This window comes from Hyperoodon ampullatus, assembly GCF_949752795.1.
Source record: "Hyperoodon ampullatus genome assembly, chromosome: 5".
Classification (NCBI taxonomy): Eukaryota; Metazoa; Chordata; class Mammalia; order Artiodactyla; family Ziphiidae; genus Hyperoodon; species Hyperoodon ampullatus.
The window spans coordinates 136,748,479-137,036,836 of record NC_136918.1 but is presented as its reverse complement, the minus strand read 5'-3'; positions in this window follow the sequence as shown (position 1 = coordinate 137,036,836).

The following is a 288,358-nucleotide window of genomic DNA, read 5'->3' as shown; positions in this document are numbered from 1 at the left end:
ATATTTCCAGCAATAAGCCAATGTTATTATCAACCACATAACAGACATGTAACTGTGAAAAGTCGTGTTTTCAAAGTACACTAAATCAATGGGAATATGCTTACACTATCTAAAGGGAAAAAGGTAGAATATGCCGTTTATACTATTTAATTCCAATTTAGAAAGAAGATCATTTCTGGTTAATGGAATTATGAGTGGTTTTAATTTCATTTTTACAACTTTTCATAATTTCTAAAATGTTTTTAATGCAGAACATTGTTTTATACTGATATACAGAATTAGATACTATGTCTAATTGGCTTTGCTTGTTTTGTTTTATTTGGGAAGTTTCCTCCATTCTGAATTTTTATTTGAAAGCTCTTAGAAGAAGAAAGGGTAAAGGGTAGGAAGAAAGAGGAGGGAAGAATGATTAGTTCTGTATTTTGTCTTGAAAATTTTTGTGCTATATATTTTCAGTGAACACTGTAGTGTTTCTTAAACACTGTATTTTCCCTGGAGTTTTGATACCAGCAGAGGATAAAGACATTGAGATACCAACTTGTTAGGAAAAAATTATGCTGACTCACATGTTCTAAAGAGACGTTGGATTTATGTTGCTACATTAAAGATGTCTTTGAGTAGTGGCATTACTATATACATGATCTCTGATACAATAAAATTTGGCAAAGTCAAGCTATTTGAGAGATATTTTTGAGGCAACATTAAGTTTTATCTTCTGGGCCCTTGAAAGTTATGAATGTCTAGAATCTGATGTTTGATAAGAAATATTCCTACTATACATAATTAAAAAGGGATATCTAAAGAGACTGATGGATGAAATAAAATATTCAGAATAAATAGGACATCACTGAATAGCAAGGAGGGGGCTTGTCAACCCTGGACAAGCACCTCTGTCTTTTTACCACTGCTCTTCCTGGATGCCTGTAGTCAGCTAAGCCCCGATTTCCCTGACGTAAATTCATGAAAGTTTTGTGACATAACAAAGAAGGTGTGGTGGGGACCAGAGTGAGAGCCCAGTCTAAGCACTCAGAAACAACGCTGTGCCTAGGTCAAGGCCGTGTCAGTATCCTAGGGCTTTGCTTATTTCAGGCCAAAGTTCAGGTGAGTCAGAGAAAGTTCTCGAGCCTCTGGCCATCACCGGACACTGCTTCTTTTGTTTAGTTGTTGAAGGAGACCCTGGCCCAGAAGACTCAGGATTGATTGCTCTTGAAAGCACAAGGAATCAAAATGTGATTTCCTGACCCCAGAAGACGTGTGTGGTTGTAGGTTCTCTGTGTGGGGCAAGGTCAGCATGCCATGCTGGATACGTGGGGAGGGACCAAAATTCTTCTCTCTTCTTTGCTCCAATCTAACCCAGTCTTCTGTGATCTTTCCGACAACATGCCAACTGTTCACCAAGGGACTCATTTTTCTCCTGGTCACACAGGAGACCACATTCCATGCCTCCTCATTCTCCACCAGCTAGACGTGGTCCAAGGAGGACTCCAAGGACCAAAGGATGGTGGAATCGCCAGGAGAAAGGGGCCAGGGTCTCTGAGTCACCTTGTGGAAGGCTGATGCTAACTGCCTGATCAGACTGTGATCAGACGAGTGGGACATAAACCTTTATTAGATTAAGCTGCTGAGATTTAGGATTGTTTGCTATAGTGGTTAGACTGTCTGACCAATACAAGGTGGTTGGCAAATCTGACTTTGCAATGGCCAGGATGCCCTCCTTGTTCTGTGCCTCAACTTCCTCATCTTTAAAATGGGAAACTCATAGTACTTATATCATAAGGATGTGGCAAAGTACAGAACTGTGCCTCATCCTCAGTGAAATGTCACCACTACCATGATTAGTACTACTACTATGGCAAGTACTATCAATACTATTTTTTTTTATTTTTTATTAGTTTCTGCTTTATAACAAAGTGAATCAGTCATACATACACATCTGTTCCCACATCCCTTCCCTATTGCGTCTCCCTCCCTCCCAACCTCCCTATCCCACCCCTCCAGGCGGTCACAAAGCACCGAGCTGATCTCCCTGTGTTCTGCGGCTGCTTCCCACTATCTATCTACCTTACGTTTGGTAGTGTATATATGTCCATGCCTCTCTTTCGCTTTGTCACAGCTTACCCTTCACCCTCCCCATATCCTCAAGTCCGTTCTCAAGTAGGTCTGTGTCTTTATTCCTGTTTTACCCCTAGGTTCTTCATGACATTTTTTGTTTTAAATTCCATATATATGTGTTAGCATACGGTATTTGTCTTTCTCTTTCTGACTTACTTCACTCTGTATGACAGACTCTAGGTCTATCCACCTCATTACAAATAGCTCAGTTTCGTTCCTTTTTATGGCTGAGTAATATTCCATTGTATATATGTGGCACATCTTCTTTATCCATTCATCCGATGATGGACACTTAGGTTGTTTCCATCTCCGGGCTATTGTGAATAGAGCTGCAATGAATATTTTGGTACATGTCTCTTTTTGAATTATGGTTTTCTCAGGGTATATGCCTAGTAGTGGGATTGCTGGGTCTTTCTATTTTTAGTTTTTTAAGGAACCTCCATACTGTTCTCCATAGTGGCTGTACCAATTCACATTCCCACCAGCAGTGCAAGAGTGTTCCCTTTTCTCCACACCCTCTCCAGCATTTATTGTTTATAGATTTCTTTTTTTTTTTTTTTATTTTTTATTTTTTTTTTTTATAGTGTTTATTTTTACTTGTTGACAGTTTGCTTTATCTATTTATTTATTTTTTTTGGCTGTGTTGGGTCTTCGTTTCTGTGCGAGGGCTTTTTCTAGTTGTGGAGAGCGGGGGCCGCTCTTCATCGCGGTGCGCGGGCCTCTCACTATCGCGGCCTCTCTTGTTGCGGAGCACAGGCTCCAGACGCGCAGGCTCAGTAATTTTGGCTCACGGGCCCAGTTGCTCCGCGGCATGTGGGATCTTCCCAGACCGGGGCACGAACCCGTGTCCCCTGCATTGGCAGGCAGACTCTCAACCGCTGAGCCACCAGGGAAGCCCCCTGTTTATAGATTTCTTGATGATGGCCATTCTGACTGGTGTGAGATGATATCTCATTGTAGTTTTGATTTGCATTTCTCTAATGATTAATGATGTTGAGCATTCTTTCATGTGTTTGTTGGCAGTCTGTATATCTTCTTTGGAGAAATGCCTATTTAAGTCTTCTGCCCTTTTTTGGATTGGGTTGTTTGTTTTTTTGCTATTGAGCTACATGAGCTGTTTATAAATTTTGGAGATTAATCCTTTGTCAGTTGCTTCATTTGCAAATATTTTCTCCCATTCTGAGGGTTGTCTTTTGGTCTTGTTTATGGTTTCCTTTGCTGTGCAAAAGCTTTGAAGTTTCATTAGGTCCCATTTGTTTATCTTTGTTTTTAGTTCCATTTCTCTAGGAGGTGGGTCCAAAAGGATCTTGCTGTGATTTATGTCATAGAGTGTTCTACCTATGTTTTCCTCTAAGAGTTTGATAGTTTCTGGCCTTACATTTAGGTCTTTAATCCATTTTGAGCTTATTTTTGTGTATGGTGTTAGGGAATGATCTAATCTCATACTTTTACATGTCCCTGTCCAGTTTTCCCAGCACCACTTATTGAAGAGGCTGTCCTTTCTCCACTGTACATTCCTGCCTCCTTTATCAAAGATAAGTTGGCCATATGTGCGTGGGTTTATCTCTGGGCTTTCTATCCTGATCCACTGATCTATCTTTCTGTTTTTATGCCAGTACCACACTGTCTTAATTACTGTAGCTTTGTAGTATAGTCTGAAGTCAGGGAGCCTGATTCCTCCAGCTCCATTTTTCGTTCTCAAGATTGCTTTGGCTATTCAGGCTCTTTTGTTTTTCCAAACAAATTTTGAAATTTTTTGTTCTAGTTCTGTGAAAAATGCCAGTGGTAGTTTGATAGGGATTGCATTGAATCTGTAGATTGCTTTGGGTAGTAGAGTCATTTTCACAATATTGATTCTTCCAATCCAGGAGCATGGTATATCTCTCCATCTATTTATATCATCTTTAATTTCTTTCATCAGTGTCTTATAATTTTCTGCATACAGGTCTTTTGTCTCCTTAGGTAGGTTTATTCCTAGATATTTTATTCTTTTTGTTGCAATGGTAAATGGGAGTGTTTTCTTGATTTCATTTTCAGATTTTTCATCATTAGTGTACAGGAATGCCAGAGATTTCTGTGCATTAATTTTGTATCCTGCTACTTTACCAAATTCATTGATTAGCTCTAGTAGTTTTTCAGTAGCATCTTTAGGATTCTCTATGTATAGTATCATGTCATCTGCAAACAGTGACAGCTTTACTTCTTCTTTTCCAATTTGGATTCCTTTTATTTCCTTTTCTTCTCTGATTGCTGTGGCTAAAACTTCCAAAACTAGGTTGAATAAGAGTGGTGAGAGTGGGCAGCCTTGTCTTGTTCCTGATCTTAGTGGAAATGGTTTCAGTTTTTCACCATTGAGGACAATGTTGGCTGTGGGTTTGTCATATATGGCCTTTATTATGTTGAGGAAAGTTCCCTCTATGCCTACTTTCTGCAGGGTTTTTATCGTAAATGGGTGTTGAATTTTGTCGAAAGCTTTCTCTGCATCTATTGAGATGATCATATGGTTTTTCTCCATCAACTTGTTAATATGGTGTATCACATTGATTGATTTGCGTATATTGAAGAATCCTTGCATTCCTGGAATAAACCCCACTTGATCATGGTGTATGATCCTTTTAATGTGCTGTTGGATTCTGTTTGCTAGTATTTTGTTGAGGATTTTTGCATCTATGTTCATCAGTGATATTGGCCTGTAGTTTTCTTTCTTTGTGACATCCTTGCCTGGTTTTGGTATCAAGGTGATGGTGGCCTCGTAGAATGAGTTTGGGAGTGTTCCTTCCTCTGATATTGTTTGGAAGAGTTTGAGAAGGATGGGTGTTAGCTCTTCTCTAAATGTTTGATAGAATTCGCCTGTGAAGCCATCTGGTCCTGGGCTTTTGTTTGTTGGAAGATTTTTAATCACAGTTTCAATTTCAGTGCTTGTGATTGGTCTATTCATATTTTCTATTTCTTCCTGAGTCAGTCTTGGTAGGTTGTGCATTTCTAAGAATTTGTCCATTTCTTCCAGGTTGTCCATTTTATTGGCATAGAGTTGCTTATAGTAATCTCTCATGATCTTTTGTATTTCTGCAGTGTCAGTCGTTACTTCTCCTTTTTCATTTCTAATTCTATTGATTTGAGTCTTCTCCCTTCTTTTCTTGATGAGTCTGGCTAATGGTTTGTCAATTTTGTTTATCTTCTCAAAGAACCAGCTTTTAGTTTGGTTGATCTTTGCTATTGTTTCCTTCATTTCTTTTTCATTTATTTCTGATCTGATCTTTATGATTTCTTTCCTTCTGCTAACTTTGGGGGTTTTTTGTTCTTCTTTCTCTAATTGCTTTAGGTGCAGGGTCAGGTTGTTTACTCGAAATGTTTCCTGTTTCTTAAGGTGGGATTGTATTGCTATAAACTTCCCCCTTAGAACTGCTTTTGCTGCGTCCCATAGGTTTTGGGTCGTCGTGTCTCCATTGTCATTTGTTTCTAGGGATTTTTTAATTTCCTCTTTGATTTCTTCAGTGATCACTTCGTTATTGAGTAGTGTATTGTTTAGCCTCCATGTGTTTGTATTTTTTACAGATCTTTTCCTGTAATTGATGTCTAGTCTCATAGCATTGTGGTCGGAAAAGATACTTGATACAATTTCAATTTTCTTAAATTTACCAAGGCTTGATTTGTGACCCAAGATATGATCTATCCTGGAGAATGTTCCATGAGCACTTGAGAAAAATGTGTATTCTGTTGTTTTTGGATGGAATGTCCTATAAATATCAACTAAGTCCATCTTGTTTAATGTATCATTTAAAGCTTGTGTTTCCTTATTTATTTTCATTTTGGATGATCTGTCCATTGGTGAAAGTGGGGTGTTAAAGTCCCCTACTATGATTGTGTTACTGTCGATTTCCCCTTTTATGGCTGTTAGTATTTGCCTTATGTATTGAGGTGCTCCTATGTTGGGTGCATAAATATTTATAATTGTTATATCTTCTTCTTGGATCGATCCCTTTATCGTTATGTAGTGTCCTTCTTTGTCTCTTCTAATAGTCTTTATTTTAAAGTCTATTTTGTCTGATATAAGAATTGCTACTCCAGCTTTCTTTTGATTTCCATTTGCATGGAATATCTTTTTCCATCCCCTTACTTTCAATCTGTATGTGTCTCTAGGTCTGAAGTGGGTCTCTTGTAGACAGCATATATATGGGTCTTGTTTTTGTATCCATTCAGCCACTCTGTGTCTTTTGGTGGGAGCATTTAGTCCATTTACATTTAAGGTAATTATTGATATGTATGTTTCTATTCCCATTTCCTTAATTGCTTTGGGTTCGTTATTGTAGGTATATTCCTTCTGTTGTGTTTCTTGCCTAGAGAAGTTCCTTTAGCATTTGTTGTAAAGCTGGTTTGGTGGTGCTGAACTCTCTCAGCTTTTGCTTGTCTGTAAAGGTTTTAATTTCTCCATCAAATCTGAATGAGATCCTTGCTGGGTAGAGTAATCTTGGTTGCAGGTTTCTCTCCTTCATCACTTTAATTATGTCCTGCCACTCCCTTCTGGCTTGTAGAGTTTCTGCTGAGAGATCAGCTGTTAACCTGATGGGGATTCCCTTGTGTGTTATTTGTTGTTTTTCCCTTGCTGCTTTTAATATGATTTCTTTGTGTTTAATTTTTGACAGTTTGATTAATATGTGTCTTGGCGTATTTCTCCTTGGATTTATTCTGTATGGGACTCTCTGTGCCTCCTGGACTTGATTAACTATTTCCTTTCCCATATTAGGGAAGTTTTCAACTATAATCTCTTCAAATATTTTCTCAGTCCCTTTCTTTTTCTCTTCTTCTTCTGGAACCCCTATAATTCGAATGTTGGTGCGTTTAATGTTGTCCCAGAGGTCTCTGAGACTGTCCTCTATTCTTTTCATTCTTTTTTCTTTATTTTGCTCTGCATCAGTTATTTCCACTATTTTATCTTCCACCTCACTTATCCGTTCTTCTGCCTCAGTTATTCTGCTATTGATCCCATCTAGAGTATTTTTCATTTCATTTATTGTGTTTTTAATCGATGCTTGATTCATCTTTAGTTCTTCTAGGTCCTTGTTAACTGTTTCTTGCATTTTGTCTATCTTATTTCCAAGATTTTGGATCGTCTTTACTATCATTATTCTGAATTCTTTTTCAGGTAGACTGCCTATTACCTCTTCATTTGTTAGGTCTGGTAGGTTTTTATCTTGCTCCTTCACCTCCTGTGTGTTTTTCTGCTTTCTCATTTTGCTTATGTTACTGTGTTTGGGGTCTCCTTTTTGCAGGCTGCAGATTCGTAGTTCCCGTTGTTTTTGGTATCTGTCCCCCGTGGCTAAGGTTGTTTCAGTAGGTTGTGTAGGCTTCCTGGTGGGGGGGACTAATGCCTGTGTTCTGGTGGTTGAGGCTCGATCTTGTCTTTCTGGTGGACAGGTCCACGTCTGGTGGTGTGTTTTGGGGTGCCTGTGGCCTTATTATGTTTTTAGGTAGCCTCTCTGCTAATGGGTGGGGTTGTGTTCCTGCCTTGCTAGTTGTTTGGCATAGGGTGACCAGCACTGTAGCTTGCTGCTCGTTGACTGAAGCTGTGTGCTGGTGTTGAGATGGAGATCCCTGGGAGATTTTCGCTGCTTGATATTATGTGGAGCTGGGAGGTCTCTTGTGGACCAGTGTCCTGAGGTTGGCTCTCCCACTTCAGAGGCACAGCACTGACTCCTGGCTGCAGCACCACGAGTCTTTCATCCACCTGGCTCAGAATGACTGCAGTTCACTGCACTGGGTATCACCCAGAGAGCCCATCAGAGCTCTTTATAATTTCTTACACATCTCACCAGCACTGTAGTTCTTTAGTCATCAATGACTTCATCCAATTCCTCTCATTACTTTCTACGCCATCTTGGATCCACTTGTCAACCCTATCAATACTATTACCTGAAGTAAGTGGTTGTTTATTTCAAGAAGGACTACCATTATGGAAGCACCCTAAATGTCCACTGACAGAAGGATGGATAAAGAAGTTGTGGTATATAAATAATGGAATATTACTCAGCCATAAAAAGGATGAAATAATGCTATTTGCAGCAACATGGATGGACCTAGAGATTATCATCCTGAGTGAAGTAAGTCAGACAGAGAAAGACAAATGTCATATGATATCACTTATATGTGGAATCTAAAATAAGATACAAATGAACTTATTTATAAAACAGAAATAGACTCACAGACATAGAAAACAAACATATGGTTACCAAAGGGGAAAGCAGAAGGGAGGGATGAATTGAGAATTTGGGCTTAGCAGATACACACTACTATATATAAAATAGACAAACAACAAGGACCTACTGTATAGCATAGGGAACTATATTCAATATCTTGTAATAACCTATAATGGAAAAGAATCTGAAAAAGAATATATATATATATATTTCTCTATCTATCTATCTATCTATCTAGCATCATCTATCTCTAACTGAATCACTTTGCTGTGCACCTGAAACATTGTAAATCAACTATACTTCAAAAAAAAAAAAAGTAAAAAAGAGAAAAGAAAGGCTACCATGGATCTCATGCTTCTTGAGAGGGGAAAATAGGTTTCTTGATGCAAACCCATGTGAATTACTAGCCAAACTAACAAAACAAACCTTAGATTAAGTCACTCAGGGATTATGCACATGGAACTGGTACATTACCTCTTGTTATGGAACTGGATGCCACCTAATGATTCACAATGGGTTTCGAGGGGAGAGATCATTTGGGGTTATGAGAAAATTGTTGAAGAGTTCATGGAGAAGCAATTAGTTATTTAATCTTTCTAGTTTATTTGGAAGTGGTGATCTCAACACACAATGATCTTGGCCTTAGAAACTTAATTGCAGCCATAGAGGAAATTTGGCTTTTCAGTAGAGGTTTGCTTTGTGAAACTCAGGTGATGGGACTTTATTATTTATTTATTTACTTAACATCTTTATTGGAGTATAATTGCTTTACAATGGTGTGTTAGTTTCTGCTTTATAACAAAGTGAATCAGCTATACATATATATATATATATCCCCATATCTCCTCCCTCTTACGTCTCCCCCCCACCCTCCCTATAGGTGATGGGATTTTGAACAAAGACAGTGCGACATCATAGTGACGTCCTAACCAATCGATTAGGATAATTAGAACTGTTTCAACTGGTTAGCAGGTAAAGACTGATGTCTGAGTGCTAGGAGAGGGTAGTTGAGAAGTCTAGTGGTGTCATTACGAATGTAGGCTATGGAGTCACACCACCAGGGTTCAAATTTGGCAATTTACCAGCTGTGTTACCCTGGGCAAGTTATGTAGTCTCTCTGGGCTTTTGTTTATTCATTTGTAAATTGGAAATAATTATAATACCTCTCCTATAAGATTATGAGGAATAAATGAGTTAATACATTTAAAAATCTTAGAATAGAATGATACTAATTATAATAATAATTATTATTATTACCATTATAAAACATTGTTTAGTACCTTTGTCTGGAACATAGCCATCTATTTCAAAAGTGTTAAAAGTTTTACAACACTGAACTTCAGTGAACTGTATTTGCCTGATTCAGTGAATATTTCAGCAGTGGAAGGAGAGTCTTCAGTGCCAAGATGATGCTGTGCACCATTTGCACCAACATGCTCATTCTGATACTTTTTGTTTGTAGATACTTTTGCACCAACCCGAATGCTTTTGAAGGCTATTAACTGATGAGGAGGACTGGAGAGAATAGAATGAGCCTGGTGGGCAGAAGCACATTTAAGGTGTTGATGCATCTCTGAAGATGGAAAGAAGCTGTCATCTTCCCATCTTGCAGAGAAGTATTTTCTAGGAAATTAATTTTTTAATTCTTCTTTGCTTTTGTCTCTCCATTCTCCAATCTCCTTCAAAACATAATTTCAAACCATAAGATATAAATATATTTATATATATACATTTAAAGTTTCTGTTTGGAAATAATTTCAAAGTTCCAGGAAGACTGCAACAAGAATATTTTCAAAGAACAACAAATATTCTTTGCCTAGGTTCACCTGTTATGAACATTTTACTCCATTTGTTTTCTCATTTGTACTCTCTTTCTATACGTATATGTATATGCAGACACACAAAGTATTATTTCTGAACATTTGTAAGTAAGTTACATATATCGTGACTTGTCATCCTTAAATACTTCAGTGTATATTTCTTAAGAACAAGGATAATTATTCTCTTCCATAACCACAGACCACTTATCAACTTTAGTAAATTTAACATCAATATCATACATTTATTTAATATGCCATCCATATTCCAATTTTATCCAAATAATATATCCTTTATGATGTTTTTTCCTTCAATACAGCAACTAGTCCAAGGTTGCATTTAGGTGTGTGCCTGTTTAGTTTCCACAAGACATGTTTTAAATAAGACTGAACAGTTTAAGCACTAAAAGGTTAGCCTTACTTTATTGCTCTTGAAAACAGAAGCAAACCACGAAAAGGAAGCCTTGGCTGACCATCTTACTACCTCTGTTGGAGTTCTGGCCTTTTAAATGGTCAAAAGGCAGCAAGGTTCCATGAAGCCTGTTCTGAATCTGTTCAAATCTACGTGAGAAGGGCATTCTTCTTCCATCTTCCCATGTGAAGTGTAGCTATTAATTACACTAAGTGACAAAGATTCTCCTTGTTGCTTGATGGACACAAGGATGAATCTTTGTTACTGACTGCAAATAATAGTCTGGTGGTGATCAACAGTCAGGCCAGGAAAACGTGCTCCAAGCCACACAATGGGCATATGGCACCTTCTTCTGCATCAACCCAAGGGGCTGCAGGGAAACAGAGTGGGTATTATTTGGTCAAGTTCCTCCTATAAAAATACGACCTCCATCCTTTTTGCTTCTTCAGTTCTGGCACTGGAACAACCTGTCTCTTTACATTAGTTCAGTTCTGTAGAGAAATGGTCATTTAGAAGGAAATACTTGGAAAATCCAGGCATGAATCCATTTTTAAAGTCACAACTGAATGATTGCTTTCTTATTGTGCTCCATGGGGCTGGAAAAATCATTCCTTTCTGTACATATTTTTCTTTTTTGCTTTGTATTTTTATTCTGCTGAAAACACACATATGTGCCAGAAATGAAAACATTTTCAAAGGGCAAGTTTCAAGGACTCCTAAAAATAGGACCTGTTGCCAAATATACATTTCCCGAATATGTAAATGACTGAGAAGGAGCACAATGAAAAGCATATGCTATTCAAATTTTCTTTAGAAAAACAAGAACTAGAAGGCTTGACTTTTAGCCCTGAAACTCTCTAAACTAGTGGTTTCCAGTTAAGTTTTATCCTAAGTCTTCAGACACCATTCTTTCCATATTTGACATTTTTTAATCAAAACTGAGAAAAAGCTACTAAGGAGAATTTTATTCTCCAAATGGGCAAATGTTATTTCATTACACCAGTCTGTGGCTTGACATGAAGTTTACAAGTAATTACCAAGGCTAAAAAAGGTAGAAAACACTCAGAACATCTGGGTCACTAGCGATTGCTTCCTAGACCCAAGGATGAATCAATGAGTTGGACAGTAAATGCAAATTTATTGAGGTAAGAAGCTTTTAATCTCTTGCCTTCTGTGGTCTGCAATCAGGAATAACCTCAAGCTCTTTCTGGAAAAAAAAAGGCAGAGCTTAAATACATTAATTAAAATCAAAGATGTCAATGGTGAGAGGGATTTGCTTAGGATTCTGTGCCTGCTATACTTAAAGCCGTGCCTTGTAATTTAGAAGAATTATTATTTGTTATAAAAAATCTCACTGGTGAGTTACTATCTCAACTGCCTTATTATTTTCTGAAAAAAAAATTTTTATCAACAACGAATCACCACATAATTATTATATGTCACCTTGTCAAAGATCCACAAACCTGAGTTGCCGTGTCCTTCCTGGGAAGGCTCTCATGGGGCTGGCATACCTCTGAGTTTTCTGGAGCTTTTCTCTCCTTCCTTTGGGGCTGTGGAGATAGTGCTGGTCCACAAAATACAACTGAAGGTCTAGACCTTTTACCCTTGGAATTATCTTGCTTTCTCAGCTCTGATTACAATTTGCCTTCCATATCTTAATATTTCCATGATAGAGCATGGAAAAAGAAACTTAGAAAAGGTTTCACCTTTGCTGTTAAAAAGTTATGACCTTTGCTCACATTGGCCAGAGAAAGTGGCTTATAGCACCATTTAACATGAATTATTAACTCCCAGATTAATAATTTATTAGAAACCTAACGGCCCTTGGTAGTGCCAGATCACACTATTGAAAGAAAAATGAAGAAAACAACATAGCTCTAATTATAACAGTTTGTTGGCCGTACTTGGAATAAGTAATGGCCTTTAGATTTTCTAAAGGATTTTTTAAAAAAGACCCTCTCATACCACCTGGCTGCAAAGTCAGACAAATTAACTAATAATTCCTATAATGACTGGTGTAGATGTGGATTTTTTTAAATCTCTTTAACAAATACGTATATATAGCTTCCTTTGTGTCAACTTCTATTTGAAGCACTTGCACATACTAATTCATTTAATCCTTCTAACAACATCTGCATTGGACCCTGTTACTATCATCCACATGTGCCTGGAACTGTGCCCAGAGTCACAGTGAAACCGAATCTCGCCTCTGTACCCTGACACCAAAATAAATCTCAAAGACAGAGTTTTGGGTGAAGTAGAAAAGAATAGCTTTATTGCTTTGTCAGGCGAAGGGGACCACAGCGGGCTTATGCCCTCGAAACTGTGTTTCCCGACCTGGAGGGAGTCATGAGGAGTTTTATAGTAATTGTGCAAAGAGGGCGTGATGAGCTCATTGATATTCTTCTGATTGGTTGGTGGTGAGCTAAGTGGGAGTCAGCACCATCAACCATCTGCTTCCAGCCGGTCTGGGGTCTATGTGCTTGTGGGCAGCATACCATTAACTTTTCCCACCTGATGGGGGTTTCAGTATCTGCAAAACGACTCAAAGATATTGTGTGTATCCGATGATGGGGAACCAGGACTCTGCCCTAAGGCTGCACTATATTTTGTTTCTTTGAACTGTTCCTCCCTTGTCTCACATCCCCTCTCTTCCCTGATTAGCAACTGCTTGAACCTGCTGGTTGGAACTCAGGGAAGGTCATGGAGGCTGAATGAAGGCTATTTCCTGTAATCAAGAAATGGTGGACACAGAAAGGCTTTTGTGCCCAGGAGCCCCACAGGGTCCTGCTTGGTCTCAACAGATACATGATAACTGGGTGTATTCATTTGTATATAGGGCTACCGTGACAAAGAACCACAGCTGAGTGGCTGAAACAACAGAAGTGGATTGCCTCACAATTCTGGAGGCCAGAATTTCAAGATCAAGTCAGTTGGCTCCTTCTGAGGCTGTGAGGGGGAGTCTGATTCAGGTCTCTCTCTGAGTGTCTGGTGGTTTGCTGGCCATCTTTGGTGTTCCTGGGCTTGTAGAATCATCACCCAGATCTCTGCCTTCATCTTCACCAGGCGTTTTCCCTGTATGTATGTCTATGTGTCCACATTTCTCCTTGACACCAGTCATATTGTGTTGAGGCCCACCCTAGCGACCTCATTTTAACTTGTTTATCTCTGTAAAGACCCGATCTCCAAATTAGGTGACATTCTGAGGTGTTGGGGGCTTAGGACTGCAAACTAGGAATTTTGGGAGGCAGGGAGTGGGCACAATTCAACTCATGACACTGGTAGAGCTGGAACTCAAACCCAGGCAATCTGGTATGGGTCTAAGCACTTAATACCATGCTAAGCTGCCTCCCACTTTTTTTTTCTTTTGGTCTGTTTGAATACAAAAGCTCATAAAGGCAAGTCCAATTTAGAGCATCTTATTGATTGCATTCAAAAATTGTCCTTAGCATGTGGTGGCTCTTGTGGGCAATGTCTTCTTGAGCTTAGGCTGGGATCTGGTTAATTTAGGGGATCAGACTTGTTTATAGCTCTAGTCCCTTTAAATTCTCTTCAAGCTCCAAGCCCCACTGTGTTTTGAAATCTAAAAAATTCTTTCTGCTCATTCTGTTTGACTCTGGAGTACGTGTTTTCTTAAATCCACATTTTAGAGGCATTTTAAGAGGGAGAAGCCTAAATACTTCCTTTTTTCCTTCCAAATTCCTGTTCTTGGAGCCATGATTAGATAATAGAGCACCTCTCTACCTTGCAAATCTATGTGACCTCATCATATCCTGAAATAGAGAGAAACCAAAAGGCCCACAACTTCTGATTCTTTGGCCTTTCGACTTGACAAGGAAGCAAAGCTTGAAATCCCCTGCTCCTTAATGGAGGACAGAAAAGAAAAAAGGGGGAGAAAAAAAGAGAACCAGGAAACGTTAAAGAGCAGAGAAAATAATTTTGCGAATAAAATAAAAATAGGTTTGGGATTTAGGAAATTGTGCTTTGTTTCATCAAATGCCCCCTTTCAAAGGAGAAAAGGGAGAGGTCGTACATGGATATTCTCTGATGAAACCCTTCTTATCACTTCATTCCCCTCACCACCTAGCTCACTCTGACAGCCGTCTGTGAGATTCATGGTCAAGATCAGAATCCCAAGGACATATGGTACATTTGGCTCCCTGCCTCAATATTTTTAGGATTTTCTCCTTTCTTTCTTTTTGTTTCTTGTGAGTGCAGACTTACTAGCATTTTAGTGCAGTTTCTGTGTCAGACCACTTGTTTTTCTTCTCTTTTGAAACAAAGGCTGTCATGAAATCATGCAGGAGGGTGCCAGGTAGATGACAGGAATTCATTTCTGTTTTGCTTGAATAAATTGTCCACCCCTGTTAACGTGTTTACCAATTTGCTCTGTTCTGAAGGAGTCATTTCTAAATTGACTATAAAGAGGACCAGAGGCACAGAGAAGTCATTTCAGAGGGTGGAATGCGTTCAGATAGAAGAGAAGCAAAGGTCAGGGCTTTGTGCTCCTGCTGTGTTTTTAAAAGAGGGACATCAGACTTGTTTAGGAATTTCTGATTCAGGCATTGAAATGACTGGCCTAGAAGTTTGATCAGGTTCCTGCTTCCCTCACTCTTTCAGGAGCTTTTCTTCCTTGGGAGCCCCAACAAATGTCAGTTCATACAGAAACTAGCAGACTGGTAGAAAAGGGCCATCATCCTCTGCTTTTCCCTGTATCCATGTTCACTGTAATATGACTCAAGAGGTAGAGTCAGAGTCAGTTTCTCTTACCTTTGAATCTGGGCTGCCCTGTGACCTGCTTTAACAAATAGAACACAGCAGAAGTGAGGTGGGACATTTCTAAGCTTAGCACAAGAGCTCATCCATGGCTGTTCTTTCTTTGATCCTTGTCTAGATTCCCTGTGAATAAGACCAGAGTAGTCTGTTGGAGGATGAACAACCACATGGAACCAAGGTAGGATGTTTCAGCAGAGACCATCCCAAACCAGCCAGTCCCTGGCTGTCTCGGCAGCTAAGCACACATGCATGATGAGCACAGGCAAAATCAGAGGAACCATCCAACTGAGCCCAGCCTAAATTGTTAATCTAAGGAATCATGAGCTAAATAAATGGCTGTTGTTTTTAGTCATTAAGTAAATTTAATTTTATGGTTTTTTGTTCACTTTTGTTGCCCATAACCCTTTGAGAGCCTCAATGAATATTTATATATACAGAAAACCTAGCATTGTTGGTGTCACTTCTTCTAGTCATGGCAGAGCGATCATTGCTAGTGGAGACTATCATAAGTCTGTCCTTGATGTCACATTTGGGCTTCCTTCTTTGTAGTGACAGATACAAGATGCAATATTTTTGTCCTTTACTTTGGATGGGATGTCCCAGACCCCTAAAATTTTACTGATATAGCAAGTCCTGAATCTTCATAGGGTTTATCTCTCACCCCCGGAGCGCATGTGTCTTACTAAGGCCTCCAGTGTACTAGGTGCTTCTTGTCCATCTGGCCAGACTAGAATTATGCTATAGATGTGATGTTCTGTGGGATGCCCAGATGTCCAGATCTCTTCAGACTGCATTACGACAGAGGGCAGAAGAGCTAACACAGCCCTTGGGCAAAACAGTAAAGGCATATTTTTGTTCTCTCAATTTGAATGCAAACAGTTTCTGATTTTCTTTTCTGATAGAGTTAGAGAGGAACACCTTCACTTCATCAAATCCATGGCTACATAGCATGTACCTGAGACCTATTAATCTCCCCAGCAAAGACACCACATCTGGTGTGACAGCAGCACCTGGGGCTCCTACTTAGTTGAGTTTGAGTAGTTTGCTGTCATCCTCCAGGATCTATCTGGTTCCTTCAGGGGCCAGACTGATGAATTAAGAGGAGACAGGAAGGGGCCACTACCCCTGTATCCTTTAGATCATTGAGGGTGAAAATTATTTGTACTCTCCTCCCCTGGTATGTGATATATATTTTTTGATTTAATATTATATTTGGGCAGGGTGGGAGGTGGCAGTTTCAGAAGTTTCCACTTGGCTTTCCCCACTATGATCATTCTTATCCCATAGGTCAAGAACTCAATGTAAGTTGGTTGCTCTGACTACCAATATGTCTATCCCAATTGTACTTTTGAACATGAGGTAAATCATTGCCAGGTGGGTCTGTAGAACTGGTGGATACCCTCTCAGTTGTTGGTCAGATGCCATTATTCCTGGGCCCCATATGCTCGCATTTTCACAGAAGAGCCATGATAATGCTTCAGTTCTCCAGCTATCAGTGTAAGCTGAGACCTTGTGTGCAATATTCCTAGACATATTTGAGTGTTTCTCTTGCCCAGTGTACAGTTACCTGAGTAAATGGCTGAGGCCCCTTTGGGTCAAGACTGGGGGCATCATTACCATGTTCATTTGCCATATGTTACAGGGTCTGTCCTGGGGACTCCATCTCCTCTTTAATCAATGAGTTATTGTCTGAAAACTGGCTCAGGTCTGGAAACTATGAAAAGGACCATGACCCTTAATGGGAGCAACTCCCTTTAGTCTCCTTGTCATGCATCCTTGGTTCTTTTACAGGCACAAGGTGAGCAGTGCCCTTGCCAGCTGCTCATCTATTTTGCCCTAGGGATGCCTTGCTAGTCATTACAATACCTGAATCCACCTGGCTTTTGATGGTTAAACATGGTTATGCTCTGCTTCCTAGTCTCTCCTCTTTGGGGTCTTATCATCCCCATTGGTCTGGTGAGACTATTTCTCTAGCAGCCTCTCCTGTCATCAACTCTGGCCTAAAGAAGAGGAACTACTCTGAACTTCCCAAGTGCTGCTAATGACCCATCACCAGCTCATCCTGTTGTTTTGTAAGTGGCCTATCATCTAGGCTTTCCCATTGAACATGGGTCTTCTGGTGGGTTTCCTGGTCTTCCATGATCTGTCCTCTCTAGCATGCTCACCCAGAGGAGCTGTTTGATCCCAGGAATTCTGGCATTTGAACTCAGTAAGTTGGTCATACATTTTACATGCTTTGAGGTGCCATCCTAGTAGCTAGTTTGCACAGTCTCCTGGGGTCCTTGCTAAAGAAGGTTAAACTCTAAGCAAGGCCAGTCTGCTCTGCCAAGGTCAGTATCCTGGTTGAGAAGGAGTGAGACCTTCACATCTGGATGCAGGACAGTGACTAGGAAGAGGAAAAGGAAGCATCCAGGGTGCAGTTTAAGGAGGTATGCACTCTTAGGTCCATGAAAGTGCAGGGAGTGAGTGGCTTCTGAAATTTTGCACCTTTTTGATCTCTCGAAAGTCTTGAATCTCCAGATTCCCCTGCCCCCCTTAGTCTACAGAAGTAGCCTATCCCTCCTATGAAGAGCTAGCACTTCCCTTATGCTTGGAGGCAGTGCAGAGTCCTCGCCCCTGCAAGATAACCTGAGCCCCCTCCCCTCCTGATCCCTAGGTCTATAAATAGGTTTCATCCTGGCACACCCCAGCTGAGGATGTGCTAAACCAGATAATTGAGGAAAATAGCTGCAAGACTTAAGCAGCAAGGACCAGCAAGACCCGTGGAATATACATGGATCTGGTTCTGAGGGTTCTGGGTTGTGGAGCTTGGAATATAAGGTTGGATAAGGGAGAGTTTAAAGATTTGGGAGTACTCTCCCAAGATCAAACTCCCTGGCAAGGATTCCAGGATATTGTGCAAACTTGCTAAGAAGGGCATCTGGGCAGTGCATCACTGTTCTACCGCTTCCTGTGCAGGATCTCTCCCGAAAATTGATTGGTAAATGGACTGAGATGAAGATCTATGGAAAAAGGAATCTGATTCCTAGAATTTGGAGAATGCAAAGTCTATAATTAAGACTTTAAATCTGATATTGTTACCCCATCCCTGGTGCTTGCTCTACTCATATTAATGACTTGTTTACTGGCCCTACAAACAGATGGTATCCTTACAGTGTTGTCTGTATTTACTTTCTCATTTCTTGACTCTTCCTTCACATATTATTCCACTGAGCTCTGACATTGCCCTTATTCAGGTCCTCTTTCTGTTCAAAAACCCAGTGGACACTTTTCAGTCCCTACTGAAATGAAAACCCTATTTTCGTAACAACTGTCATTGGAATTTCTCATAGGAAGGAATTTGTCTTTGCTTGGTATAGTTGGCAGAATTATGCCCTCCCTCTGCCATAGATATCCACATCCTAATCCCAGAACCTGTGGATATGTCATACTACATGGCAAAAGGGAATGAAGATCACAGTTGGAATTAAGGTTACTAATCAGCTGATCATGAGCTGGGGAGATAATCCTGGATTATCTGAGTGGGTCCAATGTGATCACATGGGAAGAAGGAGGTCAGAGTCAAAGAGAGTGATTGGGAGGTGTATACTGCTGTCTTTGAAAATGGAAGAAGGGGCCACAAGCCAAGGATTGCAGGCAGTCACTGGAGCTGGAGAAGGCAAGGAAACAGATTCTCTCCTAGAGCCTCCAGAATGAAGGCAGCCCTGCTGACAACATGACTTTAGCCCGGTGAGACCCATTTCAGACTTCTGGCTTCCAGAATTATAAGATAGAAAATTTGTGTTGTTTTAAGTCACTGAGTTTGTGGTAACCTGTTATAGCAGCCATAGGAAACTATGACTTTGAGACACAGTTTGGGGCAGAGGATGAGGAAGAATGGTGAATGTTTACAGGCCAGAAGAAGAAGCCTTTGTCTGGGGAGAAGGAGAGAGGAGCAAAGGCGAGGAGGATGGCACCAGCCAGATGAAAGGCTGGACCACTGACTAGTTCAGTCTTGGTCTTCATTGCCATCCTGATGATATCCATCTTTGTTGACCACTCTCTCTATTCACTCCTTTTCTCCTTGTCTTCGTGTCATGCCACACCCGCAGGAGGAGACATCATATCAGAACTTGGCCAAGTTCATTCCCTGGTAAATCCAGAGGTCTTCTTGGACCTTCCCTAGTCTAACTAGAATGATCCAGCTTTGTGTGACCAAAGACCCCTCTGCCACTGCATTTGTATGGGATTTCCTCCTGTCTCTGACTTCCACACCCTGCTATGGGCTCCTTGAGATGGGTCTTCATCATTTAGGCTTCCAGCTTTTACCACAGTACCTGCACATGGCAAATGCTGAGGAATTCTTTGTCAAATGAATAAACTGATGAAGGGATGGATGGATGGAATCTGAATTCAACCATAAAAAGGGCTGATGAAAGATTTGGGTCCAGGACTTAAGGTTGATAGGTGGGCAGTTGGTGTTCACAGGTGCCATGATCAGGGTCCATTATGAGGGAGCCTTTTCTGAAACCAGCATCTGTCCCCATAGGCTTGTCCCTATGGTTCAAGGTGTCAACTTGAAGCACAGCTTCCAACCGAGTGAGGGGACTTCTGGCAACTCTAGACCTTCTGGTGCAGAGATGGGGCTGGGGTGGGAAACTGTGCTGTATATAGGAGAGGGACAAGAAATCCAGTGTGGTTGCTGGTCACCTTTTACCAAAAACCAATTTCTCTTTGGAATCTGAGGCAACTTATTTGAGCTATGTTAGAGGTTGAATTGAGTACCCTAAAATCCATATGTTAAGTCCTAACCTTTAGGACCTCAGAATGTGACATTGTTTGGAGATTGAGTCTTTACAGAGGTCATCAATGTTAAAATGACATCATTTGGGTGGGCCCTAATCCAGTATGACTGGTGTCCTGATTAAAAGGGGAAATTTGGACATAGCAACAGACAGTGAGAGAGGGAAGATACCTAGCTATGAAGACATAGGAGACGATGACCATCTACAAGCCAAGAGGAGAAGCCTGAAGCAGATCCTTCCCTCCAGGCCCTCAGAAGGACCCCACATTCTGACCCCTTGAATTTAGACTTCTTGCCTACAGAACTGTGAGACAATACATTTTTGTTGTTTTAACCAGTCAGGCTGTGTGGTACCTTGTTATGGCAGCTGTAGCAAACTAATATAAGCCAGATAGCCAAACATATGTATTCACTTCCAGAAACTTGTGCTCATTCATAGAAATGCTGAGGGTCTCAATCAAAAATCCTAAATGAGAAAGTGGGTCCTCTTGTCCCCCTTCTGTTTATGATTGAGGTTAAGAATCAGAGATCCCACCATTGTTGGTTGTGCTTATAGCACCAGGGCCAAGAGGAAACCATGAAAATACAGCAGCCCCACCAGGGTGGGAGGTGGAAGGTCAGGGAAGAACAACCTATTACAGTGTCGACTTTCTGAGAAGAGGAACTAAATGTTCATAATCTTATTTTCTCCAAAGACAGGTAATGATTATAGGGCCCCAACTTTTGGAAAATAAGATGCTCCTGTGAATGACTACAAAGATAAACAAAGTTAAAGAACAGGTTATAAATGGGGCCGATTCTTGGACCATGACTCTGATACAGGTTGTGTCTCTAACTAGATTCCCCCAGCTCTGCCCTCCCGCATTTGTATGACTTCCTCATATTCCCAGCATCACTCAGCCTCAACAGCTCTGAAAGGCAGAACCTAGGAAAGGAAATGAAGAGGTTTTCTTCTCTTTGTTTCTGAAACATTTTGGAAAGACATCTTAATGAAAGGAAGTTTACAAAATGCATTCTTACAAGTGATGATGTTCCCCTCCCTTCTGTGAAATGATTTCATTTACTTAATAGAGCCTTTTTTTTTTTTTTTAATGCCTGATGCTGACCTGACCTAGGGAGCTTGACCTGACGGTGGCTTACAGTGCTGCCATCTCACTGTGACCCTTATTGAGGGAGAGTCATTCTGTTCAAAGTGTCGAAAGGGAAGTTCATTTCCATTCATGAAAACTCCCAATTCATCTCCTTTGGTAAATGCACTGGGGACGAATAACACTGTCTTAATGAAGGCTATAGATGGGTAATTGTGCTGGGAAAAACCAAATTGTAAATGTGAGATGTTAGGAGGCTAGATGTGTCTTCACAGAAGGTGTCTTATGTCTCCTGGGTACAGTTGTGGGGACCATGGGATGGGACAGAAGGAAAGATGAGAGTGAGCCAAAGTGTATGCAATTGGGGAAGAGAGGCAGCTCTGGTCTAAGATCATAGGCCGGGTGCCCCCGGGTTCTAGACAGGATAAATCACACTGCAGAGCAATGGCGTTAAGAGAAGTCAAGTTACAACAAATAGTAATGGTGGCCTGAAGGGGAGGGGGCAAGCAGCCAGTACCAGGAGCCATAGCTCACGTTTCCAAAGCACTGGTTTAAACTCACCTGTGCAGGTGATGATGTGAAGAGATCTGATAGAAGGGGAGTTTCCACTCCTAGCCCCTAAGAACAGGGAAGCCAGTTTATCTTTACATGTTTAGAATGATAAAGTACATATTTCTGAGTGATGTGACATTTGGAAAGGGACAAGAAGTGAGGGTGGACACAGATTTTCTGCCTCAACCACCAGATAGGTGGCTCCATACAGGAGTCAGTCTGTGCTTACAGGTTAGAAGATGAGCTATTGTCAGTGAGATCAACTGGAATTCTCCCTGACAGACAGGAAGGGCTAACAACTCGTGGAAAGTGCTCAACTGGAACTCTAGAGGTCAACCTGTTTCTCTGGATTGTTTATCCATTCACCATAGTGTCTTGGAAAAGTCACCGAACCTCTCTGTGTTTCACTTTACTTATTCACAGTAAATGAAATATTAATATTCACTCCACTTATCTCCAGCATAAATATGAATATAAAACCTTGAAATAGTCTAAGGTGATTTAAAACCTTTGTTTTAGGGTTATAGAGGGAAGGAAGAAAGGAAGGAGGAAAAGAGGGAGCTAGAGAAGGAAAATGAAAGAAGGAAGGGGGAAGGGTGTTTTAGCCCATTCAGGCTGCTATAACAAAAATGCTTTAAACTGAGGGGCTTATAAACAACAAAGATTTATTTGTTCTGGAGGCTGGGAAGTCTAAAATCAAGGTGCCAACAGACTCAGTGTCTGGTGAGGCCCATTTCCTAGACTGCTGTCTTTTCTCTGCAGCCACACATGGTGGAAAGGGCAGGGATCTCTCTGGGGTTCTTTTATAAGGGCACTAATCCCATTCATGAGGGCTCCACCCTCATGACCCAATAACCTCCCAAAGTCTCCACCTCCTAATACCATCATTTTGGAGGTTAGGATTTCAACATATGAATTTGGGGGAACATAAATATTCAGATAATAGCAAAGGGGAAGAAAAGAAGGAAGGAAAGGGAGGAAAGGAGGGAAAAATGTAGGAAGGAAGGGAAGGAGGAAAGGAAGAAAGAAGAGAAGGAAGGTGGGGAGGGAGAGAGGGAGGAAGGAAGGAAAATAGTCACTTGAATCTCATCTTTGCTCTGTGTTGAGATTTCTGAATTAATTCAGTGAAAGTTGGGTGCTCTGGGGGAGTACAAATAGAAGCTCTCAAAAATCTGTTTCTTCAATACTTAAGTTAGAAAAATATTGAGGAGTACAGTCACCAAATTTATATCTTGTGTGAAAAACCTGAAATCCTAACCTCTGGAAGCTTAATCACTTTATGTGTCTTAACCTCCTTTGTTGTTGTAGTTGTTGTTGCTGTTGGCTGCAGCCATCCTTAAACAATCAGGATTCTCTTTAAAGCTTCAGGACTGTGAACATAAATCATACCAATGCTTTCTTAGGTCAGTCTCCCAAGGCAATAGATACAAAGGCAAAAATAAACAAATGGGACTTAATCAAATGTACAAGCCTTTGTACAGCAAAGGAAACCATAAACAAAACAAAAAGACAACGTGCAGACTGGGAGAAAATATTTGCAAATGATGTGACTAACAAGGGCTTAATTTCCAAAATATACAAACAGCTCACACAACTCAATAACAAACAAACAAACACGCACAAAAAACAAACACCAAACAACCCAATCTAAAAGTGAGCAGAAGACCTAAATAAACATTTCTCCAGAGAAGACATACAGATGGCCAAACAGGCACATGCAAAGATGCTCAACATTGCTAATTATTAGAGAAATGCAAATAAAAACTACAATGAGGTACCACCTCACACCGATCAGAATGGCCATTATTAAAAAGTCTACAAATAGCAGGAGAGGGTGTGAAGAAAAGGGAACCCTCCTACACAGTTGGTGGGAATGTAAATTGGTGCAGCCACTATGGAAAACAGTATGGAGATTCCTAAAAAAACTAAAAACAGAGTTGCTATATGAACTTGTAATCCCACTCCTGGGCATATATCTGGAGAAAACTCTAATTCAAGAAGGTACATGCATCCCAATGTTCATAGCAGCACTATTTGCAATAGCCAAGACATGGAAACAACCTAAATGCCCTCTGACAGATGAATGGATAAAGAAGATGTAGTACATATATATAATGACATATTACCCAGCCATAAAAAAGAATGAAATAATACCATTTTGCAGCAACACGGATGGACCTAGAGATTATCATACTAAGTGAAGTGAATCAGAAAGAGAAAGACAAATACCATATGATATCACTTACATGTGGAATCTAAAATATGACACAAATGAACTTATCTATGAAACAGAGTTATAGACATAGAGAACAGACATGTGGTTGCCAAGGGGGAGGGATGTATTGGGAGTTTGGGATTAGCAAGTACAAACTATTATATATGGAATGGATAAACAACAAGGCCCCACTGTATAGCACAGGGGACTATATGCACTATCCTGTGATAAATTATAATGGAAAAGAATATGAAAACGAATGTTTATATATATATATATATATATATATATATATATATATATATATCACTTTGCAGTACAGCAGAAATTAATAGAACATTGTAAGTCAACAATACTTGAATAAAATAAATTTTAGAAAACTGCAGAACTGCAATATACTTTAACCATGGAGTCCTAACCACAAAACCCATCACAAAGCGTGGCAGAGCAGATGAGCAGTAAGAGGATATCTTTGAAAGACTAAGATGAACATTAAATTAATCAACCAATACTCTGGGGGGAAATGTCCACTAATTTCAAATATTTCATCTCTGGAAAATCAATTATTATTATGTTTATTGATGTTGTATTTGTCACTATTTTCAGCCATTTCCCCTGATGACATGGGCTAAAATAAGAACATTGTTATAAAAGAGATTAGACATGTTCGATTCTGTTTCTAGACTTTCCACCTTTCAGCTACCTGGGGTTTGGGAGAGAAATCAACTGCCATAGGGCAAAGGCTGAGCTTGCTTTTCTTTGTTCCTTTCTATGGTGATCCTTTTTGCCTCTATGAGATTTTAAATATTTAGTTAAACACCAGCTAATGCGTTTTACTCACTGGGCAGGATTTTGGAGACATGTGTGTATAAAGTGACCACTCCCTTTTCAGTCCAGTAGGTTTGGGGTTAGGAATTTGTTTCCTTCCCTTCCAAAGATTCTGAGGGCCTCTCCCTCAATCTGGAGTTGAGTTCCTCAATGAGAGGCTTCCTGCTGATGTGCTTGATCCCCAAATGGCCCTGACTCACCTGTGAGTTAACGCCAGCCTGTGCCCATCATTCCAAACATAAGGATTCATTCCCTAGCGAATGGCTCTTGTCCTTCCTGGAGCACTTGATGATTTGGAGATCTCATAGCAGTGAGCAAGACAGGTTTGTCAGCAAATTAACAAAATGCCGATCATTCTCCCATTTGGTTGCATATATATTTGCATATACAAATATGCAAAAATACAGTTGTATATATGGCTTATATAGAGCAATAGAAGAATGATTCTAGAATCACAGTCCATGTTCCACCATGTTCCATTAACTGGGAGAAATTGGTAGTGAAATTATATATATGTATATCTCCTAATATATGCCAGGCATCATGCAAAGAATTCTGGGAAAATACAAAGATGAATTGGATCAAACTCTGTCTTCAATGATCAATGAGAACACAGTCTAGTGAGGACATTATATGGTTACATTTTAGGTTTATATGTATAGATATGTTAATGTACCCCAAATCAAAATATAATGAGGACAATTTCTAAGTGAAGCCCTTCAGATAACAAATGTATTTATAAACCCTATATTAGCTTTGGGTATTTAAAAATAATATCAGCTTGCTGTAACACATTTCAATAACATGGAAGCTTATAAAGTAAGAATAAAAGCTCCTTTTCTCCTGCAATCTCACTCCCCAGTGGTGTCTATAGGTTCCCTGTTTGGTATGTGTTCTCCCAAATTTTGTTTGCCTATAAAACATAAAAATAAGGCATATATATGGTGGGTATCTTTGTTTGCCACCATCTCATTCTTTCAAAGGACTTTCAGGACTGCTTAATGTTCCATATCTTGAATGTACTAGAATTTATTTAACATTCTCTTGTTGGTGGACACTTAGGTTATTGCCAGTTTTTGTGGGGTTTTTTTGTATTACTCTAAATGGATTATGAATAAGCAAGAACTTGTTATAGCAGGAATACTAGCATTGTAAATGATATCTAAGCAATGTTTTATAGTTGACCATTGAAGCTTTCAGTAGAGAAGCGATAAGGTCTAGGGTGTATATTAGAAGGAATCAAGCTTGGGACTGAATTGGATTGGAGAGTGACTCCAAGCAAGGAAGACCAGTAGGCTATTTATGCAGTCATTTAGAGGAGAGATACTGGAGATTTGAGTTCGGACTATGGTAGTAATAAAGGAGAGGAATGATTCTGGAATCAGAGTCCGGATTCCATTAAGTGGGAGAGATTGGTGGTGAAGAAGAATATATTAGTTCCTAATGACAATTAGGTCAAAACTACTGTCAACTCTTGACTTTCTAGTGGTGGAACAACTATGGGTAAGACTCAAAAGACAGCTAGGACATGCTTGTGGTTGGCAAATGTTTACCGAGTATCCGCCCTGGAGATTGGTCAGGTCCTGGGGTGAAGGCAGGAGGTTGAGCCAGGTAGGCCAAATGGAGTTTCGGTCTCTCTTTCCTGCTGACATCAAAGGCAGCTCTTCTGCATTTTGGGTCCATTCTTCCCAGCTTAGCAGTCAGCCAACAATGAGTGCTCTCACTCAGCTGGAGAGGTAAAGGGTCCCAGGTCACTGCTCAGTCTTCACCGTGGTTAATTCAACCTCAAATAATCAAGATTTGACCTTTTTTAGGATGTAAAACGGACAGGAGCTGGTGACTGATTAGATACAGGAAAAAAAGGAGAGTGAAAGATGGTTGTGAGATTTCAAACCCAAATAAATGGGTATATTATGGTGACGTTAACTGAGAGAACTTGGAAAAGGGATCAGATTTTTTTTTGGTGGAATCAGTGGGGAAGAAATGGATTTAAATTTTAAAATGCAAAATGGAAAATGTACAATTGGAAAGTGAAATTTTTGCATTGGAACTTTGTAGAGACTTCTGTCAGAGCCATCGTCACATGGTTGATGAACTTTCGCCCGGAAAAGCTTTGAAGAAAAAGTTGGTGAAAGTGCCTTGGTGAACAGCAGCATTTGGTTATGGGTAGAAAAAAGAGTGGTCAGGGAGAGTTATCCCCAAAGCCGGAAGAGGCTGCTATTTCAGAAGGACGGTGTGTTTCGCAGCATTAAATGCTGTACTGGGATTGACAGGACCATACTGAGAAGGAGCCATTGGATCTATTGGCTGAAGATGGGTGCCCTTTGGAGCACAGCTCCAGGGACAGACCAGAGAGGCAGCTTTGTGTGTGCCTCCCCGATTTTTTCATTCTGGCTATAGAACTAAATCTTGTGATACATGATGATGCCAAGAAAATGCTCATCCTTTTCCATGAAAGCATTTTCCCTGTGATTGTGCTTGAGTTGGCTTTTGGTTTTATTATTCTGAGGTTGTTTATAGTAATGAAATACCCAACAACTGGTAGATCACTCAATAAGATAGGGTCAGTATTCTAATATGAAATGGTCAGTGTTACAATATTTTCCTCGTAGCAAAGCAATAATATGTGGATACATGGAAATGGCCAGTTGTTTGTTCAAAGGTACCCTGCAGTACCAGACACATCCCATAACTGGGAACCTGGCAGGGTGGAAGAAGCCATATCCTTCTTTTCTACAAACTGCAGTGTTAGAGAAAGAAAAGACTGGATCTCCTGAGTTTCCTCAACCAGAGATGGAAAGTTCAGCCGTCAAGGTGTGGGATTTTTCCAGATGGGTCTGATGAATGATTAGAAGCTATTGGGGAAAGTACACTTGGCTTGCACTGTAAGAAATAAGCAAGATTTCTTATATTGGCCTCAGGAAATGTTGTGTGCACACAAGAGGGAAGGTTAACCCACAGAGGTGCTCTCACCTTTACGACTGTCAAATATTTGAGTTGATAACAACACTTTGAGCCATAGATGAATGAAGTATGGTAATACAACCCTCTAATGAACTGGCAATATTATACATATCTGATAACCCTAAAAAATTTAAGGATTCATCTGTTCTGAGTGGAACACGCAGGAGCTTTGTTGGATTAGATTTTGAAACCGTTTCTGCTGTTTATCAATTAATGGCATTTAAAGGACATATTTTAAAAGGGCAATCAAATTCATAAATAAAAATTTTCGCTTGGTAGTAAATTTCAGTGAAATTCACTTTCTGGGTTCAAAATGTGTTTTTTTTTAGATATTCTGATACTGTGGGATTCTCTAGGAATTTAATCAGATATTTGTATAATAGGCTGTTAAAATTGAGAAGAGTGTTAGAAACTATCTAGTAACCCATTCTCTTAGAGGAAATTGAAGCTTTTAGAAGGGGGAGGACTGGCTCAAAATCACATAGCCAGTGGCCAGGCCAAAATTCAGCTTTCTTGACTCTCAATCCAGGGTTCTTTTCAAAGCACCATGATGTATCATATAGAAACAACTAAATATATATATGTATATATATATATATATATATATATATATACATATATATATATATATTTTTTTTTTTAAAGAGCATTTTATCAGGGCATTCACACATAGAACATTCACAACCATATACAGCGGCTCTAAATAATTTGGACTTGCTAGACAGTATGAAGTGCTTTTTTAAAAATCATTTTTGGGGAAGAAAGAGTATCATATATTCACAGACAGATAAATTACTGTGGTGTACCTTCCGGATATGCCTTTCTCTATTCAGAAAGCACATACTCACAGGCCCTCTGTAAACCCACATCTCCGCAGGCCCTGTGGCTTCCTCACCTCACTGTGAGGTCATTTCCCTTCCTCCACATCCAGTACAATCATGTGCCCACCCTCCCTGTAGGCAGATGTCCCACCCCTGTGGGTGGTGTCATGAGGAGTGTCTAGGGTGATACATCCCCCTAGATGATGAGTTCCTGTTGGGAACTCATTCCAAAATGAAGAAGTGTGATGAATTGATGGGGAGTAAGGAGAGCTGGGTCTGTGACTCAAGACGTCAGAGTCTGCTTGGGAAGGATTCATAACAAGTGTGACTTTTTTCAGTTTAACTTGACGTTCAAGTTTAACTTGAAGTTCACGTTTAACTTGAATAGTAATTGTAAAAAGTTACTGAAGTAATAAAAGAGAATAAAAAGACTTATGTGACAAGCAATAGATCCTGGTGTATCCCCCCACCCCCTCTCCCCGTCCTGCCCCTCCCCCTCTCTGAGGGCTTTACCTTTAACTGCTTCTGTTTTTGGTTACTTGTGATGGTCAAGCCCATATCTCTAAATACTACACCATGTCACTTGTTGTTATCCCCTCTTGCCCACCTTTCCTCCCTGTCCAATTAAAGCTATATTACTACCTTTTCCTCTTTTGCTACTACAGAAACTTCCTCTTTAGATGAACGAAACTAAAACTGAATCCCAACCTTATAGCATGTATAAAGGTGACTCCAGATAAATTAGAAACCTAAACATCAACCTATTCTATAAAAATAATAGAAGAAAATACAGGAGACTATCTGACTTAGGGGTAGGAGAAGACTTCTTAAACCAGACCTCAACACCACAACCAAATGTAAAAACTTGGTAGATTTTATTACATCAAACTTAAGAATCCAGTTCATGGTAGAATCTCATAGAGACATCGATATTAGTCAGATGACAGGTTAGAAGAAGATATTTGCGACATCTAAAACTGGAAGGCTGATGCAGGATAATCAAGGACTTCCTACATGTTAGCATGAAAAAGTCAAAGGAGCTAAGACTAATGGATATAACAAATCAGTTCAGAGGAGGGGAGAACTGAACAGCTAACAAGTATATGAATAAGCATTTCAATTCATTCAGAAGCAGAGAAATGAAAGTTAAAAGAACAATGAGAGACACAGCCGACTGGCAAGATTGGGCAGTTGAGTGGTGCTGTTGCATGTTGGAGCTCCAGGAGCAGACAGTGAGACAGAGTTTATCAGGGATCAGCACCTGAGACAGGGGTGGGGAGGATGAAGTATGGGGCAGAAGAAGTTGAGATATGATGCAGGCAGGGCAAAGCCTTGGCCAATCAGCCAGGGCCTCTGGAGTGGAAATTACCCTTTAGTGTTGCTGACATTTGGCAGAAATAGCTGGCCTGGGAAGGTAAGAACTGCAGCCAAGTCTTTATCTATATGTGGCCTTGGTCATATAATCAATCCCAAGAGGCTAGAGACCATGTGTTCCACAACGGAGATGGACCCTGTGGGAGCTGACAGCTGGAGGCTGACTGTGGACCACACTCCCTCCATCCTTGAAGAGGGATCTGAGCAGCACAGTTCTGCATCTGTCATAGGCATGGTGTGTGTGTGTGTGTGTGTGTGTGTGTGTGTGAGTGTGTGTGTGTGTTTGTACTGTAACTCTTCAACTATTTTTCATACTGAAGACTTATGAAGCCACTTTTAAAAGCAGTAGTCCGTCATTAGGTTAAGTTAGGTATGTTTCTTCTATTCCAGAAATTCCACTCCTGGTGATACATATCAGCGAAATTCTCCTAAGGGTCTATGAGTGGACATGCAAAAGAATATCCATTGCAGCAGTGTCTGTGCTGGAGTTGAACACATCTGAAGTGTTTGTCACTTGGGAAATGTGTAAATAAATCAAGGAATATTATCCAGATGCCGAACTATGCATAAACACATCAGAATGAACAGACTTTAAAAACTTAGTGCCGAGTAAAGAGAGTAAAAACACAATGTCAACTTTAGCACATTACCATTTATATAAATTGAACCTTTGTAATTCTCAAGGGTACATACAAACTCAAGAATACTAGTCAAATACAATGGGGTGACTGCCCATGGTGGGAGAGAAAGATGGCTATGAGAATGGGAATGAAAGGCAATCAATCAATCAATCATAATTCATCACAAACTGACGTTGAGAGTGCGCCACTAAATGACGGCATGCCATTAACTGGAGTATGATTAAGTTAATTCTGTGCGTCTGAAGCTCAAAGGGGTAAACTAAAGAAAAAATGGTGAATTTTTCCTGACCTCGGGTGTGTGACTGCATCTGCCACTAATGCTGGGGCAGTTTGGTCACTAGCGTCATCACTTGGCTGCTCTTTGTCACAACTCTAGGCCACTTCAGCTCGTTGGCCTGTTCACCATGGAGTCTCTTGGGAACTTCTGGATCTTTCTGTGCCTTGCTGCTTAGGCCGTGGAGCTCTGGGGTGAGAACTACTTCAGAGGCTCCAGACCCCACTCTGCCATTTTTGCTCTTGTGAGACTACCTCATGTTGCCTTTGGGCATCCCACAAAGTGGTCTTCTCCCAGAATTCCAAATAGGAATCGAAGCATGAAACCCTCTTTTTTTGGGTTCCCCTAAAACTAAGTGGCATTTGTGTTATCTTATCTCTCCTACCTCAAGGCCATTTGGATAGGGGCTGGGCTTATTTGGGATCTGGGCAGCACCTTAACTCTGGCCTCATTCCCTGGGAATCCCTCCAAGCTTATCTTGGCAAATCTGGAGCAAACACGTTTATCTTTCAGCTGTAATAGGAACGACCAACCTTCTTGGTTTTTTTGTGCTCTTTGTCCTTTACTCTTCCTGGTGCCCCCCAGCTAGAGGACCTTCTAGAATGAACCTGTTCAGAAATGTTTCAAGAGTTCTCTTTGCATTTAAAGGTAATACACGAGTACTGAGACAAGTTTGAAAGTACTATAGTAAAGAACAAGAAGAAAAGAAACAGATACATAAAATCTCAACATCTGGAAAGACCATTGTCAAAATTTGGGGGCGGTTATCTTTTAGTCTTCATTCTGAGAACCTTATTTATATACTTTCTGGGAACCTTGTTTGTATACTTGAAAGTGTAGTATATATGACATAACATATATGTAATGTGCCATAAGCATTTTTTCCACGGCTAGAAGGTACTTTATTAAATCATGCCCCTCCTGTTAGAAAATCAGTTGGCTCCATTGTTCTTGGCCATTAAGAGCTGCAGAGTAGTGGACATTCTTGATCACAATGCCTTTTCTGTATTCCAGATTACTTCCTTAGACTAAGAAGTAAAATTATTGGGTCAAAGGGTATAAACATTTTTAAGGCTTTTTATCTGTTTTACTAAATTACTTTCCTGAAAGGTTAAGTCAGTTTATCTGAATATGTATAAGGTTTCCATGCAGATAGGACCATTTTACCCATCCTCACTAGCATTTGCCAAACAGCTTAGTTGTTACATGAAAGGATTATGAAAATGGTGAACTTGAAAGACTCCAGAATTAAGAAGTAAAAGTGTCCAAGTCATAACAGATTTATCTCTCCCTAAGTTTATTATTTTGGGGACTGTGACACTGTCAGAAGATTGACAGTCCTCTTGATTCCATTTGTTCTGTAGCTGTGCCTTGGTGACCAGCCAGCTTGGCAGTAAGTTGGCAATGTTTAATAAGATTGTCTTCCATGATTGAAACAAATGACTCTCTTTTTGTCATCAGAAATGGAACCTTTATGCATTTATTTTAGTAATACAAGATCTGACATCATTAATAATCTGGGCTCGTGACTTGCGCTTGTGGAATACAATAGATGAATGAAAAATTTAATTTTTTAGTAGATCATAAAAGATGTGCCAATAGATCAAAAATAATTTAGGCAGAGTACCTTTGATGCACGAGACAGTCCATTATCTCTACTTTTTTATTAGGCTGGCATATACGTGCTGATATTATTCTTTGTGAATCCTCTCAATGCCATAGTGTTCTATTCAAAGACTTGCCTTAGCTGGTCTTATCTCTCCAGCTTTCTCTTCCATTACTTTCCACCATGGCCTTGCTTGGCCAACCAAATCAATCTGTGTAATGTCCCCCGAGGATGAATTGCGAATCCCACCTTCATGTTTTTCTCTCTGCTGTACCTCCCATGAGGGATACCCTTTCCTCACGGGCAATCTGTGTAATTCCTCTCTCTTTCCAAGACCTCATTGAAAACTTGCTCTCTGGTTTCATTTCTCAGATCGCTCCCTCAAACCTAGCACTTACATCTTGAGTTTACAACACTTGGATTTTCCTCTGATTCAGTTCTGTGTGGCTTCTCCGGGACCTTATCTATACTTGGCATTGAACAGATAATCAACTTCAGGGGGTTAGAGACCATGAGTTGAATCCTTTGCCTTTTGATATCCACCAATCAGCAATGCCTGAACTTAACAGCGTCATTTAAGATGTTTCTTCAACCCTGACTTCTCCAGTGTGTGCTTAAGAGGGCATGCTGGATTTGTGCCTGTCTGAGGCAAAGTAACACCTAGCCCAGGAGCATTTACCCAGGGACTGTTTAAAAAAATGCCCAATTCTGCTTTTGTTCACAAGGGAGAGGGAACTTCAGCGGCTCCCTTGTGTGCTCTTTATCGTGGCTCCTTTGTCCAGGGACCTGGAGAGACTCCCCAGTGTTGCAACCAGTTTCCCTGGAGCCATGCAGCCCAGAAATGATGCTGGGGATGGCGCCGGGGGCAGGGAAGAGCCAGGAGGACAGGAGATGGCTGGCAAGCCGTGGACTTTTGCTCAAAAGGAAGACTCTAGAAAATGTATTGAAGAGCCACCTTTGCCTGTCATTCCTGAAGAACATGTATTTCACAGTGTCAGGGTGAAAACGTAATTCAATAATTGTGAGTAAGTATGGCAGAAAGATGATCAAATGGCGTCACTGTGCCTCCTTTCATTACCCATGGGTGAAACTTATTGGCCCCTCAGAATTTTATTTTTTTCTGAAATGTACCATGGAGTTGCACTGTCTCTACAGGTTCAAGAACATTAAAAAAAAAAAAGTCCTATGAATTTTTCTATTTTATCTCTTGTAGGATTGTTGTTGGGTACAACACAACATATCTGTAAAGGGAACAAATTCCTCTCAGGTTGCATTATCAGAAATGCAGTCTCTCCTTCCACCTTTTAATAAAATTTTAGGGCACTGTGATCCTTGTAACTAATTCCCTATTTCCTTTGGCCACTAGGAAGCTTAGACCAAATTTTCAGACCCCTGCTAACAACTGCAGAGGACTGCTGGCTTGCATGTCTCTGCTTTTTCTTGCTTTCCGATGTACCATTTTTGCTGCCAATGATATGCTCAGTTCTTTATATTTTACCCTTTTGATTATATTTATTTATTTTTAAATTAAACTTGTTATTCTGAGATAAGTGTAGATGCACATGCGGTTGTAAGAAAGAATACAGAGAGATCCAGGCTACTCTTTACCCAGTTTCCCCCAATGATAACATCCTCTTATAACTATTGTAAAATATTACAGGCAGGAAATTGACATTGGTGCAATCCACTAGCCTTATTCAGATTGGCTCTTTTTTTTTTATAAGCTTCTCCAAATCATTTGTAGAAAGGGAGAGAATATAAATTAACAAATATCAACATTTATTCAATAATTAAATATAGAGAGGGTTCTTATGATATACCTAATAACTTTTTTTAAAGATAAAAGCTTTTTTATTTTTGGAATAAAAATATATATTGACCCCCAGCCACCAAGATCTAAAGATGGACCCTCTAATAATATCTTTGTGTAAACAGAACGGTGGTCATGACCTTAATTAGAACTTCTGTCCATCAACTGAGAACCCACACTTGGGTGGGAGAAGCTTGGACTAGACATTTCTACTTCCATTCTATCTTCCTGAGGCCAGCATATGCTCTTTGCAGTATTAGAAGGAGTTTAGTTTGTTTGTAATTAAGAGTCCAGATGCAACATAGCAATCTAATACAAATGAAACTATAAATTTGCTTTGAAGGACTTAGGCATTTGTTTGGAAGTGAAATTGTGTGTGGTTAAAATTTGTTGGCATGAACACTCTGCAAATCAAGAAATGAAAAAAAAAGTTTATTTTGTGATCTTATGATCTTGTGCATTTTTCAAGCCTCCATTGGTTACCTGTCTATGAGCCATTCCTTTCTTCTTCCTAAATGTATCCTAAAAATACTCTCAGGGAAGGTGAGTTTCAGGAATAGACGATGATTGGTTCAAGGCAAAATTAATAATTCCATTTCCTTTTGCTAGTAAGAAGTTTAGGGGTGGGTCTGTTCATAAGTTTTGCCCAAGAAAGCACAAGGGCAAGTGATTCTAGAGACAATTTTCCTCCCCAATTAAAAAAAAAAAAAGATGCAGCAAATATCTAGAAATCAATCAGTGATGCATCATATTAATAAAATGAAGAATAAAAATCATATGGTCATCTCAATAGATGTGGAAAAAGTTTTTGACAAAATTCAAAGTCCATTTATGATAAAAAATCTCTAGAAAGTGGGCATAGAGGGAACACCAGTGTTGTCTGCCAGCTGGTGGGTGAGGCTTGTCCTGAGGTTAGAGCAGGCTTACTGGTGGGAGGGGCCAGGGATTGGGGTCTGGTGCCTGCCCACTGGTGGGTGGAGCTGGGTCCTGTTGTCTCTGGAAGCAGGGCACTGGAGGTCCCAGGTCTAGTGCTTATGCACTGGTGTGTGGGACCAGGTTCTGGGCCCTCTAATGGGCAGGGCTGTGTCCAGGGACTTCTGTGAGTTCTCTCTTCTGGTGGGTGGGGCCATGTCCCTGCCCAGTTAGTTACTTGGCCTGAGGTGTCACAGGTCTCACAGGCTGTTGGGCAGGGGTGGGGCTGGGTTCTCAGGCTAACAAGCTAGAGAGAGGATTCCAAAATAATGCTTGCCAGCAGCAGTATCCATGTGGCAGAAAGAGCTCCCCCAAACTGCTGCTGCCTGTGTCGGTTTCCACAGGGTGAGCTTCAGTTGCCTCTTGCCTCTCTGGGAGACTCTCTGAGATCAGCAGGTGGGTCTGACCCAGGCTCCTTTCAAATTACTGCTTCTGCCCTGGATCCTGGAGTGTGAGGTTTTGTGTGTGCCCTTTAAGAGAGGAGTCTCCATTTCCCCAAGCCCTCTGGGACTTCTGAAAGCAAGCTCTGCTGGCCTTCAAAGCCAAATGTTCTGGGGAGCCTGATATGGGGCTCAGACCCTTCACTTCTTTTGGGGAAACCTCTGCAATGTAATTATTCTCCAGTTTGTGGGTTGCCCACCTGGGAGTATGGGATTTGACTATACTGTGAGTCTGCCCCTCCTCCCTGTCTTGTTGTGGTTCTTTTTTTATATCTTTAGTTGTAGAAGATCTTTACTAGAGGGCTCGAGTCTTTTTCACCGATGGTTGTTTTATAAATATTTGTGATTTTGTGTACCTGTGAGAGGAGGTGAGCTTGTGATCTTTCTACACCACTATCTTGGCTGATCTCTGTTGGCACATTTAGTTTTAAAAGTTGGGATTCTCATACAGAAGTGTCCTGCAGATATGGTGGCCATATTTATTTCAAGTATTTCAAAAGATTCTCAATATTAAGTATGCCAGCTCTTGTCTTTATAAGCTATAGAAATATCACAACATCCCCAGGGTTTTGATTCCAATTTTTCTTTCCCTCTGATTGTTACTTGCAGGAGATAGTGGTGCAAATTCCTTCATAAGTCATGAGACCTGGGTTAGGAGACCATGGTGGCTGTGCTGAATGGACTGTTTTATCCTAAATTTGCCTGATCACAGACTTACCTTAGGGGGCCTGGTAAACTTGCATATCCCCACACCCATTGCAGATTTGGGTTTAGAGATTTTTCAAAGTCCACCCACTCCCACTTCCTGTAAGTTTTATGATCAGGCAAGGTTGGGAAACACTGCCATAGATGAGGAGATCCTGGCAACTAGGGAGAAGATGGAGATCCTATATGAGCAGTTTAATCAACAACAACAAAAGAATTGAGGTATTAAAGTACTTGAGCTCCTCGAGAAAGAAAATCTGGCGAAGTCGTAGAGGATCCAGGTGCAATTCTTAGAGGATTCCATGTCAACGGGAGGAGCAGAGGAGGGGAAAAGAGGGGCTCATGGAGTGACCACAGAGAAGACATAACTTTCAGCACACCTGCCGTCTAATTTCTATCTTTATATTTTATTTTTTTATAAGGTATATATATTTAAATTCAATAAATACAGCTAGATTATTCTCCAAAATGGTGGTACCAGTGATATAGAAATGTTCCTTCTTTACCAACACATGATATTAGCCATTTTTTATTTTTGCCATTCTGATGTGATGGTATAAAGTAGCACCTCACTGTTGTAATTTACCTTTATTTGATTTCTATGAGTTTGAGCATTTCTTCATCTACTTTAAAAAAGAATTAAGTTCAGCTACATGATTATTTTCTTTAAATTAATGATCACTACGATTATTTGGCCACTTCATTTATACTGGACACTGGGCTAAGCATTTTTGTTATTTTACCTTCTCAACTTTGAGAGGTGGTATTACTATTCCCATGCAATAGATAAGTAAACTAAGGCTCAGCGAGGTTAGGTCATTTGCACAAAGTCGCCCAACTGAAGCTTGGATGAACTGGACAGAAGCTAGGTCAGTCTAACCCCAAAGATGATAATTTTAAGCATTGCCCTGTATATACTGCATGATGTGCCACTGCTACTTAGAGTGAACATGATTTTTTCTATCAAGCCTGTTCTTGTTTCCTTGGAACCGGAGAAGGTACCAATAGTTGAGAGACCAGTAATTTTAATGCAGGATCTTTACGTTTGAGTGTTACTGAATGGCTGAGTTACTGCTGGCAAGTCAGATAAGGTCTCCATTCAGGAGTTTACCCAGCTGTAAACCAATGAAGACAAGGCTGATCTCTGGAGACACTGAGAGAAGAAATTCTGAAAAGCACTTTGGAAAAAAGATGCTCAATAAAGAATGCTATTAAACACACCAAGCAGAGTTAAGTGACTTGGAAAGAAATGAAAACCTTTTACAGTTCAACAGGAATAGATAGACATAAATAGTGCTATTGAAACATGTGTCAGGAGGGGAAGTAATTAAAGAAACGGGGACCTGGGGAACCCTGGGATGGAACTCTGTGCTTAGGGTGTCCTTGACTGGCATTTGTGGGACCATACATGCAAAGCAGGTGGTTATAGACCTGAAACTGGGTGGAAGGGGAAGGAGGAGATTAAGGAATTTCAAGACTGTTGTGCATCCCCAGCTCTACAAGAGCAAGAGCAAGGGACAGAGTGGGGTCAGAGGCTGATGACAAAGGGCACCAAGAGAATACATCCATCAGGGATGCTTGAGTACCAGGAATGTGCTCTGATGGAATCGAACCTTCCTCACATCGGTCTGTGGCAGAGGCTGAACCTCACCCTCTGAGGGGTGGGAGACAACTATGAGATGAGCTGCTGAAAATATAAGTGTTGCCCAATATGTAATCACGTAGGCAAGAGCAAACTGTAGGGACTTAGAAAAAAAGATAATCTTAAGAATCTGAAAAAGAATAGATACATGTATATGTATAACTGAATCACTTTGATGTACACCTGAAACTAACACAACACTGTTAATCAACTATACTCCATATATTAAAAAAATGTTTATTTGGAAAAATAAAATAAACAAACAAACAAAAAAGAAGATAATCTTCACAGAGACAGGTCCACAGGGGACAAAGGACAGAGGGGCCCACAGAAGCCTTGGATCACAGAGGCATTTCTTCTCAGCCCCGTTATCCAGCCATCAGGGGAGGAAGTGAATGGGCTTCTTACAGTCCTGGAGTCAGCCCGTCACTGGGGCTGCATTAGAAAAATTCCCCAGTTAGAGGACTTTGGTTTCTCCCAGGCTAAGAAATAAAAGATTCTTTTCAAAAGCAGGTTATCAAAATTAGGTACATTTACCAATGTTCAAAACCATAGGCAGTAAAGGTCACTGATTCAGTGTTAGACAGAGGCCTGGACTCAACCTGGGGTGGGGGGATGACTCACTCCTGGACTAAAAATTTACTTTTCCTTGGGTGAGTCAGGCACTGGGCCGGACCTGAGGGTCCCCAGGAGAAAGGAAGATTCTCTGACTTTGCTTGGCTCACAGCCTGAAGGGACCAACAGAGACTAAGCCAACCACCTCATAAGGTGAGTAAGATTTGACCCAAGACGACCAAGATTCGGAGCATGGGCAAGGGTCCCCAACTTGCACTGGAGTGGGTGGAGGGCAAAGGGGGTTCCAAATCTTGTGGAGGAGTGTGAGTCCCAGCGACCCCACCAGCTGGGCACCGCTGGGGAAATCCCTTATCGAGTCTCCCTTCCCTCCTGAGAAGGAAAGGTGATAAACTCTGGCTCCTGCTGTCACATGCAGCAAGCGTGCTCTCTCCTCCTATCAGTGACAGCATTTTCCAGAAGAGCATTATTTGGCGATATAAGGTGGATGGCATCTCTGTATCAAGAGAAAGGAAAATAGTTGTTTAAAGGCAACTTTTTTTTGTCCTCTTTTCCTAACATCTGGCCTCTTTTGGCTCTTATTTGCTAAACAGTTGCAAAGATTTCACAAAGGGGGAAAAGAAAGCTCCATCTCGTTCTCACGGCAGGTCTAGGTATAGGCAGTCCTCACTTTGCTTGGTAGTGTGAGTCCATAAAAATATAAGCCAAAGCTAGGCAAAGCAGCCTTGATAATCAAAGACAAAAATTACACAGAGAAAGGAAAGTGTCAATATTCCAGAAGGAAGTTTTGGGATATATTTAGCTAAGAAATCACAGCATAAAGCAAATCACTTACATTTAATTGGTCTGGCAGCCCCTTCATGTTTGTTTCCCATATAAAAAGTCCTTTGTTACGGTGCATGGATGAGAAAATCTGGGTCTTGGACTCAATGTGTGTGATTGCTGGAGGACCATCTCCGCTAAGAGAATAAGAGTTGGTTGAATTCCTTTTGTTTGAATTGGCGTACCTCAGTTGGTGATACTGTAATAGAGGCAGCTGGTGAAGAGGTTCTTCTGCATTCAAGTAGCCCTTTGCATTAAGAAAGCTTGTCTGTCTGTAGAGGAGGAGAAGGGGAAAGAGAGAGAGAGATAGAGGGAGAGAGGGAAGGAGAGGGAGAGAGGGAGAGACAGAGAGGGAAGGAGAGGGAGAGACAGAAAGAGAGGGAGAGAGAGGAAGAGAGATGGAGAGAGGGAGAGAGAGAGAGAGGGAAGGAGAGGGAGAGTGAGAGAAGGAGAAGGAGAAGGGAGAGGAGGGGGGAGGAGGAGGAGAAGAAGAAGGAGAAGATGACGTAGGTAGGGACAGGAACAAATGTGAAGGGAAATGTGGAGGTTCAGAGAGGGACGCTTAGAGAGTGACCAGCTCCTTGCTGAGCTTGTTTTAGAAAAAGAACACATGTTGGCTAAAGACTGAAGGATTTCTGGGATTGGCTGGACTGGTGCTTCTCTTAGGACTTAAGATTTTCCATTCTTGGCCTGTTGTTTCTCCTAGATTCTGTTGGTTGCAGGAAGGATTGGTGATGCATTTAGCAGGAAGTTGGCACCTCCCTTAGGCCTGAAGGGGTAGGGAAGGAAAGGTGTACATGGGGGAGAGAGACTCCTGAAGGGGTCGTGGCTACAGGTAGAGGAGTGCCGCCATTGCAGTATGGCGTCACAGAAGGAATAAATACCCTGGACAGAAACCTCCGTGGCACTCAGGCTAAGAGAAAGCTGCGTTTTCAGTTTTATTTTGCTATACTTAAAAAAGAGTGACACTCTTGGTCAGGTCCATAGTGGTAGTCATGTGGTTTTTAAGACATAAGTAATTTATATATCTGTTCTTGGTTTTAAAAATAAAGAAACAAGCAAATGTCTCAGCTATTCTTTCTAGAAGCTCGTCACATTTTCTCTTTCTATAGATGGCTGCCTTGGACAACTACAAGCCATGGAAATCCTTAGGATATGTTTACATTCTCAGGCTGCTTATATCTCACTATCATTTAGTGCAGGCTCTTCACAAACAGAAAAAAATATTGATCTCTTCCTTCAAAGTCATACATTTTAATATAGTTTAGCATACCAAGTTGTCAGGGTTTGATCTCTTGGGTCATAGTTCAAACTCCTTCTAATCCTATTTTCCATATTTCTAAATTTCTTGGGCAGTTTCAAGCACAAGCCAATCAGTGTCAATAAAAAAATGTAACAGGGTTATACTTTGTTCAGAGCCTAATGGATTTTGCATGGTCTCTCTGATACCATGAAGGTGTTTGTTTTTGTTATTTCACTAGGTATTTCTTATCCTTACCTCCTAAGAGGATATAAGTGAGTACAAATTGTTCTAAGTCCTGTTAGCTTTTGAGGTAAAGATGTACCTCCTTACCCAGAAGAAACTGAATGCATGTGGTGGATGGGGGCTGGGGGATGATTAATTTTATGTGTCAACTGGCTAGACTGTGGTGACCAGTGGTTTGGTTAAACCCTAATCTAGATGTTTCTGTGAATGCATTTTTTAGATATGACTAACATCTACAATCAGTTGATTTTAATAAACCATATTATCTTCCATAATGTGGATGGGCTTCACTCAATCATTTGAAGGCTTTAAGAGCAAAGATTGAGGTTCCCCAAAGGAGAAGCAATTCTGCCTCTAGGGCAATGTAGAAATTCTGCCTGAGTTTCCATCTGTCAGACTCAAGACTACAGCATAAATTCCTAACTGAATCTCCAGTCGGCCAGCTTGCCCTATGGATTTTGGACTTCCTAGTCTTTATTTTATTTTAATTAAAAAAGTTTTTTATTGGAGTCTAGTTGATTTACTAATGTTGTATTAGTTTCAGGTGTACAACAAAGTGAATCAGTTATACATATTCATATATCCACTCTTTTTTTTTTTAGATTCTTTTCCCATATAGGCCATTACAGAGTATTGAGTAGAGTTCCCTGTGCTTTACAGCAGGTTCTTATTAGTTATCTATTTTATATATAGTAGTATGTATATGTCAGTTCCAATCTCCCAATTGACTTCCTAGTCTTTATAATTGTAAAAGCCAATTCCTTAAAAGTCCTATTAGTTCTGTTTAAGCCAATTCCTTAAATACCCTATTGGTTCTGTTTCTCTGGAGAAATATGACTGATTCAAGGAGGGGAGGGATTCGGGGATCAAGGCCAACCATCAGAGAGATCTGTCTGTCCAGTGACCACAGTGCCACGCATAACTGTCCTGAAGATGGTGTGGCTACTGCAGTCAGGCTTATGACGAGGGATGGAATCAAGGAGGTTTTTCCCATCAGACTCTTGGCAGGAAATAGATTGTGTACTACAGGGGTTCGTTGAAGAGACACTTTCAGAGGTCAAGGGGTAAAGGAATCAGCAAGGTGGTACACCCAAGGGTGAGCATCAGTGGGAATCTGTTAGTTCCCTTTGGCTTAAACAGAGCAGGGGTAGGAATTGAGATCTATGGGAGATGCCTCCCCGATGCAGGTTGGGGCCACAGACAGAGAAATGCAGCCATTGGCAAAACTGAGGGTTGGCAGAGAGGGTGTAGAAGAAATAAGTGCCTGGTCTTTCCCTCCTCCAACCCCAATCTTCTGTCAAGGCTCCCATTGTCAGAACCCTACCAGAAGCCACAAGGTAGGGAAGCTCATTAGAAAAGTTCATAGGCCCAGCCTCCTGGGACACTGAACAAAAAAGAGAAGCCCAGAGAATGGGACATGGGGGTGAACAAAAAGAAAATTATCAGGTCGCATGGGAATCTATCTCTGGAGAACTCATAATAACCTATTCACTTTCAATAAATTATAAGCTCAATCTTATTAATTGAAGAAAAGAAAATAGGTTATCTTTGGGTGATGCAGGTATTCTATTCAGCAAAGCAGTAGAGGGATGCCAATACATAACCTGTGATATGGGGAAGAGAATCCTTAGCCTCCCTGGGGCTAAGATGACCTTAATTCTCAGCCACTTGGGGAAGGGGCTCCTTGACTTAAATCCTGTCCTCTTTTCTCTTCTCCCACCCCATCACCTAAATAACCAAGCCCCTGGTTCCTGCCCAGAGTTACAGAGCAGCACAGCATGAACAATTTCAGAGTTATTTCCCGGGATAGAGGTTTATCATCAATGGATCACCTCATTCATAGCTATCCAGTTTTCTATGATAAGACAAGGGTTCAACCTCTAAAGTGAGCATTTGATTATTTGCCTATTGGTTCCTAAGTAATAGCATTCAAGGACTTGGGAGTAATATATAATGCTAACTTCCCTTGACTTGCTTTAAAGCAGTAGAAATCATGGCTCTTGAATTTAAATGTTTGTTTAATTTGTACTGAACACTGTGCCCTTAGTGGAGTTTTTACAATCCTCTGCAATTTTATTGATTTTGTATTAAGGCCCAGCACACCATCTCTGTGCATATGAACAAGTTCTTGAGTCAGGAGATGTTGGGTACTTATCAAGGACTTAATGCTAAGAAATGTGCTAAATCCTGGTTATGCAGAGGTCAGAATAGTCCCTGTTTTCTGGGCTTACACAGATGGGCCAGGGAGACCAACATGCAAATGGCAGTAGCAGTGAGGTAAGAGCAGTGATAGAGGCATCCAGAGAGGATAAGCATCATTCCTAACTGGAGACCTAGCAAGGTGATGCAGAGGAGGAAACACTTCAAGATTCTAAGTCTTGAAGGAAGACTTAGAATTAGCTCCATGGTTGCGGTTGGGGGGAACCCAGGGGAGTGGCATTCTTGGAAGGAGAGGGTAACCAGCTTGGAAGAGCAGAGGGTTTGTGAGTGGGGTGGGGGGACTGATCAGTTGGATCTGGTACCCATATTATAGTCTGGACCTTATCATGAGTTCAAGGAGGGATCCCAATGTCTTCCAAGGAGGGAAGAGACATGATAGGATTTTAATTGTATGAATAAAACAATCTGTGTAGAGGTGGGTGGAGGCTGGGTTGGAAGGTGCTGGGGCAAGACTGAAGAGCTAGGCTAATCAGGAGACTGTTACATCAAATCCAGCAAGAAATGATAAAAGTCTGAACTAAAGCCATGGTTGGGGCATGGGAGGAGAGATAGAGTATGAAGAGGTTTCTGAGATGTGATAACAGAGCTTTGCCAGAAGCATTCTGTTATCCAACTTGGTTGGCAACACAGATAATCTCCAATACAAATGATGAAAGAGGAGAGCAGGCTTGTGTATGGAGAAGAGGTCAGTTTGGTGGAACAGCCTGTAGGGCGTCCAGTGGGGGTGTCTGGATGTGGGAGGACACAGACCTGCAGGTCAGGAGGAAGAGATGGAAAGGATTTAGTCATTAACACTAGCAGGGGGAAGAGGCCACTAGAAACAACTGCAAAGGATGAGAAAATAAGAGAATCAGAGATGAACCTACTATTCCCTGTACCTTTATGAATATTTGAAATAACTCATCATTTAAAAAAAGATCAAATTAAGAAAAAAGAACAGATGGAGGAAGAGAGATCTTTCATGGATAAAGATGCAACAACCACGGATCGGGGAGTTCATGAGTTCGTGCAATCAGAATGCTGCAGGAATGGGAATTCCTGGCCACAGGAGATAGAGAAAAAGACAGACAGACACGTTTCCATTGGATTTGGAAATTACCAGGGCATTGGCAACTCAGCCAAAGCAGTTTCAGGGGGAGCTGGTGGTGGCATGTGAGGAGGGGAGAAGAAGAGAGAAGCGTAAGCTCTTCCTTCAAGAAATTGCACTGGGAAGGGAAGGCAAGAGAGAAGTGGCTAGAGAGGATCTTGGGGTCCAGATCCAGAGAATTGCCTCTCTCTTTTTTTAAGGCAGGCAGAGCTAGAACAAGTTATCAGGATGAGGGCGGAGTCAGGAGGAAGGGGGAGGTTCCAGACATCTGTGATTATACACAGGAGAAGCTCTGGAGGAGGTGGAGACATCAGATTGGAAGCAGAGTTGAGAGTCAGAGGAATAGAAGGTCTAAAGACAGAATCCCAGTTTCCCATTTCAGAGGCAGAGCTGGTCCCAGTGATGAAAGTCTCAGGTGAAAGAGCCTGGAGAAGCTCATGGATGGACACCTATGACCCCAACATATGAACCTAAGTCTCTGGTGAGTGTAGGGGGTAAATGAGGGGAAGGTAGAAAACAGTGCAGAGGAAAGTTAGAGGGCAGTGTAGTCTGAAGACCCCAGACTCAAAATATTTAAAAGACTGACAGCAGGAGGCAAAGGCAAAGCCAGCCCCAGCTCCTGTCCGTTCAGACAGCCCTTCAGTGGGTGTGGAAGTGGGCACCAGCCAAGTCCAAGAGGCTCACAAGGGGTGCAGGTAGAACCAGATTTCAGCTGAGACTCATTGAATCAGTTAAAGCAGGTTTTAGTCTGTGTTTACCTAAAGTTGAGGGTTTCAGAGGGTGCTGTAGAAATGGGAGAGAGTAGCATTAATCAAAAAGATAACAGATGGAGAAACATGATTACAATTACCTGTTATGGGTCTGTTTTAAACGTATACTATCCAGGATAACCATTTAATTATTGCAAATAACTCTACTTGCCTTTTGTAATCCTCCTTTCTCACGAGGGTGATGGATGCCATTCTTATGGGTCTTACTCAACGTGTCAGGTCTCACTAGAAGGAAAGCATAGGAGCTTTGACAAGAGAAGTGTAAATGGCGTCATAACTTAGGACTTCACTAATTCTTTGCACCTATTGCCAATATTTGCCAACTGCTCATCTGAAATATCACCATAATATTGTTCAAAATGCAGAACTTACTATTAAAATGGGTCTTTTAAAATACCATGTGAGTTTAGTTAACACACAGTTAAAACAATCTTATATTATTTATCTATACATATAAATAAACATATACGTTATATTATCATACTATAGTATACTATATAATGCTATGTTATATTGTATTTCATTTGTGAAGGTAAGGGTAGTATTCTAACAGTGAAGTTCATTATAGTCACAGTGGTTGATGTGTGTATAGTTACATATCTGTATCTATACCTATCAATTTCTACCTCTACATCTTCAGTTTTTATGTTAGGAGGAAGGAAATACCCTAAAAAGTATATTAAAATCTTCTGGGGTAACATCTTCAGACTTACTGAAGCTAACTTATTTTGAACTCTGTAATTTTAAAATGGAAGTTTGGGTAAAAGTTTGTTTGCAAATTGTTGAACGCAATCACTCAGCCAGAATTTTTACTTGAATTATAAGACTATGTTGCTGTGCAAAGATCTTGAAAAACCAAGAAATGACATAAAATTTATGACATAATTTTCTAAAAGACCAGCCATCGCTTCTTTAAGAAATGCTATCTTCATTTGTAACACTCAGGATACCCTGAAATTTATAATACAAATAAGATTTCTGTGGTATTGAGTCCGCAACCCACACATAACAGCCCAGTATATCTTCATTAACAAGAAACATTTCTATTGATTTCATTTTGCGATGTTTCATATTACATATAACAAATATGTATGGTCACCTAAATGAATTATTACAATCCAATTTGCAATGATTGCATAGGGTTATTGTATTATCTCTAGGATGCTTTAGTCTCTGGGTGTCAAAACTGTTTTTATTTAATGGAATAACATGGAAAAGTTAATCAGACTAGGTTAACCTCTGTGGAACTGAAGGTCACATGCATTTACTCTCAGCTGGAAATGGAAGAGCTTTCAGTTTTGGACTGGGGGGTGGGCAAAGGTGGAAGAGAGAAAACCAGGAGGGATTTAATGCCTGTGTTCCTCTAGCCTCACTAGTACCATTTGGCTTATGGGGCATTTCAATAACTGGATTTTTGATTAAAAAATTTCCTGCAAGGAAAAGAAAATGAAGCAGGCAATACAAACATAATAAAAAATCAATACTGCAATACTGCTGTTAACATTTCTGTTGTAACTTATTGAACGACTGAACTTCAGGCACGTTCAGCTCTGCGTACACCTGCAACTGCTCAGGGTTTCTGACCAGGGCTGGGGTGAGGATGAGGACCTGCAAAGAAAGAGTCTTATTTTCAAAATTATATTTCCAAGATAAATGGTACTTCTTATAATGTAAGTCCTTTCACTCCCAAGCCAGGAACACAGAGGTAGAGAAACTTCCCTTTCATTTCAACATCTTTTATTTGATGAGCACACAGAAGATACCAAGACTAGTGTTCACTGAACATATCAAAACTTGTTTCTTCACATGGTGCCTTCCCTTTCAGAGCAGTTCCTGTGAGGTTAGGCTTTTGCCGCCGTGAATGTGTGTGATTCTTTCGTCTTGCTATAAAGGTACTTGCTTGCCCTTACAGGACTCGGATGCAGAGCTGGGTGGCTATAAAGACATCCGATTAAAGGCTAAGGGGAAAGCATTGCTCATGAATTAAATCCTCTAATGTTTCAAAGACCCTTTAAACTTCTTATCAAGATGGTTGACCGAGATAATTGGGAAAGTTCCCCTTCTATTCCAAAAATAACAAAAACAAAATCCAGAGGTGAGCTCAAAAGCTGGGAAGGGAGATCTCCAGATGCCAGAAACAAGAAGCCAGAGTTGGAAGAGAAGGAGGCCCTGGGACTGTGGATGAAGTGTCTCCCAGGGGTCTGGGTTGTAACAATGCACTGGCAGGGAGTTCAGGTGTCAAGATCCCTGGATGCAGGAGGAGAGAGTAAACTCCCAGTGATAATGACTGCCCATCAATGAAATAGGGATTAAAACTGCACCCACCAGCCCCAGATGTGGGCTTTATGCTCTGGACCTTGGGTAGCAAGAGTTACTTGAGGGAAATCAGAAAGCACAAGCTTGCACAGTATGAGTGTGAGACTAAATGTACACAGCCAAATCTCAAGCCAAAAAGTACCACTGAAAACAAGTCTAGCACAACGTGAATGACTCCACAGAGTCTGCAGGAGCCAAAGTTAGACTGTCCCCCTAAGGTGACCTCCATAACCCAGGGCACACAGGTGGAATTCTCACAAGGGCCTACATATGCCAGAGCCAAACTTACATCTCACACACCATGCAAGCTTGTATATTCTCATTTCCCTCAAGTAACTAAAAAATTACAAAACCCACAATGACATTCAGCCCTTGAGAGAGGGTCAACAGATGCAACAAATGGGAGAATTCACTAAGAACTGCAGATAAGAGTAATGTCCAAAGAATTTGAAAATAGGCATGATTTAGATGATCAAGGTGAAAAGTACAAGTAGATTTTTTAACGCAAGATGAAAAGCAGTTGGGTTTGAGAAAGAAACAAAGATTGCTAATGCAAGTGAAGAAAGAAATAATTTTGAAGTTAAGGCTGAAAAAATAAAATGCTCAAAATACAGCTCAAAGAGACAAAGAGATGGTACAAACATGAAACAGAAATTGAGACAGTGAACACAAAACAGGAAGCTCCAAAATATAGCTGAGTTCCAGAAAGAAATTAGAGATAGAATGAAGGAGAGATAATAGTCAAAGACATACTGGTGGAGAATTTTCCATAATGAAAAATCATTAACCACTTTGCAGTAGAACCCTAAATCTTAAAGAGGATACATAACATGGTCCAAAGCTAACTCCTTGGAATTAAATTACAGAATATGTAAGATGATATAAAAATCTTTAAAACGTGTACCTGGGCCTTCCCTGGTGGTCCAGTGGTTAAGACTCTGCCCTCCCAATGCAGGGGGCTCATGTTCGATCCCTGGTCAGGGAACTAGATCCTGCATGCCACAACTAAGACCCGGCACAGCCAATTAATTAATTAATTAATTGATTAAAATTAAATTAAATAAAACATGTACCTGAAAAGGAGCTGCAATCAGACTGACAGCAGACTTTTGATCGGCAACAAGACATGTCAGAGGTTGATCAAATACTATTTTCTAAATGGCAAGAGAGTAATTATCAACTTCATATCTATACTCACTTAAATGATGATTCAAAAGGAGGGAAGCTTTTCCCGGCAGCTATGAGCCTGGCATGCTGGCAGCACTACTGTCAAGTGTTCTCGTCATCATTTCTCCTGTTTTCATTACCCTCAGAACTCTCTCAATATAATTGTTTCACTCCCTGATATGAGTAAAGGTAAAATAAATATATTTTCAGACATACAAAGGCTAAGAGACTTACTACCTGAAAGAGCAAATAAAATAATGCAATACTGAAAGAAGAATATGGAAGCTATAAGGAATCAGTGGGCATCAAAAAGCAAGAAAGTTGTGAAACGGGTAAAAACATTTTGCAAATCTACTATAAGAATAGCAGTAATAATATTTGAGGGGATATTTGAAATGAGAAGGAATTAAAATTCTAGACCACAATGTCATGGGTGATAGAAAGACAATATTTAGGGTGGAATTAAAGATTCTTATCCAGTGGGAGAGTAGAGTTATTGGTTAGCATCAAAATCTGAAAAAAAGATAGTTGTGTATGCTTAATACTATAATAATAAAAGTAGAGAAATGTGACTATATAATTTCAAAAGAAAAAAGAAACAAAAACAGAGCTGAAGGCAGGAAAGAAGGAAGAAAGAAAAAAAAGCAAGGGAAGTGAAAGCTAAAACAGACCAAAATAAATATAAATAGATTAAACTTTTATTAAACCATCAATGAGATGGGAAAAAAGTTCCCTCATTCATTGGAACTCTGACAGCACCCTGGTTGCCCTATTCTCCAGTGTCAGCATGGGGGGAAGTAATTTTTCATGAGAAGAACCCTTCATTACACTCTTACCTTCATAAGAAACCGAAGTCTTATCTGTCATGTCTTTCTGCAGATATGATCAGATCCCAGATCAAGAGTCTCCACTAAGGTAATGATGGTGTATCTCCAGGGGGCAGGGGTAGGAGAGCTGATTTTCATAGCTCTACCCAGATTTAGTGAACACAGGAAGGCTGAAGACGCAGTGAGCCTCCTCCTACGTGGAGCAGATGGAGAGATGCCAAAATGCAGGCCAAGTAGTTAGATGAGTCACAACATGGGTGAATGCCTTTACTCAACGAGTGCTGATAACCGAATCAATGGCCACACACACAGAGGTTTTGTGAAAAAGACTTTGGGGTTTTAATTGAGGTTTGGCTCAATAGGACTTGACAACTAGATCAGCTAATGTGATTTTAGAAGGCAATAATGGAGGTAGAGTGTCCATAAAAGGGTATGATAGTGTGATAGACCCTCTCTACTTATTCTTATCTGACCACAGCTGGGAGGCTAAATTCAAAGGTAGGTCCAGAGGGCATCACTTAGATGTTAATAGTTGTCAATCTCTATCTCATGAATACTTATAGGAATAAGGGGGAGGGGTTGCTTATCTTAGAACAGACATGCCATTTGTCCCTAAATATTCCATGAGTTGTATGGTGCATGGACAATTGGACTTCATCTTTGTGGCCTCAGTAAACAGAACTGGAACCACTAAGAACTGTGTAACCAAATTGTTCAACAATGACAGTTTCAGGAGGTAGAGAACTTCTTATTGCAGAAAGTGTTCAAGCAAAAGTGAGATGACTTTCTTTTGGCAGCTTTATAAGGGATTGACGCACTGGGTTGGGGGTTGACTTTTCTGGCCCCTAATCTCCTTATCTACGCTATCTACACCTAAGGCTTTGATGCTGTGTTTTCCCTGACATTTTCAGTGAGTACCCAGGGTGGGAGTGATGCCTTTTATATCCCACTTATGACTCCCTCTTCAAGACTCATGTGTATTTGTGATGCTGACACAATAAGGCAAATCCTGACAATAAACTCAAGGAGAGAAGAAAAGATCTCTGTGAAGGGGATCCCTTCATCCCTATTCAGAGCATCACAACCCTTGTGGTGTCTTCAGAATTACCTGAGGATACTGCATGATTAAATTAGAACCTTAGACTTATGGCAGGAAATCAGTATTTCTAACAAGTTCGCAAGTGGTTTTTATGTGCACGTAGGCATAAGAACCACTACTGGATTTCAACCTAGCCTCTGGTGACTGTTTGAGACTTGTTTTTCTCAAACATTTTCTGCTCTGACAACCCCAATAGATGACATTCTCACACAAACGCTCTTAGATGTCTTTGGTGCTGGAACGTAAAATAAGCAATAGGTTATATGCAAATCATATTTAAAATAAGTTGTAACTCCACCCTTGTTCTTGCTCAGGATGCAGTAGACATAGATATTCACTGAGGACTGATAATGGCTATACATTCATCCACTCATCTTCCATCCACCATCCATCCACCCACCTATGCATCCATCCATCCACTCATCCATCCATCATCCATCCATCTATGCATCCATGCATCCATGCATCCATCTATCCATTCATCCACCGTGTATTTATTAAGCATCTACTATTGTTTGTAGTGTGTGCCAGTAGATGGTGGGGAATAGATAAGAACTGATTCACCACTGAGGTTAGAGTAATGTTTGTTCTGCCCTTATATCTATTGTGCCTTTCACCAAGAGACACAGTGACAATAAATAAGCTCTTTGGAAGTGTGTCCTTGGTTGTCCCTTCCATTGAGGCAGCACTGGCACCGTGGAAAAACTGAAGGCATTGGAAGCACCTAGAAGTGGTTTTGAGTGCACTATATGACTTTGGTATCTATTAACTCTCTGAGACTCGGTTTCTTCATTTCTAAAGTGAAATGATAAGAACAATAATAAAATTGATGTGAAGATACGAGTGTTGTATAATTTAAACCTGCTCTGGATAGTAGAGGAGTGTGTGTGTCTGTCTGTGTGTGTGTAATATATATCCAAGCTCTGGAAAATGCTGTTGAACTTGAACTACAGAATTTTCCCACTTTGAGGTGTATGTACCCACTAACTCCCATCAGTCACTGGCTGCTCCCAGTAGCATTAATTCCTGTCAATTCCAACCTGAAATGTCTATGAGCAGATGAGGTTCTGGTGGCCAGAGAAAGCCTTTAGGCAAAAAATTGCAGGTGCTGGAAGTTGGACTTTGGGCCAGAGTGCACTGGAAAGGGAAGGGCTAAAGGGATATGGACAGGGCACCTTTGGTGTCTGCTAGTGTGTGAGTGTGAGGTTACGTATGTGACCTTTAGATGGGGACTGGACTAGAGGGCCTTTAATCACGCAGAGTCTGCAACAATAGACAATAGTTGGTCCGTATACGGGATGCAGGTAAACCACCAAATGCTTGAGAGTTGGATGCACATTTGCTGTCACTACTTGGAACCCTCTCATTGAGACTGTCCTTTCTTTCTGGGGTTTCCAGGCATTTTGGTGGCACTTTGAGCAGCAATATCCCACTTTCCAGCTCTGTCTTTGCAGCTTGGTTTTCATTCCTGAAACACTAGCCTTCTGTAGCTTCTACCAGAAACATCCTCTGTCCTCTCTCTCTTCTTGAGAGCTTTGTTTAGTGTGGATCCAACAGCCATTTCCAGACAGCACTGATGCAGAGGCACATCCACAGAAGTTCAGATGGTCTTCTGATACTAACAAGCTGGTGCACAGAGCTTCAAAGCAGATACACAGAAAGATATAACCCTCTTCTCACGTGTGTACTCCTGGTATAAATCCTAAAATGAACTTTCCTCCCAGGCTGTGGGGTTGAGAACCATTGTGCCCAGTACATGACACTTGCAGCATCAGCCGCCTACTGTGAATGGCCTGTACATTGTAGACCCTCGATCCTGCTGGTGAGCCTTCTGTCTCTAAGCCACAGTGTGTGGTGTTAGAAATGAAATGGAATTCTGTCTCAGGGATGAAACTTCCTCCAAGTCTCTGGAATTAAATGAAGGAAGGAGTGGACCTGAGTTATTGTCATAGCTTGAAGGATTTCTACTGACCAAAAGGCTTGATGGAATTTCAATCCTGGGTTCTGAGTCCACCCCCTCTAGGGACAGGTTCTGTGTCCATGGTCTGCAGAACAAAGGCCAGCCAAGGCCATTAATATTTCAAAAAGGTAAACATGGAAATGGCATTACAAGTGATGCATTGCTTCTCCAGGGCAACTCCTGTGGACTGAGTGAAGTGTCCTTCAGGAAGCTCCTGTGGCAACTCGGTGTCTGTCTGGTGCTGTGTTCTTACACCCCGTTGTAGAAATAAGCCTGGTGTGTCCTAACTCCTTGTCTTCCCTGAATAACTGCAGTCCTCCTCCAGTGCCAGTCTTGGTTTGCCATGCTGCCTCCACTCCATTCCTGCACCATGAATTTAGGAGCCCCAGGCTTCTCCCCACCCCCTGTCCCACATCCTATCAGCTTAATCAATAGATGATGTCAGACCAGAATGCACCACACGTCAGTGTTGCTCTGACTTGTGACGATATTTACTGAGCCTTCTATGTGCTCCAGCAGGGAGATGCCAATAGCGGATGACACAGACTCTGACATCAGAGCATAATCCTGTGCACAGGGAGATGGGACAATTCATATAAAACAATGGCCACCAACTTAGGACACCGCAGTGGCCATACCAGCCCCAGGGTTGGAATGTGTGTCAAAGTAGGAGTGATGTCTGTTGGCACTGAGACTCAGGAAAGCTTCAGGAGAGTGGACATTGAATTGGCTCTTGAAGGATGAGCTGAGGGATTATTCTAGTGATGTCACAGAGGCCTGAGGGCACGGGATACAACATATGCTGAGCTTTAGGGGAAGCACATTAAGTATTTGTTTGTATTGCAGATGCTGATGAACTTGGAGGTGGCAGTACTGGGTAATGGCTAAAAAGTCAGGCTCTGGAACCAGACTCTGGTCCTACTGCTTACCAGCAGTGGGGGCTCTGTGCCTCAGTTTCCCCAGCTGTAGAATGGGGATAATGAGAGAGGGGACTCTAAAGTCCTGGTGTGGGAACCGTATCTTGAGGACCGAAGGAGTTGGTAATTCTAAAGCACTCTGACTCATGCCTGGTCTACGTTAGAGGTGAGGTGGCTGTCACTGTCATTATTATTAATTACAGAATCACACAGGAAGAACTTTTCTCACTGTCAAGTGGGAGAACCCAGGTCTGTGTGGGAAAAGTGAATTTTTTTTTAAGGATCCCATAACTAGTAGCCAGCAGAGATGGAACTCGAGGCCAGGGCTCCTGACTCCCATCTGATCATTTCTCTGTGTCAAGACTAGGAGGCTGTGACTCTTTACCTTATCTTTCTAGGAGAAGACACAATTTTGTCTGAAAATATCTGATATGTAACCATATTGTTCCCAGAAACCAAGATCAATAATTCTGAACTGTATCAGAATGCCACAGGAAAGTAAATGATTCCGCAACTTCAACCACAGCGCTAGAAGCACCCAGCTTCTGCTGAGCACCATGCTGAGGGCTTGGGGAGAGATAATTGCTGGTGTTTTTTCCTCTGTACTTTGGAAACTTAAAGTGGAGAGAAAGAAAAGACAAGGCAGAAAGGCCTACCAAAAAACTACAACAGTAGAACTTGTGTAGTGCTTGCTGTGTTTCAGACTCTGTTCTGTGAGCTCTACATGCATTAACTCATTTAATCTCATCATAACACTTTGAGGTAGATTGTATCATTAAACCCATTTTCCAGGTGAAAATACTGAGGTTTATAAGGGCCATTATTTTGCCAAGTTAACACAGTTAGAAAAAGAGCTGGAATAGAGCCCCAGCTTCTTCCCAAAGTCTGTGCTCATGTCTATTTATTAAAAAGGAAGAATCATATTTTAATATTTATTAAAAATATGTCATTTGTAACAAATTATCTAGTTTAAGTGAAATTGAGCTTCAGTAATATTTTCCTCAAGCTATCAAAACTATTAAATAGAATTTCCATTTTTAATCCTGAATATGATGCATTATTTATTTTGAATAATTAATTTTAACAGCTAGTGACACATATAAGGAATTATTTATCACTATTTTGGGGGGAAGGATATAAACTAAGTTTTAAACATACTTCTAGTGAGAAAATGAGTAAGAATAGAGTTCTCCTAGATTACATCCTCAATCTTTAATACGTTCCTCTGGATTGATGTATTAAGTTGGACATTTCAAGGTTTATCTCATTGTTATATAAACAATCTTTCCCGAATAGTGGTGCTCTAAGGAATCCATGCCTTATGGAAGGGCAGATTTAGAAGTTAATTTTGGGCATTAGAATGTTCTTCCTCATACAAAGAACGGCAGGTTCCCAAGACAGGTGACTAAAGCCCACCTGAGCTGTCTCACATCATCCAAACGGGGCTAGAAGAAACACCGCAGGTACATTCACTCCACGGGCAAGTGTATCAAGAGTATTAACATGTGCTGGGCAAATACCTCCTTCCAGAGGCATGATGTAGCTTCTCCCCTGCCCTGCCAGGGGCTGGCTATGGGGGTTGCGGTGGCCGTCATGGTCGCCTACAGGATAGTGGCTGGAAGGAGTGCAAGGAAGGGGATTGGGGACTGGTGAGTGAGAAGCTGGTCATTCCCAGGTCCACGGTAGTTAAAGGGTGTAGGGATATCTCTTTAGCCAGTAATCTTTATGACCTCTTATTGTCTATCTCCCCGCCACCTTTTTTTTTTTTTGTCTTTTTTTGTAGATCCCAGTGATGGGTCTGCATAAATCCTGTACCATCACCTTGACTAAAGTTTCTCTCCCTTGAAGCCCTCTGTAGAACAAGACACATCTCAAAGCTTCTCTCTGATTCTTCTGCTTCTCAAAGAAATGACCTGGAAGTTTTCTGTGACAAGATTGTACTGAATTGTGTTTCCCCAAAATTCATGACTACCTGGAACCTCCAAATGTGACCTTATTTGGAAATGGGGTCTTTGCAGATATAGTTAGTTAAGAAGAGGTGATACTGGAGTAGGGTGGCCCTTAGATTCAATGACTGGTGTCCTTATAAGAAGAGAAGAGACACCTGCAGAGACAGAGGGAAGAAGGCCATGTGAAGATGAGGCAGAGATTGGAGTGATGCTGCTATAAGTTGAGGAGTATCTAAAGCCACCAGAAGCTGCAAGAGGAAAGGAAGGATTCTTTTCTAGAGCTTTCACAGGGAGCGTGGCCCTCCTAACGTCTTGATTTTGGACTTCCAGCATCCAGAACTATGACAGAATAAGTTTCTGTCATTTAAGGCCCTCCATTTTTGGTTATCTGCTATGGAAGCCCCTGGAAACAAACACCAAGAGGTTTTAGTGGGGCTTTTCAGTTGCCCACCCAGCCTATTACCAGCCACCACCCAGCACCTCTTCCCAGTGTTTCTAATAAAGCTGGGAGGGGAGAAGGAGGAGATTGGAGTAAGAGACATCCCTCTCAAAATGAAGACAAGTGAGACAACCCAGGGAAATACTAAAAGATTGGGGGTGCCCGAAAGAAAGGGAGACTTGCCTTCCCCCACTGGACATTGGCTTAAAAAGTGGACTTGCCCATTTGCCTCTTTGAGAGACATGGGAGGGGAGGCAGCCTGGACAGAGGGTGGGTGTGAAGCAGGCTGAGTTTCTTGTGGGTCAGTGGACATCCCAGAAAGAAAGCTGAGCTTGAACCATCTTGTTGGTACCCAGCTAAGAAGAATGTCCGTCAGGCACAGGAATCCTAGCAGTAAGAGGCTTTGGGATTTTCCCCTGATGTAGGGGACAATGGGACAGGGGTGAAAGAGGTCAACCAAGCACCAGGTTCTGAATGTCAGGGAACTGTGCAGTAGGTGGGGGCAGAGAAGGGAGCTGACAGAGCCCTCAGAGCTCATACATGCAGCCCACAAGACAGCCAGCATTTGGATGCTGCCATTCAGAGGAATCATAAGCCAGGCAGCCTGCGGAGCTTCAAGAACCACCCAAGAGAGGATGCCAGTAGCGACCACTTAAGTGAATAAGCCTGTGTCCCTTTCTGGTACCTCCTCGCTGCCCCATCAACTGAGAGAGTTCAGGCAGCAGGGTGTGGGCATCGTAGAAGCAGACCTCTCCCACCCTTCAGCATTTAAGGTCCCAGCTCAAGTCTACGTAGAGAGAAGGAGGACATGGGATTTACATCAAGATTGAGATTGAAGCTTTGGAATGCACCAGTGACTGGGAAGGTATGGAATCTTCTCAAGATACTGTTAAGGGGTGTTCAAAGGATGATTCAACAGAGCAAAGTGAGGAGGGCAATGTGTAGAAGCAATAAAACCATTTTGTGTTTGTAACCCTATGTTCTGAGACTCCTTAATTAACTGGTTACAGTCTCAAGAGTTTTTGCTTTATTTATGTATTTACTCATGTGATAGGGACACGAACAGCAGTGAATGGCCTCGTCTGCTCTTCGTCTTCTCATTTGCATCTGCAAGCCTGTTGGGAAAAGGACGGGATCATTGGTGTTTTCCCTCAAGACTCTTAATGCTTTGAGACCAAGACCTTGGGCTTGTTTCTCTGTCTACCTTGCAGTTGTCAGATGAGCCCAGTGAGTGCCAGCTGAGGGATTCAGGAATGGATCAAAGAATAAATTGAGAATAAAGACTGAGAATAAGGATGTAAGACATCTCAACTACATTTCAAAAGGACCCTCCAACCCCCCTTTCTAGACGTTTTACCTCAGGAGTCAGCATCACGGTTCTGGTGTGGAGGATGGGAAGACGGTAGAGTGACTATACCATTCTGTGGAAGACGTGGGGCCTGGGGGGCTGAGGTTCCCTCATCCCAAGTGAATGCCAGTTAGAGGTGAGAAGTAAGGGTCAGAGCTTGGGGGAGGAGCTCTGGGAGGGGAAAGGGGTGGAGAATTCTAAGCAGTGACTGCCGACGGGGAACGGGAGAGAGATTCTGTGTTTGTGCTGTCTACATGGAACACACCAGGGCAACTGTTTTTTAGGTTGAATACAGCTATGATATAGAGATGTATATATTAAGGAAAGGTGTTTAGCTTGTTTATATACGTCCCTTAAAATGTTTAATATGGAAGCAACCTAAATGTCCATTGACAGATGAATGGATAAAGAAGATATGGTGTACATATACATATATATATATATACATATATATATATATACACACACACACAGACAGTGGAATACTACTCATCCATAAAAAGAATGAAATAATGCCATTTGCAGAAACATGGATAGACCGAGAGATGATCATACTAAGTGAAGTATGTCAGACAGAGAAAAGACAAATATCACATGATATCACTTACATTTGGACTCTAAAAAATGATATAAATGAACTTATTTATAAAACAGAAATAGACTCACAGACGTAGAAAACAAACTTATGGTTACCAAAGGGGAAAGGGGGGAAGGGATAAATTAGGAGCTTGGGATTAACAGACACACACGACTATACATAAAATAGATAAACAACAAGGACCTACTGTATAGCACAGGGAACTCTACTCAGTATTTTGTAATAACCTATAATGGAAAAGAATCTGAAAAAGAATGTATATACAGTTGTATAACTGAATCACTTTGCTGTACACCTGAAACTAATACAACATTATAAATCAATTATACTTCAATAAAAGAAAATGTTGCCATTCAAATTGCTTCAAAGGAAAAAAACTGTTTAACAACTGCGTTCTGGAGAGCAGTATATATTTGTGGATGCTTAAGAGCAATGGGGCTATGAATTAGGAACTGGGAAATAAGTATCCTACTGCATGCATATCTTCATGTCTTTGCATCTTCAGGTGAACTTTGGTTTTAGGCAGCACATTGCCGATCCCAAGACTTGAGTCATCCTGAGACATTTTATTTCAGTGGTGTGGTGTTCTATTTTATGGGAGAATTTTAGAAGAAAGAACACCCATTGTAGCCATGTACTGAGGTGAGCTTTAAATTCATGAGTCTCAGGGAACAGTGGTATGCTCTCAATGAAACATCAAATTAATGATAAACTCTGCTGATTTGACAAAAAATAATCTACTGAATTCTTACTCAGAATATCTTTACTTCTAGCCAGTGAGGTTTTTGTTGTTGGTTGGGGGATGCAGAGGCATCATAATGTGTAGTTAATGAAAAGAGCATGTGTTTTCACACTAGCACACTTATAAGTAAGAAGTATGAATGCTTCATTTGGAAGAATAAATTGGCTAGTCAACATAATGTATTTGACAATTTTGGCAAGACAAAATGAGAAAGCTGATTTGAAGGACTCCATCTTAAAAAAAAGAATCATGTTGTGGAGCTGCAATTACTTTTCAACTAGAAGAAATAAAATTGTGCATCTTCAAAATATGCAGAGTATCCAACTTGCAACTAATCCTTAATTTCGAATCAATAAGGTTTAATATTTCACCAGCAATCATAGGTTGAAATCAATGCTGTCATGGCTCTTCAGAAGAGCAGAAGCTTATGAAACAAAGAATTGAAGGCAATCATCCAAGGATGAAATAAAAGAAGTATGTTTTGCAAGGTTTTTGTGAAAGGAAAAGATATAGCAGCCCAGTCCATCCCCTGGAGGTCTTTTCCTTCCAGTTTCAGTGTGAGGTTCTGGTGGCTCACGAAAATGGGTTCAAAAGACTTAGTGAAAAAAAGAACAGGGACATCATCAGCCTGCTGGGTGTTCGAGAATGAGCCAGGTTGGGACATCATTAGTAGGTGTCTTTGCCTCATTATCTTTCAAACTGGGAACCCTGATGTTTATGTTGATAAACTACGGCACCTGTATCAGTTAGCTCTTATGGCATAACAAACTACCCCAAAACGGAGTAGGCAAAAACAATAGCCATTTTCTTCTCTCACATGTCTGTGGGTTGGCAGTTCGGGCTGGGCTCAGCGGGGCAGTTTTTCTTACTTCATCCAAGTTTATTCATGTGTCGGCCATCGGCTTCTGGGCTGGCTGGGGCCTGGCTAGTCTAAGATGCCAACAGATGGGATGGCAAGTCTCTGTTACACATGGTCTCTCATCCTCCAGCAGGCTAGCCTGGGCTTGATCTTTGCAGGATTCCAAGGGGTGGAAGTATGTAGGGCCTCTTGATGCCTGGGCCCCAAATTGGCACCCTGTCATGTCCACTTTATTCTTTTGCCTGAAGTAAGTTATAACAACAACCCAGATTCAAGGTAGGGAGAGGTAGACTCCATTTCTTGATGAGAAGAGTCACAGAGTCACATTGCTAAGGGTGTGATTATATGGAGAACCGAAGGACTGTGGCCATTTTGCAGCCTATCACATAGCTACTCTTATGATTAGTCAATGCCCCAAAGAGCAGCAGACTTATGGCACTTACTCACTGTTGGAAACACTATTTCCCCAAAGAGGGCGCCATATTTGGAGAGAGGAAATGGCTGGGATTAGAAGTATCTCCTGATTATCTTCTCTGCAGTTTTCAGACCACTTTACAGGAGAAAATAACAAAACACATAGTCTTCCCCTGAGAACTCCAGGGGCAGGTCTTAAGAAGAAGAAATAAATAGAGCAGGATCTTTACTGTGGAATGAAACATCATGGTGATTAATTTTTAAATGATCGGTTCTCAAGGGAGACAACACCTTGCACTGTGAGAAAGCTGAGGGAGAGGCTCCAGCAACAAGCTCTGAGTGCGATGTGGAGTTCAAACCGCTGGCAATAAAATGTTATGTCTAAGCAGCTGGTAATGTACAGGAATTCCCATATGTAAACACGAGGCTGGGGGGATGATGTTAACCTAACCACAGTCTGGGAGCCTGTATGATGGCCAAGACGTGTAAATCCCAACAGTGTCAGCCGCCACAGCTGGGTGGATTAGTGCCCTCGAGGGTGCAAGCCTTCCAGAACTGTGAAAGGGAAGAGCTCAAGGCTGCGTGCTGCCTGTGATGGGCACCTGCTCATGCCAGAAAGCATTTACTGTCTTTTTAGTTAGTTACTGATAACTAAACAAGTCTTCAGAGGTGACTACTCGGTGCCTAAATTGTCCCCTTGTTATACTCATAGGATGACAAGCCATTTGTCTGTGCAAGAGCCAAGAGGAAGACAAGGGCACTTCTAAAGGCTTCCTCCAGGGCTGGCCCAACACCCTCCACGTACCCACACCCTGCACTCAACTGTCAGCCATCTGTGCCCTTGTCCCATCTTTCCTCTCCTTGATCCAGGTGTCTAAATGACTCTTGTTCAGTACCTGTGGCAGACAGACTTTCAGGTGGCCTCATATTCATACCTGCTATAATCCTTTCTTCTTGAATGTGGGTGGGACCTCTGACTTGCTTCTAAACCACAGAACATGGCAAAGGTGATGAGGTGACACCCTGTTCCAGGACTCTGTCAGATGTGGAAGTGGGCAGGGCTGGGGCACAGAGAATGGAGGCAAGTCCTGGGTAGCAGTGAGGGTGATGGGGAAGTAGGGAGGCAAAGGACATCTTAAGCTGCCAGGTGGCAGGTGTGGACAGAGAACAAAATCTGGTCAAAGAAACGGCACAGGCGAGAAGAAGTTTCAAAAGGATAAATCTGGAAGAAGATGCAGGGATGGGGACCTTTGGAATGTCAGTAGGGCTGCGGTGGAGCTGCCTGGAGGTCTGGGCTGGAAATCCAACTCCCATTGAGTCAAATGCTACCTATTCCATGAAGCCATCTTGGATGGACCTCCAAACCCAACTTAAAGTTAAACGTGACCCTCTCCTTATCCTGCTGAGCTATTTTTTGAGCCTCGATTACAATCTATTTTATTCTGCCTTTTATTTAAAGCCAATTACATACTTACTTATGTATCTTTAGATTTTAAGCTCCTCCAGGGAAAGCAATGTGTCATGGTCATTTTTAGTTTTCCATCACACTTTCTCTATGTACACAAAGTACCTTGAAGTAGTACTCAGCAGGCTCTATGGCAATTCTCCTGTCCACACATCTACATACATCAAATATTTTGCCTTGTAGAATCACATAGGGCAATTCTCACTCCAGAAAAAAATAGATCCCTCAACAGCCCAGCCTATAAACTCCATACTGGGAACTAAGAATTGAGAACTCAGTCCTTCATGTGGCAACACCTGTGTTTTGGTTGCCCTGAAACTCTATCTGTGATCTTCTGTATCTCCCTCCATCTTTATGGAGCAGTGAAAATTGTGTTTTCGCATTCTTCCTATGTCAGCTCTCCAGCTATTAGAAGACTGCCACCTTGCTTCTCCTCGTGTGAATATCACCAACCATGTCAACCATTCTTCACCTAGAGTAGTAGCCATATCTCTCACTTGTATTGTTCCCCTCCTATGAATTGTCTCTTACCTGCCTTAAAATGCAGTGCCTGACCTGAACCTGTATCTCTACCAGCCCACCAGGTAGCAAGATCATAACTACTTTTAGAGGGGGCCCTGGAAATCTATGAATGATATCCAAGGCCCCTTAGATTTTGCTACTGGCTACAACAGTTTACGGGGGCATATTTTGCCTGGGACCAAGTCTTCTCTCCTTGAACTGCTCCTAAGCCGAGATTCTCTATTGTGCTATTGATTTGGGAATCAATCAAAGGACTATACAACTCATTCCTTTTACATTTCCTCTTTAGGTTTTGGGGCCATTGGACTAGCAGGATGAGCACATTTTGGATCCTGATTCTTTTAACCTATTAGTGACCCCATAATTATGTCCTTCCATGTTCTAACAAGCATGCCTCCTACAACATCATTCAAGACACTGATTAGCTGGTTGAACAGAACAGAGCAAAACACAGAGCCCCAGGGCACACGGCTTCCTCCTTGTAGGCTGACATCACTCTATTAATCAACGCTTTGGACACGCTTGTTCAACCAGTTACAAATTCACTTAACTGTCCTCTAGTCCCACCCCCATTTCTCCTTCTTGTCCGCAAGAATATCCTGAGCGACTCTGTCAAGAGCCTTGCTGAAACCTACTGATCAGATCCACTGATCAACCAGCCTAATAACCGATCAAGAGAGGAAACGAGATTAGATTGGGGTGGCTTGTGTAGGAGACGGCAGCCTCTTGGCAGTCGCTGTTTTCTCGTCCCTGAGCTCACAGATCAACCCGTAATGATTAGTTCTCGCTTTCTGCCAGGGATCAATATTAAGCCCACTGATCTGTATTTCACAGAATAACCCTTCCTTTCTCTCTCCCTCCTTATCTCCAAGCCCTCCCTCCACACTTCTGAAAATTGAACGCTTCGCTGACTCAACTCTTCAGAATCTTTCCTTTGCTTCTTGTTTTCTTGAACAACCTTTGAATCTTCTGTCACTTTCATGTCTCCTGATAATTCCTGGGGATGCCTCTTACTGTCCTCCAGCCTCAGTTTCTTCCTCTGGAAACAAGGCCACTCTCATCTGACCCCTGAGGTCACCCTGAGAACCCAATAAAGAAATGTCTATGAAAGCTCCTTACACAATGCCCAGCATATAATGGATAATTGTTAATTGAATAATCTACAAAGAACCACATAAATAAGAAATTTTATTATAGTTACATGTAAGATACCCACATATACACACAGAGTGCTTTTCTCCAAAGCCAAATAAATTACATTTTGAGACTTAGTGTGTGCTGTCATAATTTTAGAAAGGTGTTCTTCAGAGAATCTAAAAGATTTTGACCTGATTGTCTATTAAAAATCAGCTTACCCTAAAATCAGATTTAATAAGAACCTGAAATTTTGCTACACTCCAATTGCTTAGTTCTATTTAAGGAAATTTATGATCGTTGGCATAGTTTTTATAGCTTTTTGCTGGTTTAGGTGGGTAAATTGAATGATTGTGTTTTGGATCAAATAGTACGGTATTTGAAACCTTAAAAAAAAATTCTGCTGGAGAGAGAGTGTGGGAAAACATTCTCTCTTTTCCCCCAACACATCTATTGGAAAAACACTTCTTAACGGAAGTAGAATTTGCATGATACGTGCTAATTATGATGTTTCTACTGTTAATTGGCAAATAACCCAGAAGTAGTAATGATGTTTCTTATCTCAATCAACTGACAATATCCTTCATCCTTGCTACTTAGAGTATGATCTTCACTCTTCTAGAAGTAAAATAAGTTGTAGGTTGCTAGGGACCTTAGCATTCAACTTAGGTGAACACAGTTATTTTGTAGGAGGGGAAACTGAGGCACCTAGAGGCTAGGTGACTTGCTCAAGGTGACCCCTGGGGAATGGCTGAGCTGGATCTGTCAGCCAGAGTCTCCTGACTCCAGACCTGTGTCATTTGTAATGATCTGTAGCTGTACTGACAGGTTTAGGATCTTTGGGGTGACCTGTCATAGGTCCTTTGCTTCTAATTCCATTGGATGGTGACCTGGAAAAAAAATCCCATGTGTGGTTGTCAACCAGCCTCTTTCTTGCCATTTAACTTAGTCCCGGGAAACATGAAGGCTTCAACTCTGTGCTGTCTGGTGCCCAGGGCAACGTGGATGCTGAGATGACAACGTGCATCTCTGTGATGCACAAATTAGAGCTGATTGATGGAAGGCCACCAATAAAATGTCACATCTTATAGATGTGGATTGGCCATGGGGCCAGTGATAAAGTGAGACCAGTGGGCTCTGACATCCACGCAGCCCGGCCATAGTATTGACAGTGGGAGATAGTATTGATCGAACTGCCAAGATGATCCTATTATGCAATTAGAATATTAGATTTGCATTTTTAATTCCTTTAAAAGAAATTGGCTTGAGGCAATTATGGCAGGAAAATATTAAGATGGATCCAACTGCTTTGAAAATAAGAACTCAGAAGAAGCTTTTAAGGAGATGCAGTCATTATCAGAGAAAAGTTTTACTTATAAAAATGGGCAACAAGGAAGTAATAAAAACACAAAGATAGGCAAGTTGAAAGGGCTCGTGGAAACCAACTTTACTCCAGTGGAGAAGAATGAAATCTCTCCCACCCTGAACACAGTTTAGACCAGCCGGGGGTATTTAGTTACACTCAGTGTGAACACACATGCACATCACACTGTGGGCGGACTTCCACTGCATCTGCGCAGGGCTGTCTTCCCTTCCTTGTGCTGCAGACATATTTCCTATACAGTAACCCCACCCCCCCATCCATGGTTTTGCTTCCTGCAGTTTCAGTTACCTGCAGTCAACCATGGTCTGAAAATATTACATGGAAAATTCCAGAAATAAACAACTCATTAAGTTTTAAGTTGTTCTGAGTAATGTGATGAGATCTCATGCCATCTGTGTCATCGCACCCGGGACATGAATCATCCTTATGTCCAGTGTGCCCTGCCCTTTAGTCACTCAGTAGCCATATTGGTCATCAGACCACTCACAGGGTTTGTGTTCAAGTGACCCTTATTTTACTTAATAATGGCCCCAAAGCACAAAGGCAGTGATGCTCGCAATTTGGATACACCAAAGAGAAGCCATATAGTGCTTCCTTTCAGTGAAAAGGTGAAAGTTCTCGACTTAAGGAAAGAAGAAAAATCCTATGCTGAGGTTGCTAAAACCTATGGTAATAAGGAATCTTTTATCTGTGAAACTGTGAAGACAGAAAAAGAAATTTGTGCTAGTTTTGCTCTAACACTTCAAAGTGCAAAAATTTTGGCCTCGGTGCATAGTAAGCACTTAGGATGGAAAAGGCATTAAATTTGTACAATAAGATATTTTGAGAGAAAGAGAGAGACCACATTCACAGAACTTTTATTATAGTATATTGTTATAATTGTCCTATTTTATTATTCATTATTGTTAATTTCTTACTGCACCTAATTTATAAATTAAAAATTTTGATATGTATGTATAGAAAAAGCAGCATAAATATGGTTCAGTCTGGTTTCAGGCAGCCACTGGGGGTCTTGTAATGTATCCCCTCATGGATAAGGGGGAGCTACTTGTACCAGCTCAGCCAGGTTACTGGTTTCTGTTTAAGAGACTTACTTTTCACCAGGGGTTTTTGTGCCGGCTTGGCTGCATGGGCAACTGATGTGAGTCCTCCTTCCTCTGAAGTAATAATATTTTAAAAATTATAGGCTCCATTTATAATGGCTTTTGGGGAAATGTTTAAAATCTGAGAGGTACTAGCAAATACTTTTTTTAAAATTTAATTTTATTTATTTTTTTGATTGCGTTGGGTCTTCGTTGCTGCGTGTGGACTTTTCTCTAGTTGTGGTGAGTGGGAGCTACTCTTCCTTGAGGTACATGGGCTTCTCAATGCGGTGGCTTCTCTTGTTGCAGAGCACGGGCTCTAGGCGCACGGGCTTCAGTAGTTGTGGCTCGTGGGCTCAGTAGTTGTGGCTCACGGGCTCTAGAGTGCAGGCTCAGTAGTTGTGGCACGTGGGCTCAGTAGCTCCGCAGCATGTGGGATCTTCCCAGTCCAGGGCTCGAACCCGTGTCCCCTGCATTGGCAGGTGGATTCTTAACCACTGCACCACTAGGGAAGCCCGCAAATACTTTAAAAGCAAGAAACTGTGTCCTTTTGGAGTGTGGTTGGCATTTGCTCCATCAGGGTGGTCTGGGCCAGATCTGTGGTCCAAACGGTTCCTGAGCCCTTGGGAGAATTTCTGGGTAAGCTGAGATGAGGTCATCAGATAAGAAATTGAAGCCACAGTGAAATTACAAGCCAGATCTCAAGGGGAAAAGACTTCTGTCCTCTGGAGCTTCTAACGTAGTGGGCAGACAAGCAAGAAATTACAGTAAAACTGGATAATTGGTATAATGAAGGGAAGGACACCCAGCAGGGTCTCAGTCATATTGATACCACCACCTCCTCCACCACCAACCAAAAGCACACAGCTAGCTGTCAATGCTAAGTGTTTCCAAGTGTGATGGAAGAGGAAGGTCAAAGCTGTTTAAGGAAATTCAGAAAGGCTTCCTAGAGGTCATTGCGTTTGAGTTGAGACTTGAAGGAGTAGGAGTGTGAACAAAGGAACAGCACTGAAGGTGAAAATGTGTGGAGAAGAGCATGGTGTGCTCAGGGCCTCTGCTCAGCAGGCTAAGGGCTTATGTGATGATGCCTCAACAGGTCAGGGGAGCGGGCCTGATGCATGGACGCCATGTTGGCCCTGAAAAAGCACACATGGTGGAGGTATTTAGGGAAAGAGCTAGAATGGAGACACAGGTGGTATTGGGAGATACATTTATGCTCTAAGGAGGACACTTTTAATCACAGATTGGTTCCATCTATCCACTCAGCAGACATTTATTAGGCCCCTGTATGTGCTGGGCATGGCCCTGGGTGCTGGGACCATAAGGAGCTTAAGAGCACAGTTCTTTCTCTCCAGAGGCTCACAGGGGAGCCCAGGGGTGGATGCCTTTGCAGGAGGGAGTGAACTCCTGAGAGGTACATGGGTGCAGACAGAGAGAGTGATGTCATGAATAAATCTGAATAATGTATTTCGGATACAGTGGCAACTTTGAGGGGATTTAAGAAACTTTAGTCTTATAGAGAACGCAAATTGCTGAGCAGGACTTCTGCTCTTCATGGACTTGGCAGAGGTAAGCTTACTCCCAGCCTCTCTGTACAAACCATCAGATTCATTTGGTCCCTGGCTTCTGCTGAGCTTTGTCACCTGATGTGTTCATTTCCTGGAGCTGCTGTAACAAATTGTCACAATTCGAGTGGCTTAAAACAGCAGAAATTTATTCTGACAGTTTTGAGGGCTAGAAGTTCAAAATCAAGGTGTCAACAGGGTTGGTTCCTTCTGGAAGCTCGGAGGGAGGATCTATTCCATGCCTTTCTCCTAGCTTCTGGTGGCTGCTGGGAACCTTTGGCATTCCTTGGCTGGTAGATGCATCCCTCCAATCTCTGCTCCATCTCACACGCCTTCTTCCCTGTGTGTCTGTTGTCAACTCCTTGTGCCTTTCTCTTCTGACACCTGCCATTGGATTTAGGCAGGCTCACCCTAAATCCAGGAAGATCTCATCTCGAGATCCTTAACTTATTACTTAATTACTGCAAAGACCATTTTTCCAAATAAGATCACATTCACGGGTCTGGGAGCTTGGGACTTAGGCATATCTTTGGATGGGGGAACATTATTCAATCCATAGGAGTAGTGAAAAAGGACCTCCTTGACAGGTTCCTGATATTAGGGGGGAAATGTTCAGTTTTTCATCAAGTACAATGTTAGCTGCAAGTTTATTTTCCATAGAGTTTTCATATCAAGTCTAGAAAATTTCCCTCCGTTCCTGATTTGCTGAGATTTTTTCTTATCATGAATGAGTGTTGGATTTTGTCCAGTGCTTTACCTCCATCCATTGATGTGAATATCCGATTTTTCTTCTATAGCTTCTTGATATGCTGTATTACATTGAGTTTTGCCTATTGAATCAGGCTTGCATCCTTGGAATGAATTCCACTTGGTATGGCATGGACTTACATATACTACCAAATGTAAAATAGCTAGTGGGAAGCAGCTGCATAGCACAGGGAGATCAGCTCGGTGCTTTGTGACCACCTAGAGGGGTGGGATAGGGAGGGTGGGAAGGAGACCCAAGAGGGAGGGAATATGGGGCTATATGTATACGTATAGCTGATTCACTTTGTTATACAGCAGAAACGAACACACTGTTGTGTAGCAATTATACTCCAATAAAGATGTTAAAAAAATTCCACTTGGTTGTGGGGTACAACATTTTATATATATGTATTATATATTAACAAATTCCATTTGATTGTTAAAAATAATACAACTGGGATTTTTAAGGACCATGCATCCAGACTTACTACTATGTGAAAGGGAGAAGAAGAAATTCCCCAAGGTTTGGGGCTTATCGTTAAAACTCATTGGGGAGAATTAGGGCTCTTCTGTGTAGTGTAGCTTCAGCGTGACTTCAAGGCAAATGCAGGGGCTTGTGAGAATCAAGGAATGGCAGTGTTTATCCCTTAAACCAGCTTCTTCAAGCAAGGCTGCTCATTTAGCTCAAAGTGGTACTTTGTGTCAGCAATGTTGCCCTGGAATCCAAAAGACAAAGATGAATGGAATAAACATGTAGTACTCTTGATTTATCAAATGATTTTACCTAATGAATCCATCATATTCAATAGAAACCACATTAGCAATTCCTGTTATTGGTCTTATCCGCCCAGAAGCCCCTGAGGTCCACCCTAGTGCCCACATGATCCATTCAAAGGAAAAAGAATGCAAAGTTTAAATAGATTTTTTTGTAAGTGTAAAAGGCTCGGACAAAAATAATGCAAACCAGTACAGACTGAGATGGCAAAGAGACCCGGCTTCTTTCTCCTACTAAAGAACTACCAAGATGGTTATTATACAACCTAGCAGAAAAAACGAGATCCTCATTAGCTGATAGAACAACAACATGGCGTTCCGAGAAAGTTTTATTTCATTTCTCATCTTTCTAATGGCTGTGGCATGTACTTGGTAATTTCTGCAACTGTGTTTCTGAATTTCTGCATCTTTGCTTCATTGTCTTAAACAGCATGAGTGGGTCCAACTTTCAGTAACTGACATGCTTAAGTTGTTCCTTTGGTGCAATTCAGCAAACATCATTAAGCACCCACAGTGTACCAGGCTTCATGCTATGCCCAAGGATTGAGATGATGAATAAAATTATTTAGATGTAAGGTGGAATGTGTGTGTGATCTTATTCCTCTGAATATCCTATCCTGTGTATATTTGTAAAATTTATTCTTGACATGTGCTTTTGAATGATAATGAAATGGGTGGCCATATGGGAATTCAAGCCCCTGAAACTTTAACTCAGAGATCCTTACTTTCTTCAGCTTTCAGTCAATAAGAAAAAGTACCTTAAGCCCTTCTCTCTTGGACTTATGAAGAAAGCACAAGCTATTAACACAATGATGCTCTTTCCAGTGTACAGCACCGTTAATTGGGTCTTTGCTACTTTCTGTATAGAGTGAAGCGTGATTTGGGTGTCAGCAAGTTGAAACCCTAACACAACCATCTTTCCTATAAATTCAGCCCTTTCCTGCCCCCACCCCCATCAACTGTGGTCGATACTGCTGCTTCTCATCAAAGTTCTTCTGTAAGGAAAGAAAACACGGAAGAAGCATCTTTTCATATCCTTTAACTTCTAGAATCAATGTTGCCCAGTAGAAATAGGATGTGATGTGTTTTAAAATTTTCTAATGAAAAGAGATACATGGAATTAATTTTAACAGTATTTTTTCACCACAAGGTGTCCAAAATATTATAATTTCAACATGCAGTCAATATAAAAATATTAATGAGATTATGTTATGTTTATTTTTATCATATTGAGACTTCAAAATCTGGTGTGTTTTTACATTTATGCCATAAATTGATTCGAACCAGCCACATCTCAAGTACACAATAGCCACATGTGTTTAGTGATTACCATATTGGACATTGCAGTTATAGATGAATACTTCAGTGCTGGTTTCTGATAAAAAGAGGATATCAGTCTTTTTATGAAGCACTGAGGAGTTAAAAGAAAATGGATTACTTCTGGGTGAAGTTTAAGACTATGTTGATGAGAAGAAAAAATTTATGAGACTTTTCACTATAGAAATATCTTCAAGGTTGAGTTTTGTGAGTGTGTGTGTGTGAGATGTATGTAAACACACATGCATGCATATAAACTTATATTTAGAAGTTCTAGGGACTTCCCTGGTGGTGCAGCAGTTAAGAACCCGCCTGCCAATGCAAGGGACACAGGTTCGATCCCTGGTCTGGGAAGATCCCACATGATGAGGAGCAACTAAGCCCGTGAGCCACAACTACTGAGCTCATGTGCTGCAGCTACTGAAGCCCGCATGACTAGAGCCCATGCTCCGCAACCAGAGAAGCCACCACAATGAGAAGTCCGCACACCACAATGAAGAGTAGCCCCCACTAGAGAAAGCCCGCGTGCAGCAACAAGACCAAATGCAGTCAAAAATAAAAATTAAAAAAAAAAGTTCTATCAGTAAAGGACATGAATTGATAACTGACTTAAATATGTACTTGATTGTAACTCTAGCCTAAAATGAATTAAAAGCTAACTCTATCAGTATTGAAGGCATTAGAAAAGAATAAGAATTTTTACATAATGATGAGAAAAAGCAGAAGGGGTCAGGTTACATATAGCACACCGGAAGTTCTCCATGGCTATACCCGTGTGTGACCCATAACTGATCATGCTGTCTTGTGAGGAGAAAACGAGAACTGCTAGTTCGGAGAAGAGAAAGAAAATAGAAATCTACTTGCTGAGGCTCCAAATGTATCATGGATTCATGCTTATTATTTAGTATCTTTATATTAATTTGGCTGAAATGTTAATTTGGATAGTATCATCCTCACCAATCCTCATCTTTCAATGTTAATATGCTCAGTTCTTTATAAGTTTAAATCATGAATAGAGAGAGAATCATGCCCCTATGAATGTTTCTTAGGGAATCGCAAGTACATACATGTATATGTGTGGCCACCCCTCCACACATGCAGACCCTCGCCTCACCTACAAAACAGACGAGACCACCTTGCTCTAACTCAGCTGCTGATGTAAAATGACACACTAGTGGATGTGTGTGAGCCAACGCAGGGAGTAAGTCAAAGCCACGGGTTCCCACATTCTGAAGTGCCAGGTGACACTGGTCAGAATGTCTAGTCCCGGAACTATATAGCTGAAAGTGTTATTTGAGATCCCCAAGTCCAGTCTTCTTATTTATTAGGAAACTGAGGCACAGAGAAGAATGCCCATGGTAACACAGTCAGTTAGTGGCAGAACTGGGACCAGAACTCAGGGCTCCTGATCCCTAGTCCAGTGCTTTTCTCACTGAGATATTGGAAGAGGGAGAAAGTAACATAGATGAAGCGCTGGTTTATCAGTCAGTGTTTCTTCAGGGAATAAAATCTAGTCTAGGTATTTCAAACAGAGGGAATTTAATAAAGGGAATTGGTTACATAAGTGATGTTACAGCTAAGAAACCACCAGAGAACCATTAGTCAATCAGTGATTAGCAATAAGAACATTCTGCTGCCACCTCTTGGGCTGGAGAAGGACATGGCAAGGATGTGATATTGAACTGGAGCCCCAGAGTGGGGATATCCTGGCTGGAGCTGGGAACCAAGAGTGGAGGGTGGGGCTTCCCTGGTGGCGCAGTGGTTGAGAGTCTGCCTGCTAATGCAGGGGACATGGGTTCGAGCCCTGGTCTGGGAGGATCCCACAGGCCGCGGAGCAACTAGGCCCGTGAGCCACAACTGCTGAGCCTGCGCGTCTGGAGCCTGTTCTCTGCAACAAGAGAGGCCCCGATAGTGAGAGACCCGCGTACCACAATGAAGAGTGACCCCTGCTTGCCACAACTAGAGAAAGCCCTCGCACAGAAACGAAGACCCAACACAGCAAAAATAAATTAACAAATTAAAAAACTCCTACCCCCAACATCTTAAAAAAAAAAAAAAGAGTGGAGGGCTATCTGATAGGAGGTGCAAGCACTGTTGGAATCTCTGTTACAGGTAGAGTAAGACTCTCCAGTCTTACCATTGTCTCATGTTGGACAAAGCTAATTGGCAAGGAGCATGGGAAATGCAGGCCCCAGCTGTGCAGAGCAGAGTAGGGCAGGGGTTAGGAAAGCATCTAAGAACAAATGACCCCTGCTGCCCCAAATGGGTAACCTTAAAAATGTTCTATGGTCTTGCAACAGATTTATCATTTATTATGTTTTAAAACTAATTTCAGAAATCATTTGTGCACCAAGTTCACAATGTCTGTGGTGAGAGGAGACGTCAGCCTGAGAAGCAACCGGTGGCTATAAATGTAGATAATCAAGAGCTGGCCACACCCATCGTCCCTTTGGCCTTACGTAGGTCCATCCTCATTCATTTTTGTCTTGAGATGTTGGACTTCCCAGTTTCTTGTCTGAATCCATAGCCTTGCTCTTTCTGGGAAATAAAAAATTTCCATTCAGGCCTTCCTGGATGTTGCTTCTATTTGTTTCACAATTTGTAACAACTGAGGGCGGTCCCTCAGGTACAGGATAAATCAGAATTCATCCAGAACCAAAGGGACAGGCTGGTATAAGAGAGGGTATTTTGTTTGTGTGTGTTTCTGTTTTGGGTAGTACAATATATTTAAAATTATTTTTAGCATTAAGACATGCATGGCTGGAAAGGATTCATCTGTCCCAACCCCATGAAGGAGAAGCATGGGGAAACATTAGCCATCTTTGACTGAGCATATTCCGTGTTCTGGGAGCTCTCCTGAATGCTTTGCATCTATTAACTCACTTAAGCCTCACACTCACCATGCTATGTGTTAGAAACAACTCTTTCCCCCAATTTTCAGATGAGGACACTGATGCTGAGAAAGATTTAAGTAACTCGGCCAAGTTGGCAGGTTGATAAGTGGTGGGGTTGTATTTGGAACCCAGGCAGCTTGGCTGTAGAGTCCCCATTTAACCACTAACTTGTGCCTCACTCTGACCTATGTTGGCTGGTGCCTGGGTCCTCCCTAGGGTCCTAGCCGTGCAGCACTGTGCTCTGATACCCAGTGGGCTGGTGGGATTGGCCAGGGAAGCTGCTGATATTGTGATGAGGTGGTAAGTGCCACATTATTGCAGGGCACTTAGCTGCTAATTGCCATTTAATCACAAGATGAATATAGTTATTTCTTTTCTCCCTCTACCCGAGGGCCAGCGAGATGGTAATTACTTCTGAACTAAGTGCTGAAGATGTGGCTTTGCACAGAGCTGGAACTACATGCCATGACTCTCCTCTGAGCCGTCGCATTCCTGGCTGCCCTTGTTTACCCACGTGGCTAATTAAACACATTGCTTTGATATTAGATGCTCTTTCCAAGCTTCCCGTTTCCCTGAAATGATGATATTTTCCCCCCTGGGAAATGTGATCTCAAAAACCCTAAAATTTGGACTTTATATTTGGGAAATTAAACAACCCCAATTTTTGTAGAGATGGCATTACATTTTGGTCAACAGTTGAAATAGAAAACTTCGCCTTTGGAAAGTTCTAAATTGAAAACGAGTTAACCTAGATCATTTGTTTCTGCGCAGTCCCCTGTTTGCAGCTGGTGTATGGAGTTGAAGAGCTGCTGGGTTTTGTCTTCTGTTTTCTAAAGTTTGATGGATATAAAAACAATCATATGGAATTTCTCTAAACATGGACTTACAATCTATTGGCTCATGCTTGTCTGAGGATTTTTCCTCTAGCTAACTACTAAATGGGTTGGAATTGATCTGCTTTTTGCAGAGGCAATAAAATGAGCAGGTTAAGTGACCTGTCTAAAAAAATTCAATTAATGAACCCAGTCCTGGTTTTCCGGTTCCCGGTCAAATGTCACGGGTGATACCCGAGGTTAGTAAGTCTTCAACCTTATGAAGACCTAATCAGCTTGGTCCAGGCTTGGAATTAATGGAGCCATGACAAAGGTCTCTAGTGAAGCAGCAGTCAAATTTTAATTGGTTACCAAGGACTCAGTTTATGGTTTTTATGTTGGGACTCCCTGTAGATAGTTATCTAAGTGACTTAACAAAAACCCTCCGAATCTCAGTGTCCTTACACAGTAAGGCAGATGTTCTCAAACTTTAGAGTGTCTAAATCTCCTTATTAAAATACAGGGCTTTTAGAAACCCTCTTGCAGAGTTTCTAATTGAGTATGCCTTGGTCAGAGCCGGGAATTTGCATTTTTAACAAATTTGCAAGTGATGCTGACACTGCTGGTCTGGAAACCAGTGCACTAAGGGCTTATTCTTTCCTGTCATCACAGTCCAATGTGGGTGTATCTGGCTGGGCAACTCTCCAGGGATACTCTCCTCCAAAAGGTAACTCGGGGCCCTACGCTCCTTCCTTAGAAGCTCTGCCATTCCCTAAGACCATAGACCCCCTTTTCTGCAAGCAGCTAGTGGGTCATGGAAGAGAGAGGACATAAGGGTCGGGGCTGTTCTAAGGGCCAGGCCTGGGAGTGGGATATATTACTTTTGCTTACATCCCATTGGCTAGAATCAGTTATGTGGCCTCTGCCTAGCTGTAAAAGGAAGCTGGGAACAGAGTCTAGCTGGATGCTCAGGAGGAAAAGGAAACTGAATTTGGTGAAAATACAGCCATTTGGGGCCACATCTAAGTTTATGAAAGTCCTCCTCTTGATCTTTCTCCTCCACCTGAGATGTTGTGAAAATATTTATCAACCACTGTTTTTGAAAGTTTAATGATGTCCCTTGACTCACCTGGATATATCACTGAGTACTGGCGAATGGAGTTGATGAAGAATGTTGTCTGTGCTCCTCCCAGGGATGGAGATACCATGATAACAGTTCACTGAGGTGAAGGGTCTGCCTGCCCTTGAAGTGAGACCAGATCTAGAATGGGGGTCCCCATCTGTGCAAAGTGTCAACGTATTGTCTCCCAGCTCCAGATTGACTCTTCTCTGCCCTGATTTGTGATACTAGAGCTGGACCCTGTAAACATTTCTCCTTTGCCCACTGGCCAAATGTTAACTTCATTAGAATGGCAATGCAAGGTGAAGACTCTTTGCTCCTGAGTTCTGGATCTTCAGCGTTACCCTCCTCTGCAGTGGTCCAGTGGCCTATGTAGCTGAGCTCCGGCTGTTGACCTCTGGCCATGCTCTCCCTTCTGGTGGCCACTTTCCAGAAGCTCTTCCCACACACACCCCTACAATGACAGGATGCTTCTCCAGACCACCTCTGGCCTTTGCCTTCCAGAATGTTTCTTGACCACCAGCAGGTTGTAAGTTCTTGTGGTAGCTAAGTCCCCTCTGCTGAGCTCTGAGTCTCAGCCTTGTGGGTGGCAAGAGGGGGCTTCTCTCCTAATTCTTTGTCCTTTTATCTCTCTTCCTCATCCTAAAAGTAATGCTACTTCTTTAGGGTCCCTTTTTAAAAATAAAATAGTTAAGCATCTTTTATAGTTAACATTTCTTTGTATTACATCTTCCTTGTTAAAATAACTAGAGTGATTTCTGTCATTTGAATGGACCCGGACAGCTGTGCCCTCCTCCTGGTGACTTTTTTCATAGAAAGGCAAAGTTGAATGTACATCTACTCACATCAAAAAGCAGGACAGCAAAACTCTACCTACTCTAAGCTCACTTCCATCTAGTCTCTTCTTTATCTTTTGCCCTCATCATGTTGATTTCCTGCCCTGAGAAAGGCTGGCATTCTTATCCAATGGGAATCGGGTGGGTGGGTCTTCAAGTATCAGACTTCTAGACTCTATAGTCTGCAGCCTCAGCAACCAGGGGCTCCCTTGCGTAAGGCCCTGGGTAGGCTTCCCAGGTTAGCCTGGGGCATGAGAAAGAAAGATGAAATGCATGTGTCATCAGTAACCAGAAACAAATGTCGCTGCCTCGGTCTGTGTCCGAGGGTGAAACCATAAAGTAAACTGTGTGTAACCACCAGGTCTCATCTTGGCTTGGTTCTGCTGCCACAGCAGTAGGGAATCAATACAACTTAAAAAAGAATCCCAGGCAAAAGTTGGATAAACAACACAAGATCTAATTTTAGGCCACAGAAAAGAAAAGGTCAGCATAGCATAAGGATAATAATAAAATTAATTCCAGTCAGCATTAGTTACTTATTATTTCTTTTTCTGCACAGAGGATGGATCCATGCCAGTGGAAGGTTGAGGCCAACTCTCCTTCCTTTCTTGAGAGCTAACCTTGGCTTCCCAGACAAGCCACAGTGAGGACTTTTTATCTGAGGCAAGTTCAGTCCTGGACAAAGGCAAGCTCATTCCTGTGATTTAGGGACCCTGAGAAAGCTCCTTAATAGGAAAGCTCTACCCTATTGCCACAATGTCTGAAATTTCACTGTAACAGCCTCCTGGATGACCATCTACAGACTGCCTCCCCCCTTTTAAAATTGTGGTGAAATTCACATAACACAAAATTAACCATTTTAAAGTGAAGAATTCAGTGGCATTAATTAGACCCACAGCACTGTATAACCACCACCTCTATCTAGTTCCAAAACAACTTCATCACCCCAAAAGGAAATCCTGTACCCACTAAGCAGTCATTCCTCATTCTCCATCCAGCCCCTGGCAGCCACAAATCTGCTTTCTGTGTCTATGGATTAGCCTGTTCTGGGCATTTCATGTAAATGAAATCATACAACATGTCTTTTGTGTCTGGCTTTTTTCACTTAGCATAATATTTCAAGGTTCATCCATGTTATAGCATGTGTCAGTACTTCATTTTTTTAAATGACTGAACCCAAATGTTCATCAGTGGATGGTTGGATAAACAAATTGTGGTGTATACATACCAACTCCCTTTTAAATGATTTTTAAATGATCTTCTCAAATGGAGGCGATAACACATAGGACCACTGTGTCTTACTTTGAATGAGATTATCTGATAAAATGGCTTTGGACTAAAAGGACCAGGCACTTAAGTTTGAAACCCTCATTAATGCATTCTTCATCATATTTTTTTGGTTTCTTTGGTTCAAAGAAATGAAGTCCCCTCATTAATATGTTAGAACTTTATCTGATGATGTACTATATTTCTATTTTTTTATCCTCTGGAGAAAGGACCATCACAGTTAAGCTATATACTACTACTAATACATTGTAAATCTCTGAAACAGCATTTATGTGTGTAGAGCCAGTACAAAGTGTTACTTAAAAATTCAAAGTGTATTAAAGGGAAGATCCTAAAGAGTTACTTGTCAATAAATCTCTCTTTCTCTCCTTGTTTCCCATGAAAGACAAATGAAGTAGTCACTAGCAAAAATAGCTAGTAGCCTAATGATATCATTTAGTTGTTTGTGTGGCAGTAGGGGAGGGGATTGGTGTTTCCAATTGGACATTGCTTCTCTCTGCCTCTTCTGCTCATGACATACCATGATTCCCCACGGATGGAGGGATACAGTCAAAAAGTCTCAGGCTGATTTTCAAGTCTCCACTGGTCTGGAGCCCCCTCACCTCTATGACCCATTTTGTATAAATACCACTAACAAAAACTCCTGTTCAAGCCATTTGGGTCTCCTACCTTCACCCAAAGGGGATACAGGCATTTCTGCTCTGGTATCTGCTCAAGCTCATGTGCATCATCTTTGAGTCCAGAGCCTTCCCAGCACAGGGTGCTGGTGACTCAGCATGTTATCTGATGGGTGATATGAAGCCAAGGGCAGTTTTCAATATGATCTGATGCTTTGCTTTTTCCAGGAGGGTGTCTCTGGGACCAGAGATGCTGGTAGGTAAGAGGCCTTTCAGGGGTCCGGTGAGTGGGGAGGAAGCAGCAATAGGATGAATTCTAGGGGAGAGGAGTCAAGTTAGACAGATATTTCTTAAACAGTGTCAACGTCAGTCAACGGTCCTTGGTTGTTTTTCAGATTTCTCTTTTAGGTGACAGTAGAGATGAATTCTTTCATGGAAAGTGGGAAAACAGGAAGAGAGACAGTGAGCAAGAAATACAGATGTCCAGTCCAGTTTGGGGCAAATCAATTCATGGTGTCTGAAATGTCCAGGTGGACTTGGTCAGTTGGAAGCTGAGAATACCACTCTCAAGAGAAGCCAGAGGAAAGGGATATAAAATAACTATAAAAAGCACCACAAATATTTGCATGCTAATTGTGGCTTCTAAAGTCTTTGAGGGGGTTTGAAAACAGTTTGTTTTTCACATAGTTTCAGCATTATTCTTGCCATTTTATTTTTAAAATACTGTTTGCAGTATCTATGATGAAAATGCTTGCTTAGCAGTCTAACTCATATTAATCACAAATTCCAAATTCATGGCATCAGAATTACAAGAAGTTTCATATTATATAATTAGAAGAAGACTCCAGTCTTTGGTTCATTGACTCTGGAGCCATATTACAGTCTTGTTATATTTGATAATGACATAGCAGACATTCTATCAGAACTTGGATGCTGGAAAGAGATTCCAAAATGCTTTAATCTTGTCACAAATCAGAAGCAGCTGCTTCTTATAAAAAGGAAAGCTCATGTTTGGATGGTCCACAGAAAAACCAATGTGACTTACAGTCTTAAATAGCAGATTCTGGGGTTTTCAGTTGGCAGGTGTTCTCCATCAAGCAACCCCCCCGCCCTGCCATGTTGATTCCTGTTGGTTTTATTTCTATAGACTTCTCTCAAACTGCAAATTGCATTTGTGAAATGAACTTTATCATAGGCACTTAGGCATTTTATGGTGAAGGCTGAGCATTATCTTGAGACTTTTACACACCGGAGAAAACAGATAACATGGGAAATGTAATTCGAATACAACTTCCCCCTCTGAGTGGCAGAATAACTAAAGAGAAAAAACTAAACAGAGGAATGTTATTATTGTCAGTCAGTCAAGGGCTGCAAGCTTTGAGCACTGAGCCTACAAACCTTCCGATGGTTCTATGATGACATGAAACTGCTGTCGTAGAAACTCTAAAACTAACAAGGGTATTAGCTTCATTGATTTTCTGAAAATGGGAAAGAAAAAAAAAAGGCGCTCAGCTAAGTCCAGGAAAGAGATTTAATACAACTGTCTTTTAATAATATTAAGTTTCCTAGAATCAATATTTTCTCCCCCTCCTATTATACTATGGGTTGCTACACACCAGTTGCTATGTAGGAGAATGGGAATCAATAGAAGCCTTACCTTCTTTGGAGACTATTTCAAAGGCCTGCATAATGGAGCATAGATTAGGAAGAATGAAATTGAATTTTAAGTACACTGACATTATGCTGTCATCTTCAACCATGGGAATGAAGATTGTTCTGAGGCCTGTGGGACCCATGAGGCTCAGGGCAAGAGACACCACGTTAGAGACTGGCTCACAAAACTCCAATGACTGTGGCTTCCTCCAGGACTGCTTAACAAATGCTAAATCCAGGCCTTTGGGGGCATTCCTAAAAAGTATCTTCAAACACCCCAAGGTGTTTGATGAGTAGTGTACTTGATGAGTAGTGTTGAAGGAGTGTTCTTCATAAAGTTCAGCCTTAGTGGCTTCAAAATTATGCTAGATGCGGTCTGTGTTAACTCAAACTCTGATGTTGAACCCCCTTTCTACTTAGCTTTATTTTGTCTTTATTTCAGAAAGTCAAATGGATGTCTCTTAGCTGATAAAAATAACTCGATAGAATCACTGAAAATTATTTACAATGTGCTAAAATGACATTTTAAATATCTATGGAAAACACTCAAAAATAGCACAGAAGTATCAAAACCTCAAATTTTGAGAGAGGGAAGAGTACATGAGTTTTTGAGTGTTGTTTAATAGTGTTTTTAGTCTCTTATTTTAAGAGATTGACTTGAAAAAAAATCTGGAGATTTAATGTGATGTTGAAATTTACCTGTCACTATAAAAGAATGATTTGGATGACCCAGCGATCCCACTCCTAGGTGTTTACCCTAGAGAGATCAAAACTTAGGCTCACGCAACAACTTACACGTGAATGTTTATGCTGCTCTATTAATAATCGCTAAGATGTGGAAATAAACCAGATGTCCTTTACCAGGTGAATGGTTAAACCAACTGTGGTACATCAGTACCAGGGAATACTATTTAGTAATGAAAAGAAACAGACAATAACTTTGATGATGATTCTCAAAGATGCTATGCTGAGTGAAAAACAGCCAGTTTCAAGCAACTGAATACTGTATGATTCCATTTAGATGACATTTTCCAAAAAGGTCAGAATAGACCCTGAGAACAGATCCATGCTTGCAGGTGCTGTGAGGTGGGGAGAGGGAGAAAGAATGTGTCCATTAAGGGAATGTTTTAGGTGATGGAACTGGTCAGTACACTGATTGGGGTGGTGGTTAGGCCAGTCTGTACGTATGAAAATTCATAGACCTGTACACCAAAGGGGAAAAATTTGACTTTACCGTATAGTTTAAAAATTAAAAGATTGCTTATACCTTGACTCATTTTTAGATTTGGAAACAGCTGCACTCAGATGATCATTCTGTAAAAACAGGTGTTCCATACCGTAGATGGAAAGGTAACTAGTAGCACTCACATGGATGGGTTCTGGAAGAAGCCCTGTAGTTCAGTAGTTTAGTAGGAAGTTACTTGTGTTTTACTCTCCAATGACTTGAGCATAACCTGCAAGTCCCCCAGTAATTATTATGATGAACAAGTTGGTATTCTCAGTCATAAGACAGCAACTTCGAATGCTTTATAATTCGTAGCATTTTTCCATTTTAGTATTGCCAAGTAGGTAGGGCAGGAGTTCTCATCAGAGTTTTGTAGATGCGGGAAACTGAGGCATGGGGAAGTTGGGAAACTGAGGCATGGGGAAGTTAGGTAACTGGTCTCAAGTCACCAGCTGGTGAGTAGCTGGGACTGATGCCCAGAGCATTTGAATATGGACTGGTCTAACTCTAAGGTTTATTTTTAATTTTTAAAATGCTAATTAAAAATTTAAAAATTTTGCACCAGTCTAGCTCTAGGTGATGTCTTGCAAGCTGGAAATCACTGAGACCAATTAAGACATCTTTATATGTAGCCAAAGAGCCTCGTATGACAACATGCCCGGGAAACAAACAACACACAACCTGGTCACAGGAGAATAGTATAGGGAATTCCAAATCCTTCCTCATCTTTAAATTTTGGGCTTAGCTAGAGACATTTGCTAAATGTCTTGAACCTACATTGTCTTACTTTAAAAAAGAGAAAGCAATAAATCGAGGATTTAGCTCTCTGCAACAGAAACGTGGGATGCCAGGGAAACAGATGCAATGCAGGGAGAAAGTGAACCTTACCGACATTTTAAAGGGACAGATGTGGACAACAAAGGGGTTTCTGCTGGACCATGTGTGCTCACAGCTCATGCAGCAGGCACTCTGGCTTTAGCCCAGAGATGGGCAGCACCAGCCAGGAAACAGCCTGTTGCACTGTGGGTGGAGCAGCAGCTCCCTTTCTCTACGAGAGGGTCACTGTTTTGAGCACTTAAATTTGAACTGGAGTCCCAGGAGATTGAAAGGTGGACCTTTATTTACATCTTCTTTTCCATCCTTACAATTCCAGAGCTCTGTGCTTCTAATCTCCTACTTGCAATCTGTGTGAAGAAGGTGCTAGAAGTTCTGCAGGAGGCCTGGGGAAAAGCCAGGGTCCTGTTCATGGTGCAGAGGAAGTCTGGTTCCATTCTGAAGAGTGGGTAGCTGCCCAGAGAGCAAGTGGAAACAGAGCAAAACAAACAACAGACCAAACCTAATCCAAAAAAAAAAAGGCACTTCCTTTCTTCTTGAGATGGGACACTGTAATCCTCATGGTTCTAAAGTCTAGAAAGGATTGCAGACCTTTTGGCATTCACAACTAAGTGAGTAGATGAGAGTGTGATCCTGCACCCTGGTGTCAGGGGAGATAGAACCCTGACTGGCCTCCTTGTTCTCCAAGCCCTAGGTATACGGGTCAGCATGGCTGCTCATCGTTCTTTTATTATGACAAAGTGTCCTTTGGTGCAATTCATATTTTGCAGGCGCAGATAAGAAGACTGACTCTCTTCCTATGAGCGTGATGCATGTTTTAAGTAATTTTCCATGCCAACTTCTTGTTGTGATGTGTTGGCGTGTTGGTCAACAAGGAAACAAACTTAGCTGGAGCAGATCAGGGGCCACCGGTGGGTGAGAGAGGTGTCAGATGAGAGGTGGACAACGCTCGGGTCTGGGAACAAATAAAAAGCCAGCTGATGTCCCCTGATCCTTTACTTAGATCCTCCCATCTACGTTGGAATCTCCCATTACTCCATCAGGACACCAGGAAATTTGAAGAGATGAAGTGTCTCCTTTTTGGGATCTTTCTTATTTTCATCTCTGTCCCCCGTCATCTCACTCCATCCCTTTATCTTACCTTCCCCACCCCATTTGTCCATTTGTTTCTCCTCCTTTGGGTCTTTCTCTGAAAATCTGCTTTTTAAATTTATTGCTTTCTTCCACTGTAGGTGGTGATTTGCATTCTGAACCCTTGGTGTGCAGTAAGCCTTCTCCAAAAAAGAGTCCTCAGAAAGCTCATAGCATAAAATGTTTCTATCTGGGAAAGAAATTTCAGAATTGTTGATAAGTTTCATGTTTATCAGCATTTTTTTCAGGCTAGGGGTCCCGATGGAACTTTTCCAGCCTTTCTTCCAAGTTTCACCTCACTCCAAGTTGCTGCCACTATAGATGAGATATTTGTAATTGGATTCAGGCAGCCTGATCCGTGGAGTTATTACTGTCTGTTAGTCTACAGATTCCAAAATGATGACCTTATAAACATCGAAGCAAGATTAATTATTACAGCACTACATGAAACTTTAACTCAACAACTGTGTATTTGTTTGCTGACTCAGAGCTGAGCCTGACAGCACGAGCTCAGGCCTTTCTCTTACAGAACTCCTGGGGTAGCCTCAGCTGGGCATTCTGACCACAGCCCCTTAGCTGTCCTTGCTAACAAAGCTTTCCTCCAAATAAAGGGCTTCCCGATTTCAGCCACTTCCCTCTCAGACTGCAAGTGCCACTCTGCTCACTGGTTCCAGCAGATGACCAGCTGTAGTGAGGGGAGAGTTGTGCACAATGGCCCACCTTCTACTCAGTTTAACATCTTTTAACTCCTTCTCCAGAAAGCATCCTTCTCTCTCTGTCTTCCAAATGGTGAACGTATCAGCTTTCCCTATTCGTGGGGAAAATATTACACCAAGATTCGAGTTTCTCTATGCATTGAAATTTGGGAAAAAATGAAAATTGATTACAATACAGTATTGTTTCACTGTACACAGTTTATTTATAGTTGGCATTCAGTGCCCCAGTGGTTCTGGGGTGGGACTTTTGCTGAAATGAGTTAGAGTGGGGAATTATGCAAGGACAATCTTGTTATTTTAATAGAGCGTACATGGACAGTCAGATAATCTCAGATAACCTCTCCAATTTCTACACGTTATTGCTGTCTCCTCTGTCTGTTTTAGTCATTCCATCTCTGACCACTTTTTGGTACACTGTCTCTTTTCTATGCTCTTTATTACTTTTATTGCTTTTCAGTTTCTCTATCAGTCATTCTTAACGTCATGCATCCATACTGTACTGTCATCTCACTAGGGTCTTAAATTCTGAGTGTTAGGAGAGAGTTAGTTCACTGCTTTTTCTTTTTTTTTTTTTTTAACATCTTTATTGGAGTATAATTGCTTTACAATGGTGTGTTAGTTTCTGCTTTATAACAAAGTGAGTCAGCTATACATATACATATATCCCCATATCTCCTCCCTCTTGTGTCTCCCTCCCACCCTCCCTATCCCACCCCTCCAGGTGTTCACAAAGCACCAAGCTGATCCCCCTGTGCTATGTGGCTGCTTCCCACTAGTTCCCTGATTTTTAATGTTACTTTTCTGCTAATATATTTGGATGCCACTTTTTTATTGTGTTAAAATACACATAATTTAAAATTTACCATTTTAACCACTGTAAAGTGTACAATTCAGTGGCATTAGGTACATCCATGATGTTTTGCAACCATCATTACTGTCTCGTTCCAGAACTTTTCATCACCCCAAATGGAAACCTCGAACCCATTAAGCAGTTACTCCCACTGCCTCTTCTCCAGAACCCCTGGAAAACCCTAATCTGTTCTCTGTCTTTATGGATTTGTCTGTTCTGGACATTTTATATCAATGGGCTCATACAATACGGTCTTTTTCTAATTTTTTAAAATTTAAGTATAGTTGATTTACAATGTTGTGCTAAATTCTACCATACAGCAAGGTCACTCAGTTATACACATATATACATTCTTTTTCCCATTTTTTTCCATTATGGTTTATCCCAGGATATTGAATAGAGTTCCCTGTGCTACACAGTAGACTTGTTGTTTATCCATTCTGTATATAACATTGATAGTTTGCATCTACCAACCCCAAACTCACACTCCATCCCTCCCTCCACCCCCCTCCCCCTTGGCAACTACAAGTCTGTTCTCTATGTCTGTGAGTCTGTTTCTCTTTCATAGGTAAGTTCATTTGTGTCATATTTTAGATTCCACATATAAATGAGATCATATGCTATTTGTCTTTCTCTTTCCGACTTACTTTACTTAGTATGATCATCTCTAGTTTACAATATGACTTTTGCATCTGGTTTCTTTGACTTAGCATAGTGTTTCCAATGTTCATCCATGTTGCATGTTGCAGCAGACATTAGTACTTCCTTTTTAAAAAATGATATTCTTAAATTAACTTTTTTTTCTTTAATGAGTATAATTATTTTGCTTCAGTGTTCAGAGGATGGAAGACTCCTACATGAGGACATTTTCTCAACTTTCACATAACCAAGTACAGAACTGGGCAGTATTTGATTTTACTTGATATTTGAGCTATCATCATCAGTTCGTGCATGGCCCTCTTCCATTTTACTTATTCATTTATTAATGATATGTTACAGGCATCAAGCCTCTGCACAATCCAAGAACTAGAATACTGCCAGTAATGTTCATTGACATCTGTCCTCCCCCCTCCTCCTGAGAAGTCAACACTAACTGGCATTGGGATTTTATAATGCTGCTCTTTCCTTGTTTCATTACTACAGTTTCATTACTACGATGTTTGACACGGCCTCCATACCCGCGGGTTCCGCATCTGCAGATCCAACAAACTGCGGATGGAAAATATTCTTAAATGAACTTTTGAGTTGAAGCACATTCTATTGCTGACTCAGGACTCATAAGCCCTGTGTTCTCTACAAATCTCTATCTTTCTAGTCTATTTCTTTCCAAAGCATAGCTTGGAATTTATCCTTGGGATCTTTCATTTTGTTAATGAGGTGATGGTGATGATAATGACGATGATGGTGATGATAACACACACCTTCTTTTGAGCATCTACCATGAATACGGTGATGATGATACACGCCTTCTTTTGAGCCTCTACCATGTAACCGTAACAGTGCTGGGAACTTTACACACAGTGTCAAAGTAATCCACAGAGAAGTCATGTTAATGAGAATTTCATACTCATTTGGCAAAAGGGGAAGCTGAGGAGTGGATGAGTTAAGTCCTCATCTGCGATTGAGAAGCAGAGTTGGATTTGTGCCCAGGACCTTCTGTTTCACAGCCCACCTCCTCCCAGGCTCTTGACTTTTCTTGCTTTTTTCAAGCGGCTCCAGGTCATAGAATAAAATAAGAGGAACCTAGTTTTCCATCTTGTCTGAAGCCCTTGGGAAGTGGGCTGAGTCAGGCTCTCCAGTGGATCACAATGACGTTGGAACTATCAATAACTTTGATAACTTGATGCTTTATGAGGACACTGTACATAGTCCAGCTGTCTGGTTTCTTCCTTGCACTAGATCCTCCCATGAGCATTCTTGCCTCTCCACATTCTGTGCATTCTTTCTCCTCCCCTTACAGTCCAATCTGTCTTCCTTGCAAAGACAAGCTGAATCCAGTTCCCTCTGTAAAGCTGTCTCCTTCTACTTTAGCCAATTCTCATCTCCTTTCTCATGACTCTGATAATGTCCTTATCATACACGATCAGATGACTAATATGGTTTTGTGTGCCCATCTTGCCTCCCCAGGGAGACGAAATGCTACTTCAGATCTTAGCCTTCGCTAACAAGTCTTCAGTAGATCCCCCACCCCCCAATCCAGCTTTTAGTTCAACTTTAGACATAGAATGATACTTTGACATACTTATTGGAAATAACTGGTCAAATAGTAGAATTCAAGCCCATACTCTCTCCTCTGTACCAAAGTAGACCAAAGACAGGAATTTAAATACACAAAGATACAAACATAATGTGGGGTTGGAGAGGAACTATACTACAATGAATCTTAGAGAAAGTAGTTTTTGGGACTCAGGAGACGATTGTTTGATGGTTAGTGTTGAGGCTGATCTGCGATGTTTGACACGGCCACTTAGCAGGCAGTTGGAGGCAGATACCTGGAGCAGGTACATGCTATTGTGGCTTTATTGGGAACCTCCGTTTTCTTGCTAAAAAAATTGGACCTATATATTGTGTTCCTCCAAACACAGTTTGGGGGATGTTGGTTTAAAGTTGTGTAACCTGATTGCTTTTTTTTTTTTTTATAAATTTTTTTTTTATTGAAGTACAATGGATTGACAGTTCTGTGCCAACCTCTGTTGTACAACAAAGTAACTCAGGTATACACTCCAACCTGATTGCTTTTGAAGCATGAATTTAGTACTGGAGCTATACTCCTCTAAAGTAGAAGCCTTTCCTGTTTTGGTTAATTTGATATTTATGGAGGGAGCTCATTAACTCTTTGAGGACTTAAGGAGATATTTTATTTGGGTCGGGCATGGACAGATGCCACCAAAACCTCAGTGGCTTAACCCAGTAAGAGTTTATTATTATTCCACATGGTTTTGTGGAAGGGCAGTGGGGCTCCGCTCCAAACAGGCATTCCACACCCTCAGTAGTGGTCTTAAAAAGTCCCCTCCCCACCGACTCCAGACATGCACACACGTTCTTTGACACTCCTGTGATGGAGAGATGGTATCTGTGTCCCCTCTCCTTGAACCTGGAACAGCTTATTGATACTTCAGCTAATAGCATATACCTGATGTAATATGTGTGCCTTCCAAGCTGGCTTCAAAAGGCCATGTAGTTTCTGCCTTCTTTGCTGGAGCCCTGGGCCACCATGTATGAAATCTGACTGCCTTGATGTTGCCATTTGTGAGCAAGTCCCCACCACTTAGAGAGTCTACAGTGGGCACTCAAGGTGGCAGTCAGCCTTTGAATCTTCTTCCTCAGCACCAGATATGTGATTGAACAAGCCTTCAGATGATTCTAGACATTAGCCATTGACTTCCCAGCCTCAGATATAATGGAGCATTGGCAAGTCATCCTCTTTTTACCCTGTTCAAATTCTTGACTCACAGCATCCATGAATATAAGTCAATGCTTTTTTTTAAGCTGCTCAGCTCTTCTGCAGCATGGTAACTAGAATACACCTGAGCGTCACAAGAGGCTCAGGACTTACCTTGATAGTGTAAGAGATGACAGGAGAGCTGAGCAACAGCAGGGACATGTTTTAGCCTGGAAGTGACATGCCTCATATTTCATTAGCCATGACTAATGACATAGCCAAACTTAATTCCAAGGGTATGGAGAAATGTAATGAAGACGTCACTAGAAATAGACAAGAACTAGAAAGTGGTGAACATCAGTAACATCCACCTCCATAAGCTGATAACCTTATGCTTCCTGCTATGGACTGATTGTGTGCCCCCTACATTCATATGTTGAAGCCCTGACCTCCAACATGATGGTATTCAGAGGTGGGGCCTTTGGGAGGTCATTAGGTTTAGATGAGGTCATGAGGATGGGGCCTTTATGGTGGGATTAGTGACCTTATTAAAAGAGACCCTAAAGAGCTTGCTTTCTCCCTTTCTCCCTCTCTCTCTCCCTGCCCTGTGAGGACACAGCAGGAAGACAGCTGTCTACAATCCAGGAAGAGAGCTCCCACCAGAAACTGACCATGCTGGCTCCTTGATCTTGGACTTCTAGACTCGCGAGCTGTGAGAAAATAAAGTTTTATTGTTCAAGCCACCCACTCTAGGTATTTTGTTATGGCACTGAAGCTGACTAAGACACTCCCACACTGCAGATATATTCAGAGACTTATTTCCTAAGTACCCAAGCTGCACAGTGAGTTTGCTGGAATTTTACACAGCAAAACAATAGACCTCTATATGGTTTATGCTTCCTACTTGTTACACTATTTTATCTGAGGGATGTGCACTCCATGCCATGGCACATGTGTTTACAGGTAGGACTCAAATACACACTTCATATTTCTCTGACTTCCTAGGTACATTGATGTGCTTGATGAGTTTAGAGAGTCCTAACATTTTGGCAAGTGACATAGTTTCAATAGATTGATAAATTATGATTTGCATGTAGCAACTGCCAGCACACAAGAACACCATGACATTCTTCTGTGAGAAGCAGGGTCATGCTCAGCTCCTTCTGGAGGCAGGAACATCTCTACCTACATTCCATTCCCATCCAGTTTCATCTGTCACATCCCTCTAGGCAAAAGAAAAAAAATGCTTTGTGTGATCAGATAAACCAGGTGAATTTGGGACTCTCGCAATAGTCACCATCGGCGCTGGTTGGCCTTTAAGTCATAGTTAATGTATGATATTTCAAAGGGAAAAAAATCACATTAAAAATGACCCAGCAAGTGGTGAATTGAACCAAATTATAATTTCGGATACTTGTGATTCACCAGTGATTTCCTGTGTTCGGAACAACGTTATAAATTTCTCAGAGGCTAATGGATGATTAGGAATGGATTTGCTGTGCTTTGTTTTATTGTAGATAACAGGCCACAGAAATATGATTTTAGTGGGTACTAAAGGACTGAATCCCTTCAAAGGATTAATAAGATTGTTGCCTTTTGGATTGTCTTTAGACAACTGAGATGCTGAGTTCCATTTTTAAAGGAGGAACGCTTCGCTTACAGCAGCATTTTATTTTGACGACCAGGTGAATCCTGGGGAGGTCTGTCTGGAGCATCACACAGCGCACACAAGCCGACGTCCTCTCCCCGCTCTGCCTACCAGAGCACTGTTACCAAAATCAACGATTAATGGTTGAAAGAGTCTGAAAAATGGCTATCCCTTTGACCTTTCTAAGGTTTGTCATTTAGTTGACATACCCATTACCTCAAAAATCAAATGTGTTTGTCTAAACATTATTCTGATGTTTACTTTGGGCACTAAAGGGCAGACAGCTGACCACGGACCCGCTGACAGTGATCAATTCAGCCTCAAATCTTGTCACTTTCCCCGTTTATTCTGCTATCAATCTCCCCTTTGCCTGCCACATGGCCACTTTCTGCTGCTCAGGCGCTTTTAAAACTAACAATAATCCAATTTAGAATTGATCAATGAAAATGTGTAGTCAGTAAGCAAAATGACAAAGTCTGCCTGTAACCGCTGACCACAGTCAGGAGTTTATTTTATATGGACGGGGCTGAAGGCAAATTTTAATTAATTAATTAGATGGTAACAGCATCTGAGCTTCTTCCCTGTTTTTTTTTTTTTTTTCGAGTCAGATCCTCTAAGTTTTACTGTCTTAGAAATGGGGGAAGTGGACCCCTTGACTCCCTGCTAGAACCAGTATGTTCTGGAACAGTGCTGCCCCGTGGGCCTTTCTGTGATGGTGGGAATGGTCTAGACCTGTGTTGTCCGAGGTGGCAGCCACCAGACACCTCTGGCTGAACTTGAACTATGGCTTGTGCAACAGAGGACCTGTATTTTAAGTTTTATTTAATTTTAATAAATTTAAAGTTCACATTAAACGGCTTTATGTGGCTAGTGGCTACAATTCTGGATGGTGCAATTCCAGAATGTTGACATTTTTTAGGATGAGATGAGGCCTGCTGATGTGGTTTGGATGTCCTACTGTCTAGACACTGTGTATCAGGAGGTCACAGTTTCTGGCCTGATCCAACACGGCTACAAACCAGGCAAGAGAAGTTCAGGGAGATATTCAAGTCTTCCCTGTGTCCTAAAGGCAATGTCATGTTTGACCAGGGCTCCTTGCCTGGTCCATGGGGACAGGGATCCCAAGAGGGCCTGGATGCTGCTCTGCATGGCTGACTACTCCCCAGCAGAGGGGAGAGCTCCAGCAAGAGAAGGTGCAGGACTGGTGCAGGAAGGTTCCTAAAAGTCCCCCAAGGCAAGCCCCGTTCTTGGCTGCGTCCCAGGTCTGGTGTCCAAGACAGAAGGGTGCATTTCGTTCCCAGTGCCAAGTGGCTCCTGGGTTCTGGATGTGACCAGGCATCTTGCTGGGCCACTGGTTTCTGGCTCCCAGATTGTCTGGGCTCTTGGGCCTGCATCCCTTCTTTCCCTCAACCTCAAAACTCCATTTTTGCCAAATCCAGCAGTGGAGAGTCATTTGATGAATTTATTAAAGCAATTTGAAAAATCATTTCTTAAAATTATCTGCAAATGTTACGTTCAATGAGCAAACAGTTTAAAAACTAATTGCTAATGAGATTTGAAGCACATATAATATTTGGGGGTCTTTTTAAAAACATGAAATCAACTTAGCTTTTATCTCTAGACAGATATATATCAAAACCTAGATTAGAATTTTTAAAAAACTGTATCACTTGTTTGAATTTCAAAGCTTATGGGAGAAGTTATGAGCAAGTAGAAACACTTTGTGAGGGTTATGGTGTAATCAATGGAGATTTAAAATGCTGTACCAGATAACTATTGTCTTAGAAGGAAAGTGGTCTGGGTATTCTCTTGAAGGAGATTCTAAATTTGTAATTCTTGTGTTATTTACATACCGACAACAACAACAAAAAAAATCAAAAACAAAAGCCAGTTTTTATTTTTAAAAAATGGAAAAAATTTATTTCCTGAAAATTTTCAGTAGGAAAAAAGTTTAATTGGGGGCATTTAAAAATTAGTTTTTAATGAAGCTTTATGTGACAAACTGTAAGAGTTTGACAATGACAACAAAAGGATATCTTATAATTAAAACAAACAAATATCTATCCATCTATCTATTATCTATCTATTTCATCCATGGTTTCACTATCCAAAGACAGACACTGTTAATATTTTTTTGTATTTATATCTAATCTTTATTCTATTTGTTTTCATTCTAAATGGAAGGATCATATATATACTATTTCTATCCTACTCTTTTTTTCATTTAACATTGTAATGCTTATATTTTCCATATATTGCATATTCTTTAGAAATATAATTTTTAAAAGTTACATTATAATTAATGAAGTGAATATACACAATTTATGTAAAAACTGTGTTTGTATCTGGTATTTAGATTACTTCTGATTTTTTTCTTTTCCTTTTATAAATAGTGCTTCTGAATATTCAGAATTATTTTCTTAGGCTCCATTCTCAAAAGTGGACTTACTGAGTTAGAGTATAAACATTGCAAGGCTCTTTGCCAAATTGCTTTCCAAAAGGATTATACCAAAATATCAGCAATATTCGAGAGTACCTTTTTCACAGTCCCCTTATCAGCAGTGGAAATTATTATTTTTTAAAAAAATCTTGGCTAATTTGATAGGGGTCAAAGGTTACTTCATTTTTATTTTAATGCCCCATTCCTTGATTACTAGTGAAGGAAAACATTTTCCACACATTTGTTGATTAGTTATATTTCCTTTTTGGAAATTGCCTATTCACATCCTCTGTCAATTTATCCACTGGAGCTTCAGTATTTTAAAATTCAATTTGATTAACCTTTTAATATATATAATGATATTAGTACTTTGTCTAGATAGTATTTCCTGTGACTGTTTTCCCCAAAATATGATGTTTGCCTTTTAATTTTGTTCTATTTATTTATTTTGATTGAAGAGAAGCTTAAAATTTAAACTTAGTAACATATAATAATATTTTCATCTTGCTTTTAGTAAATTGGACCTCCTCCAATGATGGTAAATTAAAAAAGTTTTTTCTTCTTGATTTCTTATATATTGATATTTTATATTTAATCTTAAAGTTCCCTTGGAATTTATATTGTTTGGTGAATGATTTTAGGTAAGAGTCTAAATAAATTTTTTCATCAAATAATCAATTGTTCCAGGGGGATTTATTTATGAAATGACTTACCCCTTTCTCATTTATTTAAAATATTTCTTTTACCATACATGTTATATATATATGCCATAAGATAGCCAGTTCCTTGACTATTGTGTTCTGTAGATTTCAGTTTAATCTTTTTCCAGAATTTCAATATTTTATATAATATTGATTTATACTCTTGGTCACAATTTATACCATTGGCTGACAGGTCCAGAATACTCCCAATCAGTCTTTTTCAAAAAATTGTTTTGGTTTATTTTACTGTGTGTGTGTATGTGTATGTGCACACCACAGGAAGAATGAGTATCGATTATTGACTTTTTTACTGACATATTTTGAGCTTTACTTTTTCCAAATCTTCCCATCTCTCAAGACCAGGTCAAATCCTACAGCCCACAGGGCCTTTCCTGACCCTTCTTAGTGGGAAGGACTTATTTCCTCTCTTACTTCTGTATGTCTTCACCTGTCCTTCTCTTACAGCATCTTTATGTGCTGCCTTGTATTATAATTATTTGTGGACAGATCTTACTTTCATCTAGTTATGTGTCTGTACAGGCTGAATAATGGCCCCTAAAGATGTCCACATCCTAATCTCCAGAACCTGTGAATGTCATCTTCCATGGCAAGAAGGACTTTGTAGATGTGATTAAGTTAAGGACCTGGAGATTCAGAGATTATCCTGAATTATCCAGGTGGCCCCAAATGTAAACCTAAGGGGGAGGCAGAAGGGGACTTGACTACCGTGGAGGAGGATGTGATGAGACCACAGAGGCAGAGATTGGAGTGATGCTGTCAGGAGCCACCAGCAGCTGGAAGAGACAAGGGACAGCTTATCCCCTGGGGACTCCAGAAGGAACTGGCCCTGCTGACACCTTGATTTTAGTCCCTTAAGACTCATTCTGGATGTCTGGCCTCCAGAACTGTTAGAGAATAAATCTGTGGACTGTTTTTGAGCCTCTAAGTTTGTGGTAATTTGTCAAGAACCCAGTTGGAAATGAATACTGCTATTCTCCACATCCTAAAGGCAATAATAGACTCATCCAGGGCACCGTTCAAGTACGAATTGTCCCTTGTGGGGGGATCAGAGTTGGAGGTGTCCAAGCCTTACCTGAGGAATGATGCTTAGAGAGTGGATTCTGGTTGTGTTCTGCTTTTTCGAATTTGATCCAGCTCCGGGTCCAGGAGCGGCACTGACTGTACACGTGATCCTTCTTCTTCTGGGGCCATAGCTTCACATGCCAGTCTTGTTTCAAGTGAGATGCTGTTTAGCTCAGCATCTATCAGTCTCTGTGAGCTGAGTTCAAAGTCACTGCGGCCATGAATTCTACTTTAAAGAAGTTATTTCCAGGGTTACTGATGAAAGCCACAAATTAAAAAGAAATGAGTTCAAGAGACACGTTTGAATGACTAAATTCATATGTTTTCACAAACATTCCTACTTCAGCTTTCTTATTGTATAAAGTGAATATGAACATATATTATTGGAGTTTGTTAACGCTATTGCTTTATACAGTACATATTTATTTAAACATATGCTTTTTATTTTTTTATTGGAGTATACTTGCTTTACACTGTTGTGTCAGTTTTTGCTGTACAGCAAAGTGAATCAACCACATGTATACATATATCCCCTCTTTTTTGGATTTCCTTCCTATTTGGGTCACCACAGAGCACCAAATAGAGTTCCCTGTGCTATACAGTAGATTCTCATTAGTTATCTATTTTATATATAGTAGTGTATATATGTAAATCCCAAGCTCCCAATTCATCCCACCCAAACATATGCTTTTTTAAAAAAAACTTGATTTAATTTTTCAGTGTCTTTGTGAGTAGGAGAAATATTATACACATTCTCCAGAAAAGAAAAGAGGACTAGCAAGGTGGGCCATTTATCCAACATTTTACCCTTGTATTTATTTATTAAGATTTTCAGGGTCTGCAAAATGCTCGACATTGTGTTAAGTTTTTAGTGATTTGAAGTTGAATGAAACACAGTGCTGACCTTGAAGAGTGTCGCCATCTAGGAACCAACAATTACAGTACATGTGGAGAGGGGCCCCATTAGCTGGAGGGATCATGGAAGGTTGTGTTGGGTTTCAATCCTGGTTGCACATTAGAATAACTCCTAGGGGTTTAAATAATACTCAACTGCAGACCCCACCTCAGACGATGTGAATCACAACCTCTGTGTCAGAAACTGGAATCCGTTGGGGAGACAGATAAGGAGGAGAAGGCTGTAACACAGAGGAAACTTCATGTATACATAGGGCTTTAAGGGGTTGGGATTAACATACGCACACTACTATCTATAAAATAGATAATCGACAAGGACCTACTGTATAGCACAGGGAACTCTACTCAATGTACTTTAATAACCTATATAGGAAAAGAAGCTGAAAAAGAATCAATATATGTATATGTATAGCTGAATCACTTTGCTGTACACCTGAAACTAATACAACATTGTAATCAACTATATTCCAATATAAAATAAAAGTTTTTAAAGTTTAAAAAAATAAAAACTACTCAACTGCAGACCTCACCCCAGATGATGTGAATCACAATCTGTGTGGGAACCTGGGATCAGCTGGGGAGACAGAGGAGGAGAAGAAGGCTGTAACCCAGAGGAAACTTCATGTATACATAAGGCTTCAGGGGGCAGCAAGCAGGGTGCTGACCTAACATAGGGTGCATCATCCCCGGGGTCCCCACTCTGGTGGGCTGCAGGGTTATTGGAGGGAACCCTGGAGAAGGGAGATGGGATTTGTGGAAGGTGTACCATTTGCTGAGTGCCCCCGTGTGCCATGCGTTGTGCTGGGCTTTTCACAAATTCTCTTTTTAGTTGTTGTGAGACTTTTTAGTTATGTGTCGTTATCCCAGTTTTACACATAAGGAGTCCAAGGCTTGGGTGATTAGGAAGCTTCCTCAGGATCACAGAGGTGGTAAGTGACAAAACAGGGAACTGACTCCTGATGCAGTGTTGTTTCCATTTACTGTGCTGCTTTGCATACTTGAGGCATGGCTAGAGGTAAATATGGTAAATAGTGGAAGAAATGCCCCGCTCCAGCTCTGGGGGCTTTACTAGGAACTTTGATCTTCAAGTTGAGTCTGTTTACCGGGTGGGGATGGGAGAGAGGTGGGGAGTGGCATCCAGGAAACAGACAACCAGTGCACAGGCTCAAATGAATGAAGCAGAAACGGCCTTTGTAGAGGTATCCAAGCAATCTGTTAAGCCTCAAGCATGGAGTGGTGTGAGGTAAAGACAGGAGAAAAATCTGTTTTGTGAATTATTAATCCATGTGTTAATAACAGTGTGTTAAGACTCTAATTGACCTCACTTTGAAGAAATTCTCTGTATTGGAAACTATTGTATGTTACCACTTGTTGTAACAAAATTTTTGGGTAGAAATACTACATTTTGACATTCTAGCTAGTCAACGGAGTTTTTCCACACTACTTACTATGTAGGTTTTCCCTAGCTCATGTAGACTTGTGACTGCGTGATATCAGAATGAACCCTTCAGCTTAGAGACTTGTTCCTTTTAACTGTTTTAGGATAGATTAGGGGAAACTGCAAATATGATTACCTTGAGGGATGTTCTATTTAATTGTCATTTTTATTGGCCATTTTCTTTGCCCAATTTCAATAGTTAGTCTAATGGGATGAAATCCTTGCAAAGGGAAAGTTTGTATACATTAATATAAGTGAATTCTGTATTTATATGAATAAGTATTTTATTTTCTCATAGAAAAATATGAACAAATCTTAAACTCTCTCTGGTTCCAACCAGCTTTACCATTCAGAGACTCTATAGTCATTATCTTTTTACTCTAATCCTTTGCTTTTTTTAACTGACTTCCCTATATTTTGAACTCTTGAGTCCTTACTTTTCACCCTAAATTGTCAGTCTGGATGATATTTGACTTGTGGACTCTGGGTAGTAAATCAAACCTTAATTAATCTCAATACAATTGCCCTAAACGCAATTTTATTTTTTATTTTCTATTGTTGTTTCAGATAAAATCCTGCTATATTTATTTGATTCTTTTTTTTAAAACTGAAGGAGTTGATTTACAATATTGTGTTAGTTTCAGGTGTACAGTAAAGTGATTCAGTCATACATATAGTTATATTCTTTTTCATATTCTTTTTCATTATAGGTTATTACAAGATGTCCAATATAGTTCTCTGTGCTATAGAGTAGGACCTTATATTTAACTATTTTATATATAGTAGTTTGTATCTGCTAATCCCAAATCTACAGTTATTTTAAAATCCACACATATACACAAATCTCTAAGTACACACTTATATCCCACTCAGTGGAGGTCAGATTGTTGTTAGGATAATAACCTCTCAGGGGGATACTCTCCCTCATGGCCTGGTCAATACATTTATACAATGTAATTAAACCATATCACTTTCATGACAGGAAATTGATGACCTTTTAATTATTTCAAGATAACTGAATATGTAATCATTTTCTCCTTTAACTGGGAGAGGAGTATATTTTGAATAAATTGAAAGTGGACTACAAATACTTATTCTGTGTGTATGCTGTACGTTTGTGCTCTCTTTCCACAAGATATTATTTTGGAGTGCTTTTCCCAGGATTTAGGAAAACAATTTAGAAAGACTCATGATAAAACTAGGAGATACACTACCAAATGTAAAATAGGTAGCCAGTGGGAAGCAACCGCATAGCACAGGGAGATCAGCTCAGTGCTTTGTGACCACATAGAGGGGTGGGGTAGGGAGGGTGGGAGGGAGATGCAAGAGGGAAGGGATATGGGGATATATGTATATGTATAGCTGAGTCACTATGTTATAAAGCAGAAACTAACACACCATTGTAAAGCAATTATACTCCAATAAAGATGTTGAAAAAAATAGGAGATTAATCATTTAGTAAACAGTGTTTAAAAGGTGCTTGATGATTATTGGAATTAAGAAAGATCTACCAATACTACCCTGAATTTTCATTTGGTGTATAAGCTCACAATAAATTTTAAGACCATCTGGTGGGAAATATACGGCAAGTAGCTCTTTAAAAAATTAGACTGAGGCCTGCATCAGAGTTGGCTAATTCCCATGGGGAAGATTGAGTTATCACACACTTTTATTGTGGGACATTTTGGGTGACAGAGTGCGATGGACCACTATAGGGTCCATATTATCCAAATCAAAAACCAAACCCCAACCTGTGATTGGTGTGCAGGTTTCTATGGGGATAATGGACCCTAATACTTCAAATCACAATTATTTCACACATTGGGATGACATAGCTTTTATATTTTTAGTATAGCAGATTTTCCCCATTAAAAAAATATATTTTATAATTCCTTTGAATAAGAAAATTCTCAACCTCTACACTATGTGTATAGGTGACTAAAAAAAACCCCAAAAAACAAGCAAAAGAACCCAACCTATCCAAACAGGAGCATTGTCTTTCCAATCCGGTACAATATAACTGCTTTGTCTCTCCTCATAGGCCAGAAATGTGGAAAACACCCTTTCTCACCATCTTCCATTAAGAGAAACGAGAATTTTGTGTTACTACTTGAAAAATCAACTGCTTAATCTTCGACTGAAATTCCAGTCAGTAAAATTAATGGAGAGTGGGACAATTTCACTAGAAACACCCCACGGTGAGTGCTTTTGATTTATAGTTGCACGTATTAAACGTATAAATTATACCTAGAAGCAGCTCTTTACTAGATATATTTTATAACTAAATGAATATAGTGACTTCCACATGTTACATTTAAAATTTTCCTTTCTTTAAAAAATATGGCAGGCATAGTCTGAAACATTTCGTCAGTCAGAGCTTTTCTTTAATTAACAATTTGGAATCTTATGGATCTTTTTCCTTAATTTTGAAGAGACCATTAAGGATAGTATTAAGATGGTGTGACACAATTCCCTGATTTTTTATGATGATGGCTATGTTTGGAATATAAACCCTTTGTGAAACAAATACAGGCAAGTTGCTATTAAACTCCCGACAAACTGGTTGGGTGAAGACAGAGGGGTTAACTAGTAAACAAATCCTCTGCCTCTTTAAATTCCACAATCAGACAATAAGGTTCTTGAGGACAGGAGCAGATCAGGGTTTTTAAAAAAAATTACTATTAAAGCAACAATGACCAGCCCCTAGTACATATATAGGAGGCCCTTGATTAAAATACTCTTTTACTTTGTCAATAAACCTTTCTTGAAAGTATGACACTATGCCAGGGCCTGGGGCTGCAAAATCGACAAAACAAGGACTTCTGTTTTTATGAAGCCAAAAGTTGAGTAGAGGAAATATCTATTATCTAAGGAAATATGCATAAGAATAGAGATTTATACACTGGAAAACAGGAGAGGAAAAGGTAAGTAGTCACCTGGAAGTGATATTTGAGTTGGGTCTTGAATATGTGCATAGATATTTATAAATAAACAACAAAACAGTTGAGGTTTATTCACACTTTTCTTGTTGCCTCCCTTGAACCGGTTTGTTTCATGAACCAAGGAACTTTGATGCTAATGAATTTCTCCATTTTATTACAGTCCCCCACATTTTAATAGCAGACTCCTTTTTTTGTTGTTGTTATGAAAATAGCTGCATTCAGTAGTTTAAACTTTACCGGAATTAAAATGTTAGTGAAATAAGCACAGAGGTCTTCTTTGAACTTTCCATGGTTTGTAGCTTTTAAGTGGTCAATGGAAAGTAATGTTAAGAAACATGAATGAGTCGGAACGCTGGTTAAAATGGATTGAAACATCATTTTATTCTGAGCTGTAAATTTCTTGATGAAAAAAATTATTTTAACTGACCTTATTTCCTATGTATATATATCAAATGACACCTGAATCATGTTAAGGCCTTAACCTTTTCCCATTTCCTGTTGTAAAACTGCCTGAATCTGACATCTTTTTAAGTGGAGTTAAAACTGTTTTCACTTATGATGTCAGAATTCAGATAATGCCCAAATTGATGCTTAGTGATCTGTGTTTTAAACATCTCATTTTCTAAGATGACTTCTCTTATTTTAAGGAAGAATAGAATTGCATGTTTGGGTCTCTCTAGAATTAAAACTAGTCACTGATTACAATATTCCCTGTCGATTATTTGAAGCCTATAGTCTAGGTGACACAAGAGGCAAATTCATTGCAAGCCTTCAGCCAGATACTGAGTCTCAGTTCAAGAGCTGGGGCAGTACAGAGTGTGGATGGTGTTTATGCTCCAACCTGTGTTACTCTCCCACTGGGTGTTCAGGGCTCCCTACGGACTCGCTTACCCACCATCCCCTAAATGACCTTGGTTCTAAGAGATATGGTCTCCTCGCTATTTTCCCCAAACTATTTTCTCAAATACCTGCCATGGCTTGTGGCATATTCTTGTGTCCATTTATTAATTCTTCATTCAAACAATGATGATGAGCCCCTATTGTGTGTCAAGTACTCTCCTAGGCTAAAGCAGTGAAAATCAGATGGATTTCTGGCTTTCAAGGAAACAGACTTAGGAAAGTAAACCAAGAAGAAACAAAGATAATTTCAGGTTGCAATAAGTACAATGGAATAACAAGATAAAATGAAATAAAATAAAATAAAATAAAATATAGTAATGTATTGATAATAAAGAAAGGGGGCAGCAGGGGAGGGGTTTACTTTAGACCACATGGCCAGGGAAGGCTTGCCTGAGATGGTGATAAAGGAACCAGCAGGGTTCTGGGGAAGGAGAATTCTGGGTAGGGGGAATCATGGGAGCAAAAACCCTAAGTCATGTAGAGGAAAAGGAAGAAGTCCAGTGCCGCTGAAACCTGAAAAGAAAGGGAACAGTAATGCAAGGGGAGGTGGACAAGGGCCAGTTCTCATGAATAACTCTAATTTTATATATTTTAAAATAAGAGGTTTTGTTATTGCTTAGTTCTGCCAAGGTCAACAGATTGGGAGAATATTACCATTGTAAAGACAGGTTGTTATACTCAAGGGTCGCAAGCAGAAGGAACATGGCCCGGCTTCTCGCCACAATGGACAAAAGAATGGGTGAGGCAGGGTAAACAGGTTTAAGATTGATTACTTTGAATAATTTCAGGAGGCTCTGGGGCATAGGAGCTATCCTTAGGTGTTTGGAATGTGACCCTGGAGCTATTGGGGCAGGTGGATAGTGTCCTTGTATGTGAAAGCCTGATAAAGAAGGAGTTAGGTGTGTGTGCTCTGGATTGGTTTACATTTGAAAGGCACCCTCAGGGGTGAGTTGTTTACTATCTTTGGGAATTAGTTAACCCTGTGGGGTGGGGCAGTCCCTCTAGGAGCAGCAAGACCTCCTAATGTCAAAGCATCAGAAAATAAGAGACATGGCTAATACATACAAAAAGTATACCAGAGTATTGAAAAATTTTATGAAACTAGCATAAACTTGACCAAACCTCACAGGAATGAGGATGAAAAATGATAATGCAAATGTACTCATGAACATAGATGCTAAAATCATAATAACATATCATTTGTGAATTATGAAAGTTTTGTTTCTTTCATAACAGTCTTTATGCATTTAGTTTATATTTCCTTGTACTTGCTAGAATTTCCACTAAAATGTTGATAGAAATTATAACATGCATTTGAATCTTGTTCCTGACTCCCAAGGAGAGTTTTTAACTTTCATCATAAAGTATATTTGCTATGAATTTTCTTTATAGATTATGAAAGTCCCTTCGTATTCCTAGTTTGTTAAAGGTTTTTTTTTTAACATAAATGAGCATTGAAATTTATCTAATCATTTTTCCTGCATCTATTGGAAGGACCATATGATGATTTCATGTTTAATCTATTAATGAAGTTAATTACATGAATTTTCTAATACTAATCCAACTTTGCCTTCCTAGGATAAACCCAAATTTACCATAGTGTATTTTCCATTTCTATACATTACTAGATTTAGTTTGCAAATAGTTTGTTCAGGATTTTGTACCTGATAAGTGAATTTGGTGTATAATTTCTTTATTTTGTAATGCCCTTGCAGATTTTGCTATCATGATTAAGCTGGACTTTTTCTGTTCTCTGAAAGGTTTTGTGTATGACGGATGTCATTTCTTCCTTACATATTTAAAAGAGCTCACAGGTGCAGTCATCTGGACCTAGAATTTTCTTTGTGGAAATATTTTTACTTACAGGTTCAATTTCTTAGATAAATATAGAGCTATTCATATTTTCTCTTTCTTTTTGTGCCAGCTTTGGTAAGATGTGATTGTCAAGGAATGTGTTCATTTCATATAAATTGTCAAGTTTACTGTCATAAAGTTTCTCATAATATCTTTGAACCAGATTTTTAATGTCTGTTTCTTGAAGGATGAGATGAGTGTTCCAGATAAACCACATGCAAAGTCCTGGTGGTAAAGAAGTACAGCATTTGGGGAAAGCAAATCTATCATATAAATCTAAACACGGCACCAAAGTGGGTATTTTGAGATATTTTTAATAATTAAGAAAGAATAACCACAAAAATCATGGTCTTTGCCTGAAAAGAATTTATAGTCAACTTACATTGAGACATGGCTTATATACATTCACATTTCAAGAGGGCACATATGAGACTGTATGTATGTATGTCAAGTGCTTTACAGTGGATTTCAGATTGCATACAAAAGTGCCAAAGGAAATGCCAAAGAAGGGGGAAATGAGTTAATATTTTTAGATTGTTTAGAATATGATCATCTATGTTTTATGCGTGTTTAGGTCAAATATATCCTTTGTAAAATATAAGCAATGTCTGCCTCTCCTAAGAAAATTTGATTTAAACTTGTACCCAGGAGCCTGTATGTGCATGCGACTCCTTGGTGTGTTTTCTTTTGGCCAATGGGCACCTGGATCTCTTTTTATTTTTTCAAAACATTTTTTCTTCCTCTCTGAAACACTAAGCTAATAGTTTAGTAATGTAATAAAACTCAAAACAATTTTTCACCTGCATCTTTGGCATAAATCAATTAAATCAGGCACAAATATTGGTGTTTTAGAGATGAAAAAGAATTACCCAGTAGTGCTGATATGTGGGTACTGGTAATCTAATGAATAACATACATTTCCTTTCAGCTTACTAGCCGAAAGGAAATGATTTATTTTACAGAAATAAGTTAGCCTCAGTGTCCTGAGCATTGAATCTCATGTCTGGATCTTACATCTAGAATTAAAATAGAAAGTTTAACATATTTTTTTTAACTTATAAACATTTCTTTTATAATCATAGAAAGCTACGCATCACAGCCTCTAAAGTATGGCAGGGTACAAGAATATTTCTGAACTTTTCTTACCTTACAAATATAGTTAGGATGGTGTCCCCCTTGCTGTTTTCTTTTTTTGTTTTTTTTTTTTGTTTTTTTTTTTTTTTGGTTTTTTTGAGAAGAGCCTTGTGTTGTCAGAGATAAGCAAAGCAAAGATGTCGATTAGAGTTTATGGAGAAGTTCTCTTTGGGAAGTACACTCTGTTTTATAAGTAAGGCTGGTCAGACAGAAATTAGAAGGAAGGCAAGTCATTTTTTTTTTTTTTTGACTCTGTATCATTGGTCTGTGTCCTGGGTGCCATCATTAGTAGCCTTCCTTGGCCCTCAAAGTGCTGAGGGATAATAACAATGAACATGGAATAAATAATCATTCAAGGATGAAAGCAAATAAAAACAATTTCATACAAATGCTAGATGAATTTACTGCTCAGAGATCCTCACTAAAATACCTTTTAATGAATGTACTTGGGGAAAAGAAAATTGAACCCAATAGGAAGGTGTGGACTCCTAGAGAGGCCTGTAGATGGGGCTGGAAGGGGTATAGAAAGATCTTTAAGGGATGTCCCATCTGGCATTTCAACTTGATCTTTATAACAATGGCTATTGGGAGCATTTAAACATGGAGAGACAGCTCCACTACCAGCTGAATAGTGGTTGGAAGGCAGCAAGATAGGAAGCAAAAAGATGGGTTAAGAGGATGTAGAGGATTTTCATGCAGGAAATGATGAGGACGTCCACCAGGTAGTGGAAATGGGTCTTAGCGCTGTGGAAACAGAAAAGAAGGACCTACAAGTATGTCTGGGTGACTGGATATGAGCCGTGAAGCTATGACAGTAGTTAAGGATGACTCAAGTCTTTCCCTTAAGTTGTTGGTGGTGCCATTGACTGGGGGAAAGAAGGGTTTGTAGGAAGCAGTTTGGGTTTGAATACATTGAACTGAGAAGCTTACAAGGCATCTAAGTGGAGATGGGCCTCTTCAAGCCCCAGTAACGTGGTGTTATTACATGTTTTAGAATTTTTTCAATCTGATGGTTGTATGATATTCTCTCTCTGTCTCTCTCTTCCTCTCTCCCTCCTCCAACCATTAAATTGTATTCCTCTGATTGCTAGTGAAGCCCAGAACTTTTCACTGGTTTATTAATCATTCTGGTTTACTCTTCTGTCAGTTGCTTGTGAACTGTCTTTGGCAGATGTAATAGTTTGCTTACCCAGCCAACATTTCCCTCCTTTCTTTCTTATTAAAAGTGTCCTGGTTTGGTTAAGGTGTGAGGTGCCAATGTCCCAAGAAATGAGGGCAGGTCTTCCCTAAGCTCCTACAGATAAGCAATGATTGGTCATCTGACCCATTTCTGGCCAATAGGACCTACAGGAAAATCTCCTTTGCAGGTATTTGTGCTGTCTTTTCCAGCATTTGGCTTATAGATTTCACTCTGTTTATGGTGTCATACAAAGGTTTTTAATTTTAATGTAGCAAAAAATGTATCATTCTTTCTTTCCTTGTCATCTTTTGTCTTGGTTTAGAAGTGATTCTCTATCCTGAGGTTCTAAAACTATTCTCTGTTTTTTCTTCCATAAATGTTAAGTTTAAAAAATCTTTAGATTTTAAATACATCTGGAATTTATTTTTGAATCTGGCATGAGGCAAAGATGTTTTTACGAATGTGTAGTCAGTCAGCCCAGAACATTTTTTGAATAGTTCATTCTTTCTTTCTGGTTTATATTAGCACCTCTCTCATATATGAAGTGCACATGGATATGTTGGTCTGTTGTAAATTTCCCTAATCTGTTCATTTGGTCTATTTTTTTACCACTATTTCTTTTCTCTAATAAGTTGTAAGCTCTCTTGAACTTTTTTTTACGTAAATAATTCTTTAGTCTACAAATAATGACAATTTTATTTCTTCATTTCCAATGTTTATATCGATTATTTCTTTTTCATGCCTTATTGTGCTGGCTAGGATTGCTGGTACAATTTTAAATAAAAGCAGTGAGAGTGGGCATTGTTTCTTGTTCCTGACTTGTTTTGGTTCTTTTAAGGGAATGTTATTAATTCTTCACCATTGTGTATGATTTATGTTGATTCCATTGATCAGGTTAAAGGGGTTCCTTCCATCCTTAACTTGTTTAGGGTATTTGTTTTGTTATCCAGAAAGGTATTGAATTTTACTTTTGTGTTTTTCTGAATATTTTGATAATCATATAGATTTTCTCCTGTAATATGTTGTGAATGATATTTGTAGATTTCCTAATGTTAATCTAATCTGTAGTCCTGTGATAAGCCATACCTGGCCATGATGTAATTATTTAATAACCTGCTGGATTTAGGTTACCAATGTTTTATTTAGGATTCTTGCATTAATGATCATAAGATGGATTGGCCTATAGCACTTTTTCTTTTAATATCCTTGTCTAGTTTTGGTGCCTAGGTTATACCAGCTTCATAAATTTAAGTGGGGAGCCCTCCCTGGAATCATTTGTATGAAAGAGGACAGTTTGTGGAATATACCTGCAAAGTCATCTAGCTCTTCACCATCTGTCTTTAGCATTAAGGACCCTCCAGGCAAAGGGACCCACTTTATTGTTAGCTCAGTCTTATGTCCTCAAGCTCTGGACTGGGCTACATGGAGTCCAACTCCCTCTTTATACCTCATCTTGAGGGACTCTTGGCTTTGATCTCCATTCTCCTCACACAGGACTAATAAAATAGCAGGAATTTCAAGAAATGAAGCAACTATATTAGGGGGAGACACAAAAAGATGTGTGTGGAAGTAAGAACTTTTAGTATCTTTTCTCTTCCCATGCTAGTGGGGAAAATGGAGCCTCCTACCATAGTTAAGAATGTGTAGATAACATGCTGGATAAAACCTTGTCTTAATTTCTCCCTAGGTTTCTATTTTGCAGGGAATTTGGATAAATTCCAATTTTCAGGCCCTTTGGAAAAAAACTAAGTCACATGTTTATTTTTTAGCTTAAAAAAATATGTGTCTGATTTTGAGCCCTTCAAGGACAGTTTTCTTCTTTGAATCCACCCCTGAGCACAACGCCTGGTGTATCACAGGTGCTCAGTAAGGAAATGTCTGTTTGAAGATGTTTGTTCTTCTCCAAATAACTTATAAAATCAGTGTCAAAATCAGGTCGGACAACGACTATTATATCTTCAGGGAAGAAAGCTCATTTTATTTCTGCTTGAAACTAAAAGCCCTCAAACCAATAAAATGATGGAAAACGGAAGTTTTTTAAGACATTGTTAATTCCTACTATTTGATCACTTACATGGGTACGTTGATTTCCAATATTAAAGTGGCCTTTTAAAAAAATATTTTGCTTGCATTCACTGCCTGCATTTCTTATCTTGGCCTTTTGGTGTCATTCTTAGATTAATCTGAAAAGCATATTAAGTAAGGGTGAAATTATTTCCTTAGCTTTGTATCTTTTTGGTCTCTGATTTGAACTGAAGGTTATCATACTTATAGTGCACTTTACTAATATAACCTTTTCAATGTTATCTTAACGGTATGTTTTATAACTGACACACAACTGTAGAAGTTTAAATACAATACAGAGAACCAGTAATAGTAAAGTAAGCTTTTATTTTTATGGTTAGTCTAGAAAGAGCTTTTTCTGAAATTACTATACTGAAGTTACTAAAGTTAACTACATATGTTAGGAAAATATGTATGCTACATATATAATTCTAACATAATTCTAATGTTTATCATTACATAATAATGTAACAATATGATGTTACATTATAATTTATATATGTAATATACAATATATATGTATTTAGTTAAAGCAAACCAGGGGTCTTAAGCTATGAGAAGTCCTGATTCATTCTCAGTGATCTGTAAAATAAAGCTTACTGCTCTCCATGGAGCTGCAGAGAGCTGATGAACTTGGCAACAGTTCCTCTTTCTCTTCTGTACATGGGGATACTCATACCCTTTTATCCACCTGTGAATGAATATGAAAACCCTTTGGACTTCAAACTTATTGCTAATCCCAGTGTTAGCCACATGCTTTCCCTTCCCTCCCAACCTGCAAATGCCTCAAAAACTTTTCTTCTTTTCACCATTAATTGTACTTTTTTTCTCCATTGTCATTTTAATGCATACGCTTAAGGAGATTGACTTTTGTATGGTGTAACAAATAAGTGAACAAACCAACAAAATATATATTGACCCACAGTTCCACAAGCAAGAAGCAAAAATGATGAATTCATTGTGTTTGACTGTTACACTTGGAATTCCCAATATTCTGTCTTTTAAGTCTCAGGGGAGGGAGCTGTACTTGTCTCCTGGATCTTTGAACAACTTCACTATTTGAGAGAATGAGTGTACTAACTCTGTAGCCTCTAGTATATCTGCCAGTAGCTAAGAGCTTGGGTGGCTCAACCTTCAAGTTTGGCGACCAGAGAAACCCTGGAGATCTATTTCTCAAAATATTCAACTTTCATTAGGATCCTGTCTGAACAATATAGCAAAATAAGTTTTTTAAAATACATTTTCTCAGAAAATGATTATTCTAATTTAGACCAAATTCAAATTTAGACCAAATTCAAATTCAGTCCTGCAGTTGGTCATGTTCTATGGTGTGAGATCAATGGGGTCTGAGAGCTCCACCATACTTTCAAGCTAGCATGTTGGCCTAATACAGTTTCATGGATGCTGGCAGAAGGTATGAGACCCCTACATCAGAGACAATTGACTTCATTACATATGGCACAGCAAGCAGTGTGAGCATCACTGTGTTGATTCTCCTTGTCCGCTTATACCATGGGTATAGTGCAGACGCGCCTAGATTTTGTTTATGCAATCAGTGGGTTGAAACCTTGTACTTAAGGAACCCAAATCTTACATAATGAGCAGTAAGCATTTTTACCCTTTGCTCCAGAAGAAGATATTATCTCTATCTTCCAAGGCTATTTGCTATACAAACATCCATACCAAGGTACTCCAGAACAAAGAGTGGTCAATGCCTTGTCTGCAAGATTTGTCTTTGAGAGACAGGGTAGAATGTGCTTTCAGAGCTGTCCCACCCTACAGAGGAGACAGTTGACTTTTTATCCTCTAATTCCCATTTGTTATGGGCTGAGAGCTGATCCAGGGGCATTAATTCTCTACCACTTCTGGTCTTCCTTACACTGTGAGAGAGAAATCCATGGTGGAGGAGGTGAGTTGCAGGTAAGGATCATGGTACGCACAGTGAGTGTCTCAGGACTCTGGTGTGACATTGATAGCATCTGTCACACTCCCCAGTTTTAGTCCTTCCTTCTCCCAATATTACTCATATATATTATTTTCCCTTTCAATCCATGCCTGAGCTGTTAGTTCTGCTAGAAACACTCATAGGCCTTAAGTGGCTGGTGGTGGTATTTTCAGTTAGACTTTTCTCAAGTCATTCCTCTTAACCAGTCTACTACTCAACAGTATACCTGTTAGAGAGTGGGCTGGGGAAAGGAGCAGAAGCAGAATTCAAAGAGGTCAATTTAGCTACTTATTAAATCTTTGGAAATATGGAGAGGAAATGGTGGGAGCTAATTGCTCAAATATGTTTTAAAATTACTGTGTCTTTTGTTCCTGATCTCTATGACCCCAGCCTTGGAAAAGCAAGAGTTGGTCCTTAATCAAAGAGTGTGTCAAGGATTATTTTAAGAACAAATTGAGGAAATGTAAGCACAAGTCTTTCATCACCTTTTCACCACGATTAGATTTATTTGCACTCTGTTGACGGCCCCCTTCTCTTTCAAGCTCTCCAACTGCTTTAGAATCAAGGGTGAAAAATGAAACCTAGTTCCTGCTTTTAAGAAAATGAGAGAATGCGTATGCCATATTGACAGGTGCGTTTCCTGGGAGCTTAAAAGTATTGAGGATTTTTAGAAAAGAGCTATATGACCCTGGCCAATAAGAAATCCACTAACTCAGAATCCAGGATAGATTTAAAATGCTGGTGAAATGCATTGATACATTAGGGCTAGAAGTAGAGAAAGGGTTTGCCAAGCAAATTAAAAGTACAAACAAGGGAAATATATAGTTTTTATAAGGCTGCAGGCCAACAAATGTTTCTAAACACTTGTAAACCCTCTTTGAAATTGAAAGCTTCTGTGAAACAATGAATGTTCTAATTCCTAATGTTTCTTTAAAAATCTATTATTAAAAATTCTCTAAGACAGTATGCTCTGTCCTTTCCTTGGGGGCCCTGTCATCCTGTTGCCATATGAACTTGAAATTAAGCTGAATTTTGTGAAAATGTTTCTCTACTTCAGACTTTTTCAAAACTTTGCACCCAATTAGGGAAAATTAATGAGGTTTACTGTGTACTTTGTGTTGATATTTAGTCACTGGCAGGCAGATGGGGCTTTGTTCCTCCCAAGTTAGTGTTTGAAAGCAAGGAGTTGTTTTCTTAACTTTCCCAAAGATTAGGAAAACACTATTCTAGAAAGATTGTTTCTTATTATTCTAAGCATCTACCACTTTCCACCTTTCAGCTTGCTTTCTTCATACTTTCCTGAAGGGTTCCAAGTCTTCCACTCTATCATTTATTCTCTCACAGTATGGCCTTCCTTCCATATCCATGCATTCTGCATCCATGGATTTGACCAACCACAGATCAAAAATATTACCAAAACATTCCAGAAAGTTCCCCAAAGCAAAACTTGAATTTGCTGTGTGCTGGCAACTATTTACCTACCAATTACACTGTATCTGCAAGTATTGACATAGCATTTACATTGTATTAGAAATGATTTAAAGTGTACAGGAGATGTGCGTAGGTTATACGCAAATACTACACCATTTCCTATAAGGGACTAGAACATCTGTGAATTTTGGTATTCTTGGGGGTTCTGGAACCCCCATGGTTACAGAGGGACAACTGTATTTATACAGTCATTACAGATCATAGCAAATGATGATAACTGAAACTTGAGATTTCAGTACAAACTCTTGATCATTAAGATAAAGAAATAGAGATCTGTAGAGGTAAACAGAGTCATCTATGTTTTGCTGCTTATTTCAGGAAGATCCAGAATAAGAACCCTTGAATCCCTTACCCCTAGTCTGGAGCTTTTTCCCAGCATGGTCCATTCCCTGAGAGAAAGAGGAAGGGATGGGAAGACAGAGGGAGAGGGAGAGGGTGAGAGAGAGAATGAGGGGCTGGGTAAAGGTTGTATCACTATTTACTATACTATTCTTGAAACTTTTCTCTAGGTCTGAAATGTTTTTTCAAAATAAAAAATTTAAAATATATAAAAGTTAGTCATATTTTAAAAGTTTGACATAGTGCAAAGTCCCTAAAGGCATATTTATCGAATAAAGCAGATGTTTACTTTCAATTAAGGTTCAGAGAGGAGAAAGACTTTTCTCCTGTGATATTTTCTCTTTTTAAAAAATATTCTTGGGCTTCCCTGGTGGCGCAGTGGTTGAGAGTCCACCTGCTGATGCAGGGGACACGGGTTCGTGCCCCAGTCCGGGAAGATTCCACATGCCGCGGAGCGGCTGGGCCCGTGAGCCATGGCTGCTGAGCCTGCGCATCCGGAGCCTGTGCTCCGCAACGGGAGAGGAATCTTAAAATCTTTATTTTGAGTCGTGATAATTATTCACGAATATTATGTGTGTGATTCTTTTCCCTTATCATGAAATTCTGAGCCAGCAAAATTGACATTATGCATTTCATTCTGATGAGATATTAAGAATTTTTTTTTTTTTTTTACGCGGGCCTCTCACTGTTGTGGCCTCTCCCGTTGCAGAGCACAGGCTCCGGACTTGCAGGCTCAGCGGCCATGGCTCATGGGCCCAGCCACTCCACGGCATGTGGGATCTTCCCGGACTGGGGCATGAACCCTTGTCCCCTGCATCGGCAGGCGGACTCTCAACCACTGCGCCACCAGGGAAGCCCGATATTAAGAATTTTTAAATGGACTTTTCTTGAAAGATTCATGGCCTAAATGGTGCTAAATAATTAAAAATTCAATACAGTCACTAATAGATATTTTACTTAATGCTATGAAGGCTAGCATACCAAACAGTTGTACACAGATTATAACTGCAATATAATCTAATTTCTGTATTCTATAAGTTTCTTTAAATTTCTATAAATGTTGCTTGATTTTAGAATGTTATGTAACACATTCTCTTAATAGTTGTATAATGAAATCTTCCCCTCTCCACATTAATTTAACTATTAGTACATTCTTTTTTTAAAAAAAATATTTATTTTATTTATTTATTTTTGGCTGAGTTGGGTCTTTTTGGCCATGTGAGGGCTTTCTCTAGTTGCAGTGAGCAGTGGCTACTCTTTTTTGCGGCGTGTAGGCTTCTCATTGTAGCTCCTCTTGCTGTGGAGCATGGGCTCTAGAGTGCAGTCTCAGTAGTTGTGGCACAGGGGCTTAGTTGCTCCATGGCATGTGGGATCTTCCCAGACCAGGGCTCGAACCCATGACCCTGCATTGGCAGGCAGATTCTTAACCACTTCGCCACCAGGGAAGCCCTATTAGTACATTCTTAATAATTATTGTAACATAAAATATGCATTTTTAATGTCATAATTAATCTTTATAGCAGGTACTCTTGAAAAAATAAGTATTCATTTATCCTTAAACTGGCTGATGGAATTTTAACATATAAAGCCTGTAAGGAAATTTTTTCTTCTCCTACCTATATTAAGTAAATTGTCAGATATTGAATCCAAATCCAAACAGCATGGTGTATGAGTCAGGGTTCTTCTGAGAAACAGAACCAATAAGATATATATAGATATATACAAAGACTTTTATTGGGAGAGATTGAGTCATACAATCATAGAGGGTGGGAAGTCCCACCATCTGCTGTCTGCAAGCTGGAGGCCCAGAAAGGCTAGAGGTATGGTTACAAACCCAACGGCCTGAGAACTAGGGGAACCAGTGGTGTAAGTCCCAGAGACTAAAGCCCCGAGAACCAGGAAAAAAGAAGATAAATGTCTCAGCTCAAGCAGAGGGCAAATTCACCCTTCTTCTGCCTTTTGTTCTATTCAAGCCCTCAGTGGATTGTATGATGCCCACTGGAAGAGAGACACAGTGTGCTTTACTTAGGCTACTGATTGAGGTGCTAATGTCTTCTGGAAACACCCTCACAGATGCACCCAGAAATAATGGTTTGCCAGCTATATGGGCATCCCGTAGCCCAGTCAAGGTGACACATAAAATTAAGCATCACACATGACATGTTGATATTTTTGATGTTGTAACACTGGTTAGATAGGATGCAAATGACTACACTCCCAGGTTTATGGATCATAGACAAGATTAGGGATGCCAGAAATGATACTGCAGTCATACAGCTATTTGGACCTCAAATGGCTGAAAAGATTTTTCTTGAATATCAAGGCCAAAGCCCAACCTTGATACATTCTTAACAGAGATATGTAAACTTAAATTAAGCTGAGTCACACTGACCTCTTCATGAAAACTATTAGGAACCATACAAGCCATTAGAAAATACAGTGAAAAATATCACACTCGGAATTGCAGCAAAATATAAATTATCTAGGAATAAACTTTTTAAGACCTGTTTAATGCTTATGGAAAAAAAACCTAGAAAAGCCTCATTAAGGAACATTTAAAAAGTTAAGACTCATGAATAGACGACATAGCTTATCACTGGTTAAGGAGACTCAGTATTATTCAATAGTCTAAAGATGTCAATCCTTTAAAAATTAAATCAAGCTCTTCCCCCTCGCCACCCCGGCCGCAGGAACTTGAAAATTAATACTACCGTTCAACTGGAAAAATAAATATCTAAGAATAATCCTGAAAATTCTTTAAAAGTGGGATTGGGGGAGAGTATTTGGAGGGTAAGACTATCTCCACTAAATATTGAAGTTTTTTATAGCATTACCTACAGTATCTATATAGTTGGAACTAGAATAAGAAGAGACATTTCAATTGAACAGAATATTCCAGAAATAGCTCTAATTTATGGGGAGCACAAATACACAAAATCCTAAGTACATTAAGGCAACATTTTATCAGCAAAATAAGATAATTCAATAAATTACATTTGCTCAATTTACTACCCATTTGGTTAAAAATATCCCACTCCTAAATATCAAGCAAATTTCAGATGAACTAAAGATTTAACCACAAAACCATTTTATTACTAAAGAATTTAAAATCTCTATCCCTGTCTATATCCATTCTTAGGAAGGAATAGGAATTTATAAACGTGATACAATAATCAGAGGTAAATAATGGGAAAGACTGATGAATTTACTTAAAAGTTGAAAACTTCTGCATGAAAAACATACTATAAGACAAATGGTGAGCTAGCAAAAGCATTTTCAAATATATAGGACAAAAGGTAAATTTCATTGCTATGTAAAATATTTACAAATCAATTTAAAATAAAAGAGCAAGCAATCCACAGAGGAAAAGAAGTGGTAAATGACTGGTAAACAGAAACTATTCAATATTTCTCAATATTAGGAATCTCAAATTAAAACAAGATGCCAGTTTTTCTCATTTATCAGTCAGTCAACAACAAAAGCATATTTGAAATTGCCCAGTGATGATGCTTGTATACACACTGGCTTGATGGGAATACAATGGAGGATCCTCTCTGCCAGGCAACAGTGAACATTCCTTTTGGAATTTAGGAATGTATCCTGCATCCATGCTCTGCTGGGTGCATAAAGTGGTGTGTTGAAAGATGTTCATTATAGCATTTTTAATGATAGCAAACAGTTGAAATATCTTAAGTGTCCACAGGTAGTATTTTGTTTAAATAAACCACGATAAATCCAGACAGTGAGGTAGGCTACAAGTCCTGGTGTTGGAGAGACTGCTCAACTAATGCTGTTAAGTGGAGTCCCGTGTAAGACAACATGTACTATATGATCTCATAGGTGGAAGGGTCCAAAAACCTATTTTTGGTGATTATTTCTGGGGCCTGGAGTAGGATGGGAGATCTGGTTTTATTTCTGTATCAGTTGGATTTCAATTGCAGATGACAGGAGTGACTCTAGTTGTGTTAAGCAGAGATTGATTTAATAGTTATTTTAAAATAAATGCTGGAGAGGGTGTGGAGAAAAGGGAACCCTCTTGCACTCTTGGTGGGAATGTAAGTTGGTGCAGCCACTGTGGAAAACAGTTGGAGGTTCTTCAAAAAACTGAAAATAAAGTTACCATATAATCCAGCAATCCACTCCTGGACATATATCCAGAGAAAAATCTAATTCGAAAAGATACGTGCACCCCAATGTTCACTGCAGCACTATTTACAATAGCCAAAACATAGAAGCTTCCTAAGTGTCCTTTGACAGATGAATGGATAAAGAAGATGTGGTATACACACACACACACACACACAAACACACACACACACAACGGAATATTACTTAGGCATAAAAAGAATGAAATAATGCCATTTGCAGCAACATGGATGGATGTAGAGATTATTATACTAAGTGAAATAAGCCAGACAGAGAAAGACAAATACCATGTGATATCACTTATATGTGGAATCTAAAACATGATAAAATGAACTTATTTACAAAATAGAAACACACTCACAGACATAGAAAACAAACAAACTTTTGTTTACCAGAAGTGAAAGGTGGGGGGAGGGATAAAATAGGAGTTTGAGATGAGCAGTCATACACTACTATATATAAAATAGATAAACAATGAGGTCCTACTGTATAGCACAGGGACCTACATTCAATACCCTGCAATAAACCATAATGGAAAAGAATATTAAAAAGAAGAAAAATTCATATATATAAGACTGAATCTCGGTGCTTTGTGACAACCTAGAGGGGTGGGATAGGGAGGGTGGGAGGGAGACGCAAGAGGGAGGAGATATGGGGATATATGTATATGTATAGCTGATTCACTTTGTTATAAAGCAGAAACTAACACACCACTGTAAAGCAATTATACCCCAATAAAGATGTAAAAAAAAAAAAGACTGAATCACTTTGTTGTACACCAGAAACTAACAAAACATTGTAAATCAACTATACTTCACTTAAAAAAATAAAAAAAAAATTTTTTTTCTGCTTTATAACAAATTTAATCAGTTATACATATACATATGTTCCCATATCCCCTCCCTCTTGCGTCTCCCTCCCACCCTCCCTATCCCACCCCTCCAGGCGGTCACAAAGCACCGAGCTGATCTCCCTGTGCTATGCGGCTGCTTCCCACTAGCTATCTACCTTACGTTTGGTAGTGTATATATGTCCATGCCGCTCTTTCGCTTTGTCACAGCTTACCCTTCCCCCTCCCCATATCCTCAAGTCCATTCTCTAGTAGGTCTGTGTCTTTACTCCTGTCTTACCCCTATGTTCTTCATGACATTTTTTTTCTTAAATTCCATATATATGTCTCAGCATACAGTATTTGTCTTAGTTATTTCTTCTATAACCCAGTATTTGTGTTCCTTAAAAACTTTGTGTTCTTAAAAAAAAAACCCACAACTTTGTGTTCTTCAAAATTAATAATTACAGAATATATAGGTTCAGTACAGATCACTCAAAACTTATGTCATTTTGCATCTAGGGCACCAGCAAAAACAGTGATTTGAACCTCAGAGGCCACTTGGACAGGTGACTGAACATGGCCAGAGTTAGCCTCAGGATGTTTAAAATGAATAAAGACAAATGAATGAAAATGCTGGCTTTTGGGCTGAGAAAATGCAGATGGAAACTCCAAACCTGGAAGGAAGAGCAACCTATTCTGTGCAAAGCTTTGCAAGGCTGGGGGCCTCTCTTCTTGGGGGAGGGAGCCGCGGGTGCAGGCAATCCTCTTTAATTTTCTTAGGGTAGAGTTGAGGAACATTCTGTTGTGGAGCTGAAGATTTTTCTTTTCCTGTTCCTCTTGCTCAGAAAAAACTGTGTATGAATCAAGACAATTGTCATGTTACTGTCACATCATCTCCTGACTCCCAGTCCTACGTGAGCTATTTTGGAGTCTTAGGAAGAGGCCTTGTGGCAGAACAGACTGTACATGGAGTGAGGGGCTTACAGAATTGTCAGAGGGCTGGAGGAGGGGCTCTAGGGTGGTCATCTAGAGGACTCCAAGAACAAGTTGGCGCACTGGCCCTCTAGGGGAGCCACTACCTGGTACTGAAGAGGACTAGGAGACCACCAGTGGAACTGCTGAGTTAAAATATGCACTGTCAATGCATCCGAAAAATAAGGAGTTGTGTGTGAATGTGTTGTGGATATGTGCTAAAGCAAAATTAACATGTGAACAACGGTAGGATCTAGATGGTGGCTATATGGGTGTTCACTCTACAATACTTTCAACTATTATGTATCCTTGAAAAGGTTCATAATTAACCAAAACAAAACAAACTAACAAAAAAAAAAGACATGGTTTTCTCTTTCTGACTTACTTCACTCTGTATGACAGACTCTAGGTCCCATCCACATCTCTACAAATGACCCAATTTCATTTCTTTTTATGGCTGAGTAACATTCCATTATATATGTGGAATCTAGAAAACTGGTACAGATGAACCCATTTGCAGGGCAGGAATAGAAATGCAGACATAGAGAATGGACGTGTGGACACAGGGCAGGAAGGAGAGGGTGGGATGAATTGGGAGATTAGGTTTGACATAAATACACTACCATGTATAAAATAGCTAGCTAGTGGGAACCTACTGTATAGTACAGGGAACTCAGCTCGGTGCTCTGTGATGACCTAGATGGGTGTGATGTGGGAGGGAAGTCCAAGAGGGAGGGGATATATGCATACATATAGCTGATACACTTCACTGTATAGCAGAAACTAACACAACCTTGTAAAGCAATTATACTCCAATTAAAAAACAAAAACAGACTTGTAGCATCTGTCTATAGCTGCTATTGCTCTAACTGCCCCTTTAGATGCCTGAGGCTGGTGACTGGACCCTGGAAGGGCGAGTCTGGCCCCTTCACAGACACACCTGCCCTGGCTGTGGTGATTGGGCTGGAGCTGCGGGAGATCACCTTGCTTACCCTCTATCACCACACCTGCCGTCAGCAATATCCCAAGTAGCAGGAAGATGGCTCCCACCTCACCCATGCTTGCCTTCTTTTTTTGCAAATCTTGCAAGTGTGCTTTTAATTTGAAGAAGCTTGGTTTGACTCCTTGATTCAAGAAAATCTGAGAATCATGGTTCTTAGCTTCCAGGTGTCTGCAGTTTAGGGTTGAACAGAAGAAAATCATACTGAGTGAAGTAGGTCAGACAGAGAAAGACAAATATATGATACCCCTTGTATGTGGAATCTAAAAAAATGGTACAAATGAACTTATTTACAAAACAGAAATAGAGTCACAGATGTAGAAAACAAACTTATGGTTACCAGGGGGAAAGGGAGGGAGGGACAAATTGGGAGATTGGGATTGACACATACACATTACTATGTATAAAATAGATAACTAGGGCTTCCCTGGTGGCGCAGTGGTTGAGAGTCCGCCTGCCAATGCAGGGGACATGGGTTCGTGCCCCGGTCCGGGAAGATCCCACATGCCGCGGAGCGGCTGGGCCCGTGAGGCATGGCCGCTGAGCCTGCGTGTCCGGAGCCTGTGCTCTGCAACGAGAGAGGCCACAACAGTGAGAGGTCCGCGTACCGCAAAAAAAAAAAAAAAAAAAAAAAAAAGTCTAAAGTAGATAACTAATAAGGACCTACTGTATAGCACAGGGAACTCTACTCAATACTCTGTGATGACCTATATGGGAAAGGAATCTAAAAAAGAGTGAATATATGTTTATGTACACCTGATCCACTTTACTGTACACCTGAAACTAACACAACATTTTAAAAAATAATTTTGATTGGAGTATAGTTGCTTTACAATGTTGTGTTAGTTTCTACTGTACAGCAAAATGAATCAGCTATGCATATACATATATCCCCTCTTTTTTGGATTCCCTTCCCATTTAGGTAATTGATGCTGATGTAATGGACTCTCTTTATCCACTGCAATTTCATACTGTTTTGTGTTGTTTTCTCTTTTTCATGTGTTTTATAAATGAGGTATAATTTATGTACATTAAAGTGCACAGTTTGATGAGTTTTGATAAATGTATATAGTTGCATAGTTACCACACCAGTCACAATATAGAACATATCCATGACCTCAGAAAGTTCTTTTGTGCCACCCCTAGGGGCACTGCTCTGATTTCCAACCTGATGATAACTTAATTTTGCCTGTTCTCTACCCCAGAGAAATGAGGAAAAGAAAAAGTCCCGCTAAAATAATTTGTCCAAGAATGGTAATAATAGCATTATTCATAACAGCCCCAAGCCGGAAACATCCTAAACGTCCACCCACAGGAAAATAAACAAACTATGGTATATTTGTGCAATGAAATACCACTCATTAATAAAAAGGAGTGAACTATTGCTACACACAACATGGATGAAGCTCAAACACAAATTAAGTTTCTAATTATTAAAAGAAGTTTCAGCACATTTTAATTCTGGGACAAGTTTCACTTTTGCTTTATGCATTTCTGTAGTGGTTAAGTTATTATAATAATTACATATTAATATTAAACATTTAAAAATAAAATGCAGTAAGCCTTGTGATTAAAGTTAGTAGCTTTTGTTGTAATATTATAAAATTAAACATTTTAATTATATTTATAGCTCAGATATAAAATATAAGTTATTTATATTTTAAATATAAAAGTAAAATAATGGATATCTTATTTATTTGGAAGTGGAGGGGATCAAAACATGTCACCCCAAAATATGCTGGTTTGGCATATTGATTATTTTGAGCTGCAAGCAACTGAGAAACTGCTCGCTGTCCTCACACTTTCTGCCTAAAAGCAGGACATAAATTTCCCATGAGAAATGTACCCTCCTGGTACCAGGAAGAAGAGAACACTCTTATCATGGGGGATAGGAAGTGGACACCAAGATGAGCCAACTCATCGTAAGCACAAACCTTACTGAAACAACCCTCGTCTTCCATGAGTTTCCCTCATGTATTTCCTGGCCACTTTCCCACAATGTATCACCCCTAAAAGCCCAAATCCCTTTCCGTCGCCTTGCCACTTCTCCACAAATTTATCATCTTTTGTTAAGTTGTTTATAAGCTCCTGAGTCTAACAAGTTCTTTGGAGTTTTTGCTTCTTATCCATGAAGCCCTCTGTGTCACATAGACAATGTTAACATCGTATAAACTTTGTATGCTTTTCTTTTGTGAATCTGACTGCTGTTAGTTTAATCTGCATGTCCCAGTCAGAAAACATAAGAGGGTAGAGGAAGAGTTTTTCCTCCCCTCCAGAGGCAAAGAAAGAACTCCAAGTCACTAACTGCTCTTCTAGGTGACTGAGAACTAGGACCATATACAGAATAGGTGACTCACTTACTTCCTGAACACACTCAAATTGCCTTTTCAGAAGAAGTCAACATTGCATTTTGATTTGACTTCATAACTCTCTCAGTTGGGGTGCGTCTGGAGCAATAGGAAACACTAACAGAGGTTTTGATCATAACAACTCTTATTTACATTACAAAAACTCTGGAAGTAGGTGGTCCCAGGGTAGGTTTGATGGCATAACAATGACTCCAAATCCTAAACTTTTTTTCTTTTTCATTCTGACACGCTTAGAGTGTGAGCAATGCCCCTCACCTTCCACTCATGCTCACAAGACGGCTGCCCCTGCTCCAACCATTGGGTCCTCACACATCTGACAGTGTTGTGGCTGCCAGGTGTTGTGACAGGAGGAGCTGGCACAAAAGGGCTTTCTCCTCTGCGTGTCTTATTTGTCAGGGAGGAAAGACTCTTTTCTGGAAATCCAGAAGAGATTTCTTACATCTCTTTGATCAGAACGAGGTCAAGTGGCAACCACCAATCACTGGCTAAGTCGATTGGGATTGTCACCATTCAGTTACACCAACTAAATCATCCAGAGTGACACATTGCTGCCTGAACAAAATCAGGGTCTGTAGGCTAGGAAGTGGCTGCCTGGGACATTCCCAATGTCTGTGTAGATCAATAATTATAGGTTATTTCAATAATGCCCTGCCACACCAATGCTTAGAGTGTGGACCTTTTTTTCCTGAGGAGATGGTAGAGCAGAGGAAAAGGCAAGTTCTGGCTTAAATCACACAAGCTCTGTGTCTTTGAGCAAGTGACTACTTTCCTGAGAGTCAGTTTTCTTATCTGTAAAGTGGGAATGATAATAATCCTTGACATGTAGGAGCTGGTGAGGAACAACAGAAATAGTACATGGAAAACACTTGGCATATAGTGTCTAGCACATGATCTGTGCTTAATAAATAGTAGGTATCGTGACTCTCAGAAAGAGGAGCTTGGGCTTAAACCACAGCTTGTATCAACAAGTCAGTTTGTACATTTCTGTAGTCATTCCCTTTAGAGACCTAGAGGATACATATTTGAAGTCCTCATGGAGCTGCTGTGAGGTTCAGTTAAGCCCATAGTTGGTCCTCGATGAGTTCTACTTAGAGTCCAGTTGGGAATCAGGTTCATTTCCTGACAGTTATGTGAACTTGGTCACCTCCATGCTGAGGTCGGGCACCCCTCCCCTCCCCTCCCTGATGAACCCGGCATGGGTCCTCCCTTATCTGCCTGTGTGCTGCTCTGTGAGTGTTTGCAGAAAATCGGTGAAGGTCTGGCCTTGCAGGTTGCGATCTGTAAATGGCAGAGTAAACCAAGGGGACGGCAGGCAAGGGATTAATGCTGGAATCCTCCAAAACCCCAGGATGCTTTCTTCATAAGATTTCGAACCTTAATTCTGGATTTTTGGATTCCTCCCTTTTTGATAACTTGGACTCTGACATCACTAAGCAGGCAGAGCCTTAGGAAACCCTACAAGGACTTAGACCTCTGTGATTTTCTGCTACAGTTTCATCCATCAGGAAAGGAGCTGATGACTGAATATAGTTCTGTGCATTCATCCACTGCTTCTGAGTGGGCACAACGCCTTCACTGATGCTATCACACTGGAGCCTGTACAAGAGAGATGGGTCTTGTTTCTCCCTTTCTATAAATGAGCAAAATGCAGCCTCACAGAGGTTAAACGGTTTAGCCAAAGTTATCTATTTAGTACTTCATTAGGAGTTGGAGTTTGAAATCTGATCTGAGGGCCCCTAATATCCTCGGGAGACAGTAGTTTGACTATTATGAACCAGGAACATCTTTCACTATTTTTTCTTTTGGGTTTCTGTACATTTTTATCCATTATACAGAACCAAAGAATGAGAACAAACCCCACCCCACTTACAGCATTATCCAGGCTTCCAATTTATAGGGCAAAAGATTATCCTCAAGTCTTTCCACAGAAAAACCACCACTGTATGGCATAGAGAACTTCCCAATGTAGGAGACTTCTGAAGCCTGAAAGTTAAAAACCAAAGGTTAATTCACACCACCTCTGTGAATCAAGTGAATATTTATTTTCACGATTAATAGATGACAGAGGGATTAAAACATGGTTTTTGTTATGTTTTGTTTTTACTTCATCTAAAATCTTCTAAAGATGATTCTAGGGCAGTCTCTTGGGAACCGAGGAGAACACACACCTCCAGTTTCTCAACAGCTCCCTTAGAGGAGGCTTCTGAGATTCAGGTCTAAACACACTCCGTTCATCATCCACGGCCTGTGTTCCAGGAATGCAAACATCCTTTTTAGGTGGAGTTGGTAGATGGCCTACGATGTCCACTGCCCTCACAAATGGCTTAGAGGGTCCTACTCAACCAGTGGTGACCTGCCCTAGAGTCATCCTCCATGACAGTCCCCTTCAGTCCCCGTCTTGCTCAGACCCTGGGTCCTTACCCAGCACCTCTCAAAGCATCTGCCTCTAGCCTCCTGGCCCGGCAACATCTGGGCTAAAGGCCAACTATGGTCCCCTCTTTGTACCCACGTGGGGTCTTGAATGCTGAGGGCACTCTCCCTCTAACCGTTTACTATGAGTACTTGTGCATCTGTCTGGCACAGCTGAATATGCACCCTGGGGGGGCTAGAGGTGTGTTCTGTTCACTGTGGGTCCCCAGTGCCCTGGCTCAGGGCCTGACACCCAGCAGGTTCCCAACACTCATTGAACAGATGCAGGAACCACTGTGGAGTGAGCTCTGCCTCTCTCTGCCTGGCTGATACCTCACTCAACAGGTGCACCCCAGGTGAGTCATTTTGGATTGCCCTCTGACCCTTCTCTTCCCCAGGCTGTAACAAATGGAATTTGAACCAAATTCAGCATGGTAGTAAGAGCTGGATTCCTGTTTTCCCCTCTTTATTGAAGATACCTGGCCAACAGGTGGTTCACACCTGGATACCTGGGAACCAGGAAGTTGCAGTCTCCCCACTGGAGGGTCCTGTCCAGGGAGGGTTTCTAGGCAGAGTCAGGGTTTACTGGAGAGTTGGGTCCTTAGTCCATGAGGCAGTCCTGAAAAGGGACAAGAAAATGCCACGGGCAGGGCCCTGACACAGTACCTACACCCAACCGAGCACCTGATCCTCAGGGGAAAGCAGAATCAGCCATGCTGAGTGATTGGAAATACGGACCTGATCAGTTCCACCTGTTATTTAAAGATTGAGACGTTCCTTTCCTGGAGGGCACAGCACTTGCTGAGAGAAAGAGGAGATGCCCCTTAATTCTGGCACGTACAGTCACAGGCCAGGACACATGGTGTCTGGAGGAAGCCCAGGCAGGGTTTCTGCCTGCTCCGTGGGGCAGCCCAGCTGCACAGGTGCAGCCCTCTGGATGATGCATCGATACCTGGACAGGACTCTGGAGCCGCCACCTAATCCCCCCGCCCCTCCTCTGCATCCCGACCCGTGCATCCTCCCACAGTCTTCTACTACCCCCTTAACACATTGCACAGAAAATATCTGTTTATGTGCCCATTTCCCAAAATATTAGAGCATTTGTGCCATATAGTGTATGTACCAGGCATTATTTGAACCTTGTCACACATATTAGCTCATTTAATCTTCACAAGAACCCAATGAGATAGAGATCCCTGTAGCCCCATTGAATAGTGGGGGGCAAGGGCTCCATGATTCACTCTTTTGTCCCCAGCCCGGGACCGGGTTGCATAGAGAAGCTCTCGGGACATAGAGTTGAGTGATTGAGCGGATGAAGGAATGAGCTGTGTTTACTGGCCGTTTAGAGAAAAGAAATACATCATGTCTACTCAACACTTTCCTACTTTTCTTCCTTCTCGTCATCACTTCTCTGTCTTATCCCATTATTTTCCCAATCCTTCCCCCACCACCTCAAAGACAAAGATTTAAGCCAACTGAAGTAAAGTATCCATTAAAAACAAAGTCTCTTAATTGGCTAAAGTTACATTTTTCTGTTTGCTCTTTGTGGTTTGTGAAAGAATGAGGTTGGTGTTATGGTCTGTTTGGAAAATGCCCTTTGAGAACAGGGACAGTTAATGACTGTTTCCCACTGAGTCCAACAGACAGTGCCAAGTACCCCGCGGGCACAGAGAAAATATTAATTGATGTTGATTTCCTTACTTATTATTTAAATATGCTAAATGGCCCCTGAGAAGCTTTCAAAAAGTTAACATGTTACCCAAAATACATGACTTATCCAGGGAGTACTTTACTCTTTACTCACTGAGAGTTCAGTATCTCTGTTTTCGAAGCCTATTCATTTTGCAAATTTGATGAATTTGCACAGGAAGAAGTGGAATAATATTTGGTGATAAAATGGTCAAAAATACTCCTGACTTCTAATAAAAGTCAACTGAATACTAAGTTGCCTGTGTATGAGAAGCACACGTGGATCCCCATGGGTTGGAAAATTTAATTATGTCTTTATACTGATGTTGTGTGTCATTAAAAAAAAATTGCTAAAAGTTGAAATATGACAAGCTTAATTGTTTTCCCTAGTTCCCCACTTCTAGGGCACCTCAGCCTAAGCCTAAAAAGTTAGGCCGTTTGACATTTTTGGTGCTCAAGTGGTTGGGAAATAATTTTATTTCAAACCCAAATCGCAGAAAGCTTTTCATTCTGAAACAGGAAACATTTAAGAGTTATCAGTGTCATGTATTGTTGAGAGATTCCAGAATATATTAGGCAGATGAGTATTTAAAGTGGTATAAATAAGATTTCTCTTGTCATCACTTATGTAGATTAAGGTTCAGAGTTTCTCTGTGAATTTCTGACAAGCCATCAACAACCATGAAGGATGATTTTCCTTCACTGATTTTGCTAATAAGTTGTCAGCTGATTAACACTGAGGGCTGGTCAGATTTGGGCTATGTGTGGTTTGTGATCATGCAGGACAGGACTGCAAAGGGATTTTGATGCTGTCATTAGAGTATGATTACATTAAACAGTAAAATAAGACAGAATACAGTTCACTATCCATTTCTTGAACACTTGAGCCAGACGTGTCTTGAAATTTGGAAGGTTTCAGATTTTGGACCATACTTTAATAGGCATATCACACATCGTATAAGAGCCCTAGCAAGGTTTGCAGCATCACTCCATAATCTAAACTGTTAACTATGTCTTTAATCAAATATATTAATATTCTCATCAGTGGGAGAAGGACTATGCATAGCGACCTGTCACTTCAAGGCAGGTTTTGTCCCAAATGAGTTAGCACAAGAATTTCAGCTTCCAGAAATGTTCAGACCTTGAAATTGTCATAAAGGATTGATGAGCATAATTAAGGTCCAAAATGCTCATGCTGCCAAAGGAACATCAAATCCAATAACCACAGCATCTTAGATAAAGTGCCACACAATTCCGTCCTAGGAAGAACTTTGTATTTTTAGATGCAACTTGCTGAAATATCTGGAATCTCTATCCAGAAGAAACAATCAACCTCCACCTGTTGTTTTAGAATGTGTACTTAATGATGTTAAATTTTAATTTTTATTTGAATAAGTAATATACTGGTAGAAACTTTAAAAAATCTATGCTCTAGCAGAGCAAATCTTGTTATGTTTTCCTTCAGACCTTACATGTGCATGTAATTTACTCAATGGAGACACTAGTCTTTCATCTTTTTAAATTTAAAATTATAACATGTGTTTTTCTATGTATTTTACTTTCTTTATAACTGTCATTTTGAAGAATCTTCTCTGAAGTAAAATTGAACACAGTATTCCTCTGCTACCTTGGAAGGAGGAAGAAAAAACACAGAGAACACAACAGAAACCATTGGTAGCTATCCTGCCACATGGGTTAAGCACTGCTTTTAATAGTATGCAAAATAATTGTCAAGATCTTAATCAGGTACACTTCTGCCATGGTGAGTACAGTTTTATAAAATAAAATAATTGCATCAAAATGAATACCATTTAGGTTATGCATTTATTTTAGCAAGTGACTCTGAGACCTAAACCAAGTCACTTAACCTCACAAGGACTTAATTTCTGCCTCTGTAAAATCAGAAATTTTATGAAGTTTCTAAGCCACTGATTACTTGTTTTTTTTTTAACATCTTTATTAGAGTATAATTGCTTTACAGTGGTGTGTCAGTTTCTGCTTTATAACAAAGTGAATCAGTTATACATATACATATGTCCCCATATCTCTTCCCTCTTGCATCTCCCTACCTCCCACCCTCCCTATTGATTACTTGCTAAGCAATGAAAAAATTTTGTTATATAGATAGTATTCTGGTGACAATTAACATTGTCAGCTTGAAGAAATATGGTATCCTTAGGATATTTTGATTATATTATTATTTGTAACTTTTTAAAAATAATAATTTCCAGTGATTAAATTTCATTAGAGCTAAGCTGATAGGTTTGTATTTTGGAGTTTTGAGCCCATGTTAATTTGTCCATATACTTTCTGAGTGTTTTTGCTATTGTCAGCTACTGAACTGATAGTGACAGAAGAGATAGAGCAAAATGATGGTTGAGAGGAAGTGGAGTGAGCTGAGATTAACTCAGTTCAACAAGAAAGGTAGTGTCACACTCTCAAAATGTTAAAGTATCTTTCTTTTTTTTTGGTCAACGAATGTGACATCTTTGGACTTATGCTGAAATTAAAAAAAAATTCAACCAAGGAATCGTACAGAGTGACATCTGTAGGGACATATGAATGATATTGTTCATAGAAAGGGAAGGAGAATTTTACAAGCTAGAATTTATGAACTACATTCGTGTGAAATTAATAGAGTGATATACCTGTTAAATGCCTGAATTTCTAACATAGCTTGGAAAAGTCTTGCCTATTTACATTTTCCCCTTTGATTTTATTTCTTGTTCAGAGCTATGCTTTAATTGTGCTCTACTCATTGTCACTGGAGAAAGACCATTTGATCCATTCTAGAAGGAGCTTTGATTTTCCTCTAGTGTGAGATGCTTTGCAACTTAATCCACTTGGACTTAAGAGAAAGGAACACTCTAGAGCCTATTGTCACCATTCTTGTCCTCACAGTTTTCCACGTTGATGGTGACCACCCTCCTAATGATGGAGGCCCTCCACCTTCCTCCTCACATTTTGGCTGCACAGGGAAAATAGAGGAGACTCCAGTGTTGAAATGAAAGAACAGTGTTTATAATGCCAAGGACAAGCAGGGAGAGAGTGAGCTGGGAGGATTTTCCGGACATTTCTGCTCTTATAGGTGTATTTATTTCTCAACAGATATTCATGGAACTTTCATTTTTCTGGTGTAGTGCTAGACTCTGGAATTAAAGGAGTAAAGAAAATTTTGCCTTCAGGGGGCTTAAAGTCTACTCTAAAAGAGAAAAGCATGAAATAGACAAAAAAACCTGATAAATGTGTACATAGAAAAACAAATAAATAAATGGATACAATAGATGATTAGATAAATAGACAAAACGTAAGTATAATTATGATGTGTGCTATGAAGAAAGTGTGCAGATAGAGAGGGAGGGTCTGCCTGAAGGAGGAACTTCAAAGCTGAGATGAGAGCCAAGGTCTGGTTGCTCATGAGCTTCCCAAGGCAAGGGGGTGAGTCCTCCTCCTTTTTGAACTCTGACCCAGGAAGTACTCTGCTTTAGGAATCAGATTAACTTTCTCAGCACTCAGTAGGTTCTCTCTGGGAAATTTCCTGAGCAAAACTTATTGAGAACAGTTGCCCAAATATTAGTCCTGCCAAAGTCCTTCCTTCATTGCTCTAAATGCTGACTACAGAGCTATTTGTTCTGGTTTCTGAGGAGTGTAAAGACTTGCCTAATTTCAGAAGAATAAAATGAGACTGAAACTCTAGGTCCTTGGCTGTATCTTACTCTGCTAATTTTTCTCCACTGGAAGATTCTCTGACAGAAAGAATTCATTGTCTTAGACAAAGGTTAGTGGGGATTGAGTTGGGAGGGGCTTCTGAAGAGGTAGTTATTTGAAGTTTGGTTCTAGTGGTTTTGACATCACTTGTTTCTGTGTATATGTTAATAAAATTTCTTAGAAAAACACTTGAATATCAAAAGATTTGTAAATTAAGACCATTCTGGTTTCTCAGTTACTAATGAAACAAAGGAAAAAGCTTTGGACTGGTTTTGGGGGGAGACCCGAGTTATTGTACCCATTCTGCCCTTGAGTACCCTTGAGATCTTGTATGAGTCATGTGCCTGCCTTGAATAAGAGAATTCCAAATTCATATACAAAATGAAGCTGGTAGACCAGATAACCTCCAAGAAATTTTATAACCAGATAACTTCCAAGGTGCTTTACAGCTTTCACATTCTAAGATTCTGATGAATGTGTTGAAAAATTGTAAAAGGAACTTAGGATGACTGGAGCTCCAAGTTGTCTACTGAAGCCATTAGAAAGCCCACTATTTCCATTCATAGTTTCATCCTGCTCTTCAGTTTGAAGTGCCCTGCAAGTATTACCCATCACATACTCACCTTGTTTCACATGTTTCTCTTCACTGCTGCCCTTTGCAATGGCATTAGACCTTTTGTTTTCATATAAGAGGACAGAAATACTTCTAGATTTGAAATTTCAACTGGAAAGCCAGAGGATAAGCAATAGAAATTGCTTTAATGCAATAAAAAAAGATTCAAGAAACTACAAAGTTTTCATTTTATAAAGAGCAGCAGACTTTGTAACATAAAGAATGAATGAAGACTGATAATGGGAACAACTGGGCAAATTTTTATGTTATCTGCAAAATCGGGATTTCTTCTGAAAATTCAAGAGCCGAAGCTTCATCCTTGAAGCTGAACAATATTCCCCAAAAGCCTTTGTTTGCCCTAATATTCCATAATGTTATGCTTTTACAGTCAATAAGCCATTAGTAATCAAGAGATGTATAATTTATTAATTACACTCCACATTAATATTTAATCTTTTTGGTTGCTGAGCATATTTCTAAATCTACTTTTTAATTACATTTTAAAGGTATAAATCTTCCAGGCAACCATTAGAAAAGTAATTTTTCTGCACATTATGATGCCAGTTACTTCAAAGCAGCTGGTTGTGAATTCTTGTGATGATAGTTGGTAAAGTGGTGCATAGGTGCTCTTCACTCATTTGAAAGCTAATTGAATAGTAGTGAGAAGGGAGTGTTATAAAGAATTTACAAAGACACAGAATAGCCAGGGGGAGAAAAAGAAACGACGTATATCAGAGAGTCATCCACAGCCACAGCGGCCCTCTTACCTAGGCAACACCAGTCAATGGTGAACATTTCCTGAGTTCTAAGATCTTGGGCTTTGGGTTTGATATTTACAGTTCACTGAAATGAGCAGCACTTTTCTGTTATGACTCTGGTCCAAATAATGGCATTTTAAAGGCCATAAACAGAACTTCCTTACTTTTTTCTCCCAATAGTCATGACAGATGCCAGGGATAATGATTTTTTCTTTCTTTTTTCTTGAATTCCTGATGAGCTGCTTTGCTTTGGCTGACATTTGAAAAACTCAGTTCCCCATGTTTTGAAAACTTTAGTGCCAGTTCCCTTAGATTTCTTTTGCCTGTCTGGCATTTTATGTGTTCTTAATTCTATTTTTTTAATTACCTCTATGCTGGGACAATTTTTGAAAATGAGCTCTAAATTTTTTCATATACTCAAGCTTTGGTGGTGATGACAGTGGTTTCAGCAGAAGGTAGGTTGAGTCATTGAATTATACTTGGAGAAAATAACTGCATATTTCTAAAACAACATTATTTCTGAAAACTCTGCCTTTCCATATATTCAAAAATATTTGTTGAATAAACCACTGAATAAATGTGTATGCACTTTTTACTCACAGAATGAGAAGCCTTTGTAAATTTTTTTTCTGCCCCCCATGGGTTTGCCCTGTTCCTATACTGGGTCTGAGATTTCCACCATAAAAATTCACTCCTTAGGTTGGACAAAACATGAGAGTTATTGTTTTGAAAAGACTATTCCTAAAATGCTTATGTGTCACCTGGGAGAAGCAGGTATGTATCTGCACTGTTCTCTGAGCTTATTTGCATGCCCTAATTATGTAGTTTAGCTCCTGTAGCCTTCTGAACTTCTGTTCTTATGGCAATTAAAAAAATTCTCTTTATTTATTAGGTGGCTTAATTATTTTCTTCATTTAAAAATAAGAAATACATCACACATACGAGAATGCATGAAACTTAAAGATACTGCAAGTAATTTTTCAAATGTTCTCCTTCCCTTACTGGTTTGTAAACTTCATGAGATCAAGGACCATCTCATGTTCACTGCTGGATCCCTGGGGTTTGCACAGTGCCTGGTACATAGTAGGACTTCCAAAAATATTTGTTAAATAAACCACTGAATAAATGGGGATGTACTTTTTACTCACAGAATGAAAAGTCTTTGGCAATTTTCTTCTAAAGGAGAATTTGGAGGGAAAACAGGACCCATTTACCTCTCAAGGAATATATAAAGAAATTTGAAAGTGAGAATAACATTTCTTTATCCTCCTACAAAGTTTAATAACTGATGAGTTTTTGTTTGTTTTCGTTTTAGGTCTTATTTTCTTATAAGAAGAATAGACGGACCTGAGTTATGATGTAAACTTCTATCTTATTTTTTCTGGCTTCCTATTTAGGTAAGAACATTAGGTAAGAACTGGAAATTGTAACTCCTTTCCAAGTCTGGAATGCATGATATTCCAAGTACTCCAGAGAGTCTTTCCCTTCTACAGAAGTCAATTTTTGTTTTTATTAACCCAAAAGTGATAGTCTAAAAATACCCCTAATAAGCTGAAGTATACTGTATACATTTGCCAACTTCTGCCTTTTAATGTGCGGGGGGAATTCATGGACAACGTGGTTTATTTAACAGTCTACTGGCCAACTGGTCAACAGCACTAGACCCATACACTGTGAAACATCTCTTAGGGTTTAATATTTGAGATGACACATGAGTGATTGTGTTTAAAAGGAACTTTCCTCCTAAATGGTGTGGTGGACCACACGAAGTACTTTTATTTTTACATCTTTATTGGAGTATAATTGCTTTTAAATGGTGTGTTAGTTTCTGCTGTATAACAAAGTGAATCAGCTATATGTATACGTATATCCCCATATCCCCTCCCTCTTGTGTCTCCCTCCCACCCTCCCTATCCCACCCCTCTAGGTGGTCACAAAGCACCGAGCTGAACTCCCTGTGCTATGCGGCTCCTTCCCACTAGCTATCTATTTTACAACTGGCAGTGTATATATGTCCATGCCACTCTTTCACTTCATCCCAGCTCACCCAGCCCCCTCCCTGTGTCCTCAAGTCCATTCTCTACATCTGCATCTTTATTCCTGTCCTGCCCCTAGGTTCTTCAGAACCTTTTTTATTTTTTTAGATTCCATATATATGTGTTAGCATGCGGTATTTGTTTTTCTCTTTCTGACTTACCTCACTCTGTATGACAGACTCTAGGTCCATCCAACTCACTACAAATAACTCAATTTCATTTCTTTTTATGGCTGAGTAATATTCCATTTTATATATGCACCACATCTTCTATATCTATTCTTCTGTAGATGGACACTTAGGTTGCTGCCATGTCCTATTTATTGTAAATAGTGCTGCAATGGACATTGTGGTACATGACTCTTTTTGAATTATGGTTTTCTCAGGGTATATGCCCTATAGTGGGATTGCTGGGTCGTATGGTAGTTCTATTTTTAGTTTTTTAAGGAACCTCCATACTGTTCTCCACAGTGACTGTATCAATTTACATTCCCACCAGCAGTGCAAGAGGGTTCCCTTTTATCCACACCCTCTCCAGCATTTATTGTTTGTAGATATTTTGATGATGGCCATACCAACCAGTGTGAGGTGATACCTCATCGTAGTGTTGATTTGCATTTCTCTAATGATTAGTGATGTTGAGCATCCTTTCATGTGTCTGTTGGCAATCTGTATAACTTCTCTGGAGAAATGTCTATTTAGGTCTTCTGCCCATTTGGATTGGGTTGTTTGTTTTTTGATATTGAGCTGCATGAGCTTCTTGTAAAATTTGGAGATTAATCGTTTGTCAGTTGCTTCATTGGCAAATATTTTCTCCCATTCTGAGGGTTGCCTTTTCCTCTTGCTTATGGTTTTCTTTGTTGTGCAAAATCTTTTAATTTTCATTAGGTCCCATTTGTTTATTTTTGTTTTTATTTCCATTCCTCTGGGAGGTGGGTCATAAAGGATATTACTGTGATTTATGTCATAGAGTGTTCTGCCTATGTTTTCCTCTAAGAGTTTTATAGTGTCTGGCCTTACATTTAGGTTTTTAATTCATTTTGAGTTTATTTTTGTGTCTGGGGTTAGGGAGTGTTCTAATTTCATTCTTTTACATGTACCTGTCCAGTTTTCTCAGCACCACTTATTGAAGAGGCTGTGCTTTCTCCATTGTATATTCTTGCCTCCTTTATCAAAGATAAGGTAACCATATGGGCATGGGCTTATCTCTGGGCTTTCTATCCTGTTCCATTGATCTATATTTCTGTTTTTGTACCAGAACGATACCGTCTTGATTACTGTAGCTTTGTAGTATACTGTGAAGTCAGGGAGCCTGACTCCTCCAGCTCCATTTTTCCTTCTCAAGATTGCTTTGGCTATTCGGGGTCTTTTTTGTTTCCATACAAATTGTGAAATTTTTTGTTCTAGTTCTGTGAAAAATGCCATTGGTAGTTTAATAGGGATTGTATTGAATCTGTAGATTGCTTTGGGTAGTATAGTCATTTTCACAACATTGATTCTTCCAATCCAAGAACATGGTATAACTCTCCATCTGTTTGTATCATCTTTAGTTTCTTTCATCAGTGTCTTATAGTTTTCTGCATACAGGTCTTTTATCTCCTTAGGTAGGTTTATTCCTAGGTGTTTTATTCTTTTTATTGCAATGGTAAATGAGAGTGTTTCCTTAATTTCTCTTTCAGATTTTTCATCATTAGTGTATAGAATGCAAGAGATTTCTGTGCATTAATTTTGTATCCTGTTGCTTTACCAAATTCATTGATTAGCTCTAGTAGTTTCCTGGTAGCATCATTAGGATACTCTATGTATAGTATCATGTCATCTTCAAACAGTGACAGTTTTACATCTTCTTTTCCAACTTGGATTCCTTTTATTTCTTTTTCCTCTCTGATTGTCATGGCTAAAACTTCCAAAACTATGTCGGATAATAGTGGTGAGAGTGGGTAACCTTGTCTTATTCCTGATCTTAGTGGAAATGGTTTCAGTTTTTCACCATTGAGACTGATGTTGGCTGTGGGTTTGTTATATATGGCCTTTATTATGTTGAGGTAAGTTCCCTGTATGCCTACTTTCTGGAGGGTTTTTATCATAAATGGGTGTTGAATATTGTCGAAAGCTTTTTCTGCATCTATTGAGATTATCATATGGTTTTTATCCTTCAGCTTGTTAATATGGTGTATTACATTGATTGATTTGCATATATTGAAGAATCCTTGCATTCCTGGGATAAACCCCACTTGATCCTGGTGTATGATCCTTTTAATGTGCTGTTGGATTCTGTTTGCTAGTATTTTGTTGAGGATTTTTGCATCTATGTTCAGCAGTGATACTGGCCTGTAGTTTTCTTTTTTTGTGACATGTTAGTCTGGTTTTGGTATCAGGGTGATGGTGGCCTCGTAGAATGAGTTTGGGAGTGTTCCTCCCTCTGCTATATTTTGGAAGAGTTTGGTAAGGATAGATGTTAGCTCTTCTCTAAATGTTTTATAGAATTATACTGTGAAGCCACCTGGTCCTAGGCTTTTGTTTGTTGGAAGATTTTTAATCACAGTTTCAATTCCTGTGCTTGTGATAGTTCTCTTTGTATTTTCTGTTTCTTCCTGGGTCAGTCTCAGAAAGTTGTGCTTTTCTAAGAATTTGTCCATTTCTTCCAGATTGTCCATTTTATTGGCATAGAGCTGCTTATAGTAATCTCTCATGATCTTTGGATGTATGCAGTGTCAGTTGTTACTTCTCCTTTTTCATTTCTAATTCTATTGATTTGAGTCTTCCCTCTTTTTTTCTTGATGAGTCTGGCTAATGGTTTATCAATTTTATTTATCTTCTCAAAGAACCAGCTTTTAGTTTTATTGATCTTTGCTATCATTTCCTTCATTTCTTTTTCATTTATTTCTGATGTGATCTTTAGGATTTCTTTCCTTCTGCTAACTTTGAGGTTTTTTGGTTCTTCTTTCCCTAATTGCTTTAGGTGTAAGGTTAGGTTGTTTATTTGAGATGTGTCTTGTGTCTTGAGGTAGGATTGTATTGCTATAAACTTCCCTCTTAAAACTGCTTTTGCTGCATCCCATAGGTTTTGGGTCATTGTGTTTTCATTGTCACTTATTTCTAGGTATTTTTTTGATTTCTTCTTTGATTTCTTCAGTGATCTGTAGGTTAGTTAGTAGCGTATTGTTTAGCCACCATGTCTTTGTATTTTTTACAGATTTTTTTTCCTGTAATTGATATCTAGTCTCATAGGATTGTAGTCAGAAAAGATACTTGATATGATTTCAATTTTCTTAAATTTAACAAGGCTTTTTTTGTGTCCCAACATATGATCTATCTTGGAGAATGTTCCATGAGCACTTGAGAAGAAAGTGTATTCTGTTGTTTTTGGATGGAATGTCCTATAAATATCAATTAAGTCCATCTTGTTTAATGTATCATGTGAAGCTTGTGTTATCTTATTTATTTTCACTTTGGATGATCTGTCCATTGGTGAAAGTGGGGTGTTAAAGTCCCCTACTATGAATGTGTTACTGTCAATTTCCCCTTTTATGGCTGTTAGCATTTGCCCTATGTATTCAGGTGCTCCTATGTTGGGTGCATAAATATTTACAATTGTTATATGTTCTTCTTGGATTGATCCCTTGATCATTATGTAGTGTCCATCTTTGGCTCTTGTAACAGCCTTTATTATAAAGTCTATTTTGTCTGATATGAGAATTGCTACTCCAGCTTTCTTTTGATTTCCATTTGCATGGCATATCTTTTTCCATCCCCTCACTTTCAGTCTGTATGTGTCCCTAGGTCTGAAGTGGGTCTCTTGTAGACAGCATATATACGGGTATTGTTTTTGTATCCATTCAGCCAGTCTATGTCTTTTTGTTGGAGCATTTAATCCATTTATATTTAAGGTAATTATCAATCTGTATGTTCCTATTCCCATTTTCTTAATTGTTTTGAGTTGGTTATTGTATGTCTTTTCTTTCTCTTGTGTTTCCTGCCTAGACAAGTTCCTTTAGCATTTGTTGTAAAGCTGGTTTGGTGGCTGAATTCTCTTAGCTTTTGCTTGTCTGTAAAGGTTTTAATTTCTCCGTCGAATCTGAATGAGATCCTTGCTGGGTAGAGTAATCTTGGTTATAGGTTTGTCCCTTTCATCACTTTAAATATGTCCTGCCACACCCTTCTGGATTGCAGAGTTCCTGCTGAGAGATCAGCTGTTAACCTTATGGGGATTCCCTTGTATGTTATTTGTTGTTTTTCCCTTGCTGCTTTTAATATTTTTTCTTTGTATTTAATTTTTGATAGCTTGATTAATATATGTCTTGGTGTGTTTCTCCTTAGATTTATTCTTTATGGGACTGTCTGTGCTTCCTGGAGTTGACTGACTATTTCCTTTTCCATATTAGGGAAGTTTTCAACTATAATCTCTTCAAATATTTTCTCAATCTCTTTTTCTCTTCTTCTTCTGGGACCCCTATAATTTGAATGTTGGTGCATTTAATGTTGTCCCAGAGGTCTCTGAGACTGCCATCAACTCTCTTCATTCTTTTTCCTTATTTTGCTCTGTGGTAGTTATTTCCACTATTTATCTTCCAGGTCACTTATCTGTTCTTCTGCCTCAGGTATTCTGCTATTGATTCCTTCTAGAGAATTTTTAAGTTCATTTATTGTGTTGTTCATCATTGTTTGTTTGCTCTTCAATTCTTCTAGTTCTTTGTTAAACATTTCTTGTATTTTCTCCATTCTATTTCCAAGATTTTGGATCGTCTTTACTATCATTACTCTGAATTCTTTTTCAAGTAGACTGCCTATTTCCTCTTCATTTTTTTTTTTTCTTTTGGTCTGGTGGGTTTTTAGTTTGCTTCTTCATCTACTGTGTGTTTCTCTGTCTACTCATTTTTCTTAGTTTACTGCTTTTGGGGTCTCCTTTTCACAGGCTGCTGGTTCCCGCTGTTTTTGGTGTCTGCCCTCAGTGGCTAATGTTGGTTCAGTGGGTTGTGTAGGCTTCCTGGTGGTGGGGACTGGTGCCTGTGTTTTGGTGGATGAGGCTGGTTCTTGTCTTTCTGGTGGGCAGGACCACATCTGGTGGTGTGTTTTGGGGTGTCTGTGAACTTATTAGGATTTTAGGCAGCCTCTCTGCTAATGGATGAGGTAGTGTTCCAGCCTTGTTAGTTGTTTGGCATAGGGTGTCCAGCACTGTAGCTTGCTGGTTGTTGAGTGGAGCTGGGTCTTATGATGAGATGGAGATCTCTGGAAGAGCTTTTGTCATTTGATATTACATGGGGCCGGGAGGCCTCTGGTGGACCAATGTCCTGAACTCGTCTCTCCCACCTCAGAGTCTCAGGCCTGACACCCGGCCGGAGCATCAAGACCCTGTCAGCTACATGGCTCAGAAGAAAAGGGTTGAAAAAAAGGCAAGAAAAAAATAGAATAAAATAATTAATATAGATAAAATTATTAAAAATAAAAATATAAAAATGTTATAAAAAAGAAAGAAAGAAATGAGAGCAACCAAACCACTAAACAAATCCAACAATGATAACAAGCACTAACAAGTATACTAAAAACAAAAAGGACAGACAGAAACATAAGACAAATGGTAAAAACAAAGCTATACAGAGAAAATCACACAAAGAAGCATACACATACACCCTCAGAAAAAGAGAAAAAGGAAAAAAAAAAAAATATATATATATATAAAAGAAGAGCGCAACCTAATCAATAAAGAAATCTACCAATGATAATAAGCTCTAAATACTAAACTAAGATAAACATAAAACCAGAAACAAATCATATGCAAAAAGCAAACCCCAACTCTGCTGTTGCTCCCAAAGTCCACTGCCTCAATTTTGGGATGATTCGTTGTCTATTCAGGTATTCCATGGAGGCGGGGTACATCAAGTTGATTGTGGAGATTTCATCCGCTGCTCCCAAGGCAGCTGGGAGAGATTTCCCTTTCTCTTCTTTGTTCACACAGCTCCTGGGGTTCAGCTTTGGATTTGGCCCCGCCTCTGCGTGTAGGTCACCTGAGGGCATCTGCTCTTCACTCAGACAGGACAGGGTTAGAGTAGCAGCTGATTTGGGGCTGGCTCACTCAGGCCAGGGGTTGCAGAATGTGGGGTGAGCCTGCAGCGGCAGAGGCCGGGTGTGAGATTGCACCAGCGTGAGGCACGCTGTTTGTTCTCCTGGGGAAGTTGTCCCTGGATCATGGGACCCTGGCAGTGGCAGGCTGCACAGGCTCCCGGAAGGGGAGATGTGGACAGTGACCTGTGCTTGCACACAGGCTTCTTGATGGCTGCAGCAGCAGCCTTAGCATCTCATGTCTGTCTCTGGTGTCCGCGCTGATCATCACGACTTGTACCTGTCTCTGGAGCTCCTTTAAGCAGTGCTCTGAATCCCCTCTCCTTGCACACCGTGAAACAATGGTCTCTTGCCTCTTAGGCAGGTCCAGATTTTTTCCCGAACTCTCTCCAGGCTAGCTGTGGTGCACTAGCCCCCTTCAGGCTGTGTTTACACAGCCAGCCGTAGTCCTCTCCCTGGTGTCTGACCTCCGAAGCCCGAGCCTCAGCTCCCAGCCCCTGCACACCCCAGCAGGTGAGCAGACAAGCCTCTCAGGCTGGTGAGTGCCAGTTGGCACCAATCCTCTGTGTGGGAATCTCTCCACTTTGCCCTCTGCATCCCTGTTGCTGCTCTCTCCTCCATGGCTCTGAAGCTTCCCCCACTCCCACCCTTTGTCTGCACCAGTGTGTGGAAACTTTTCCTCCTTCACAGCTCCCTCTCAGAGGGGAAGGTCCTGTCCCTATTCTTTTCTCTCTGTGTTTTCTTTTTTCTTTTGCCTTACCCAGGTACGCGGGGAGTTTCTTGCCTTTTGGGAAGTCTGTGGTCTTCTGCCAGCATTCAGTAGGTGTTCTGTAGGAGTTGTTCCACATGTAGAAATATTTTTGATGTATTTGTGGTGAGGAAGGAGATCTCCATGTCTTACTCCTCTGCCATCTTGAAAGTCCCTTCCAAAGTAGTCTTTTTGGCTTTAGAACTTTCCATTATGGAGCATAGGTTAGTAGTTATGTACATAGGCCTCTTTTCCGTGACACTTACTCATTCACAGTCAGGCAATTGGGTCATTGCGGTGGGGGAGGAGGAGGAGCTATGGGAAGTCTAGACTGAAGTCTGGGGTTCTGATCTGTTCTCAGGGGAGAATTAAAATTGGGAAAGAAAGATGAGAGAAAGGAGGTAGTGAAAGTTTTAAAAAAAATGTAGTCATGATCCTCATGACACAAAACGGTCAAAAGAAAAAGATGGTAGATGTAAAGGAAAAAAATTAAGCAGCATTTTAAAAATTGCTTTACACAGGCCATTTCTCCCCTCATGCATACATCTAAAGAGATGGAGGCAACTTTTAAAGTCATTCCTTGGAGCCTTAGGTGGATAAATGGTTATATCTCTATCCACTTCTGGTTAGGTCGAGGGAGGAGCATTTAGACCTCACACCCTTGTCTTAGGGCAGCTAAGTTACAAAGTTGAACAGCCCTTGGCATGTGATGTGCTTTTTAATAATAATAATAATAATAATAATAATAATAATAATAATAATAATACGGTAAGGCTGCAGCAATGCTTCACTTCCATGGAATTGCCCTTTTTCATTTTTGGGAATTCCATGTTTGTGGCAGAACCTTTTGCTATTCATGTTACTTTCTATACTGGATGCACAAAACAATAAGTGAGCCTGGTTCAGTTTGCATCCTATTTCTACCACAGTTATTCTGTGCAGAAATGTCTACTATTGATCTACTTCCTCTCTGGAAGAAACCTGTTCTCCCTTTCTCTCATTTCTTCATTTCTTCTCCCTCTTGGTTTCCATCTGTCTTCTTTTCCCAAATCATACCGATTTTTTTCTCTTTGATTTTCTTCTATTTATTCTCTCAAGCCCTTATCTTGCTGGGAAAGGACTAGGAATTAACAGACAAGGAATATCAGTGGTCACAGATTTACCAACCGAACACAGAGGTAAGAGCGAGGCATCTTCCCTGAAAGGATTTTCCCTGAGTGGAGATGTGTTTGTGTAGGACATCACATAGTCCCTCTGCCTTCTCAGTGTCTCTTGTATCATTTTTCCAATGGCTATTGGAAGTTAAGAATGCATGTGAATTTAACTGAGTGAGTTGCAATGTAAGTTTGAATGACAGGAACAAAGGGGGGAAGGGTAACTAAAGAGCTTAGGGGTTAACATCATTAAAGGGCTGAGTTCCCTGCACTCATGCTCAGTCTGAGGGTAGGCTTGCTGAAAGAATAAAATTGATAGAACAAAAACAATGACAACAGATATGTATCATAACATACTGTGTACCTATATGCCAGACACTTTATATTAGCTCTTATTATTACAACTGCTTTACAGGTGGGTGTTATTATCTAGTTTGGAAATGGAAATCTTGACTCAGAGAAGTTCAGCGATAATCCCAGGATTGCCCAGTATGATGTGTATTCATAGCCAAGTTCTCTCTGACCTAGTGCTCTTGCTGTACGTTTTACTATCCCTGGCGCATGCAGGAGGTAGCCATCTTGCCATTTGGATGACCATGGGTGTTCAAGGACATGTTAAAGAATTTCAAAAGCAAAATCTGTCCCTTTCCCCTTTCACCATTTGAACCTAATTCTTAACATTGGTCCTTCATAAAGTTAGATTTTGTACTCTTAAGGTCCAGATCATTGGATCTTTTCATTTTTCTGTGTTTATACAAAGGGCATTGAAGCTAAATGTTTCTGAGCAAAGGACAATAGGAATAGTGTAGTAGTAAGAGCATAGATTCTGAAATCAAACCATCTAATTTCTTAAATTGAATTCCGCTACTGGCAGTGTCACTAGGGCACGTTACTGATTCTGTGCCTCAGTTTCCTCTTTGTATATCAGGCCTTACAACAGTACTTATGTTACAGGTTATTGAGAGAATAAAGTCAGTTAATATATGTAAAGCTCTTGGACAGTGTATGTCATTTGTATAGAAAGAACAGTGTCAAGTATTATTATTTTATGTTATTTTCTTTATTTACCAATAATTGACATTTAAATATATATGATAAAATCATAGTTGGTGAATTCAATACTATAAAAATCATACCATGTTAACTTTCATGATGATTCAAAAAGATACTGTTTTTCATGCATTGGATGCCGTTGATCAAATTAAAATGAAATAGGAAACTGTATAAATTAATATACTTGTTCAGTAAATTTGTTGTGGAATCTGTTACTTAAGTCCCCAGGTTCGAGCTTTGCAAAGTGAGGTGCAGAATGACTTAAAGTGCAGCAAAATGAAAGATTTCAGAAACCATCCACCCCAAAGTTTGGAGAAAACAGATCAAATGTAAATTCCAAGGGAGAGCAATTGTGTCCTATTGTTAACTTCTCTTTAGATTGCTTTGAGCTAATGTTCAGTGTTAATGCCTGGCAAATCCCAAACAGGGAAAAACATAGGTACTTATCTTTCATATTATATATGACTAAAATTAAAGTTGATTTGTCCATTAAGCAGTGCAGTAATAGGTCTTCTGACTTTTCATAAGGCATTAAAGGAGTGATGCATATCAAGAAGACATTCTATTTCTAAAGAACACTAATCAATGCTGAGAACATTTGCTATAAATTATTCACATTTGTTATAAACCACTCCATCCTTTTAAAAATTAACAATACACAACCTATAATCTCGGAACAAAAGTAGGGCTACCTCACCTTGAAAAGTTTGAATATGAGGGGCTGATTACAATAAGAGAGCAAATAGGATACTAAGACTTGAGTTCAGTGTATTATGAGGAATAAATCACTGAGCAGCCTAACATCTGATAGAACATGATCCCTGCTCCTTCTTGTGTGTTCTTTCACCACACATTAATATTTCATGCAACCATTTCAAAATAAAGTCATAATGTGAGTCATAAATCACAAAACAGTGGTAATAAACCACTTTGGTTTATATTAGCTGTATACGGATGATACTTAAGTATTTCCACCATTAGCCTGGACTATTTGAGCTTTCTCTGGACCACATTTGCTCTATTTCTTCCATTTTAAGTGGTGGGAATATGGGAAACAATGCTAAATTCATTCATTAGTAATAAAACAGTGCTACTTGTTCTCATAATTGATTTCATTTCAACTTGGATCTGTGAAAATAATAGCACAGTTGAAAGTGATAACATTATTGATCTTATTTTCTCAAAGAGCATACCTTTCCAATGAAACCTACTGAGGGGTCAAGGGGCATCATATAGAAATAAAATATTGAAAGAAAAAGCAGAACAATGAGTTGAAGATGGGAATGATTGAATGTATAAATAGGGTTTATACTCATTAATAAATGGCTTATTCTTTAGATAAGCTTCCCAAATGAGGCTCTTATAATGTTTCATCTTGGTCTTATGATTGTTATTATTAATATTGTTTTGGTTTAATTCTAGAGGAATCTGTTCCATCCTATTGCTTGAATATTCTTGAAATTGTCAGTACTAACATCTGAGGAGGCCGGATAAGATTATATCTGGAAATATATATACCTATATTCTAGATGTGAATAAAAATCTCATGAGTTGAAGCACCTGGAACTCATAAAAATGGAACTCCCACCAATCAGACGTATTGACCAAGACATAAAACACACACATATATTACAGCCTTGTAAATATTTGAAGGAGATGCTCTTGGTGGTTTCTTGTGCTTAACCTCACTTTATACTCTTCAGGATGGGGACACTGTTTATGGATCAACAGTTGGGTTGGTCCACGAGCCTATGGCCTGAAACTCATAAAGTGAAAGTGAGGTTAACACTTAATGCCCTTGATGGATGCTCATGGTTTCTCTTAGATGCGAGATATGCAAAGGGACCAACCCTGTTTCATCATTAGAAAAAATAAACAAGTATAGTCACTGGATTGGGATGTGGTTGGAATGAAGCTATTAAGAGGATTCACAAAAGCACACTGAGTAAAAATCTATTTATTTCTTATTCATCAAAATTTTCTTGACTTTCAAAAAATTTATCGATCAAGGGTGGACCATTCAAATCTCCTTGGGGGTCGCACAGGTTATATGTTTGAGAGAAGTGGGCTGGGTTCCTCAAGTCCTGGAAAACATATGTTGTATCTGAAGAGTACAATGTCTGCCCAGTCACTACAGAAACTATGGGAACATGGTCTCTGTTTTCAGGTCATCTGCTTTTTATGTATTGGATTCAGACCAGGTTAAGATACGAATTAGCCTGTGTGGGCTAAAACACACTTTCCAGTCTGATTTGCTCTGCCTGTTACCAGCTTGAGACATCTGTGTCCACATCTAGGCAGGAACTTGAATGTAAACATCCATGTTGTTGTTCATAAAAAGAATGTATACTGTGTCTCAGGTTTTCGAATTAATCGTTTGAAAGTACTTAGATGCTTTTCCTCAGCTGTGATCTTCAGAAGGTCCTAAAGTTTTGTTAAACATATATTTTCTTAAGGGAGAATTAGGTAGCTGGTGATACTGACATTGTTCGCCTGGATTTTCAGAGAATGAGAACATATGAAGTGCATGCATATACCTGGCATCCCGTGAAGGCTCAGGTAAGACCAGAAGAGGAGAAGGTAAATCCTCACTGGGCATCTCTTCGGCTTGGGAGCAGCAAAGAGTTAGTATGTTGCAGTACTCTTTAGCGCATGCAGGATGCTTTTATGGATGGCAGAAGATTGCCAAATAGCAGGTGACTGTGGGCAAAAGGAAAGCTGAGCTTTGACCTCAGAAAAGAATTGGGTCATGATTTCAAGAAGGCATTTAAGACAATAATCCAATCCTTTGGAGTACCTAAATGGATGGTGGAAGCTACGAGAAAACCACAGGTAGTGTTAGGTCAAAAACAAAGTGGTGGGAGGTGTGTGGAGGTGAACAAGCAAGGAGAGGAGTTCTGAAGCCAGTGGAAGAGCACACAGGTGCTCAAGAACTGCAATACTTATAACCATGTGAGACCCGGGAGAGGAGGAGGGTGCCAGCAGCAGAAGGTTGTGACAATGGGAGAGCATGTGAAAGATGCATGTGGGCAGAGACGTGAGAGGATGGCCATCAACAGCCTTGTCAAGGTAACACCTTCGTTCTTTGGAAGCCAGGTCTCAGAGGCTCAGCTGACTGCAGAAATGGAAATCTCTTTCCCATAGTACCCATTTTCTAACTCCATTTTCTAACTACTTAGTAGCCGCTACCCATTTCCATCACACTCCTGGAGCCCTTTGCTCTGTGAGTTCTGCAGGAGAAACCCAGAAAATACCTAGACAAGTCTGTTGGTTTCCAGGCTGCTGGGATGTAGATGTATTATCGAAGTTTGGGGTGGGTACACTCTGTACCTTGGGAATGGTTGTCCCTTGCCCATGTTCCCATGGTACATGGAACCATGATACTCCATGGCGGACAAAGGACAGGATGAATCAAGGTAGGCTGTGAGTGTTTACTACCTTAGGCTCTTATCATTTATGTCTTCCTGTCACTCCCCAGTCTTGGCCATGCAGGACATGGTTAATTGCTCATTGGTCCACTGCAGGGGTCCACCCATTTCTGGTCCCACCCTGCCAATCATTTTCTTACTGTTTCCCTCTGAAATAAACTGGATAATTCCATGTAGTAACAGGTACATGGAGAGTTTCTCACTTCTTTTGAAATAGAGCAATAACCACCCATCAATTACTGGCAATTTTTTTAAACTGCAAATTTGAATTATCTTGGTTGCTTCCCATTGGAAGCTTGATTTATATTGGTTTAATTTCTAGAAATTGTGTCTTTCTCCATTGTTAGCAATAGAACTAATCTCAGAAATAATGAACACTCCCGAAAGTATTTCCCATAGTCATCTCCTCAGTAAACAATTGCTCTTTTCTTGAATTTAAATACTATTGAACTGGAGTCATCTCCTAGAGAGCACTTCTTTTTTTTGTAAGTCTCCTTTAATGGACAATATGATGCAATCTATTTAGTGTGGGTTTAACTAATGAAGAATTGGGAATGCTGTCGATACATTTTCACCCACTGAAACAAACATGCCATGCCTGTTGTATTTAGCTATGGAAAAAGTAATTTTTAAAAAAGTGCATGTAAATCCTGTAGAATCTGGAGTCACATAATGCATTTTCTTCCTTATTTTATTATAACATCTCTATTTTTTTCTTTAGTATGGGTGTGCCCATAATAGTGTTACTGGAATCACTTAATTTAAAACATGGCTGCAAGTCCTTCCCCCAAATTAATATAAGGAAAGATCAAGGTCAAGGTCAAATGCAGAACATGTGTCTCCATTTCAAGGATAGAAAGACTAAGGTCACTTTTGAATTAATTCATATCTCACAAAATTACAACCTACATTGAAATGATTTATTTATTAGATTAGGCCCTGGAAACAATAACCAAGTTCTTTTAAAATGTAAACAAGTAAGTATTGATTAAATCAGCCATGAGTGCATGTTGACTCCACAAAAAACTCCAAGAGCTTCTCATAACTTGGATCAGCACAGTCTGATTCCTTTTATCCTCACCTCCTTTTAAAATTGTTTAAGCAACGTTACCACTTAATTGCTAACTCATCTGTAGCAGGAAACAATTATTCGGAATAAGCCCAAGTGCGGCTCTGGTTTTCCAGCAGATTATTTAAAAACAATATTTCCTTAAGATAACAATTTTGATAATGATGCAGGAAGGAAATATATTTGCAATTAAATGAACAGGCTTTAGCACAACAAGCAATAAAAAGCTTAACACTGAGCCTTTGTGAATTAAATGCCGGAACAACATTGGACAAAAGTCATGATTCTGCTGACACATTTATTTCTCAGTAAATGAAGACTGTTTAGTTTTAATGCATTTGTGGTTAGCAATAGTTTAAAAGATCAATGTAAATTCGTTTGGAACTAGTAAATAAGGCTTTAATGAAACTTCTAACAGCGTGCTTTCACACCTTAGATCTCTTTATCATTCTGAGGTGACACAGCAGGATTCTTCTTGAGTTTGATGACATACACAGAACATTATGAAGTGTTTGACAGATTTTATTTGACATTTATTTGATTTATGGGGTTGATATTGGATTTCAACATCTCCCTATCTCCCTTTTGTTCAGGCTTAGTGCTTATGAAGATAGTTTCTTCTAAATGTGTTTATTAATATTATATATATAATATTATATATATGTGCATATTAATATTATATATATAAACTATTAATGAAATGCAGTTTAAGACTGGGATCATTAAACATTTCCAGTCTACTAAATGAGGTAATGTATGAGAAAGCACTTTGTAAACTGTAAAGCCATATACTGATGTTAGTTATCATAATTATTGTTGTTACAGGAAACCAGGGTTTTATATATTATTATTCTGTTTTCCTTTAACACTTAATTCAAAGAGTAAATACAGACAACCAATTTCCTTAAAAACCTGCTGCAGCTTTTTAAACAGTTCTGAGCGTTTCATTAAGGTTTTATTGTAAATCATGCATGGTGCTATGAATTTAGTTTAGCTTTAAAAAAAAAATCTCCTGACATAATAAACATGACTTGTTACATGAAACTTTCCCAACATGAAACTTTATTAGGAAGATGCTAAAGAATTTCCACCTGGGCCTGGGAACTGCTAAATGAAGCACATCACAAAGTTAGTCTGTGAGATGGAGAGGTGCCTCCTGTTACTTTTCCAGTTGTATCTGTGATCCTGCCTTTTCTGTCCTTCATAGCTGATGATCTTCATAAGCTATTATTGATTAGAAGGAGGCAAAGAAAGGGATTTTTATTTTCTCTCTCTGTCTTCCTTTTTAGTGTGGTCTTGGAGAGACTTAGGGATTGAAAGACATTCACATGCTTATTAAAAAGAGTCAAGATAAAATTATTGAGGTAACAACAAATGATTTGGGGGTTTACAATTTGAAACATCCTAATGATGTGAGGAAAGCTTGGCAAATTTTATGAGCAGTTAAAGAACTTAACCTTGGAGATAGATGATCAAACTCTCTCTGTGATAAATTTAAAGTCCAGTTTATTCTTTACCATATATATTTTACAATATGATCATACTTATTCCTTCTTTTGGTTTAAACATAGAATGTGCATTAAAGAAATTACTACTGGTTTATTGGGTATTTAAACAAATGAAGCATAACTTAAGCAAATATTTTAAATAAACAGAGGAATCTTTACCCGATTCCAGGACTTGGGATATCTCAAATGTTCTTGCTTGATGTGTAGTTAAGAAGGAAACATAAATGCTAAAAGGCAAATGAGCAGAAACTATTCCTTCCCAGTGGTAAATGATGCCCTGAAAGTGTTCAACATAGAGGACTTGTTAGTAGATCCTGCAGTTTTGTGTATCCATTGGGGGGAGTAAAATAAACATAGTTATACATGCTTGAAAAATAAGAAAACACAACTAAGTCTGAGAAAAAAAATACTACAGAAAAATAGGGGAGGCCCTAACTAAATGATACAGTTAAGGAACTCCAAGACAAGTTTATTACAACCAAGGTATCTCCTCCCTGGCTACACATTCCTAGTCCATCCAGACGTTGCAGGCTGACAATTTCTGGTTACTTGCTCCTTAGTGCATCCCAGGTGCATCCTCATTAGAGAATGGCTGAAAATGATACTCTGGTAGTATCTGAGCCAGCACTTACCTCATTCCAGACATGCTATTTTTGTTAATCGAAGCTTTGGCAATATTTGCTTTATTTGTGGTCATGCCATTTTATAATGCTTCACGTATATTAGGCACTCAGTGAAAGGTTTAGAATGGCCAAATAAATGAATGAAAAAAAATCACACCACTCACTCATTTCTGTGTCCATTTGAAAAAGGTCAAAGTGAAAATTGTAAAGACAAGAAATGAATCAAAATCAAAATCACTTGAGTACAGTTGCTTGACACATTATCACTGTGAATGTTATCTTTTTGAGTAGTAAGGGGGGCCTGGTTTTAGTCCCTTCAGCTGGTTGATAACTTAAATGTCAGTGAAATGTGATGTAATATAAAAAAAAAACAAACGATGTTAAGAATCCTTGCTTTGGGTATTAGTGAGAACAGATTTGGTATAGTCAGAGCACCTGTGTCTTTGAGTAGAATGTAAAATTTAAGGTTTTGTTTTTTGTTCTGTTTTGTTTTGTTTTTAGTTGTGCTTGCTTTTCTGGATTTACAAATAACAATATAACAAACATTGAAACTGTTTACAGTTTTGTTGTTATTTTTACTCAAGGAATAGTGTCAGTGAATTAATTCAAGATTGCATTTTGTATGTTTGCCACATAATAAATTATATATACTGGAGCTCCATTTTCTTGTCCTCAAAATAATGTTTGAGCTAACGTATTCCTCTAGCTTTAAAATGATTTAATTATTAGAAGTATAATCATACAAATGTGATTTTCCTATTAAAATCTTCAGGATATTAAAACCTATTTATACTTGTTTAAAGTTTTTTGAAAGAAGAATGAGAAATTCTAATTAGGATATGAATGATTGAGCCCCTAATAGGTGATGATCAATCCTGATACAGTGATACATTGACGTGTACTGAGTTGTCTGAAGGAATGAGGTAAACTTTCAACTTTTAAAATATGTTTCAATTCACTTCAAATAAAACATAAATATGTTAACAGTAGGGTATTGAAACTCTAAAAATATTGGGAATACTCGCAGTGCATATAACATAAAATGAAAGATAGAGGGAAAGTAATGCTTAAAAAGAGAGAGAAAACAATTTAATTAAAGCTAATACAACTATTTTATTTTTATCAGACATCAAGGTAATCTTTTAATACTTAAAATATATTGAGAAGTGAATTTACCTAACAACTTAAAGCACTGATTGTATAAAACCAATTAAAGTTAAAGCTAATAAGATTGTCATTTTGATTTTAATGGCTTGTCTAGGGGGGCTTGGGAGTAACAATCCTATTTTGCAAAACATTTTTATTTCATAAGATAAAGAAAAAGAAAGGTAAGTTAAGATGTAGGTTAACACATGTGAAATCTTTCTATTTTTGATCAATAGCAAGTATTCCTATACTATACTGGTTTTAAATGTATTCTTAAAGATCCAAGTGAGTAACTGATTTAAAGTATACCAATTCTAACACAGATTTATATGTGTTTAAATTTATAATTGAAGATAATTATGACATTTCTTAAAAGGGAATAGATTTTTAGATGTTGGCTTTTGAACTATATATAATATTACAAAGAATGTCCAAAATAATCATTTTTATAATTCCAAAATACTGACCTTAAGACATTAAATTTTGCCCTGACAATGTCAGCCAATCCATGAAGGAAACAAGTGATAAACTTTATTGATATGTGTGGAAGTACAGAGTTACTGGTACAAATATCAAGTTAATAAAACCAGGAAAATAATTGGGTTTTCCTTAAGCTGTTTTGCAAATACCGTTTACATTTTCCCAGGGAAGTACGAAGTCTAAATTGGATGAGGAAAGAGAAATAATTGTCCAGTTTGGTTCTAAGAAGTTTTGGGCAAAGGCAAATAGAATCCATCTCAAATATCAGATTTTGTAGCTGATCGAGAAGTGGAAAGGTGCAGGAAAGCAATTGTGTCAGATTTGGGATTTAATAAGTCGGCAGACATTTGAAGAAACTTAATTTGATAACTAAAGTCAATTAATAATGACTTATGTTTTTAAAACTCAGATGGCTTATCTGCCCACCTGAGAAGTTACATCTGTTTAAAATAAGAACTAAAAACATCTTCCCAAATTGAGAAAAAAAGTCACTTAGAAAGAAAAAATGAATTAACCTTTGTAGTATATATTCTGATGGTTGTATGATATTTCCCCTTTTGCAGATAAAGCCTGAATAATTGCTTTGCTCATGTTTCCCCATGTTAGTGGACAGTGGTAAAAAAAAGAGTAAACTTGTTAAGGGAAGTTGCTCTTTACGGCCTCGCACACACCCATTTATTCCCCACTGAAATGTGTGCCGGGTACCAGGAAAGCCACAATATCTCTTTAAGTAGGTTCTTAAAGCCTGGGAGCTCTAAGGAGTGTTGAGGGTACCTTATTAACTTGCTGTTGCCTTCTGAGAAAACATTGTTTATATAGAATTGGCTTATTGCTAATGAGAGAACCTATTAAGGCATAACACAGGCAAGGCAAAATATAGACTCTGTTTTTCTAAATATTTTCTTTTAGATCTCTCTCGTTCCACTGATGATATTAAAGGGTCAGACATGTAATCACTCAATATTTTACTTACTGGAAGAGACAAACAGATTTTAAGATTAGAGAATTTTCCCCACCCCATTTGTCTCCTCCCCACCACTGTCTCAGCAATAGCCCTGTCCAACCATGAGATGCTAAATAGTTCCAGTGTTTTCCTCTTCCTGTAATAATCATGCATATGCCCAGCTTGTGTGTTTCCCCTCCCTCATGAATTTACACAGTGGCCCCAGCCGGGCTCCCTCTTATCTGGGGGGCAATTGCCAATGCTGATCCAAGGAGAAACAAATCGTGGAAGAAAAGGTTCACTTTATTTAGCAGAGCTCTGACCCCTTCAGTGCCTGTAGCTTTTGGATACACCCCTCCAACCCGCTCCCTCTCCCTCCCCCAGTTTACACCACACCCCCCTGTCCATTGGCTGCTGGATATTCTGATGGCAGGACTGAAATAGACTTTGCCCTCCACACAGCTGCAGGGCCCAGTTCTGCCAAAATAGGGGTATATGATAGTGGGTAATAAGGGAAACTGATTTCTGGTCTCTGCCATTTTCTAGGATCCAATTCTAGGAATTCTAGATGGCAAGAAGGAGAGAGGAAAAGAGCTGACACATCGCTGTCTTACTGCTGTGGGAGCAGCAAGTTAGGAGCTCCTGCCTATGGTGTGTCACATGGACTGTGAGACCCTGTGACCCTCCCAACTCCTGCCTGCACACCCAGGTGAGTTCTTCAGGATTTCTCTCTGTGGTGGACACTGGCCTAGGGTCATTTCTTCAGGAGGGAGACTCTCCCTGGAAAAGCTGATCTACATTTCTGCTGGGATCGATGCTGTGGAGACTGCATAAGTCGGTAAATCGTGAAGCAGCTAGTTTTGTCTCAGCTGACAATAATTATGGATTTGGGTGCCCAGAGCAAGAATGAGCAAATGGTCTGGAGAAACTCTACAGTGAAACTCTACACCTTTTTTTTTTTTTTGGTAACATCTAAATCAACAAAGAAAAAATGTTATGAAAGAAAGGCTCAGGAGTCTAGGAGAATATGGGGAAGGCTCCAGGCAGTTTAATGTACAGATATTCCCTCTACTTTCTTCATTACCTTCCAAAACTTCTTCTAAGAGGCCATGAGGTATATTCTCTGTCCCTCCTTCCCCCTTGCCCTACGCTCACTGCTTCTTGGTTCTATTGATGTTTGCAACCCCATCCCGCTTTTCCCCCTGTTCCTCAATGGCCTCTGCTCTGCATTCCAGAAGAGCCTTGTCATGGCATGTTAAGAATAAACAGAATCTAGTTTTCTTCAGAATGTTAATCACATGTCAAATTCTGTTATCCCTAAAGATCCATGATCAGCAATCATTTATGAATTTTGATTTCTCCCATGGGCTAAGTAAAAATACAAAAATTAAAGGACACTGGGAGGTATGGTAGCTCAAATTTCTTAGATTTCATGGGATTCCCCTCTCTTAAATGGATTACTCTGCCATTCCCTTCTATAATTCTGTCTCATTATCCTCCCAGATTTTCTTCATGCACTAATCATTATTAAAAATGGAAAAAACAATTAAGCAAGAGCACAAAGAAATACTATCCCATGAGCCTTGAGCAATGCCAGACACATAAACATTGACTCAATGAATGAGTAATAATTTTTTTATTTCCCACTGCCATAATGTGCTACATCTTGCATTAGCAACTTAACCAACAAAGAACATTTGCTTTATAAGAAAAAAAGTATTTTAGACATTTTTTCTGATGCTGGTAACATTTCACCTCAATATTTTGCTGTTTCGGATTGGTTTCAGTAGATTTTTGATAGAACACCGTGAAATCTAAGGGTTTGAATTCAGAATCAGACATGGCTGGGCAAATGATCTCTTTGAAAATCCATGCTTTTTGATTGTTTGGCTTTTTTTTTTTTTTTGCCTTATCCAGCCAAACCATTCTCCAGGCTACACTTCTGTTACCCCAGGGTGGTAAGTCTGTTCACACAAAAGCCCTCTGTGACATGGCCCTTTCACTGTTCATCATCTCTACTTTGAACAAGGGGAGTGTTGTTGAGTTTTGCGGCATGAGTTATCTCAGAAGTGGCGCCATCCCATTGCCAAATAGCACAATGATGGATCATTTAGAGTTGGATGAGTTTAGCAGTGTTCATCCAGTTGGTGTGAGAACATAGAACAGAAGTCAAAATTGTAGGTTTGATGACTTTTGGGGCCAGCGAGTTCTGCTTTGTTCCACAGAGTTGTCAATTGTGGGCATAAGAGCACCTGATGTGAATATGGTTGAAGATGAGTCAGCACAAATGAATCATTCTTATTTTAAAAACTAAGACAAAAAACAAAAAAGTGGGAGTCTTTGATGAACTTGTAGGCAAAATCTCAATCTTTCTCTCTCTGTCCCCCCGCCATATATAATCATTATTTTATGAACTGAATGACAATCAGATATATTCTTTCCATCTTGTAAGGTGACACTTAGAAGACACTGTTTAGGAAGAACCTACTGTGCATCATAAAGGAACGCCAGCATCTCCTCTCTGTGGTCCCTCCTTCTAGGTTGACCCTCTATAAGTTCTCAAGGACTTGGCACTGCCCCCCATGTTTACCTGGCTGAACTCCATGGTTAACAAGATGCTGTTTTCCATCTAATGAATTTGCCCTGCAGGCACAGGAAAGGGGTTGGTTCCACCATTTTCAGAAGCCAGGCAACCGATAAATTTAATGGGATTTTGTTGACATTAATTGCGTTTGCACTGGTGTGAGACCTTCTCGCTCCTGGCTCATTTGTCTTCTGGATCATTTGAATCACCCAAGTTCTGGGCCAGCTGGTCATTCAACCATGTGATTCCAGGCTTAACAATATCTACGAGTCACTGGTAACTCAATCACTCTTTAGTTTATTGCTCAGTAAAATAATAATAACAATTTGTTCAGACATTTAACCAGGCTGCATTTCTCCAGGGACAAAATAAGCTTTCCAAAGAAATAAGTCAAATGCATTTGGTATTAACAAAAGACTCTTTCCAGAGGTGTAGCTACCAACACCTGGAGCAAATTCTAAGAAATGGTTTTAGAATTGAAGACAAAGTCCAGAAGGAGAAGGCATGGGGACAATTATTGTTTCTATGATTGAGACACACACATGAATACAAATTTTCTATCTTATAAAATAAATTATTTTGTAATTTTTATACTCATAAAACTATGCAAATTTGTCCACTGATAATAATCAATATCAATTATAATAGTCTTGCTCTGTTGCCAAGTGACAAGAATATATGAATGATAAGTTTTTGTTTTGTTTTTACTATAGGTGCTCACTTCTGTGCCCGTCCTTAAGAAGGTTTTATGTTGGCTGTGTGTGAGTTAAGGCATATATGAAGCTGAGGGCTAATGTGCAAATGGGCCTTCGTATCCACAAATGGGTTACTAGACCAATTGCTCTCTGTGGTGAAAGACCATTTTTTAAAAATGTCAAGTCTGTTCAGAACTGGTGCTTTTGTATCAATACTTTACAATAAAAATTAGTTCTTAGAAAGTGGAACTTGTGTTTGGATCTCACAGCAATGTCATGTTGCTATAAATGTCTCTAAGTACTTGACTTCCAATCTCTGTTCTTATCTCGGTACAGACGGATTACAAACAATTCCTGGGCCACACTGGTCACAAAACTCACTTTCAGTAGCTCCAACCTGGACAGTTCAGAAAGCTCTACTCAAGGCTTAAACTAAATGAGATACCTTTAAACACACACACACACATTGGGATAAATAGCAATCGGTTCTAAATTAATAAGATTATTAAATTATCAACTCAATAAAGGTCTTTTTAAAGGCAGTTCTTTTAATAGCTCATTATTCAGGAATACAGGTAAAGTGCTTTTAAACTGACTTTATTGTTTTTTGCATCCTAAATCCAACACCTTTTTAAATCCTGTCCATGGTCAATGTGCGTTATGTGTGGAACATTTACAGACGGGCTGCTTTCCGTCAACTTGCTTCAAAATTTAATACAAAAACATTATCAAATTCCTTCAAACCCCAGGAAAAAAAACCATATGTTCCATAGCAAGCTATTTCATTGCTGAATGATATTTTTAGGATACATATAATCATATATTGTTTTTTATGACCAAGGTGTATCTTTGCGCAGAGGCTGTCAGAGCTCAAGGGAGACAGTAGCCTGTCCCCACATGGAGGGAAAGGAGGTAAATTTCTGACTCTGTTTTTACTAAGGGACCAAACCAATAAGAATTTCAAGGTGCGTTACCCAAATATTTAGACATAGAGTCAGTTGGACTTTGATGTATTTTTTCCAAGTTTTTATTATTATTTGTTTATTGAAGTATAGTTGATTTATAATGTGTTAGTTTCAGATGTACAGCAAAGTGATTCAGTTATACATATATATATACACACACATATATATCTATTCTTTTTCAGATTCTTGTCTATTATAGGTTATTACAAGATATTGAATATAGTCCCCTGTGCTATACAGTAGGACCTTATTGTGACTTTGATGTATTTTTTTAAACCAACTCCTTTTATAATAGCATAAAAACATAAAACACTTTTAAATTTAACAAAATACTTGCAAAATCTCTACATTGAAAACTATAGAACACTGATGAGAGGATTTTTTTTTATTAGTTTCTGCTTTATAACAAAGTGAGTCAGTCATACAGATACATCTGTTCCCACATCCCTTCCCTCTTGCGTCTCCCTCCCTCCCACCCTCCCTATCCCACCCCTCCAGGCGGTCACAAAGCACCAAGCTGATCTCCCTGTTCTATGCGGCTGCTTCCCACTATCTATCTACCTTACATTTGGTACTGTATATATGTCCATGCCTCTCTTTCACTTTGTCACAGCTTACCCTTCCCCCTCCCCATATCCTCAAGTCCATTCTCAAGTAGGTCTGTGTCTTTATTCCTGTTTTACCCCTAGGTTCTTCATGACATTTAAAAAAATTCCATATATATGTGTTAGCGTACGGTATTTGTCTTTCTCTTTCTGACTTACTTCACTCTGTATGACAGACTCTAGGTCTATCCACCTCATTACAAATAGTTCAGTTTCGTTTCTTTTTATGGCTGAGTAATATTCCATTGTATATATGTGCCACATCTTCTTTATCCATTCATCCGATGATGGACACTTAGGTTGTTTCCATCTCTGGGCTATTGTGAATAGAGCTGCAATGAACATTTTGGTACATGTCTGTTTTTGAATTATGGTTTTCTCAGGGTATATCCCTAGTAGTGGGATTGCTGGGTCATATGGTAGTTCTATTTTTAGTTTTTTAAGGAACCTCCATACTGTTCTCCATAGTGGCTGTACCAATTCACATTCCCACCAGCAGTGAAGAGTGTTCCCTTTTCTCCACACCCTGATGAGAGGATTTTTAATACTTGTTTATATACTCAGACCTCCATATGTATAGAGATGTTCCAACTAGCAATCTGGCCTTGAGTCCATATGTTGATAAGGTATACGTTTGCCATTGTGACCAATGTCTCCTGAACCAGATAGAAGTGTAAAAGTTCAAGCTGGTGAGGCAATTTGCTCAGTGAAGTCAATGGAGCCCAGACTTCCTCTGCCTTGTTTCTCTATCCTCCTAACACACTGGTTATGTCTGTGTGGTGCCAGGTAGTTCACAGGCCAGCTGCATTTTAGCCAATAGGAAGGGGACCATGGAGGAGCAAGGGAGACCACGCCCCTTCCCTTTCAAAGCATGACCTGCAGGTCGTGTACATACCTTCCTCTCACATCCTATTGGACAGTCTGCGCTGAGATAAGCACAGAAAATGAGAGTCAAGTGCTTGGAAAGTTTTAACAGCAATGTGACATTGCCAGGAGATCCAGATGCCTGGCTCATTTTATAGTTAATTTGTATTGTATTTTACAAAAGCATCAGTTCTCAACAGATTCAATTAAAAAAAAAAAAAAGCCTCTTTGCCCCAGGTAGCAAGAGCCCAGTAACCAATTTGCATATCTAAAGGCTTATTTGTGAATAGCCCCCCTAGCTGCATAGAAGGAAATATAGTCTAGAGATGATCTATAGCTTCTGGACCAGCACTTGCCCATCTAAATATGGTATTGCTGTGGGGAGAGCAGATGGAGATTGGGGACCACTAGACAGAGACACCTTTCCAAATTCCCTGTCTTGGTTGGCTTTGGTTCCCAAATAAAGTTTTAATTATTCACCTGATCATCACTTGCTGAGATATGAGGCAGTGATGTACCAGATGGACTGACCAGGAAGTCCTTCACACCATCCTTTGCATCCTTTTGATGTCAGTTGGCTGCATGTGCATAGCATTGAGCTCTTTGATCTAAGTGTTGAAGAAAGATTTATTTAAGATATGCATGAAGTATAAGGAATTATGATGAAACACAACAGAAAGTTGAAATTCCTTAAACCAAATGCTTCAAGGTAGAGTGAAGAAAACGTGTCTTTTTATAGTCTGGACAGAACACACAGGGAATGAACGAATACAGGGAACACATGGGTCAAGTGCAAATGTGTAGAGCTTTTATTGCAATAATTACCCAATGGTTTAAAAAATTGGTAAAGCCTCCCTTTCTGGAAAGAAAATTCTAGGTGTGCCCTGCACAACAAACTCATAATCCGGCAATTGAGCTGTTTACCCTTCACCAGGGTGGAAATACCCTAAGGACGGGATGGGGCATGGTCTTCCTGTGCTTTCTGCAGCCCCCATTGCTTTTTACGGAGTTTGAGATCTCCTCTCATCCCCAGCCCACATCTGACATGGCTGGTCAGAAACCTATAGTGCAGCGCTCTTAAACCCACTACCATTTCTCCTCCATTTACTTTCCCTCCCTCTCTTCTTTGCTTAAGAAAGTCTGGGCCATTTTTGTTGGAGGCTAGGCCTTCAGCCAGAAACACTGTACTCACTTGCTCTTTTGAATTGTTTGCCTGTGACTGAATATGGAATTTTCTCGGCTTGTTCGGATAGAGGCGATGGTGATGTCACGAGGGAGTCTGAACTCAGCTCTCTGTCTGGGTTTTACTGCAAGTTTATCTGAGGGACATAACTAGGTGAAGGAGATGGATTGAGGGAAGTGAGAAACAGCTATAACCGTTTTCATGTAGGATGATACTATATTAAAGGAAGAGCCACAGCTTTTCCAGAAGCGATCCGATAGAATTCATCATGAGGCTTCTGTAGGGAAGATGAAAATTGGCCTCATGCAATAAAGTCTTTATTTATTTATTTCAAGATTTTAAATTCTGACATCTGACACTCAGGAAGAGATCCATTTTTTTAAAAAAATATTTTAATTGAAGTATAGTTGATTTACAATGTTCTGTTAGTTTTGAGTGTACAGCAAAGTGATTCAGTTTTATATATTTATAAATATATATGTATACATATATGTATATATATGTATTCTCCTTCAAATTCTTTTCCATTATAAGTTATCACAAGACATTGAGTATAGTTCCCCGTGCTGTACAGTAGGTTCTTGTTATCTATTTTATATATAGTCGTGTGTGTCTGTTAATCCCAAACTCCTAATTTATCCCTCTCCCACCCCCCCTTTCCCCTTTGGTAACCACAAGTTTGTTTTCTATATCTGTGAGTCTGTTTCTGCTTTGTAAATATTAATAAGTTCATTTGTATCATTTTTTTAGATTCCACAAATAAGTGAAATCATATGATATTTGTCTTTGTCTTTCTGACTTACTTAACTTAGTATGATAACCTCCAGGTCTATCCACGTTGCTGCAAATGGCACTACTTCATTCTTTTTTATGGCTGAGTCATATATATATATATATATATATATATATATATATATATATATATGTATGTATATACACATATCACATCTTTATCCATTCCTCTGTCAATGGACACTTGGATTGCTTCCATGTCTTGGCTATTGTAACTAGTGCTGTTCTATCTTTATTTAGAAAGTTACCCTACTGTGCTATCTGAAGTTGAGGGATGGGATTAAAAGGGATTGGCTGCAGGCAAGAACACCAAAGAACTGCAAAAGAAAGAAGTTGAATTTGAGGGTTCAAGAGAAAAAGAGAAGGTGGAGGAGTGGGAAGACCACCACCTTGGTGAACTAATTGAGGAAGTTAAACAGAGGTGTGTCTCAACATTGTAAATCTATTAAAAAACCATTCAGTCATACTTCAAACAGGTGAATTATATGGTATGTGAATTACATCTCAATAAAGCCTTTAAAAAAGAAAGCAAATGTGTGTCTACTACTCAGTTTTGAGTTGTTTGCAACTACATTGCTGTAGTGTAAGTTCCAAATGCCTCCCCAGGATTTAGCAAAGCCTACAAAAAATAAAAAAAACAGATCTTGTGAGAGGGTTTTTTTGTTTATTTGTTTGGTTTTGGTGGAGATCTAGGAAAGGATTGGCATTCCTTATTTGGGTTAATGTGGGCTGGAAGGAGACACTGTGCACTGGAGCAGAGATGATCCATAGATTCCTAGTTCAGTAGAACCTGGGGCTCAGGGACAGAAGTATCCAGGGGAATAATTTGCAGAGATCTTGGCAATGATATTAGATTCTGCTCACAATATAGACTAGAGGTTGATATGGAAATTATGGAGCCTCTAATGACAATGGATTTCTCTTAAATACAACAGAATGTTTTATTATATGCGTTGGTATTTACTTTTATGAAATGCTCACTATTCTGGTTAAAGTTATATTCTGCTAATTCAGCTTCTTCAAAAATGTGTTCCTGGGATTAATAATTCTAGGACATAGGCAGTGAGAAGAAAGATTAGATGGTCCAGTAAATTTTAGGAAACTCTGCCAATTCTATCCTCCTCTCATAAGGTCACAAGTGGCAATAACATGTTAAAAGCTCTGAGAAGGTCTGCAGTAGGATCCATGTTTCTTTTTAGATCAGTGTTTCCTGCGCTTAGTTGAACACTGACTTCTTTTTCAGTAGCACAGATCATCAGAGACAGCCCTGAGGATGTCACTCCACTTGAAGGAATTTGAATTTGAGCAAAAACCTTCCACCTGGAGTCAAGGTAGAACTTTGTAACTCTCTGTGCTTGGTGTTTTCTCATCCATTCCTTCATTTTTTCATGCAGCATCTTCTCCTTTTAAAGTGTTTGAAGGCATTTTTAGCTTAGTTTAAATGATGTCTGTGCAATCGGCCCTGTCAAGGCTGGGGAGCCTGTGTTGCTTTGTATTTGTCAAAGCAGCAAACTGTTGAATGATAATCATTCAACGACCACAAAATGCATCTGGGGAATTGGTACTGTCAGATTTGGATATTAGTCTTTGGTGGCCTAACTGTAGTAATTAATACATAATGATAATGCAAATGCTAATGAAATTAGCAATGCAATTGCTATTAATATGGTTTAGGCATATCATTACTGGCTTACTGCCCTCAGTAAAAAAGTCTTCCCTAACGTCAGGCTCCCTTCGTGATACTAGCTAACACAATGAGTTAACTTTTCTAGTTGGATTCCCTGCCTTGCATTTGGTAATCTCTAATCACATGTAACAGCTACATGCTGCTATATAATACCGTTTTATAACTTCTGAATAATTATTGCAAATATAGCAAATGTTCCCAATAGACTAGATGCATGCCAAATATCGGACAGGAGAAAATAAAATAAAAATAGTGGTTTAGAACTCAAATATAGCAAATACTGTGGGGTAGGAGCAAGTGGAAATCCATGAAATGTTAATACACTAGTCATAATAATAGACAATTCACTGATAAGCCTCCATAGTAAAGAATTGCAGGTCTTCCTAATGGTGTTCTCATAAATGTCTTTTCGTTTATTTAATTTCTACCTTTAACTCTGACCCAGTAGAATTTTCACAACATATTAGGAGAATATTACCTTACACTGTGAATTTTTCTGATTCAAAAGTGGGGTAGAGGGCTGATTTGTACAGCCCATGGTGGCCACACAGAGCATCTTGTAACGACTGGTGACATATTGGGAAATTCTTCAGGCTCTTCCCATCATTTTCCCACTTGTCACCTATTTTTTGCATTCCTCGATTTCTCCTTTGCAATGTTGTCTCTTTACCTCTTGCTTTTCAGTCCTCTCCACTTTTTCCTTGTCCTGTGACCCAATCTAGGTACTTCTCTAAGTGGGGTACACGTCATTTTGGTAGAGTTTTAGTTGCCTATCTCTTCTATTTAGGTGTTAGTAAAAATCACTTGTCAAATAAGGGTTTCTGTGAAAATCTTAGATAACATGACAAATTCAGTATTTAAGTATGTTGACCTAATTGTGAAAGGAAAGAGAAATAGCAGAGTGGGCTCATTAGGTTAGTAACAGAAAGCAGCTATCACATAATGGGTATGTAATGGAACCATTTAATAAAAATAGGCACAAAATACTAGTGTAATTAGATGAAAAGGTCATAGATATCATCAATTTAGATGGAGGTGATATGAGAAACAGGACTTAAAACTTCCAGGAAACTATCTCCTGGAGATTATTTGAACCACAAAAAGGTGGTTTGCATTTCCAGCTTAATAGCCAGAAGCACAATATGCCATCTGCGGCATGGTGGAGAGAGCTCTGCAGGGCATCCCTAACTGGAAGGGCTGAGGAATAGGTCTCATGCATTACCTGATGCTAGAAAAGTATAGCTGCCTGAACTCTCACCCTGTGAAAGGGACCAACCTGCTCCTTGACTAGTATCCATGAGCTTCTTTACAGGATAATTACGGTCAATTTTTCCAAAGGAAAAATGACCAACTTTTCTATTACTTAAGAAAAAAATAGTAACTTACATTAGGATTTATCAAATTTTACCTCTAAGACATATGAGTTTTGCCTCATGACACTGTTTCCTAGTATGTCTTCACACGGGACATTCAACCTCCTTTGTTTTCTTCTCTCTTGTCTGTTAAACCAATCTGCATGTAAGGTGACTTAAAGGCTGCTTCTTTTTGAAATTACTCCTGACCTTTACAGGCAACATCTTTGGTTCATGCTCTTGCTGTTAAGGATGTGCCTTGTCTCTCCTGATAGTCTGTAGGCAACAAAGTGTGAGGTTCCTCTCTCACTCATTTTTGTAGTCTTCTACTTCCTCACCTTTCTTGTGCCTGCAGGTGTGCTTGGCTCCTGGTGTGCACGCAATAGATATTTATGAATGAAATAATAAAAGAAAGAAGAATGGAGTTGTCTCACTGAGAGTTGGCAAGAAGTGTGTGCATAAAAATTGTTCCCTGTGGTGGCAGAAAGAGAACCTGCCTTAAAGACCAGATCAGCACCTCTGTCTTCAGCACCTCTGTCTTTAAGGATGCACAAGTTCATTAATTTATTTATTCTCCAAGGGTGTCTCCAAAGCTAAGTCCATCTCCAACATAAGGTTAACATAAATTACAGTGTATTGCAGACATATTTATACTAACAAAAAATTTGTTGCTTACCTGAAATTCAAATTTAACTGGGTGCCCTATATTTTTATTTGCCAATAATAAACCCACACTCCTTCATGACATTTGGACTCAGTTATCACACAAGGAGATGAGAGGTGGAGAAGTATTTCCCTGGGACCTGAAGAGTGTTAGTCACTACAGCAGACGTTCTAATGTCACAAGATGTCCTTGCCAATGCTTTTGTTTTCTTTGGATAAATACCCAGGAGAGGTGTTGCTGGATCACACGATACTTCTATTTTTAATTTTTCGAGGAATCTCCATACTGTTTTCCTTAGTGGCTGCACCAATTTATTATACATTCCCACCAACAATGTACAGGTCTTCTCTTCTCTCCACATCTTTGACAACACTTGTTATTTGTTATCTTTTTGATGATAGCCATTCTGACAGGTGTGAGGTGTTATCTCATTGTGGTTTTGATTTGCATTTTCCTGATGATTAGTGAGGTTGAGCATCTTTTCATGTGCCTGTTGGCCATCTGTATGTCTTCTTTGGAAAAGTGTCTATTTAGATCCTCTGCCCATTTTTTAATCAGTTGTTTGGTTTTTATGATGTTGATTTGTATGAGTTCTTTGTATATTTTGGATATTAACAACTTATTGGATATATCACTTACAAATATCTTCTCCCATTCAGTAAGTGGCCTTTCTGCTTTGTTGATAGCTTCCTTCACTGTGCAAAGCTTTTTAGTTTGATGTAGTCCCATGTGTTTCTTTTTGCCTTTGCTTCCCTTGCCTAAAGAGACAGATCCAATTTTTTTTTTACAAAGACCAAGGTCAAAGAGCATATAGCCTATGTTTTCTTATAGAAGTTTTATGGTTTCAGATCTTACATTTAAGTCTTTAATTCATTTTGAGTTTATTTTTGTATATGGTGTGAGAGAGTAGTCCTGTTTGATTCTTTTGCATGTAGCTGTCCAGTTTTCTCAACACCATTTGTTGAAGTGGCTATCTTTTCCCCATTGTATATTCTTGTCTACTTTGTCATAGATTAATTTCCCATATAAGTGTGGGTTCCTTTCTGGGATCTCTATTGTGTTCCATTGATCTATGTGTCTGTTTTTGTGCCAGGACCCAATTGTTTTGATGACTGAAGGTTTGTAGTAAAGCTTGAAATCAGCGTGTGATACCTCCAGGTTTGTTCTTCCTTCTCAAGATTGTTTTGGCTACTCAGGGTATTCTGCGTGAATTATTTGTTCAGTTCTGTGGAAAATGTCACTGGTATTTTGATAAGAATTGCCTTGAAGGTGTAGGTCGCCTTGGGTAGTGTGGTCATTTTCACAATATTAATTCTTCCAATCCAGGAGCATAGCATCTTCCCATCTGTTTATGTCATCTTCAATTTCTTTTATCAGCGTCTTATAGTTTTCCAAGTACAAGTCTTTTGCCTCCTTAGTTAGACTTATTCTCAGGTATTTTATTCTTTTTTTATGTGATGGTAAATAGTATTGTTTTCTTAGTTTCTCTTTCTGATAGTTCACTATAAATGTTTAAAAATGAAACAAATTTATGAATATTAATTTTGTATCCTGCAACTTTGCTGAATTCATTGATGAGCTCTAGTAGTTTTTTTGGTGGTGTCTTTAGGATTTTCTATTTATAGTATCATGTCATCTGCAAACAGTGATAGTTTTACTTCTTTCTGTCCAATTTAGATTCCTTTTATTTCTTTCTCTTGTCTGTTTGCTGTGGCTAGGACTTCCAATACTATGTTGAATACACATACAAAAAAGAGAAATAAATCTAAATATAACACTAAAGACAGTCATCAAATAACAAAGGAAGAGAACAAAAGAAGAAAGGAAGTAAAAAGAACTACAAAAACAACCACAAAACAATAAACAAAATGGCAATAAGTACATACCTATCAATAATTACTTTAAATATAAATGGACTAAGTGCTCCAATCAAAAGGTATATGCAATAGATAGCTAGTGGAAAGCAGCTGCATAGCACAGGGAGATCAGCTTGGTGCTTTGTGACCACCTAGAGGGGTGGGATAGGGAGGGTGGGAGGGAGGGAGATGTAAGAGGGAAGAGATATGGGAACATACATATATGTATAACTGACTCACTTTGTTGTAAAGCAGAAACTAACACACCATTGTAAAGCAATTATACTCCAATAAAAAAGATGTTTAAAAAAACAAAAAACAAACAAAAAACAAATTTCTAAAAACTGTGGCTAAAAATGCAAATTAAATAAGCAGAAGTGCAAAAATAATGTTATCATACATAATTGTTAGTTCATTTTGTATAATAATGTTCTGCTCACTTAAATATAATATTCCCTAGAAAAATAAAAGTAAAATTCTTATCAGCTATTAAAAAAAAGAAATATAGAGAGTAACTAAATGGATAAAAAAAAGACTCATATATATGCTGCCTACAAGAGACTCACTCAGATCTAAAGACACACTCAGACTGAAAGTGAGGGGTTGGAAAAAATATTCCATGCAAATGGAAATCAAAAGTAAGTTGTGGTAACAATACTTATATCACACAAAATAGACTTTAAAACTAAGACTGTAATAAGACAAAGATGGACATTACATAATGATGAAGGGATCAATCCAAGAAGAGGATATAAGAATAGCATATATATACACACACACACATATATATATGAACCCATATAGGAGCACCTAAACACATAAAGCAAATATTAACAGACATAAAAGTAGAAATTGAGAGTAACACAATAATAGTAGGGGACTTTAACACCCCACTTATATCAATGGACAGATCATCCAGACAGAAAATTGGAAAATTGGTAGGGAAACCCTAGCCTTAAATGACACATTATACCAAATGGACTTAATAAATATATATAGAACATACCATTCAGAAGCAGCAGAATACACATTTTTTTTTCAAGTACACATTAATAGTTCTCCAGAACAGATCCCATGCTAGGCCACAAAACAAGACTTGGTAAATTTAAGAAATTTGAAATTTCACTTTAAGAAAATTGAAATGAGATGAAGCATCTTTTCTGACCACAATGCTATTAGACTAGAAATTAACAAGGAAAAAACCTGCAAAAAAACCCAAAACACATGGAGGCTAAACAATGTGGTACTAAACAACCAATGGGTCACTGAAGAAATAAAAGAAATCAAAAATACCTGAAGACAAGTGAAAACACAATGAACTGAAATCTATGGGATGCAGGAAAAGCAGTTTTAAGAGGGAAGTTTATAGTGACACACACCTACCTCAGAAACATGAAAATTCTCTAATAAACAGCTTAACTTTACAGCTAAAGAAACTAGAAAAAAAGGACAAACAAAACCCAAAGTTAGTAGAAGGAAAGAAATTTATAAAGATCAGAACAGAAATAAGTGAAATAGAGACTAAGAAAACAGTAGAAAAGATCAATGAAACTAAGAAGTGGTTCTTTGAAAAGATAAACAAAATTATAAAACTTTAGCCAGACTCATCAAGAAAAAAGAGAAAAGGTCCAAATCAATAAAATCAGAAACGAAAAAGAAGTTACAACAAACACCACAGAAATACAAAGGATCATAAGATATTATTATGAACAATTATATGCCAATCAAATGGACAACCTATAAGAAATGGACAAACTCCTAGAAATATACAATTTTCCAAGACTGAATCAGAAAGAAATAGAAAGTATGAACAGACCAGTTACCAGTAATGAAATTGAATCAGTAATACAAAAACTTCCAACAAACAAAAAAGCTCAGAAACAGATGGCTTCATGGGTGAATTCTACCAAACATTTAGAGAAGAGTTAATACCTGTCCTTCTCAAACTAGTCCAAAAATTGCAAAGGAAGGAAAGCTTCTGAACTCATTCTACAAGACCAGCATTTCCCTTATACCCAAACCAGGCAAATATCACAAAAAAAGAAAATTATAGGCCAATATCACTGATTAACATAGGCTCAAATATCCTCAACAAAATATTAGCAAACCAAATTCGACAATACATTAACAGGTTCATACACCATGATCAAGTGAGATTTATCCCAGGGATTCAAGGATGTTTCAATATCTTCAAAGCAATCAATGTGATACACCATATTAGCAAATTGAAGAATAAAAATCATATGATCATCTTCATAGATGCAGAGAAAGTTTTTAGCAAAATTCAACATCCAATTATGATAAAAATTCCAGAAAATGAGTATGGAGGGAACTTAGCTGAACATACTAAAAGCCTTATATGGTAAGCCCACAGCTAACATCATAATCAATGGTAAAAAGCTGATAGCATTTCCTACAAGATTAGGATCAAGACAAGGATGCCCACTCTCAGCACTTTCATTCTTTGAAACTAAAATTATTATAAAACTATATTGACTCAGTTGGCTTATAGTCAACACAATGCACATTATGTGACAATTTTGATTATAGACATTTGAAAGGAAAGTAAAAAAGGATTAAATTTTATGGAATAAATATATAATATTTAATTAATTATGTACATTTAAATTTTATTACTCTGGTAAGAATGCTGACTCACAAGCAGAACAGTAGTAATATGAATTGTTGCCTAGTAATATTAATTATTATATCCTGCTGACATTCAGTCATATGAAAATCATTTATTTTGATATTATGAAGGTATAAGGATAACATTTTATTTAAGTTTGTTAATTTGATTTATAAGATGTAGATATATAGATGTAAGCAAGGGAGCTCTCTAATCTTGCCCTGGGCCCCACAAATTTGTGGGAACCAACCTGCATGGAGAGGTTATCAGGAAGGTGAGGAAGGCATCTGACAAATGCTGAATTGACTCAGCAGCAACCCCTGGAAATAAGTAGTCCTTATTTTCCAATCACTTTACCTGAGTAAGGTATGATGACACCTATGTTAGTTTCCTGGGCTGTCATAACAAAACACCACATACAGCATTGCTTAAACCACAGAAATTGATTGTCTCAGTTATGGTGACTAGAAGTTTGAACTCAAGGTGGCCTCAGGTTTTTTCCTTCTGAGGCTGTGAGGGAGAATCTGTTCTGTGCCTCTCTCCCAGCTTCTAGTTGTTTGATGGCAATCTTTGGCTTGTACAAGCATCACCTAGATCTCTGCCTTCCTTTTTTCTTTTGTTTTGGTGGTATGTGGGCCTCTCACTGTTGTGGCCTCTCCCATTGCGGAGCACAGGCTCTGGATGCGCAGGCTCAGCGGCCATGGCTCAGGGGCCCAGCTGCTCCGCGGCATGTGGGATCCTCCCGGACCAGGACACGAACCCGTGTCCCCTGCATCGGCAGGCGGACTTTCAACCACTGAGCCACCAGGGAAGCCCTTATTTTCTGTATTCTTGATGCTTTGGCATCTGGGGTCTCACTGGCTGGAGTGGGATTGCTCCTTTCCAGCACTAGCTAATTCCTAGAGATGGCAATCAACTTGCCTGGGAGTGAAACTTTCATTTGCAAACCAACTGATCCAAAGCCCATACCTCCCAACCGTCTCCATTTTTGAGCTCTGGGGCTTTTATACTCTGGCCCAACATTACCCTTCCCTAATCACTCCAGGTCCAAGTACCAGACAACTTGGGACAGTGCCTATAACCCAGATCCCACTGAAATTATTCAAACTAGCTAATCCTAAACCTGCTTAGCTTGTTTAAACTATCTTGCCCATTCCTTCCCATGAAAACCACAATAAAGGCTCTTTGCTCATGTTTTCCCCTTACACTTCTTTCTCCAGACTAACCCTGGTGCTTCCCCATGTGGCCCTGCATGGCATGACATGCCCTCTCCTCTTGGGAACTATGAGTAACAAACTATCTTTTCCATACAGTCATTTCCTGATTTGTTCCCTTATGGTACCTGAATAATAACAAAATCTACACTTTGAGACAGCATTACCTTGTGCACTGAAGAGAAGATAAACTTGTGTTAGGGCTCGAGGGAGAACTTTTCTTGTTCTTTGTTAAAATAGATTTAGGACTTGGGTAAGCATTCTTTATTTGGCTTTCCAATGGAAACGTATATTAAAAAATACAGGACAGAGTTTCATGAAGTTTTGCCCCTTCAGAGGGGAATGGTTGAAAGAATGATGAACCTTCCATACCCTGGAATACTAAACACTCTTGGAGACTGAATCAGAGCTATTGACTATTGACTTGGAAGGATTTTCCAGATTTCTTATTGAGAGAAAAGCAAAATGCAGAGAAGTGTTTACAATAGAATCTTCTTTTTGTAGACATCAAACAGTGACAGAAATGACCTATCTATATGCATATATGTCTGTGTGTTTGTGTACAATTATATAAACATAAGGAAGAACATGGAAAGATGCAAGATATGTTGTTAATATAAATTAATCTGGGAAGTTGGGGTGATGTATTGGGAGTAGGGAGAATGGGGAGAGGAGAGAAGCCAAGGACAAAATTGGGGTGGGGGAAATGATTGCACTTAAAATCCCATGTCTACATAATTTTGCTTAAACATTTACGTCAAGTTATATGTGTATGTTTATGTATAAATATTGGGGTGGCCAAAAGGTTAGCTCAGGTTTTTCCATAATGTCTTACATTTTTTAAAGTTCTATAATCTTGTGACTCAGCTTTTTAGCAGAATTATATTCTATGACTCAAGACATTTTAATATCATTTTTCTGTGATTTAAGTTTAGATGGGGGAGAAGAGACATTTGCCTGCCATCCACCTGCTGAGCTCAGGTGAGAAGAATTGCTGGGTTGTGATGTCCCACTGACAGGTAGATGTGCATAAACTTGAATCACCACCTCCCTATTCATGTCTCTGATTCGTGGGACAAGCAGGATGGGATGAAGCAACTGCCTGTGTGGAAGGAAGCCTGTCTCTCCAGATAGAAAGAAGCAATTCTGTGCCTCTGGTTACAGCCCACCACAGACTCACTAGCTCACTGCCCTGTGGTCACTTGGGCCAGACAAAAGCAAGTTCTTTTCTCACAGTACAGGGCCTCCTGCCCTGCAAACTTAGCCCCTTTGGCTGGGTGTTACTAAGCCATGAGTCTAAATATGGCACATGGCAGTTTGATGGAAATCATTTCCAGTAAAAGAGGATGTTTCCTCAGCAGTTTTCAAGCTGGCGCTGACTCAAGCATCCTCGAGGGAGCCCATTTAACTGGTCATTAGGGAGACAGCAAAAAGGCATTGAGGAATTCTGTAACAAGATACGCATCCTGTGTGGAAGGCCTCCTGGGTCTCTCTGACCATTGGTTCCCTGTGCGTACTGCCGAGATTTTATTGATGCTGCTGAAATGTCTTTTGCTGTTGCTAATCTGTTATTTGTGCACAGTTTTAAAGACACTGGTTCCAGCTTTGTGAGGAACAAGTCCAAAGGTGAAACATGGCATTCGAACAGTAATTCAATGTCTAGAGCTGATTAACAACCCCATCACTACATCCTCAGAGGCAGAGAAGTGAATTGGAGCCTCAAAAGGATGGATGCATGTTTATGCTGAGTTTTGCAGGCCAAATATTTACACTATTCTAAGGGCAACAAATACACTTAATTACAAATCTAAATTTGAGAAAATCAGAATATAAACAAACAGAATTTCTGCACATGGGCTGTATAGTGCAAAAAAGTAGTTTAGTTGAGAGGTATTTGGGTTTGCCTGCTATGGAAACAAGTGATACTTAGAAGGGTAAGTAAAAGTGTCACAAATAATCAAGGATAATATTGTAGATTTACAGATGCAGCTGCTGAGGATGATAAAAAGACCAATTACCTGAATTCTAATACATACTTTGGAATGATCTGGGATTATTCAACACCTATCCATGCTCTACTGGCAGATCTGGGGTTAAATTTTTTAAATGAAGCATAGATTCATAGAGTATTTAGAGCCGGAAGTCTATTCCATTAAGGTTTGTCCCTGTTCCCAAGCATTCATTTCTTTCAACACTATTGATATGGATCTTTAGGGAAGCATTTCAAATGATTTGAATGGCAAGAATGAGAAAATATATTTTAAAAAATGGAAGTTATGCCAAAAATGTATTTTTTTAAAGGATCAGAACAAAACCATAGTTACCTAACCAAGGAACCATATGACTAACCACAGCTGCATGGTTAGCAAATTTGTGAATGTGTGGTGTCAAGGAATTTGTCTTGGGCATAAACTAAGGGGTCAGAATGTTTTACTTATTGAATTTTTAAGTGTAGAAATTTCTTCCTAGGAGATAGGAATGTGTAAAATTTGGTAATGTGGGCTTACTTTTTTTTTAAAGAGTCATTTGAAACAGTTCTCCTTAAAAACAGAACTATTTTTAGATGCAACCAATTGCTGTTGGCAATGAAAGTGTTGATGTGCTCATCTTTGGACCCGTTGTTCTTTTCACACTTTAGTCTTTGGACTCAGTTGCTGTCTTAAAGGGATGGATCTTTATCCTTAGGCGAACTCTTGATGCCTCTCCCATAGGAGGTCAAGGTCAGGCCTCCTTGTAATTAGTACTTTCTGTGCATGGTCATGTAGCCCCTAGAGAGGCAGGACCTATGAGAAAATTTGCATGGTCCAGGAAGGAAAGGTTGGTGAATCCACATTATTCAAAGGGAGTTCAGCTCTAGAGACTTAGCTGGGAGGACCTCTTTGGAATTCCCGTGAATCCAATCTCCATAGCCTCGGCAAGGCCACTTGCTGGGCCTGGGTTGTGGGAACTGGCTGCTTCTTTGGCAGTGATGGTCCTGGGTGTAGCATTCTATGGAGCCATATAAAGTGATTCCTATGGACAAGTGGTGAGGCTGGCAGGAAACAGATACAACAAAAAGACACCAGACTGATTCCATTGGTTAGAGTAAGTAGTAAAGTAGGGAATAGCAGGATTCTGCTCTTTTATGCCAGTAAAAAGCTTGCCTTGGTGATTGGCACATCTATTATAAATGTGGTAAGTTTAGTCTATTGTCTGAGTTTTGAATTCTTGACTCAGATATCCTCTCTGGGTTGTGTTGTGAGCCTTTCCATTTCTATCTTGAACGTAGAGATATCTGATCCTAGCACCTGACAAGAAAAAATACAAAGCAATTGTTTGCTAGAATGAATACTAATATATAAGATATGATATAATATGGGTACACTCTTTTATTTTTTATTTTTTTAACATCTTTATTGGAGTATAATTGCTTTACAATGGTGTATTAGTTTCTGCTATAAAACAAAGTGAATCAGCTATACATATATCCCCATTCCTCCTCCTTCTTGAGTCTCCCTCCCATCCTCCCTATCCCACCCCTCTACGTGGACACAGAGCACCGAGCTGATCTCCCTGTGCTATGCAGCTGCTTCCCACTAGCTATCTATTTTACATTTGGTAATGTATATATGTCCATGCCACTCTCTCACTTCGTCCCAGCTTACCCTTCCCCCTCCCTGTGTCCTCAAGTCCATTCTCTGTGTGTGCGTCTTTATTCCTGTCCTGCCCCTAGGTTCTTCAGAACCTTTTTTTTTTTAAGATTCCATATATATGTGTTAGCATACAGTATTTGTTTTTCTCTTTCTGACTTACTTCACTTTGTATGACAGTCTCTAGGTCCATCCACCTCACTACCAAAAACTCAGTTTCCTTTCTTTTTATGGCTGAGTAATATTCCATTGTATATATGTGCCACATCTTCTTTATCCACTTATCTGTCGATGGACACTTAGGTTACTTCCATGTCCTGGCTATTGTGTATAGAGCTGCAGTGAGCATTGTGGTACATGACTCTTTTTGAATTATGGTTTTCTCAGGGTATATGCCCAGTAGTGGGATTGCTGGGTCATATGGTAGTTCTATTTTTAGTTTTTTGAGGAACCTCCATACTGTTCTCCATAGTGGCTGTATCAATTTACATTCCCACCAACAGTGCAAGAGGGTTCCCTTTTATCCACACCCTCTCCAGCATTTATTGTTTGTAGATTTTTTGATGATGGTCATCTTGACTGGTGTGAGGTGATACCTCATTGTAGTTTTGATTTTCATTTCTCTAATGATTAGTGATGTTGAGCATCCTTTCATGTGTTTGTTGGCAATCCGCATATCTTCTTTGGAGAAATGTCTATTTAGGTTTTCTGCCCATTTTTTATTGGGTTATTATTATTATTTTTTTTTCATATTGAGCTGCATGAGCTGCTTGTATATTTTGGAGATTAATCCTTTGTCAGTTGCTTCGTTTGCAAATTTTTTCGCCCATTCTGAGGGTTGTCTTTTCGTCTTGTTTATGGTTTCCTTTGCTGTGTAAAAGCCTTTAAGTTTCATTAGGTCCCATTTGTTTATTTTTGTTTTTATTTCCATTTCTCTAGGAGGTGGGTCAAAGCGGATCTTACTGTGATTTATGTCATGGAGTGTTCTGCCTATGTTTTCTTCTAAGAGTTTTATAGTGTCTGGACTTACATTTAGGTCTTTAATCCATTTTGAGTTTATTTTTGTATATGGTGTTAGGGAGTGTTCTAATTTCATTCTTTTACATGTAGCTGTCCAGTTTTCCCAGCACCACTTATTGAAGTGGCTGTCTTTTCTCCATTGTATAGTCTTGCCTCCTTTATCAAAGGATATACTCATTTTTAAATTATTGCTAACAGCATGTCTTATAAACCACCAACCCTTATATAAATCAGAATGCACTAGAGTCTTTAGTGGTTTTTGAGTAAAATGCTCAAAAATCTAAGATCTTCTTATTTTTCTATTAACAGCACTCCCTCTTTGTTGAAAACAGTGTTCCAGCAGCAGGAGATATTGAAGAAGGGTGTGCACAGTCATTTAGAGGAAGCAATGGAATCACCTGAAAGAGGAGGAGGAATTCTCAGTCCTATAAAAGCCAACTCCTAGGAGAGATGTTGGCAGGAGCTTCACAGAAAGTGCAGGATTTGGAAACATCCAGTCATCCTGAAGAAGGTCTTCAAGTCATTTCATTCTCCCTGCCTCAGTGACCAGCCTTGCAGGGCTCTTATTAAGATTAACAGTACCATATAGAAAGCTACCAGCACTCACAGGAAGCTACAGAATGTTTTAGTTGGGGCGGGAGACAGGTGTGATCAGGAAACGTTTCTAGTACTTTCACTTTGGTGTCTCATCAGAAAGGCCCCAAATCTCCAATCTCTAATAATTTGTTACGATTTTTCTTCCTATTCATACCCAATTTTGTATTTACAATTTGGTATTATTTGTTTTTTAAAGAGAGTCCCCCAAATTGTATAAGCTTCAGGCCACACAAAGCCTGGATTCACCCTACCCTCCTCCACCACATTCTGGCTATCAAAACATCGATAAATTAAGCTCTCCAGCCTAAGTTTCCTCATCAGTGCAATGAGGCTAATATCAGTACCTACTTGTTAGGTCTTTAGGGGATCTGATTAAATGAATTAATAGGTATAAAACCATTTACAGAAGTGCCAGGTACATGGTAATGCTAAGTTAAGAGCTTGTTAAATAAAAATAAACAAAAGATATGATAGTTTTAGGTAGTTTAGGTTTTAGGATAGTCCAGACTAGGATTCTAGCTGTGACCCCTATGCTTTGAGTCTCAGTTTTCTCATCGAGAAAGTGGGGATGTTGTGATTTTCAAACTCTTAAAATTCCATACACCTGGTAAATAATATTGTTTGACTCACTCTCAGGCTACTTCTTGTACCTCCCAAGTTAGCTGCTCTCTGTCCAGAGTGGAAAGTTTTAGCACAAATAAATATGGTACAAAATCATCACATTCTGCATTTCAAAGCAAAATCTGAATTTGATAAAAAGTATCCATATCTGTGTCTTAACATTTTTAACATGAATTACAGAGGCTTGGCTATATTTTGTTCTTCTTTCTTACTGACCATTAACTTGGTTTGGAGTTAATTTTTTAAAATATTTGGCTTAATTGTTAATGGAATGTTTATGTATGTCTATATGTGGATCTATACAATGTACAAACATACAACTATTTCATTTATAATCAAGCCTAATATATGCACGTGTAATCTCATTCTCAATCTGGCACACAAATGTGTGTATTTTATGGACTTCTGACTAATTTGGACATCTCAAAGTGCTGGGACTGGCTTGGATGTCATATTTTGTTTTCTGTGAAAATGGCATCCATTTTTAAAAAAAATTTCCAAAGTTGAGAGAGAATTCTTCTAATCATCACTTGTTTAAAGTTCTGCTTCCAAGTTCCAATGCTATCGTTGGAGCATGGAAGCACCATTTCCTGACACTATCCCCCTGTGCCGAGGGTGCCCACGTGGACGTAAGTGATATTTCAGGGGAAGTAATTGACAGGCAGTGGTGAGAGCTGCTCGAATGTCAAATACATCCCACGTGTCATGCTTTAGCACCACCTACATTTCTGCCCTTCAAACTGCTAATGGTTCTTTAATATATCAGGTAAGGATGCCAATAAATAGGCTTGATGGTTGTTTAAATTGTATTTTAAAAGCAAAGAGCATGAAAGATTCGACAGCCAAGTTTTCAGTTTCATGATTGATGACAAATTTGTGTAGTTACAAAGTCTAGAATCTCTTTATAGAACAAAAACCAATAATACTATACAACAGCAACAGCGTGTTCCCTGTAGAGAATATACCAAGATAGAATAGCAAAATTCTTAACTGAAATTTATAAGTGCAGAGTGTAAAATGATAGGATATTAGTCTACAAATCAGCACGCATGACTTTGATTAACGTGCATTTATGTGGGTCTTGGTTCTCTGATCTGAAAAATCGCCTCCTTAAATGGTGTTGTGGTATCAATGATGATTTTTGACAGTTTGTACCAGTCAGAGGAGGGTTACAGGTGAAAGGCAGGAATAGTCATGGCATTGAAGATGGAGAAATTGAGAATTTCTGGGAATGATTTAAGTCCACTTCTTACAAACTAAGCAAAGATGACCCCAATAACTCCCGTGTGTAGGGCTTTATAGAGTCAACCACCTTTCCACCCTATTTGATTCATGAACAATAGTGCTGGGAGAGTCTTTACTCTCCTTCTTCCAGGTCACACATCTGAGGTTCTGAAAAATACCAGTGTCAGAACTAAAACCCACATCTAAGTCTTTTGACTTCAAATCTGGTGGTCTTTGCTTTAAGCTGCTGCAGATGTCATGGGATGCCCAAGAAGTGATTTCAACCTCTGCCATATAGTTGATATCTTTCATCATCTGTCATTGGAGAATCATAAACATTAGCCATCTTTCAATGCTTTGCAAATCTAAATATCTTATGCAGGGCAATTGCCAAGTGATGAATATCTTCCTTACCTACAATACATTATATTACAGTCTTGATGTAATGAAATGCTAGTGGACTGTATCCTATATGTCTAGTAGAGAATGCATGATGGTTATAAACAATTATCCATTTGGACTTGTACCAGGAGCTCCCAAGTGGTGTGCTTATGGTGATGTTCTGATCGAGTGAAATTCCCCCGCGTTCCCCAGAACTTTGCCAACCAGGGTCCAAGTAGCCTGTGGAGCCAACTAGAGGGACTCATGGAGAGAGGGGCATAGTGAGACTCCCAAATGGTGCCTAGGGGGAAAGGGAGATTGAAGAACACAGCATTCTAAGAGATTGAAAAACTTCAAAGACATTTTACAACGCATTAGGGTGTGAGGCATCTGGCTGTGTGCATAAGTTATTTTATTCTACTTGCATTTGTGTATGTTAATGTTAATTATTAAACATGAATTGAGGGCTTCCCTGGTGGCACAGTGGCTAAGAATCCACCTGCCAATGCAGGGGACATGGGTTCGAGTCCTGGGCCAGGAAGATCCCACATGCTGCAGAGCAACTAAGCCCATGAGCCACAACTACTGAGCCCACGTGCCACAACTATAGAAGCCCATGTGCCTAGAGCCTGTGCTCTGCAACAAGAGAAGCCACTGCAATGAGAAGCCTGTGCACTGCAACAAAGAGTAGCCCCAGCTCACCACAACTAGAGAAAGCCCATGTGCAACAACAAAGACCAAATGCAGCCAAAAATAAATAAACAGATAAATTTATTTAAAAAAATAATAATGTATTAAAAAAAAAAACCCAAAACATGAATTGAGATCTGTAAATAAGAAGTGGAAATTCCAGTTTCTGCTATTACATAACATCTTCTATTTCATAACCTTGCTAACATATACACGTAAATGCAGGGGGGAAGCTAACATTTATTGAGCACTTACTATACAACGGGTACTTTGTATACATTATCTCATTTAATCCTCATGACAATTCGATGAAATAGTTATTTTTATGATATCTCACAGTGAGGAAGCTGAGTTCAAAGAGGTTAAGGAATATGCCAGGTAGATCATGGCAAAGCTGTCTTAAAAGAAAATTATCATAGTTATTGCATGTCCCCTGCCCCACGGTGGATTGAGAGGGAGGTTGCATTTCCTGACAGGGACTCATCCTTAATCAACGGTTTTAGAGAAATGGCAATTCAGGGAAAGGTATAAGTTTGTGTATAGATTAAGCCACGAGCATATCTTACAATAAAATTGTTGAATTTCTAAAGCAGTGATTCATATGGACATCAGTTCAAGTTGTTTTTTAGACAGGGGTTTCATACCCCTCAATAGTTCCACAAATTTCACCCCCCCCCCCCATACAAAATAAGAAGTAACTTCTTGTACCTTGGAGTAAATTGTTTTTCACTCATTCTTATTTTTAAAAATATCATCTTATGAAAAAAATATACTGTTATTTAGTATAAAATATTAAAATCAGTTCATTTTGCCTTGGGTGACATATTAGAGTTTTCTGATAAAGAATTAATGGTTTTCCCAGTAAGATTCTCATTTGAAGTAGTCATCATCAATTTTTCTTACTTTCAAAGTTTATTAATGGAAAATGTTGATCAGTTGTAGAAGGTTGAGAAGATATCGGGAGAGAAGAGGGAGTTGTGGGCAGGTAAAGTGGGTGTATATTATTGATTTTTTTCACTCTGAGAAAATTCTTGGCCAAAAAAAAAAAAAAAAAGTCCTGGTTGATAAGTGCATCTTTTTTTTTTTTTTTACATTTTGTTTGGATTATAAAAAAGGAGGGCAGGAAATAAGAGCTTTGTATAGGTATATGTAGAGTACATAGCCCACACACTAGGGTTTGCACCTCTAATATTCTAAAACATTTTCTTACAACTCTTCCCCCAAATTACTGAAGTAGAAGAGTCTTTCCAACTTAAGATGTCATAACTATAAAATAAAATCAATAATTAGTTATTCTAACTATACCTAATATTAAGACTAAATTACTCATTTTAAAAAAATTAGCAACTAGTGATTCTTTTGCAATAGCTTTGGTTCAGTGAAATTAGGATTTGAACAGTAGCCAAACATCTGTAACTTGCATGTGAGAAATGTCTTAGTTTCTTTCAATGAATAAAAGTGGTGAAAATTCTACCTTCTACAAATTCATAGTTACAGTCACAGGGAACTTCAGCATCATTTAACCCCTTCTGGAAATGATGTTGATTGAACAGCTCAAAGATTCTCAAGATTTCTGTTCTTACTTCATTCGGGTTCATCTTTTATCAAACCCTCACTGTTGGTATTAAACCAGGTTAAACATCATTGGTGCTATAACATTTTACTTACCACATCAAGGTCTTCAATGGGAAAGTGTATGTCCATAGAGGGTCAGTCGCTTGTTCTACATGTATTGTTACTTCATTTACTTGAAGCAGCGAGTAAAAAAAAAGACTTAGTGGTATAATTCCAACTATATGACATTCTGGAAAAAGCAAAACTATGGAGACAATAAAAATATAAGTGGGTGTGGAGGGAGGAGACTTGAATAGGCAGAGCACGGAGGATTTTTAGGGCAGTGACATTACTCTGTATGGTATTATAATGACGGATATAGGTTAGATAGCATTTGTCCAAACCTATAGAATGTATAAGACTGAGAGTGAACTCTAAGGCAAACTATGGACTTTGGATGATTATGATGTGTCCATGTAGGTTCATCTGTGGTAACAAATGTACCATTTTGGTGATGATGTTGAGAAAGGGTGGGGGAAGGAGTATATGGGAAATCTCTGTACCTTCCTCTCAATTTTATTGTAAAACTAAGACAGCTCTACCTTAAAAGAGAGTTAGTGAAATAGATGTTTATCATGTGCTTTACCCAAACTGAGGGCTACTGTATAAAAACGAACTATTTCTCCCTGGCTGTCATTGTGGTCATCGTAGTGCTTTTCAGAGCTATATTGATCCCTTTCAATGTTTGAGGGCATCTGCCACATACACTGGGGAAGTGATGATCACTATTTTCAAAGACATACACTAAATTACCATTTTGCCTGCAAGGAAACTGACATTTCTTTAACAGTTTTAAAAATATGAATAACCATTAGCCAATAGGAAAGTTTTTGCCTTTGAATTAGAAAATTGGGTCAGTGTGTTTGGTTCCAGGTTATTTGCACAAAGCAGGGAAAAGGCAATGATGTACAGCATATCTTCCGATCAACTCTTCTGTGTTTGCTGGCAGAAATAAATCATCCCTCACATGTGTAGACAGAGGTCCTTGCAGCAGGGAAGAGTTCCTTCTTCCCACACATGGTTATCTCATGTTTTCTTATTCAACAGGCACTGTTCTGGGCTTTGCAGATAGAGTGGTAAACCAGATGGATGAGGCTCCTGACTCTCTGAGTGACATTTTCATAGCAGGACACAGATGAGGTCAAGTAGACAAGTGAAGAAAAATCATATTGTTAGATGAGGACTATGCAGAGATTTGTGGGGATGGGGCAATGGCTGGGGGTCTCTTAAGTCTGTGTGTTTAGAAAGGGCCTCTGAGGAGAGAATGTTTAAGCTGAGTGCTGAGTAGAATTGCCAGGTGTAGCAAATATAGATTCACGACTCCCGGTTAAATTCGAATTTCAGATAAACAATAATATTTTAGTATAGGTATGTTTCATGCAATGTCTTATTCCACATTATATTGGCAACATTAACCCTGAAGGCACCCAGAAGAGTCACTCCTTGAAGGTCAAGAGGAACAACGTTTATGCTGCAAGAAGAGGGGAGAAGCTGGTGCAAAGCCCCACAGGGCAAGGGGAGGGGAGGAACTTATTTTGTGAAGAAGCAGAGTGGCCAGTGGTCAGGAGCTGGGACACTGGAGACATTGCCTAGTCCTAAATTCTGTCTCCACTGCTTACTTGCCACGTGACCCCTGGGTCACATCATAGAACTTCTTTGTCCCGGTTTACGCATTTGATAAATAGGAATAATAATACTAGTACTTAACTCATAGGGTCAGTAAGAGGATTAACATAGTTCATGCACGTAAAAAGCATGTACCATCTAAGTATTTGCTATTATTATAGACAACTCACCATGAAATGTTCCCCTTGTACATCAGGGGTACATTCAGTATAAACTGATCTACACATATCAAGAATCCTCTTGGCTTCCAGAAGAAGTCTCTGACAATATAAAACCCATCCACTCTTGTCACAGAACAAAATGTGTACCCCACAAACACCAGGAACTGCCAACATGAGGTCTATTATAACACGGCTATCTGAAGTCTTTCTCAACCCACGGCCAGAGCTCCTGCCTTACCTTAGAAGTTCCAGGATGGATCATGTCACTTAACAGGAGAACCAGCTACAATTTCTTTCTCTTCAAACAGTCCTAATAATTTATAACCATTTCCAACGCAGAGGTTTCACAGATTTTTTTTAACTCCTATATGAAGCAATTCTTTCATGATACACAAGTAAAAATGTTACATGACATGCTACTTATAACAAGGACTTTTCAAATGATGTCGACCCACATGACCTAGAATCTCTCTTGTAATATAACTCAGTGTTCCCTTCTGAACTTGAACGTGCCAAGGCCAGGCCCCATTCACTGCTGTGGCATGATCTCCGTGCTCAGACAACTGCAAATGTGGGAAATGGATGTTGAGATCCCATGTTCTACAGAAGTCATGGTGGGTGTTTGCTTCCACTCATCTGCGTCAAGCAAACCAACTTGCAGTGATAAGAGCATCAAGGTGCGGGAGGGCAGGGTGATGGAGAGCACAGGCTCTGATTTCTCACTAGCTGCATGGAAGTATCCATCTTAGTCCATCCCTCTGTATTTCAGTTCCCTCAACTGCAGCATGGGGATAAATTTCTCTCTGAGTTCTTGTGAAGATCACATGAGTTCATACATGTAAAATAGCTCTTAGGACTGTGCCAGATGTAGTCAATCCTGCATAAATTTATTTTATATATTTATAACATATGAACATACATATAATATCACTCAATATAAAATACATTCATTATTATTATTTCACTGGTTTTACATTGACCTTGCACCCCATTTCCCCAAATGCTGCTCAGAAATAATGGGGAATACACTGTTATAGCATACTTACAGCCAGTGGCTAGGTGAATTTTAAGAATTCATATAAGTACTAACTATATTATTATTATTGTTTTACATAGAAGAGCTAATGACCCAGGCTAATTTTTTTAAAATTTAATTTATTGAAGTCTAGTTGATTTACAACCTTGTGTTAATTTCTACTGTACAGCAAAGTGATTCCATTATACATATATATTTATACATTCTTTATCATATTCTTTTCCATTGTCATTTATTACAGGATATTGAATATACCAAGAGTTCCCTGTGCTGTACAGTAAGACCTTGTTGTTTATCCATTCTCTATATAATATTTTGCACCTGTTAATCCCAACCTCCCCTTCCATCCCTCCCCACCCCTCACCCCACCCCTTGGCAACCACCAGTCTGTTCTCTATGGCTGTGAGTCTGTTTCTGTTTTGTAGATAAGTTCATTTGTGTCATATTTTAGATTCCACATATAAATGATATCATATGGTATTTGTCTTTCTCTTTCTGACTTTACTTAGTATGGTAATCTCTAGGTCCATCCATGTTGCTGCAAATGACATTATTTCATTCTTTTAAATGGCTGAATAACACTCCATTGTGTATATACACAGCACATCTTCTTTAGCCATTCATCTGTCGATGGCCATTTAGGTTGCTTCCATGTTTTGGCTATTGTAAATAGTGCTGCAATAAATATTGGGGTGCATGTATCTTTTTGAATTATGTTTTTCTCCAGATATATGCCCTGGAGTGTGATTACTCGATCATATGGCAGCTCTATTTTTAGTTTTCTGAGGAACCTCCATATTGTTTTCCATAGTGGCTGCACCAATTTACATTCCCACCAACAGTGTAGGAGCGTTCCCTTTTCTCCACACCCTCTCTAGCATTTGTAGACTTTTTAATGATGGCCATTCTGATTGGTGTGAAGTGATACCTCATTGTAGTTTTGATTTGCATTTCTCTAATAATTAACAGTGTTGAGCATCTTTTCATGTAACCAACAAATCTGACTTTAGTTTTTAAATCATTATAGGACCCTTCAGAACAGCTACCACGGCTCCACACAGCTTTGAAATCTGTTTACTTGCCTGTAAACTCACAGGCCCATCTCTGGAAGTCATGGATTTTTGATGCCAAGACTGATGGATGAGTTGAATGAACCAATGATGCCTTGTTTTCCTACGTCAAAACAAAGGCTTAACTTTAAAATAGTAGAATTGACTTTAGAATACATTACAAAATTGTCTCTAAAGCAACTTTAAAAGAGAAATTTTAAAAACTATTTTAAGCAGTGGCTACAATTTTGGAATACATATTTCCAAAACCACTTTGAAGGGGAACGATTATTATCATCCTTGAGTTCTGTGTTTCATCTTTTTTACAGTCTTGCTACTCAAAGGCTGCCCCAATGGACCATCTATATCCTTACGCACCTGCATACCCTGGTAGCTTGTTAGAAATGCAGAATCTGAGGTTCAGCTCCAGACCTGCTGCATTAGAATTTGCATTTGAACAAGATCCCTGGCTGATTTGCACACATATGAAGGTTTGAAAGGCACTCTTGTACAGTCTGTCTACATGAGTGTCAGGACACACTAAGCCCCTATTCTTACCTGTAAGTTTTTTTTATTATTAATTAATTAATTTTATCTTTGGCTGCATTGGGTCTGCATTGCTGCGAGCGGTCTTTCTCTAGTTGAGGCGAGCGGGGTCTACTCTTTGTTGTGGTGCACGGGCTTCTCATTGCAGTGGCTTCTCTTGTTGCGGAGCACAGGCTCTAGGTGCACGGGCTTCAGTAGTTGTGACTCACGGGCTCTAGAGTGCAGGCTCAGTAGTCGTGGTGCACGGGCTTAGTTGCTCCGTGGCATGTGGGATCTTCCTGGACCAGGGCTCAAACCCGTGTCCCCTGCATTGGCAGGTGGATTCTTAACCACTGTGCCACCAGGGAAGCCCCACCTGTAAAGGTTTGAAGTCATTACCCTCATGATAACGTGATCTGATTCTTACCTGTACTTACTAACAACCAATGTGATTCTTTGGCACATTTGTCATCAACCCAGGTATTAACCAGCTCCTCTGGTATTTATCTTGTATGACTTATAACACCAAATAGAGCTGACCACAGGGGTTACCACTTTACCGCTATGAGGAACCACTATCAGAATGTCCTAATTAAGGCAAATAGTTGGCACTGATAACGGCCTTTGGGGTTTGGTGATGGCTGCTTGAGGCCATAAATGTCCTGCTGGCTTGTGCCAAACCTCAGATGAGAACATACTGCTCAGTAATACCAAGTCTTTGGACACTTTCTAGTTTACCCTCTCACACGCAACAATGCTACCATAAAAGGTCTCAGCTCGTCAACCTAAAAATCATTGCAGTGCAAGTGTGCCTGCATGGAAGGAGGGTGAGAGTGTGTCATAGACGGTCTTAACCAATCAAGGTGCAAACCATTCTTTGCTCTCAGTGGCACTGCCACAGAGTATTTGGAGGTGTGCCCCTGCCCACAAACTACTTAATGGGAAAAAAAAGTCATTCGCTGCCAACCCGCTGTCTGATTCTGAGTTTTTATGGTTGCACTTCTCTGTCTGGTCATCTGGGTCTAAATGTGGACCCCACTGCCGTTTCCCTCCTCTGCTTTTTTGCTTCTCTCAACCAAAGCACACATGAGGTTAGACCTCCAAACTCTGGAAGCCAGTGTGTCTATTTTGACTGAATAACCGACATCAGTCCCGCTGCCCTCTGTGGCTGTTTCTGTTTATTCTTAGAAGACGTCTGAGCCCAGGCTCTGAGAATTGGAATGGCTCTTTGCCACCCTGGGAGTGAATTTTTGCCTTTCTTGCTGACATTTTAAGTAGACCACTGGGTGTGGGCTGCTATTTCATTTCCCAACATGCTTGGTGCAATTACACTAAAATATTACAAAGCCTGTTTGTGGAAAGGGTGAGGGTTTTGGCTCCAGAGCCTAAACCTCTTGAGAGGACAGCGTGAGACAGCGGTGAACAAAAGTCCTGGCCTGGTGGAGGGATTTGGGGAGGTCCTTGGAGATCAGCTCAGCCTGGTCAATTCCTGTCAGTGACTGGACAGCTCCACGGCGTTTCCAGGACTCGGTCCTCCTCCCGAGGAGATCCATGCCACGTGGACAGAGCTTCCCAGAAAGAGATGGCAGGAGAAATCGGGAGAGATTGACTTTTATTTCACAGTGATGCTTTGGTAAAATCCTCATTCACAATGACTCTCGTTCTGATACCATGACCTGAGTTGCAGTGAATTTTTCCATAGGTTATTTTTATTTTTTATTTTTCCCTCCAAATCTGAGTCTATGGATGAAAGAAGAATGTAGCTAGGAGATGTCCTTGCAAGCAGAGCTAACATAGATGATAAGCCTGGCTTTTATCCTTCAGAGCTTACCAACCTAGGGCCTAGACCTAAGTATTGGGATTGTTGAATATGATAATCTGTTCTACTTTAACAACTTGTTTCCGTAATAGCTGAGTCCATTATAATGGCATCTTCTGAGAAAGGGAGGAGAATCAAAGATACAGCGTGAAAGTGATGACATGTATTAAGTACTGAAAAATATGTTTCTGGAGAGTTTCAAAGAGCTGTATCTGTTGCCTTTTAAATTACTTCCATCCCAGGATATTGTCACTCCAGGATAACTATTTTTTTTAACAATTTTCCTTTTAATACGTCTTTTTTGTTTTTTATACAATTTTAAAGGTTACTTTCCAGTTACAGTTTTACAAATTATTGGCTATGTTCCACACATTGTACAATACATCCTTGAGCCTATCTTACGCCCAATAGTCTGTACCTCTCACTTCCCTCCTTACCCTTATATTGCCCCTCCCCCATCCCCACTGGTAACCATTAGTTTGTTCTCTATACAGGAAAACTTGTTTTGAGGCGGGCTTGGTTCTATTGTGGAAGGGAGAGATATCATTTTTTTTTTTTTTTTTTTTTGTGGTACGCAGACCTCTTACTGCTGTGGCCTCTCTCGTTGCGGAGCACAGGCTCTGGACGCGCAGGCTCAGCGGCCATGGCTCACGGGCCCAGCCGCTCCGCGGCATGTGGGATCTTCCCGGACCGGGGCACGAACCCGTGTCCCCTGCATCGGCAGGTGGACTCTCAACCACTGCGCCACCAGGGAAGCCCAGCAAGAGATATCTTGAACTGCATGGTGAAATTTCACCCAGGGTGCAGCCCTGACAGAGGGAGTGGAGAGTTCTGGAGGAGGACTGAAGTTACTACTATCAAAGGGCGATTGGGGCTAACAGGTAATGAGAAATAATCTGCCTGCTGTGGATGGAAAGATAAGGGAAGACAATGATTTGGTTGCAAATTAAAAGGGTAACCGTCTGAAATGCAAATTCGGACTACACTGAGATACCATTTCTCAACTATGAGATTAGTAAACATCAAAAAGTATGACAACATACTCTGAGGGTGAGGCCACGGGAGCAAGTGCCACTTTGCACCCCATTGGGTGGGAACATGACACAACACTGAAAGTGGGAAATTTGGCAATAGCTAGAGAAAGGACTTGTGGATTCACCCTTGGAGCCAGCAGTACCATATCGGGAAGACAACCCCAAAGACACTGGCATCATCTAAAATGATATTTGCACTAGATTTTTTTATTGAAGCATGGTTGATAATTGCAAAAGCCTGGAAACAACCCAGATGTCCACCAATGAGCTGACTGAACAAACTGTAATACTGTATATCTATAAATGAAGCAGCTGTAAAAAGAAATGAGAAAGACATACTACTTCTTTTAGAGTGTTAGGTTGGAGAATGCCGTTAGTATTTTGTATAAGAAAGGAAGAGAAGTACGAAGAGAGGTTCACATGTGCTTATATTTTTTTATAGGAGCAAATAGAATGATATGGGAAAATAACGTAGGGACAAAGATGGACCCTAGACCTTTCTGAATAGGCCTTGATATATAGATTTGATTTTGGAACCAAGTGAATGTTCTATGTTATCAAACATTACAGAGTAAAAATAAAATAAAATTAAAAAAATTTAGAGACGCAGAAGATCCTAATTCTGTGTCAAGTGGTTGAAAATAAATCACATAGAAAACAATTATTTTATATGATAGCATAGAAATTTACCTGTATGCACATTACACATGTGTAAAGAGCATTAAAAATTTTTAACTACATTCTACAGTTTTATTTTTGATAATAATACTGGTACTGTAATGTCAAAACAACTATATCGATATATAGGTAGACACATTTTAGGGTAAGGAAATGGTTGGTAATGACATTAGGAGACCAGATTTTTCAGGACAGAGATACAAAATAAAATCAAGTAAAAATCCTGCACTTCTTCATTTAAATTCAAAATATCATATGATCCCATGCTCTACTTTTCTCTTTTTAGAAAATACATATTTCCTAGTCCCTTCAAACTGGAAGCATCCCAATGTCTATCAACAAGTGAATAGATAAACAACCCATACATTGAAATGCTTCTCCGTAACAAAAGGATTAAACTGCCAGTGTACATAGTCACACAGATGAATTTCAAAAAACATGCTGAATAAAGAAAGCCAGGTACAAAAGATTGCATTCTGTGTGACTTCATTCAGATGATGTTCTAGAAGGGACAAAACTCTGATAGAAGGTGGATGAGTGGTTGCCTGGGGTCGGGGACGGGAAAGATTGAGTGCAGAGAAAACTTTCCGGGACTGCGAAACTCTTCTATATTTTAATTAAGGTATGGATTTTGTGAGGCTATATATTAGTCCAAACTCATCAGACTTTTACATTTAAAATGTGTGTAATGGTATGTAAATTGAACCTCAATACATTTGACTTAAACACAGAGAAGACAGGAAAATCTGAGGCGATGGGGATTGGGCCAGGAGTTGTGTATGCCAATCCTGTACTTTTGCTACACATCCAAGAAGGGAATTTGTCCAGGACACAAGTGGGCAAGTGAGCAGGAAGTGAGGCCAAAAGTAACACACACACCCTGTCTGCCATCAAAGGTCAGGTCTGGAGACTTCTTCTATTGCTTAAGAGTGAGCCATCAGGAAAAAAGCCACACAGAGCAACAGAAGTCCCATTAAAAATATGCATAAATAAGGGAAACGGAATGTCATGTTACAAATATGTCTGGAAAAAGTTTCCCACTGGAATTAAAAGAAGATGCGAGAAAGGCATCTGCTTATTGCACAGGTGATGTGGAGTCAGGTCTCCCTAAACAGGATCAGGGCACCACCGTGGGGAGAATGAGTTGCCCGGCCCCTGGCAGGTTGAGACACGCATCAGAGCTTGTCTGGGTAGGATTGCCAAGAGCTCTGGTGACAATTTAAGTAGTGTGGAGCTTTTCTTGTAGGTGCTGGATTGATTGATTGATTGATTGATTTTAGCTCAGGAGAGTAATGTGATCAGGCTGTTTTAGCTTAGTTTGTTTTTAATTGAGGAAGATTATTCTGGCAGTAGTGGGGAGGATGCTTTTGTTAAGGGAAAGATAAAGGCAAGCAGGGCTGTTGGGAGTTGTCTGGGTGAGAGATAGTTTTGTTCAAAACGGAGATGGTGGTGGGAATGGAAAAGATGGAATGCAGTTGAAGGAAATTTCTGAAGTGATATTGAGAGCAACTGTGAACACAAGTTTGTGTGCCCGACCCACAGTGAGGCCAAACAAACTGAAAAGTCAGTTTGGAGCGGAGAAAGCTTTATTACAGGGCCACGCCAGGAGATGGGTGGCTCATGCCCTAAAAAACCCGATCTCCTCGAAGGGTTTTGGCAAAGCATTTTCAAAAGCCAGGTGAAGGAGGGGTGTCACAGGGTATGTGATCAGCACGTGCACAGTTCTCTGATTGGCTGATGGTGAGGGAACAGGGTGGTGTCACAGGGGTTAACATGATCAGTCCTTAGGCTGCAGGAGGCCTGGGCCCGTGTGCTCATGGTCATCAAGTAGTTAACATCTTCCATTTGGTGGGGGGTTTTCACATCCGTAAAACAACTCTGGAAATGTGCATCAAATACTGTTATCTAGGTGCTTCAGAGAGAAGCTAAAGCAGAGGACATGGGGGAAGGCCTGTCCTGGGAAGGCCCCATAGGGTCCTGCTCCGTCACACAACTATTGGCCAACGCGTCCACGTGTGGGAAGAGATGGAGAGGGAGATGAGGGGAGTTGGGAGGAACCAGGAAAGTGGTAGGTGAAAAAATGATAGGAATTAAGGTTTCTGGCATTGGAACTCTGGGTAAATGGTGAGTCAATCAACAGAGGCTGGAAATAAAGAGTAGACACAGGATTGAAAGGAAAAATAAAGTGACCTGGTATAGAAACTTGAGTTTGATTTGCCTGTGGGGTACCCAGGAGTTTTAAGCTAGTTGTATTATATTAGGCTTTTACTAGTAATTCTGTTTAGGGAGATAATATTAGACTCGTGTAAATCCAAGGCTGTATTATAATAAACTGTTTTGTAACAGACTTCTGTAGGTTTGCCAGAAAGTTCCTTTTACTTTTTGGCATTCCAAGGATCACCTTGGTGTAAAGCCACTCTAGAAAGGGACTTACCTTTTACATTTCTTAAATCTGCAGGTTTAGAATCTCAAGTTCAACTTCGTAATTTGACCACTCCTAAAAAGTATTGCATGCTTCCTATATGCAAGATACCATACTAATGCAGAGAAGTATAAGAACTATGCCTATGTGTAGAAATTAGTAATAGGCACCCAAGGAATTCCCTGCTTGGAGAAAACAATTCAGGATATTTGTCGAGGGTTAAGACTGATAGGAAATCTAGGGGCTGAGTTTAGACTTTGTACTGATTCAGAAAGTGGCCTATGAAGATGCCTCAGGATTAAGTGTTACCTGTGTATGGGAGAAGATCCTGTAAAGAGGATTTAGAACAAAGAGAACAACTCTGTGAGCTCAGGTTGTTTGTTGAAGAGCTCGTTACCCAGACCCATCACAGTGAATTCCCCGCACCCCACCCCCAGGCCCTCTGCCTGTCTGCTGGATTCATTCCGTTGCTTTGCAAGTTATTGGTGCTCAGCCTGGTGGAAGCTTTGCAGATATGGTAATTAAGTGACTACTGAGGGACTATCCTTTACACTTTAAGATCTAGGACTCCTTTCTTATTTGCGAGGTGCTTATTCGGGAAATCCACTTCTTCAGGATGTGATCAGAGAACTGATTTAGCCCTAATGATATGTAATGGCAGTGCCAGGAAATTAATGGGGATGATAATTTCATGTAATTGGGGGGCCTTCAGATGAGTTAAATCCTCCTGAGTGGCACTGCATTTGGGCCTGTGTCTGAGTCAAATTCATGCTTCCTCTGTGCATTTCTCCTTCTGCAGCTCTGATGAAAATGAGAGATTCTGCAGAGCTTGTGGACTTTTGGCTGCTCTGTTCAGTATCCATGTGTGGCCCTCCTTTTAGAGGGTGTCCACAAAAAGTAATCAGTCGATATAAAAAAGAATTGGAAAATTTTATTCAAGCCAAATTTGAGAATTTGGCTCGAAGAGCATGCCCAGGAAAAGCATCTCAGAAAGCTCTGAGAACTGTTCCACCAGTTCGAAATCAAGGCACAGTCATATATGTTTTTTGAGGCAGAGAGCTGGACATCAAATGACGTATTATTGACAGTTTACACGATCCAGATCTAAGCCTCATCATGGTGGGTCATGTGACCCCTTATGAGATCTAGAAGGAATGCTATATTTTAAGGAGTTGTCTTGTTGGTGCTGGGAAAATGTTGCTCTTTATGGTTGAGCAGGTATTCCTGCCAATACGGGAGGTTTGGTCTGATTTCTAGTGGCCTTGGCCTGCAGTGGCTTGAAGCAGGATTTCGGTTCCTGGCCAGAGATTGAAGTCAGGCTGAGGCAGTGAGAGTGCTGAATCCTAGCCACTAGACCAGTGGCCAGTGACAAGGTCTTGGCCCTTTGGATTTGCAGAAATGAATTCCCACAGAGATGGAAAGTAGTGAAACAAGTGAAGTGTTTATTACGAGGAAAAAGAGTATGTGTGGATAGACACAAGAGGAGACTCAGAGAGAGAGAGTTGCACCCTTGTGGTAGCTTGAATCACTTATATGGGGCATTTCTTCTGGGTTTCCTTTGGCCGATCATCTTGCTTTGCCTGGTTCTGAGTCCGTATTTGGTATATCTCAGGATCCTCCATGTGTGCATGCGCATCTCTTAGCCAAGTTGGATTCCAGCGAAGAGGCCTATGAGTAGGTTGACATCGCTCCCCTTTTGACCTCTGCGAGTTTTTCTGTGCATGTATAGTTGGGAAGTTCTCCTTGACCTCAAGAATGAGAAATATGTGGTCTCTGTCTTTTATCTGGGCAGAGCTCAGCCTCTCCTATTATCCTCCTGTTATCTTCATGTTGGCGTATCTGTCCATAGGGGACAAACTTCAGCAGTTCAGCCTGGGCCCCATCTGTCTCTTGCCTCAGGTCGATGCATGATGCAGATACACAGTGCACAGTGGGGGGAAGCGGGAAGGCCAAAGGGCAGAGAAGAATTTTTTTGTTTAAATTCTTCTTGTCTTGCCATAAAATATGAATTTTATTTCACAAGGGTATCACAGTGCAGGTGCTGTTTCTTAGAGGAAGCACCAGCCTGATTTAATCTCAGGCAAAGTTTTAGTCTAAAGTCCTCTTTTTTTTTACAATTAAAAACCATAAGCTAATTTAAGTGAGTAATTCTTTAAATGGGCCTATCATAGAGCTTGGCACATAATAAGTGGGAATGAACCAATTTTAACTGAAGCTGAAACTGACCAGGACCCTGCAGGACCCTCCTGCATATAAAAGCCCTTCTTGAGTTCCAAAGTGCAGATTCAAATGGACTAATCAGGAAAGCGAGGAAATGAAGAAACAAAGGAGAAGCAGTCAAGGAAAAATAGTGCAGCTATAATGCAGAGTCCTAGTATCTCCCCAATGAATACACGTAACAATCAGCTACAAATTTTTGAGTTCTTCTATGGGAACTAAGGGCCCCACCCAGGTGGAGGATGGCAACTTCAGGCTGAGCACAAAATTCCCTAAACATCACCCTGTTACCACACCACTTTCAGAAAAAAGTCATGCATTCTGCAGCCCTCCCCCCCAAATTTGCCTTTAAAAACTCTTCCCTGAAAACTATGGGGGAGTTTGGGGTCTTTTGAGCATGAGCTGCTGGTACTCCTTGCTTGGCCCTTGCAATAAACTCCAACATTTTGCTTTGTTTGACCTCACAGTGCGTCAGGCACATGAACTTGGGTTTGACAACAGAGCTGCCACCTCCAGGTAAGAATGTTGTTGGTCCATGGTGCTGCCTTTGTAAATATCATGATGATATAACATGATGTAAAAAATCAAAGAAGCATACAACTAATTATACATACATGTGAGTATTTTCTTTGGGCAATGCCATCACATACGTGGATAGAGGAGGAAGAGAAGTGATGCTAACATCAGACATTCATCGGGCTCTGACTTTGTATCACTTGCTATACTAAGTGCTTGGCATGTATTATTGTCTAATTTGCTGGGCAAGATGGGCCTTAGGCAGAGTTTGGGGAACTCTCTGGAATAACATTTTTGTTTAATGAGTTGCTTATGCTTTTTTCTCTGTGAAAAATTATAAAGCCTTAGTTTAAAAAATGGAGCCACTACAGTGTAGAGGTCTCTGAATTAGACCTCAGGTGATGCAAACTTCCCTCCCTACCTTCAATCACCATGCTATGTGTGGATCAGCTCCTTCTGGGGACTTATACACAGCCGAACTATCATTTTAGAATTCAATGGGAGCATCTAACTGACCTTCTGAGTCAAGTAAGGTCAGTAATCATGCCTGTCAAGAGGTCAATATTTTACACGGCTAAAACATCCACAGCCTGGCTACTAAAGCTACTGTACACAAGGCTGTGGATGGCAGATGGCTGGTGTTAATGCACTTTCACATGTTAAAGACCCAGATGGAAGGCTGACCGAGTTAATGTCACTACAAATAAGGCCCGGAATTGCTACTTGTCATCATGTGGTTTTGGAGCTTCCTACTTCATGGTGTCACAAAACCAGAGATGAGCAAGACTGACTTGACAATCTAGGCTTTTCTAAGGCTTAGTGGAGGCCAGAGTACTTTCTTCTGTGATTCACAAAGAAAACATACTGTGTTTCAGAGTGTTATGCAAGCTTTCCATGGGAATCATCTAGTTTTTGAAAAGTGTGGGTACCTTTTATCGCTAAATGCCATAGACTGGATGTTTGTGTGTCCCCCAAATTCATATATGGAAACCTAATCCCCGATGTGATGTTATTTGGAAATGGAGCATTTAGGGAGGCAATTAGGTTATGAGGGTGGGGGCTTCATGAATGGTATTAGTGCCCTTATATAGGAGACTTCAGAGAGCCCCTTCACCCCTTCCACTATCTGAGGACACAGTGAGAAGACTGCTGTCTGTGAACCAGGAGGAGGACCATCACTAGATACGGAATCTGCCAGTATCTTGATCTTGGAGTACCCAGCTCTCAGAAATGTGAGAAACAAATGTTTATTGGGTAAGTCACCCAGTCTACAGTATATTTTGTAGCTGTTGGAACAGATTGAAACACTTCAGTTGATGATGATGATGGTGGCGGTGGTTATTTATGGCATCATCTGTAAGGAGGTAACAACATTTGGTTTAACCACTGTATCTGCCCTTAAACTTAAGATCATTTCAGGGAGGCAAAGAAACACACCAATGTTGTCATAGAAACTGATGACTTACTGGTGGAGGACTTTTACCTACAAAGAGGCGTGTGTGATCTGTGAGGAGCTGGAAAGTGTCTCCCCTTGTCCCACATCTCCCTCCCCATGTAGTTCACATGGCTCAGTTGTAGGTGTAGTACGGATTCTAACATGAAACTAATCTGGTATCTGACAGTGCTTTAGGTCAAAATGTTCTCTTCATATTAACAAGATAATTATACTATCGGTTCCTCAAGAATGGATCACAGGCAGGCATATTTTAATGGTAAGGCAAGGTTCAGGACAAAGTTTTATAGTAGGGTCAGTATAAATGGATGGTGTGTATGAGAATTTTCTGGAGCCTGAGAATAGGAGAAAGTGAAAAAAAATAGCATGGCTGCAGAATGTAAGCTGTGGATGATAGCTAACAGTGCCTCAGTGGTTTCTGCTTACTGGGAGCTGCACTGAGCATTTCACATGGATTTTGTTTTATCGTTCTCACCACAGTCTCATGGGGTGAGTACTATTCTTAACCCCATTTTACAGATGAAGAAACTGAGGCACAGAGAGGCTAAGTAATTTACTCAAGTTCATGCTACGCTTCAATGCTAGAATCAGGGCTGGTATCTACAACCACTGCACTACCCTGACCTTCCAATGTGAAAATGTGGAATATTAGAGAGACAGGAACTCAAGAGGAGAAGTGAAAGACACAAGAGGGTGAACATGGGAAAAGGTGACCTTTATTGAGATGAAGGATAGAATTAAATCAAGAAGAGAATTAGAGAAATGTCAGTTAAAGAGAAGATGTAGGACTGGAAACATCACATAGTAAGAATGAGATCCGCAGAGCAAGTGATGGGGATCAAGCTTGAACATACCTGAGGGAAGAAGGGATGGGGATGATGAAAGACACAGATGGGTGTGTGCAACATGGATGGAAAGAAATGGACGGGAAAGCTTGAATTCAGATAGAGTGAAAGAGTCATGATTATATCCAAAATTGAGAGAAGAGGGGGTACAAATGCCCCTCAGTAAGGGATTGGGCCTGAGGACACTTGTTGTACATGAAGCTCTGGGCCTGGGGAACAACTCTGAGATTCACCTTGACCCCTGTGTGACCTCACAAGTCATCTCACCTCTGATGCTCACCTGTACAGGTGGAGATGGAACCACCTGACTCTGAGACCCCTTCTTGTTATAACTTGCTTTTCCTGCTTTAAAATTTGATTACTTTTACACTTTTTATGTCACTTGTATTTTGTAGTTTCCTTCTAAATCCTGTTGACCTCATGAAAACAGAATTCAGTCCAATGTTATGACAAAACCTTTGAAGAGTTTTTAAGTTTCTAACATTTCAAAATTTAACACAATACATTAGATTTTAAGCATTTAAAAAACATGATATTAAGTAACACTGAAAGGAAAATAGTACTTTCTCTCCATGGACATCCACATAGCTTAGTACTGTCCACCGAGTTGGCTAGTTATTGAGTTTCCAGTGGGGCTCGTGTAAATTGGAACCCTGAAGTCTTAAGTTATCTTATTCCTTGGTCTTTGACTATTGCATTGAATTTGTGCTCCTTCATCTCTTGTGTCCAGAATGGGAAAGCAGTGCATTTGACCTAGTTAAGAGAGCTGTCTGTGCATTATTTAATTTCTAAATGTCTAAGACTAAGGTACTTTTGCATGAATTAATGCCTGGTTGGAAATATGGTGATGGTTTGTAGAACAGCTGAGGACCATACATTCCCCATTGTCCACTAACCTACTGGAAGAGCAAAAGTCTTTGCTATTATAAACAGCAAACAGCAAAATAAAATGTGTGGCAATGTGCAGGAAGGAGGGTACAATTTCGGATCTATATCATATTTTTAATAAGGTATAAAAGTGAGGATATTTTTTAACCTCTTCTAGCATTGTATTCAGTGTAATTCCCTGAAGAGGAAGGTATTTTGATAAAATTTCTGTAACAACGGCAATAAGCCTGGCAGATTCCAGATACAGTCATTCCACAGCTGTCTGGGCTGTGCATCACTGAAGAGTCCTGTGCCCCATGGCACCAACATTTCTGGCCTCTGCTTCCAGGTATCCACTGGGATGGCAGGTTGGTGGTGGGTTCTGTACTACTTTCTCTTGGAAAGTGCCCCAGTGTGGATACTTATTCATGGGCTGGCTGGGAATTGGGACTGTCTTTGGGGAGTTCCAGAGGTCCCCAGACTGATCTCAAGCCTACCAATCCTCATCAAAGGGATCAGAAATGATCTGAACTTTCAGGATAAACCAAGAATGGTTTGGGTCTTTAGAAGGTTATTAAACCAGAAGCAATCCTCTAATCTTAGAACTCCTGTGACTGCCTCAAACTGAAACCATCTCCTTGTTTATCCCAGGTAGCGGGCAAAGGGAAGAATACCCTTCAGATGATACTCACTCTTTCCTAATAGTGACTAGATATTACAGCATCAAACTTAGACAACACAAACCTAACCATGGTGACATCAGCAGTAGTGAAAGTAAATCTCTCTTCAACACATCCGCAGATACTTCTGCCCTTTGAAAACTCTGCATGTTGGTCATTGACCATAACAAGGAGATGTAGAAGGTACTTTGAAAGATGCAAAGACAAATAGGTAATCCAACAATTCAGCAATGCCTGTGATGAGCCACATAATTAGTCACCTCAAGTCATAGAACACCGAGGCCTTTCCTAAAAGGAAATAGCAAAACCCTACATGTCTACCTGTGCTCACTGCAATCCTACTAATAGTTAGGATAAGATTGGACATGATAAAAATATTGAGCCAGAGGAAAATGGGGGATGGTTAAGAGACTCCCAGTCAACCTACTTGAAATGGGAATGAATGGATTGAGGAGGGGCTCACTCACAAGCTGTACTGCTGGCTTGTACAATCTATGTCCTAAATTGGTATCTGCTGTTTATGGGACTATTGAGGTGTTTTTAAAAGTTCTGAGCAGTCTTAGTCAAACATGGAACAATCATATAATTATAACCAAGTGTAATATGTTTAGTAAGGTGGGGTTGAGGTTCGTGCAATGCAAACATAAAGGAAGATGGGGAGACTTGGGGAAGGCTGAACAAAAATCAACTGAACAAAAAAAGAAATTTAAAAAGTGAAGGGTCGGGGGATTTATAAATTGCCCAATGTGATACTGAGAGCTGGTTCCTCATGTTTGGTGTCAGAAATTATAGGAGAGAAGGCACAAAGCCCTCATGCTAGGCTAAATGGGAGGAGACTCCTGAGTCAAGGTCCTAGTGGAGGCCTGACCCTGCTCTGCTGGGTCCTCTGGGGTCTGGTGATGGTCAGCAGTCAGAGACTGTCTAAGAAGGGCCCACCCTTTTACATCTGCTGCTTGTTTACCTTCTTAAAGGATCTACAAACACATGTATTTGAGAATTATGCTGTCTTTAGAGTCCTTCTGTGCTTCTCTTTGAGTTTGCTTGACCCCAGGTAGATCAGAAGGAAACTAGGAATTATTCCTTGGCCAGATGGAGAGTTCTCATGCATGGATTATAATGATGTGTTATGACATGAAAATGCTTACAAGATTAAGATAAATAAACAACTTAGAATATAAAAATGATAAGGTCGATAAGGGATTAATATCCAACATATATAAACGGCTTGTACAACTCAACATCAAAGTAACAAACAACCCGAGTAAAAAACAGGCAGAAGAACTGAATAGACATTTTTCCAAAGAGGAAATGCAGATGGCCAACAGGGACATGAAAAGATGCTCAACATTGCTAATCATCACGGAAATACAAATCAAAACCACAATGAGATATCATCTCACACCAATCAGAATGGCGATCATCAAAAAGAACTCAAATAACAAATGTTGGCGAGGATGTGGAGAAAAGGAGACCCTTGTACACTATTGGTGGGAATGTAAATTGGTGCAGGCACTGTGGAAAACAGTATGGAGGTTTCTCAAAAAACTAAAAACAGAACTACCATATGACCCAGCAATTCCACTCCTGGGTATATATCCAAAAAAACCCCCAGCAAAACACTAATTCGAAAAAATCCATGCACCCCGATGTTCATAGCAACACTATTTGCAGTTGCCAAGTTATGGAAGCCACCTAAGTGTCCATCAACAGATGAATGGATAAAGAAGATTGGTACCTATGTACAATGGAATATTACCCAGCCATAAAAAAGAATGAAAATTTGCCATTTACAGTAACGTGGATGGACTTGAAGGGCATTGTGCTAAGTGATATAAGTCAGACAGAGAAAGACAAATACTGTATAGTATCACTTATATGTGGAATCTAAAAAATGCAACAAAGGAGTGAATACAACAAAAAAGAAGCAGACTCACAGATATAGAGAACAAACTAGTGGTTACCAGTGGGGAGAAGAGGGACGGACAGTATAGGGGTGGGGGAGTGGGAGGTAGAAACTACTGAATGTAAGACAGGCTACAATAGGATGTATTGTACAGCATGGGAAATAGAGCCAGTATTTTGTAATGACAGAGTAAATGTGAATGGAGTGTAACCTTTAAAAATTGTATTAAAAAATAAATGGAAAAAATGCATGTGGATCGTGTGTTTGGTGAGCATAACTATGTAAACTTGTGCGCAAATTACTGCAGGTAGAAAGCAAGTCTAGAGTGGTAAGTTGAGGAGTGTCCCCTTTCTTTGCTTTTCAAAATTTTATTTAATGAAATTATATCATTTTCCTAAAATATGAAAGAGGGGGCAGGAGAAGGCAAGCTTCCCTTCCTCAGCCAGCTTTTAGTCCAAGCCAGTGTTTCACAATTTTTAAAGTTATTATTATTGTCCCTCTAAGGAAACTTTTTAGACATTTTTATTAAACTAATCTCACTCCTTGTTTTAGACCATTCAGCTCGTATAACAAAATACCCCAGACGTGGTGGCTTATAAACAGCAGACATTAATTGTTCACAGTCTGGAGGCTGGAAGTCCCAGATCAGGGTGCCAGCATAGGGGTGGTGAGGGACCACTCACCTGGTTCATAAATGCTGTCTTCTTGTAATGTTCTCATAAGGCAGAAGGGACAAGGGAGCTTTCTGAGGTCTCTTTTATAAGGGCACTAATCCCATTCATGTGGGCTCCACCCTCCTGACCTATTCATCTCCCAAAGTCCCCATCTTCTAATATCATCACTTTTGGGGATAAGGTTTTCAACATATGAATTTGGGGTGGATACAAACACTCTACCCAAACATAGCACCCCTCCATGAAATTTTAATACCACAGATGTACTGTATATGAGTTTATGCACTGTATGTATATCTGTGCTTTAGACATAAAAAACAGGAATATGTCTTTGATTCCTCTCCCCATGAACTGTTTTTCACCCTCTTGAGAGTCTAGAAAGCAGGATCCAGATGGCCATCTGAGACAGAGGCACACCTGACTGAGGTCAGGTGATGCACAGTGGTACACATCACAGGAGTGGAGAAACAGGACCACAGGAAATCCATGGAGAAGAGAAAGGGACAAAGTTACTGGGTCAAGTTTGAACTTTCAGAATTCAGTTCAAAGTTCAGATCTAGAACTCACTGAGAAATATCAATGGCCCCAGTACACATCTTGTGTCAGAAGAAATCCCTTTACTAACAACAAACAGAAGTTCATTTTCAATGAAGCGTTAAAGTACCCCGGCAGACGACAACTGGTCAAGGTGCTTATGAATCCTCTTTGCTACACTCTGTGCCCCTCCATGCTATGATGTACACTGGGCCATGGACGTGGCCTTCATGCTTCAATATCTAACAAGGGACACTCCACCCAACGATAATTATTGACCTTCAGTGTCTCACTGCAGTATATCCAGACTAATTATCCTGCACATTTCTGGACTCTTTCATCCTTTCATTTTTAGCCAGTTTGAAAATGAGGCCCCAAGGGTGTGAGCAGATCCACAAAAGAGGAGAAAATATTAATCTTTCTGACTCTTCAGACCTTTACTTCTTTTTCTTATGAGGAGGATTTCTGGCTCTGCTTTTTCGTTGATGCTCTCTTTTCTGCTTGAGGACCTACGGGGTGTGATGGGAGCATGGAGCAAAAGTTTGCAAGTCTTGTCGTGTAAGTGTTGACAGAATTTAGTGAATTTATTAGATGGAACCAACTCCTGTCAGGAAGAAAACCTAATTGGATGGCACTGGAATAGAATAGACACAATTCTGAATAATGAATGCATTGTGTATATTATATATATATATATATATATGTATATAGCAATAAGAACTCCAAGATATTTCTGCCACACGGTTTTTGGTTTGGTTTTCCTCACCCTTTCTACTGTTTTCAGAGATTTTGAAGAGGCTATCTTCTTCTCCTAAAATATTGGCCAAACATAATTTCCTTTTTACTAATCTAATGGCACCAAATTGAATCGCCTCAACTTTATCTGGGGAGAACATATATTGAAAATTAAAACTTTTAACATTTTAAATGAACTGATCACAGAAATTGCTGTTCTGGTTCTATTTCTAGGATCAATGTTTTTCAAGGTTGGGTTTGTCTATTTTATCCAAACTGTGGGATACAGAGGAAAGGAAATTAGCCATGTACAAGACAATGAGGAATATCTAAAACAGGGAAAGAACAGCGTGAATAAAATTTTCTCTCCATGGAGCCTGGTCAGGATTAAATATGCAAGTTCCTCTATAAAATAAACTTGGTCTTTTCTGGGGGGCCGGGGGAAATGGGGTGCCCAAACTTAAGCTGTAACAACCTTCATGACATAATTAATAACACAGCTTCGAAAACTCCTGTCCATTCCAGTCAAGTGGAGATGATATTAATTAAATCCATGCATAGAACAAAAGTGGCATTTCAGGCAGGCATTATATTACTGCTTATATGAAAGATTAAGTGTTCATAAAATCTTTTAAACATTGTCTTTTTTGTTTTGTATTTTCATCAGTCAAGATGGCAATTCAGTGCACTAAATGATGGCTTGGAGGTCTATGGATTAGGGTCTGTATAAATGGGTGGCTGGCATCAGTTTTGTGGAAGGCCACCAGAAGATGACTAGATTGCATCTTGGTGACTGTCAGGTACGAGGACTAGCCTGGTTAGGGTAGGTGAAGACCCGTGAGATGTCTAGGGGTGGTTGGAGAGATAAGTGTGCTCAGAAGGGGGTGTGATAGTGTTTTAAATGCATGCATATGGCACCATTCTTGGTGAAGTCATAATATACTGAGAAAAATGCCCAGACCATCTTCTGGGGAGATAAAATGTTTCACCAAATCATATTTAGAAGTTCCTGTAAAGCTCATAGCAATTTAAAAAAATCTTTTGTTCAACAGCAAGAACCAGGCTAAATTCATCATTTGTTGTTTTAAGTCTGGTAGCTCCACAGTGATCAGGTCTCATCCTGGGGAAAGGGTACTGATTTGGACACTATAATTTCACACCAGATGTGAGCATATGGTAAGGTCACACCCACATTTTATATTTCCACTGGCTCTTTAATTCAGGGACCATGCTTATGTAGCTTCAGACTTCAGAATTGGACAATCTGTCGTGTCCAGTGTACACTGTGGAGCTGACTGTTTGGTTTCCAGTAAAAGACCTTATATTTATGTATTTGTCATTGTGAACTTTCGCAATCTTGACTTTTCTACCCTGTTGCCCTCCCAACTATTTTTATCTGAGAATGTAATTAGCGTGTCTTCTGTATTTTCATCTGAGTTGATTATAGTCAATATCTAAATAAATATTGAGTGTTACATATTTACAAAATTTCAATAAATGCAACAGGCTTGTCCTTGATAGGCTATAAAATGCAAATAATGAAACAGAAATTACTAGAAATCAACCATTCATATATTTGTTCACCTAACAGATATTTATTGAGGACTTAACATATGCCAGTACTGTGAACAGAAACAGGTGTGACCCACACTTCATGGAATCTGGAGACAAGTCTGAATCAAAGGACAGACCCCACAAGTAAATGTAGAGTCAGAACAGTGATGGGTGCTGCCGATGGGTGGGGCCTGGTATAGCAGGGGAACGTGGACAGGAGCTCAGGGAAGACCTCCCAAGGAAGTGATAATTAAACTGATTCTAAGGGGAGGGAAGCCTTCATAAGGGGGGTTTGATGGAGTCATAGTTGAAGGTAGAATAGCACTTGATCGTGCAAGAGGAGCATGAAGAGCTGAGGTGGGTCCAGGCTCTCCAGGCCCTTTTAAGGCACCAGGAGGATTTGGGTCTTTATCCTAAGAATAATGAGAAACCAGTGTTTTGAAAAGGGTTGTTATGAAGAGATCAGATTTGCAGAAACAAAGATTATGCTGTCTACCTGGAGAACTGATTGGGAGGAGGCCAAAGTGGATCCTGAGTGACATCAAGAAGCTTAGCCAGGAGTCAGGCAGGAGGTGGTGGCAGCTTGGGCTGGGTCAGAGGCAAAGTGACCAGTGTGAGAGGTATTTATGAATTCTTTATTGAGGGAGAATTCAGATCATTAAAATGGGTTCTCCTCATTCACATTTGACTTAGGCTGACACATTCTGGAATTTACAGTTTAAGGTCTAAAAATGTAGAGAGTGCAATGTTGTAGAAGAAGTTGACCAGGAGTTACCAAGGTTCCAAGGTTCCTGTTGAGCTGCATTTTAACTGCTTGACCTTGGGCAAGTTCCTCTTTCTCTGGGCTTCAGTTTCCTTATCCAGTAAAAGGAGGATGTTTCCTTTCCAGGGTCCCTTTCAAACATAAGATCCTCAAATGGATTATGTGGTCTCTTTTCACACCTTCTCACATCACTCAGTCTTTCTGATTTCCTTCCAGATACTCTTTATCCCATGCCAGGGGCTGAGTGTTAGGGCACTTTTTCAACTTCTAAACTTTTAAGCTTTTAAAATGTAACAACTTGGCCTGTAGGAAGATTAAAAAACAAACAAACAGGGCTTCCCTGGTGGCGCAGTGGTTGAGAGTCCGCCTGCCGATGCAGGGGACACGGGTTCGTGCCCCGGTCTGGGAGGATCTCACATGCCACGGAGCGGTTGGGCCTGTGAGCCATGGCCACTGGGCCTGAGCGTCTGGAGCCTGTGCTCCGCAATGGGAGAGGCCACAACAGTGAGAGGCCCGCGTACCGCAAAAAAACAAAAAAACAAGAAACAAACAAAAAAACAGGGCATGAGTGGCAATTTGCGTGTTATCCAAATTGAGCGTCATCTTCACTAGACATAGGACAGAGTTTCATTTGACAGAAATTGGACACAAAGACCCTTTTTAAGTGTCAAAAACTAGATCAATAGTGAAATGTATAAATCAACTGTGGCATATCCATATAAGGGAATACTATACAAAAAGGAAACTGAATGAATTACTGTTACAAGCAACCTCATTGATGAAGGTCACAAATAACGTTGAGCAAAAGAAGCCCACACCACAGGGTGCATTCTGCATGATTCCATTTGTATGAAGTTCAAAGACAGGGAGAGCTCATCGGTGGTGACCAGTCAGGATGGTAGTTACATTCAGGGGAGAGCAGTAGGGCCTTGGGGGGTGGCTCAAGGGGTGCTCCTGGGGTGTGGGGAAGTACAATCTCCTAATCCAGGTGAGGGTTACATGAGTAGGTTCACTTTGAGAAAGTTCATGAAGCTCTAAGCCATGATTTTTGTACTCTTCTGTGCATTTACTTCAATAAAAACATTTTCTTTAAAAACTGGAAGTTGAAGATTCAGTTCTCACAAATGACTAGTAAAAAGGGAGTCCTCTCAACCAGGAATAGACTCACCACTGCAGCATACAGTTAAAAATAGACTGGAGAGGGGTGACAAACATTTCATTAATAAAATATCGTGTCATTATTTTGCATTTTGTGCAATTTCCAGCAGTTGTCAGCTTTTCTACATTCATAATATATAGGGATGTCTTCACTCACTTCAAATAAATATTCAGTTTCATACCAAAACCACCTTTCATAAAAGGAAAAATACAAAATGTATTTAGAATATAGATATGGAAATAACAGATGGTGAGGATGTGGAGAAAAGGGAGCTCTCATACATGGTTGGTGGGATTGTAAATTGGTTTAGTCACTGTGGAAAACAGTATGGAGGTTTTTCAAAAAACTGAAAATAGAGCTACCATATGACCCAGTAATTCCACTCCTGGGTATTTATCTGAAAAAAACAAAAAACACTAATTAGAAAAGATGCATGAACCCCAAGGTTCATAGCAGCATTATTTACAGTTGCCAAGATACAGAAGCAACCTGTGTCCATCAACCTAAGTGTCTATTATATATATATATATATAATTTATATATATTATATATATACATAATGGAATATTACTTAGCCATAAAAAATAATGAAATTTTGCCATTTGCAGCAACATGGATGGACTTGGAGTGCAATATGCTTAGTGAAATAAGTCAGACAAAGAAAGACAAATACTGTATGATATCACTTATACGTAGAATCTAAAAAATACAACAAATGAGTGAATATAACAAAAAAGAAGCAGATTCACAGATATAAAGAACAAACTAGTGGTTACCAGTGTAGAGAGGAAAGGGGGAGGGGCAATATAGGGGGAGGGGATTAAAAGGTACAAACTCTTAGATATAAAATAAGCCTCAAGGATATACTGTACAACATGGGGAACATAGTCAATATCTTATAATAACTATAAATGGGGTATAACCTTTAAAAATTGTGAATCACCATAATACTGTAACATATAATATTGTACAGCAGCTACATTTCAATAAAAAATAAAGTCTTTCACATAAAAAGAAATACAGATATAGAGAAGGCAACAAGATGAAAGAAGCAAAGTGCCTTACTCAATGGTGCAGACTGTCCAGCTGCAGAACCACAGACCTGTTTACCTAAATCACTGGCACCTATAGGGAGCCTTGCATTGCAATCAAGGCAAATGGCTGAGATGATGCTGCAAGACCTGCAGCCCACCTCTCAGCTAGGTTATGTTTGATCTCTTTGGAGGGAGGCTGCAGAGAACTTTCTGTACGTTGAGGTTATCACTGTGTCTCCCCTGGGTTTTCATTTCATTTCCCAAGGTTGTGCAACCATGGAAAGGTAAAAGCAGACACTCAAGAACTGCTGTCTCCCTGCTCATGGTTTTGCAGTTTCCAAACTGTGATTCTGACAGGCTTTAATGAAGAAATATTCGATGTCTCAAGAGTGTTTGCAGGAACTCTGCAAGAGGGAGCATCGTGCAAGCTCTGTGCAGCCCAGTCGGTCTCTACCAAGGCTGCCTGCTGGAATCGCCTCTGGGTCCCACCCCCAGAGAATCCAACCTCATTGTTTCAGGGTGTGACCCGGGCATCAGGAATCTTAAAAACTTCCAGGTGATGCTCCTACAGAGCGAGGACTGAGACCCATGGCTCTAGCCCGTGCTCTTCCTTTTCTCCCAGTGCTGTGCTGGAGCCCACCCTCTCGTCCAGCTGACCCCGCTCTGGACGGCGTTGTGGCACGTCTCTTCCCAGCTTGGTTCAGCAACATCAGGTTGGCAGCCTGAGATCGGCCACGGTGGGCATGTTTACACTGTGGAAATCTGCAAACTCTACACATCAAGGCTCCCCACCACCACCGTCCCTGTGCTCTGCCCACCCTAGAACTTATTATTAGACATTTACAAGCACTTCGCTGACTGCTCCCTTGTTTGGGGTGTATTAAGGGAGGAACAAAGACATCCATTTGGTAAAGGTCAGGGTGTTCATGTGAAGATGCCAGATGACATCGAGGCTGCAGTGTTCTTCCTCACTGACCTACTTGAACAACTTAGCAAGCAAGAAAAATTAATAAATTGTACCTTCAGAATACAATTAGAAAGAAGGGGAAAGGGTTTCTCAAAACAAGTCTTGTTTTAATATGTAGATAAGCTTTCTCTCATCTCTTCTCTTGTGGCTTTTCCTTTTAGTTTTTTCTACCTTTGTCTGAAAGATGCCAAAGAGGTGAAAGGAAAACTCTTTATAGAATATGCTTTCTGTCTGCCTTATGCAGGGGACCAAGGAGTCATGACCGGGGAGGGGTGGGGTCAAAGGGCATTCAGAGGTCATGTTGTCCAGGAGGCTGAATGTATGATCCACATGGTCTAGGTTCTACAGATTCCTCCATCCTGCTCCTTAAAGGGAACACTCAGGGGCTGATGTCCCAGTGAAGCCTGGAGGCAGGAGAGGCAGAGGTATTCCAGGCCCACAGGCCAGGGAGCCTTCTGTCTCCAACTGTCCCCAGCTCAGCCAGAGCAGGGTAGCAGGGGTGATAACAGAATAGAGGTGTCCTCTTCTGTGGATGGTCTGCACCTTTGTGTAGGGTGACTTGTCCCTTTCATCCAGCTAGTCCTTTAGAGAGAGGGTCCCCTTCTTGAGCCAGCCTGTGATTGCTCCAGGGGCAGGAAAAAGCTCCAAAGAAGGCAGCCATGGCCCAGAGATTCCTGTAGCTTCAGTAGTAGCCACAGACAGACACATTTTCCAACCACTCAAAAGCCAGAGAAAGTGGCAACAGGCAGGAGACGTCCCATAGGCAGTTTGCCCTTCGTGCAAGCTCTCTGGTCTTCCACCAGGGGGCGGGGGGAGCAACTGCATCTGATTCATGTCACAGGTTCATGGTTGACTGTCTTTTTACGTCTTACTATTGATGTCTTCAAAGCATGTACTTAAGCCAAAGACTGAAGCTGGTATAGTAGGGTGACCAGCCATGCCAGCTTGCCCAGGACAGACAGTGTCTAGGGGCACATGAGAATTTTAGTGCTAAAACCAAGAAAGTCCTGGGCAAACCTGGACAAGTTAGTCAGCCCATAGTCAAATTTCAAGTTGGGGAGTTATTCAGAGTAGGAAGCAAGACCTGTCAATCATACCAATCACCACCACGGCGCCTTGGTAATCGTTGCTAAACTCTCCTTCTGAATTGCAACAAAGACCTCTTTGAAAGATTGAAATTCCATGTATTGGGTTGTTTTCTTAACCAATGGACATCAAAACTCAAAATGACATCTGCTTGAGAGACTATATAATGGCTTTGAAAAAAACAAAATGTTGGGGGAAAAGGCAAAGTAAAAATAAGCAAAAATAAGAACAGCAACTCTGCACGATCTTAGTCAAACAGCCTAGGAAGAAAGACATGAAGCTTCTAAGTTCTCACATTGCCTTACTGGAAACCTGTGATTAATAGGAACGGATGACCATGATGTATGCTGTGTTCATTAACGTGGAGGAGACCGGATAAGTCACCCACCATGAATATTTCAGTTATGAATGATTAAAATATTTTACAGCCATCTATCACCATAAGCACAAACACTCAAGTGTAGTTAAAAATCAATTCAAAGTGACAGTGAAAGAGAGATGGCTGGGAGGGGAAAATGCTTTCTCTCCTGCTTCAGGGCTGGGTTTCTGGGTGATGCTTCTCGTTTTGTGTGGGAGCCTGGTCTGGTGCTTTGCTCAAGCAGCCTGGTTTAGTTGGGATTCCAAGGCAAAAGCTGTGTAATAACAAAACCCTGACAGGCTTTAATAAAGAGATATACGATGTCTCGGATGTATTTGAGGGAGCTCTGACGCTTGTGGTTTTGTATATGGTTATGGTAAATAACTAGCCGCTGATTGCTGTGGTCTGGCCTTTGCTGGGAGCACTGGACCACTGGAGACCCATTTAACCTAAATCACCCACACCTACAAGAGAGCATTGCAATCGAAACACACAGCGCGGGGGCCACCAGGCCTCCTGCAGCCCACCTCTCAGCTGAGTTACACTGACATTTTCCCCCAGAGGAGGAAGGTTTTTTTTTTTTTTTTTCTTTGTTTGTGAAGTTGATAAGCCCGAGGCGGCAGAGAACTTTCTGCGTGTTAGGGTTGTCACTGCACCCTTTCCCTTTCCCCATGACTGATTCTTGGAGATGTTCTCGGTAAATGAGCCCAAGTGGGAGGAAGAGTTGATGCTGAGCCCTGAGCGGTGCCTGCCCTCTCGGGGGTAGCAGCATTCACATCCTGACAGGAGGCTCTCAACCTGAACCAAGCTGCGGCGCATCGCTGGCCCTGCTGCAAATTAGAGCTTGCGCGTCCGGCTCTGGACCGAAATGTAGGTATCTTTTTTTCTCTTTTTTTCAACTGGTTGATATATATATATTTTTTTGGTAGGACAAGCAAACATTCTGTATACTTAATGAAATGCATATGAAGCACATAACATCACTTATAAAGGATTCTTATCATAAGTGCTTAACTTGAATCTAATTTAACCTTTATAGTTAATGACTTTTTACAAATGATATTTTTCCAATACTTAAAAAGTGATTCAAAGTTAGGATAATCAACTGTTCCACTTTGTCTAGGCCTATCCTGGAAATGAAACTCCTGCATTCCAAGAAACCCCAGTCCTAGGCAAACTGGGATAGTTGGTCACCCTAGCACAAGTTTATCAACTTGTTTGTATCTTATCCTTCTAACTCCTATTGTGTGTAGAAGAATACTTTGGAAGAAAGGGGCATTTTGGACATCAGCATCCACAGAGAGAGAAGATGCAAAGCAGATGCAGAAGCTCGTGGTCTTGGTCCAGGTTTAGCCTAAAGAAAGGGTTTGATACTTTGAGCAACTTGGGACTAGGGACTAGATATTCCCACCATGCATGTCTAAAGTGCTCTGACTCAAAACAGAGAAGACTGGGCTTTAATTTGATCACACTAAATCCATTAACAGATGAAACGTGGAGAGGATGGTACGGTTGTATTCTCTCAACCCTCAGAAATAAACAATTCTTAGATTTTAAAAGAGAGAGTTTTCTTCAAGCCCTTGGCTGCATTTTTTTTGTCCCTTAAGAAGCAAAGGTAAGATGTTTTGATTAAAAAAGGACGTCATACAATGTGCCCACAGACTGCATCCCAGCCCCCCTACACCTTTTCTCTTCCCGAGTCTGCTGGGAGAGACGCCTTTCCCCGCCTCACAGTTGACTCCTGACATTATCTGTGCTGAGTGAATGCTGCTTCTTCTCAGAGCCACGGTGCTGGTACTAGATTGGAGAGTTAGGGGCCCAAGGAAGGTTCTGTAAAGACACTTGGCTTTCTCTTCACCTAGTACACCTAACGTTCACCAGATGCCCCTTCTTAGAGCCTTTTTTTTTTTCTCCCACCTTCCCATACATCTACAGAGAGCGCTGGGAGGATTGGGTTCTGATGTCACCAGGCCAGTGCTGCTGGGAAAGCTACTTAGTTCTCTGTGTCCCCTGCCCAAGGATGGAAAGTAGGAGATGCCTCTGAAGACCAGGACTCTCAACCTTACACTTTCTCCCATTATTATTTTCCCTGTTCCAGCAACGTCACTTTAAAAGGAACTTTCACAAAATATCCTCTGGATTATATGTAGTCCAGGGCACAGAGTTGTTACTGTGGATGAAGTCTCAGGGGAACAAGAGAGCCCACTGAGGGAGGTGCGGGGATCTTGTCCCACCTCAAATTTGAGGCACTAAAAACTTCATCTTGTCTCCTGGCTTCCTACAGGCAGCCCCCTCTGATTTGTTTCCAGGTCTGATCACTACTTGGCCCTTTGGGTCTGTGGGGCACAAAGGCCCCTTTGCTTGATACTTGGTGACATCTGGACAAATCTGCTATCCCTGTAGCTTCCTGGCTCAGCAGCCCAGCGGATGTCCCCAGGCACTGTTCTCAAAAGTCCCACTTTCTTGCTCACATCCTCTGTCACCTGAGACCCAGCCTTTGAATTCAGAGTCTGTGACCTGGGAGTCTAGGGGTGTGAGTTCATTGAGAAAATTGTGCCCTTGGACCTAGACACTTTGTTCTTACTGCTCTCTCATTACCTCTGCTGTCTAGATTCAGCTGTTTAGAAAACAGGTATAATATAAGCTTAATATAAGCATCAGTGTAATTGCCCCAAAGGAAGGTCCAATCCCCCCCTCCACCAATATTACAGATATGCCGTTACAGGTTCAAACTCTGGGGTTTACAATATATTTATATTTTTTCTCTCCAGATTGAAGGTCTCTGTGCTGGAGATTTTCCATTCTCTCTCTTTTTTTTTTGAAACACTGCTTGTACTAGTTTGCTGGCATAACAAAGTACCACAGACTGGGAGGCTTAAATATTGGGCTGGCCAAAAAGTTTGTTCGGGTTTTTCGTAAGATGTTCTGGAAAAATCCGAACGAACTTTTTAGCCAAACCAATAACAGACATTTATATTCTAACACTCCTGGCGGCTAGAAGTCCAAGCTCAAGGGGTCAGTAGGGTTGGTTTCATTCTGAAGCCTCTCTCCCTGGCTTGTAAATGGCCATCCTCTCCCACTGTCTTCACATGGTCTTCCCTCCATATGCCTCTACATCTTAATCTCTTCTTTGGACACCAGTCCTACTGGATTACAACTACCCTATGACCTCACCTTAATTTTTTACCTCTTAAAGGCTCTATCTCCAAATACGGTCACATTCTGAGGGCCTGCGGGGTTAGCGCTTCAACATATGAATGCTGGGAGCACATAATTCAGCCCATAATACTACCTAAGATCAAATACTTATATTTTAACAGAGCAAGACTTATCTTCTAAGGATTTATATTTATATTTTCCTTAAAGTGGGGAAAGGATTGGGGAAATATTTTAGAAGTTCTTTTTCTCTGATATACTTTGTTTGAAAGGTATTTATGCACTGAGGAGAGAACTATATTAATATCTAGGTCCCAGTTCCCTGCAACTCCCAGGGCACTTGCACGATGCTCTTGCAACCCCTAACTTTATATATAAGAACACTGATTATCTGAATGAAACATGTTGACTTTTAAATATATTAAAATTTCTACTGCCTATACTAATGTTCTACTTGCTGCAATATTCTATGAAGTGAGAGAGACAACAACTTTGTAAAAAAGAGGTAGGGAGGTTAACTCATTTGGGGGTGGTTTTATATTTTCTTTCCTTTTGATTTTCAATTTGTGGCCATTCATTCTCATTTTTGCACACCCCTCCCTTCCCCAACTACACGTACCAAGTCTATATGCGGTGTCCTTTGTTTTTATCATAATGCTCAATTACACATTTATTATTAAGTATCCATTTATGCAGTGGTATCAGTCTCTTTGGCAGTGAGATCCTAAAAGGTAAGAGCTGTGTCTTATACATCTTTGAATCTCCAACACCAGGCACAAGCACGGGTACCCAAAGAGGCTTAAAAAGTTAGCTGGATTCTCAATAAATCTACAGGTGAGAGATAATTCAGGTATCATAGCTAAGCCAGAATCCTCATTACTTTAACTTCCTTCTCTAACAAATATACTTTTTAAAGATTAAAAAAAAAAAACAGAGGTAAACACAAAGATCAAAACTAACTAGGATGATGGATGTTCTTAACTGTTGACCCCTCTCTCAGGGGAGATGGCATGAAGGAAAACCTAATCAAAACACAATAATCAATAACAATAATATCCCTGCCTCAGTTCCCAAGCAATGGCTGCTTGCCTACATTTGTGGTACTTCTGGTTTCTTTGGGTGAGAGGCTGGGGCACTCAATGGGTGCCCAATATTGGGTACAGAGCCCTGGATACACACACCTGTGCAGGTTTCTGCCAGTTCTGAAGTCAGTGAACAAGCTTATTGAAGAAGTATTGCCCTTTCCATGTAACTCATACAACAAGAAAACAAATATGCGTACTGAAAAATCAGCTTTTTAGAGGATGTGATTATAGATTGCAAGATGCACTATCATGTTAACAATTATATCCAACAGGATTTAAAATCCAAAACTGTTTTGACTTCTGCTGCCACAGTCATTGGTTGTAACATCCAGGCAGATTTTAATAGGCAGCTAAATATATTTTACTGGGGTGCACAATTAACACAATGATAGTGAAGCAATTTAATCACATCATATTTGACCATTACCCAGAGTGACTTTCTTTATGATCAGTAGAAAAATTGTAGCTATCTAGTTGTGATCTTGCTATTATTCAGATTTGAACAGAATTCGATGAATATCTGGAAATAAAGTGGGCACTGATGCCAAAAGCTTGGCCTCTGTGCACCAGTGCTGAATCAAATCTCGGAGACAGAGTTTAGGTGAAGTAGAAAAGAATAGCTTTATTGCTTTGCTAGGCAAAGGGGGACAGAGTGGGCTCCTGCACTGAAAAACTACATGCCCTAACCCAGGAGGAATTTTTTTTTTTTTTTTTTTTTGGCTGCGTTGGGTCTTCGTTGCTGTGCATGGGCTTTCTCTAGTTGCGGCGAGCTGGGTCTACTGTTCGTTGCGGTGCACGGGCTTCTCATTGCGATGGCTTGTCTTGTTGTGGAGCACAGGCTCTAAGCACACGGGCTTCAGTACTTGCAGCACACAGGCTCGGTAGTTGTGGCACACGGGCTCTAGGGTGTGCGGGCTTCAGTAGTTGTGGCACGCGGACTCAGTAGCTGTGGCTCGCGAGCTCTAGAGCGCAGGCTCAGTAATTGTGGCTCAGGGGCTTAGCTGCTCCAAAGCATGTGGGATCTTCCCAGACCAGGGATCGAACCCACGTCCCCTGCATTGTTTAACCACTGCACCACCAGGGATTCTTAACCACTGCACCACCAGGGAAATCCTAACCTAGGAGGATTTGATGAGTTTTATAGCAACAGTTCAAGGGTGGAGTTGCTGATAGGATTAGGGTATGTGCAGGGCCTGTACTCCTTTAATCTTGTCTCAGGTGGTTGGGTTTCCTAATCTTGATGATCTTCTCGGGTTCTGCCTCAGGTGTTTTCTTGAGTGCTCCTCCTTTGTCTCCGCATCACGTCCCTTCCCCGACTCACAACTATTGGAATCTGCCCTTTGGAACCCAGGGAACATCATGGAGGCTGGAGTCTGTTTCCTACAAATAAGAAACGGGGGACAGAAAGACTTCTGTGCTCAGGAGCCCCACAGGGTCCTGCTTGGTATCAATATGAGCAATAATGAAGCATGTGTATGCTGGCAGCTGTATTTCTCTAAACTATTTTCAAAGGAAATGGGCCGGGATATAGTGTCCTGGGAGTTTAGGTTGGACTGACTCCTCTTGGGGCAAATCTTCAAGAGTTATTTGCCTGAAAAGTGTGGCAGGGCATGGAGTTGAGAAAAGAAAGCTGAGAAAGGAAGGGGCAGCCTCTAGGGGAGACTCCCATTTGGAAAGCCAGTGATCAAGTCATAAGTTTGGGGGAGACATTGAACCTGGTTATGTGCCAACAACATGGAAACTGAGGCATCTTAGGGGAGAGAAGGCTCCAAGAGCGAGTACTGATGGCAATTTACTGAATTGACTCCAACACACTGGGAAGAATATTTTATGTGGTTCCCCCAGGGACAAGTACAGACATACCCTGGGAGACTTCCGGTATACCCAGGGCAGCAGAGTTAATATAAGACACAAAGAGACCCCGTGGAAGGGTGGGGCTCCTCTGGGAAGTTTCTCTGTTGGATGAGAGGGGGGTTAGTAAGTACAAGTTCTTGGGGTGGCATTTAGGAATACATTGCTTTGAGCTAAGTAACAGAGTCTACAGTTGCAAAAAAAATAATCTATTTGCTTTGTTTAATCTATAGAGAGATTTTTTTCACTTGATAACTGATTGTTAATCAGGGTGCTGGTGTGTTTTGACAAAAAAGACAAAAAGTCCTAACATTTTCCTATGTGAATGCATCCAGAGAAATAATGGAGGCTTAGCCCCATCTGTTCTCTGCAGTATTTTATAATAGAGATACATTAAAATTAGCCTAAATAGCAAACAAAACAGGTTCACTAAGTTTGATAGCCTACATACTTGATGGAATATTGTTCATCCATAAAAAGGATGTTATAAAAAAATTAGGTAATTATATGAAAATTTGCTCCCCATATAAGTAAAACCATTAAGTTCAAAAGTATATGTGTATAAATCAATATTATAAATAAATGCCTTCACAGAAAAGCCTAGAAAAAGGTACACAGATGTTAAATGATTAAGTTATTAGCAGATTAATTTTCTTCATAATCCTACAAAGAGCACTAAAAAATAAACTTAAAAAATAAGTGAAACAAAATTTTTAAGCTTTTAAATGTTTTTTGATGGTGCCTATTGTTGATGACAAATAAATCAGATGTGGAGATTGAGGGTAGTCCATGCATTCTCAATGGAGCTGTTATTTCCCCGACGGGGAGACAATTGTTTCTTAGGGTTCAAAGAAATCCAAGCTATTACAATGGTTTGTGACCTTCCAAAGTACCACTGTACATGACCAGATATGTAGTAAATCTGTCCTACCAAAATTTCAAGGAGGAGGAGAGGCTATCAGAGAGGAAAAAAAATAAAAAGTCAAAAGGCTCCTTTTCGGGGAGAGATAATGGGAAAAAAAGACTGAGAAACATCAGCCTAGCATGGCCTAACATTTTTAGGAATATGGTTGGTAAGTTGAGGTATAACTTTTTTCTTTTTTTTTTTTCTTCCTTATATTTCTTCCTTAGACTAAAGTAATTCGAATACCAAGTCAGTGGTTTTTTATAAAAGGCTTCCCTGGGCTAAGTGTCTCAAGCTGACCCAAGAAGCATATCATCCTCCGGTTACCCATGTGGTCTCCCAGTACCCAGGACACCAAGGTGGGTGCAGTCTGTGATCTTACCTGTAGCTGACACACAGGACCAGGGCTGCAAGCCCCTCGCTCTGGCCTTTCAGAAGGCTCTTAAAATATGAAGCAGTCAGTTCATCTCATCAGCCCTCTTGGGACACAGAGAAGTGTATTAAAAAGAATGTCATGTGCCCTGTTGGAAACATCAAGTCAAAGCATCTCTGTGATAGGTATCTCTGAGCAGAATGCTGTCCTGGGGCCATGCCAGTGGCGCCTGGCTGTCTCATTTCCAAGGCCTCAATTGAGTGATAATTGCAGGATCCTATTTTGAACAACACTACTCCAGAGCCTGATAAAGTTTGTAACTATTTAGATGGAAATCTGAGAACTCTAAACAATTTATTTACAAAGAAAGACACAGATACGTTTTAACTACCTCATAAATCGGCTCTCCTTGACTGCAAAGACAGCAGATATATGGTTCTTGGGGGAATCAATTAGCCCTGGACAGGGATTATTCCCTTGGATGGGCCTTCTTTGGTGTATGTTAGGGCCAAGCAGTTGCCAGCACTAAGCTGAATGAGGAAAAGCCCTGGGGCTTCACTTTGAGGGTGGAGGTAGGAGTTTCTGGGGAATGCTCAAGGTGAGCTGGTGAGACATCCTGAGGAGATAAACTGGGTAAAGCACCAGAATAGAATCCTTAGACCAGGAATTCCCAGCCTTGGCACTGTGATATTTGGGGCTGGATGTCCTTTGTTATGGGGCAGCACTGTGTCTGGTAGGATGCTTAGCAGTATCCGTGGTACCCTCCACCCACTAGACATCACCAGCATCCCTCCTCCTCCCAGCTGTGACCACCAAATGTCTCCAGATGCTGTCAAATGTCCCCTGGGAGGGGGTCAAAATTCAACCCCCTCCTCTGAGAACCATGGCCTGAGGTTTTCCAGTGTAGTTTTTCAGGGGTTAATTTTTTTTCCAAGCACAGATTGATATTTGGATATCATTGCTTTCTCTCCCTTCAGGCCTTGCTGAGTGCCCTGCGATATGAGATATGGTTACACGTTCGCTAATTCTTCCATCTTTAACCTGAGGCTTTGAAAGGAAACAGCTTTTATCTTCTCTGTTACATGGAGGGGGGTGGGATGGGTTTGAATATCTATTGCTTTGCATGCAAATTTTAATCCTTTAATCACCTTCCCACACTTTCAGGGGGAGATGCTGAGAATCCACCAGCCCTTCCAGTCTTGACCTTAGGCCTGTAAACAGACTGGAGGAAACCTGGAAAGGTCATTTCCTTCCCCCTAGCCATAATATCCAGGTTTTAGTGGGAGATAATTTCAGAGTTTTCTCAGTCTTTTAGCTCAGAGGAAGTAAGTGAACTCTTACACTTCTATCTTCCCTGCCTGGGTCCATAATGTGAAGGAACTTTTTCACTTATTTATCATTTGCCTATTGTTCTTCATGCTCAAATTTCTCTTTGTCCTGAAAACAAAAAAATTAAGAGTTTGTGGGAAGCCTTCATTTGGTGTCAATGATCATTATTTCTCAGGCAGGGTGAAATAAAAAAGCTCAGTCTTTTGGCAAATTCTACAATAGAATAAAGCGAAAGTATTCCTTTATTTTGAGTAGCAGTTATTAAAAAGAGCTCAGACATTTGCTTTTCCTCCGTGAGCTCTTAATTGTCTAATAACAAAGGAGGATGCCGTCTCCATGTATGTGCTGTTATGTCTACAATTTGTGCAAGGTCCGTTTCCAAAGCAACTTCTTATCTGGCGGAGATGGCTTTGCGTGTTGACTCCTCTGACTGTTCACACAGTGCCATAAATTACATGGCTCCAGTTTTTGCTCGTAGTCTAATCACTTCTCTGGGAAAAACAGTGTCCTGCTGGGTCTTGCCCTTCACAGAATGTATAAAAACACACGCTAAACTCCAGTGTGACAGGAGGACAGTAAGCTTTTCCATTCATCTCAGACGAAGCATTCTACATCACACAAAGTTGTTTTCCAATGTTCACTCTATCGACAAAATATTTCTCTATGTTAGGAAGTTAAGTCATGATGGACAAATATAGGCTGAAATATAAAACTGTGGTCATTGAAAATAAAACATCGAGAGAAAAAAATGGCAATGACCACATTCCTCCACCTTTAGGATTATAAGGTATGAGAGATGGCCAGGACTTAAAAGACTCCCTTATCCAACCTCATTGTATTGTTGATCAAGAAGCTGATCTGAAAGAAGAGAATTGTTCCACTTGAAGCAGTTGGTTAATTGAAGCCTTGGGACAAGAACTTAACCACAAGTCTGACTCCCAAACTCTTCACTGCAGTTCACTGCCTCTCCCTAGCAAGAAGACTGCATGTTCCTGCCTCAGGGCCTTTGCATGAGATGCTCTCTCTGTCTGCAAAGATCATCCCCCAGATATTGTCTTCACTTATTCACCCATTTTATTTTGGTCTCTGCTCAGAGGTCCTCTCCTCAGATACCACACTGTCTACAATAGTAGCCCCTGCCTGTCCTCTTTCTGCTTCTCTTGCTTTTCATCATAGCATTTACTACTACCTGGCATTATATTCATGTGCCAAATGGGGCACCAAAAGCATCAGCCAAAATTAGATCATAGATATTTGGGTCAGAAAAGAAAGGCCCTGCTACATTCCTACAAAGCTGCAGTGATAAAGAACTTAGAAATGATTGCTCATTATGAAAAAGTGGGAACCTCACAAGTCTTCCAATACACACAAATAAATGGATAAGATACCATGTTCTCCATGACTTGTATCAAGGTCCCTAGCGAGCTACATCCGTCAAGTCAATTCTTTGCTGCCTCAAAACTTTCTCCTCTGTGTTCCCGGGATACCACACGCCCCTGGTGTACTAGAGAAACCAACCAATACAATGTGTATGCACACATACACACATGTACATTTATAAAATGAGAGATAGAGAGAGACTGTCTCATGTGATTATGGAGGCTGACAAGCCCAAAATCTGCAGGGTGGGTTGGCAGGCTGGAGACCCAGAGAAGAGAAGATGTTGTAGTTCAAGTCCAAAGGTCCTATGCTGTAGAATTTTTTCTTGCTCAAGGGAGGTCAGTCTTTCTGTTCTACTCAGGCCTTCAGTTAATTGGGTGAGGCCCACCCACCCACTTTATGGAGAACAATCTGCTTTACTCAAAGTCCACCACTTTCAATGTTTATCTCATCTAAGACACCCTCACAGAAACATCTAGAATAACGTTTGACCAAATATCTGGGTACCAATAGCCCAGCCAAGTTGACACATAAAATTGACCACCGTACCTACTTTTCTTCCTATCACACCAAGGCTCCATCTCAGTCTCCTTAACCAAATCTTCCTTCACCAAAATTAGTAAAATGTCCCATGTGGAGTGTCAGATACAGCAAAAGTAAAAATAAAAAGACGGGTTAAATTTTAATTTCAGATACACAACAAAAAATTTTAAGCATAAGTAGGTCCCAGATATTGCACATGGGAAATACTTGTACTAAGGAATTATGCACTGTTGATCTGCCTGTCAAAAGTAGTGGATTTTCTCACCACCTTAACTGCTCAGCTCTACTTCTTTACTGCTTTCCTGGGACATCCAACAACCTCCCAGCAGGCCTCCCTGCCTCTATTCTTGCACCTCACAGTTTGTTTTCTCTTTTTAGCAAGTAGAGTCATTTCTATAAGTGTAATCTCCCTTTAGTCTAGACCGGGTGCCAGGTAAAATACATGAAAACCCACTGAAACATGTTACCCTGCTTAACAAACTTCTCCAAAAGTGGCTAATTGTAAGTAAAATCGAAGTGCTCCACAAGTCTCTGTGTACCCTGTCCTCAGGCCTCATGGGTGTTCTTGATCTCAGGCTTTCTGTATTTGTGTTGGCCTTCGGCTTTGGCATACCCTGTCTTCTGCTTAAGAAGCTCTTCTTTTAGATAAACCTGCCCCCCCACCCTGCCCTGGCCCCAGCCTCAGTTCAGTTGCTGTATTCCCAAAGAGGTCTTCCACAGCCATCCCAGCACACCAGCCTTTATCTTCTTACTTTATCTTCTTCAAGGCCTCTGCAGCACCAATGGCTCCCTCACTGGAATATAAGCTTCCAAAGGGCACGGATTCTGCACAGTTCACTCTTCTGCCCATTCCGCTACCTTGGTCTCCTTAAATGTGCTGGTCAACTCTTGCTTTTCAACTATATATTATCAGAAAAAAATTTTAATATCATTATCAGAAATTAAGTGCAATAGGCCCTCTGAAAAACTAGTGCTAAGAACTTTAATTGCAAAGAACTTCTCAAAAGCACATTGTCAGTATATTTTAAGAATCTTAAAGGGTTCATTTCTTTGTCTCACTGCCTAGAATTTTAGAAATCTGTTCGCAGGACACAATCTACAATGTGAGCAAAGATTTGTGTATAAGGATGTTCTTTGTAGAGAAAATATGTAAAGTAACTAAGAGTCTAGAAATAGGGAACTGAATAAAAAATCACATGGTACATCCGTATGATGCAATACCCAGCTTTTACAGGTGACATTTTCCTTCTAGGATGGATGGCAGTGCCTTATATATCTTTCTCCTGGCACATTTAAGTATTTGTTAACACACAAAAAGATGTGCAAACAAGATTTCAACAAGGCTAAAAGCTGGGACTGTGTGTGTCTGTTTGCCAGATCTAAGGATGAATTTCCACCTTCATACCTGTAAAGAACGTCAAATCATGAAGGTGAGAGCTTCTTCCATGGTCGTGGCTGACACCTCCTTCTGGGTCCCAGGACCTTCATGAGACAGTCATGGAGAAGCCAGATCATTCTATCTGGGAACTGCTTTCTGGGATGTCCTGGACAGTTATGCCCCCTACAGAGAGGCACATTCTTCCAAACATCTCTAAATTTTAAATATTCTAAGGTGGCATTCCTGATAATGTAGCAAGTCTTGGAGCAGATGTGAAAGTAGTGTGTGTGGCATCCTGAGGTGTGGAGTTAGTTAGGAATAAAAAGGGCTTGGGACAGAAAACATCTCAGAAACTGAAGGTTGTAATTTTCACATATTGTGTTAGGAAGGGAATACACTGAAGTGAAACATTCAGGAATATCAGCATTCTCCAATGATCCGTCCCTGAGGAGATAAAGAACATCCTCAATAAAGCATAGCCAGAGAGATGAAAGGGGTGCTGGACAGAAGTCTGTGAGGAAGAGGACTCCAACATCAACACATCCTTTGTCTGTAGGTCAGAGAAGAGGGAGTGTAAGATCACAGCCAGATGGACAGTAAGAACAGCAACAATCACAACACAATCCAGTTTGATCTACTGACACCATAACCACCACCCTTACAGAACTGTGAGGGTCGATAGTGAGTATGAACAAAATAAAGCACCAGGTATTTAAAGACATTCTAAAATATAAAAGATGATACAGAGTGTACTCGCCTGCTAGGGCTGCATGACTTAAACAACAGAAATGCATTGCCTCATAGTTCTGGAGACTCGAAGTCCAAGATCAATGTGTCTGCAGGGCCACACTTCCTCTGAAGATGCTAGGGAAGGAAGGTTTCAGCCTTTCTCCTAGCTTCTAGAAGTTCCTTGGCTTGTGGCAACATGACTCCCATTTTTACGTGGAGTTCTCCTTGTGTGTGTCTGTGTCCAAATTTCCTTTTTATAATGACACAAGTGATATTGGATTAGAAGCCCACACTGCTCTAGTATGACTTCATCTCACCTAATTACATCTACAATGACTCTATTTACAAATAAGGCCACATTCTAAGGTATTAGTGGTTAGCATGACAACACATGAATTTTAGGAGGACACCATTCAATGCATAATGCAGAGTTAAAGCATATGAAAATAAAGCATTTTAACTCCAGAAAAAGACTTTTGAAAGCATCTGTTTTGTGTTCTCAATATAATGCAAGGCACTGTGAATTTCATAACATAAAACTGAAAAGTGAGGTGAGAACATAACAGACTGAGATGGAAGAGATATTGGTTGAGATGTGGCAGACCTGACAGGAGAAAATGAAAAAGATTTGAAAGAAAGCTAAAAATTGCAAAAGGTCAATTAAAACCCATGTTAGGAAAAGTAAGACACAGGATCAACACTGTAGGAACCTGCACTGATAATATAAAATTTGAGACACATTTCTTTTTAGACTATTGGGAAAATTTAAAGAGATGAAATAATAAAATAGAGGTAGATGTATGGATAGATAGACGTAGAAGATAAATTCATAGGTACTAAAGAGACAGATATCAATGGAAGATGATAAGTAGGTAGATAGATGATAGATTGATGATAGGTAGATAGATGATAGATAACTTGGTAGATAGACAGACAGATAGATAGATAGATAGATAGATACATAGACAGAAAGATAGATAAAGCCCGTTGGTCAAAAGATGGATAGGGAAGTTAGAAAGTTGGGTAGATATGGAACACGATCTATAAACCAATACAAAAATAGACATGAATAGAGATATGAGAGAGAGGAGAGAGAGGGAGGCAGATGTGGAAGAGAAAAAGATGGATAGATACTGAGAAAAAACATTTTCTATATTCCAAATTCAAAAAGGGAGAAGACTGATAGTTCTTTGGTCATAGGATGGTGCAATCAGGAGAACCAGTTTTAAACCCTCCAACCAATTTTGGATGAGACTGTATGAATTCACCTGCTTCTGAAGACCTGAAAATCAGTGACAATTCCATGCTTCTGAAATTCTATCAGCAAGAGACACAATCCCTTAACACTGTTTCTGTGGCTGATGGTTGAGCAACTTTCCAGGTTCTGGTTTCTGAAATCCCAACAATTCCTGAATTCCATATTTCTTGAAACCCTCTATAAAACCATTTCGAAAATGGTATAAGAAAACACAAGTGAATATCTGGCAGACAGATTAGGAAAGAGTTTTCTAAGCATAAATTAACTTTCAAAATGACCCAAAAATAGATAACAATAAAAAAAATCAAAGACATTTGAGTATCACAAATACTCTAAGCAACATTGTTAGGCAGACAAAGTAGAAAAATTATTTGCATCAAATGTGATAGACAAATCAAGTTATGATTATCAATCATCCTATTTAGGGAACTTACAGCACTCAGTGAGAAAGATGTGAAAACCCCACTAGCAAAATAGGCAAAAGATATGAAGACAATTCACATAAGGAATAACAAATGGCAATAAACCAGCCCTCTTTAATCAAAATCAAGGAAATCATATCAAAAAATGCAAATTAAAATTATACTAGCATTCGGTATATCGAATTAGCAAAGATCGGTGGTGGTGACACCAGTTTTACAAAGAGTGTGATCATGCGGACACACTCAGCCATTGCCAAGGGAAGTGGAAGTTGGAATGATCTCTCTGAAAGTTTCATCATGTTCATAGCAAGAGCCTTAAAACGAAGTTCTATCCCTTGGAAGTAATAAGAAGCTCAAACCAAGTTTTCAGCACAGATATCAATGCTGACATATTTTTAATTGTGCAACATTTAGAAAGTCATGCAACATTTAGAAAGTCATTCAACAGCCATGAACGTGATGACACAAATTTTGGTGCATCCACGTGATGGGATATTTTGCAGTCATTATCATGGAGTTTGCAAGAAAATTTTAATCACATGTGAAAATTCTTCTGTTATAGCAAAATAAAAAGCAGGATATAAAATTGTATAAGCTTGGGCTTCCCTGGTGGCGCAGTGGTTGAGAGTCCGTCTGCCGATGCAGGGGACATGGGTTCGTGCCCCGGTCCGGGAAGATCCCACATGCCGCGGAGTGGCTGGGCCCATGAGCCATGGCCGCTGAGCCTGCGTGTCCAGAGCCTGTGCTCCGCAACGGGAGAGGCTACAACAGTGAGAGGCCCGTGTAGCGCAAAAAGGAAAAAAAATAAAAAATAAATAAAATAAAATTGTATAAGGTTTATGATTTAAATTTTATTAAAATGTGTGTTTATAATTCAAATTTCATTAAAATGTATGCAAAAAATGGAAAATACATCCATTTCCCCCAGTAGTTATCTTTAAATAATTTCATTATAGGTGATTATTATTTTCTAAATTCTGAGCATCTTCACCCACTGGTTGTTTATAAAGTCTCTATTTATTCAGAAGACTTGTAGCCTCTTTCAGATCATGTTCTTTCCTTTCCTTCATTTTTTCTTACACATGATTATACTTTTCACTAAAACACATCTGTCGTGAATGTAACAGGAGTACATACTGCATTTTAGCTGCATCCCAGACATTCCAGCTTCCTGGTGGGCTACGTGTCTCTTCCAGAATTCTCCCTTTTTTGTAGCCCTGGCTCAGTGACTCACGAGTCCAGATTCATGCACCATCCCAAAGTGCAGACATGAAAGAGAATCGGCTCCTGGATCTTCTAGTTGGCATTAGTGTAACCTTTAATACGCTTGCCACATGGCTTAATCAAGAGAGGTTTTCACAAGTCCAATTTTATAATTGTTCCCATTCTGGAAACTGGCCCTTCCCTGTGGCCATGGGCTGGTTTGTGTACTCGTAGGTGCTCTTTTTCTTGTCATAAAACAAGAAAGAGGTTATTGGCTAGATTTTAGACTGTATGTATTATTTTTATAATCACACACATATGCACAAACCACAAATATCATTACAAACAAAAACATTTTCTAACAACAGGAGAAAATTGTTATAACAAAATGATATGCAAAGAAAATAATTTAACAGTTATATAAATAATATGAGCCTGTTTAAAAATAGTTTAAAAAGAAAAAGACTGGCAGTATGTCTAAGAAAATTTTACTGGTGTTTCTTTGGATTGTGGGAGTGTAGATTTTTGTTTTCTTCTTCATACTTTTCCTGTGTGTCTCAAGTTTTCTATAATGAGTCAAAAATAGGAAGCCTATTATTTGCAGAATGGGGTGGGACAGGTTGGGTGAGGGTAACAACAGCAAAGACAATTACAGAGTAAAGTTGACCTTGGGAAGAAAAATTTCCCCTAAATGAAGATTGGTTTGTACATTACATCCTCTGGAGGCCACGCCCACCCACAGCAGCTGTGTCCCTGAAGTAGGTTTCATCAGTCTCACTCTGCAAAAATGAAAACTAAGACTTAGGTAGATCCTGCAGGGTCCCTGAGGCCCCACATCTGGTACACGGCTGTGGAGTGGAAACATGGCTATTATCTGCTCTTCATTCCTCTCCTGGGGGAGGTGAATAGACCCCCACTGGGCTTACCTAGTCGATGGAGAAACAGCATGCGTTGCGTACTTGCAGGAAATTTCCCCAGGGTTCAATTCAGAGCTAGCACTTCTGTGAACCACAGGGACCTACGTTTTTCCTGCCCTGGAAAATGAATGGAACCTACTATGCATGTCAAAACATTCTCAAGGGGTTCATTTTTGTTGTTGTTGTTGTTATGTGCAATCATAAAGTCAGTTGAGGTGTGGGTTTTCTCCTCTTTGCCTTACCCGTTATCAGATACCCTTGCTCCACCTCTGACTGGCTCTTCTGCCTTCCACGTGCTGGGATGCTGAGAGAGGGGCAGAGTGGTCTGGGAGGGAGGAGGTCACATGGCCTGGTTGATATTTACAGCATTGTCACAGCCTTCTCCAAAGCCTGTTTCCAGGAAGGAGGAAGAATTCTCCTGGCAGCCCCATTGTGGGCAGCAGCCAAGTGCCCCTTGGGCAGGACTGCTGGGTGCCACATTCTGCAGACCTCAGCATCCTTTTTTCTTCTGGAGGATGTAGCCCATTGGAACTCAAAAGAGTATGAAGGAAAATAGGAAATCTTGTGACATGGAGAAGTTTGGAATGCTGCTTTATTTGGCTTTTGAGTTTAGTGTTGTGCTGAGAATGAATTGCTTCTCTGGGGCTATGCCTTTCCTCCCCTTTTGCACTTCCTACTTTACTTAGGTGGCATAAGATGCCGTAAGTCTGTGTACACAGGCAAGGTGAGTTAGACTTTATTTATGTGATTCATGCTAAAGCGTTCCTTTTGCCTGAAATTATCAGGTAATTGAGAGCAGAGGTACTCTGAGGTTTCCATTCAGTCCGTGCTTGAATTATCTAGGAAATTGCTTCCTTTTCTAAGTTTGCATGAGGACAGTGTCTCAAATGAATCATACAGCCTGATGTTGGGAAGAAAGTGCAGATATTTTAATTATTAATAGAACTGAGTTGATTGCTTCGTCCCAAAGAGGCAACCTAAACATGGAAAAGCCTGAGTGAGGCTAGTTCAAGGACAAGTTCTGGGAATGCTGTCAGACTTCTGCCAGTCTGGGAGTGGCCAATGATAGGCAACTAAGTTTGTCAAGAAGGCATAGACCCTTTCTTGGGTGCATGCCTGTCTGTCCACGTTTGCTGTGACATCCAGAGGGAGGGTTTGGGTAACAATCTGAAATAGAGCCACCTGTGTCAGTGTGCCGCCTGGGTGCCAGACACTGATCACAGGTTAAGTCACTAATTCTCACAACAATGGTATGCAGTGGCAGGTACTATCTCCAGTCTCTAGATGAAGAACATCCTTCCCCAAAGCCATGTTTCCTGGAAGGAGGAAGAATTCGCCTGGCAACCCCATTGTGGGCAGCATCCCAGTGCCTCCAGGCAGGACTGCTGGACGCCACATTCTGCAGACCCCAGCATCCTTTGTTCTTCTGGAAAATGTAGTTCACTGGTACTCAAAAAAATAGTATAGGAAATCTTGTGACATGGAAAGCTTAGGAATGCCACTTCATTTGGCTTTTGAGTTTAGTGTTAGAAGATGCAAAGGAACACTGGTTGAAGTTGACAGAGTTCTACAGCTACAAGGTGGCAGAGTCTGGATTTGAACTCAGGACAAATTATGTCTCAAAACTATGATCTCTCTAAATTGCTACACTGCCTTTTGAATTCCATGGCTGAGAGGAGAGAATCTTCGGGTCCAGTATCTAATGAAATACTACTCTGGGATCACGTACTTCCAGATCTTCACGTCTGGAAAAAGGGAGAAGGTAGATGGGGGAGCATCAGACTGCCAACCTTTACAAATGTCCCTCCTTCACTGCCTGGCCCTGCATTTGTTCCTCTGTGAGGCTTGCAGACTCTCCACAGAGACGACAATGTGTGGGGCTGTTAGGAGTACTTTTTGACTTTGCAAAACAGGTTTAAGAAAGTACACCCATTTTTGGACACATATACATATACATACACACACATACACGCAAATACACACACACACCTCACAGACCATTCCTACTTCCTGTTAGGTCTTGGCTGGAACCTCTCGAACCACTCCTAGGAGGGCAGATATGGCTTGCTCGCCAGTACTTTCTGAAATATTAGCATGAAGAGGAAGTTGGGTATGATGCAAGTACAGGGGGAAGAAACGGGAAAATTACATCTGTGACAGGGATTTATTTTTGTAGCAGCTGAGAGAGGAGTCATGAACCTTGCTCCCCCTGTATTTAAGTTACAGCCCTCTCAAATAGCTGTTTTGATTTCCATTACTGTTCAAGGTCTCGTTACTTTGGTACTGAAGACTTGTGTTTGACCAATGGGTTCCTGACTCCCGGGGTTGGAAAAAAACTTAACACCCACGGAGGCAAGCTCTTACTGTCACCCGAGTTTCAAACCTCCTCTGAAAGTCCATAGCAGGTGGTAAAACAGGCTGTGCTTGAACATGTCTTATAACGAGCCCTCCTCACCTCCTGAGTCAACCAGTTTCATCTTTGATACTTATTCTTTCAAAAACATTTTCCTGATATTGAGTTGAAATCTGTCTCACTGTATATGCAACTTATAAAATGAGTCAGCTGGCTCAGAAGTGACCAGCCAGCTGCACAGGCTGTGCACTACAGAACTCCAGGGGCACCGTTCATGTGGACTCTGATGGCAGAGACTGGCAGGTGGCTGGAGTCACGCAATGCCGTGGCCCTGGTTTGCCACGGTGACCTCTGTGTTCCATTTTGCTTCTCAGCTTCAGTGTCGGCCTCCAGATGGAGATCTACTCTGCAGAGCAGCTCAACTGGTAATAAAGAGCTTTCAGAGTCCCTGCCTGAACCCTTCTACCTGTGTCATCAAAGCTGACCACCCCTTACTATTTATACACTGTGGAACTTGATTTCATTGAAGTTCAACTGTGCAAGTTAGATTTTTACCCAGAAGGCAGCACATCATCTGTCTGCTGAATGGAGAGGAGATGGTGTCATACTCTGTTTAAAGTTTTTCTGTGAGAATCCATTTTGTTTCCAAATACGATTATGTTCTTTAAAAGTTTTAAGCATCAGTTCTGCAACATCATTAGTAATAAAAATGTCATTTTATTTATTTTTAAGAATTGGGGAAACACTGAAAAAGAAAATAAATAAATAGGAAATGCTTGCCTTCTGACCAATTTTTAACTTAATAATAAAAATACCATTAGTGCCTAAGCCACTGATACATAGTTTGTATTACCTGGTCAATGAATAAAGCTTGGAAAACAAAATCAAGCACATTTCCAGGAAATGTTCAACTTATTTAATTTCCTCACTTCTTTTTTTTTTTTTTTTGCTGTACACGGGCCTCTCACTGTTGTGGCCTCTCCCGTTGCGGAGCACAGGCTCCGGATGTGCAGGCTCAGCGGCCATGGCTCACGGGCCCAGCCGCTCCGCGGCATGTGGGATCTTCCCAGACCAGGGCACGAACTCGTGTCCCCTGCATCGGCAGGCGGACTCTCAACCACTGGGCCACCAGGGAAGCCCTCCCTACTTCTTAAAAGAATCTCTTATATCATGTGGCCATTACAAGTTCTCCTCTTTCATGTGGAAGGAAATTTATTGGGAACTAAATTGGTACACACATGGTTGACATTTTTCGAAATAAAGAACGCACTTATGTAACAATAATAATGCAGCCTTTACATACAATGCTATATAATTACCCTCTAATTTAATATTGACTACCCCACCCCCAGAAATCCAAATTATTTAAGATTTACCATAAGCTGAAAATTATGGATTCCTGAGTAAGGTGATTGTTGTTAGAGATATAATAATTTGGCCCTCTGATGGTTGGAGCGAACAGTTCTTTCTCTGCCTGGTTGCGTTTTTGGCAGTTTGGTGAAATAGCAGTTTAAGTCAAGCACTTGGGCACTGTGATGATGGATAGATAGGCCTGGATGGAAAGGTAGCTCTGGTCTGATGCTCGAGATGAGGTCTTTGTCAATGAAAGGTTGCCCCACTTCACTTCCATGATTAAACCTTTGCAAAAGCCATCCTGAAAAAGTTATGTGGGAGGAATTTGTACTGGGAAGGTTTCAGCAGCTCATGAAACTGACACTCTAACACTTTGACCAAAGATGAGGAGGCAGGGATGGGGGGACTCAAAGAGCGAGGGGAAACTCCCAACTCCCCCAGCGGTATGTCTTGCTTAAAAGTGGGTTGCATCACCGAGGAGTGATGAGGTCAGAGGGCAAGACTAATTCTCAGCCTCTGGACACAGGCGGTGGCAGGGGATAAAAACGAGCAAGTGTATGTGCACTGTGTGCACATGTGTGCATGTGCTTGCACATGAAGTACACTTCAAACATATTTACTCTCCATTGTTCCCAAACACTTAAAAACATATTTTACTCTGCTGGCAAGAAAAGATAGGCAATTGAAAGGCTCAGTAGTTTTATGAAGAGCAAGGCTGAAATGTTAAAACAAAAAATTAAAGGTGCTTCCCCGCTATATTCCCCCTCCCCAAGGGATTTCGTGGGTTAATAAATTAATCAAAACCAAGTGTGGACTGCAGTTGAAACTCTAGAGAACTGGTATCCCTTTGGATCCAGCTGCACATACCAATGTCAAAACAGTAAAAGTTTCCCAAAGTCATCGAGGGCTAAAATGAAACTTGGGCCCATGATTTTTAAACAAAGCCAATGAAGCAAGTGAGTGGCTACTCTGAGACAGTCTAGGATAACAGTTCTTAAGCGCTGTTGTGGACAAATGTTGCTCACCACGAGACATAATAATGAATAAAGTAGTTGCTAGGATTTTTGCCTTTGAGATGCCCTCTCCCTCCCGCTAGCCAATCCATATATCAATACATAAGAGTTAGACTTCCCCCAGCACCCCACACAATTTTTTTCCCCCCTGGAGACCCAGTGACAAGCCACAGGACATCTATTAGCATGCATTAAAATAAAAAGCATCACTTGGAATCTCTACTTTGGTTGGGGCCAGGCCAGCTTCCTCGGGAAGCCAGAATCTGCCAAGTCTCTCTCTCTCTCTCTCCTGGAATTCAGACATTTAATCAATGACACTGGCTTTGCCAAGGTTGTAAAAATAAAACATCTCTCAAAGTGCTAAGCCTTTACTTTGGTCTGTAAAGAAAGTCACATGCTTCAGTTGGGGATCAAAATACAAAGAACCAGGCCCTAACAGAGTAGAAAATAATTGCATGTGGGTGCATGAGTAGCAACAAGCGTTAGTGCCATATGACGTGAAAAACAGGCACCGTGATAAAGATGTAATATGCCCCAAAGTCCCAGCTAAATTTAAATGCCTGATTAGTTTCAGTATTATTTTATCTAGAACTTCCGGTTCCATATTTATTTACTAAGAATAGTTGGCTTTTTGATACTTTGTAACTACATTAATTAAACTCTGAAGATATATGTGTATATGTGTCCACGAAAACTTTTCTGCAGGGCAATTTTACTGTTTTGCATCCCAGCATTTACATGTTATCATAAAAGTCATAGCATAGACACACACGATATCCCCAAGAAATGAAAAAGCATCACAGTGTCTTATATTTAAAAGCTCTCCATCATCACAATTTACTCTTGGTGGACAGTAATTTGCCTACGTGTTCTGCTCAGTGTGATTAAATACCAGGGGACTTTACTTATGGGACGTGGAACCCATCCATCTTAATAGACGAGTCGGATGTTTTGTCATCATCTTTTATTTTGTGGGATAGGCTGTTTGTTTTACTAGAAGATGACATGGCTTTAGGAAAAACAGAGAAAGGCAGATATAAAGCTTGTATATATGCTCCAGAAGGGGTTTTGCAGCCCTGCTAGATGTGGAAGAGTCTGTGGTGAGCTGGACCCAGTGTCTGAAGGCTTGAGCAGCGCTGCTGGATAAACGGCTCTGCAGGGTACCTTGCCTGTGGGTCTTGTGGGTCCCTCAGCCTCGTGTTCCCAGCCTCCAAAGCCAGGACTGGGCTCAGTAACTGCACTTCTATCTCCTACCGACTGAGCTAAAAGAAAAGCAGAAGGTAGTGATGCAATATTCGTGATTTTCTTTGTAACGGAATCCAGCGTATTTCTGAAGCCTCTATACTTCAGTATTTGTTCTAGGCAATAATAATAATAATAATTTGGGAGAAGACTTGGTGCTTGGCATGGCTATGTGTGGCTGCCAAACTTGCTGCAGAGGTTCTGTTGCAGAGCAGCAGACAGTGGCTTGACACCGAAGAAGCCCTATTGTGACTTATAAAAAGAGTGGAGGCTTATTTTTCAATTCGGGGGAATTTTTCCAGGTTAAAAAAAAAAAAAAAGCAGAAGCATAATTTAACTTTGACTGATAGGAAGGATAGTCTTCTTTTGACATCTATGACCTAAAAACAAAACTAACTTTTTAGTTTATCATAAGCTTAAGGGCAACCCTTAGGGCAATTTCTTTGTAAGAGGAAAAGAAAAACCCTGAAAGGCCCAGTCCCTGAGTTTTGTCCCTGAATCGGTATGCATTTTGCTTCAGCTGAAGCCAGCTGCAGGTCCCGACTCAGATACCTAGGTTTCTGGTCTGGACTCACCCTACAGAGCGGTGCCACTGGCCTTGGCACCTATGTGCAACGTCCGGCACCTATGTGCTTTGGAAGGGGCCTTCCCGAGACATAAAACCGCATTTTTGTACCAGTTCCCATGAAGACGTGCAAACGGCTGGAAGCTACATCCCATTTGCTGCAGAGGTTTTGCAATATCTCCTGCGTGGAGGGCCTCTGTGGATTCGTGGGAGGGAAATAAAAGGCATGGAGGATGCGTGGGAAGTTTGTGTTGGAAGAAGTTTGTCTAGCCCGGTAGTGATTAAAAGATTATAAATTGTGTTTTGTCTGAGCGGCTCACACGGCTTTCAGTGTTTTTCCCCGCTGAGGGTTTTGGCTGCTGGCGGTGGAGGTGGGAGGCTGAGAAGCCAGCGCAGTTTCTAAGATTACAAGGCAAGTGGCCCCCAATCTGGGTGCAGACCGGCCCTCCTCACTTATGAAATGACACGTACTCTGTCTGGGTTTAGCCCAAGACCGTTTAGGGAAGGAGCTTCAGCAGCGGCTGCTTCCCGTGAATTTCAGGCTTTTGGCATTGTTAGGTATGCCCGGCTCCCTGGGCGGCGATCAGTAACAGTCGTGGAATCGGGCTGGCCTGTTCCATGAGTGTCGACCAAGAGACAAGCAGGACTCTTCTGGCTGGTGTCCAGGTTGTGTCCCGAAGGGCTGCACAGGTCACATAACCCTCTGGCCCTGGAGGAGTGGAAGTTTTCTAAAAGCGTCTCTGCAACTCAGAAGCTCCATGCTGTGCTTGGGACTGCCCAGCAGTGCTGGCAGTGGTTGTCTGTGACAATGAGACCAACAATGTGTGGTCTGTAACGCGGAGAAAACAAAACACCCTCGCTCTTACCGAGCGGGCTAAGCTCTCCTAAGCAGTTTCTTTCTTTCTTTCTCCTCCAGCTGCCTCTCCTTCCTCCCTAGAGCTTTATTTTTGTGACTGTAACAAGACGAGCATGGGTTGGATTAACTCAAACATCATTATTCCTAAAAAAGGAGGTAAAATGATAAGGGCAATCAAAAAAACATTTTGCAGTTTGACATTTCTTGCAAAGTGAAACGGAGTCTTACAGGGATTCCTAGGTGTTTGCCCAAATGAGCTGAAAACCTATGTTTATACAGATATTTATAGCAACTCTTCAGTTATCAGAACTTGAGAGCATGTCCTGCAGTAAGTGAATGAATAAGCAAAGTGTGCTCTATCCATACAATGGAATAGTATTCAGCAATACAAAGAAATGAGCTATAAGCCACGAATGACGTGAAGGAACCCTTAGTGTGTATTGCCAAGTGAAAGAAGCCAATCTGAAAAGACTAATACGGTTATGATTCCAACTCTATGACATTCTGGAAAAGGCAAAACTTAAAAAAAAAAAAGACAAAAAAAGATCAGTGGTTACCAGGGGTTTGCGGGGAGGTTTGTGAGTAAATGGAGCACAGGGGATTTTGAGGGGCAGTGCAACTAATTCTGTGCGATAGTGTCATGGGGCAGGATGCATCTGTCAAAACCCATAAAACGTACAACACACAGAGTCAACCCGAGTGTAAACTGTGGACTTTAGGTAATAACAATGTGATATCTTTTAATTAGAACAAACATACCACATTAATACAAGATGTGAATAATATGGGAAAGTTGAGGTGAGGGAGGGACTCTATGGGAACTATCTGTACTTTTTGCTCAATTTTTTGGTAAACCTAAAACTGCTCTAAAAAATAGTTGTTAATAAAAAAGAACATTTTGAGAGGTGGGAGGTGGTCAATACAACTGGTCTTTTGCTGGGTGAGATGATGGCAAAGGGCTCTGGGACTAGGAAGGCTTCCTGGGGGAGGCACCATTTAAGCTGAGAACCACAGTAGTGAGAGGGCTGGGGTGTGTGGTCAGAACATGAAACCATGAGACTAGAGCTTGGGGAGAGTGAAGGTGAGAGACTCCGCATGACTCTGGAGCAGCAGGTAGGAGACTGAGCATGCAGGAGCCTGGATGACACGGGATAGAAACCTTCAGTGCTACGCTAAAGTTGAAAACAGGGCAGTGCATCCCCAGACTTTGTGCTGCAAGGATAAGATTGGGAGTGTTAGAGGTGATTGAAGACAGAGGAAACCAGAACTGAGCTGGGAGTGGATGGATTCAAGGAGTCCAGGAAAGAGAGGAAAGCAATATTCCAGTTTGGGGAAAACAACAGGAATCTGGGCCACGAAAGAGTACGGATTTTTGGGGATCTCACTTTGGCGGTTTCAACACACAGAACTTCTGTTTCTGTCATCTTGCACTCAAGTGGTTCTTGTTGCACATATTCTTTAAGATGCAAAATTTGGCCGGATCATTGGTTTTTTTTTTTTTTTTTTTTTTTTTTTTTTTTTTTTTTTTTTTTTTTTTTTTTGTGGTACGCGGGCCTCTCACTGTTGTGGCCTCTCCCGTTGCGGAGCACAGGCTCCGGATGCGCAGGCTCAGCAGCCATGGCTCACAGGCCCAGCCGCTCCGCGGCATATGGGATCCTCCCAGACCGGGGCACGAACCCGTATCCCCTGCATCGGCAGGCGGACTCTCAACCACTGCGCCACCAGGGAGGCCCCGGATCATTGGTTTTAACAGCTTTCCTGATTGCTTTCTAGTTTCCACATTTGAGTAGAAGTTCTTTATCTATAGTAACTGTTTCTCCCCTCAATGGGTAAAGCCAGAAGTCTAGAAAGAAACCTGGTATCTCTTATAGTCAACAATTATTTTTTTTAATGTATTGCCAAAAATCTGTGCAAAAAGGACAATTACTGATGAGTTGTGTAGTATGTGACTGCGCCATCCAGTTATGTGATTACTGTGGTTATTGGAAACCAAAAGTGATGTGCCCAAATTGAGATGTGCTGTAAGTGTTTGGAAGACATTGGGTCAACAAAAGAATGTGAAATATCTGATCAATAATTTTTATATAGAGTCCATGTTAAAATGATAATATTTTTGGATCTATTGTGTCAAGAAGATGTCATTAAAATTAATTTTCAACTATTTCTTTTTCCTGGCTTAATATGGTGCATTAGTTTGCTAGGGCTGCCCTGACAAAATACCACAAATAAACAAAATACCAACAATGTACATTTATTTTCTCACAGTTTTGGAGGCTGAAAGTCTGAGATCAAAGTACCAGCAGTTCCCTCCCATGAGGTCCTGAGTGGCTGCATCTTGGTTTTCAGAAAATGAGAAGAAGACAGCCTCCCTCCCTGGGGCTTGTACCCTGTGGCCCTGTAGTGATGGTGACAGCCCTGACAATCTCTGAATCACCTTTGGGATCATACTTCCCTTTTGTGGAAGGATAACGCCTGTTTACAGCTGGATGGCTCTGGTGTTCTTGTAAAATTACAGATGTCCAACCACCTCCCTTCATTTTGTCCCACCCCTGTCCCTTCTGGTCCAAGTCTGGATCATTTCCTCTGGTATAGTCCCATCTCTAGCCCTGATTTCTGTGGAGATGGCTGATCACATCCATGATGCACAACTGTCATTTCTTAATCAACTTACTTCCCGGTCACACATCCCTGCTATTCTCTCCAGAATATGCTTTCTCATAGTTTGTAATACGGATAGGCTGAGAATTTTCCAAATCTTCAAGTTCTGTGGGTTTTTTTTGCTTAACAAGTCCTTCTTCAATTTATCTCTTCTTTTGCATTTTGCTGTAAGCCGTAAGGGGAAACCAGACCACATCTTCAACACGTTGCTTAGAAATCTCCTCGGCTGGATATTCAAGTTCATCACTCACAAGTCCTCCCTTCCTCACCACACTAGAGCACAATTCATCCCAATCCTTTGCTACTTTGCAACAGGATTGCCTTCCCTCCAGCATCTGGTAACACGTGTCTCATTTGCATCTGAGGCCTCACCAGAAGCATCTTTAACATCCTTAACAGTTTCTCCAAGGCCGTCTATATTTTTTCTAACATGCACCTAGAAACTCTTGCATCCTCTCCCCACTAGCCAGTCCCAGAGCCACTTTCACATTTTTAGGTGTTTGTGACAGCAACACCCCACTTCCCAGTATCAAAATCAGTACTACTTTGTTAGGGGCTGCCATACAAGATACCACAGACTAGGTGGCTTGAACAACAGAAGTTTATCTTCTCACAAGATGGAGGGGTCGGCAGGTTTGATTTTTCCCGAGGCCTCCCTCCTTGTCTTGCTGACGGCCACCTTCTCACTGTGTCCCCACATAGTGTTTCCTCTCTGCTCACACATCCCTGGTATCTCTCTGTGTGCTCAGATTTCTGCTTTTTATAAGGACACCAGTCAGATAGGATTCGGGATCACCCTTGTGGCCTCATTTTTACATAGTCACTTCTGTAAAGGCTCTAAGCCCAAATACAATCATATTCTGGGGCTTGCGGGGTCAGGGCTTCAACATAGAAGTGTTGGGGAGATACAATTCATCCCATAACATATGACTCCTAAAAACTTTAAAATGGCAAATAAGGATTTGCCTCTACAGCTTGTGTGATTTTTCGACCTGATGCCAACTGGAAACAATCTAGTTTCTAGTTACAAATGGACCTTGCTCATGAGGGCCTAGGGGTGAATGGGCTTTGGAAGATCAAATGCCCCTCTTTTTCCTTGATGTCTTTTTCACCTGTGACCCCAGCAGTTGAGCGAGCAGGATGAGGACTTGCAGACACACTTGGCCACGAGGAGCCTGAGCCGTTACATGGGCAGAGCAGCAAGTCTCAGTCTGAAGGCTGCCCTCCCTGGACACCGTCTGTGTTTATCGTTCTGGGCAGTCATTAGCTTGCTTGGCACTGTCCTGACACAGGCTCCTTGTGACCTCAGCTCACACTTGCGAAGTCTGTTTTCTTCCCGGGCAGTAGGCTCCTTGCCCACACTTGCCTGTTCTTACTTCACAAGGACAGGGTGAGGCCCGATGAAATCAGGCCTTTCATATGCTTGACAGCTCCTGAGAGGCAAGTGGGGCCTCAGGCAGTCAGTATAGGAGAAGCCCACGATTCCACAGGCAGCCTAGCCAGGGCCAAATCATGCTCCCAAAGGGAAAAGTGCTCAAGGAGTCTCCCATTCTGAGCTTCAGGTCATGTCCTCAAATAGCAGTAATTTAGGTGTTCCCACTGCCACTGTGCAAATTCCCCACCAGCGCCAGGGAAGGGCTGGGGTTCTAGGATGCATTTCAATGGCAGTGCCGTGTAGGAAGATGAACTCTCTTGGAGGTCACAGGGAAAGGGGCCACCGTAGTAACTCATGGGTGGCCCAGGTGGGTGACACCTTGCTGGGAGTTTCTCTGCCAGGCTTCAAAAATGCAGGCAGAGATGGGCAGTGGGCACAGAGGAGTGGGGTGTATGGATGTGTATCAGGGTCCTGGGGTTGCAGTGACACATGATTGCAACTAAGTGGCTTAAAACAGAAGAAATTCTCTCAGAGTCTGCAGGCTAGAAATTTGACTACAAGAAGTCAGTAGGGCCATGTTCCCTCTGGAGGCTCTCGGAGAGGGCTCTTCCTCATCTCTTCCTTGGATGTAGCTGCATCACTTGAACCTCTGCCTCTGTCATCACATGACCTTCTTCCTGGTCTCCACCATGGCTCTGTATCCAAATCTCCCTTTTCCTTCTCTTCCAAAGACACCAGTCATTGGCTTTAGCGCTCACCCTCCTCAGGTCTGACTTCCTCTTAACTTGATTATGTCTACAAACATCCTATTTCCAAATAAGAGCATATTTATAGGTACTGGGGAGTAGGATATTTTGGGGGACACATCCAATCCATTGCAGTATGTAAAGCAAGGTTAGAAGATTAGGTAAGAAGGAATTTAGGGATATTCTAATGCTTGCTAATGAGCTGGGACGTTGCTTTGTATACAACAGGTACGGGAAGAAAGGAATCCATGGAAAAGTTGAGATTACCCCTTTCTTAGGATCCTGACCCTGGCAACAGAATGTAGGATGGGGGACTGAGAAGGCTACAGGCTGTTTAACTGTTGGGAGGTTACTTCATTAGTTGGGTAGACAGGCGCATGGCCTGACAGCGGGAATGAAAACAATACACTCAAAGGGGAGTATGTGGGTGGAATCAACCACTGGGCCATTGATGGAATGTTGGGTAGAAGATAGGGATGAAGAAGACGAAGAGAGAGAGGGAAAGAGGGAAAGAGACACACAGACAGAAGCTGGTTATGCAAGCCAAATAGCAGAGATAAGAGAGAAAAAGGAAAGATAAGTTAGTTTCTAATATTTAGACTCAGGTACTGGAAGCTAATCCAGAAAGACAGACTCAACAGAAAGTTGGAGACCTGCATATTGAATTTGAGCAGGAAACATACGTTGTAAGATCGTTTGCAACAAGGAAAAGGAACATTATAGCTTGCTCTAGGTTTACTGTTTCCCGGTTTTATTTTGGATGGAGAGGTGGAGGAAAAGTAGGGTTTGAGGAGGCTTCCTATTACTTTTAAAACACCTCCTATTACTTTTAAAAATCTAGAGAATAGAAGCTGATGAGAGAAATTAGGACTAGAAAGCTCCAAGCCATGAAACTCTCAGCAGCAATAAGACTATTAAAATATTTCTTTAGGAATCAGTACAGTCACCCCAAGTGGAGGGCCCAGTTCCATCTTGAGTTTATTCACTGCTACTTCTACTTGGTGTTAAGGAGAGTCAGTAATCCTGGTGAGGATCAGCTGCCTATCTGTTTAGCTTCATGTGACCAAGTCAAATAACCACAGAGAGGAAGAGAGAGATACAAAGACAGACAGACAGACAGAGATAAAGAGAGACAGAAACAGGGAGAGGGAGAGAGAGAGAGGGACTTTTTCTGTATATATTTTTTAAAATAGAAAGTTTGAGTGGAGCACCGTTCATTGGTATTGATCTACATTTTGAGATTAATGAATTCAGTGTATTTTGGGGGCAGCTGTGGAATAGTTTGGGGACCATTTCTGGAAACACTGGAAGCCCAGGGGTAAAAGTATCATGGGGACAAATGGAAAGTATGGGCTGACTAGAGGATGCAGGTGTAAATGCTTCTGCCCTCTGTTTTCATCCTGTCCATCTAACTCGTGTGCAGATCATCTGTACTTGAATTTATTGTGAAATTAATTCTAAAGGAGAACATTCAGCATTTTATATAGTGGGGACAATAACAGTAGGAAGTAGTGATGATAAACTTTGAGAAAAAAATACATTTGAATTAAAAAAGTGACTTCCAAAATATTCCACTTGTATTCATGATTAGGCCTGTTACTTATTCTTCATTATCTTAAAGGCTGATCTCTGTTCTGACTTTCTAAGCTTTTATAAAAATATTAATGGAGGCTCCATGTTCATCTTTCAAACACTCTTGCACTCACGTGGGGTAGAAGGTGAACTCTCTCTTGAAAATATTATTTGTTCTAAAGATTTGATAAAATTTTGTTTCTTTCAGTGCATTGTTTCTGGGCTGAGAACAGTACTCAACTTTCTGTGTAATTAAAATGAGTGTTTCTAAATGAAAGTTTGTAAACATAAATGAGACACAGTCTCTGTTTTCAGGAGTTCAAATTTTTTTAACAAGAGCTTGACATCTTTACAAATAATTACAGTCAGGGTTGGTGTTTCAGTCCATTTGGGTTTCTATGATAAAACACCAGAGGCTGGGCTTATAAAGAACAGAAATGTATTTCTTACAGTTCTGGGGGCTGGAAGTCTGAGATCGGGGTACCATTCTGGTCAAGTGACTTGACCTCTTCCAGGTGGCAGACTTCTCCTTGTATCTTCACATGTCAGGAGGGTTGAGGGGGCTCTGCGGGGAGTCTCTTTTATAAGAGCACTAACCCCATTCGTGAAGGCTCCACCCTCATGACCTAATCACCTCAAAGGCCCCACCCCCTCATACCATCACACTGGGAATTTGGATTTCACCTCAAATTAATTTTGAGGAGACACCAACATTCAGACAAGAGTAACTGGCTACATAATTTGCAGGACCCAGCGCAAAATGAAAATGTTGGGCCTCTTGTTCAAAAATTAAGTGTTTTAAGATGGTGACCACATAGCATTAAACCAAGTGGGGGACCATCCTGAATGAGGGACCCTGTATGACTTCACAGGTCATGCCCATGAAGCTGGCCCTAATTACAATATGAGTCAGATACTGAAGTGGAAGATGGCATGGGGCAGGTAAGGATATAAAGTGAGCCCTGGATATCTCTATGATCTAATTTCCAGCCATTCCTTCTCTTCATCACTGACTTTCTATATATTTAGGATGCAAAGCATGACAACTTAGGGCTTTTCCTCTTGCTGTTTTCTCTGCCTAGAATGTATTCCACTGAGTCTTCATTTGACTCACCTTCCTGCACCATAAGTCTCTGCTCAAATATCATTTCTTCAGAAAAACCTTTCCTGACAACCCTATCTAAATAACCACTTCCTATCTCTGGCTTCTTACCCTGCTTTATTTGTCTTAATAACTTTCTCCCTAGCTGACCAGATGTCTACGTGATTAGTGTTTCTTGATGGACTTCCCCAGACAGAATGGAAACTGTGTGGGCAGGGGTTTTGTTTTGTTCACCATGGTATCCTCAGGACCTAGACCAAGGCTTGACACAAATAAAGAATTCAAGGAATATAAAATTAAGTGAGTGAACAAATGAATGAATGAAGACATATTGCTGTGGGATCCAATATTTCTGCCCTGAGGAACAAAGCAGTTTCTGGTTGGTTCTGGTCTTTGATAGAAGAGTTGGTCTTAGGTGGCAGGTGATGTAGGAAGGGCATCTCACAATTATAAAACGACAGACAAGATGGATTGTATCATGGTTACAAATGTTCCTGTGCATTCTGCTTTCTCTGGACCAGAGTCTGGCAAATCCTTATTGTAACTTGTGTATGTATTTTGTGAGCGCTATTCAGTTCACATACATTATCCAATATGCTGACAAATTCATCTTTATTTGTACGTTGTGGCATGTTTCTGACTGTCTGCTCTATGCACAGACCTGTTTTCTAAGGATTTCTACCCATATTCCCTGCTGAAGGGGTAGGTCCACGTGGCCATGCTTAGCTCTATTATCTTCCTATGTTTGTCATAGGTGATTGGAGCAGAAGTGGACACCTGATACAATGCCAACCAAGTAGCTTGCTGGCCGGTGACCAATCAGCTTCTCGCTCAAAAATCTGAACAGAAACACAGAGACACTAGCCAACTGGTGATGGATATCACCTGTTAGAGAAAGAAGGAAGGCCATGGGGCTGCTGAGAAGTGGAGAGACTTTTTTTCTTAGAGTTTCCCAGCTGTATGGACCAGCTGTATTTTTGGTTCCTCTCTCTCTCTATGAGATCACTTTCATATCTTTATAATAACCCACTTTGGACACCTGACAGCCTCACCCTCTAAAATTCAGCCAGAAACTAACCAGAAAAACACAAATACTGGGAAATGCATTTTTCTGGTTATTCAAAAACTCATTTCAGGGCTTCCCTGGTGGTGCAGTGGTTGAGAGTCCGCCTGCAGATGCAGGGGACGTGGGTTTGTGGCCTGGTCCGGGAAGATCCCACATGCCGTGGAGCGGCTGGGCCCGTGAGCCATGGCCACTGAGCCTGCGCGTCCGGAGCCTGTGCTCCGCAACGGGAGAGGCCACAACAGTGAGAAGCCCATGTATCGCAAAAAACAAAACAACAACAACAAAAAAACTCATTTCAGCAATATTTCATGTAATGTCAAGTAATGTATACCTATGCACGATCATAGACATTGTAGGGGATAAAAAAGTAGTAAGTAACAAAATTCATTCTCTTGAGAGAGGATATGAATTTTGTTGGTAAACAGATAATACATGTGATGAAATATGGTTAAGTTCCCAGGAAGGGGAGAGATTTGTGTTGGCAGTGTTGGGTGAAGGCTTGGTGCCTAAGTGGGATTTGAGCCAGTCCTGGAAGGACAGATAAGATGCAGGAGTTTCTTTCAGGTAAGATGAATTGGATGAAGGCATGAAGAAAGTGTTCTCGGGGGAGTGAGACAGTTCGGTTTAGAGTACAGAGTTCATGTGTGTGAATAAGAGAGCTTAGGTCATTTGGGAAAAAATTCATCTGGAAAGATATTTTGGCTGAGGAATTTGGGCTTTAGTAGGAGACAGTACAGAGAGACTGAAGGGTTCTGAGGAAAGTACTCACATCAAAAACTGTTGCATTGACAGGATTAATCTGGTGTATCAATAGATCAGACATAACAAATGCTTCTAGTGTCCTGTGGCATGCGCAGACCATTGGTCCACCTCTGATTTCAGCAACAGCTGAGATGGGCAGCTCTCTCCTAAAGGGCAACCTTCAATATCTCTGGGCTCCTTCAGGGCTTTCTCTTAAACCAGGAGGTCCATGATACCTCACAGAGCAGCCCAGAATTGTGGGGAAATTATAACTTCTGAGAATCACTTAAACTACTGGAGGTTGGGAATCAGGTGATAAATGTCCCAGTCTCCTGTTTTTTAGAGGGATTAGTCCTAAACATTCTGAAAGGTTCTTCAGAGTGTTTCCAATAGGATGGAGTTCCAGCAGCCCGCATCCACTTCCACATCCAAAATGTTCCTGCACTGACACTTCCTCCTTTCCTGTCTCGTTCTCCCACACCCTCACTCCTTCTCCCTAAGATCACCTCCAAATAAACTACCTGCACCTACATACTCATCTCAGGCTCTGCTTTTGGGAGAACCAAACTAAGATGGAGGAAGAAAATACTGGAGGCTTTATATAAAAAAGCTACAAAATTGCTCAGCTATTGCCTCCCGATTTTCAGAGTCCTTCCATCTCCACCCTTTCCCCCCAGACAACAGATCAGACAATAATAACAATAGTGATGTCTGTTGAGCCTCCACGATTTTACAGGCACAGTTTAAGCACTTTAAATGAATCAGTTCATTTATTCGTCACGCCCGTCTTAGAAAATAGATATGATTGTCAATTCCATTTCACAGATCGGGAGATTGAAGTAAAGGGAGATTAAGCAAATAGACTATAGAGTCACAACTTGTCAGTGGTGGAGCCTGGATCTGAACCCCACCCAGTCTGATTCCATCCACAGAAGCCACATCTCCTCGCTAGGTGCTCCCATCCTGGAATGACCTCAAGTGCTAAATTAATTCTTCTTTCAGGAGCCACAGGGGCAGGGGGTTGGGAGAGAAAGATGGGATCAGACCCATGGAATTTCATATTCTTGCTGGGAACTTATCTCCAAATATGAGAAGGAGAACAAAGGAAAAAGTTGACCCCCAGGTCAGAGAGGTCAACCTTGAAAGCTGACACTGACCTCTACTCTGTGGTCCAGGGCATCTTGATTGGGACACACAGGTGTGAAGGCAGCCTGCTCCCAGCCAGAGACCAATTCAGGTCACTCCGGAGAGAGGCAGGAGTAGTTACAACACACTGGGATAAAAATCCACACTCACTTTCACAGCTCCATTCAGCAGAGATTTCATATGTCTTCAGATATGGCTGCCAGGGGTCTGAACACCTGCCTCTATCTGATTTCCTTCCTCCTATCACCTGGGCTTCCTGGGAATGCCAAAGTATAGTCTCATCTCGTGACATCCCCTTCCGAGCCTGGCTTAGAGAAGGGCTCTGCTTCGACCTCACATCCTAGTAGGATCAACTATACAATTTTTAAGGGCTCTACTAATCAGCTTGGGATGCCATAATCAAGTACCATAGACAGGTGGCTTAAACAACAGAAATTTATTTCGAACAGTTCTGGAGGCTAGAAGTCAAAGCTCAAGGAGTTGGCTGATTCGGTTACCGGTGAGGGCTCTCTTCCTGGTTTGAAGACAGGGGCTTCTTGCTATGTCCTCACATGGCAGAGAGACAGAGAAAGAGAGCTAGAGAGAGACAGAGACAGAGACAGAGGGATAGACAGAGAGAGAGAGAGAGAGAGAGAGAGCTCTCTAGTGTTTCCTTTTATAAGGACACTAATCCTATTGGAGCAAGGCCCCAATCTTATGACCTCACTTAACCTTAATTACTTCTTTACTCCAAATACATCCATACTGGGGGTTAGGGCTTTCATATATGAATCTTAGGGGAACACATACATCCAGTCCATAACTGGGGCCATGTGAAAAATAAAAATGTGAGGTTGCTTATTCAAAAATTATTAAGCATTTCAAGACCGGGACTAAAGACCTTTAAAGCAAGCACAAGGCTCTTGGGCTGGCAGAGTCCAGTCAGCCCCTCGGTTGGCATACCTGCTTTCTGGTTCCCTGTTCTGATAAAAAGGGATTTGGGCTCTCCTGGGATGAAATCTTTGTTCTATGTCTTACTGGCTGTGTGAGCCTGGACGTGTTTCTTCACCTTTCTGAGCTTCAGTTGTTGATTAATAGTCAAAACAAGGGTATGGCCAGAGCTAAATTAAATGAAATGACATGTAAAGCACCCACCCAGTGCCTGCGTTGGAAGTCAGCACATGCTCACTCCCAGGCTGTTGGGATCCCTCCTCCTGGGTTACTCTACCTGCTAAGTAACCCACAGCATCCTTGTGCTTCTAATACACAGCTTGACATACATCCCTGGCAACAGGTCTGTGGTATGCGATAGTGGCTCAACTTGGAGTGTGTTGGGAGAATAATCCATTAAAAAGGGGAAAAATCAATAGCACAATTAGGAACCATTTCATCCTATAATGACTCCAGCTGCTGCAAAGGCCACTGCTACCGAGTGTTGCCTCTAATGGGGTGTGATGTCTGCCGCTACAATCAGCCTCTTCACCTTCCCAGGATGCGACGTCCTCTTAGGACACCAAGGATATCGAAAATGCAGCAGATGCAAGGCATAAATATCCTGTCTTAATCAACAATGCAACATAATTTATTAAGACACTAAAAACATCCTTCCCCAATCAGCTCAACACAATTGACGTACTTTCACTTCCGTGCATGTCTTCCATTTGGTTTTCTTCTCATCCTCTTCTCCTTTCTCATAGAAAGAATTGAAAGAACCAGGACAGCTGCTTTTGTTTTGTCAAGGAAGCCAGAAAAACTGCATGAAAATTCCCTGGGAAATTTTGCTTTAGGAGGGACTAGCATGCAATGTCCAGCATTTTCATGCCTAGAAAAAAGGTCAGTTTACCACCTTCGCTTCTTGATAATCATTGTCCTGCATGATCATTCACTGATGGATTCTTTCTAGAAACATGCATTCGAGCATGTGAGTGGGAGCTGTGAAGTTCATTAAAAACAAAGATTATTGACATTTCCCCAGAGGAAAGCCCAATCTCAAGTTCAACCATAAGCACCTCTTTTAAAAGTCATTTGAAACTTACGAAGTTATTTTGTTGTGTTTGGAGGTAAAATAATTAAAACTAAAAAATAGTTTAAGCTTTTAGCAGTAGAAATGTTCTCTATTAATTTTAGTGTAATTAAAATGTGTATTTTATGGTTAAGAAAGAAAAAAATACACAACAGGATAAAGTGGAGATGGAAAAGCGATTTGAGAATCCTGGTTTGATTAATTAATTGTCCCTGAGGCCTCGCTCCCATGTCTGGGAAAACCCCCCACCCAGGTCTGGTTTGGGGTTGAGGGTTCAATTCGCCCTTTAGCCTTTCTTCTTGTTTCCCTGAGTCACTCAGATACCCAGGGACAAGCAATCATTTTTTAAGTGGTTCCTGGAGGCTTACCAGCCAGCCCCTGCCCCAACACAAGCGTGCTTCTCTCTTCCTCTTCATCTCACATCCTCAGGGGAAAAAGCACTTAAAAGTCAGTCTATCAGGGGTTCAATCTACATGCCCACTTCTCATTTTCTAATGCTCAACAGGAACAAGAAACACTTGCATGAAATGTGATGTTGGTGCTCCTTGCTTGCCGCCTCACTTCTTTTTGCATTTGAGGCTCTTGGATAGTGGGGCATCTGCTCTCCCAGCTATCCGATGAGAACCACAGGTGGCCACCTGTCCACTGTGGCCCCAACCATTTCCTTTTTCCTGACCTTCACAGAGGAATCCAAGCAGCAGGGTGCATTTTAAAAGGAAGGGATACCCTGCCATTTATCACCATAGCAACAGCAGAGCATCAGCCATCGGTGGTGGTATCCAGTAAGAGGCGTTTCTAATTGGGGTTTTGAGTTGTTTTTCCAATGGCTGGTCATCTGCTGCCTTTGGCTGTGTGTTGAGAAGGGTCCATCACGGCCAGGAAGCCTGGATCAGTAAATTAATAAGGGTCATTAACTTTAATGCTTGACAAATGACACACGCTCATCACTGAGGTCAGGAAAGCATATGAGTTCTCACATCAGAATTACGTTATTGCAAGTGGTACGGTTTGGGTTTCTCCCCCTCCTAGTTTTCATGCAGTAACTATCACTAGAAACAGGTTACAGGATGCAGTGTTTATCCATTACTGTGCAGGTCCTTGGACTGCATTCAGTCTAATAGCTTTGCTTGCATTTTGACAGCTGCATATTGAACTTGTTGCTTCGGATTAAGCTTTCTTTCCCGAAGAGATCTTGAAAGAAGAGGAGTGCTTGTCTATTGTTCAGTGTCCGAGAGTGATAACAAAATGTGACCATCTTCCAGGCCACTTGCCAGTTAGTTTATTTTCACATCAAAGATGATCACGATGCTTAAATACAAATTGCCTCTCCTTTCAGGATTTAAAAATATCTCAAATTTCAAAAGCAGTGTAATTTTTACATATATTGCAAGCGATTCTGGCAACAACTTACTTTCAGGTCTTTGTATTTTTAGATTCAAGTTCTAATAATCAATTTGATTTGATAACCTGTATTAAAAAATGTTTTATAAAAGCATCACCTTGCTGACCTCCCTCCCCATTCCCCTCTTACCCCGCCTTCGTGAAATCAATGAAGGCTCAAAGAATTCTCCACTTCTGGACATTCCTCTGGCTTCGAATGCTTCCAGTGTGGTTAAGTCCACTTCTCCCACCATCATGATGCTTGGGATGCTTTCCATCAAAAGCATTGCTGTGTTTTTGACAGCACCACCCAGGACAACCAGTAACCCTTTCTTTCAACAAATTCCAGAATCCTGGCTTGGACACAGAACATCCTAACTTTCTAAACTGAAGGTTTAAAAGTGCACTGAAGTGCTTCTTTACATGATTTTTGCCTGGACATCCCTTGGCTTGGGTTAGTCATCCTAAATTTGTTTTGCCCTCAATCCAAATGAAGAACAGTTGACCTTGAAGAATTAAGAAGGTGCTTTTTTTGTGAGAAAGATGAGTTGTTCAGAAGGGTGTTTTACATTTATTTTTAGGCAGTGCTTGAAAAGCCAAGGGAAAAGGATAGAGATATGAGTAGTTAATAACATTTGTTTCCGGATGCCAAATATATATATATGTTCAAAGTATGAAACAGAAAATTAAAAAAGAAAACACAGGGAAAAAAGTAAAAATTATTTCAAGCTATGTAATGCCCCTGTGAACGCTTTTGTTTTCTTGCTTTTATGTTCACATAGACTCATACATGTGCAAATTCTAGTTACATGTGTGTGTTCTTAAAAAAGAAGAGGAGTCTATTATACAAATGCTTTTGCCCCTCTGCTTTGTATTTTGCAATACATTGTGAACATTTTCTCTTGAAGTAAGCATAACAGCAGCCTCATGTCTCTTTTTATGGATGTGTCATCGTTTACTCCACCCGTGTCCTCCTGTTGGAAATTAAACTATTTTCCTTCCTTAGGCATTATACACATTTCTATATCATGATAATCTTCGCATTACATGTCAATGATTTCTTTAAGGTAAATTCCTGGGAATGGAACTGCAGGGTCAAATGTTATGCACATTCTTTCAAGCTGTTAATACCTATATCTTAGTTGCCCAGAGAAAATTGTACCATTTCACTCACATAAATAAGTAGAGTACCTATTTCTAAATGTTTATGATAAACATTAATAGTACAACGTAAAATGTGCCAAGCACTCTGGTAAGGGTTTTAAGTACATTTTTACATTTTTCCCCACCTGGTTCTCATTCCATCCTCTAAGGTAGTACAGCTGTCATTTTTTTCTTTCCGATGTGTAAGATGAAGCTCAGAGGGCTTGAGTTAATTTGACCAGAATCCCACGACTTTGGCTTTGAGTCCAAAGCCTGACTCTCAGCCGTTGCATAGACTGACATATGGTGCATCGACATTTACTGAGCACCTACAAAGTGCAAGGCATTGTGCTGTGAGGGCACCTATAAAAGTGAATCAAAAATGATCTCTAATCCAGTGGGGGAAGAAAAGACATACATCTGTGAGTATAATATAAAATAGAGTTGGGCCAAGATACGTAATAATGACAACAGGAAAATAATACGGGATGCAAAGGAAAGAGAGGTTACAACCAGCTGGAGGAATAGGAGATGCTTTGAAGGGAAAGGAATTATTTGAGCTGAAGTTTAAAGACACAAACGATTATCCATGTGGAGATAGAGTCAGAATTCCAGTAGAAGGACTGGAATTTTAAAGTCATGGGGATGGGGGAGCACAGGTGGCCCATGAGAAAGAGCTTGACGGTCGTGAACGGGAGGATGGGAATTAGACGGAAAGATGTAGCTGGAAGGCAAATTATGGAGGTCTTTGCTAGATTAAGGAGGTTGGATTTGATCCTATAAACAATGAGAGTGTTGTTAGACATTTTTAGTAAAGAGATATGATTCATATGCCAAAGATTAGTTTGAGAGTCATTTGAAACATAATTAGAGCAGAAGAAACTAGAGGTGGGAACAGTTAGGTAAGTGTCAATAAGAGGATACATAATGTTTAGGTAGAATCAAGATTTGACATTTGATTGGATAGAAGGACTGAAAGGGGAGGAATGAAAGGTTTCTCCAGGTTTTGGTCTTGGGTTAACTGTAGGCCAGGATGCCATTATCGAAAGTAGGATGGACATTTGGAACAGAAGCTGGTAATGGAGAGGATAGAATCAAGTTTGAAACTGATAGAGCCTGAAGTGCTAGTGAATGCTGGAGATCTGCCCTTGACCTTGAGAGAGAGTTCAAGACTCTGGAAGTAAATGTGAGCACTATCCATAGGGAGAGAGTAGCTGAAGTCAAGAACTTGTGTATTACTTATGAGGGAAAAAAGAAAAGAGAGGAAGTCAGATAGGGCCCTTGAACACTTTGAAAAGGGAATCAAGAAGATAAATGAGTCAAAGAAAGTTAAGAGTAATGGTCAGAGAGATAGGAGGACAGGCTAGAGTGTTCTGAGCTTAGGAGACCAAAGAAGAAGAAATTTTCTGAGCAGGAGTTGATAAATAGTAGGAAGACAATGGCTTTGCAACGTGGATGAGAAAATGTCCCAGAGGGGTCCCAGGCAAATGAAGACTGAAAATGGGCCTTGGGACTTGGCAAGAGGCATGTTTCAGACCGTCCTTTAGAAAATCCCCTTGATAGAATGCTATGGAAGGGGGCCAACACTGGAAGGGATTTGGACCTTGTTGGAAAATGTGGAAGCAATAAGGAAAGAAGAAGATAACGTGAGGGTATGGATATATATATATACACACACAAATAATACATCTAAAATATGTATATAAAGTACTTCACATTTTTTTACATTTACAAAATCACAAGCTGAAGATAAGGAGCCAGTAGAAGCTTCAGACATAGAATGGAGATACAGGGCAAGAGAGAGTGATTGCTGGGATAAGGCCCAAAGGAGATGGGAGAGGTAGAATCAAGGGTCCAGAGGAAAGGGTTATCTGCTAAAATGATATGTCTTCTGGAAGAGGAGAAGGATGATTAAGAAGGGTGATTAAGATCAGTTTAGAGGGGGAGGGAAAAGCAAGGGAGGGAATTGCCCTTGATACCCTGTAGTTTTTGGTAAAGAAGGAGATGAAGTCATCTGAAGAGCATGGGGGCCAAGGAGAGGGTGGGTGGGGGCCTGAGGGCGGTGATGTGGAGCAGCTGTCAGAATAAATGCATCGCACTCTGCCTTTTGTTTATTCCTGACAAAACCAGCCATGGGAAACACCCTTCCCCTAAGAATCCTAGCTTGCCTTTTTTCTATAAATATCTTTCTGTTGCAGAGGGTTCAAGAAGGCAGAGGAGAAAGGGCAAAGCAAAGGATGGGACACAGGTGTTTTCACACAATTTAACAAATCGTGTTTACAGTGGATTGAGGGTCCTCCTCACCTCAATTCCTTTGCAATAAGAAAGTAATAAAGTATCCACTTTGCTTTGTAAAATGATATGTGATAAGGATATGTGTATTTTATATTCCAAGTCTATTACATAAGGTAGATTGCATACGGACTGAAACTGGAAGAAAACATACACAATTAACAGTAATTATATGGGAATAATAATTATGAAATAATTTCTGTATTTATAAAGCATATGTAATGTCACTGGCTCTATAGTTTTTTAAACATAGAGAATGCTTTAAAAATTGCTCTTTTAATTATAACATTTACTGTCTCTTTCTGCACATTTGAATTTTAATTTTGACATATGCATGTAGATACTTGTGAATCTCATGGTACCATAGTGACCCTTTTCTATCTGAACTGAGCTAATTCTGCAGAAGCTTTTGACTCAGCTACTCACAACATATTCCAGGAAATGCATTATGAAGGAGCCAGCAGATAAGAAATCTCCAACTTAGGAAGAATTGCTTCTGGAAACTGCAGAGCATGAGATAAGGTTTAGTCCATGGGAGCTGACTTTATCCAACCCCACACTCAAGTGATGTAGTGGGCTCTGAGTAAGCTGTGTACACAGCACTGATAAACTCTGCATTAAATTAATTAAGAATTCTATTGCTTTAATAGCTTGTCTTCAAAGACCAGCCACTAATACCAGGATTTATTATGCAAACAACAAAACATTGGCTATGTAAATTTTATAATGGGAGCTCTAGAGCTGTATTAAATTATCTCCAGTTTTGTTAATATTTCTGGCATCCCAGCTACACTCTATAGAATTATTGGATCATAGAGATCCAAGGATTCTTTCACAAGTAGAATAGTAAATCTTGCCACTGAGCTTAGAATTTGTAATGTGTTTTAACAAAAATTGTGACATTTGAGTCTCACAACATCCCTGAAATGAGATATGACTAGTCCCAATTTACAGATGCTGGTTCACTAAGATTCTGCTTCCTGTCCAAGGACACTAAGGTCAAGACTTTAAATTTTAAGTCCAATTCTTCTGCTGCTATGTCCCAAACTCACTGAGAGGTTGTTTGATTTTTTCCCGTTTTCTTTTCTTTCTTTCTTTCTTTTTCTTTCTTTCTTTCTTTTTCTTTCTTTCTTTCTTTCTCTTTCTCTCTCTCTTTCTTTCTTTCTTTCCTTCTTTCTTTTTTCTTTCCCTTCCTTCCTTCCTTCCTTCCTTCCTTCCTTCCTTCCTTCCTTCCTTCCTTCCTTCCTTCCTTCCTTCTTTTCTTTCTTTCTGAAAGGAAACTGAGACTCAGAGAAGCTAAGTGACTGTACTGTCAGTTACTGATGAAACCAGAACTAAATCTGGACCCATCACCCTGGCCAGGGCTGTCCCCTATGTCCCTTGGAGTAGAGAACAGGTTTAAAGTTGGACATTTTAAGAACCAGTCCTTGACGGTTTATCTGTCCTTCTGTGCAAATGGGAAAATATGCACATATACAGAAAGGCTAGGGTAGGGCAGGTGTGTAAGCACTGTAGGACAGGAACAACTGTCCTGCTACCACCAATCTTGTCTTAGCTCCACCTGTCAGCTCTGCTTCCTGCACTGGGTCTTGGGGGCCCTGATACTATTGTACGCCATGCTCTTCCTCCTGATTATAGTCGACTTTTCTAGTAGAAGCTGGATAATACATGTTTCATTCTGTTCTCACCACATATTCTCCCATGGGTGAGGAGTCCTCTGCCCTAGGAATGGAATGGTATCCTCAAGTGGGAGGTTCTCTGGCTTAGATGTTGGACTAGTGTGTGTTTTTGCTATACTTTTCTGAATCACTCTTAGCATTCCCAGGTGGAGCCTGGTTTTTGCAATTAGAAAATAATACTGAAATGAAGATACTTTTCTTAGTCTTTTAGTGCTTATGTACTGGCACTTTTCCATGTTATGGGCCTGCAAGTGGAGCAAATCAATTGAATAGTATTGACATCTGCAAGTTAATAAGATAATTCACAAATGATTCTCTAAACTTGGTTATAGCAATTTAACTAGAACTGCCCAATATGTCTGGTTTCCACCATTGTTGTCAATATTACTGTCCTCATGAACACTTATTCACTGCTTCCTCTTGCAGGCACTATTCTAAGCATGTTAAATGTGTTAACTCACTCAATTCTCACAACAGTCCTAGCCAAAAACCCATTTTGCAGATGAGGAGATTGAGGCACACAAAGTTTAGATTGTTTGCCCAAGGCCACACAATTTATGAATCGAGTTGGAATTAGATGCCTAGTAGTCTGGCCCCTAAGCCTGCCCTCTTAACCATTATTATAGGTTATTTCTATCAACATCTAGTATTAAAAAGTCTTTAAACTTTTGACAAAAAGATGGGTGTAAAATGTTCTTTCATTGTTGTTTTAATTTGTATATGCCTGATTTCTGGTATATATAAATGAAGATGAGCATCTTTTTGTATGTTTATTGTCTACTGAGGTTTCTTCTTCCACACATTGCTTATTCATAATCTTTGCCAATTTTCCTAGTGGGTTGTCTTTTTCTGTTTGATTTTGGGTAGTGTGTCAGTTAGGTATTGCCACATAATGAATCACCCCAAACTTGGTAGCTTAAAACAGCACCAGTAACTTTATTATCATGTCTCATGGTTCTGAGTGTTGACTGGGCTCAATCAGGAAATGCTCACCTGGGGCCTCTCATGCAGTTGCTGTTAGACAGTGCTTGGGGTGCAATCAACTGAATGCTCATTCATTCACTCATGTAGGGGGTCTACTGCTGGTTGTTGATTGGGATCTCAGCTGGGGAGGTCAGTGAGACATCCACCCACAGGCTCCCATGTGGTCTGGACTTACTTGAAACACAGTGGTAGGGTTCCAAGAACATGCCTCACAAGAGGTCAAAGCAGAAGGGCTTGGTGTTTTTTATGACCTTGTCTCCAAACTGACATAGCTTCACTTTCAGCCTACTCTATTGGTCAGGGCAGACACTAAGCTTCACCCAACTTCAAAGGGAGGGGTCACAAGCTCTGCCACTCTATGGGAAAAGAGTCAACATCACTATAAATAGAATGTTTGAGATGGGATCTATCACAGCAGCCGTCTTTGGAAAACTCCTTCATCCACAGAGAGTAATACTAATTCCACCAAGTCTTTGCTTATTGTTTTCAAGTTTTTCATAGTTTCTTTTAATACAGTTCTAATTATAATAGAGTCAGTTTTATCACTCTTTTTCCTTTTGGTTTGTACTTTTTTGTTGCTTTTCTAGGACTTCATTATTCCACCTCATTAAGTCTTATACTTAAGACTTTAGTTTATAGGAGACATATTTCTCTACATTGTGTAAGATAGGGTCTAATTTTTTTCCTTTCCATATGGACAGCTTTTGAAACTTGTGGTAATTACTGTACTTTTTCTTTCTTTAAAAAAAAACATTTATTTTCCCTACTTCTTTTTGATTGACTTAAAAAAAAAATTCCTGACCCCCCACCCCCAACCTCCGTCACCATTTTCTCCATTTCCTGCTTTGGAAAGTATGTGTTTTATTTTTATTTTTAGTGGTCACACTTATAATTTTAACAAGTAAACTTAACAAAGTCTAAGTTTTATCTGCATCTCTACCCTTATCTCCCCCAATATAAGGACTTCTTTAGAAGGTTTTAATTGCAATAACCCCCAATAGTCAATGCTGCTGTGGTATAATTTTCTTTTCTTGCTTTTATATAAATAAGAATTAGTCACTGTTGTTGTTGTATCTATAGCCCATGTTTATTAGAGATATCTGTATGCTTGCACATCTTTGTTCACTATTTTTTTTAATCTCACCACATCCTTCTGATTCAATTTCCTTCTTCATGAAGAGCATGTTTTAATAGTTCTTTCAGTGATGCTCTACGTGTATAAACTCTCTCAATATTCTTGTCCGAAAATAGCTCTGTCATTTGAAGACATCATTCCATTCTCTTTTTTAAAATTGATGCATAGTTGATGCACAATTTTATGTTAGTTTACAGTGTACAATGTTCCATTCTCTTCTTGCCTATATTGTTGCTGATCAGAGTTCTTCATAATCTAACTGCTGTTAGTTTGTAGGTATTTTACTTGTTTGTTTTTTGTTTAAACATATTCTCTTTGTACTTGATGTTCTCCAGTTTCAATCTGTTTAGTCTAGATGCAGATATCCTTTTCAGTTGACTTGGAGTCATTTATTCTAACAATTCATCTGTCATCAATTCTGAAAATTTATTTACCATTTCTCTTCAAATATTACTTCTTTCTCATTCCATTCCCTCCTTCATGAATTCCTATTAGATTCATTCTAGCTGTTCTCATTCTATCTATCACATCTCTTAACTTACCAATTTTCCATGTCTTTATCTTTCTGTGATTCATTCTGTATAATTTCCTCCACATTGACTTTCAGCTCATTAATTCTTTCTTCAGCTTTGTCTAATTTGTTGATTAACCCATTCAATGAGCTTTAATTTTTGTCTTATTTTATCATTTTTAGAATATCTATTTGATTATTATTAAAATTTACTTTTTTTGGCCTATGAAATCTTTTACTTATTGAATTTTATTCTTTCATATTTTTATTTTAGAATCTTGAATTTACACTTCTTTTCAGATTTTTATTTCTGATGTCTTTAAGTGTCCATTATTTCTGTTGAGTCTTCTATGTTGTTTAGAATGGAAAATCCACTGGTGTGTTTTAAAATTCCTTACTGTGCACTCATTTTCAGTGAGAATAATGTCCTTTGTGGCCTAGGTTAAGGAAGGTTAATTTTCCATTGTTTATATTGGGTACCTCAACATCTTACCAGGCTGAGGAAAACTTTATGTTAAATTCTCATTCAGCAGATTTGTAAAACACAGAGGTGGTGGAATGCAGTCTCTCAACCTATATATCATGCTGTAGGGTTTCAATTTTTCATGGGGATCTTTTTTTCCCCACAAAGATCTCTGAATATAGATAATCTTCCTTACAATCTTGACTAACCAGGTATGGGAGAATTAGGGTGGAGTCATTTGAGAATTCTGACTTTATGCAAAATGTCTCAGTGTCAACATCCCACCTTGGATGGGCCAAAAACCTAGTTCCTAAGCTCTGAGAGGCACAATCCCCAAGTCATTAGTATCTCCCTCCTCCTTTCCTCTCATTCTGTTGCCAGGACAGATACAGTTTCAGTTCCAGCACTCACAGACATGGCTTTCAGTTCCCTCTTCATTTTTGGAAACTGATTTTTCATTCTTTTGTTCTTCCTTTCTTTCTTTCATATACAGTTATATATTTAATTCACCATTATTATTATTATTTTTATTATTAGTTTCTGCTTTATAACAATGTGAATCAGTCATACATATACATCTGTTCCCACATCCCTTCCCTCTTGCATCTCCCTCCCTCTCACCATTATTATTAACTTAGAGTTTCTATTGCTTTATAGCATTAGAATTTCCATAATACCTTGGTCTACTCTATTCTCAAAACTATAAGTATCTGGAAGGACTGAGTATACCTTGGGTGAAGATTGGGAATAGAGTTCTCCCATGTTCTTGGGAGCTAACCCAGCCAACTAAAAGATAATTCTCTGGATTCAAGTCAGAGGATCACTTATAAGTGACAAAATCTCTTCTAATAGAGTCAGTTTTGGATGGCATCCTTGAGGGTCCTGACTTTCACTGACATTCTCTAAGAGAGTGATTCTTGGAATGTGCTTACAGGATATTACTACTTTTTAAAGAAAGATTTTATGTTTACATAGGTTTGGGAAATGATGAGTTAAACCAATTTAAACCAAGTTTTTGTATTGTGGCATTTCTCAGAAAAGAAGAGGGAAGCAGCTGCCTTTAGCCTCATTCCTGAATATAAAAGGAAGTAGAAAAGGATCATGTCTAAATGAGCAGTGGATGGAGACATGGGACAGGAATCAGAAAGTCAGAGTATCTCTGAATCCAGCTCCAGAAAGCAGCAGAGATTGATTTTTTAAGGCTGCCTCATTGGTTTGATTCCAAGCATGTGCCTGTCCATTTAGCAGGAACTCTATTTAGTTTAGTTATGATGTAAGGAAAACACTCCTGTGATCTACATGATAGTGACTTATTGACAATCAATACACCTTTTAAATTTTGAATTCATCTCAGGTCAGGTATCCTAAGAGAGAAGAGATGAAAAATAAATGTTTTCTATTGTGATTGTCATGTCTACCTCTTTTATAGCAGTAGCTAATGTCTATTGAATACTGACTGCTTTCCAAGTGCAGTTCTAGCCCTCTAAAGGGTGTGTAAACCTCAAAACAGGTCTGTGAAATTGGTGCTACAGTTGGCTCTATTTTACAGATGAGAAAACTGAGACACAGAGACACCACGTGCCTCCTCCCTCTCTACTGCTTTATTTCAACTCGCTTTTCATTATGGAAACCAAGGTTTTAAAGATAAATGCTGACTTTGAGGCTCTGAATCTAAGGCATTTTTGGTATCTGTCTTGAGTACAGAACAAGATGGAAGCTGTCATCTAACTCCAGTTGGTTAGTAAGATACCCACTTTTCTGAGGTTTAGATGTCTTAGGTCTAGACTTTTGGCGACCACATGAGGTTGCACAAAACTTCACCTTCTTAGATCCATTTTTCTCTGTTAAAAAGTGTTTATAATATTTGGCACGTCTACCTCCTAAGGTTGTCAGGGGGATTAAGTGTAATACATTTGGAAGTTCTTTGTAAAGTCCTGTGCAACATATAAGTCACTACCACTGTTAATGGAACATAGCTTTGTTTTCTTTTTTACTTCTGATGTGAATCCAAGTGAAGGCCATGATCCTAGCAGAGGACAGGGCAGCCTAGTGTGCCTGGGTTAAAGGTGTGGGGTGGCTACTGACTTTCAGATGCTCCAGGGTGTCAGCGATGGTGACAGAAATTTCCATCCCTGTTTCAGTCTGAGAACCAGAACTGGGAGGTTTCTTCAGCCTAAATCCAGCTCTAGCCTGGATTTGCTTGTCATACTTTTAAAGTAAATACTATCATCTTTTACTCCAAAATGTTTTGATGAGAATGTGTGAGTCTTTTGTCAATGGGAAGGTTAATTTTCAAGGAATGTTATGTATTTTATTGTTTTTCTCCCCATCAGGCAGTCTTAAGATTTTTACAAATAAAAAAATTTTAAAGAAGCATATTGTACTTAAGTTTATTTATAAAAGTGGACCCAAACAAGCCTGCTTGTCCTAAATCTGTCCAACAACTTGGGTAATAAATATTTCTGTATTTGTTTTTGGAGTCCATCTGAGTGGTCAGACATGTCTGATTTAGGCTTAGTTCCCTTGGAACCAATGCATTTCCTTTTCCTCTTAGCACTATCATGTTTTTCCAAGAACCTCTCTGAAGGTCTCTCAGACCCCAGTATTAACTCATCCACTTTGCTGGTAAGTATTATGTCCCATGTTAACAAAATAGATGGGAAAATCTGGGATTCTGAGAAAAGACAAATTCTGCCCTGAATAGTATTCATCTATTCATTCGTTCAAGTCAGCAATCCAGCCATTCAACAAATACATATTCAGTACTTAACTATGGGTCTGCTTTTATGGACCTTATATTCCAGTGGAAAGGAAGAGTGAAACAGAAAATCACTTGCATCATTTATTCTTTCATTAGGGAACTTTCTTAAGCCAATTTCAGTATCAGATACTTGCAACTGCTTGGGAAGAAATAGAGGACATAATTGAGTATTTGCTGGAGGCCTTATTATGGGAGTTAGTGTGCAAGACAAAAGATCTTTTACTATTTGGAGAGTTATTCTATTGCTCAAGGCTGAAAAAGTTGTAGCTATTTCATGGGGAGAAGAGTAAGTAAGCTAAATTGTGTTTGGGTTTGGGGAAGAGAATTGAAAGTGGCAAGTATCTGTATTTTTCTGTTGAGAGCCAGGTAAGAAAGAATTGAGTTTAAATATCAGAGAGGATTGAGCTTAGACCTGGAGAATGAATATCTAGAAATGGTGAGAAATTTTGGACCTCATCCAAGGAGGTGTGGGCACAATGCTGCAGAGATGAGTCATGGGATTTGAGGGCGAGGGTGTTGCCAAGGGTAAGAAGAGGGGTCCCAAGCCCTGGGGTTCTTTGACTTTCTTAGGCCACTCTTCATGTTTTCCACTGTTCCACCATTAGACCATGTTGAATTATGTGTCTTGAGCTTCAACTAGTTGCAACACTCATTTCCTTTAACATTCACCACAGCTGCATCTTGCATTTTGTCTTTCTTAGAAGTATTTGATTTTTTTCACAACATTTTCCATTTTTATCTATGATGATCTATATCTTGCTGTCATAGCCGGAAACATGATATCAGGATTGGGCAACACTTCAGTCTCTTTCTCTTGGGTAAAGTCTGAAACAGAAGGACCTGAACCCGTCTGTGATCTCTGCAACATTTTCTCACTTTCTCCATTGTCACTTTCTAATTTTGTAGGAGAAAATATAATCCATTTACTCTTAAAATGAATGTATTTATCTAAAGTCTTCTTGTCTTTGCACCAATTCCTCTTGGTCTTTATGGGTGATAAACCATTCACATATCACTTGGCATTTCTGGCTTTAATATCTAGCTAATTAGTTTGGTATTCTTTAATTGTTAATTTTTGGGGTGGGGTACAGTTGCTGGTTTTCTTTATTCTATAATTCTGCTGATTCTGGTGACATTGATTTCCTGTATAAAGTAGAAAATAAAAGAAAACAAAAGAGTAATATATTTAGATTTTATTTTTAAAAGCCTGAAAATTATAATAAATTATCTGAAGACTGGGAAATCAAACCAAAGGAAGATGTTTACTGAAGCTATGGATGATCATATAACAGAGACACCCCTGTCCCCACCTAAAGAAGAAAGATATGCACCAGGCACTTCCTTTTTGGAAAGCAACAAACAAGACCAGTGCTTTGGAAAGTATGCATTTAGGACAGTATGGCTATTGTCACATCCCTGATGCTAGTGTGATGACTAAGATGGGGAACTCATCACATGTCACTTAAATCATTGAGCAGACCAACTTCCTCAGAGAGCTTGGGAAATGCTTTTCATTTCAGAAATAAAAACAGCTGAAAATCAGCCCTGCCGGATTTGAAGTCCAGCTCATTGCATTCTCATTGACCCCCTAGTGTCTCTAAATTGTCTTAGGGCTTTGCAATATGTAGAGGAGGATTTTGAGAAGGCTTTTGATAACCAGCCATGCAATTTGAGAGTAACTAAGTGAAGCAGAGATCTCATTTGACTTTAGCATTTTCAGTACAGTGCATTCTGGCAATAGAAGTTAATAAACCATTACATTAATAAATACATTAATAAAGCTATTACATTTTTAGAAGTTTCTAATAGGAAATTGTTTTAGGAAAACAATTGTTTTCCTAAATTGTTTTAGGAAATTTAGGAAATTGTTTTAGGAAAACAATATAAAAATAAATCTCTCCTTATGTTTCATTTTATTCCTTTCAGTTACGTGCTTCATTTTTAAATCAGATTTTTACCTCAGATTGTTACTAAAAGAGATGTATTGTGTCAAGATTTCATTGTGCATCATTCTTTATGGGTGTTATCAACACTTTAGGGAAAAAATCCTAATTTGCCAGCTTGAATTTGTAGATATGAATATGGTTGTGCTTTCCTAGGCAAACCATTATATTTGGGTGGTTCCTTTTTGAAGCCCTAGTTGTAGAAAAGTAAGAAAAGTATTTTATATCTGCTGATATTCTTGCTTCTGAGTCATGCAATACAATATTGGAAAGTACCAACTACTGTGGTTAATTTCTTCTGCATGAACTTAAAATTTCAGGGTTGCTTTTTCCTGCCATTCTAGGAATTAACATTGTAAAACAACAACACCTTTTAAGGAGATTTTGATTAAACAAAGATTATCGTGCATTCTGAGATCTTTTAAATTTCCAGAGTGCCTGGCCAGCATGCATTCTTATGGGAAAACAGTGCTGTGAACTTTTGGGGCTATAACTATCCTGACCCAGAAAAGCAGAGGCCAGAAAGACTGAAGAAATAAAAAGTCAGTTTTAATCACCTGCACATCCTCAGAAGTTGTGAAATGCTAGAACCTGTAAAAACTGACTACCCATCCTGATTTCTAGGAAGTGTTTTTGTTTCATCAGAATAAGACTTTGTGATCTCAGCCCATCTCTTTTCTACTTTCTCTTTCCCAACTGCCCTGTCCCCTTAAAAATCTCCACAAGGTCCTAAAGCTATATAGCTCTGCTCACGAGGTCTTTAAGTGACTTTCAAGTTGTTGAGTGGATGTTAAATGTTATCACCACACACAGAAAAATGATAATTATGTGACATTATGGAGGTGTTAACTAAGCTTATTGTGGTAAACACTTTGCAATATACACATATGTCATATGTCAATAATATCTCAATAAAGCTGGAAAAAAATGAATGACTTCTTCTGCATCATTTCCTTTTATTCCATCATATGGTCGTTTGAGGTTCCTTAGATGTGTGACACCTACAAATGCAGCCCCAGTGAAAGTATTTGGGTCTTTATGCTTTCCTTCTGTGTCCTCAAGGGTACCAAACTGGAGGAGCTATGATACAGGGTGATTCTTAGCTCATCTTACTGAACATCGACCCAAAGTATTTAATAACAATTGAAATGCAGAGAACACATGGCTTCTATGTGGGCAAATCTATTTGTTCATTTATTTTCCAGGACCTTCAGCCTTCCGTGTGTCTGTAACACAGCTAGGGGAGAGAAAGGGGAAGGAAGGAATGAGAGAATTTCAAAGACTGGCTGTTGTAAGCACATTTCTAATCATTTAATTTTCCCAGGTTGTATAATGTCTCAATTCTGTTCACATGGGTGCATGGAGAAGCCGTATGAAATAAAATGAAAATATTTATGTTAGGAAATTAGGCAGGTAACTATTTTCTCCTTGATACTGTACTTCTGTTTTAGGATGATGATGGTGATGGGTGATGGTTATGATGATGATGATGATGATGATGATATGTGTGTGTGTGTGTGTGTGAGAGAAAGAGAGAGACAGACAGACAGACAGACAGACAGACTGAGAGAGTTAAAGAATGGGAGAGAGACTGGGAAAGTAGACACAAGGTGGGAGACTCAGAGAGGAAGACAGACAGATAAAGAGAGAAAAGAATGAATCCTTGTTTCATTTCAGGGAAAGAAATTGATTTCAAAGTTGTAGCAAAAAATATGGTTAATAAATTGACCTATATCTAAAAAGTGTAAGGTTAACAGGGTGTCAGTTTAGACACTGCATATATGCTCACGTTCGAGGGAGAAGGGAGCTGAGGTCACCTAGCATGGCCAGTGGACAGATGGAACTAGCAATTAGCAATAGCTGTTTCTTATTCAGTGGGATGCAAGAAGACTCTTATGATTGTCCATGGACTTGATGGGGAGCATTGATACTCTGTGAGCATTCTCTTCTTCTTCTTCTGATGATGATGATGAATATTTATTGAGCACTTCATACATACTTGATACTAACCACTTGATATCAATTGACTCATTTAGACCTCATGGCATCCCTAGCCATTTCCTTCTCATTCTTCCCCAATTCCTGTACTGGAATTTTTGATCTAAAGATGAGGAAACAAAAACCCAACAATAGTCAGCTAGCGAGGTTGAACCAGGATTCAAACCCATGCAGTCAGGCTCCCATGCTGAGCTCCTGTCACCAAGCTGTGCTTGCCTTGAGCCCTAATTTCTTATTTCAATTTTGCTGTTTGCAGGAAGCTGAGACTTTTATTGTCCTTGGCAACGGTTTTTTATTTGCATCATAACAACGACCCATGTCATAGAAGAAGTCATACTGGGAGGACTCGGGGTAACCGCGTTAAGACATTGTGGGTGTTTAAAGATAGAAATAGCCCGTGTCTTTAGTGAGTAACAAATGGAAAATTGTGTTTGCTATTTTAGGTCACTTCTCTAAGTCAGAAGAGAGGAGGGCTAGAAAAAACACTGTTACCGTGGGAGGTGTCTGAGATGGAAAGACTGTTTGAATGCAAAGGAGGACTGTGTGGCATTAAATGATGCACCAGAGTCTAGATCAGGCAACTTGGGGCTGCAGGGCCAGGTGTGGTGGCCCATGAGGCCCCCCGTTTCTGTCCCCACACCTTCCTCCAGGCAGCCTTTCTGAAAGGTGCTGCGTTTAAATCTCTAGCTTGACATTTCCCCATTTAATACCAAGCCCAAGATTTGGGGAGAAATCAGAAGGAACCCTTGGAAGTTTGTTGTACCTGTGGCATCCTTCTGATGTCTGACTTAGTTTCACTTTTCTCTCGAACCCTGAACTGAAGTTCTACTGAGATCTGAGATCTGTAAGTCATACCTGAAGTTGTCCCCGCAGTATTGCTCAAATCTTTATAGATCAGTGAGTGGCTTATAGAGTGTAGAACACCGTTGTTCAGAGTGTGTGAAATGTGTCCAGAGCAACAGCAGCCGTCCGGACAGATGGGGTAGTGGTTAAAATGCAGGACCCCAGGCCCTTCCCCCATCCGCTGAATCAGCCAGCAGAGGAAGAGTTTGGGAGTGTGCCTGCTCTAAATGGAGCACCTCAGAGGATTCTTTGCACAAGGTCGCTTGCATCTCATCCCTTGATGGGTTTGCTAGTTCATGGAGATAACCTTCTCATCTAACAATTATTAAATGAGTTTCTGCTCCAGTAGTGCTGTGAGGGGTCAATGTCAGGCCGTGTGCATTGATGACCAACTGCTCCTGCCATGAGTGGGGTCCAAGTTCATCAAATGAAATTCACATATGCCTGAAATAAAGCGGTGAACTAAACTCAAACAAGACAGATTCTCTCATTGACCTTTTCTAACTGTAACCCCCAAGTGTGGGAGATAGGATTTTTGACCTAGTATTTCCCTAATCAGGTAAATCATTCTTTTCCCCTTTCACAGAATTTGACTCATAGACACTTACTTAAAATCTTTCGAAATAGTCTTTAATGCAAATCTGGGGTTTCCCAACTTTTAAAGAAATTGCAATGCTTACAAAACTGTAAATATTTGTAAATCCTTGCAGACCATATGGGTAACTTTTGGTAACACACGCTTCTGAAACAGCACTTACCTTGCAGGAAATTTCCACCAAGATAAATAGTTATCTCCTATGGAGATGGAGTGATTAAAAGCACAACCTGAAGTGTTGTTTATTTTATTCATTTAGAAGAAAGAAATACAATCTCCCTAAATGTCTGGTATTTTAATAGGAAGAATAGGTATTTTGAGAATTTTTTTAAAAAATCTAAAAATGTATGTTTGAGCTATTTTAAATGGGAAGAACAAGAGATTTTCATTGCCACTGCAGGGTAAATTCAAAAAGAGTCATGTACCAAAATGTTCATTGCATCTCTATTCACAATAGCCCAGAGATGGAAACAACCCAAGTGTCCATCAACAAATGAATGGATAAAGAAGATGTGGCACATATATACAATGGAATATTACTCAGCCATAAAAAGAAATGAAACTGAACTATTTGTAATGAGGTGGATAGACCTAGAGTCTGTCATACAGAGTGAAGTAAGTCAGAAAGAGAAAGACAAATACCGTATGCTAACACATATATATGGAATTTAAGGGAAAAAAATGTCATGAAGAACTCAGGGGTAAAACAGGAAAAGAGACACAGACCTACTGAGGGTGGGCTTGGGGATATGGGGGGGTGCTGTGACGGGGCGGGGGAGAGGCATGGACGTGTATACACTGCCAGGCGTGGGGTGGATGGATGGTGGGGGGTGGCCGCGTGGCGCGGGGGGATTGGCTCGGTGCTTTGTGGCCGCCTGGAGGGGTGGGATGGGGAGGGTGGGAGGGAGGGAGATGCAGGAGGGAGGGGATGTGGGAACAGATGTATATGTATGACTGATTCACTTTGTTGTAAAGCAGAGACTAATTAAAAAAAAAAAAAAGAATACTAATAGCAATGCTGTTTTGGTTTCCCGACAGGGTTCATGCATCTTTCTTTGATTTGGTAATTGTTCCTACCACATCTGGGGACCAGTGGTTTCAAACACAGTCACTTGTCTGATGGTTAAACTGGAGAAGGGGTAGAGAGAAATCAGTATTGCTCACAGTGAGGGTTACCAAATACTGCATGAAACATACTTACAGGAAAAGTACATTCCTCGTTTATCCCAAATTCAAGTGGAAGGGGCCATACTTTTCAGTTTTATTTGTTTATTTGCTAAATCTGTTAACCCCACTCACTGGAAAAAAGTAATAGAAGCATTTTAAGGAAACCAGGATACTGAGAATATTTGTTTCTCATTATTACTACTGGAGTTACTACAGACACCTTCACTGTTTATGGAAGTGCCCTGGGTTGCCATCCTTGGCCATCAGAGGTTGCTGCGTTCCCAGTTGTTGCTGGTAGTGTGGCTTTCTTAGGCGTTCCAGCTTATCAGTGGCTGGGAATTGGCCTTTGTGTAAAGATTCAGGGTTACAGCACTTGCATGTGAGCCTATATCTCCAGAGTCAAGTCAGCTCAGGGTTCCCCCTTCTTTATACTTTAAGAGCTTCTTCACACAGAGGCTCACGGGCTGACCCCAGGCCTACGTATACTTACACACACCTGCAGATGTACACACACTCCCCTCTGTCTCATTTCATAGATAATGTATTTACTTATGACTTATTAACACGGGGCCAATACACTTTTTTAAAAATTGAAGTATAGTTGATCACAGTATTGTGTTAGTTTCAGGCGTACAGCAAAGTGATTTGGTCATATATATATATACATATATATATATAGAGAGAGAGAGAGAGTAGTTTTTTTTTTGGTTCTATTCCATTATAGTTTATTACAAGATATTGAATATAGTTCCCTATATACTTACTATACTAAATAATAGATCCTTGTTTATTTTATGTATAGTAGTGTATATCTGTTAATCTCCTACTCCAAATTTATCCCCTCTTCCCCTTTGATAACCATATGTTTGTTTTCTATGTCTGTGAGTCTGTTTCTGTTTTGTAAATAAGTTCATCTGTACTATTTTTTAGATTCCACATATAAGTGATATCATATAATATTTGTCTTTCATTGTCTCAATTACTTCATTTAGTATGGTAATCTCTAGGTCCATCCATGTTGCTGCAAATGGCATTATTTCATTCTTTTTTATGGCTGAGTAATATTCCATTGTATGTATGTACCACATCTTCTTTATCCATTCCTCTGTCAATGGATATTTAGGTTGCTTCCATGTCTTGGCTATTGTGAACAGTGCTGCTAGGAACATTGGGCTTCATATACTTTTTGTATATTGTCTCATTTAATCCTGCATTAGCCTTATAAGGACAATAGTATTTTCTGTATATATTTTGAATCAGATAGTTAAGACTTAGAAGGGTTAGGTAACTTGTCTATAGTCCACAAAAATTCAAATGGAACACCTACTTTATAGCCCAAACTCCTACCTTTTCTATAGGGTCTCTCTCTTCCATTCTCCCTTCATGCCCCACCCCCCATTCTGTATCTCCTGTAAATCAAAAAGGGATCTTAAGAACTTACTATGAAATGAACCAGTTTCCTGGGTTTTGGGGTCAGGCTGTTTTGGTGAGGTGTCCCATTCGGGGGCAGGTTACTGAAACTCTCTGAGACTCAGTTTTCCTAATCTTTATAATTGGGATACAAATAGTGCCTGTGTAGGTTTATTGGGATGGTGAAATGAAGAAAGAAACAAAAGAAAGAAGAAGAAAAAAAAAAACAGAACAACGTGGGGTTGGGGAAAAAGGTTAATTTTGCCAGGGACCTGGGATGGGGCCGTGTTACACCAAGCCTGATTTTTCAGTGTGAGGTTTTTGGAAGTTTTGCACAAGAGTGATGAGAGCTTTGAGAGGGACATGCCTGGCCCTCGGATTCATTTATGGAATCTGTGTGTGCAACAGCCTCTGTGGCTTTTAAATTCACCATGGGAAGAGGAAGGTCAAGGCTCAGAATTCCTGAGAATTACTTAAAAATCTCTGGCTCATGACTAAGAAATATTTATGTTCTTCATAGAATATACAGTTGCTTTTCTGAGCTTCTCTTGGGGGAAAAACAGACCCCATCGACTACTTTTATTTTTTTTTCCCCTGAAAAACCAAACAAAACAATCTGAGTCAATACTTAAAGGCAAAGATTTCTGGGCTCGAATAAAATGTTCAGTTATTACAATTCTCTGAGCAACCTTGGCTGGGCTGTGCCACTTCTCTGGGCCTTTCTATCCCATCTGTACAGGAAATGGATTAACTAAGGAATTCAATGAACTTACGTGGAGCATCTGTTTCATGCCTTGCCGTGTGCTGGACACCTATCCATGGGACAGCCAAGGCCTCCCCATCACAGTGGGTGGGGGGGTGAGTGTGGGGATAGGAATCACATAACCCAGTACACATGAGTAGTGCTGCACCAGGTCGTGTATAAGTGGTGCATGTGCTGTGAAGAAAATAATGCCAGGCAGCAGAGGAGAGCGTGATGGGGACAGCCAGGAAGCAGGACCAGACATATCATAGAAGGCTTCCCAGAGGAGGTGACATTTGGGCCCATATTTGCATATGGTAAAGGAACCTGTCAAGAAGCATGTTATAGGGTGGCTCTTTAGAGAGTCTCCTTAACAGAATGCTAGGGAAGGAAGTCAAGGCAGGGAGGAATTTGGACTTTGTTGGAAAATGTGAAAGCTACAAGAAGATGCCTTTACTGGGTCTTCATCTTCAGCTTACAAACACCTTCTGTATCCTCCACATTGTATGTCGTGTGTGTGTGTGTGTGTGTGTGTGTGTGTGTGTGTGTGTGTGTACTGTATTCTTTTACGAGATGATCATTCAGGCGTGGCCACAAGAAGAGACCAAGGAGATTCTCAGGAAAAAGCAAAACAAAGCAAAGTTTATTATACTCACAGGTCCTGGGACAGGAGCAAGGCCATGTGGGAAAGACACCGGGAAGGTCATGCTGCAGAAGGCAGGAAGGAGGTGGCAGCGCTCAGGCCACGGCCTTTATTGGGGTTTCCTCGGGAGAGGCAAGGCAGGGTGGATGCACAGCTTGGGATAGGCTAGTTGGAATAATTTCCACTGACTTTAGGCTACTGGGTTGGTCCCTAGTGCTTAAGGCAGAGGAATATTTTCCCCTGGGATATAAGGGCCAGGGAGAAGAGATGTGGCTCTGGATTTGTTAGTTTGTGTGTCAAAGACACGCTCCTGGCTAGGTCCTTGGTGATCCCTAAGGATCAGAGCCAGAAACATTTGTTTTAGAATGTTAAAACATAATTATATACAGAAAAATTAAAAAAATAATCTACAATTCAGTATATATCCATATCCTTTACTTAACTACACAGCAGACACATGGAACAGGCACAAGTGCCCTAGGGTTCCCCCATTGTAAGTCCCTTATGACTAGTGTTGGGGAGATAAAAAGATGCCAGCCACGCCTGCCACGCTTACCATTCTTGCACTGATGCCAACCCCAACCGATCACCCCACAGATGGCATCAGAGGGGAGATGGACCCTTCTGGCCCCCATGGTCCAATGCTCTGGGCTCACTTGGATTCTCTTGTAATCCATATTTTATGACATGGACAAAAAATTGAAATGGACCTTGCAAATCAGAACAGAGTGGGTGTCAAAGGATTTGAGTGTAGCCTAGTCAGAGAAGAGGCAATTTTCACTGGACATTAGGAAACAAACAGGGCCTGTACTTGGGTACAAATGTGTGTGGGGTGAGAAAGGGGGACTGGAATAGAAAGATCACTTAGCACCCCCCCCCCCAGTGGAGTGGCTATTCAAAGACATCAGAGGAGGAGCAATGTGAAATGGAATCAAGGGTGAGCGTTAGAGTCTGGGAAAAGGTAGATGTAGGATCACAAAAAGTGTATTTTCAGATGAATACTGAGGATCAGTTTGCCATTCCACTTGGCCCACTTACCTTGCTGGTGTGCAGTGACCTAGCATGTGACATGAGGCAGGAAGAGATACTTCCCCTAGTATTTGCCGTCCCTGCTGCAGCAGCGTTAACTTCAAGGTGTGTTCTGTGTCCTCCCCTGCCTGGGCAGTAATGCCGGGGGCATATACAGACTGCAGAAGGGCTTCCATCAGAGAGGGGGTTACCCAGAGTTCATCACTGCTTTATGTGTTTGCAAAAATCTACACAGAATACCTGAAGTTTAAGAGTTTAGGACAGATGACAAAATATACTGTTTCTTAATTCACAAAGGCATCTACTCAGTGTGAGTCACACTTGGCATCATACAGAATACCTATTTTGATGTGTATTTGTGAGCAGGATATAAGTTCAAGTGCTAACCACAGGAAAAGGACAGCGAAACAACCGAACTCATCGAGACAAAGTGACTGTCACTCATCCTATTTTTGATGTTCTTGCTCTATTTTATATTGAATTCCCTAGAGTGTAATAGAAATACCAAGCTACTGATAGGAAGGGTGGGAGAGGGTGAGGTTAATTCAAATCAATTGAGACCAACGAGATTTTTCATGGGAATCCAAGCAATGTTGTACCATGATTTGTCAAGACCAGACTGGCAAAGTCACCATTTATCTAGCCTTGATGATCTTAAGTTGGGTTTTTCTTCTAAATTGAATTTATTATTTTACTTTTTCATCTGAAGAGTGTAGTTTCAGTGACTTTTGAACGTGATGCCTTTATTTAGCTGTGTCTAAGGAGCAAGAATATACATGGCAAAGATGATTTGAAGGTGGCACTTTTTCTTTATTTGATACAGGCATGAGAAATACGATCATATCATAATGCTGGTCTTATCAAGAGCGCCTTCATACACTTCCTTTTCCCCTCCATCAGCATCTCACCCTCCTCCCATTCTTCTGAATGAGCTACGCTGACAACCTACTGTGTGAGTTTCCATATGTTTTCCATACTTACATAGTTCAAATTTAAAATTATATAATCTCCATATACAGGAGGGTATGTCAATTGTGGCAGTATCAACATTTGGGGCCAGGTAACTCTTTGTCACAGGGCTGTCTGGTCCATTGCAGGATGCTGGGCAGCATCTCTCATGTCTACCCACAAAACGCCAGTAGCACTCTCCCCCCAGATTTGACAGTCAAAAAATATCCCCAGGTGTTGCCAAATGTCCCACAGGGAGCAAAATTACTCTTGGCTGGAAACCATTGATATAAAGGCTATCTATACAACTTATTTTTTCATAAAAGGAATCATTTTGCACACTTTTTTGCATCTTGCTTTTCCCAATCAAAAATCATTGACAAATTTCTCACAAGTCAACTGTTATAATGCTATTTAATTATTTCTTTTTCTTTTTTTTTGTTGTTCAAACATAGTTGATTTGCTTTAAACCAATAATAGCCTTTCCAAAATTTCCCTTATTTAATTATTTCTAATGACTGCTTAATATTCTGTGGATGCATATAGCATTGTCCCATAGGCCTACTCCACCATTCTTTTATCAATGATTATTAACATGGTTTTCAGGTCTTGGCCTTCTAAAAGCAGTGCTTCAATGAACACTGACATATGTGCTTTTACAGATTCCCAGAAATGGAATTGTGGCACATATATTTTTAATTGTAATAGATACTGTCAGAATGCCTGATGATGGCATTTGGAGAAAACTTTAAAAACTATAGCTTATACAAGACTGATATTATTCTAAAACTTTAATAGACAAGTCTAGATAGAAATGATTTTTTCAATGATTATTTTTAGCCTGAAAAGAAATGTGGGTAAATGTAAAATTTCCTTTTTATAGCTCTAAGAATTATAACTCTTTGTTCAGGAGGAAGTTCAGATGACCAGTTATCGGGTCTTTCAAATGTCTTGTTTGTCGAAGTTTTGAGTGAAGACATCAATTACAATGAACAAAACATGAAAGAGAACTTGTATGCCCAGAGTGCTACTTTTTCCATAATCAGTATAACCCATGGTAAGTATTTGAAGTCCATCCATGAAAATGCAATAAGGGGACTAAATGTGAATTAGGTAACATAATAATAAAATATAACTTGTGAGTTTCTTTAGCATTAATGTTTACCTGAAATTCTGCAACTAACCTCATTAATCGAGTCAGCATTGTCTGAGTAACTAAATGATTGATAAAAGTAGTTCTCTGTTTGATATGTTGGACAATTTAATATACTATTTTATTCCCAAGTCAACAGGTCAGGATAGCTTTTGAGCAACATTATTTGATTTGTTCCACATTTCTCTTTCCCCTCCACCCTGCCCCCTTTAGAGAGTTATCTGGTGAAAGAAAAAAGCTAAACCTGGCTTCTGAATTCCAAGATCACACTGCCTAATGGTAAGAAATTAGAAGTTGTTTTTGGTGAACTTGACGGACTCAGCAATCTAGCAGTGGAGAAGCATTTCTGATGGGTGTTGTGCTATAAGCAGGTATTATCTTCTGTAAGTGGACACTGCTGGGTTCTTTCCTGTATTGGTTAGTGTATCGGGGGAAGGATAGGACTAATTTAAAATTAAGCATAGTGTTTCTCTCCTCTTAATAGGTTTACTTAAAAAAGTAGACAAGTAATGCATCTGTTTTGCAAACTTTAAGCTTTGTGGTGAACTTCTTGGTTACAATGCATCAAAAGTGATGTACTATCATCGGATGAATGGATAAAGAAGATGTGGCACATATATACAATGGAATATTACTCAGCCATAAAAAGAAACGAAACTGAGCTATTTGTAATGAGGTGGACAGACCTAGAGTCTGTCATACAGAGTGAAGTAAGTCAGAAAGAGAAAGACAAATACCGTATGCTAACACATATATATGGAATTAAAAAAAAAATGTCATGAAGAACCTAGGGGTAAAACAGGAATAAAGACACAGACCTAGTTGAGAATGGACTTGAGGATATGGGGAGGGGGAAGGGTAAGCTGTGACAAAGCGAAAGAGAGGCATGGACATATATACACTACCAAACGTAAGGTAGATAGATAGTGGGAAGCAGCCGCAGAGCACAGGGAGATCAGCTCGGTGCTTTGTGACCGCCTAGAGGGGTGGGATGGGGAGGGTGGGAGGGAGGGAGGCGCAAGAGGGAAGGGATGTGGGAACAGATGTATATGTATGACTGATTCACTTTGTTATAAAGCAGAAACTAATAAAAATTAAAAAAAATAAAAAAAAAAGAGATTCAGAAGGAATAAACTAGAAACAAACAAACAAACAAAAGTGATGTACTAGAAGCTGTTGGGAGAGGGCGTGTGAACTCTGGAGGTTCAAGTCTGCTGAACTTTGGGCTTTTGCCTGAAGCCTTTTGATATTATAGGAAGGTCCTGTTCTGTCAGTTTTGCTTTTGTGATGTACTTGGACTTCTTGGATTCCTCCTTTCTTTTAGATTTAGATCATTTCTCTTAATAAGTAAGATTCTCTTTATGTCACTTCAAGTTTTCTTATATGCCAACCTGCAATGGAGTAATTGCTTTTGTTGTATTTTTGTGTGATCTCTGGCATGACATTTATAAATAGTTTTAATTTAAAATAAGTATGTCACAAAATTATGAAATATTTAGGGAAAAGACACTTTAAAAACTATCACCCAATTATTTAGAAATGGCAAATATTATTGTTTTGCTACCAATTTCATATGGTTTCTTTTCATATTATACATACAGTTTGAAATTCTGACTTTAAATAACTTACCTTTAATGTGTAATACATGCAACATTTTTTTTTAAACTTAAAAGTGACTAAATGAAATGTATAAATCTCTTCCTCCCTCCTTTGCCCCATGGCAAATAATTCTCTTTCACAGAGACATCTGATATTGCTGGTTTTCTAATTTACTGCACCTTTCAGAGACTTTTGTTCTTTATAATTTCTTTCTCTATTAAGCAACATTTTAATGAACATTCTTACGCATATGTTGTTTCTCATATGTGTGAGTATTTGGATTGAAAGAAAAGGCTACCCCTCAACATATGCAACAATAAACTGTTTATTTCTTGTTAAACAAGGGAAAAGAGTGATTATGGAATACAGTTCTATCAGAACAAAGCAAAAGCTGATCTTACATAGGGTTTGGGAAGCACTGAGTCCAGGGATTTACAGACTTCCAGAAGCAAGAGTGTTTAAGGATTGGTTGACCTTCAGCTGTGGAACCTTGGCATTTGGCATGTGCCTTTAAGAAGTGCAGTTACTAAATTGAATTTTCACTGATTGAAATGGCTTTGAAAAAAGTTGTAGTGGTGACTTGTTTATGTCTTAGGACTATGGCCAAAGAACAGTCATCTTTTTCCTTTCTTGAATTTAGAGTATAGAAACTTTAAATTCCCATCTTCATGAGAAATTCATGGGAATGGAATTGCTGGGTCAAACAGTACTTGCATAGTGTATTTTGATTGACTTCCAAGAGATTTACCAACTTATACTCCAACCAGCAATGAATATGTCATTATCCCATAACATGGTGTGTCATCGTTTTTGGTCTTTGTTAACCTGATAGGTAAAATACAGTACTGTATCTTCTTAAAGTTTGAACTTGTCTGTTTCTTAGTATAAGTGAAGTTGAGAAACTTTCTACACAATTAAAAGCCATCATATTTATTTTCTATAATTTTTTTGCTAAAGTCTGCCCATTTTCAACAGATTTTTAAAAAATATTGAATTTAAAGGACTCATATATTAATTAGCCCTTTACATTAAGAACTGTAAATATTTTCTCTATATACTGTCTTTTGACTTTGTTTATAATGTTTGTTCAAGGTATAAGGGCATATAAAAGCATGCTTTTACATAGTTGGATTGATCAATTTTTTATTGTCTTCCAGGTTTTATGTTATAGTTGGAAAGAATTTTTCATTTTGAGAATATAATATTTATCTATGCTTTGTCCTAGTGCTTTTACAGTATAATTTTCTATCATTCTTCTGGACTTTATATTGGTATAAGTATGAGGGAGGATTACACTTTTTCAGGTAGCTTCTTAGTTGTCTCAACACTATTTGTTAGATAATACCTTATTTTTCCATTAATCTGAATTGTCATCTTTGCCTCAAACGAAATTTCCATAAATATGTTAATTTATTTGGGACTTTTCTCCTCTGATCCATTGATTTGTATGTTGACTTTTTCACTTAACATGATGCCATGTGCATCTTTCTGTTTGTTAATCAGGCTTCTTGCTTATCACTGTGGTATTTATATCAAGCAAACATCCTGTAATTTACTCAACAACTCTCCTTCTTGTTGCCCAACGTTTAATATTGGGGGAGTTTTGTTATGAACCAACAAATTGATTTCCAAAACTTTAACTCTATTTATTCCATAAATAACCAGTTGTGAAGGCTACTCTCTTAACCTGGCATTATCTGGCCACTATACCTGCTGATGGACATTTCAAGAGTCCAGCATCCTGTCTTCCACATCACAGGTGAACATTTTCTCATCTAAACAAGAGTTAACCCTCTAAGTGAGTTGGTAAGAAGAGGCTGACAAAAAATCCTTCAACAACCAAGCATCTGCCATGAAATGGAAAAGAAAAATCTGTTGGATCTTTACACTTTTCTTTTGAATTAGGACATCTAAAACTTAAAGAGAAATGTTATACTCAGTTCCAAGCGCTGGTTGAAAGTAGCTGGCTATATGACTTTTTCTTAAGAATGTACTTGAACTAAAATCATTTTTTTGTGCGGATGATTCAGATACATTTGTTGAGCCATCATGGTGCCAAATTTGTAAGTGTGCAGGTGTGTATAAAAATATGTGGGGTGTGAATGTGTGTGTGTTGTATTACCTAGAGGACAACACTGACATGTATGTGCTTCCTAGAGTTGTTCTAATTTTTATTCATCATACAAGAGATTCTATTGATTTATATTAAGAGAGAGAAGAGTGTTATTAGTTATTCCTTTCCATAGCCACTTAAATGAAGTTCCAACTCAGAAACAAATTCCTTTTTCCTGGACTTAAGTTTGTTTCACTGGTTAGGGATGGATACATCTGGAGCCAGAGAGATTGACAGCTTCTTCTCTATCTGTACATATCTTAGAGGAAAGCTTCCTCTATAGGCATTAAGTAGTGTCTCTATTTGTTACTTAAGTGAAATTTGGGTTCTTTTTATGAGTCCCCAAATCCTCACTCGTTGTAAGTCATTCGTCTTCTTACACTGGGATAGATACGAGCTCCTGGCCACAGATAGTCAGTTACTCACCCAAGGTCATATGGCAAGTCACTGCTGGGGAAAAGAAGTGATGGGTCAGTAAGATAATGTCACCATTATAAAGAAATGTCTTGTGTTGGTGAAGTAATTGTTATGAATCATCGCATGGACTCAGTGGACTCCAGAGAGTACGATTGCATATGACTGTTTAAATTATTTCTCATCCTAAAATTTTTAAAAATGTAGAGAATAAAGAATAACGAATGACTGGTTAGATAGAGGTCTCCCATTTTGTTTCTGCCTCAGGTCAGTATCAACATTTTGGCTAAATTCAGGAAAAAATGCAATGCTTTCTTCACTCCCGTGAATATGCTATATTCTTCTTCCAAAGGGTTGATAGATGAAGGAGAGAAATAGAGGACGTGGTGATCCAGCAACTACTTGTTGACTCTGTGTGGGAGTTTTCTAGTTATCACAGCCAATCTTTGTGATTTTAGACCACCATTTCTAGGATAATCAATGATATCTCAAACTGGGGAATCACCTTAAATTTCATGAGATGAGATGTCAGTAAAACTTGTTTCAGGTAAATAAAATGTAATGGTGATCAAATAAAGGTTTTTTTTTTTTTTTTTTTTTTTTTTTTTTTTTTTTAGGGAAAAAGGAGGGTACAAAGCCGATGGTAAATAGAGTTGCTGGAAAACCCCACCATTATGCTCCATCACAGAGAAGATCCCAACTGTCCTGAGATCCTATAGGTTCCAACTTCTGAGGGTGGGATATGAAGCCAGATTGTGTCTGGAAGCTACCATCTGGAACTACGTTAACAAAGTCTAGGTGGGAGCTTGTCCTCTTTAGGGACTCTGGGATAAACATTAGATTCCCCATAAAAGAGTTGGAAATACAGGTGTCTCACACTTATGGGCTCTATAGCCATCTCTCCCGAGCAATTGTAGAAGGGTTATGACTAAGGATGAAAGAATCATCACATAAAGTTTTGAGCTTTAACTACCCTCCTGTTGGGTATATAAGAGATAAAATAATCAGTCCAGATGGCCCATCCCCTGCTGAATAGTGAACAAGGGGTAGCTAAGTAAGTGAGTGCAATCAGCAGGGAAAACAAAATAAGAATGTTAGTAATGAGTTTCGGTTCAGTTTTAGGGACCAACTGTTAAGTACATTAGGTGATGTCACAGATATTCTGTGATGAAGAAGATGTCAAAAGGAGCTGGCTCAGGACAGTTCTAAATGCACTAAAGAAGGATTCCTTCCATGTTCTTCATGGTCCATTGCAGTTTACAGGATTTTCCACATTAAAACAGGTTTCATGTCATCCAGATTACAGATGAGGAAACTGAGTCTTATCGGGATGAAATGACATCCAACTTTTTATTGTCAGAGCCTCTCATTCAGCATCTCACTCATACACTTCAGCTCAGCTCCTATTTATGGAGGACCAACCCTAAGTAAAGCACAGTGTTGGGTTTCAAGGCAAGTGAATGACCTCTGACAGTAAAAATGGTTGCAGGAACCCCTTACCATGCCTTGATCGTTCTTTAGTCTTCAGCAAGTCTGTGATGAATTCAGTGGAAAGACTTTGAAAATTGCTGAAAATTTTAATCATTAATATTGTCACAGCATTAAATTAGACAGATACCTGTGAAAGTGAACATTTTTTTTTAAAGCAGGGAGCTCCCCATTATGTTGATTCACTTTACAGGATGGCCACCTACAACTGATGTAATAGCATTCTGCCAACAAACCACTGTTCAATGCACAATAGATACTAATTACTCAGGGAGATGCACTTTTTCAACAAAGAATGGCACATTTTAATTGTCTTTTAGTAAGATGCTTTGTCTCCCCGCCTCAGCTTTTTACATCCTTTATATTTTCTTCAAAAATCATCACACTTACTCAGTTTGATAATTTATCAGAATAAGATTTTATACAATTTTACTTACATATTTGGTCATGTCCATTTTTTATTTCTAATTTTATATATTTATATTTTCTGTTTTCCCTTTGACTAGACCTGCAAACCGTTTGATGGGTAGTTTTTTTTCTACACAAAACCAGATCTTAGAAGTGTTTATTCTAGTATTTATATGTTGTCTAATTCATTCATTTCTGCTGTTATTTTTTTGCTCCTTTTGTTTTACTTAAGTTTTTTTTTGTATTTCCATTTTTTAACTGAACAAGTAATTTTCATTCTTTCTGGGTTCCTAATAAAAAGCTTACATGTTATGAATCTGCTTTAGTGTATAACTTTGTCAGCATCCCAGATATTTTGACAGATTCTGTTTTCACTCTCATTATTTTCTAAATAATCCTTAATGATGAGTTTGATTTTCACTGCAATCATTTTTGGTGAGAGAATCTGGACCTGTGGTTTTTTTTTTGAGTTTATGAGCATATATAGCATAATGTATAAGTACTACTTTGAAAATTCATTGTAAACTTATAGGAAATATATTTTCCTGTTCTTCTTAATACACAGCTTTTGCTGTAAACCAAATAAATCAATCATATTGTTATTTGAACCTCTTTCTCTCTTCCCCCCTTTTTCCCATGGGGCATCTATATTTGTGTACATTTGTAAGAGATGGAGGAAAGTGTAGTAAAGTCTTTAACCCTGTGTTTGTGTTAACTTCTTTTTGTGCCTCTGATAGTGTGTGATTGCTGTATTTTAAAAAATATTATTTGGAGCATAAAGCTATATGGCTTTTATGCTTTCTGTCTGGATTTTATTATTATTACCAAAATAATGTAACTATTCCAAGAAATAACTTTTTCTTTTAATTCTTCATTGCCTGAAAAGAGTATGGCAACCCCTGTTTTCTTTCTTTATATTCATTTTATTTTTTTTTGACATTAGTTGCTGTATCTTTGCCTAATCATTTAATAATACTCACCTCAGTTTTTTTTTTAAAGTGTTAAAGCTTTTAGATAACATTAGGTTTAATTTGGTTAGCTCACTATTTGAGGGAAGGTATTTTTTACTGTGGTGGTTTAGGTGAAGAGTGTATGTTATTATTACTGATGTAATTGTGCTTATTGTCTTTATCTTGTTTTATGCTTATTTTTTAAAAAAAGTCTTCCTGTGTTTTCCCTAGAAAGTTTTTTTTTTTAATATAGGTATGTTTTCTTTGTTTTTTTCCTCTAGTGATTCTGTTTTAAATTCTACTAATAATTTGCCTTAAGTTGTTAAAATGTTCATATCAATATTTCTGAAACTATCAACATAAAAAATGAAGCACTATTTACTCATTAGCTTCTATGTATCAATAAAATGAGGATATAACTAGTCTTTTGTCCCCACATTTTATCCAGACCCACTACCCAGTTTCTCTTAGTGTCATCTGTGATTTTAGAGTTGGTTATTGTTTTTAATGAGTTTTATTAAATTGTTACAATGTTTTCCTCTCATTAAGTTGAAGTATATCCTCAACAAATATATTCAGGGATAGTTGTGTGGTTTTTGAAAACATCATTCAGGGCTTCCCTGGTGGCGCAGTGGTTGAGAGTCCGCCTGCCGATGCAGGGGACACAGGTTCGTACTCTGGTCCGGGAAGATCCCACATGCCGCGGAGCAGCTGGGCCCGTGAGCCATGGCCGCTGAGCCTGCGTGTCCGGAGACTGTGCTCTGCAACGGGAGAGGCCACAACAGTGAGAGGCCCGTGTACCACACACACACAAAAAAAAACATCATTCAGGTACCTCATATACAAATGGCAACTTCTGGGGCCATAGGATCCTTGGATAACATCTTTTTCCTTCAAAACTTGATGGACGTGGCTGCTTCCCACTAGCTCTCTATTTTACATTTGGTAGTGTATATATGTCCATGCCACTCTCTCACTTCATCCCAGCTTACCCACAGGGAGATCAACTTGGTGCTTTGTGACCACCTAGAAGGGTGAGATAGGGATGGTGGGAGGGAGATGCAAGAGGGAGGACATATGGGGATATATGTATACATATAGCTGATTCACTTTGTTATATAGCAGAAATTAACACACCATTGTAAAGCAATTATACTCCAATAAAGATGTTAAAAAAAAAAAAACACTTGATAGATAAGGTTTCATTCTATGAAGGCCTTCGAAGATACAGGGGAGAAATCCAAAGCACTTTTCTATACATGACAGAATTTTTATTAAATATTCTGAATTCTGATCAAACTCTTTTTCTACCCTGGAAATTTTTTTTAAGTATTGGTCTTTTCTATTGATTTTGCCTGAAATGTACATGTTTTGATTAGCTATCCCAGGCCTTGCTACAGATCAGCCCACTCTGTGGAATTAGGGGGGAGTCACCACTTTTGTAGCATAATTCTTAAGGCCTTCAAGAAAGTAGAATGTGGTGGAGAGACACCAGTTCACTTGGAGCAGGACATCAGAATCCAATTTTGGCTTTGTCACTAAATGCCGTGTGAGCCACTGGATCCCAGGTGCTCATCTGTGAAATGGGGGTGTTGGAGAAGTTTCCCAAATTCCAGAATTGATGAAGGCATTCAACACAAAGAGGTAAACTTATTTGCTGTATTAGCATTGAAATCACTTTTAAAAATTGAGCTTACTGTTTTGAGTGAAAAAGAAAAGCTCTATGACAGAAAAGTTGTAGAACTAAACAGGTACTTTACATATTGTGGCAGGCAAGATAATGTCTCCCCAAAGATGTCCACATCCTAATCCCCACCTGTGAGTATATTACCTTACATGGCAATGGAGGATGAAGGTTGCAGGTGGAGTTAAAGTTGCTGAACAGCTGACCTTGATAGGGGGATTATCCTGGGTTATACTGGTGGGTCCAGTGTAATCAGAAGGATCCTTAACAGTGGAAGAAAAAGGCAGAAGAGGAGGTCAGACTGATGTGATGTGAGGGATGTGAGAAGTACTCAACCAATTACTGGCTTTCAAGATTGAGGAAGGGGCCACAAGCCAAGGAAATGTTAGCAGCTTCTAGAAGATGGAGAAGTCAAGGAAACATTCTCCTCTATCACCTTCAGAAAGTAACACAACCCTGCCAGAACCCTGTCTTTAACCCAGGGAGACCCACTGCAGACTTCCCACCTTCAGAATTGTAAGATAATAAATTTGTATTGTTTTAAGACACTACATTTGTGTAATTTGTTGTAACAACAATCAGAAACTAATACACATATATTACTTTTTTCATCCTCACAACAACTCTTTGGTATATATAGGTGGTGTTACCTCACTTTGCAGATGCAAAAAAAAAATGGAGAATTGGAAAGTTTAAGCAACTTTTTCAAGATTTCCCAGACGAGGCAGGATCCATTCAGGAATTAACCACAGATTCAACCTATTCTAAAACCCACCATAGTGTTTCTACACTATTTTCTAGGAAATTATTTGGGGAAAAAAAAAGATTTAGCAAGAACATCCTCTTGTAGTCTCCTGTAAAGGTACATCTTCCAATATACCTAATTCAGCGTATAATGCTCTGGTTGTCCTTAAGCACGAGAATGCTTACAACGCTTGGGATTTCAACTTCTGATTTAATTTCATTTTTCCATCATGCCTCATTTCATAGAAACACAATTTTCTGTGTATCAAAGGATTACCCTGGAGCTTTGTCATGAACATCAGATGGCATTGGCAAGGTTAACTCTGACATCGTTCTCCAGATGAAACAGAGGCCCTTTCCTTAACGTAAAGTACCATCCGGAAAAACACAACAAGGACGGTCTTGCAAAATGGAGCAAGCTGGTTTCAGAATTCACGGAGTGTCCATCAGGCCAGGTAACACAGGACCGGGGAGGGCTGCCTACCCAGCTCAAATTCAACATCCCGTCTTTAAAGGCAGGGTTGTTGTGGTTTTCAGATTGGACTTTGTGTGTAAAGGCATCGCGGGCTCCGTATGAGTACCAGCACCCATGTCCTCCTTCACTCATCTGACTTGGAGTCACTTTGGCAGCACGCGGTAGGGCTGCTGGCTCTTGGAAATGGGAAGGCTGAGGGTACATTGGGAATCAATGAGGGAAAGAGGAATACAAGACCCCAGGAGAGGCGCCAGCATGGTGAGCAAAAAGAAAAGCCTTTAGCAAGTGGGAGAGTGCTTGTTCACCAAGACCTCAGGTCACGGGGATGTGAGCTGTCTCTGGTGGGATCTTGACCTGTATATTAAATGCTTGGTGACTTAGAACTAGCAAACATATCACAATCTATATATTGAGTTTCTGGAGAAGAAAGTCAGAGCTGTACTCTATACAGTATAAGAATACTGTGCTCTATACAGTATAAGAATACTCTTCTGGTAGAGTAGACAGTGTCTACTCTACCAGAAGAGATCATGCTGTTTTACCTTTTTAACGATTTATACTGACTATTAGGGAAGAAATTGATTCCAGAAAATGTTAAATGGTGGTGTTTTTGTGACATTTCCATTTTTACTGGTGCACTGTTGACATCAGAAAGCCCTGGGTGTGGCTTCTGCATTCCCATAAGAGTATTTCAAAGCTTTAGAAAAACAGGAAGGGGTCCTCATTCACCCCAGTGCCAACAGTGACGGAGAGAACAGGGGCTCCGACTATGAAATGGTTTCCATCCTGGCTGAGTCTACAATCTTATTTTATCAAGGTGACCATCAATTCTCTGATTGTCAGGACTTGAGAGAGAGGCATCCTGGTACTGGGGTCAAGTTAGGGGTTAGAGATGTATGGAGCCCAAGTCCTAGGTCCTAGGCCTGGCTCTGCTTGTAGCCAGCTGTGTGGACACATTAACCTCTGCACAGGGAACTCTACTCAGTACTGTGAAATAACCTATATGGGAAAAGAATTTGAAAAAAATGGATATATGTATAACTGAATCACTCTGCAGTACACCTGATATTAAAATGACATGGTAAATCAACTATACTCCAAAATAAAATAAAAATGAAATTAAATTGAAAAAAAAAGTGAGAATGGTAAACTAAATGAGCCCTAATGCCTCATTAGTTACAGAAAAAGAAATACATTTGTGATATGATTATAAACAAACAGTGGATAATAGACATCTAAATGGTAAAGTATTGACAGCAATTAATAATAATATTAATAATAATAATAGCTAACATTTTCTAAGTACTTCCCATGTGCCAGGTTCACTAGATGCTTGAATTCTCACAACCACACTGTGATGATGGTCATAGTTTCTCCCATCTTACAGATGAGGAGACGAAGGCTTGAGAGGCAGGTCTTTGTCCGAGTCACATAACGAGCTCCTGGCAGAGCCTGGTTTCAGACTGTGGTCTTTTGGGACCCTACGTCAGTGCATTCAATGGCTCTGCTTTGCTGTCCTCAGAGAATATGAACAATTTGAGGTAGAGGGCATGGGCAGCTAGGTTCCTAGGATAGAAACCAACAGTTCAAGAGCAAACCAGGATGAATCCTTAAAGAAGGAAGGCCCTGAATTACAGGGCTCAGTGCATCTGAATTAAAGGACAACTTAGGGTAGGGGTGGGACTGGAGAGAGAAGGACAAATGTCCCTGCTGACATTCTTCACCAGTGTGACACCAGGCAGTGAGACAGACCCCCGGTCATGTGCACACCGGTGCTTTAGGTTTACGTGGATTATTGGAGTATGAGCAAAATTTAGAATTTTACCACGGTTTTCACGATGGCCATACTACATATAGTGAATTGTATGAAAACGTTTCATTGGGATTTGACACTTTTTTTACATGTCTATAATAAGAGATGGAGAAAAATCGCATACACTCACATCCTCAGCGTGCCCACTGCAGGCAATGAGGGATGGATGTTACAGCTGGGAGTCAGAATCACCTTCACAGTTTCTAAGGCTTTTAAGTTCTTTATTTGCAAATAACATTAAATGAAAAGTTCAATTCTGTGTCCTTTAGTACAGAAAAGAGGAATTCATTATAAAGGCAAGGGATGAAAGTATTCTTCCTTTTACAGGCATATAGTTCTCTTCTTCAACCTTCCTCCACTCATGCTTTAGTTTAGAATTTTCCCTTGTAAAAAGTTCTTGTTTCTCAGATCTAAGACACTCAGTAGTGGGCACGTCCAGTTATTCAACTGGGAACATTTATATAAACTCCTCATTTTAAAATAAAATAATAAGATTGAGTATAATCAGCACTGGCTTCACATAGCCTCCTTATTTAGGTTAATCAAATCAAGGAAGCTCTAACCTTTAGCTACTATATTTCAGAAGCGTGATTTTCTAAGTGGTGGTCAGAGGTGGCAGAATGCTGATGCCCTGAAGGGAAAACTACTGTTTCTTTTTGGGTCCATGGTCATTGAATTTGCCCCTTATTTTATTTGATATTTTTGATGAGCACATTTATATGTTCACCACATTCTTGACGTGGAGACTGGGACTTATATTTAAATCATGAAGACCTTAGTTTAAAGGCAATAGGAAAATAACTTTTTTTTTGCATATTTAACGTTATAAACTTGTGGACAAAAATTAGAGAAAAAATCCATCACTGTAAAAGTAGAATCCTACTTTTTTGATATTAGTAGGATAGGACCAACACTATGATAGGTTGTGTTGGATTTTACCTAACAACATAATTTATACTAGATTCAATTTCACTGCTAGCTTATTCATTTCATGGGAAACTGAACTATCCTATCACTTATGTGAAAGACAAAGCACTGCTTTAATATAACAGACTTCAGGCCAGTCAGGTTTCATCCCCAGCTTTGGGTGAATTTCCAAAGGAAGGACAGTGGCTAGGCCGCAACCCATACCCTCCTTCCATGATGAGAGAATGGGCTGGGACCTCAGTCTTTTCCATATGGCCTGGGTCGCACCCTTAGAAAGGCTCATTCTCCAAGTGGTCAAAAAAGGAAAATTGTATCCCCTTTTTGGCATGTAAGCTCCTCAATTCTGAGGTGGTTAAGGCACTATTAAATAGAATTTAGTGAGAATTTTGAAATGGACACACAGTGAGCATTTCCAGCTCAAAGTAGGATAACAAGTGGTGAACATGTGAGTATGAAAACAAATGGCTATTGTTATAGGCTGCATTATGTCCTCTCAGAGGACATTGAAGTCCTAGTCCCTTTTACCTATGATGTGACCTTACTTGGCAACAGGGTCCTTGCAGATGATCAAGTTAGGATGAGGTCATCAGGGTGGGTCCTGATCCGATATAGCTGTTGTCCTTATAAAAAAGAGGGACATTTGGACACAGAAACAGAAAACACAGAGATAAAAAATTGTGAAGACACAAGAGGCATGCCATCTACAAGTCAAGGAAAGCCCGAAACTGCCAGAAACCAGGAGGAAGGTCTGGAACAGAGTCTCCCTCTCAGCCCTCAGATGGAACCCACCCTGCTGATGCCTTGACCTCAGACTTCTGGTCTCAAGAACCATGAGATGGTACATTTCTGTTGCTTCAGGTCCCCGGTGTGCAGTACTTGTTACAGCAGCCCCAGCAAACTAATACAGCTGTTTTATTCCCAGTTCAACCATTTGCTTTGAAAATTTTAACAATGGTAATTATCAGTAAGTTTTCAAGCCAGACAGTTGAGGCCCTGTGTCAGCAGTCACTCTGGGGAGATAGGACCAGACAGCATTGCTGAGTTACTCTTAAACCAAAATACTAAGAATTCTACAGGCAAGTTCTTACAGAGGTGAATGTCCTTAAGGCTGCTCATGCAAAGGCTGATAGATTGGTGAACTGAGGTTTGGTTTCTTTCATCTTTTCTGACACTTCATTCCATTATAGACTATGGTTTCCCCTACATGCTTCATTACGAAATTAACCAGCACTCCCACTGACCCACAAACCCATGCTATAACTTTGACCTTTCTATCCCTAATTTTCCAATAGTATTATACATTATGTATTAGACTCAACAAAGAATTTTACCTTGTGGTCTACTTAACAAAAGAACGATATGCTATGTTTAATTATGCTCTGTCTAGACAGGTTTCTCTTTCAAAATAACTTCATTGAAGCTTATGGAAAAGTCTGCTTTGCTAAGCAGATAGCTTCCAACCAGCGCCTCCCACCTTGAGAGAGTTTCCGAGTCTGGATTTCAAAGTCGACGTGTGTGCTAACGGGAACTGGAGAGGAAATCACTCAGCTTCTTTGGTGGTTTGCTGAGGCCCTGGCTATTTTCCATGGGAGCTGATCAAACACTTGAAATTAAAGGGAAGGATGAAAGAAGGCACAAAGAAAGAAAAAGGCACAGAAGGACAAGAGGGAAGAAGAGAGAAAGAACGAACATTTGAGGGCTTCCCTGGTGGCACAGTGGTTGGGAGTCCGCCTGCCGATGCAGGGGATCCGGGTTCGTGCCCTGGTCTGGGAAGATCCCACATTCCGCGGGGCGGCTGGGCCTGTGAGCCATGGCTGCTGAGCCTGTGCGTCCGGAAAAAAATGAACATTTGAAAGGGAGAGAAGGAGGGGAAAAAAGAGAGAAAGAGAAAAATAGCCAAGAGTGAAATTCCAGAGGACACGCCACAGTTTTTGTTTTTTTTTCATATGTGTAATAAAGCCGTGATATCTATCTTAGGCCACGCTAAACCCATTCTCTTTACTGTGAGACTAGGATGATACACCACTGTGGATATTTCAGTTTTAAAAGTGTGACGAGACCTGATATAATACGGCATTAAACACATCTCCTATTGATTCTTTCTAACCTTGCAAAACGAGCTGGGCGGTTAAGTACCTTTTATTCCAGCCTGGCTGATTGGACCACAGATGTTAACTGCAGGGCTGAATTTCCTTGGAGGTCAGCAGACAGGGTGAGTGCGAGGTGACCGAGGGAACATCTTCTGGTCTGGGGAGTATTTACCCTTGTTGCCCTTAAATACGGTTTGAGGACACATGTTTGGACAAGTCTGAATCATGGAGAAATTAAATCAAGCTTCACTACCTCGCTACCCACTGCTTTACCAGCCACACGGATGTGTGTGGATCATTAGAACAAGGAGTCTGTTATAGAAGAAGAACGTAGTTCATGGTTTGGAAGGCTAAAGTTCTCTCTTATTCTCAAAGCTTCTTTTCTTTAAGTTATGGTTTTGTTTCAAATAAAAAAATCAAAATAACACTGTAATTTCATCTACTCATCTCGGAGGTCTGCGCTAACACTTTTGTTTTTATGGCCTAGTTCTTTCCGTGTGCTGGCGTGGACATGGAGCAAGTGGGCACAGAGATGCTTGCCATTTCTGTGAATAGCATCGGTGCTGTCTGCCGATTCCACAGGACAGGAAGCAGCTGCTGACGTCAGTCACTTGGATTGAAACCCCCATTGACCATACGCAAGACCTCAGACTAGTGCTTCAGGGACGTTATTTTTTCATCTGGAAAATGGGGTGATAATACCTGGGGTAAGAATTAGCAGTTAAAATGTATAGCATATAATATGTCCTCACTAAAAGGTGGCTTTTATTTTTCCCTGAGGAAAAATATTATTTTTTTAATTATTTTTTTATTATTGCTAATACTATAATAATTGTCATTTTCACCTGCTAGTCTGGATGGTTTCCCCATTTGTAGAGAACTATCTGGAATTGTAGCTGAGACAGAATTCACATCAGACGAGGCAGGAGGAAGCTGCTCCTCACTCTGGGGGGTTGGGAGAGTGCTGGAAAGAAGTTCCTCAAGTACCTCCTAGCCATGCTGGTTTCTTGGCCCCTGGAATCCTTCCTACCATCTTTTAGGTTAGCGCTGGAGTGACCTGCTTCACTCTGGGGTGGAAGCTGGGGAGGATGGTTAAGATCACCAGACTATAAAATGTGAGACAGTACAGGGCATGTCTGTCTTATATGCGTTGCACATGCAGCACCTGGTATATGCATGGAATGAATGAATGAATGAATGAGGGTCAAGGTTATCGTCATCATCACTTTTCCTCTCAAACATGCTTAGGCTAAGGCTTTGCACAGCAAGTGATCTATAACTGCTGGCTGCATGTATTTAAGTTGAATGGAAAATGTTTGCACTGGAATGGAAAGTAGAATTCATAAGAACTTGGTTGATGGGAGTTGGAAAGTCGTAGGGGGAGTGGGGAAGAAAATAGAGAGATGCCTAGAACACAGGGGACCTTTTGGGTGGACACTTTGGGAAAGGCATCTGGGCCAGCCACACAGGAAACTGGAATGTGTGCCCCCTGCAGTACTTGGAAAGCCCCCGCACACATAAAAATTTTCACATCAATAAAAGTTGTCTGCCTTTTCTCCTGTTAATCTATTTTTGGTCCGTTTAATTTGCAGTTCTAGGTACAGAACCTAAGAGGGTAGAGGAAAAGGTTCTTCTCCCCTACAATCCCATATGCATATAAAATTTAACATGAGGTGGGAGAAGTTACCCACTATAAGGTCTGGAGTATAGAGAATACACCAGGAAGAAAGAGGAGAAGAGTGGGGTGCTGTCTCAAGAGCGAGGTGGTAGCTGCAGGCAACTTGGAATCTGCAAAATAGTGGGTGTGGTATCGATAAATGGTGCACAGTTGTGTAGGTAGAATGTGTGTGTGTGGTGCAGATGGACAGTGCATATGCGTGAGTGTGTGTGAGTGCCTATCTACAGGGGTTACAGATGCGTGGGTGTGTGTGCATATTGTGATGCAGATGTGTGTGCACACAAGTGTCTGTGCATGTAAGTACGTGGTGCAGGTGTGTGGTGTGTGTGTGTCTGATGGGTAGTGCAGGGGTTAGTGTGTCTGGGGCACATATACACAGGTTGTGTGTGTGTGTGTGTGGTGGGTGTGCATGTGGTGCCTGTGGGAGTGCAAGTGTGTGGTGCAGGTATGTGGTGTGCAGGTGTGTGCAGGCATGCCTCGTTTAGAGGTGTTCTCTTTGCTGCAGACTTCAGGTGGAAACATCGTGTTCTGGATGGCATGGTTCTCAAGTGTGGTCTCTGCACCCAGAAGCAGCAGCAACTCCAAGGAACTTGCTAGAAATGCAAAATCTCAGCCCTCAGCTGAGACCCACCAAATCAGGGATTCCGAGGGTGGAGCAACCTGGGGTTTCACAAGCCCTCCGTGGGACTCTGATGTCAGCCCACGCCTGAGCACCAGTGCCTCTTATCTGTGTCCTGCTTGCTTCCAGCTTTCTCTTCATCCTCACAGAGGGTATATTTCTATTCTTCCCTCCTAGAGATGACATCTGGGCAGAGACTCCGAACCTGATAGAGGAAGACTGGAAATTGGGAGGCTGGAAGTTGGATGCTCTGTGCTAGCGGCATTTGAATATATCATCTTTCCCCTAAAATGGAACATCCTTCACTTTTGAACTGCTGAGCACTAACTTTTACTTAATTGGATGATAATAGAAGATTTCTTCAGATAGGTTTTGGATTTAGACGATAGCTACTTTCTTTATTTGTAAGAATTTTCCCAATGAATAATTGTTCCTGAGAGTTTAGTTCAATTGTAGTGAAGGGGATGTGCTCTATGTCGCTGGACTGTTTCAGTGTGTCTGCAGGTGGTGGCTCTATTACAAAGCACTTTCACAAAGTGGCAGAATTCTCGTGAGTATGGAGTCTGCCACCTGGGTTTGGATTCTGCCCATGTGGAATGAGGCCAGTTTTTAACTTCTCTGTCCTTCACTTTCTTAGCCATCAACAAGGAGGACCATAGTACCCACGCCTGTGTAGTCCTCTGGGAATCAACTGATAGTGTGTGCAAAGCAAAGCACATAGCCCGAGAGCCACAGTGTGGAGATCAGGAATGTGGGTGAACTGTAATATTAAATGGGAATATTTGTAATGTAGCATGGAGGATTATTTTGCATTTTTATCCAGCAAATAATAGCTAAGTAAAAATAAAAATGAGTGTGTGTGTACTGTATAGCACAGGGAACTATATTCAATATCCTGTAATAAACCATAATGGAAAAGGGGATAAAAAAAGAATATATAATATATTCATATATATATATATAAAACTGAATATGTATGTTACTGAATCACTTTGCTGTATAGCAGAAATTAACATTGTAAATCAGCTATACTTCAATAAAATAAATTTTAAAAAATGAGTGTGTGTGAATGTGCCAAGATGCTGTTGCTGCCAGCTTTGCTTCCTGGTTCCTGGTGGAGCTTCTGTGTGTTTCACCAATGACTTGGCCACAGGGGAAGCTTTTCCAGAGGTTTCCCTCCCCAGGGAGCATGGTCCACTTACTCTGGAGACACCAATTTGAATTTGAGGGCCCCGTTATTGGACTTCATTTTCAACCTAGTGCCTCTTGTGACACTCCTGCCCCCATTCTGTTGCCCATCACTCATCCCATTGCTGGCTCATTGTTCGGTGATTTCCTTGAAGAGTACAAATGGTCTTACATCAAAATTGCAATGAGTTATAGCTATACAATAGGATAGTATTCAGCTTAGAAAAGGAGGGAAATTCACAGGCTATAACATGAATAAACCTTGAAAACATTATCTTAAGTGAAATAAACCAGACACAAAAGGTCACATATTGTATAATTCCAAAGAATTGTACAATATGTGGTACAATTCTACCTAGAATTGTCAAATTCATAGAGACAGAAAGTGGAATGGTGGTTATTAGTGTTTAATGGGGTACAGAATTTCAGTTTGGGATGATGAAAAAAGTTCTGGAGATGGATGATGGTGCTGGTTGCACAGCAATGTGAGTGCACTTAATACCACTGAGTTGTAAACTGAAAAATAATTAAAATGGTAAATGTTATGTTATGTATTTTACCACAATGAAAAATTACAGTGAGGTGAAGTCTCTCTATACTCGAGACCTTATAGTTGGGGATATCTCCTACCCAAAGTTAAATTTCATGTGCATATGAGATTGTAGAAGAGGAAAACCTTTTCCTCTACCTTCTTAGGTTCTGAACTTAAGATTAGCTCAAATTAGACTGAAAAAAAAAACAGATTAACAGGAGAAAAGGCATGCATATTTTCTTGATGTTAAAACTTTTACCAGTGCAGGGGCTTCACAAAAAAAAAAAAAAAAAAAAAGTGAGAACCGAAAAGAGCAGTAGGACTCCAACATTTATATACCATTTTAACAAAGGGTGATACATTGTGGGAAAATGATCAGGCAAAGGATAAGGGTTTTGGGGTTCCTGGGGGTGATAAACTGTGGGAGGTAACTAGGAAATATAAGGTAAATGAAGGATTTTTAGTAAGGTTTGTAATGCAGACTCATCACAGTGTAGTCTCTGATGATAAGAGTCTACTCTCCTTTTCAAAATACTAGAGGGGACACACACATTTATGAATGGAACTTTATGTCACCCTTACCAAGAGAGATGTATGCCTTGCTTTTATGCAGAAAAGGGGAAGGCAGAGAGCTCATGTGTCTGCCATTTCTCAATTGCCTTTAGCTCAAAATAATCCTTATGCCAAAGTGATATATTTTGGGGTGGCATATTCTGACTCCCTTCCTGATTAAAATGATCCAAAATAAAAGAGTGAGGCAGAAACCCTTACTATGAGTGTTTTTCATATTTGCCAAATCCATATGCAACCAAGGTAGTCTGGAGGTCTAATCTTTGTTTTTAACATCTGATATTTTCATCAGTTAATCAAGGCTTATAGATGCAGTACATACGTGTTACTTTGGTCTCCAATTGAGGTTTGTTTTTTTTCTTTTTTAATGCCTATGGTATATGAAGTGTGTCCATTCCAGAGCATCTCTCTGAATCGCACCTCAGGGTTGGGGCTACCAGAGTTGGAGGGTACAAGAGAGGGAGGGAGTGGTCCTCCTGTGTGCCAGGAGCAGAGTGAAGCTTTGGGGAAATATCAGTGAGCAAGGGGTGGGGGGCATCTGTTTTTATCATTGTAGAAATCATAGGGAAGATGAACGTTAAAACAAAACTATGACAAATAAATAAATCATGTCAAGTGTAACAAATGTTATTTACAAAAAAAGCATAACAAATGCTATTTTTGAGTGATTTTTCCCTCTTTATTTAAAAAACTTAATTATAAAATTTATACTCATAGTAAAAACTTCAAACAGTAGAAGAAGGTGTACTTAAAAAATCATTTTCTCACTCCCCAGTTCCACTGCAAGGAGTTTGGGTGTCATTCTAGAAGTGTACTCTCCACATAGAAGTGTAACTATTTTTCATTAAAAAATCACAAATGGGATCACACTATACATATTCTTCTACAACATGTATTTTAAAAAACAATCATATTTCATAGATGTCCTTCCACATCAGCACATTCAGACCTGCTTCATTCTTTTTAAAGACTATACAATAGACTTAACCAATTGCTTATGGATGGACATTTTGATCGACTCCAGTAGCTTATATAGAGTATCTTCACATACTGGCCCATTGGATGGAGGTGGATGAGTACTAGGAAACATTTCTCCTAAAAGTTTACAGTTTTCATCAACTAGAATAGTCCAAGATAAGAATCGACTTGTGAAAGCAGTATGGCTGGGCTGGCAGGTGGACTTGAGAACAGGAGGACAGGACTCTAGGGGGCTGAAGAGCAAAGCAATCTTACTTTGTCTCGTGGTCAGGGAAGACTTCTCTGAGGAAGACTTGGTGAAGCCAGTACCTGAAGATTGACCCAGGGAGTGAGATGGCGCTGAGAGAAGAAAGATTGAGCCCTAGGCAGAAGGAATAGTCTGCCCATCAGCCCTAAAAAAGTGATGACATCATCCTCTGGAGAAATTGAGTGAGGTCTCTGAGAGTTACAGTGTGATGGGTGAGGGTGACATGTCAGGAAGGGAGGGACAAGGCAACTAGGGCGTGGTAGCCATGCTGAGGATGTGGACTTTCCCCCAGAGCAATGAGAAGACACTGAAAGGTTGTACAGAACAGCTACTTCAACACACTCATTTTGAGGAGGAATAAACTGAATTCCAAAGTCCTTGAATGATTTTCTCAGGACACAGATGGTTAGTCTTCACCAGGGCAGAACCTGTCCTGCTCTCTGCCCACTCAAGGGTTCCCTTGGTCCTGTAGCGTTGGCTTAACACAACTGGGGGAACTGGAGTGGACTTTGGAATAACAAAGAACCTTGGTAACATTGTGGTTCTACCACACTATTAGTGAGAATTAGGGAAGTTTATTTTATATCTTCGAGCCTCAGTTGTTTCATCTGTAAAATGGGAAGGGTGATCTTATCTTACAAGGTTGTTATGGGAGAACACCAGAATCACAACTAGCTGCTGGACAATCATTGACAGGAAGACACTGGAACTCACCAAAAAAGATACCCCACATCCAAAGACAAAGGAGAAGCCACAATGAAATGGTAGGAGGGCCATAATCACAGTAAAATCAAGTCCCATAAATGCTGGGTGGGTGACTCACAGACTGGAGAACACTTAAACCACAGAAGTCCACCCACTGGAGTGAAGGTTCTGAGCCCCACGTCAGGCTTCCCAACCTGGGGGTCTGGCAACGGGAGGAGGAATTCCTAGAGAATCAGACTTTGAAGGCTAGTGGGACTTGCTTACAGGACTTCAACAGGACTGGGGGAAACAGAGACTCCATTCTAGAAGGGCACACACAACGTAGTGTGCACATTGGGACCCAGGGGAAGGAGCAGTGATCCCAGGGAAGACTGACCCAGACTTACATGCTAGTGTTGCAGGGTCTCCTTCAGAGGTGGGGGGTGGATGTGGCTCACCATGGGGAGAAGGACACTGGCAGCAGAAGTTCTGGGAAGTACTCCGTGGCATGAGCCCCCCCAGAGTCTGCCATTAGCCCCACCAAAGAGCCCAGATAGGCTCCAGTGTTGTGTTGCCTCAGGCCAGGGAACCAACAGGGAGCCAGCCCCACCCATCAGCAGACAAGCGGATTAAAGTTTTACTGAGCTCTGCCCACCAGAGCAACAGTCAGCTCTACCCACCACCAGTCCCTCCCATCAGGAAACTTGCACAAGCCTCTCAGATAGCCTCATCCACCAGAGGGCAGACAGCAGAAGCAAGAAGAACTACAATCCTGCATCCTGTGGAACAAAAACCACATTCACAGAAAGACAGACAAGATGAAAAGGCAGAGGGCTTTGTACCAGATGAAGGAACAAGATAAAAACCCAGAAAAACAACTCAGTGAAGTGGAGCTAGGCAACCTTCCAGAAAAAGAATTCAGAATAATGATAGTGAGGATGATCCAGGACCTCGGAAAAAGAATGGAGGCAAAGATCGAGAAGATGCAAGAAATGTTTAACAAAGACCTAGAAGAATGAAAGAACAAACAAACAGAGATGAACAATACAATAACTGAAATGAAAGCTACACTAGAAGGAATCAATAGCAGAATAACTGAGGCAGAAGAACAGATTAGTGAGCTGGAAGACAGAATGGTGGAATTCACTGCTGTAGAACAGAATAAAGAAAAAAGAGTGAAAAGAAATGAAGACAGCCTAAGGGATTTCTGGGACAGCATTAAGTGTAACAACATTTGCATTATAGGGGTCCCAGAAGGAGAAAAGAGAGAGAAAGGACCAGAGAAATTATTTGAAGAGATTATAGTCAAAAACTACCATAACATGGGAAAGGAAATAGCCACCCAAGTCCAGGAAGCTCAGAGAGTTCCATACAGGATAAACCCAAGGAGAAACATGCCAAGACACATAGTAATCAAATAGGCAAAAATTAAAGACAAAGAAAAATTATTGAATGCAGCAAGGGAAAAATGACAAATAACATACAAGAGAACTCCCATAAGGTTAACAGCTGATTTCTCAGCAGAAACTCTACAAACCAGAAGGGAGTGGCATGACATATTTAAAGTGATGAAAGGGAAGAACCTACAACCAAGATTACTCTACCCAGCATGGATCTCATTCAGATTTGATGGAGAAATCAAAAGCTTTACAGACAAGCAAAAGCTAAGAGAATTCAGCACCACCAAACCAGCTCTACAACAAATGCTAAAGGAACTTCTCTAAGTGGGAAACACAAGAGAAGAAATGGACCTACAAAAAACAAACCCAAAACAATTAAGAAAATGGTCATAGGAACATATATATCAATAATTACCTTAAACATGAATGGATTAAATGCTCCAACCAAAAGACAGAGGCTTGCTGAATGGATACAAAAACAAGACCCATCTATATGCTGTCTACAAGAGACCCACTTCAGACCTAGGGACACATACAGACTGAAAGTGAGGGGATGGAAAAAGATATTCCATGCAAATGGAAAGCAAAAGAAAGCTGGAGTAGCAATACTCATATCAGATAAAATGGACTTTAAAATAATGTTACAAGAGACAAGGAAGGACACTACATAATGATCAAGGGATCAATCCAAGAAGAAGATATAACAATTATAAATATATATGCACCCAACATAAGAGCACCTCAATACATAAGGCAACTGCTAACAGCTATAAAAGAGGAAAGCGACAGTAACACAATAATAGTGGGGAACTTTAACACCTCACTTACACCAATGGATAGGTCATCCAAAATGAAAGTAAATAAGGAAACAGAAGCTTTAAATGACACAATAGACCAGGTAGACTTAACTGATATTTATAGGACAGTCCATCCCAAAACAGCATATTGCACATTCTTCTCAAGTATGCATGGAACATTCTACAGGATAGATCACATCTTGGGTCACAAATCAAGCCTCAGTAAATTTAAGAAAATTGAAATCATATCAAGCATCTTTTCTGACCACAACGGTATGAGATTAGAAATGAATTACAGGGAAAAAACCTTAAAAAACACAAACACATGGAGGCTAAACAATACATTACTAATAACCAAGAGATCACTGAAGAAATCAAAGAGGAAATCAAAAAATACCTAGAGACAAATGACAATGAAAACACGACAATCCAAAACCTATGGGATGCAGCAAAAACAGTTCTAAGAGGAAAGTTTATAGCTATACAAGCCTACCTCAAGAAACAAGAAAAATCTCACATAAACGATCTAACCTTACACCTAAAGGAACTAGAGAAAGAAGAACAAAACCCAAAGTTAGCAGAAGGAAAGGAATCATAAAGATCAGAGCAGAAATAAATGAAATAGAAACAAAGAAAAGAGTAGCAAAGATCAATAAAACTAAAAGCTGGTTCTTTGAGAAGATAAACAAAATTGATAAACCAGTAGAGAGACTCATCAAGAAAAAGAGGGAGAGGACTCAAATCAATAAAATTAGAAATGAAAAAGGAGAAGTTACAACAGACACCACAGAAATACAAAGCATCCTAAGAGACTACTACAAGCAACTCTATGCCAATAAAATGGACAACGTGGAAGAAATGGACAAATTCTTAGAAAGGTATAACCTTCCAAGACACCAGGAAGAAATAGAAAATATGAACAGACCAATCACAAGTAATGAAATTGAAGAAGATTAAAAATCTTCCAACAAAAAAAAGTCCAGGACCAGATGGCTTCACAGTTGAATTCTATCAAACATTTAGAGAAGAGCTAACACCCATACTTCTCAAGCTCTTTCAAAAAATTGTGGAGGAAGGAACACTCCCAAACTCATTCTATGAGGCCACCATCACCCTGATACCAAAACCAAAGATACTACAAAAAAGAAAATTACAGACCAATATCAATGATGAATATAGATGCAAAATCCTCAACAAAATACTAGCAAACAGAATCCAACAACACATTAAAAGGATCACACACCATGATCAAGTGGGATTTATCCCAGGAATGCAAGGATTCTTCAATATATGTAAATCAATCAATGTGATACACCATATTAACAATGAACATTCTTCTACTTCTCTATTATTTCCAAGTCAAATTTAGATCTAAATGCCTGAGAGGTATAAATCAAAGGCCTTACAAATTTTCATTGAGGCTCCTCTCAAGTACTGACAACTTTATTTTGGCTCCCCTTGTAAAGGTCTTTCTTGGTA